This window comes from Gopherus flavomarginatus, chromosome 9, assembly GCF_025201925.1.
Source record: "Gopherus flavomarginatus isolate rGopFla2 chromosome 9, rGopFla2.mat.asm, whole genome shotgun sequence".
Lineage (NCBI taxonomy): Eukaryota > Metazoa > Chordata > Testudines > Testudinidae > Gopherus > Gopherus flavomarginatus.
The window spans coordinates 6,405,905-6,675,396 of record NC_066625.1 but is presented as its reverse complement, the minus strand read 5'-3'; the positions used below and the strand labels follow the sequence as shown (position 1 = coordinate 6,675,396).

General features: G+C 46.1%; 1 protein-coding gene across 3 annotated transcripts; it reads right to left on the bottom strand.

Moving 5' to 3' along the window:
• Window positions 1-33,915: 33,915 nt before the first annotated feature.
• Window positions 33,916-233,286, bottom strand: CACNA1H (calcium voltage-gated channel subunit alpha1 H). 3 transcript variants are annotated; one of them, XM_050967253.1, is made up of 34 exons: window positions 233,179-233,286; window positions 230,343-230,476; window positions 220,825-220,922; window positions 206,300-206,459; window positions 185,612-185,927; window positions 170,206-170,298; window positions 166,803-167,592; window positions 159,960-160,369; window positions 119,302-119,453; window positions 117,833-118,018; window positions 115,092-115,209; window positions 112,642-112,797; window positions 104,333-104,423; window positions 101,427-101,635; window positions 97,500-97,934; window positions 96,642-96,742; window positions 95,935-96,058; window positions 95,726-95,794; window positions 95,373-95,557; window positions 91,058-91,184; window positions 90,617-90,742; window positions 88,785-88,874; window positions 87,206-87,419; window positions 74,926-75,077; window positions 71,073-71,182; window positions 69,861-69,994; window positions 68,184-68,254; window positions 58,635-58,713; window positions 53,291-53,412; window positions 52,443-52,781; window positions 49,694-49,849; window positions 44,141-44,327; window positions 38,372-38,550; window positions 33,916-36,757 (listed from the first exon to the last, which is right to left on the bottom strand). In XM_050967253.1, exons 1-34 carry the CDS (start codon window positions 233,269-233,271, stop codon window positions 35,567-35,569), a joined length of 7,197 nt encoding a protein of 2,398 aa, XP_050823210.1. In that variant the 5' UTR covers window positions 233,272-233,286; the 3' UTR covers window positions 33,916-35,566. The 3 variants fall into 3 exon arrangements, with proteins under 3 accessions (XP_050823210.1, XP_050823211.1, XP_050823209.1); XM_050967254.1 differs by having other exon boundaries at window positions 87,227-87,419; XM_050967252.1 differs by lacking the exon at window positions 49,694-49,849 and having other exon boundaries at window positions 233,179-233,285.
• Between the last annotated feature and the right edge of the window lie 36,206 nt (window positions 233,287-269,492).

Sequence of the window (269,492 nt, the reverse complement as noted above, 5' to 3'; positions counted from 1 at the left end):
GTTAGGAGTGTGGGTTTTATTTGTATTGTATCGGGAGGTAGCTGTGTTAGTCTGGATCTGTACTACAGGTCTCTTTGTCGCTTTTTATTTGTATTGTTATCCTGGTATTATCTCTAGTGTGTGTGCAGTTATACCAGTATAACGGTGCCGTATACCAGTATAGCTTATGCCCCTTCCTATAAGGAAATTAGCAATACCTGCATGCACAGTTTTATTCTGGTATACCTGTATCCATATTAGGGGGGATTGTACCACTTTAATTATAGCAGGATATTAAAGACATGCAACTTTAATATACAGATAAACCCCAAGGGACTTTCTGATGGATATTCTGTGTGCTTTAATTTCTTAGGTAAAGCAATCTTTTAAAGAATGAATCCTATTGAAATCTATGCACCACAGCTTTGCTTTTACCATTTCTCTGTAGCCATACAGAATTGAACACAGCCTCTGGGCTCGGATGGGCAAGTGCTCTGTGCACTGGTGATGCCAGCAGCAATATGCATATGCAGCCTTTAGCCACGGGAATCCCTCACTCCCACGCTTGTATCTGTGTAAATGTCACAGAACACAATGGGAGGCTTAGCAATTTCGACTGCGGTCGAAATCCAATAAGATCTAGCAAGTCCCTTGCTGAGTCTCACCTCTCTAGCCGCCCCCACAGCTCCAGAGAGCAGTCTGTAGTTGCAAGCAATATTGAGCAATCTGAATGAAGTCTTGACCCCAAACTCTCTCTGGAAGGGCTGCTGGCTCTCAGGGAACTGGACATTTGCTCAGCTCTTACCTGCTGTAATTAAAGGCAGTTGGGTACATTTCACCTGTGCTGCCAGATGATATGCTACCTATCATTGCAGGAGACCACTCCTCTACTCTGTCTGGTGGGGATTTGCACCTTGCATTGTCTTGTATGGGGTCAGATTGATCCTGAACGAAGAGGTTGCTGGCTTCATTCTAAATCGTTCAGCAGTTTATTTCTAGTGACTTTCCTCTTCAGAGGTGCTTGGTCTTTTCTGAGCAGTTGAATCCTTTGCATGTGGGCTGGGTTCATGTCTAATTCCCAGCAGTTCTGATTTGAATCCAAACTTCCCCTGCTTTCGGGGTGATCAGGCCTGGGGCCTTGGGTTAGACCCACCTAAGCAAGCGTGTGCTGTGATTCCCTTTCCCCTCCTACCACAATGGTCATGTGTAGGCAACAGTTTCTGGAATATGAGAGGCTCAGAAACATGGCATTTTGGGTAGGCTGTTGCATCCGTTAGTTTTTAAAAAATCTTTTGGAGGCTCAAAGGCCTGGTGATTGGCCCATATTAGTGACACTCACCGGATCTGCCCTCCTCACAAGCCTCAGGAGCCTCAGTTACCTGGTTCTCTCTCCTCTGTGGGATTGAACCAACATCTTCTGCCTGGAGGTGAAGGTGGGAGAGTTGAGTTTTGGTGGAGAGTGGCTTGCTGACTCCTCCGTATGGTCTCGACAGGTGGCACAGCTGGCCTCCTCCTATACCTGCAATGTTTGGAGAAAGACGGGCAGCACGCTAGGATCACTCCTTCCACAGCCCAATCGGGGCGTGAGTTGCTCTTATGCAGTAGAAGGACCCAGCTGGTGCTTCTCTATTGCCCGTTTAGGACCTTGCCACTCCAGAAGGCTTCATGTAGTAATAACAGGTGCTGCAAATATTGTGAACCTTCCATGTGGATGTGCACACACTCCCAATGGCATGGAGAGAAACCAAGCACCAGGTGTGCAAACAGGAGTTAGTCACTTGGGCCCTAATCCTCCAAGCGAGTACCTAACTCCCTTGAAGGACCTGGGCCTCCTTTTCCCAATGTGGGTCTGATCCAGGGTTGCTGAGCACTTCACTAGAAGCCAAGGGCTGCCAGTACTTGGCAGGATGGGTCTCATTTGCACATCCAGCTACAGCTGTGCGAGGGAGCAGATGCGCTGTGAGGGTTGTGCTTAGACCTGGTTGAGAATTTCCCATTGAAAAAGGGGGTTTTTTGGGTGGAAACTAGCAGATGTGCCCAAATGGACATTTCCACAGGAAATATCAATTTTCAACTACATTTTCCAGGTTTGGAAACCTCTTCTCAATTTTCAGCTGCCGAAGCCAAAACATTTTTTCCCCAACAAAAATCCCCAAAAAGGTCAAAGAAAATGAAATTCCATTTTCAATCCACATTTTTCCCAGAGAAAAAGAAAAGATTTCCTAAACAGCTATAGCTGTGTCGCCGTAAGCGATGGCCTTTCATTAGAACTGGCTGTTTTGTCCACCAGCTACAGCAGAGCTAGCTGAGAGCAAGCTCAGAGATCCAGCAAATTATTGTTATTGATTATTTGTGTTGTCATAGTACCTCAGAGCCCCAGTCATGGGCCAGGACCTCATTGTGCCAGGCTGTCATGGTATAATTCCCCACTCTGAACCTTAGCGTCCAAAAGATGGGGTACCAGCATGAATTCCTCTAAGCTCAATTACCAGCTTAGTACTTGTAGCGCTGCCACCAACCAGGAATTCCAGTGCCTGGTACACTCTGGTCCCCCCAAAACCTTGCCCGGGGACCCCCAAGACCCAGACCCTCTGGATCTTAACACAAGGAAAGTAAACCCTTTCCTTCACCGTTGCCTCTCCAAGACTTCCCCTCCCTGGGTTACCCTGGAAGATCACTGTGATTCAAACTCCTTGAACCTTAAAACAGAGAGGAAAATTCACCTTCCCCCCTCTTCTCTCTCCCCCTCCCAGACTCTCCCTGAGAGAGAAAGTAATCCTGACACAGAGAAAATTAACCTTTCTCTCCCCCTTCCCTCCTTTCTCCTCACCAATTTCCTGGTGGATCCAGACCCAGTCCCCTGGGGTCTCACCAGAATAAAAAAAAACAATCAGGTTCTTAAACAAGAAAAGCTTTTAATTAAAGAAAGAAAAAACAGTAAAAATTATCTTTGTAAATTTAAGATGGAATATGTTACAGGGTCTTTCAGCTATAGACACTGGGAATACCCTCCCAGCCTAAGTCTACAAGTACAAAGTAAAATCCTTCCAGCCAAATACACATTTGTAAATAAAGAAAACAAACATAAGCCTAACTCGCCTTATCACCTAGTACTTACTATTTTGAATCTATAAGAACCTGTATCAGGGAGATTGGAGAGAAACCTGGTTGCACGTCTGGTCACTCTCAGAACCCAGAGAGAACAACCACCAAACACTAGCAGCACACACAACACCTTCCCTCCCTCAAGATTTGAAAGTATCTTGTCCCCGATTGGTCCTCTGGTCAGGTGATAGCCAGGCTCACTGATCTTGTTAACCCTTTCCAGGCAAAAGAGATATGAAGTACTTCTGTTCTATTAACTCTTACTTATCTGTTTATGACACAGGCACTTCCCCCAAAACCTTCCAATCTAAGTACAAGACAAGAATCAACAGATGGGTACAGACTGATGAAGGAGTACGAGGAAACGAGGAGACAACAGCAATCAGCATGACAGACAGTGACCTCAGCACACCAGCAGCCTCGCCCTTGTCAAGATACTGTTCAAATCAGCAGGCCACGAGAGGAGTTAAAACCAGCACTATGATATCTGCCCCATAGCAGCGACGTGTGGTATCAGGGTTAGTCATTTGCTAGGGGGTACGATCAGTTCTGAAGAGGAGTCATTTGTAAATGCTTCATTTTCGGCTTCCGTCCTCTCCCGGTCTCAGTGAGCTATTTTTCTTGCCAACCTCTCTCTAATTAGCTTCATTTTTAATCTTTATGAATATAATGAAATCCCAAGCAGCAACGGTTTTTACCTTGACAGAAAACTCAAACAACAATTCAGCTGGGAGTTTGATCTCTGGTGCTTTAATGAAAAATTGTGTATCACTGCGTTTCCATGCCCGTTATGTAACGATGCTGGTATTGCTTTGTGGCCACATATTACTCTCCCTCTTCTCCCTACAGTGATGTGATGTTGCCTCTTGTAAAAGAAATAAATCAAGGCCTCCCTTGGGTAGAGGGGTGCTGGATCAATCCTAATTCCTACATCAGGAACAAAGGAGACCCGTTTGTTGAGGTCTGACTTTTCCCCTTTTGCAGAACAATCGGCTCTGGCGTTTGCATGCACATCTTATCCCAGCCGTTAATGAATGACTCATTCCCACATCAAAAGCAGGAGCTTGTCAAGTGTGTGCAGTGCAGCAGAGGTCCAGTCAATTACTCTCTAGAAGAGGACACGCTAATGGAGAATAACAACTACCAACAAACGCTATAAAAAGAGAGTTGGCCTGTTCTGAACTGAGCGCGGCCGTCACAGAAGGCTGGCTTTTGAGCTCCAGGAAGCGCAGATTTGCAAAATTCTCCCAGTCCTGGACAAGTACCATCTTTTCTGGAAACGCGTTTAAAATACAATTTGCTCTGCTCATCAGGCACGGATGGGCTACAGGGATGGATAATGCTCAAGGGCTGGACAATTTTGGCTAGCTCGATAATAGTTCTCTCTGTGCACAACCTGTCTGTGGTTCTGCAAAAGGATACTCTCTGCAAAGCTGAGCATCCCAGCACCTGGTGTGTGGGAAAGGGAAGGCAGGTGTGGGCCTTCCCACTATTAACACTAAAAAATCCACACAAGCTTTTGTAATAAACTCCCATCTATTAATGCATGTACTTGACACCTGTGCACAGTACATGTTAGCAAACCCATAGTGACGTTGCACTTTTCATTGTCACAGAATCAGAGAGGTTAGAGATACGAAGGCTCAGCCCATCTCCCTGTGGCTAATACACGATTGTGCCCTTGCAGGATGTTTTAGGGGTCTAGTTTTTCCAGAGGAAGGCCTTTCTCTCTGAGACTATCCCACAGCCTGAAACAAGAGCTCACTGGGCTTGCTCTTCTGAGTAAAGCATGAATGAGGGTGACAGAATCAGACCCTGACCGTGAATACTATACATCAAAGCCAGGAGAATTCTTAGGCGACAGGCTGTGCTGGTCTGTATGTAAAAGGGTCTGCGAGAACACAAAACATGCTGATAAAGTCCAGGGCCATCCGAGGGAGGGAAAGGGGGGGCAAGTGGGGCAATTTGCCCCAGACCCTGGGCCCCAAAGGGGCCCCCATGTGAGTTTTTCGGGGACCCTGGGGCGGGATCCTTCACTCCCTCGGGGGACCTCAGAAAACTCTTGCGGGGCCCGGGCCCCTGGAGCTTCTTCTGCTCTGGGTCTTTGGCAGTGGGAGGTCCTTCCGCTCTGGGACCTGCTGCCGAAGTGCCCTGAAGACCCGCAGTGGGGGGTCCTTCCACTCCGGGACTTGCCATCGAAGTGCCCCGAAGACCCGCGACGGGGGGGTCCTTCCGCCCCGGGACCCACCGCCAAAGTGCTGGGTCTTCGGAGGCAATTCGGCGGCAGGACCCCAGGCCCCCTAAATTCTCTGGGCGGCGCTGATAAAGTCCCCTTTATCCTGCACTGCAGTTTAACACTCAGCTGAAGCATTGGCTAGAGTTCTAGCTTTTCAGGAAAAAAAAAAAAAGTATGACACAACTCTGCACTATGATATGCAACCTCCTGAGTGTGGATGGTCAAAACAGCAGCTCTCACTCAGCCTAAAGGTCCAGTGGGCCAAACCCAGAGGCACTCCCTCCTGTTTGACACAGCCCTTACTGGTCTGAGTGTGGGTTGCGCCTACGGATGTGCTGACTTGAAATGAAATTTCCGGCTTCAGCCCACAAAAGAGAAACCCCCCAGTTTTTTTATGGCCTGTTCACAATGCAGAAAGAAGGCACTGCTCTCCCTGGCGTGCTGGGAGTCTTAATTAGCTGATGTTTGCAAAGAGCTTTGAACATCAGGGAGGAGCAGCTAGAAGGAGCCAGGTGCCGGAGGGCACTGACTTATCCGAAGAGCTGAAGCTGTGCTGCTTGGTTAAGCCAGCCCTGAGAGCAGCCTGAGCTAGGATGTAAACACCAAAGAGGGAGAGGAATTAGAGGTGCGATACACAGGGGACAAACTGGGGGAATGGAACCAATTAAGAAATGGAGAAATTTTCCTGAGTGGTTGAGGCAGGATGGGGCATAGTCACCCATCCAGCTCTATTTCTGACCCCCCCGCTCTCTGGAGTGGTCCCACTGAAATCACACAAAGTAGCTTAAGGTGCTACTCACTGTGAGGAAAGGTATCGGCATCTGGCCCTGTGATTCTATGGGTATAGCAGATGCTATGTCATTAGATGTGTCATAACACATACCTATCTGCTGAGGAGTGTAGCCTGATGCCCACGGCTATAGTACCTGGGTGCCTTCCATGTAAAGGCACTAGCCATAACGAAGACCCTAGGGGGGAGTGTCTGGCACATCTCCCTCTTTTGGGTGAAAACTGTACATGGAGGAGGGTTTTTGTTTGGATTTAAAATATTAATTTATTTCAGGGGGAGGGGGGCGTTAGATTGATTTGTTTCGGGTTGGGGGTTGGGTTTTTTTTGGCTGTTCAGGGGTTGGGGAAGAAAGGCGTGCCAGTGCTGTGAATGGCATTCCTTTTCAAAAAGGCAGCTCTGTTGTTCCTGGTGTACGTTACATGTAACCATTTCATTCTACAAAATCTGGGTGCACCATTTGGCACATAGCCAGCAAACTCTGCCTCCCCACACCTTTGCTCCAAGGCACAGAGGGTTCAGTGGGCCTAGCTTGTGAGGAACTGGGACTTTTCAGCTTGGAAAAGAGACGACTAATGGGGGATATGATCGCTCATGACTGATGTGGAGAAAGTAAATAAGGAAGTATTATTTACTCCTTCTCAGAACACAAGAACTAGGGGTCACCAAATGAAATTAATAGGCAGCAGATTTAAAACAAACAAAAGGAAGTATTTCTTCACACAACACACAGTCAACCTGTGGAACTCCTTGCCAGAGGATGTTTTGAAGGCCAAGACTATAACAGGGTTCAAAAAAGAACTAGATAAATTCATGGAGGATAGGTCCATCAATGGCTATTAGCCAAGATGGACAGCGATGGTGTCCCCAGCCTCTGTTTGCCAGAAGCTGGGAATGGGTGACAGGGGATGGATCACTTGATGATTACCTGTTCTGTTCATTCCCTCTGGGGCACCTGGCATTGGCCACTGTTGGAAGACAGGAAACTGGGCTAGATGGACCTTTAGTCCAACCCAGTATGGGTGTTTTTGTGAATTACTCAGTGTGAGTAAAGGGGACTAAATCCTACCCTGAAGTACCAAATACAAGGGACAAAATTTGTCTCTGAGCGGCAGTTATGATGACTGCTACATGCTGTTACCTGAAAGGAAGAGCCTCTGAATCTGAGACCGATGCCTAGAAAGTTGGAGACTCTATCGCCTTCATATTTTAAACTGTGATTAAACTAACCCCCAGGGTGATTCATGGCAGCCCATAAAGCACTCAAGGAAGGCAGGAGAGACAGAAATCACAATACAGTGGCACATTGGAGAGTTTATTTTTAATCCAAAATATTTATGTTCAACATTTGCTAAATGGACAGTGAAATACATTTTTATGGCGTCATTAACCTGCAATAAAGTTGTTTTATTTGGAGTCTGTTTGCCCAGAGCTGGGAGTTTGACTCAGCCCAGCCCAGCCTTTATCGCTAATAGAGAGATACAAAGGTATTCTTTGCCCTTTTATTTAATGACCTTTTAATGTCTTTTCTTAGAACTCTACCCCCCTGCTGTTGAAACCAATTTACAAGGAAGTATGCAGAAAGGATTGAACTTTGGGAGGCATATACTTGCTAGATGAATATATTTGCCCTTCTTACCCATCAAAAATCTAAGAGCAAAGAACTAAATGAAGGCAGCTGGAATTTGTCTGCATTATCTGCCTGAGCGGGATGGCAATTAAGCAAACACAAGCAAGAATTAGGGTAGGTGGATCGGGGGATTAGTAAAGACTCTTTCAAACCCCAAGGTGCACTACACTGGTGATAATAGGAGGTTAAATATCATCTGATGGGTATTGCAAAGTGAGCTCAATAGGCAAGCAATACTTGATTGAATTTATAATAGATGATGTACAAAATGAACTCTAAAATGGCAATTGGAGTCCCTTGAAAATCAGCCACTGCAGCCATTTTCCTTACGGTCCTGCCTTCACCATGTCCCAGAGCTTCATCAGAATTCAAGCGGGAAGACTGCATGGCAGGGCAGAAGGCCTGGTGCACTTCCATGGGCAGTTAGGCCAACAAGTTCAAGTTGGTTGGGAAAAATCGGGCACTTACATGGCCTGGTTTCCGATGTGCTGAGCACCTCCAGTTGCCATCCCTGAGCAATGAGAATGTTCCTCATCTCTACAATCGAGTCACTTACTGAAGTGTGTGAACGTGATGAGACTCCACCCCATTGCCAGTCTGAGTTAGCTTCAAAAATCATCCCCTTCCTTGCGTTGGGCCTGCTAACACACAAACAAGGACAAAACATAAACGTCAGCCTCAGCTTCCTGGCTATCCCCCAGCTAGGGTTTCCCTCCAGCACCTATGTCCTAGCTTGCTTGTTTCTTCTTCCTGGAGAGCTACTCCCACCTTGTGTATATTCCAGACACAGTTAATGAGCCATGCCTGGTGGACTGAGTCAGCAGGTTGCTGTTATATTCACGGCATGAACACAGAAAAGTTAGATAAAAAAGACATTACATGAGCTCGCAGGAGGGTTGCCACATAAGACTTTTTTATTTCATAGACCCCAGAACTCTAACACATAAGAACCCAGAACAGAGAGAGACAAAGCAGGCTGCTCCCTAAGGCAGAGAGGCACAACTCAACCCACCTTGCTCCACGCTGGCTTTTGCCACACTGCTCAACCCAGATTACTCCCTTCCCTAAAGAACCCCCTACTCTGCAAGCAGGAAGAGGAAACCCCTTAGAACTTAAACTGGTAGCTTGTAATTTTAACACAGTTTTTAAACATGCCGCAGTTTATGCAGGATTCTAATACCTGCTGGCAGGGTGGGTTAACAGAAGAGGCTATTGATATTGCCTGGCATTCACATTCCAGTAGCATGGATGAGTTTCACATGCCTCACCTGGGATGCACATGTGGTTTCAGTTAAATTCCACGGTACTTTCCCAGGAAAATTTGTGTGTCTTATGCAAGTTCCCAGGGTTTGTATATTGAAGGACACAGGATGCTTTTTAACACCACAAGTGCAGACAATGAATGTTTTAAAGGTGATGTGACTCTGGGTTAAGAGTGGAAAGCTGGCTAGCAAATCAGCAGAGTGACAGAACTGCAGTGCTGCTGCGCAGCTTGTTGGAATATATTAACCCAGTCAGAGCACTCAGGCTTCCAGGAAGAGTTATTGCCAGTGATTTATGAAATGCCTGGTGCTCCATGAAGAATTAATTTGTATTAGAATTTGCGACCATTTGTTTAATTTTTTTTAAATGAGGAAAATTAATTAGTGTCTCCATCGGAGCCAGTCAAAATAAATTACACACCACCTCTTGGAAGCCAGGGATGCTGGGCAGAGCAAGAGATAGCTGAGATACTGGATCCCAGCTGGGCAGTTGACTTCTGTAAGTGGATCGGTAACAAGGATGATAAATATCAGATTATGGGCTGAGCAACGTTACTGAGAGAAATGGGATTGCCCTCCACCCACTGTGTCACAGGAGGGAGGGGCAGCAGTGACAGTCACCTGCCAATCAGACACAAAGTCCTGTAGTGTGTTGGACGCAGAGCTGTGGGCACCATCCAGTCACTCCCAGAGAGCATGGGAAATGGGCCATGCCCATAAAGCCAATGCAGCAAGGAGCAGCTGCTGCTGAGGGGTGGTTGGGACATGCTATATCTGGAAGGACATTGGGAAATGCATACTCTGACACTCAGAGTTCGCCCGATGGATAAATGTTTCTCAGCTCCTGGGGGCTGCAATTCCCAGGCTGAAATGTGCCCCATCTTGATTTGCCCTGCCCAGATGCTCCTCACTGGTTAATAAGGTTTTTAAGGTCAGGCTTGTCAAAGTCCTGGCTGGGATGATTTAGTTGGGGATTGGTCCTGCTTTGAGCAGGGGGTGAGACTAGATGACCTCCCAAGGTCCCTTCCAACCCTGATATTCTATGATTCTATGAGTGCATCGGAAAGTTGTCCTCCATTCCCTCAGCTCCCTGTGCCAGCAGAGAAGGTGGGTTTTGAATTAAAGATCACAGATACCGCACTTCTGCGGATGGCTAATTGTGGTACCTGTATGTGGTCACCAATCATCAGAGCAACACTGCATGTGTTATAACAACAAACATGGCCTCTGATGGAACCTCCATCCCACCCCATTCCATCATACCAAGGAAGTCAGTGCTTAGGCACCCAGATGATGAGCACCTTAGAAATATTGACAACAGATATCTAACAAGACAACTCAGCTTATCTCCTTCAGCTTGCACAGCTGTTATCTCCCACATGGTTAGAACAAGAATTGAGGTGCTATGTGTCAACTGAGTCTCCAGGAGAGAGATTCCTACCTGAATGTTGGGGGAAGGGGGTCCTTTCCCATGGCTTGATCTCCCCAAAACGCTACCACTTACCTCTCACTAGGTCCAGATGGAGAAGAGTCTTACATTGGGAGTGAGACCTTTCTCACTGGACTTCCCACCATCAGTTGGACTTGATCACATCTCCATGGAAGCCTGCGGTTCCACTAAAACTCCCATCCTGGTATCAGGTGCTGTATAGTTTTGTGTGTGCTGTAGGTGAGCCTAACACAAGGCAAAGCAACCGACGCTAGGAACTACAAATGATGAATTTCGCCATGGCATCGCTCAGGAACAGTGGGGTAGGCAGAGATGAGCTTCCATTCCATTCTAATTCAAGGCCATGCCTTTGTGATCTGGGAGCTTTTCCTTACGAAGAAGAAAAGTTTATATAAAGTGCGTTCCTAACCCAGCTGGGTTCAGGAAGCAGTTAGGACCGAGCACTTGGCAACACTCCCTGTTTCTCTTTACCATTCAGTTGGTTTTAATTTGGATCATGCCCTAGGTCTGTTGCAGCTTTATATCTTAAGTACCGGGGGGCTGAAATCTCAGTTCAAGAACGAATGGAGTTTTCAAAGTGGGTGTCAGGTAGAATATGTTATTATTATTATTTGTATTACCATAACACCTGGGAGTCCCGTCATGGACCCATTGTGATAGGCACATACAAAGTCAGAACAAAAAGACAGTGCCCGCCCTATAATATTGCCCACCAAATGCCCCTACAGTTTCAGGTGGATACAGGCTTCCTCACTACCTGTGCTACACACTAAAATATCAGGACCCATTGGGGTGCCATCAAATCCCCCCCATAGTCCAGCCCTGCTCCTCTTAAACTTTTCCCCCACTCTGCCCCAGGTCTCTGCCCCCTGCCCCACCGCGCCCTTGCTCATTCCCTCGGCCTGCTGCTGGCTTGCTGTGTCCCTCCTCAGTCCCCCACCCACCGCTCGCCTCCTCACCTGCCCGCCACTCACCCCTATGGCACCGACTTCCCCTCTGCTGGGTGGGTGCTCGCCCACCCATCCCCCTTCCCTCCTCTGCACTGCCCTCGCCCCGCCCGCATTCCACCCCCTTCTCCCAAGTCCCCGCCCCTGCCCTGCCTTTTCTCCGCCTCCTCCCCTGAGCGTGCCGTGTTGCGTACCTGCTCATACCCGCTGATTCCCACTCCCTCCTGGAAAGCGCTAAGTGCTGCCAAACAGCTGTTAGGTGGAAGGAAGTGCTGGGGGAGGGGACAGTGGGGACGCGGCAGGCTGAGGGGTGGCTCCAGCCTCGGAGCACCCTAGGGGTCAACGCCTCCCTCTCGCTTGCCTCCTTAGCTGAATATTGGGAGAAATGGCGTCCTGATTGTACATTGATCGGGATGCGGGACAAAGGGTTAAATATTGGGACAGTCCCAATTTTTTTGGGACATCTGGTCACTCTAGTCAGCACAGCACTTAGACACGTGCGCAACTCTAAACGAGAGCTTACGTCTCATTGATTTAATAGGAGTTAAGTACACGTTGAAGTGTTTTTATGGACGGGGGCACATAAGATATTGTTCAGTGTTGCTGTACACCGTTCCACCACTGCAGCGTTCCTCCCCAGAGCTGGCTGCATTTCAATGGCCAGAATATGTAGTGCTCGGCAATTTGATAGGATGAAAGGTGCTGTACATATGTAATACTGTAAATAGTGTTAGAATTCATCACAGGCTTTAGTCCACTAATGCCTAGAAGTGGGACAAATAGAAAACAGGAGGGACATGAGGAAAATAAGCAGCTCAGGGAATTTTAAATTGATATTAAATGTATTTCATATAATTAATTATATTGAGATATGAAAGAACTAATATTAGAGTCGCTAACATTTTCTCAGTGTCATCATGAAGAATTTTTGCCACGAATAGAGGTAATGATTACAAGACAAACCAACATACACGCCTTGTTTTTTCAATGAATACTAGAGTGTTGTATAGTAAATGCAGACACTACAGCTTACTCTGCTATTGCTGCTGCATTTGGATTACTATGGAATACCACAGAGCTTTGCTTAATGCCTTTTTTTTTTTAAATAAGGCAACCCCAGGTCTGGGAGTGCATCTGAGTCTCAAACGAGCCATTCTCCTTAAGAAAGGAGGGACAAGGGAGAGATTGTGCATGGTCCTCAGATCCTGTGTAATGCTATGTTATCTTATTTCACCAATCTGCTGTACAGAGTAGGTCCCGGTCTGCTGGACACAAGGTGGTGTGGCCTAGAAGTGCAGCGTGTGTTCCATTACAGGCAGCACCTGGCAGAGAGGTGTTTTCATAATGAGAATCTGGGTTGATTGACAAGATAATGGCAAAAAAAAGTAAAACTCTGCTGCCCTTCATGCTCTGCTTAGCCTGGGAGATGGGAATGGTATCAGCCAGCTGAGGAAGCCAGCTAGCACCCGCCTGCTCTCTGGACGGGATAGCTCCTGGGTCAAGATACCATGTCATAACACCTGGGTGCAGCAGGGAAGTGAGTTCTCATGAGCCTCCAGGATAAGGCTGAGACTGCTGCTGGTAGGAGCTCACTAGTCTGGCTGCTTCTGTGCAGATTCGCATGGTGACACAAGGCTCATTGGAAATCATACCTGCCTCCTATGTGCACCCCACTCTTTAGCCTCACAACACGCTGTGAGGCATGGAAGTGTTATTCTCCCCAGATGGGAAACTGAGGCACAGAGAGGCAAACTGACTTGCTGAGGTCACACAGGAAGTCTGGGGCAGAGTAGGGAACTGAAGCAAGTCAGAGGCTAGTGCTCTGACCAGGGGTCCACCTAGCATTCTTATGGGCTCACCTCCCTGCATGGAAAAGCATCTGAAGTGCTCATAGGCATGTACGGACTCAGGCTAGAAGAGGTCAACCAGAAGTCTGGCCAACCTTCAGCCAACCCTGCCCAGCAACCACCAGTTTCTGGCCAAGGCCACCTATTTGAATAGGGGTGGAGAACCCACCCTACATGGTTCTGATGGGCAGGAAATGAGATGCAGAGCCATGCATCGCAAACCCCACATGACAACTGTCCCACTTATTAGTAGCCTACTGAATGGGCTGGGGAAACAGAACTCCCATCTCACCCTTCCCAGGGCAGGCTAGGGGCACTGCCAGGATGGATGAGCCATAGCTACGGTCACACAAAGGGTTAAATCTTGCCATGAGAGAATTCATTCGGTCACTGTCGCACTCCCCTGGCCCTGATCCTTGGGTCTAGCTTGCTGAGCGAGGTACAGAATTCACAGGGGAAGGGGTGAAGGGAGGGAGATGGCTTTTGACTGCATCTTCGTAATTTGTTGGACTAGCCTCTGCCATAAAGTAGAATAGCCCAAAGGTTACTCTAATTTGTACCCGGGAGGCTATTCCAACAGCTGAGATTAGCCGGAGCATGCTCTGGCCACACCCCTTTCCCTGGCCACAGCCACTCCAACAGGGGTTGCAAAGAGACAAGGCATAGAGACATATGCACGGGCTGCTCGTTAAGCTGGCTTCTTGGCTCCTTTTCCGTTCTGCAGAGAAATGGGAATCTGGCCCCAAACTTTCTCGACAGAGGACAAAAATCCAAGGTCCGAGTTCTAGTTGGCTCTGTCACACCACATGTTCTGAGCTGCCACAAGGCTTGTTTTTTGTGTCTATTTTATTCTCCCGGGCATGCCAGGAGCAGGGCCAGAATAACTTTGCAGTGAGAGTCTGTACTGTTTGCTTACTGCAGGCTTCCGGTTACTTAGGAACACAGCTTGAAAGTCTCTGGCCTGTGTTGTGCAGGAGGTCAGATGAGCAGAACGGGCTCTTCTGGCCTTAAAAGTCTATGAATCTATTTTAAATTCAAAATTGCCAATGAAGGAGACAAAACCCAACCCTGCTATTTTAGTGGAGCAGCGAGTCTGTGAGTTTCCTGAAACCCAAAGGGGTTTGTAAAATCCAATGTGTTTGGGTGCTTTCCCCCCTCAACTCCACGAACAGTCACCTGCCACTCATTAGTATCTGCAGGTGTATCTGTTATGGAATCTGGGATCTCTTATTCAGCTATTATTATCTATTGGCCAAGGGTCTCAGTCACTTGAGAAAAGAACCCTCACTCAAGACACTGATCACTGTTGCTACTACAAATTATCCTTGGGTATCAGAGGGAAAACAGGAGACATACTCTGAACACTAGACAAAGATGTAGATTCCAGCCATTCTCACCATGCTACCAATGAATGATACTTTTGCAAAAGGCTTGTAACAGGATGCATTAAAAATCCTAATTAAGACCCACCCAGAAAGGAAGAGAGATGGCCCTGAGTCATTAAAATACATCCTTGCATTAAAAGCTTAATAGGCACGGTTTAATGGATAAAGTCAATTTAATTATTCATCCTAAAAAAGCTTGTACAAATATCAAACACATTTATTAGTATTCATGCAGCCGGTACCATCTTGTAATAATGACAGATTAAAGGCTGCATCTAATTGCATTGGGGATGGATTCAGATTTCTTTTGGGGATATTTTCCACCCAGCAAAGAGAATTAAAATCGATACAGTCAAAGGTTTAACCTTGAAGCATGGAACATCTGTAGAGCAGCCTCAACAAGTAATTTTCACGAGGTCTTCTCCCACTTCCTTCCCCTACAAAATGGTTTCCTAAGTATTGTTTATTCTTCATTTCTCAAGGCTTCTAAGATGGCTCCAGTCAAGCATAGGCTGAAGGGATTATGACCCTCCTGCACTCACTGCATTTATTAAAAGGCATCTTTGGGTAACGAATCAACAAGGATGGGGTGTCAAATAACCCCATAAAGCTGAAATTAATCATATAATTAAATAATAATGTTCTGCCATTACTCAGAGCTTTGCATTTAGGATCTTAATTACCTTAAACCTTACAACAACCCTGAGATAGGTCAGTGTTATCTCTATTTTACCAGTGGGGAACCTGCCACACAGAGACGTTACGTGATTTGCTCACACAGCAATCAGTGACTGACCTGGGATTAGAACGCAGGAATTCCTAGCTCCCAGAGCTGTGCTCAGACCATTAGACAGCACTTCCTCTGAAATTCCAAATAAAGTTTTCTTTGCAGTCGTTATGGTCTAAGAGCTCAGAGACTTGCTTCTGGAGAGAGAGAGAGTTTCCCTGCTAGCAAGGACAATGGCGGGCTCAGAATGAAAATTATCACTGCCCTAGGGTATGTCAGAAGCCCTTGAGTACCTGAAAAACTTGCCCCCTCAATTTGGACCTGGACAAATAAGCTACGAGTGCAAATCTGGATACGTGTTCCGCCAGCTACCCATCTGCACCCTGTCAGCATGTTGCTAGAGGCACGAGTGCTCAGGCTGAACTCTGCACTTCAGCTGCCAGCTCTGTTTGTTCCTGCAACCAAAATGCTGGGGGACATTTTACATCTGCACCCACAACAAAGGAGCTAAGCTTTCTTCTAAAGAAACGGAAAGAGAGAGACGCAAACAGAAGTCACAAATTGTAATAGTTAGGGCCTGGTCTATGCACAGAATAAGCACCGGTTTAACTAAAGATGTCATGTTAAACTGAGTTAAAACCGTGCAACTGTGTGTGTGGACACACATATTATTTAAAAGGAGGTTGCCATACAAAGAGACACTAGATTAACATCATGTCCTTCGTCAAACGAATGCAACTTTGTGTGGTAGACTAGGTCTTAGGCCACAGTGAGGAAACAAAAGCCAATTAGGCTACTGCTTCCAATTAATATTAGAGATTCACCTAGGTGGCGCTTGCTCTGCAAGGAGACCACGTTCCTTTGGGATTTGCCATGATGAGGATGATTCCAATTAACGTATTTTTTACAGTTGATGCCAAACAGCTTTCAAAAGGTGTCCGACCCCTTGACTGGGGTGTGATCACGAGAAAGACCGCCGAGAAAAGCCCTGTGGACTGGCAGATCATGGGAATCCTGCAAAGCTACTTGATGAATTTGAGGCTCAGGTGGGCTGCCCTGCTGTGTGAATGACGGTCTGTTTTGCTGCACTTTGCGAGTGCTCTGCGAAATCAATATGCGGTGAGCATGCAGGAGGAAGTCACAGTCACTGGAAGGGAAAGGAAACATTGCTGTCCCTGGGAAAGACCTTGGCTGGACATTGACTAACGGTTATCTCAAGAGTTAACGCTCCATCTGCCACATGATGTATGTTCCCGTTGCACTGACAGGAGGCCTGGAAGTTGCATAGGCTGAAAACTTCCCTTACATGGGAGAAGTCTACTGTCTTCCCCCTAGGCCTCCAGTGATTAAGTGTTCAATTAAGTGACTCTCTTAATGAGCTTGGGCTATAAATGGTGGTGCTGAATCTTCAGTTGTACTTCTTTCCAAGAGATTTTTTCAATTTGTTTGTGACTTAAAAGGGAGGATCATGGGGAAGTAAAATCACCCAGGCATTAGAAAGTGTGGTCTGGGTGCAGAATTGTCACAGCATCAAAACCGTGAAAGGAAGAAATAATGGATTTGATTAAGGTCACCACCTTTTATGGCTGCAACTAGCTCACAAGCTTCTCCAATGTATGATCCCGTTTCCTGATGCAATGAGTGCACCTTTGGTTTCAAGCTGAGAGTCTGATCATTCTGAATATTCACTGAAAACATGCTGTTTTGACATAAGTTTCAGCCAGTGAGCCAATTTGCAGGGCTATTCGTGGCAGGTGAATGCAAAAGGGCACAAACACGAGTGAAATAAAAACGATTAACAGTTTGAACAGCTATTCACAGACATTTTAGTGCGGCATTTGCCCAGCTCCGGCTTTCCTACTTTTCAGGCCACTTTGCTGCAAAATGTTAACAGTGAGTTATGCCATGGTGCACAGTAATTTATATTGCAAAATGTATTACACATACAGTGTACTTTCTTTTCCTTTTTCTATAGACCAGCTGTTTTTACAGGGACTCTTGTGGCTTCAGTTGATTTGGCATAGCCTGATATTTAAAAAGTGTTTAATTTTGAGTGATGTAGGAGCAAGTTTTCAACTCTGTTCCTGATCTGAGCAGGGGGGCAGAATTGTAGGACGACTAGGGGGAAAAACCAACCAGAGCCACGTGGCAAGAGGCTGTTTTTTAAGCCTGCCACTCCTGATCCTTTAAGATATGACACCGAAGCTCTGAAATGTAACACACGGTGCCCTCAACAGCACTGTGGTTTCAAAATCCCTTCTGCAAATGGCAACTTATCCTCTGCTACCAAGATTAATTCTAGATCATTATTTGCAGTGCTCAGTTGGAATTGCTCAGTCCTAGAAATACCAAAGCAAATTCTCAAGCCTCATATTTTCAAGTGCTTTTAAAATATATTTTCTGAAGGTATGGTACCTGACCCAGGGCACTCACGCGCTTTCTGAGCCGCACACAGCATCAAGGGCAGCCGAGTAAAAGGTTTTCCAGGAGCACTGCAGTTGCAATCGTGGCGACTTACTGATGAGGGTTGCGCTAAAATCAATACTACATCCTTCCTGTTTCGCCTTAATTGAGTGGTTCCCGGTACAGGGCTAAGCGACAGCACTCCGGGGAGCCGTGCAAATAGCTGAGCTGCTGCAGCCTTCACGCCCAGGAGTTAGATACAGCCATGGGTCTCTCACTGACAGCACAACGAAACAATTACACTTTAGTTTGGGAAATGAGGCTTTCCCTTCAAGGGGATTTAGCCATTTCTGTGCAGATTTGTTCTCCCTGGGTGTGTAAAGGACACCGTCAGCATGCAGGAGTATGTTCTGAGGGTGAAGTGCATGGATGTATGCCAGTAACCCTAAGAAGGCACTCCGGAAGTTCCAGCTTTTGGATAAAACTGTGCTAACCCCTAGCCCCCCCAATCAAAAGGCCAGAGAAGCAGCTGGAAATCAAGGTCTTTAAAATGCTTTGGTGCATCTTTATCATGAATGAAACAGGGCCAGGTAGCTGGTAGCAAACCATTTTCACCATCCGATGTCTCTAGATTCCCTCCGGGTTTATATAAATGCAAGAAACCAATAGAAGCAACCCAAGGGACTCACCAAAGCATTTACCCACAGAAGCATGTGATCTCATTGCTGTGTCCTTTGACCTTCCTACCCCACTCCCCCACTAGTAACGTTCAGATTGAAAGCTCTTTGGGTCAGGGATCGTGCCTTTCTAGGTGTCAGGAATCAGGGCCTAAAGGCTGAGCCAGTCTCTGGGCACTCTAACGCACACATGCAACTGGTCTGTAGTAGGCTACCTGATTGGTGGGAAAAGTCAGCAGACTGGATCTTAAGTTACAGCAGCAGCAGTTGTTCAGTAGCTGCTCAAAGCATTTACCCACAGCTGCTGGTTCCCGACTCTGCCCATGGCTTGCGTCACTCCAGGGAACCTGACTCTGACCCTAGACTCCAATTCCTGGATACCGACTCCTGCTCCAACCACTAGGTGTCACTGCCCACATCCCTGAAACTAGGTCTGCAGTGAAGCTCCTTGCATGCATTTGAGGAGCTATAAAATATTAAATAATGATAGCTTGGCTTGAAATACCTTTGATTGTCCCCGACGAGCCAAGTCATGGGGTTTGCCACCTTTTCTCAGACTATCAGACATAGGGTGACCAAATGTCCTGATTTTATAGGGACAGTCCCGATAGTCGGGGCTTTGTCTTATATGGGCACCTATTACCTTCCACCTCCTGTCCTGATTTTTCACACTTACTATCTGGTCACCCTAATCAGCCAATCATTTTTGTCTAAAGCTGCTGTGGCTGGGTCCTTTGTTCTGGAATGCTGGGTATTGGTTCATTCACAGAAGGGGAGTATCAATAGTAGGTCAGATGGGGACCTAAATTCTAAACATGACCATAAAGTTTCATCTCCAGCTGCACATGTGAGAGAGACAGACTCAGAAGGTTTGGCCTGGATCAGATAACTGATCGAAAGCTTGGTTGGTTCTCTGGAAATGTTATGGAGTTACGTGAACTGCTTGAGCAAGAATTGGGGCTGAAGAAATCATTCAGCCAAGTGCTAATATCAGAGCATTAGGACTTTCTGGCTTTAGTGAGTCACAAGAACTTGTCTTGTAGTGTTTCCATTTCCAGAGCAAAGCAGTTCAGAGTGGCTTGAGAAATCAAGGTGAACAACCAAGCCAGGAACTAGTCAAACTTTCGGGAAAGTCAAAAAAAAAAAAAAAAAAGGTGTCAGATCTGGTTGTGTTCATGTTGCGGGGAAAGGTTTGTTATTCAGTGTTCATATGACGGTAGCACCTAGTGGCATCGGCCAGGCTTGTCCCCGTCATGCTAGGTTCTGTACAGATAGTGTCAATTCCCCAAGCAGGTCAGAGGCAAAAAGTCAAGACCTAGCCAATGTGAAGACAAAACAAGCAGATACCAGGGGAGGGACATTGAAGCAACAATAGCAACAAGGTGTTTGAGCACAGATTGGTGGGGTACAAGGAGAACATGTAGATAAACCAAACAGTAGCCGCAGCCACGCCCGTTTCTCCTCGGAGTTGCAATAGTAGGTATTTTCTGCTGAGAGGACACTAAAGTAGCCAGTGGTGGATATTCAGCATGTTACCTCCCGCCCAACAAAAATGGATTCCCAATGGCATCGTGACTGGAACTGCTTTGTATATGAAATAAAAGCCAAATCACATAGGAAGGTGAATCAAGCGGCTTTAAAAACAGCCCTGCGCAACAGCAGATTCCTGGGCGGTGACAGTTCTGCATCCTGATTTCAGCTCTCAGAGGATGCAGAGGTCAGAGGCAAAACTAGGCATATTTTTTTCCCATACTTGCATCTGTCTCCTTCAAGATGCTTCAACTCTCCTGAGAAAACAGCAGGCAAGAAACAGTGCCGGCAAGGTCATTTCCCACAGCCTCTGTTGTGAGATGACTGGATCCACCAAGGTTCAGACTGTGACGGGATAGCATCCTTGCCCTGGGAGCGTACGAGATGCTTTTCCTGCATTGGGAGAAAAGGGCTGGGACTGCAGAGCACAGCCTAGGGGGCTCTCTAGCTGCATCCCTATTAGCTGCTTCACTGCTGGGGGCTTCTGCAGTGCTGGGCATGGGCATTATTTTAAGTGTCAACATGCTGAAACTTTGGTTCTTCTGGGGCAATGTCTCAGTGGGGTGGGGCAGCTCTCTAAGCGTGGCCGAGCTCATCAGCTGGCATGGTAGGCAGCACCAGAGACACAATAGCAACATTAGATAATTAGCTATGGGGTTTGCACAGAAGAACCTTAAAGGAAAGGCCCGTTCACACTTCGGGAGGAGACACAGTGCAGGCTCATGATTTGAAGTTAAGAAGGGTAAAACCAGGCAAATATCTAGATGAGTTGATATACCCCCTGGAAGACCTGTGTGTACCCCCAGGGGTACGCGTACCCCTGGTTGAGAACCACTGCTTTAATCCACCTCTCAGAGAGGTGGTAACTAGGCTGACGAAAGCATTTGTCCATTGACCTAGCTGTGTTTACACTGGGGTCAGGCCGACTGGGGCATGAAATTTTACACGGCCCTCAGCAATGGCGCTAGGTCAATCTAATTGTTCAGTGTAGACCAGGCCAAAATCTCCTTATTTTTAGGACAATATCATGATTCTTTGCTGTCTGACTGGTGAATTTTGAATGCTTGGGTTTGGCAGGATTGCTGCTGTGTCTCACCCTTGGGCAGTGATGTTGGAACAATTTGTATAGTGTGTGTGTGTGTGTGTGTGTGTGTGTGTGTGTGTGTGTGTGTGTGTGTGTGGTGCTGAGAGCCATTGAACCAAGCTGTTAACCCTGCGGATGATGGAACCCACTTCAAGCCAGGGGGTGCCGCCCCGCACCCAGCACCCCTAGTTCCAGCACCCCTGCACTTGGACCCTGACAGATTGAGAAGGACAATGTCCGTGTGCACAGGCCTGCGTCTGTAGCAGCATGACTGTACCCTGAACAAAAGGTGAGTTCATGACTTACCTTATTGAGCTCCTCGGCACTGTCAATTCCTAAGGCACCAGTGAGGATGAGTGAGACCTACCCGCACCTCCCGGAGCTGTTTTTGAGTCCAGTGCCTTGATCTGAAGAGGAACAAGTTGAGGGGAAGACAACATTTTGCAACATGGCCGACGTCTCCCACTCTGGAAGAACAGGACGGCTTTAGGAGCCAGATGTGAAGCAGGAGGAAAGACACTGAATCCGAGTGCCAGCACTGGCACACGCAACGTCGGGGAGGGTTTCAAACTCAAGCTTACTGTGTCTGCCGAGACATCTGCAGCCAGCGACCCTGTTATTTCCCCTACGCTGGAGCCCATTCAACCAGAAGCAGCGTCGCCCCTGTTCTCGCATCCTCCATCACTAGTAACTAGGTGCTGCGTTGCTGCAGCTGAATTATGCATGGAGTCCTCCCCTCACATGTGTCATGAAAGAGAACACAATGCACGCTTGGCTTCACCTTTCAAAACCAGCCGGGCTCGTGCCTGATGGGAGGCCCTTCAAGCTGAGGGCAGGCTTCTGCGATCTGCTGTTTAAGACAGCAAAGCCAGTTTTTAAAGGCCCCCCCGTGAACAGGAAACCCCACCCCATCCCACCCCACATCAAAGCAACGGGTTCCTCAGCCCAGCAGCACCATGGAACTGTCTGCCATAGAGCGCAGGGATGCACCAGGGTATGCTGGTGGAGCGATGGCTGGTTCTGCAGATGGAATGATTTGGGCTGGACTCTTGGGACATTTCTTCCTATATGCCCCCACCCCTGAGTTCTACCCTCAGAGGGGTGCAACCTCTCCCTTAGACACAGTACTGTGGAGGAGAGGATAAGAGTTACTCTTATGCACTTCTTCCTTTCCAAGGGCATTCAGGAGAGGGATGTATCCCAGAGTTTGAAACACTCTGAGGTTCTCTTTAAGGATCCCACTGGCAGGTTGATAACCCTTCTCTGGCTTTCCTCGGCTCCCACAGCAAACTCAGGGTCATGGAATTAGTAAGGCAAAAGGCACGGGGCCTGATCTGATGAATACTTGCAGCTCCCAGGGAAATCAATGGGCATCATGGATGCAGAGCATCTGTGAAAAGAAGGCCCAGTTGGCCTATGCCCCAGGGCTCCCGACAGCATGCTTTCGCAGGATTCATTTCAGTGTCACAAAACTATCGGGACATTTTTCATGGCTCGCTTCATTAGCTACAGCAGCACAGGGGGTGGGGGGAAAAAGCCGCATATTCACACAGATAAGATGTAGCTCGTCTGTTGCCTGACCAGAAATTAGCTGTGACTTCTGGAAAACAAAGCTGTGCTCAGAGACGAAGAAAGATCCAGCGGTTAGGCACTAGTGTGACCTGGGTTCAAGTCCCTGGTTTGCTATATTCTTCACCTGAGGCAAGTCACTCAGGGAAACTGAGGCACGGAGCCACTATGTAGTATGGGGATAACAGCAATTCCCTATCTCCCAGGTGTGTTCTGATACTACAGTAATGAGGGACCCTATAAGTATCTTAGAATCATATCTGAACAAAATCTGGTTTAAAATTACTTCTCTCCTTGCAATCAAACAGACTTGCTCATAGTAGTTCTTTGGGTCACAAAAGCAGCTCCTGCAACTACTTTCAGATGCTTTGTTTTTCGCTCATGACGACACTCCTAAAATCAGACCCTTCTCTTCTGGCTGGGGCCATGGGAAGCAGCAAAGCTCCGAGAGAGGTGCAAGTGGGACACGGCGAACGTTCGACTGGATTCGACAGCTTCACTCGCTGGCATCTGTTGTGATCAAGGCAGGCCTTGGAAAAGCAGGTAGCTGGAGCATGGGTGGAGAGCCTGTTTGTCAACTCGCTCTGACAGATGCTAAAGCCAATGGAACATGTAACTAAGCAATTTCGACTTGCAAAGCTTTCCCACTGGTGCTAGAGTTCAGTTAAACACCTCTTCACTTCTGGATTAAATACCCCTGTGTTAGGGGCTCTCAGCACAGCCTTGTGAATTAAGTGCTTCGAAGCTGATGAGCCATCTGAACAACGCAGAGCTTTAGGAGGCCGCGGCATGTAGCCAATTGTGCTGCACAAAGTCAGGAGCCAAGTCTCCCTCTTGGAGCTCAGCTTTCCCAGCCTGGAGCATTTCCCTCGGGGAGTTAAAGCAGCTGACGAATGGAAAAGGTGGGTGCAGGTGAAGAATTGGTACCAGAGCGTCTGGCTGATATTCTGTTGCTGTGGGATGTCTTAGGTGCTGAGGCCTTGTCAACAGCAAGAGTCCTCACTGGAGGAGTATCTTAGGGGATGTCTTTGCTGGGAGCGTGCTTCCCAGCATGGCCAGACAGACACGTGCTAGCTCCGTTTGAGCTAGTGCACTAAAAATAGCAGCGTAGCTAGGGGTGGTACAAGCGGTGGCTTGGGCGAGCTACCTGAGTATGTACTCAGGGATTGGGGCAGGTCTGCACTTGGGTGGATAGCCTCAGTTCCCAGCTGTACTACACCCAGCACCCAGCTGCCACCTGTACTACACCCAGCCACCCAGCTGTTTGTAATGCACTAGCCTGAGCCGAGTATGTGTCTACCCAACCTGGGAAGCAGGCTCCCAGCTGCAGTGTGGGAGTACCCTTAGCATGCTAATAAGCTGCCCAGAAACAAGAAGAGTCCACTATGCTTGCATGGCAAGATTTAATCCTTTGGCTGGACAAGCAGGCTGAGATTAACCCCTCCCCCGACCCAGTCTGACCCTCTATCCAAACCAAACTTTCCCGGTGGTTCAAAAACAGGTGGATAATTTTTTTCCCTCCCAAAATGATTTTCACAAACTCTGTCGGATCCTGGATTCAGGTGGAAGCGATTTCCAGCTGCGTCACTCAGAGACATCTGTTCCGTGAGAAGAGAGTCAAACCAGCCCTATGCTATGTCTCTGTCTGGTTTTAGAATTGGTTTAGCTGAACTGGTTAAAATTATTTGCCTAGTGTCGATTGGCTGAAAGTGAGGATGCAAATAACTGGGCCTGTAAAAATAAATAAATAATGGAGATCTGCTTAAATCCAGGTGGAAAATTAGTCCCTCCAGGTCCAGTTTTGTTATGATTTTTCATTGTGTGTATAAGGAAGGCCATGTACAAAATACAGGTTCCTAAGTTTTAAGGCCAGAAGGAACCTCTATGATCAACCAGTTTGACCTCCTGCATAGCACAGGGCAGAGATCCAGCCAGCGATTCTGGTATCAAGCTCATAACATCCGGCTGACCTCCTGCCCAGCTTCCCTAAAGACATCCAGTGTTGATTGAAAGACTTAAAGGATGGAGAATCCACCCCCCTCCCTAGCTAAGTTGTCCCATGGCTAATCACCCTCCCGGTTAAAGATTTGCACCTTATTTCCAACCTCGATTTATTTAGCATCCACTTCCAGCCATTTGGCTCTAGGCAGACAGATGTAGCATAACCCAACTCTCAGTCACATCTGCACAAGACCCAAAGAAAAGACCCCACCCGGTTTGCTTTCCAAAAGTAACAAATCAGCAGTTTGAATAAGCAAATGTAATAAATCCGCATTCAGGACTCGTATATTCGTGTTGATCAACCCGGTAAGGATCAGTAGAACGTTGGCCCCATAACTAGCCCTTAACAGTCCTTACTGGACTGGCGACAGGGGATGGTCTGATCAGTTAACAGATTCGGAGCATTTCATCCTCAGTTTTGCTTTTGAGAAAAGAAACCACTCAACTAGACTGGCCAGTGAATCTTCATCGGTCACAAGGGTTTCAGCTTAAACACACTCATAAAAACCATTGAAAAGTTATACAAGTGGGACGGGAAAGTGAACTTTTAGGCTCTGTCTATCCCATAGCCTATATCAACATAACTTACATTGCTCAGGTGTGCGACTAAACCACCCCTCGAGCGACAGAAGTTTCACCAACATAGACTCATAGACTCATAGACTCATAGACTCATAGGTCAGAAGGGACCAATCTGATCATCTAGTCTGACCTCCTGCACAAGGCAGGCCACAGAACCCCACCCATCCAATTTTATACAACCCCTATCCCAGGACCGAGTTATTGAAATCCTCAAAAATGGTTTGAAGACCTCAAGCTGCAGAGACACCACCAGCAAGCGACCCGTGCCCCACGCTGCAGGGGAAGGCGAAAAACCTCCAGGGCACCTGCCAATCCGCCCTGGAGGAAAATTCCTTCCCGACCCCAAATATGGCGATCAGCTAAACCCTGAGCATGTGGGCAAGAGTCACCAGCCAGCACCCAAGAAGGAGTTCTCCGCAGCAACTCAGTACCCATCGCATGCAACATCTCCCCGCAGACCATTGAGCAGACCTGTCTGGTGGTAATTCAAGATCAATTGCCCAAATTGACGATCCTATCATAACATCCCCTCCATATACTTATCAAGCTTTGTCTTAAAGCCAGGAAAGTCTTTTGCCCCTACTACTTCCCTCGGAAGGCTATTCCAGAACTTCACTCCCCTAATGGTCAGAAACCTTCGTCTAATTTCAAGTCTAAACTTCCTAATATCCAGTTTATACCCATTCGTCCTCGTGGCTACATTAGTACTAAACTTAAATAATTCCTCTCCCTCCCTAACGTTAACCCCCTTGATATATTTATATAGGGCGAGCATATCCCCCCTCAGCCTTCTTTTGGCCAGGCTAAACAAGCCAAGCTCTTTGAGTCTCCTTTCATAAGGCAGTTTTTCCATTCCTCGGATCATCCTCGTAGCCCGTCTCTGAACCTGTTCCAGTTTGAATTCATCCTTCTTGAACATGGGACACCAGAACTGCACACAGTATTCCAGATGGGGTCTCACCAACGCCGTATACAACGGTACTAACACCTCCTTATCCTTGCAGGAAATACCCCGCCTGATGCATCCCAAAATCGCATTTGCTTTTTTAACAGCCGTATCACATTGGCGACTCATAGTCATCCTGCTATCAACCAGTACCCCAAGGTCCTTCTCTTCCTCCGTCGCTTCCAACTGATGCGCCCCCAACGTATATCCAAAATTCTTGTTATTAATTCCTAAATGCATGACCTTGCACTTTTCACTATTGTATTTCATCCTATTTCTATTACTCCAGTTTACAAGGTGGTTCAGATCTTCTTGAATAGTATCCCTGTCCTTCTCCGTGTTAGCAATACCCCCCAGCTTCGTGTCATCCGCGAACTTTATTAGCACATTCCCGCTCTTTGTGCCAAGGTCAGTAATAAAAAGGTTAACTAAGATCGGTCCCAAGACCGATCCTTGAGGGACTCCACTGGTGACCTCCTTCCAGTCCGACAGTTCACCTTTCAATACGACCCTCTGGAGTCTCCCCTTTAACCAGTTCCTTATCCACCTTACAACTTTCATATTCACTCCCAGCTTTTCCAATTTAACTAACAGCTCCCCGTGCGGAACCGTGTCGAACGCCTTACTGAAATCTAGGTAAATTATATCTACCGCATTTCCTTTATCTAAGTAATCCGTCACCTTCTCAAAGAAGGAGATCAGATTGGTTTGGCACGATCTACCTTTAGTAAATCCGTGTTGCAGTTCGTCCCAATTACCATTGACCTCTACGTCCTTAACTACTTTCTCCCTTAAAATTTTTTCCAAGACCTTACATACTACAGACGTCAAGCTAACAGGCCTATAATTACCCGGATCACTCTTTTTCCCTTTCTTAAAAATAGGAACTACATTAGCAATCCTCCAGTCATACGGCACAACACCCGAGATTATCGATTGCTTAAAAATTCTCGCTAACGGGCTCGCAATTTCACGCGCCAGTTCCTTTAATATCCTCGGGTGGAGATTGTCCGGGCCCTCCGACTTCGACCCATCAAGCTGTTCAAGTACGGCCTCTACCTCAGTTGCAGTAATATCCACTTCCATATCCACATTCCCGTTTATCATCCCTCCATCATCGCAAGGTTCCTCACTAGTCTTATTAAAAACCGAGGCAAAGTACTTGTTTAGATGTTGGGCCATGCCTAGGTTATCCTTAACCTCCATTCCATCCTCAGTGTATAGCGGCCCCACTTCTTCTTTCTTTGTTTTCTTCTTATTTATGTGGCTGTAGAACCTTTTACTATTGGTTTTGATTCCCTTTGCAAGTTCCAGTTCAATGCGGCTTTTAGCCTTCCTCACTTTATCCCTACATGTTCTGACCTCAGCAAGGTAGCTTTCTTTACTGATCCTGCCTTCCTTCCACTCCCTGTAAGCTTTCTGCTTTTGTCTAATCCCCTCTCTGAGTTGCTTGCTCATCCAGTTTGGCCTGCAACTCCTGCCCATGGTTCTTTTCCCCTTTCTCGGGATGCAGGCTTCCGACAGTCTCCGCAGCTGTGACTTAAAGTAATTCCAGGCCTCCTCCACATTTAAATCCACTAATTCCTCCGTCCAATCCACTTCCCTAACTAATTTCCTTAAGTCTTTAAAATTAGCCCTCGAGAAGTCAAAAACCCTAATCGCAGATCTACATTTGTTTATCCTTCCATCTAGTTTGAACTGAATCAGCTCATGATCACTCGAACCAAGGTTGTCCCCTACCACCATTTCTTCTACGAGGTCCTCACTGCTCACCAACACCAAGTCTAGAATGGCATCCCCTCTCGTAGGTGCTTCAACTACTTGATGAAGAAATCCATCCGCTATCACATCCAGAAAAATCCGACCCCTATTATTCGTGCAAGTACTCGTCCTCCAGTCTATGTCCGGGAAGTTGAAGTCCCCCATAATCACACATTTCCCCTTTGTGTTTACTTCATTAAAGACATTAAAGAGGTCTCTATCCATATCCCAATCCGATCCCGGCGGTCTGTAGCACACCCCAAGCACTATCTCAGGGGAAGCTCTAGTTGCTTTTTTACCCAGCGTGATTTTTGCCCAGACGGACTCCGTGTTATCCATTCCATCGCATCTTATTTCGCTACATTTAATTTCATCATTGATGTACAAGGCTACTCCCCCACCTTTGCCTTTCTTCCTGTCTTTTCTGAACAGCACATAGCCTTCAATACCCGTGCTCCAGTCATGAGTACTATTCCACCAGGTTTCGGTAATCCCTATAATATCCGGCTTGACTTCCTGCACGAGTAACTCCAGTTCCTCCATCTTGTTACCTAGGCTCCTCGCATTAGTGTACAAACCTTTTAATTTTCGGGGTTTGGCGTCAGTGACATTCTTTCCCCCGCCGTGCACAAACTGTCTGCCACCAGCATCACCCGTTACTCTGGTTTCTACTCCACTATTCCTCCTTGGATCAAATCTTGGGGCCACAAGGGTATCCCCGCTCACTTTGTTTACTTCCCTCTCCAGGTTATGTTCTGGCGTGGAGATCTCCCGAACATTTCCCAACCATCTCCCCCAACTTTCTAGTTTAAAGCCCTCTTGATGAGGTCGGCGAGCCTCCATCCTAGAATCCTATTTCCCTCCTTGCTGAGATGAAGTCCATCCTGAGCAAACAGTCGTCTATCCGTAAATGCGTCCCAGTGACCGTACATACCAAAGCCCTCCTTATAACACCACTCCCTGAGCCATCTGTTGATCGCCATAATCTTGTCCCTCCTTCGTCGCCCCGCTCTAGGAACCGGCAGAATCCCACTGAAGATCACCTGAGCCTCGATGTCTTTAAGCCTCTTCCCCAGTCTGAAATAGTCCTCCTTGATACTGTCCAGTGAGTAACTAGCTGTATCGTTCGTTCCCACATGAAGGATAATCAATGGATTTTTTCCCGCTCCCGCTAAGATCGTATTCAGGCTCAAGTGCACATCCTGTATCTTAGCCCCCGGCAGACAGCACACTCTTCTGTTCTCCCGATCCGGTTTAGTTACAGGCCTGTCTACTCTTCTCAGTAGAGAGTCTCCAATCACGTAGACTTGCCTTTTCCTGGTGACAATGCGATTCTCCGGTCTATCCCCCACAGCAGCTGGCCGTGATTCCTCCTGATTTGTATTCGACCTCACAATCCTCCTAGGGCTCGTACTTGATGTCGCCTCCACATGAGCGGCCATGTGCACCGTGGTATGTCGGTGGGAGAGCTTCTCCTGCTGACATAGCTTCTGCCGCCTGTGGAGGTGGGTTTTTTATGCTGAGGGGAAAGTTCTCTCACCTCAGTACATATGGTGTCTTCATCACACGCGTGGCAACAGCCCCTCTGTACGTACAGACATGGCCTTAGAAACCCGTTTTGCTTCACGTTCTTACAGCTTGGTGGTTAAATGGCAAGACTTATTTTTATTTATTTATTTATTTATTTATTCCTAAAAAAGCCTAACAACATTTTCCTTTCTGGACCAAGACCTTATAATGCCAGAAGTTCCTGCTTTGAACAGACTTTTATAACCCAGCAATAAAACTCTGGTAAGAAGAAGTTACCAACAAAACCTGGGTGATCCTAAAGAAATGCCTCTGCTCCACAAGTTGAGAGTTAGCCAAGATAAAGGCTATCACTGACCTTTACCATTTCTCCCCGAATCTGTCCTATACCGGTTTCAGATGCATCGGTCATGCCTCCACATCATTAAGCTGCTTTGGTATCTCTTGTGACTTCATTTTCTCTTTCCTCCAGTGTTGTTCTAGCTGGTTACCATACATTGTTCATCATTAGTCATGGGGAAAACGTTTTGGGAAAGGCGTAGGGCAAAAGGAAGGTTTGTAGGCCTTTTCACCATCTCGATTTCAGACGATCTCAGTCCATTTCCAAACACCTTGCTCCTGTTCCGTTCCCGGTGTTTTTACCTTCTTTCTTCTTGTAGTCATAACACGTTCACAAGTGTTTGTTCACGTCTATAGAGTGACACTTGTTAGGTTGGTGCTTACAGCTTCCTACATCTGCTTCAAAGCCCTCAGCATTTATTAACAGCATTGCAGTCAAGCCAAACTCACTAAACGGAGGGACTGCAATTTCAAACACACCAAGCTGCTTTCTCCATTTCGTAGAGCGTGGCTTAGGGGACAGAGCAGAGAGGTGGGAGACGGGATTCCTGGATATTAGTCCTCACTCTGCCACTGATGCAGAGTGGCCCTGGGCAAGTGACTGAGGCTTGTATCTTTTCATAAGTGCCCATTAACACTGGGAGCCCCAAACTTGGTACAACCAGGGTCTGACTTTCAGCTCTGTGGAGAGCCCACAGCTCCCCATGAAGTCAATCAGAACAGCAACCTGTGAAGGATCAGGCCCTCAGTGTCTGAAGCTGGACTCCCCAAAATGGAGGCACCGAAAATGAGTGGACACTTTTGAAAACATAGGGCTTACTGAAACATAGGGCTTACTGCCTCAGTTTCCCTGGCTTTAACTTAGGTACAATGACCCCAGCGTCACCTACCTAGGAATGAGTGTAGTCAGGGTTAAGGGTTTGGGGGCATTGTCAATACCCAGCAGTAAGCGTTTCCAACTTAGCTTTTGGCCACTGCTAACAGTATCCCTCAGTGAGTCCTGAACGCAGGGCAGGGACTGTCTTTTTGTTCTGTGTTTGTACAGGCATGATCGCAATGTGAATAATAAGAAAATCGCAATTATTTATAATAATTTATAAAATAACAGTGAACACCTCAGCCACAGCTGATAACTACTGGCCTGGTTTAAGCTCCTTCAGCCCAGCACAGAAGTTGTATGGGGGGGAAAAAGAAACACATGCCCCCCTGCCCTAGGAACACACTTGCCATGCTCTGCTGTAGTAGCCTTTGGGTCAATGTACCACCTGTTCCTTGTGAATTACTCAATAATGGAATCAACTCATTAACAAGACAAAGGAGAGAGTGCCCCAGGGCAGATGATAAATAAGGAAGAGGGCAGGTAAAAGCAGCCAATGTATTAAAAGGCCACGTTTCCAACAGACACATGCAAACTCTAGTTCAGCATACAGCAGAGACCCCATAGATGGGACACCGTGGGGCTGGGGAGCTCACTGCCAGAAAGCCATTCTACATGGTACACACATCAGCCCTCCTGGTGGACCCTAACCCTGCCCCTGAGCTGCTTGCCCTGCGGTGCTGCAGCTCTACAGGTGGATTTGCAGGACCGGGACCTGCCAAGGGGGAATCTGGGTCCGAGCAAAGGGCTGCGTTCGAGGTGAGTTATCTGATTCTGCAACTGCAGCGAGTCAGGCAGACACGGTGTCACACCTGCACCACGGCATTGATGCCTTCATATGGGGGTCTGCCCTGGGCCTGGGGTTTGGGATCAGCGTCGCTGCACATTATGGCTAGAATCTGAAACGAGCACCCCAAGTCTCCCCTCCCCCCACCCCGTCTCTGTCTCTCCCCTTGTCTGTGTCTCCTGGCTGACTCTCCCTTCTTGCCTGGAGAGGTTGATCTCCCGCCACAGCGGCTGGCAGCTCCAGCTCCACTGATCGGCTCCTGTTTCCACCTTGCCTTCAGTGGGGCTGTCTACACTGCCATCATGGGATGCGACTGCAGCTGGTGTAGCCTTGCCCGAGCCAGCTTTAATTCAGCCAGCTCGGGTACCAGCCCCGTGAAGCTGCAGCAGCCGGGCTTCAGAGCAGCCTGCACCAGACCCTGGGTCATTTCTCAGGCGGCAAGTCCACACTGCCACAGCTTCACTGCTCCATGACTGCCGCGTAGACATACCCTCTGATGGAGCAGCAGCCTCTATAGAGGCAGCTAGACTGGCTCCCCCTCCTCAGCTCCTGTTGCTTTTCAGGGCTCCGGCCTGGCCCCATCTAAACTGATGAGGTAAGTTGCCTGAGGAAACTTCACAGCAATATGTGAACTTGGCATGAAATTTGTATAAAATCTGAAATGTGGGTGCTCCCAATAGCTCCCCCTGTATCCAAATCTGTCAGTTCCCCCCAGATCCCACTTTTCTATCCATTAGTCACCCTCCCCAGTCCTCCTCCTTTTCTCCTCCTCCCTCCACATCCCCCCGTTTCCCCTCCTGCCCGTCACACACGGGTTGGTCTCAGCAGTAGCGGCTGCTGCACCGTGGCAGAATCTGGCCCTGCGGTGCTCAGGTGTCAGCTGTCATGCCAGAACACGAGCAGTGTGGGGAATTGATCCGTTTGCCTTGTTTGACGAGCAAACCTCTTAGTCTTCTAATGATGCAGAGCTGTAATTACAAATCCACAGACAACACAAGGGGGGGATATTCTTTCCTCACATTTGTTTTTAGGGGGAGCGTCAGAGGGGGAATATTGTCTTTTACAATGAAGCCCATCATTACAGCCAAATGCTGTAACGCACAGCTGCTTGGAGGGGAAAAAATGGGATATACTGGGACGTGGCATTTGCCTTAAAGCCGAATTCACTTCAGAACAGAGAGCTTTTGCTTTTCCAGTCTGTTGGTTAATTTGCAATCAAGGGAGTGTGTCACTGTCCCCAAAGGGCTATTAATAATTACTTTTATGGTGCATTTTTGGAAGTCCTCGCCATCCCACTGAGCTGGGATCATTATTTACACTAATCCTAACTGCTTTTTAATTACACAACACAGGTGCTTGGAGGCAGCCTACGTGTAATGATGGCACGGAGGTGCCAGAACATATGGAAAGGCTCCTCCCGCTAGCTAAGGGATTTGCGCATTGGTTCAGCATTGCTATAGATGAGTGCAGCTTGGAACTGGTTTAAGAATACTTGATGCCAGTGATAGCTGGGGGAGAGGCAATTTGGAACCGGGTCCTGCAAACCTTACTCACATGAGTAGACCCTAGTTAGCAGTCCTGTGCAAACATGCCATCTTCTCAGCCATAAGAAAAAGGAAATGTGACAGGTTCCGGATGGAGGCAGCTGCCACTGGCAAAATCGGCCCTTTTGAGCCGCAGCTGCTTGGAGCTGCAAACTGAAAGGCATGCTGGGAAAGACGCTCCTATTATAGAGCAATGGTTCCCAAATTGTGGGTTGTGACCCCAAATGGGGTCGTGCCATCAGCAGATGGGGTGGCGGCGATCCCTCCTGTCTGGAGGATGCCATTTTGCTTCGCGCCCTGTGACCTCACATGCAGGGTGCACGCGAGGTCACTAGACAAGGAGGATGCCATTTTGCATCACACAGCGTGACCTTGCACGTAGGGTGCATGCGAGGTCACTAGACAAGGATGCCATTTTGCGTCGCACAGCGTGACCTTGCACGTAGGGTGCATGCGAGGTCACTAGACAAGGATGCCATTTTGCGTCGCACAGCGTGACCTTGCACGTAGGGTGCATGCGAAGTCACTAGACAAGGATGCCATTTTGCGTCGCACAGCGTGACCTTGCACATAGGGTGCCTGCGAAGTCACTAGACAAGGATGCCATTTTGTTCTTCCAAACAGCATTCTTCATGCAGTCTGGGGTCCCCAGGAAATACTTCATCCAAATGGGGTTGTGCTGGCAAAAATTTGGAAACCAGCATGATGGGGATCCGGACACAAGCAGGGGGGCAGCTGTGTCTTCAGCCACCACTGTCCCACAATCCTCATTGATAAGGAGGTCAACAGGACTACTCACTGGAGTGAGGGCTGCAGGACTGGCAAATGTCCGGATTTGGCAGAACAGCTAATTCTGACCGTGTAGCAGAAAGTCAAGCCACGCGTCCAGTTTATACAGTTTAATACATGTGAAACAAGATACATTTTTTCTGAGTAATGAATGCATAAATAACAGAAGATATACGTGAATGCATAAATATGAGGAGGCATGGAACGGAAAAAAAAAGAGAGAATTATTATTTTGCTGCTGCTGTCACCGTCGCAGCCGCCTGGCGCTCGATTTTACCCCGCACCCTAGCATGGTGTTTGTGTGGTTTATTGTTTCATTAAGCAGCAGCAGCAACTTTCCATTGGCGGAGCCGTCGCATGGAGAAAGGGGGGTGGGATGGAGAGTGGGGGAGGAAAGAAGATTTAAAAAGGAAAAATAAAAATACAAGTTGGAGGTGTTAATAAATGACTTTAATTCTGCTAGTGGCTTCATGTTGATCCTATGCTGCTAGTGAAAAGAGGCCTTTCCACATGGATTGAGAGTGCTAGTGGGCTTGTGTGGCTCTGTGTGTGTGTGTAGGGAAAAGGAACACAAAGAGTGCAAATGATACAATTACTGATCTCACCTTCTTTTCAAAGGCATCACGCTATGAAGAAAACAAATCATTATCTTAAATGTTTACAAAGAACATCATCTAAGACAACTCTTAAAATCTTTACATACTGTATCAATAATTTACTTTGACTGCAGTAAACAAAATACATTTCTTAAATAATTTACTATTTATTTGTTTTCTTTTTTCCTTTATCTCTCTGTAAATTTCTTTTTTTCCCTTTTCTTTTTTAAACTCCAGAAGCTTTGCTTGTGCACATTAGTTCAGATTATTGCAACATTTAACCTGAATTCAGTAAAAGCAAAAAAATAAAATTAAAAATAAAAAGGACAGTTTGTACAGACAAGAATGAATAACTTATTATTGCACTGGCTACAATTCAGTAGTGATTTGGTTATTTTTTTTTCTTTAGAGAGGACATCCTCTAAAGTACCAAAGTAAAATAAATGGAAAGAAAGAGAGACTTCAAAAAAGCATCAGCTGTGAATAGAAGCCAGCAGGATGATTGTGGAGGGAGAAAAGAGGAAGGAGAAAAAAGAAGAATGAAAGCAAAGAAAGAAGAGAAACATTTGGGGAAAAAACCAGCCTTAATAACTACTTCCACATAAAACCCAAGAAAACACCTCCTGTTTGGGGAGTCGGACGTAATGCAAAAAACAGTATCGCTTCCCTATAAAAATATGTGCATTATGAAGAGAGAGTTTTTTGTGGGTATTTTTTTTGTGGGTTTTTTGTAGCTTTTGTATCTCACAAATACATTATTTCTATTTATATCACTGCCAGTAGACAGACAATGTACAGCTCTCGTCTCCTGGGCACGTCTGCATACTGCGGCGTCTCCGCACAATAAATGGTGCCGGTTTAAAAGTTGAGAACGTTTAAAAAACAAAAACAAAACAAACGAACACAGCCCGAACCCAAATCAATGTGATTGAGGCCACCTGGGGAAAAAAAAAAAGCAACTCCATCTTCCCTTTAGAAAAGAAACACGTTTGCATATCCCCCTCCCCCGCCCTGCACCTTGTGTCATTTCCGTATTACTTTTTGCAAACCCATCCCCCAACAGCGCTTAGGAACAAGTGACTGGGGGGGAAAAATCAGCCACGAACATGTGGCTTTGCAGTCCCTTCCGCACAGGGGTGCTGTTTCAAAACCATATCGGTGTCAAGCCCTTGAGACTTCCCTCTCCCGCCCCTACAAAGCTATACTGGTTCGTCTATGTCTTCACCTGTTGCAACAGTCATAGGGACCAGTCCGTGCCGCCTTATGGGGCTCTTAGTAACGCCTAGAAGCTCTTTGTTTTTCTCAGGGTTGTTGCACTGAGTTTTTAAGTGATCCAGCTTTTTCAGTTCTAGTGCTGCAATGTCTGGCCGGGAGTCCCCGGACACCACGTTGGAGGGAGTGCCCTGGCCGCTGTCTGAAAGGAGATCCGAGAGGCTGCTCGAGGAGCTGGGGTCAGACTGCTCGAAGGAGAAGTTTGGGATTGTCAGGTGCTCCCCTCGACACGTGGGCTGGACCCGCCGTTCTGCTTTAGAGGCCTGCTCCCCGGGCTGATTGTCGACCAGGTCCAAGGAGTCCCTGTACGCGGTGGATTCGCAAGACGGGGTCCTTCTCCTCAGCATGCTGTTCTCAGAGGCTTTGGTACGTGAAGCCGCGCTGCTTTCATCCTCCATAGGAGGATCTATAGAAATACAAGGTGGGCTCATCTTCTTCTTCCTTCGAGCCCCATGGATATACTCCGACTCAGACTGAACGTGGACAGGAGACCTTTGTTTCCCTTCCGCAGGCTGTTCCAAGCTACCATCTTCATTGTCAACGGAAGGGCAGATCTCGATGGAGTGCCTTCTTTGGTCGTCTGTCCAGTTGGGCTTGTCCAGGAACCCTCTAGTATCAACACTGTAAAACTTCTTCAAGTCTCTCTCTCTGTCGTTGCTCCCGGCCAGGCTGGCTGTGCTACAGTTCTTGAGGGGGACTAGAGATGAAGATGGGGAGATGAAAGGAGAGACCGAGCGGGTCCTGATTTCTGGCTGCTCTTGCCAATCTTTCACCGAGCTGTTTATGTGGCTGACTTCTTCGTCAGCCAGGTCTGAGGATTCAAACAGAGAGTTCTCGGGGCTGGCTGGGTTGCTGTTTTGACTGGAAGGCCTGCTCGGAATACTGTGCTGGCTGTAAGTGTGCTTGCGGGTACGAACGCTCGAGCGTCGATGGTGTGAGGATGACGTCGGGGAATGTGGGGGAGTGCCCGGCTGGGAGAGTGGGCTCGGATGGAGCAAAGCTGGACCTAAGCTGCTCTGGGACTGCTTCTTTGCCTGCAGGCTCTCGCTGGATTCAGCTTGCAGACTGTCCTTGGAATCTGTATTCTGTCCATCCAAGGAATCTGTTCTAATGGCCTCCTGCAATGTAAGCAGAGACAGATGGGACAAGAGCACAAAGGTCTCTCAGGGGCGCTAACAGGACGCGCTTTTAGCCGTGGACGTGGCATGTGACAGAATCAACCTGTGCCCAGTGAGTTTCAGGACTGGTAACATCACCGCAGCTGCCACACTGACTAATTATCATTAGTGGAGGATCATTTGGTATAAGGTGGTAACAACGGGCTAACAGACAGACCCACGGTGGGTAGGTCATATCTCAGATATATTCCAGCCTTGCCTGTATGTGCAGGCCTCTGATCTTCCCAGGCCTTCTAAGCCTTCCTGTTTTATCTGTAAATCAGCATGAAGTCCTATACCAATACACACTATCAACTCATGCTACAGGCACCAGAGTCAGCTGGGGGTCAGGAAGGAATTTCTCTTCAGAGGACAATATTGCACTATTTGGTACATTATGCAAGTTACATAGCTTGGGTTTGAAGCATCTGCGCTTGGCCACTGTCAGAGCTAAGGTACCAAACCAGATGGAACATAGGTCTCTGTTCTAATATGGGTAATATTACTTCTTCACACAACACACAATCAACTTGTGGAACTCGTTGCCAGTGGATGTTGTGAAGGCCAAAAGTCTAACTGGGTTCAAAAAAGAATTAGATAAGTTCATGGAGGATAGGTCCATCAGTGGCTATAGCCAAGAGGGTGAGGGATGCAACCCCATCCTCTGAATGTCCCTAAACTTCCAACTGCCAAAAGCTGGGACTGGACAACAGGAGATGGTTCTCTCGACAATTGCCCTGTTCTGTTCATTTGCTCTGAAGCACCTGGCACTGGTTACTATTGGAAGACAGGATACTGGGCTAGCTGGATCATTGGTTTGACACAGTGGGGCCGTTCTTATGTTCTTATACAGAGTCAGTAGTCTTTTATGGCACCACCATTAGCAAATACTGAAAGGCAATGCCTCGAGTAAAAACACCAGCAGCTTTGACTAATACAATCCCAATCATTGTCAGAGTGAGCCCATTACGCCTCTTGCATGCAAAATGGGAAACCAGCTGAATGACTTTATGTCACCCAAGTGTATTTAGCCATACGGCACCTGAATTAGAAACATTCTGCTCTAAATCAGTCACTGCAAGCTCTGCTCTCAGAGTGCGGACCACAGGTACGTGACTTCGGCTAGAACTATCAGTGTGCATCTGAGGCCTGGAGATGGCTCAACAAACAACCTCCGTAATTATTTTGACTAATGGGGGGTTAACAGAAGCTTTGGACAACATGGAAGCACGTTCCTCAAATGCCCATTCATCCCAGCCTCTCCGACATGGCCAATCTGAAACTGGAATCTGTCTGTATGTACTGAATCTGACATACTCAGGGCACCGAGACTGGAAATTGACTTGAAAAATACAAAATCATTAAGGCATCCAAACTGATAGGAAATGTCGCCAGGATTATATTGTGCTCAAATAGCTACTCTGTCCTATCCTGGTCTGCTTGCAGCCTTTGGAAAACTCCATTTGTTCTTGTTTTACAACGCTATCACTCAAAAGAAGAGAGAGCCAGAGAGATGATGAAGGGGAGGGAGGACGGAAAAAGTCTGATGGGAGAGGAGAGTTCATCGCCTCCTACCTGTCTACACAGCAGCCTGTTGAGGCTGGGAGATCGCAATGTGGACTGTGGATGAAGGATCTTCCATGTGTCACAGCTGTCGTGGCGAGAAGATACAGCAGTCACCTGAAGTGACTCCCTTGGGATTCTCAGAGAGGAGCATGTTTCCACGGGCTGGGAACGGATGGAGGTGACAGACCCTACAGAAGGAGAGAGAACACTAGCCACGGCTGCCGGACAAGAGTTGTAATGTGTGGGTTTGTGAGAGCGTTCGCTGCACAACCAGGCTCCAAGGATTTCAAAGCACACAGATGTGGGGTAAGGAAACACAAGTTAATTCAGTGACAAGCCAAATCTAGCCACACAATATCTCACGGGCAGAGTCGGAGTAGAGCCTCGGAGTCCTGACTCCCATTCTGCTCTAACCACTAGATAACCCTACTTGTGTAGTGCAATTGTAGAACACAGCTGGATAAACATGTCTCCTAGGTGGGCCTGTGATAAGCTTGTGATTATTGTTTATTATTTGTATTACTGTAGCGTGTAGAAGCCCTAGTGACGGACCAGGACCCCAGTCTAAATGTATATGGTTTTTCCAATGATAACTGTCTCATGTGTGGGCCTGCCCTCTATTGCATACTGCTCAGCTGGGGTGTCCTAGGCCCTAAACTGGTAGCAGAGACTCTTCTTCATTTCATGTGCTAGGGGCTTATTTGGGAGGGAGAGGGAGAGTGGGTCTGAAGCTCCATACTTGCAACCTCCCCCTGTGGCTGTGGGCTAGATCTGAACAGGGAACCGGCTTAGTTTCAGAATTTGGATCAGATGGAGACTAGCAGTTCGATCAGGATACTGTAAGTCAGGGCACCTGGGCTCTATTCCTTGGGCTGCCAACGACTTGCTTATAGCCCCTTAACCATCTGTAAATTGGAGACACCATCACTTAAATGCCCAGAGGGGGGCTTAATTCATGGTCCCATCCAGTGCCTAGCGAAGTCAATGAGAGTTTCGCCATTGACTTTAGACCCAATGTAAGTGAAGAGCTTTGATATCCTCAGCTAACAGTTACATAAGCTCAAAACATGATCTATTGCTATGGTTACTGATGCAGAAGATTCTGCTTGGCTGATCCCGGTCACACTTAACCAATTTGCTACCGTTGCAGGGGATTCAGGCATCGGTCCGTCCTGTTCTCCGCCTGTGACACACAATAGTTTAGTCTCCTGAGGGCTGTAACATTTTGGTCTAAATCAGTGGTTGGCTTGGTGATGTTTAGTGGCCTATGATATACAGGAGGTCAAACTAGATCGGGGTGGCCAACCTGTGGCTCGGCAGCCACGTGTGGCTCTTCAGAAGTTAATATGCGGCTCCTTCTATAGGCACCGACTCTGGGGCTGGAACTACAGGTGCCAACTTTCCAATGTGCCGGGCGGTGCTCACTGCTCAATCCCTGGCTCTGCCACAGGCCCTGCCCCCACTCCACCCCTTCCCACCCCTCCCCTGAGCCTGCCGTGCCCTCGCTTCCTGCCCCGCCCCCGCCAGAGCCTCCTGCACACCACCAAACAGCTGATCAGGAGGTGCGGGGAGGGGAGGGGGAGGCGTTGATTGGTGGGGCTGCAGGTGGGTGGGAGGTGCTGGAAGTGGTGGTGGTGGTGGGGGGAGCTGGTGGGGGCTGCTGACGTATTACTGTGGCTCTTTGGCAATGCATATTGGTAAATTCTGGCTCCTTCTCAGGCTCAGGATGGCTACCCCTGAACTAGATGATCTGACAGGTGGTCCCTTCTGGACTAAAACTCTATGATATCAACAGCACAGAGACTGCTGAGCCCTGGCTCCGTAGCCTTGATGAATGTGCAGATATTCTCTCTGTCTGCACCTACTCCCTCTGAAAAGCGACCCTCTAATCTCAGGTATCAACCTCGAGTCATTAGTTTCCCACTCACAGTTCCTCCTTCTCCAGCTCATTCTGCAAAGCAACCTTCTCCTCCCAACTTCTGCTGCTTTACCAGAGTTTCCTAGTTTGTTTTAAGAATCGCCTGCTTTTTGGCAGTAGGATTTACTGTTCCTCATTAGCGCACGCGCCAATGTCTGTTTTTACATCGCTGCTCCACATACAAACACAGTATCCATCACACTAGGGGATCTTACCCAGAGGTCAGTGAACTTGGACCTGTGACAAGACCCATTTAGACAGTCTGCAGTTGCCTCTCGGCTAGCTGATTGCGTTGAGAAAAATAGGCTTTTTGGACACTTTTGTTTGTGGGGGGTTGGACCTTTTCCCAGAATATGCACGGAATATTTTAATGAATTTTATTCATCATCAGAGGGACTGAAAGAACCAGGCATAGCTCTGTTTGCGCTCCTCAGCTCTGGAATGTGGCAGGCGTTCCCATGACAGTCCTTCGCTCCTCCACAGCTCTGTAACTGCAAGAAAGTCCTGACTCATAGCCCCTCTGGCTAGACCCGTCCTGGGATCCCACAAAACTTTGCCAACACCCTTCAATTTTGGTTTGCACTTGCTAATTTATGGTCCCTATCCAAGAGGAATATAGTCCTCTTGGACAGGGACCATAAATACCCACTCGGGATGCACCTTGGCCACTAACACCTTTCCAACGAGATGGCCGACGCCCTATTACCAATCTTTCCATTCTTAGGCAAGCGTTATGGCAGAGCTTTTGAAGCTGGTGGGAAAACCAAATAAACACAGCGAACATTTTCACAACATTCCCCCTCCCCTACCATCTTTTCTTGGACTAGCCGTCTGACGGAAATTTTCCCAACTCGCTCTCCTAGAGGAGAGGCCAAGAAAGCCCTAAATTGTGGTATTCTGGAAAGCTGAATAAAATCAAAATCGCTCAGCATCTGTGTGTTTTTCATTTGCTTTTTTAATGAGTCAGGGAGCCGTTTATGGGGCCAAAAGAACACATGATCTGGCCACTTCATGGCATTTTCCCCATCTAGTAACCAAACCACTAGAAGAAGAGCAATTCTCGCTGATTCTGGTCTGATAACTGGCTTCCTAAGACCACGAAAATGCATGAAACAAACACTAATCCCTTCGTATGCCCCCAGTAGGCTGATCAGCACAGCATGAGGGGACACTGGTAGGATTCAGTCACTGGAGGAGGGAAAATAGTCCCTCTGTGAGGCGTAGGGATATTTCTTGTGATTTGCTGAGGAATCCAGCTGGAAAAGGTTACAAAATAGTGGACCAGATTCTCCCCTCACGCCAGTTTTTCACTGACACCAGCGGAATTTTTCCTCGTTCACATCAGCGTCGGAGATTGCCGAGTCAGCCTCAGTCAGTCGGCAGCGAAATCCAACAACCACTCACTTTGCTTAGCAAAGCTCTTGCATTTCCCTTTCCAGGGCAGGTGGAACAACCATAGATACTGAGCAGGGAACATTGAGCTGTATCCAGAGCTTTTTAACAAACGGAGAGTTACTTTACCTGGAGAAATCAGAACAGATCGGCTAGTCCTGGCCAGCCCCACCAGGTAATCCCACCACCCATCTGTCCATGTCGTTCTTGCATTAAAATACTGTTGCATCAGAGGAAGCCAGTCTGGATCAGTTCTTGGGAGCCAAAAAGCAATAATTCAAGATGCACATGTTTTTGGGGAGATAGACGTTCTTTCTCATTCCCATTCCCCCTTTAAACCAACCTGCAGGACAAGGAATAACTGGGGAGAAAATGGAATCTGAGGGCAAAAATATTTGGATGTGGGTGTCTCAATGTGTTGTCAGAACCCCTGTGTAGCTTCTGATCCCACAGAATCTACCACACAAACAACTTCTCATCACAGAGCTGTGCTACGGAATCTCAGTATTTCCTGGGGGGGGGGAAATGGTTTCTAGCCTTTATAACCAGGGCCGGCTCTGGCTCTTTTGCCGCCCCAAGTGCAAAACCAACCAAACAAAAAAACAAAAAGAAAACCACCTGCGGGGCAGTCTGGAGCGGCGAAGTGGGGAGGGAACAAACCTGCAGGGTGGCAGAGGGGGGGAACAAACCTGTGGGGCAGCGAAGGAGGCGGGGAACAAACCTGCGGGGTGGTGAAGGGGGGGGAAACAAACCTGTGGGGCGGTCCGGAGCAGTGAAGGGGGGGGACAAACCTGCAGGGCGGCGAAGGGAGGGGGGAACAAACCTGCGGGGTGGTGAATGGGGGAGGCAAACCTGTGGAGCGGTCTGAAGTGATGAAGGGGGGGAACAAACCTGTGGGGCAGTCCAGAGCGGCAAAGTGGGGGGACAAACCTGCAAGGCGGCGAAGGAGGGGGGGAACAAACCTGCGGGGCAGTCCAGAGCGGTGAAGTGGGGGGGACAAACCTGCGGGGTGGCGAAGGGGGAGGGAACAAACCTGCGGGGCAGTCCAGAGCGGCGAAGTCGGGGGGACAAACCTGCGGGGTGGTGAAGGGGGGGGGAAACAAACCTGCGGGGCAGTCCGGAGCGGCGAAGTGGGGGGACAAACCTGCAAGGCGACGAAGGAGGGGGGGAACAAACCTGCGGGGCAGTCCGGAGCGGCGAAGTGGGGGGACAAACCTGCAAGGCGACGAAGGAGGGGGGGAACAAACCTGTGGGGCAGTCCGGAGCGGCGAAGTGGGGGGGGGGACAAACCTGCAAGGCGACGAAGGAGGGGGGGAACAAACCTGCGGGGCAGTCCAGAGCGGCGAAGTGGGAGGACAAACCTGAAGGGTGATGAAGGGGGGGAAAACAAACCTGCGGGGTGGTCCAGAGTGGCGGGGGGGGGACAAACCTGCAAGGTGTTCCAGAGCAGTGAAAGGGGGGAGAACAAACCTGCAGGGTGGTCCAGAGTGGCGGGGGGGGGACAAACCTGCAAGGTGTTCCAGAGCAGTGAAGGGGGGGGAACAAACCTGCGAGGTGGTCTGGAGTGGCGAGGGGGGGGACAAAGCTGTGGGATGGCGAGGGGGGGGGGAACAAACCTGCAGGGTGTTCCGGAGCGGCGAAGGGGGCAGGGGAACAAACCTGCAAGGCGGTCTGGAGCGACGAAGGGGAGGTGGGAACAAACCTGCAGGGCAGTCCGGAGCGGCGAAGGAGGGTCGACAAACCTGTGGGGCAGCGAGGGGGGGAACAAACCTGCGGGGCGGTCCAGAGCGGCAAAGGGGGAAAAAAAACAACCTGTGGGAATGCCGCCCCTTGGAATCTGCTGCCCCAAGCAGGAGCTTGCTTGGCTGGTGCCTGGAGCCAGCCCTGTTTATAACAAAAACCTTCCTAACCTGACCTAAATGTAATCTAGTGGAGTGCCAGCTTCCTGAGTCTACAGACAGTCTGGAAGTATAGGTTTGAGAGGTAGGAACTGCCTCATTCATCTCAATATTGTGTTGACTCTGAAAACTGATAATGGCAATACAAACAGCACCCTTGTTAACTATTTCACTGCTGATCATATTAGAAGAAACACACAGATAATATGCTATTCCATGACAAACAATCTGCACCCTGCAACCTCTCTGGTGCCCATTGGTCCCCTATCTAGACACGTAAACTTCCAGCTTCCTCCAGATAACTTCAACAAGGCAGTTATGCATTTTAAATACAAAGTCCTACAGCACCCTGAAAATTCTAGACGTAGCATAAAATAAAGTAAATTTAGTAGGAAATGACGTTAAGAAGGATTTATTCTGTACTGATTGCATTATTCAGCTTCCTATCACACCACCACATGAACTGATTCTGGTTCCTTGCATAGTTTGCCTGACACCCTCCCAGTTCCTAGCAAATACAACATGAGTAGGAGCAAGGAGCACAGAGAATGCATCCCCTCCCCGTGGTACCTCTTTGTGATTTGCAGGGATAGGTCTCCAACTCCACCTCATGGAGAGGGAATGGGGCCTTGGCTGGCATCACGGGGCGGAACATGTAGCTGTCGTTGGGCAAGGAGTGCATCCGGGACACTGAGATCTTGCGAACCGTTAGGAAGTTCTGAGGCGCTCTCTTTGCTCTCATGCAGGCAGCGCCTTCCTGCAAATTAGCAAGAGAAGGAAAACTGGGTTATTCTGCACCCTGGCTGTGAGGCTGCAGTGAGCAACTTTTTGTTAGCCATCCTTGGAAACAGCACTGAGTCTTAAAACCCTGGGCACACTCGCTTGATGTCTCTGGTGCCCCTGGGTAAAAGAAAGCTCCAGTGGGACGTGAAAGAGGCTTTACTCAGCACTGGCTTTATTGATAAGTAAATCACTCAAAATGTGTCTGAAATATAACAAAGCAACAATTAACAATCAGCCAGGAAGCCACCACCTTGACACGCATCTGACATCACAGGAAACACAGATCACCATGGGAGCACACGAGAAAGAGGCTTTCCAAGTGGACAAGTTCTAATCTTTTATTGTGCAGTTAATTAAGTAATAACTCAGAAAGTGTCCTGCAGTTCCTAGGAATTCCCCCAGTGATAAGCATTACCTACATCTTAACCTACACTCCAGCTCTGGGTCCAGTCTGATGAGAGATGGGTAAAATGGCTGCTCCCACTCAGAGACACTCAAACCCATGCTGACAAGCAGTGACAAGGCTCTGGTAATTCATTTATCATGCATATAAATACACACAGCCCACCTCCTATAGATACACTAAGACCTCAGTCCTATGTGACGTGCATCCTACAGCCCATGCTGAGCCCCAGTGACTCTGCTACACATTGCAGGATCATGGCTTGATATTGCAAATATGTATTTATATAACACCACTTGTACTCTGTCCTTATTTAGCAACTTTCATCCAAGGGACTTACATTTCTTTACTTACCTAATTGTTCTGCCCCTCCCAGAGGGAAGAACTGAGACAAGTTTATGTGACTTGCCCAGGGCCATGCAGTGAGTCACTGTTGGAGGTGGGAGTTCTGACTCCCTGTTTTAACTACTAGACACGTTCCCTCACCATTTTTTTAGTTATTTAAAATGCAACTAATGACATCGCCTTTCCTTTAATGTCAGCCTCCAAGTGGTTGACTGAAAACATTTTCCCAGTTATGTATGTTAAATTAATTCATTTTACTTCCCAGCTGTAGGGTTTCCCTCAGTCATGCTAGAAAAATCTGGGCTCAAGTCTCTAAGTTGAATTGTCCACATGTCATCGAGGAAGTGGTTAAATCTGTATTTTCCATATCCCCAGCTCATGAATTTTCTCCTCTTAGGACAAATCCTTGAGACAACTTACTTCTGTGCTTTTACACTGTTGAACTTGGGTGAGAATACAGTGGATCAAGCAGCAACTATTTATGGGTAGCTGGCATCAGGAACACAATACCGATTTGATCAACAGCACTAGGGAACCCAGACCTTCAGTTGTAATCTGTCAATGCATCAGGTTTGTGCCAATTTTGGCCAGAGCAGAGTCATTGTCGTTAATAATATAGTATGTGAACACCTGAGCTGCATGCATAAGATCGTTTATGAAGAAAAGTGCTTGCAAGAAAGGAGTCGTTTCCCTTTATCAATCATTTTAAACAGTGACTCATGCAGCCATTTTCTGAGGAATGGTCACAATATTGTCTATAGAAGCTAAGCTCTCGTTTAAAATGGACTGTTGGTTGCAAAGAACACTTCCTAACGGAAATAACGGAGGCTATTGGGCACTGGGCTAATGCGTGACCTTTTCATTGGGAACAGAAAAGATCCATTTATAAGGAAGTTTTAAATAGGAACATATTAAATTTACACACCTAATATGTACTTTGGCCCAACCAGGGTGTAATGCCACTTTAAGAAATGGTGACATCTGATGACACTTGAACACAAGCTCCCTCTGTCTTCATATTTGTTTTTAAAGTGTCTAGTTGGCACTCCGCTGGGTCTGATCCAGTGCCTGCTGAGGTCAACAGGAGTCCCTCCATTGACTTCAGTGGGCTTTGGATCAGGTCTTTGGTGCTGGATAAGGGCCTGTTTGAGGGTGAACTCCTGGCCCCATTGAAGTTAACAGCACAACTCCCACCAACTTCACTAGGGTTAGGGTTTCACCCCAAGAACTTACTCTAAGGTATGTCTACTCTGCTGTCTGAGCTGTGACTGCAGCTCAGGTAGGCATACACACACGAGCTTCAATCTAGCGATCCTAGCTGGAAATGGAAGTGAAGATAGGGTGGCCTGGACTCTGGCACCAGGGCTGCCCAGAGGATTCAGGGAGCACAGTGCAAAGCAATTTCGGGGGCCCCTTCGATAAAAAAAAGTTGCAATACTATAGAATACTATATTCTTGTGGGGGCCCCTGCAGGGCCTGGGGCAAATTGTCCCACTTCCCCTCCCCCCTGGCGGCCCTGCCTGGCACTGACTAGCACTGTGAGTATGTACCCCTGGTTCTGAGCAAGCTTGTACAGCCCATGCTTAAATCCATGCCACCGTGTCTTCATGAGACAGGGCAGTGTCCAAGTGTGCAGTTCCAGGAAGAGCCTGCCTGTGTGTGTATGTGCGTATGAAATAACTTCCTGGAGCTCTGAATGCAGAGAGAGAGAGAGAGAGAGAGTGTGTGTGTGTGTGTGTGTGAGTGACTGTGGCCTCCTGCTCCCTGAAGCCTGGCTTGTGGTCGGTGGTATTGGGAGACCAGTTTTTCTGCTCTGAATCAGACCCAGACCCCAATGCTGCTGCCTGATCCCCTGCACAGCCAGAGGAGACAAAGGTATAATCTAGCCTTAAATAAAGAACATTAATGTGAGTTGCACATGCAGTGGCAGGGGAGGGAAGATTACGTGGGTCCCACAGGGAATCTGTAGCTGAGCCAGGAATGTAACCCGTGTGCCCCACCCATTCTTCCTACCCATCACCGGCTCCCTGTCAGCTTAGCACTCTTCCCCAGTCCTAAACCGACTCCATGGTTTTTTAAACAGAAAGAAATACTCCATAAGCAAAGGAGACTGTGGTAGGAGATGTGGGTCTGGAGTTTGGAGCACGGTTCCTGCAAGCAAGCAATGGCAGAATTCCCCAGCGGGGCTTCGGGGAAAGCACATAAGTGGCTTTTGCTCTTTTTGTTCTCTCTCGCTTGTCCTACTAAATAAATGTAGCTCGCACTCAGAGCTAGTTCAGGCACTTCCCACACAGGTAACTCCAGGCTCCACAGTGAGAAAGGGAGGAGGAAAGCAAGAGCTAAAAACAAATACTTCTGCTTGTACATGCCAAAACCGGGAGCCATTTAAAAATCTTAGACTCTCACAGCTGAACAAGGTGACATTTTTTCCAACTCTCCTCAGAGTTAACAAGCTGTCTGCCCTAGGACTGGCCAGGACCTTATCCGCACAGCAGCAGGAATTTGTGGCACACATTCAATGTGCCAATTATTGCCTCTTTTTGCAACATGCCCTTGCTGCATTCTCCCTTTGATGCAAATCAAAGCTTAGCTTCCAGGTGGCCAAGGTTAAAGGAGACAAGGAAGCAGAAGCCCCGCAGAGAGCAAGAGATGCTTCTCAGAGTGGCTCCTCTTCATACAGATTGTTTCCTGCCTTACCCGCTGAAAACTCACCCTCCAGTCAATAACTCAGTCTTAGCCCAGAACTTGCTTGGAGATGCCACCAACCCACAGGATGCCCAGAGATTTCCAGAGATGTCTGCCGCATGCCTTTTTTGTCATTCTAATTACAGACATCAGTAGAGCAGCGAATGTAGACACAGCATGGCCCTAATGAGGCCAGGACAGCTTGATTTTGGGAGGTCCATGCAAGTCTAGATTTGGGGTTCCTCATGCCGTGTGGTGTTATGTCTCAAAACATCATCATGTTGTGAGGCTGCCACAACATGTTAATTGTCACACACGATTCTAAGGCACCCGTTACAAATGGTGTTTGGGTCCCTTTTCCATGGCGAGTGATTAACAATTCCAAATGACAGGCGCAAACCCAATAGTCTACTGATTTCAGATTGAGAGAAGTAGTAGTTCTGGCCATTTGGCGAAGAGCCCAGAATTTCACAGCCCTCAATCAGCTGAAAGTCTGGGCAAAGAGTAACTCTCTCTGAAACAGTGATACACATCAATGTGGTTCCAGTGGGAGGGAGTTCCAGAGATGCAGGACCCACGAGAAAGATGTCCTGCCATCACCCTGGCAACAGAGACTCCCAGGATGCCAGAGAGTCGGAGATGGAGAGGCAGAGTTTAAGGTAACCGAGGCCCAGCAATGATTAGAACACTGAACTTCAGTTAGGAGTCCACTGGCATCCAGAACAGAGCGTGCAGAGCAGGTGCGATGCTGGATCATCCGTCGCATATTGATACAGCAGCACAAAACAAACAAAGGTCTACAACTAACTCTGGGGACCCCTCGCCAGCTGGCAGACAGCACCATCCCTGGTCATGGGTGCTGAAGGGGTCTAGAGCCAGTCCTGCTTTGGGGTTAAGAAGAGCTCTCACCTGATACAGGCCCCAGCCTGAGCACTGTTTTGAAAGATGATTCAAAGCAAGAAGGGTCAGTGTGGGAAAACACCTCCCCCCTTACATCCTACAAAGGTCATTTCCGTTGCAAAACACAGGAACGGCTCTCAGTAGCAATAGACTCACTCCTGCCTTTCTTGTTGCATGACCTCACTCAGGGATGTCCATGGGTCACTTCCCCACGCCACATTGAAATGTGGCCATTTACTATACTGTCAGTTACCCACTGAGAGCCCATCATAAGATGAGGTGCAACCAATCAACTACGAAGTAGTTGTGGAGTTTTTCTGTCATGTCACTTTTCTATGCCAGTGCCCAGACTGTTATGTACCATGCGTTGCTTTTGTTGTGCCGTTCCACCTTCTCAGCACAGATTTAAGGAGTTCCCAGTAATTGCAATAAAATCAATTTCAGCATTCAACCAAAAGCAGGAAATGGATAGAAATCTCTACCTGCTGTCCCCCTCCAGCTTAACCAAGAAAATATGCTCACGTGAGCCACACAGTGGAAACAAACTGTCTGCCAGGTCGAAAATCCACAGGTTACCAGCTGACGACTTGAAAAATCAAAGCCAATTTTAACAGCTGTGAATGATCTATGTCACACCCATATCGAGGCAGTGGGGAGCAGCTTTTCCATGTGTGAGACACATAACAGTGTTACTTGCAGGACTCACTGTTTATTTAACAATCTATCCACCCCTGACTAATAAGTGCAAGGCTTTCTTGGCTAAAAAGAGCATGTCACACACAGTCCATGCAGGCTCCTTGGCTTGCCCCAGCTGAATGATTTAGAACGTGCCCAGCTTCAGCAGATGCAAAGGCAGCATGGAAGACAGAGGACGAAAACAGGCTGTTATAGCTGTGAAGCGACAGGAAGAGGACAATGCTAGGCGGACATGAACACACCATCAGTCAGCTGCACAGCACTAAAGCATGATGGCACAATGCAGAAGTAATGGCCCGTCGTTCATTCACCTCTGACTCGCGGCCTGGGGTTTTGTGGGAAGGTGTCAGGACATGGTGGTGAGGAACAGAGCGGAAGGACGTGTTTTCCATCCTGGGAGTCTCTCTGCCCTCCAGCGGGTCTGAATCTGGGATGGCTAAAGACACATTCTCACAGCTCAGTGCCTCCTTCGGGGACAAAATTAGGAAGATAAAAGGTATCAGTAGTGGGGCAAGGATGGGGTTCACACTTCAATCCTGCTCTCGCACACGCTCTCCCCACACCTGCCCCATCCGTGTGAAACGGGAAGGAAGAGAAAAGGAAGGCAGAAAAGAGTCCAAATGGCAAGAAAGACTGGAGTGTCTTATTACCTCTTGCAAAGGCATATGTCCCATCATACCCAGACACTGTAAAAGCCCCTTCCACTCCAGGTGTGAGAGTCTCCTGCCCCGTTACCCTGAGAACAGTATTTCCTTGAACTCCACACCCCCTTGCTCTGTAGTGCCTTGATGAACTCTGACCGACTCCTCCAGCTCCCTCCAGGGGCTCCCCAGATAATTCTCATTGGAGGAGCAGCTCAGCCAGCCTTGAGCAGGCACTGCCCCCTGGGCCTGGCCAACTACACTGACTCGCACGGAAGGGCTGGCTCTCACCACCCTTGCCACGTTTGGACAGCCCATCACCAGGGGCATTTCTAGCAGGGAACAGCGGCTTGACTCCAAACTATACTGTGTCTGGGCTCTTCCTGGGGGCTCAAAGATGGTTGAGGAGGCTCCTTGGATCATTCCTTCCCTGTTGTACCCCCAGTGCAGCCAGAGTGGACTATAAACGTCTAATCCCATGTGCCAGTAGTCTGGCTTCCGTGATATTGGGAATGGGACCATCAGCCCCAGGGGTTTCATATCTCCTAGGCATGCATGCAGCCCAGCCCAGGGCAAAGTTACTGAATGTCAGAGAACCTAGCTAAACGGGGAGCCAAATTCCACACCAGATGGACATGGTAATCCAGTTAGGGTTTCCGTAGGACTGTAATGGGTGGGGGTTAAAGCATTAGCTTGCAACTTCTTGACCTGGATTCAGACAGGCTTCTGGCCTATTCCTGTAGGTACCCGGAGCAGGAACTCCATGACGCATCTGTTCCAACCCGAGGCACCTGAGATAGAGATCACGGTGGGAACCCACTCGACTAACACCATGCTGAATGGAGGGTTTTCCAGCTGATGGGAGGGTATTTTACCAATACACTGAACAACATGGCAAGTCTGCCTCATTGGGGCTATACTACTGGCCAGGCACAAATAACTGGATGGCCACCAGTTTATTCCTGGAAATGTTTTTGAAGCCTGAAAGTTATACATATTTTCGCACTGACAATTAGTCATGTGAAAACCCCTCTCAGGAAACATGTGATTGGTTATATCCCAGTTATCATTCTAAAAAGTTTCAGCTGTCCAATCACACACCATGAGCAGGCGACATGAGCAGTTTTGGGAACAACCCACGGGCTGCAATTTGTTCAGTGACTATTGACAGATCACGACCACGTTTACAAAAAGTGTGATCAGTCTGTGTTCAATGTGTGACCAGAACAAAGATCTCAAAGCCCAAGGAGAAATTCGACCACTTCCATTGTCCTTCATTTGCCAGGAGAAACTTTTATTAACTCTAGATTCAAAATGCTGTCTCCCCTGCTACTGTCTAACCAAGTTACTTTTTATCTGTCTTGTTAGAGTCTGAGGGATAAAATCCCCGTTGATTTTATGGTAGATTAATTTTTGATGATATGAGCAAAGCAAGTCTGTATTTTTCTCTTTTCAGTAAACTGTCTGCCGTGAGATGGGACAGATCTCACCCCCCTCCTACCTGAATTTTGATTGCCTGTTTTTCTGGAGGGTAAACAGGAGTCAAAGAGTTCAAAGTGCAGCTTGCTTGGGAGCTGAGGATGTCTCCACACTAACCAAGGAAGTCAGCATCAGCTGTTTGGTGTGGACTTTGAAAAGGCCCAGGATCAAATGCAGCCTGGCTTAAGCAGAGCACAAGTCCTGCTGAAGCCAGTGAGAGTTGCGAGAGCTTTGATCAGAACTGGATTTGCGCCCTATTGTCAAGCATGGGGGTTTTCCAACTGGAGCACAACCCCCACTGAATTTCATGTGATTCGGGCACCTCACTTCGACCGGCTCCTTGGTAAATCCTGCCAAGAGACTGATGTGCTAAGACTAAAAACAACCTCAGCTGGATTTCTGAACCTGCATGGAAGAAATTCCTGCCATCCGCTTAGCCCACGAACTGGGATCGCTCTGGGCAAGGTCTCCTATGCGACCAGCAGCCCTGCAGCTGCTGTTCATGATAAAATGACGTACAAAGAGGGGAGCGGTGCATATAAAATGCGACTTGGGCTGTTACTTCTCTGAGCCCAAACTCACCGGGGATGTTCCTCCATTGCTGATGCCTAGTAGAAATGGATGTTAAAACTCCCCCTGGAACGCTGAGTGGTAAAAGATCACATGCGGAGGTCAAGAAGCCAGACTGCCCTACATCCCAGGGAGCCTCTCAACTTGTCGGAAGACTCGGAGATGGGGATGGAAACTTCTCCCAAGCCCTAAGTTCCTGGGGGACATGGGAAAAGCTGCCTTCCCTTTGAACTGCCTCATGCACGTCCCTTTAGCTTGATATAACTGGGGTCCTGACAGACTCTGGAGCCGCTGCTGGTCAACAGACCCTGACCAGAAGCTCCCTGCCCCACTCATTAAACGACACCACAGCCCTTGAGTCAATCATTACCAGGGCTTGATGTTTCACTCGCATGGGGGACTCTGGCTTCATGGCCTCCTGGCTCCCGTAGGGGGCCCTGACGTCCGAGGTAGAGGTGCCACTTCCACCCCCGCTGTTGGCCGGGGTGCTCCCTCCTCTGGACATTTCTAGCTCTATCTCCGCGTCCATCTCCGCGTCCTCCTTGGCTTCCTTGTTGCTCTCCTCCAGGTGCTTCATCAGCACGGCCACCACCACATTGACAAGGACAAACTGGGCAATGAGGACGAAGGTGACGAAGTAGATGGGGGAGATGATGGGCAGGTAACTCAGGCAGTGCTTGTCCTCCCTGGTGCATTCCCGCAGCGTGTCCTGAGATTGAGAGGGAGAGAGAGAGAGAGGGAGGGTGAGAGGGAGGGCTTTGAAGCAGACTGAGCTTTGCTAACAAGCTTTAAACCACAGTCGGACTCCAAAGCCGGCGTGTTCAGAACTGTGCAGCTAATGGGAAGATTATTCCAGACACAGGCTGAGGAATCAGCACTCCATATGCAGGGGGGAATTTTAGCTCCTTTTATTTTGTAGTGACCTCAGAGACACACCAATATGCCCCAGACCCCCAGCTGAGCTACTGTAGTAAATGGAATAGAGATGGAGTCAGTGGGTGCAGTGCGATCAGCTGTATAAGGCCACCACCCCACCACATGAGCCAAAGGGGGAGCTCTGGTACCTTTTAGAAGAGCAGGGCCTGTACCACACAACTGATTCCTTCCATAGAAGGCAGTTATGTAAACTCACACTGGCCAGTTCCATGGGGGAAAGGGGGCAGGGAACAGCTGGAGCGTGGAGAAGCTGGCAGCAGCGTGGCCAGAGAGCGCACGTACCTTCATGATCCCATTCCAGTTGTCCCCAGTCGACACCCTGAAGAGGGTGAGAAAGGCCATGCCGAAGTTGGTGAAGGTTGCGTGCCGGCTCAGACCTTCGCAGGGATTGTCTTCGCTGCAGTCTGCATGGAACAGAAGCGAAAGCAACCCAATGAAGACAGTTCTTAACAGGGCTGGTTTACAAACAGCTTCAACTGACAGTACAGGAGCGTGGCCAAGCAGATACAGCACAAGGCCTGAGATGCAGGAAACCTGGGTTCAGTCCCAGCTCTGCCCTTGGCCTGCTGCGTCATCATGGGAAAATTGCTTCCTTGCTTTGCACATTAGTTTCCCCATCAGTACAACAGGGATAAATGATACTGACTGTGCTTTGGGATGGACTCATTAAGAGCTAGGTATTATTATTTAGTGCTTTGCAATGCTCTTGGGAGGGTAACACCAGGGCACCTGATGGAGCCAACTTCATTGTCAAGGTGGAGGGGAGGGAGACAGATTTGGGAGCATGGGTTAACAGTGCTGCAGGGTGAGGGAGTTACAAGAGGAAGATGAACCATATGGGTTTGATCTGTAGGGGCAGCTCCATTGCCAGACCCCGACCTTCACTAAGCTTCGTGGGACTTTACCCTACGTGGAGTTTTTCTTTCTTTCATTCAATTCCATGATTTCATCTCGTACAGGACGTTGTTACGCTTTGTATCACCAGGATCCCACTGTGCTAGGTGCTGTACAAACACAAAGATGGCATCTGCGTCAAGGCATTACAATCTGCAGCCTTGGAACGGAGCCTAGCTTTGTGGGTGCTCCTGGAGCTCAGAAGGGCACGTTCATGTGCCCCCGGATGTGGTCCGTAGCTCATACTTGCAGCACAAGCCGATCTTCGGGGACAGTTGTACCTTCCTCTTTTCTCAGGGGCAACAAGCTCTTTTGCAGCAGATTTTCCCCTCACCCTAATCTCCCCCAAGCAATCGTCCTGGTTTGGAGAGCCAACATTTCTGTCACACTCTAGTCAGTGTGGCCTAGAGGACAGAGTGCTGGACTGAGGCTCGGGACACCTAGGGTTCAGCTCATGGCTCTGCTGCTGGGTGACTTAGGGCAAGTTCCTTCACCCCAGTCTCTCCATCTGCACAAAGGGGGATAATGATACTGCCCCTTGTGTAAGGCGCGATGAGCTGCACTGGTGCAACGTGCTATGGAAGAGCCAAGTCTATGACTAGGAGTAGTCCAGTTTGCTGGGCACATGTGTAAAATCTCCTGCAGATTATGTAACTTGCCTTAGGTGCAAACCTGTTTGCATTTTCGCTCCCCCCCGCCCCCACTTAACAGGCAGTGTTAACTATATCTGAAAATGAAGCGGAAGGAAGTAAGACTGTGTAAGCTAAGTCTCCACAAATGGCCATGGACACTACTTTCCCTCTTTGCTGCTCTGTACCGCCTGCTTCTCTATTACTCTCTTCATTGTGTTCATTATCTTGTTTTATTTTTTTTAAACAGAGCACATTTCCCATAAGGGATATTTTACTGGAATAAAGTGAGCAATTTTTATATTTTTTCCCTGAGATTTAATATCTGAATGAATGTAAATTGCACACACCAAACATCCCCTTGTACATAAAACACAGGCTCATTAAGTTTTCATTAGGACAGGCAGCAATCCTTCTTGCAAGAGCCTTTCATTATTAGTCATTTATTTCTGAAGTGCATTAAAAAAAAAAAAGAAAAGAAAAGCCCGGCCACCAACCTCACTGAGGAGGGAGCTGGGCTTTTTTGTGGCAGACATGGACCAGCCGTGCTTGAGAAAAGGAAAATTCAACTGTTCCCAATAAAAGTCAGGAAGTGGAAGTGGTCTGCTGGCTGGCTGGGTGCTCGTCGCAGCTGGGATCAAGTCTCAATCTCAAACCACACACAGCAATTGTTTATTGCACTGGGCTGGCATGGAGTGTACACAGAAACACAGCATAGATTTAGAACTGCAGAGAGGCTGCATAATCTTTAAGGTACTCAGGTATCTTCTGTCTAAGGATAGGTGAATAAATACTGCTGCTACCAGAGATACCTGGCACAGGAATCACCACATTTTCAATTATGCTCTCTGGGCACCAAAAATGACTAGGGGGCTAGAGCACATGACTTACGAGGAGAGGCTGAGGGAACTGGGATTGTTTAGTCTGCAGAAGAGAAGAATGAGGGGGGATTTGATAGCTGCTTTCAACTACCTGAAAGGGGGTTCCAAAGAGGATGGATCTAGACTGTTCTCAGTGGTAGCAGATGTCAGAACAAGGAGTAATGGTCTCAAGTTGCGGTGGGGGAGGTCTAGGTTGGATATCAGGAAAAACTTTTTCACAAGGAGGGTGGTGGAGCACTGGAATGGGTTCCCTAGGGAGGTGGTGGAATCTCCTTCCTTAGAGGTTTTTAAGGCCCCGCTTGACAAAGCCCTGGCTGGGATGATTTAGTTGGGGTTGGTCCTGCTTTGAGCAGGGGGTTGGACTAGATGATCTCGTGAGGTCCCTTCCAACCCTAATATTCTATGATTCTATGAGAGTTGCTGCACAGGCATAGATGTTATACTGTAGATATACAACTGCAATGGCAGGTAAGGGAGAACAGAATTGTAACGCACTGATCTGCGACCTAGGAAATCTAGGTTCTATTAGTGACTCTGCCACATGCTGACTGTGTGACAAGTCACTTATCTGCTCTGAGCATCAGTTTTTCCAGCTGTAAAATGGGAATATAAAAATATTCCTTTTGTCTGTCTTGTCTATTTAAATTGGAAACCCTACCAGGCAGTGACTCTCTTCACTTTGTATGTGTCCGGCATCTAGCATAAGGGGGCCCGGGTCTCAGGTGGATCCCTAGCTGCTACCATTATACCATTTTTAAAAAACAATAACCGTCATTTAGACATATCAGTTGAGAGCAATGATGTGAATGATCACATAACTACCCAAGAGGCATTGTCTAATGGCTAAAACCATGGGACTTGGAGTCAGAAAACTTAGGGATCCTTTCACAACTGTGCCAGTGACTCGTCGGGTGACCTTGGGAAAGTCACTTCCCTTCTCTGTGCCTCAGTTTCCCCATCTGTAAAATGGAGCTACTAACACTTCCCGATCTCCCAGTCAGGATTTAGGGGAAATACATATATATAAAGTGCATTGAAATCCATACACTGAAAAGCATCACAGCAATGCAAAAATATATTGCTTTTGGATTAATAGCATCATTAACTGCATAGCTTTCTGAAGCTCCTGCTGTTTCATATAAATACCACAGTCAGGCCCTAAGCATGGTTGTAACCCTATAAAGTCCATCTGAAAATGATCAGCCCCTCTTCTCCATCCCTATGGGCTGTGGGAGCAGCTGCTCTGGAAGTTTCTGAAGCTTTATTAGAGTTATAACATGCAAAAGTGAGTCCTAAATCAAAGCTTTAAAGGCTTGCCAAGCAATGTGTGTGTGCCTCCCAATCAGTGACTGTGATACTGAGGGTACACTCGGGACGTGACTCTTACATTTTGCCCCCTGGGCCTGTCACACTTGAAAGGGGACAGTGTTGTGGAGCTGGCTATGAGAGAGTCTCTCTGTTGCATTCCTGGACTTGCTTAATGGAAGGCTGTTGATGCCCCTAGATGGGTTGTAACCTGTGAGGACTCAACATAGGGCCTAAAAGCCTGCACGTTTCTAAAAGCATGGTGTTTACCTCCTGAGCTAAAAGATGCAGCGCTGTTAGCATGAAGCAATCACCTGACTCATAGGGTATGTTGGCATTGCAACTGGGAGCATGTATCCCAACCCAGGCAGACAGACATTTGCTAGCTCTGTTCATGCTAGCATGCTAAATAGCAGGGGTATCATAGAATCATAGAATATCAGGGTTGGAAGAGACCTCAGGAGGTCATCTAGTCCAACCCCCTGCTCAAAGCAGGACGAACCCCAACTAAATCATCCCAGCCAGGATTTTGTCAAACCAGGCCTTAAAAACCTCTAAGGAAGGAGATTCCACCACCTCCCTAGGGAACCCATTCCAGTGCTTCACCACCCTCCTAGTGAAATAGTTTTTCCTAATGTTCAACCTAAACATCCCCCACTGCTTCTTGTTCTGTCAGCAACTCATGGGTAGCAGCCTGACTTACCTGCCTGAATATAAACCCTGGACCCTTGGGTATATACTTAGGTGGCTCGCCTACGCTGTCACCATGGCTACTTTGCTATTTTTAGCAAGCTAGCGCGCAGGTGTGTCTGTCTACCCGACCTGGGAAATATGTTTCCAGCTGCAGTGTTCACGGACCCACAGACCTCTATGTGGTCCATCCAGTAGATGGAGACAGAAAAAGTGAAAGTGCATTACACAGAGCGGAGGCTATGTCTACATTGCAGTCAGTGGGGTGACTGGAGCATGTGTGGACATGCCCGAGCTAGCTCAGCTCTAGCTAGCTTCACTAACAATAGCAGCAAAGCCACAACGAGCTTCTCGAGGGCCCGGGTGGTGTCGCATAACCCATGCTGCCACAGCTTCACTATTGTTAGTTAGAGCTAGTTCAATCAAAACTAGGCGCTGCAGTCACACCCCTGATCGCTGTGTAGATGTCTCCTGGCCTTGGTCAACAAGAGTTGGTGAGGAAATCACCGACCAGGAGAGCGAATGGGGGTATTCTCTCTTCCCAGCACCAAGAAAGCTGGGAGCAAAGCAGGACTATGCTGCCTTTCCTGTCTAACGCCTCCTGCTCTTCTTCTGGACGACAGTACATAAGTGACTATTTAGCCATTTCTTCTGCAGTGTCAGAGACCTCCCCTGAGCAGGGTAAATAAACGATGTCGGTGGTGTAAGTCGCTAAAACAGCTGATGCTTTGTGATGATGGAGAAAGGGGGAAATGGCTCTTAGAGAACGATCTATCAACAAGACAGAATTCTAAAACCTATCGGAAAAGAAATAATTAAGGGCAGCGGAAGATCTGAAGAGCAGGAGGTTCACTGTGGTGCTACTCCAACATAAACCTGGTTCTAAGCCAACTCTGCAGACTCATCTGTTGGGCTCTAAGCAGCGCACTTCCGCCTTAGTGAATATATCCTGCAAGGTTATTATATTTAGGCAGTAAACAGTTCCTCTGCAGCTGGAAGCAGGGTCAGAACACTCTGCGTGTGCGTATGTGTGGTGCGGAAAGGGTCTGTGTTACATCCTCATGTGTCAGCTGTGACCCCAAGATCAAGAGAAAGCTTTAATCTTCAGAGCTATAAAGAATCAGAGAGAGAGAGAGAGAGAGAGAGAGAGAGAGAAAACAAAGGAAACGGAGAGAGACAAATAAATATCGACTGGATGAAATAAACAGCGTCAAGCACATTACTCACCTAGCTTTCCAAACAGCTCCACTCCCAGGGCAGCATAGATAAAAAACAGGAGCATAAAAAGTAGGCCAAGGTTCCCTACCTACATAAGAAGAAAACAGAACAAGGGTCAGGCAAGTTGAGGTCACAACCATAATTGCTCCATTACATTTTAAATACAAGCAAACAAAAAAAAAAAAAAAAAAAAAAAGGGAAACAAATGGCCAGTGGCTTATCGTTGGCCCGCCCTGAGTCTTTCATCTCTAGAGAAGCCTTCCAGGTACCCTCTCTCTTTCAGGTGGTTTTGTCCACTTCAGCCACCCACACCCACAGGTGTTTTGTGTCTTAGCTACTGTCGGTGTCTGCGTAAGACCCTCCTACCTCCATCTGCTCACTGTGCTGCTCTAGTGCCCAATTCCCCCAAGCCCAGAATGGGACTTAAGAATGCACTTTTGGTTCAGCATGTGCTGAAGTGCTGGGCTGAATCGGGGCCTGAGTTTGGATTTTAAGCCCTTTCGTGGTTTAATAAAGTTTATGTTACAGTGATTAAGGGCAAGAGTTCCAAAAATAAGACACTGAAGTGAGGCACCTCAATTCCTATGCAGGCACCTGCCTTATTTCAAAAGCTCCCTCTGACCCCAGGAGAGGCTCAACAGTGACCGTTAATGTTTCCTGGCTGTGTCCTGTTATTTCAATCAATGAGTTAAATCGCCAGCCAATGGGTAAAACCCTCTGGGTTAAATCTCATTTGCAGCGTTTCTTCTAATGGAAAACAAAAAACCAGGACCCCAGCCTAAGCAAGCAGTCTATGACTCCAGCTTTGGATTTCATTGCCAGCTGACAATTGGCAGAATGCCTATCTCTTCCTCGAGAAGGAACACAGGCCCTGAATCGGTGTCCAAACTTATCCCTGTCCTGGGCATAGGTTTAACTGGTAACTCAGACTCAAAAGGATTCCTACCTGAGCTTGGTTGTTCCTGGGGCTTCCCCACAAGATCTTCCATCGCAAGTTCCTTCTGGGCTTGCTGGAGCTCACTGAACCCCCCTGTACGTGTGACTTAGTAGGAACTATCCTGCATCCTAATACACATGAAGCCTTAGAAATTGCTCTGTATTTCCTGTATCGGTTTGATACATAGGATTTTAGATATTGGTTATAAGGGGCAGGTTCTTAATCATTTTTCACGGCTCTGCTGCTGTTATTAATTATGGTGCTTAAAAGTGTGCCTAGGTACCACAAAACAGGCAAAAGAGGCAGCCCCTGGCTTACCCAGCTCACAGTCTAAGCAGAGACATGATGTGATGATAGAAAACAAAGCAGAGATAGGGAAGGGGAATAAGGAAGAGGGTTACAAATCCAAGATAGGTGACTCGTAGTTCCCATCTTGGTATCCTACCCCTCCATATGCATATCGGCCTGTAGCTTCAGTGATGTGTCAACTGAAAGATGAATAACAGTGTTCCTCATAAACACCAGAACTGCAGCTCAGAAAATCTCCCAGTCTAATGACAGCGCAACTAGCCAAGTCATGTTTTGTGGTCACCAGTTTATGAGCTTTGAAGATGACGTGTGTGGATATTATCTTTAACAGTGAGCCCTGGCTTCACTACCCCGATGACACCCGGCTCGCAAAAGAGGAGAGCCAAGAAATGGCTCGACTCCAGCTGAGACTTGCCAGTAAAAACTGCCTGATGTGGCCGCACAGCCTTCCCGATGTGCAGAGATGTGTCTGGCTGATGGCTGCACATGGCGAGCAATGAACTCAGCAGCTTTCCCCCTTACTTCTGAGCTTGTGTGTGTGTTACGTCACGGCACTGTGTTAAACAGGAGTGTGCCTCAAGCAATTGGAAAGAGGGGGTTTCGGCAACCCATTGCCCCTGCAGATGCCGAAGTCTGAGGAAGAAATCAGAGGCCCATTCCAGCAGAGGAGGTGGGGGAGGAAGAGAGAGAGGAAGTTGGCCAAAGAAAGCTGCAGAACAGCACAGGAGGGGGACTGTGTACATGGCCTTGGGTGAGTAATTTCACCTCTGTAACTAATCATACGCGTTTACAGTCCCTTTGCAGGGAGGTAACTGAGGTCAGCCCAGCACTCGGGAGAGCCAGAGAGGACAGGCTCTCGAGAAAGGCTAAGTATGAATCGCTGTTGTTGTTGTTGTGATGAACAAGGCAGGTGAGATCGCGTCCAGAAACTCTTCCACAGCAGGCAGGGCCTGGGATGCCTTTTCTGGGCTCTCCAGGAGCAACAGACACTCGTGATCCAGCTAATCCTCTAACAACAGCCAGCAACCACTGGCCTGGCAGCCAGTGACCTGAGGCAGGTTTACTGAAGGCAGTTCTGCCCTGGCAGTTCAGCACAGGCTCTGTTTATCCTCCAGCCTCCCCATGACCTGTGCTGGGCCTGTCTGAACCGGATGTAAAAAGCAACAAATAACCCACCCGTCTGCCCCCGCTGGTGGCCAGTGCGTCATCAGTCATTCGCTGCGGCTCCAACTTCAGTGGGCAGAGGCCACACGCTGCCAGGGAGCAGTCAGGGTGGGGAGGAGCCCAGGGAAGGGAAACCCCAGGGTTCCCTATGAAACAAACGGGGGATGAAGCCACAGAGCCCGCAGATCAGGGGCAGGACAGGGCCACCTGTTCTCCCCCCTGGATTGGCTCTCCCCAGCAGCCTGGTCCCACCTCCCTAGCTAGGGAATATGTCGGAGAGGGACTTCGCTGGGCACAGAGAGGCTCCCAGACAGGGTAATTCAGCCTAAACTTGTTTGGCCTTTTCAGAGGATTGCCCATGGGGCTATGAGGGACAGTCCGCACAGCGCACACATCCCGCTGGCTGGTCCCTTCCCCAGCGTGGGGCTGGGGAACAGGGAGTGGGATGCTGCTGTGCCACACAGTCAAGGGAGACCCAAGCACAGATGGCTCTGGCAGGTCACTTGACACCCCATTTGCCTCCCTTTTGTATCTCCAACCACGGGGAGCCTTGAACTAACATGCTATGGGTCAGCAGTGAGGTGGAAGGCCAGCAGCTTTACTGAGCACATCCAGGACACCTGGAGGACTCCACAGAACTGAGTACGTCACCCAAAGGCCTGGGCTTAGCATGCACTGGGATGGATGGCTTGGGGCCTCTCTCTGCTTTGGCTGCTCAGGACATCACCATCCTTAGTACTGCACTGAGGGGAGTCTTTTGGTTCCAGCTGTTCTAGGTAATTGACTCTAGTTGCTGTAGTAGCTAAACACCAGTGGGCTGGGGATTAGGGTTCTGTTCCCGACGGTGCCACAGACCTTTTGATGACCTAAAGCGCTGTGTGCCTCAGTTTCCCCACCCACAGAACCAGGATACAGCTCAGCTGTGCCCTGAAAGCGCAGCCCTGCACTGGGAGCCATGGGGAGGAGCTATGCTGAGGTGGCAGCATTGGTTCCTCTGAGCTGGGCCCACCCTGTTGGTGAAAGGATGTCAAGGCCGAGACTCATGCCCGTATTCTGCTCCCTCCGAGGCCACTGACTTGTGTGAACCTGGAGCAAGTGGGTCTTATAACCTCTCTCTGGGCCTGATCCAAAGCCCCGTGACGTCAAAGGGTTGTCTCATGTTGTCTTCAATGGGCTTTGGATTAGTGTGTCAGTTCTCCCTCTGTATCTAACAGAGGTGAATGGTACGTACCTTCCTGGGGGAAGCACTTTGGAAGACTCAGATGGAAAGTGCTCCAGAAGTGCTAATACGATGGTTATTAGAGCAGGATGCTAGCTCCCGGCCCACAGCACTACCGAATCCGCTGTCAGGACGTAGAGTCAAAACCAAGCCCTACAGAGTGTTGTGACTGACCACCTTCTCTCCACCCTCTGCCGGTCGGCTCCATGAGAAGCGTTAATGAAAGGCAGGGCCTCCTCTCTCCTGCTTCTGAAACCTGCTCCAGCTCCTCCAGGACCTCTTGCTGCTCTGACTCAATTATTTCCACACTGCCAGCCCACTCCTTGGCATTTCAGCTGTCCTTGCAGAGAACACACAGGGGCACCCCGGGATGCCTGTGAAGAGCAATGTCTCACAAAGCTAAGCCTCTGCCAATCCTTTCCCAGGACAATGGGTCCTGATCTTTTCCTGCCAGCTCCCGCCATGCAAAGCAATAACTCTGGAATTAGGGAAATGCCGGCTAATTTACGCACTAGACAAAGGACGAAATGGACACATTTGCCAACCTGGAAAGGGGACATCATCTGTGTGAGAGCCAGTCCTGGGCGAAGGTGCCAGATCGACAGCCTGGGAGGCTGCAGTGCTCTGCGTATCTACATGACTACTTCAGGGCAGTCAACTGCATTGTATTGCTCCCAAAGCCTTCCCCATGCATTGCTCCGCCAACGTCTCTCGGCCCGGTTCTAGACTCGCTTACATTTTTGCTTGCCTTCCCTGTCACCTTGCCCCCCGCCCCTGACTTTTCCTCCTTTCTTTTTCTTCTCACTTTTCTTTCCTTCCAGTTGGGAGCTAACCACTGATCTTATCTAGTGCCAATAATGGGTGGCCAATAATGGCCTGAGCCCCTTTGTTCCCCTATTATGGGACAGGGTTCAAAAAGAGGGACCGGTCATTTTTCACTGCAGCCTGTATCGTTTGAAATCATTCAGACAAGACTCTCCTCTCCTCTCTTTTTTGTGTGGCTAAATAAAGTTAAGGGCCAAGTGTGGACCTGACTTAGGAACAACTCCATTGACATCAATGGGGCTCCACATCAGCACTGAGTATTTAATCTCTCCCAGCTGTTGTCAGCTGCAGGTCTCACCCTCAAGCCATTTTTGTTCCCCTTCTCTGGGCCTTTACGATCGATCGCCATATATTTCCAGGGTATGGTAACACTCGACTATTGTTTAGCTCATATAATCCCCTTTAGATAACAGCACTAACGCCTCTAAAAGCTGCACTCGAAATCACCATGGGAGCTGCTGCCCCTAGAAGAGTTAAACTCTCAGACAGCAGCAAACTGTAGCCCCTGTCCTTCAGCAGAAAAAGCATGGAACAGGGAGTTCTTCACATTTTTCTTGGCACAGAATCTCTGTTGTACAGAGTTCCAAGCTTTGAAGAGAAGAAGGGGGTATGTTGTCCAATCCTGGGTTTAATTAATGTGCATTCCACAGAAGAAATAAAAAAAGAACCCAGATCTTTTAGACAGATTGGATCAGATTTTGCTCTCAGCCACAGCAGTGAAAATCTAGAGTCGCTCCAACGGAATCAGAGCGGCGTGACTGAGCAGAATCTAACCCACCGAGGGGATACAAAGGAAAATCAAACAGTTCAACTTGCAACAAATGATTCTTTTAGCTGCGCTATTGTGCCTCATGTTTCTGCAAATGTCTCACTTTCACGGTAGATTCTTTAATGGTATTTAGTAAATTGTGGTTATGGCCCAAAAAGTGAGTATGTAAAAATCACATCCATTGCGCCCTATGTATTTGTCAGCTGTTTCTGTTTGTGTTTTTGACAGCAAAGGCCCCATATTGTGCTACCGATAGCATTGCTAGGGCTGAATTTCGTTTTGTCTCCTCCATCAGGAGCAACGCTGGCAACTGCTTGCAAACGCTTTCTGACTGGCGATTTATAGGAGAACAGTTCTACAGACTGACCTGGGTAAGCTGGGCTCACTCAAACAACATGGGTTTTAACACAGCCAAATGCAAGGTCATACATCTGGGAACAAAGAATGTAGGTCACACTTGTAAGATGGGTTACTGTAGGCTGGAAAGCAGTGACTCTTAAAAGGAGTTGGGGTGAATGTGAGTTCCCTGTGTGATGCTGTAGCTAAGGGGCAAAAGCAATCTTTGCATATATACTCGGGGGAATTTCAAACCAGGACTAGGGCAGTGGTATTACCTCTGTATACGGTAGTATTGACATCATTACTGGGAGGGGGTGTACAGGTGTGATATCCGCACTCGAAAAAGGATGTGGAAAAACTGGGAAGGGTTCAGAAAAAGAGCTACGAGAAGAACTCAAGGTCTGGAGAACCCACCTCACACAGTGTGAGATAAAAGAAACAATCTATTTAGCTGGTTCAAAAGCAGGTTAAGAGGTGGCTTGACCACAGTCAACAAGTACCTACGTAAGGAAGAGATTTCTGACAGAAGACAGCTCGTTAATTTAGCAGAAAAAGGCATAACGAGATCCAATGGAAGCAGAAGCTAGACACATTCAGACGAGAAATACGGTGCACATTTTTAACAATGAGGGTATTTAACTCTTCATGGGAAAAAAAGTTACCTAAGAATGTGGTGGACTCTCCATCGCTTTCAATCTATAAATGAAGACTAGATATCTTTCTACAAGAGATGTTATATACTGCATCATGAAGTTCTTTGCCCTGGCTTGCGCAGGAGGTCAGACTAAATTATCATGATGGAAAACTTGATCTATGGCTAGTAATGTCTAGTTAATGATGTCAGTTTAATTCACGTTAACCTGGAGTAACACTGTCACTTTGGGATCTGCATTTAGCACACCTGGGAGCAGAATTTGGCTCTATATATGTTAAAGCTGTAAGTCCAGAGGAGGGATTCTTCCTCTGCCAATGAAGTTATTTCCCTGTTGGTTTTTTTAATTCTCCTCCACTGTATGATTTGCTCATTCTGCATTTTTTTAAATTCCTCTTCTCTTAAGACTGCTCATAGCGCAGCAAGACAAAAATTGGTAATGGCTTTGTGGTGACCCTGGCCAGGTCACTAGACATCTTTCTTGACTGGTCAACTGAGCTGTGAAATTGGAAAATGCAGGTTCATCACTGAAAAAGAGATGATGCCTTAGGTAAAACCACCACAAAACAAAGACAGAAACAGGCCCAAGTCACAGAGCTGGATCTGGATTTGAACCTCCAAAATGTTTGCCGGGGGTTTGACCCATTATGAATATTGGGGCTGTGACTGGGCGCAGGGAGGGAGGGAGCGCTACCTTTTCAAGGTCTTTCCCCTGACCACTGCTTCTTTGCCTCACTTCTCCTAGACTACCACTTTAAGAGCAGTGCATGATGAGAACTTTTCCTGGCTTTAAGGCGGAGTGTTTTCATTAGCTGCTCAGTCTGGAAGTTCTAACGGAGGAGAAAGGTATTTTATGGTGGCAGCAGAATTTCTCTTCCCCGCTCACTTATTCTGACGTTCATTAATATTAATGAACGGGGATTGTGATTTTTGGCACAGGCTGAGTCCATGCATTTGGATCTTGATGACTCCCTGTCTCAGTGGGCCAGCTACGAAACGTGGATTCAAAGGCCATGATCCTCAAAGTTCAGGGGTGCTTTGTTCTGGAGGGGGAGATCAAGCTCATCTCTCTCGATAAGTAATACAAACAAATAGGAAACTGACGAAAATCACCCTCGAAAAAGGAAAAGAAATCTATTGTAATGCCAACATTTGGTAATTAATTGTAATTAGTACTGCATGAGAGTGCTGGAAAGGGCTAATTCAACCAACTCCAAGACAGACATCTTCAAAAGCTGCAGCAGCACCCATACAAATGGAATCCCCCTCGCTTGTCATGTAACAAGCCGGTGCAAAAGAGTTACACAGACTGACACATTAGGGTAAGAGATGTCTCTCTGCACTTCAGATCCTGGTTGCAGCTTTAAGCAGTGCAACATTATTAGGGTTGAAGGTAGGGAGAAAGATTTTCCAAATCCCCTTTCTCCTCTCCCCAACTTTTACTTTAATGATAGCTGGTGGTTTTATCAGCACAAGATTTGCCTGCAAGGTTCCCAGGGATTTCACATTAGCAGAAAATTTGGTTTGCGTGTCACAAGCAAAATACCTGGCCTCAAGCGCCCCTTTTGTTTTTTTAAAAAAAGTTCTGTAATCACATGGGCTTTCAAGAGAAAAAGAATATACACAAATAAAGTGCTTTTTTGAAATGCCAACGCAGGGGTCGGGTCTGTAAATTCCAAGCTTTCTTCTCAGCCAAAGCCCATCGTTGAATGCAAAGTCTGAATATCAAAGAGCAATTGGCTTAGATTAAGAACATCTTTTGAGGCAGTGGTGAAGGATAAACAGTTTTCCAAGAAAAAGAAACTTCTGTTTTTCAGTTCAGGTCGGAGAGACTGTGAGTTTGTCTATATGGAGAAATGTACCAGATGCCGGTACAATTATACCTCTATTACTAGCCCAGGATAATTAAACCTCTGTAGCTATCTGGTACAACTCCCATGTAGACACACTTATTCTGAAAGCAGCAGGCACATAGGATGTTATACCAGAGTAGCAACAGTGGTATCATTACACCGGTTTAGTTCCAATGGTGAATTCCCTGTGTAGATAAGCCCTAACAAAGTTGTATGAGTTACCCAGGCCCAGTTCTCCCCGGGCTTGTATCAGCACTTAATGCCTGTAATAAAGTGAGTGCAAGACGTTATCATTCTGATCTGGGAGCATTTTAAACCCACTTTGCTCAGGTGTAAATGAGAGCACAAGGCACAGGGCAGTGGAAAAGCACAGGGCAGATTCGGCGGCATGCCTGCGGGAGGTCCGCTGGTCACACAGATTTGGCGGCACGCCTGCAGGAGATCCACTAGTCACACAGATTTGGCGGCACGCCTGTGGGAGGTCTGCTGGTCACACAGATTCGGCAGCATGCCTGCGGGAGGTCCGCTGGTCACACAGATTCGGCAGCACGCCTGTGGGAGGTCCACTGGTCACACAGATTTGGCGGCATGCCTGCAGGCGGTCTGCTGGTCATGCAGATTCGGTGGCATGCCTGGGAGAGGTCCACCGGTGCCGCATCAGTGTCTCTGCCGCTGAATTGCCACCAAAACCACGGGACCGGCGGACCTCCCGCAGGTGTGCTGCCAAAGGCAGTCTGACTGCTGCCCTCACAGCAACCGACAGGCTTCCCCCCACTGCTTGCCAACCCATGCACACGCTTGCTGCGCTGGTTCCTGGAGCCGTCTCTGGCTAAGCCCATGTCATTATTGAGGTGTGCATTTTGAGAGCTGGCAGAATATTTGACCTTCCAGGATATGGAGGTGCGGGGAGTAGGGGAGTGAGTGGTGGGTCTGGGTGACCTTTGCAGACATGAAAGGGACAGAGGTACTACGGTAACCACAACATCTGACCTCACAAACATGGAAGATTTTGGTTGCCCTGCAGTTATTCTGGAAATTTTCTTTTCTTTTGTAATTGTAATGAAACGTTCAGCGCCCTGCACCTGAACCGGGAGTCGTGATACATCAGCTGAGAAGCACTGGTCCACCCTTGACTCCCCAGCTCTGTATTTTATAAGAACTTTGCCTACAAAGATTGAGGGGTAGATTTTGCTCTTAGATCTGCACAGTTGACCTCTAACTCCAACACTCTGCTTTTGTCACCAAGCCCATAACTCCTGGGAATTCCATGCATGCAAGGGGCTAGAAAATTGGGGAACAAGATCTACCCTGCAGTCCCCAAGGGCAGAATGTTTGCCTGTGGTTCTCAGCAGAACCATTTGTATCAATGGAGAATTCGAAGACTATCACCAGGACCAACATCTCCTACAAGGTGCAGCGCAAAAACTAAATCCACAAGAGAAATCAAACTCTTCTGTACCTGTTCGGCGTGGATCAAGTCCCCGGACTTACCTGGGGTAGCGCCTGCACCACTGTGTCCAAGAGAGCTCGCATCCCTGTGGCCATTTTGAGCAGTTTCAACACTGCAACAAGAAACAAAGCTGAAGCACCAGGGCTGGGAAACATTTTTTATGTAAACACCACAAACCTCTTCAAGGAAGAAGAGTGGAACAGATGCTGTGGGATGAGTTCTCCTCTCTCTAGCCACTTCATTAATGTCAGTGGAGTGACTCCACATTTATAGCCATTAAGGAGGAGGATCAGGCCCTACGTTTATAAATACAGCATGCAGGGACAGGGATCTAAGTGTCAAGTATATTCCCCTCCATGGTACATACAACAGAATGGGGGGAACTTCTGGGCCTACTCCCTCCTGTCCTTTCCTAAGCGAATGGGAACAGATAGTAACTTTCAAAGTCAATTCTTCTCCTTGCTCCATTGCAGCTGTTGTCTAGGAAAGGTGCCTCACTTTTGGTATGATTCCCCTCTTCTAAGGAGGAGACTAGGATGGGGGAATCTACCAGCCCTTGCTCTTGTGTGCTCCCACTGCAGATCTTTTCCTAAAAGAGGTCTAGGACCCTGGATTTGAATTAGAGATGGGCCATGAAATCTGGGCATGTTGGGTTTTGTAGCCCAGTGGACCAGCTTACCTCTATTATATTCACTGCTTTGCATTATAATCTGCTTTATTATATTCAGCAGCAATGCAAGGAACCTACAGGCTTGTATCCTGTAAGTCATTGGCTTCAATAGTTAGCATGAGGCTTGAGGCCTATGAACGTTGGCATAGAAAAACTTAGGTAACTTGTGAGTTTGGGGGAATTGGAAGTAGAGCGTAAGGGGGAATTTTGTCCATAAAGACATCAGCCAACCACAGAACATGAACTGATACCGGCTTCTGGCAGGTTTTGGATGAAACATCCGACCGAAAAAGGGTCATGGCAATGAATTGACGTATATGATAATAGGGTTAAATCATAAATAGACTAACCTATAGAAGAAGGACACCTTAACACTGGTAAGGGAGGAAATACAAATAAGGAAGAGGGGAGAACCCCCTACTGAATATGCATTAGGCATGGTAACGTCAGCGTAACATATTATAAAAGTGGCACTCCAACCTGGGGCAGTAGGAGAGAGAGATGTAGCCTTTGGGAGAGGCCAGAATGATGGCCACTGGTGAAGATGAGGGTGATGCGGATGAGGAAGATAATGGCTAACATTTCAGGTTGTTCTGCAAAGGATGGTATGAGTATGGATGTTCTGATGTACTTTCTGTATTATCTCCACCTACCTTACTGAGTTAGAGTGTGTGTAAATGTATTAATAAATTATTTATTTATAAATATAAAAGAGTTTCTATAGTGTGCACGTTGCACCTGTGCATATCGGGGGTCCCAGCTATATAATAATTTTAATAATACTGGGCCAGATCTTGGGACAAGAACCTGTCATCCCTCAAAGTGATAACTGGTAATATTTATTTATGATCTATAGATCAGGCTACAGTTTTGAATCAAAACTCTGCAGCCCGGCTCCATCCCTAGGTCTGAATCAAACTCAAATGACCTAGAAATGAAACAATGGGCCAAATTCATCCCTGATGCAACCTCACTGGCTTCTATGGAATCACCCCGGAGATCAGGCGTTGTCACTGAAGAGGCTCCAGGCCAGAAAGGCAAGTCTTACCCCTTGCTATGCGAAGCACCCGCATGATGCGTATGATCGTGGGATTGATAGGCAGAGCGGCATTCATTTCAATTTCCTCCAGCGTGATGCCCATGATTGAGAGGAGAACTATGGCCAGGTCCAGCTGGTTCCACCTAGCAGGGTACAGGGGGGAAGGACAAAAACACACACTTCAAAGGAGCGTCATGGACAGAGTTGTTAGGATGGCGCCCAGTAACAGTGGCATTGTATTCTCCAGCACCCCATCCCCTCTCAGATCCAGGATTGATGGAACAGAACCTCGGCTGGTGTTAACTGGCAAAACACCATTTATTTCAACTGATTTACTCTAGCTCAGGATTTGATCCTAAGTTTAGAGAGGAACGTTGGAACCATACTGTGCTACACTGTTCCTGACATCCCTTCCCTCCCCGGAAATAGAGCAATGTGCAACTAAAAAACTCGTACTTGTTTTAGCTAAAAGAGATCAAGTTACTTTCCTAAGGAGCTTTCCTGATAAGCAGGCTTGCTCATGGCAGCCTAGAACCACGTATTAGCCACCTGGATAAACGAGGGACACAAACTGTTCCCAGGACTAAATGGAACAGCATCTGACCTATCTGTGTGAAGAGGAGCATGAAATAAGGCTCTTTGACATATCTGGCTCCTCGGTCTCCAAATCACAGCCCACTGTCACACAGGTTTGTATCCGGTCGAGTGAGCAGCCAAATGTGAAGTTATGCTTCAGGGTAGCTGCAGTCAGAGAACAACAGTGCTGAGGGCATCTTCCTTCACCCATTGCTGGGGGGTTTACTTAGCTAGCATCCTGCAGGCTGCCCATGGACTAGTCTAGATTGGATAGGACATCAGTTCTGCAGGAAATGGTGCCGTTAGGTTATTAAGAATAGTCTTTTCCATGCATTAAGGGTAGTGGCTTGACTGTCACCTCAAGGCCAAGCATAACTAAGCAGTGATAAATTCTTTGGTGGAGTCAGTGAAAGGGGCTAAGAACACACTTAAACCCTTTGTATTCATTTCCTATTCCCTTTACAAAGCGTGACCAGCGGTGTCAATCATCATTTTTGCTAATGTCTTGGCTCCTGCGAAACAGCCCCGGTAGCTAGTCAGCATAGAGATTCTTGTATCCAACTATGCTATTACAACAATGCTTCAGTTGCCTGGCTTCTGGTTCAGACCCTGGGCCAAACACAAAGGAGTTGAAAATAATCTCACCTGTCTTTAAAGAATCTTCGAAAACCAAATGCCACCAACTTCAGAACAGCTTCAAACACAAAAACAATGGTGAACACATAGTTGCAGTACTTCAGAGCTTCATCCAGGGACTGAAAGGAAAGGCACTTGTTAGTTTCATACAGGTTGCATTACCTTAGTCCCACCACAAAGCACTTGGCAGGCAGGAGGATGGCGGAGGCAGAGACAAAAGTAAGGGCAAAGCACAAATGGAGGGATAAAGAAGCTGATACTTGGAAACTTAGAATCAGGTGCTCTGCATACGAATGAATATGAGTTTAAAGGCCTGATTTGCAACTCACATCAGTATAACTCCAATAACTTCATAAGAGTTACTATTGATTTGCCCCAGTGTGAGATCAGAATTAGGCCCCAAAAGAATCTCTCTGACATGGAAATTGAGAAGACAAGTTTCTATGCTGCTTAAAAATAGTTAAATTTTAACTAAAGATGGGCCCTAACCAAAACCAGGCCTCCAGACCCCCGAGTCTTTGGGAGTTTTCAAGATCCAGATCTGCGTTGTATGGGTTGATCCGCCCTCTATTTTTAACCCAAAGTAGAATGAGCCTGTGGAATCATGGGTATGAAATATTATTGCATCAAATACCACAGCAAAACTTGAAAAACAACTAGACGTTGAGCTGAATAAGATACTAGCTAGTCCAAAAATTACTATGGCTATCGATCATTTCTCAGACTTCGGGACATAAACTGCTGAACACATGAGGAACAAGAGGAAATTCAACCCCTTTCCCACTTACTATAATTTTGTTATAAGACGCATGATGAATATCTTACACTGTCTTCTGATATAGCTAGAGTTGGCTATGATAAGAGACAGAATACTGGATTAGATGGATCATTGCTTTATTCCAGTGTGGCTATTCCTAGGAATTCAGCTTAGTTTAATACAGTCAGCAAAATAAATAATCATGGAGAGAGATGAAATCTTGCCTTCTCGAAACGTGTTACATCTCCAGTGATGGGCAAACTATCTCCATATTTGGTGTAATGTTCGCTCCCTCTATAAAGCCGCTCTCGGAAGTCAGGAATCCAGAGTGTTTACACTCTAAGATGATGACTGTTTATAATGGATTTCATTGGAGTTGGAGGCCAACAATAGCAAAAAACCACACAGCTCAAATCTTAAAATAGAGTGCACTGGAGTAAAAGAGCTTTTTTTTCTGACTGGGGTTGTTTTCTGGTCAAATGTGGCCATAGGGTTTCTTACAACTCAGCAAAATGAACAACAAAACCAAACACAATAGGAAATAAAAAGGCAATGGAAATATTAGAGAAAAGAAAAACTCATTTGCTTTGGTGACAGGGGAACACAGAACTACAGAGATGGCTTAATTTCAGGGCAAAATTCTACTGACATCTATGCGACTGCTCTCCCCCGATGCGTGGGATAGACTCCTGTTGATTTCTGGAAATGTGATCTGAAAGTTGTACAGATTTCATAGGGCTGGCATTTCTGAATGCCTGCCTTGCTCTATTTTGATTCTAATTATATTGCCTAAAATAAAATAGACAACTTTGTTTTTTACAATGTGGCCATTTATTATTTAACTTAAGATCTCCCTTGCTCTGGGTCCTGTTCTTGTATCATGTACACTGGTGTACACCCAGAGGAACTCCAGTGATTTACACTCCTGCAACACACGTGCAGGTGAGATCGGATTCAGGAGAAATAAAACACAGGCTGCTGTGTAAGGGAATTACAGGAGCAGAAAAGTACAGGTGGCATAAAACACACACACACACACACACACACACACTCTCTCTCTCTCTCTCTCTCTCTCCCCTCTCTACCTTGGTGTATCTTGGCTTAGCTTCCCAGAGAATCATTTCCAGGTGCCATGGCAAACCCTACATTATTAAAAAGCAAACACAAACTCAGGAGAGCTGTGAGGGATAATACTGTGTAATGCTCCTGTAATACAGATGGACAGGCCAAAAGATTTGTGTGTGACAAAGTTAGTCCTGACAAGTCCTAAGAGCGTGGTGAAGGGCAAATGTATTAGCCCTGCACTGGTGAAGGCCCTGCTCCCTAGGACACTGGTCCCCAAACTGTGTGACATGCCTCCCTAGGAGGCCATGGAGGAACATTTGGGGAGGTGCAGCGGGACCCAGAACAGCTCCCACAGGGGGACGGAGGGGAGAGGGAGCCCCACTCTGCCTCCACTCCAGTCCCACCCCAGCTCCAGCTGCAGGTCTGGCCCTGCTCCTAGCTGCAGCCCCCAGCTCCTGGACCCGACCGTGGGCATACTCCCGGCCATGGCCCCTGGCTCCCAGCTAGGGTTGCCAATGTATTCCTGGAGGTTTCATCACAGGACATAATCTTTAATTATAGATGAATCTTAAAAGCAGCAAAGAATCCTGTGGCACCTTATAGACTGTTAGTCTATAAGGTGCCACAGGATTCTTTGCTGCTTTTACAGATCCAGACTAACACGGCTACCCCTCTGATAGATGAATCTTAAACTCCTGGAGACCCCAGGACAATTCTGGAGGGTTGGCAACCCTACTCCCAGCGCCGCCCACGGGCCTGCTCCTTGCTGCAATCCCCGGCTCCGATTGTGGCCCTACTCCCAGCCAAGGCCACAGGTGCTGGGTCGGCCCCGGTCCTGGCTCCTGACTGTGTCTCCCGGGATGCTGGGGGGGAACGACCAACGAGATAAGGGGGGGCACAGACAAAAATGTTTGGGGACCACTGCCCTAGGAGCTGAAAAAGGGTTAACTCTGGTTAACTAGAGACATGGGAGGTCAGGTAAGGGCTGCCAGTAACTTTTAAAAAACCCTCTTCTGGTGAGAGAGGGGAGGGGAGAGATGAGAGACAGGCCGTCTCCCCTCCCTATAGGGAAAGAAACCAAGGTAACAGCAGCTTGGGGAACCCCAGGCAACGAGGAGCCAGTGCAGTAGGGTAGCACCTGGAAGAGGCAAGGGAAGTATTTCCATTTGCATTGTGAGTTTGGGGGTTTCTTTCACTTTGCTTAAGAGAACTTCTTGGGCCTACACTGCAGCCCACCAGAGAAATAAAGGAAAAAACAACCCGAGTGAAGAGAAAAAACCTCTGGAGCCAAGTGGGTTTATTCCAGTCCCCCACCGCCCCAGGGAGAAAGCCAGTGAGACACAGGAAGTGCCCTGCCACATATGCCTAAGGCTTCATCAAGAGACAGGGATTTTATGGTGTCTGAGGCAAAAGCATTACATGTAAACAGAGCTGATTTACTACAAATTCAGTGAGGAAAGAAAGCCACCCTGAGCTCACTCCTTGCATATTAACATCAGTTAATGGAATATTCTAAAACACTGGCATGTTTTACTCCACCTGGTAATGAAAAACTACATGGCAAATGTCAATAGGACACTGCTAAAATCAGGAGACCAATTTGGGCAATTTTTCTTTCATCGCTCTTGAGGAAAAAGTCCATTTGATCCTCTGTGGGCCTGATTCTGATCTCACCCCTACGCAAGTGTAACTCCACTGACTTCAAAGGTATTACTCCTGATTTACACCCGCTTACACAAGAGGAGAATCAAGCCCTTTGCTTCAAGAGGTGACTCTTTTCTGGCAGTACGGTACAGCTGGCTCTAATCAAAGCTGGAAATGGGGTTACAACTGATAAATTCATTGTACCAAATACTTGATGTCCTCAGAAGCATCTCAAAGAACAGGGAACGCTCTCGTGTCCGTTTTCGCTTAGGGCCATAGTCAGATACCATTGTCATCAATGGTCATACTCCCATGATGTTCAGGGAACAGGATATGGTCCTTAATTGCTCTGACACACTGTCTGATTGCTCTCCAAGGAGGGCACGAGGCTCTTACCTTGGGCTGGTTATAGTGCTCCATTGACATGGTGATGACATTGACCCCAATGATAAAAGTAATGAACAGGTCCAAATAGTGGCTGGTACAGAGGGTGTGGATATACCTCCGCGTTGGGGAATAGTCAGCATAGTAGGGTCTGCGCTGGGCTTCTGCAGAAAGAGACAAGCAAACGCAAGGGAATGACCATGTTTCCCTCCTACCAGGGTGAGGCACGTTGGCAGGTATCACGCAACAGCCTTTCCTGACTGTTGTCTCTTACACACAATTGGGCGCCGGATGGGCTCCTCCTACGAATCGACCAGGATCAGAGGCTTCCAAAGAGTTTTGAGCAGACGCAACGCACCGAGCTTCACACGGAATGAACAAAGGCCTCCCAACTAGCGACAATGGCCCTTCGGAGACTCAGTTCAGCTAAGCACCCAAAAGGATCAGATACCTTATCAGAACAATCCAGGCTTCTTGGGCTGACAGAACTGTCTTGGATAACTTGGAAGGCCAGGTTCTCTCTTGCAAGATTTCATTGTACTTACCACTTCTAGTCAGATCAGAGACCAGCCTCCTCACTCATATTATCTCAGGCACTTCCCCCTCTGGTTGGAAGCAAGGAGTGCAAGAGCCAGGGTTGGAAACAGAAATTAAGGAAGGAAAAGTCTTCACACCCACAACAGGTTCAATTCCAGTTTGGGGCAAAGAGCCAGGACAGTTCTTGTTTTATCTGGACCAGGCTCAGCATCTCTACTTCTCACTCAACTAGAGTCAAACAACTTGCAGGTTGATGGGAATGAGAATGGGAGCCTGGACTCATCTTCTATGAGAAAGGGGATTTACCAGCTAGGCAAGGTCTATGAGGGAATGCAAGGATGGATGAGGCAGCTGAGGAACACATGTTGGTGGATGGTTATTAGCATAGGGGACCAGGTTAAGGGTAACGGACCCCAGGAGGTAGGGTGGAATGTTCTGTACCTATTGTCCCTACAATGACTGTTGTAAGTAACTCAGATTTGCAAACGGAAAGCGGCCATGATTCAAAGACAGAGGCTTAGCATATCAAATAGTGCAGACTGTAATAGTGTTAGTTCCTTCTCTCTTTTGTATCTAGATAGGTGCTTGGAGGTGTGACATTTTCTGCTGTATGCCTCCAGTGGGGTGATATTCACCCTGTGCAGGACAACACTCAAGTCCCACTGCCCAGAAGTGAAGGTCACCCAAAGGAAACATGCTAAAAGTGAAATATATTAAAACATTAATTCTAACGTTATGCAGAGCAAGGTTCTTTTGAAATTTAAGAACCAGGGCAGGGGAGTAACCAGGAAAATAGCTGGACTGTGGCCACGTGAACTAAATATCTGTGCCTTTGGTCAAGAACTTTTTTAACTGAGAAATTTATTGCGCATGACGAGCCTGAGCACAGCCACTGTAACTAGTTTCTGGATACAACCCCATGATCGTGTAGTAATCTTACTGTGTGTGTAGTAATAGATTTTGACTGTGGTCTTTCCGATTGATTCTGTTTCAAATTTAATAAGCATAAAATACAAATAACTAAATCAGGGCCAAATCTAGAGACCTATTAGGCCATATATCCAAGCCAGAGCAGGATTGTTTCTGATAGTGATTTTGTTAGTGCTTTGCCCAATCTAGTTTTAAATGTCTCAAGAGTTGAAAGCAGGAGAGAGTTTATTTTAAAAGAAGGGAAATATGAAACAACTACACTCAGAAGGCTCCAGGAGCTCATCTTCCCATCCTTGCTAATATCTTCCAGCTGGAGTGGCACTTGTAATATTTTTTGGTAATATGGATGATGCCAGAATCAGAACACAAAAACTGAAATAATTTGTTAGAAGGAACTGGATCCACCCATATCCTTTAGCTACTATTTTTTCTTGGTGGTTAAATGTGGAATGGGGATATATTGAACACTTTTTTAATCAAGGTCACCTAGACTTAATTTTATGCCAGTGGAGGTAGAAAAACAACACAAAAGCAAACACAATTATTTTTCTGTGTGTTTTGTTTTTGATTACTGGTATAAATCCCATACATTTTGTTGAACTGGAGTGATGGTCTTTGCTGTGAATAGCTGAGTTTGGCTAATCCTATGGTATATCTATAAAAAGCATTATTTGAAACTGAAAAATATTTATTTAAGTTTGTGCATGGAAGCACATTGTGCGTTCAGGCTTATCATATGTGGAAATATGGAACTGGCTTCTTAGGGAATGTGCAAAATCAGCATGCAGGAAGGGCTAAGGTTTACCCAAATTGGTCAAACTTTATATTAAAGGTATATTTATTGTTAATAAATGATTAATAGCTCTTACAAGCATGTGACAGACATGAATAATATGTGCTATAGCTGGTTATAAGTACATCAGTAAAAGGTACTACAGATGATCATCTATTGACCTTTTGGACTATAACAATCTATAACAATTGATTAGCAATTTATTAAAAGAACCGATTATCATTTATTAACTCTTTATCAACTATTTATATAATGCACCTTAATATAAAGTGTGAGTCCAGAGTTAAATACTCTACCTGGAAATTGCTATGGCACAGGAGTGCTTCTTGTCCCACTACTGAAAAAGACCTTGCCCTATACACATGATGAGCTATAGGTATAGTATATGGGATCCTTTCTACGATGTACAGTAGGTATATAAATGTTGTACAGCATGAAGGTGCCATGTACAGTATGTACAATAGATCTGATATGCTCAGCAGATGCGTAGTGCTCTTCTGCATTGTGGGAAGATGACATGAAGGATTAGCTGGTTGCTTGGAAGCCTGGGAGATATTTAATATGAGGTGGGAAGAGAGACAGAAAAAGCTCTTGAAAACTCCTAATCTACTGGAGTTCCCTAACTTCTTTAAGCCAATTAATGGATGGAAAAGAACTTTAACTTTGAGACACATAGAAAGACAATCCAAGGGTAAAGTTTGATGACATTTGGAAACACATGCAGCAACATCATGCTGAGTGCAGTAACCCAAGCAATGGCCACTTGAGGAGATGCTACTCATGCACTGCTAAATGTGGCATGCAGGGGTGTGCAGAGGGGACAACAGGTCAGATTCTGCTCTCGGGTTTGCTGCTGTAAATCAGGAGTAACCTTACTGAAGCCGGTGTGAAACCAACAAGAGAGAAAAATCAGTCCCATGTTTTTTGTTGCATTTCTATTTCTTTTTGACCAATGATGAGGCTTGTATTTTGATGTAACGGTGCAGTAGGAACACACCAAGAGTTCCTGAAAAGTCACCAATCACGTCGGCTCAAAGCTTTGCCGAATCACTGTCTATTCCAATTTCTTTTAGACACAGTATTTTTAAGTCATCCGCACAAAAAGTGACAGCTTGTCATTTGCATGCTTGGTTTCGGTCCAATCAAAGACATGCATTTGTGTGTATTACCAATATCCAAGGAGAATATACTGTCATAGTCTCCAGGTTACCGTGCATTTCATCTGAAGGTTCGCTGCACACACTTACTGTACAGGCTGTTAAAGTTTGGAGACAGAGGAATCTACAGAAGAGCCTTGATGAGGAGAACACTGTATTGCTGGGGTGGGAAAATGTCAAGCTCTTCATTAATTACACCATCAGGCAGAATGCAAGCCTCCCTTGGTTTTTCCATAGAAATGGTTTCTCTGATGATATTGCAGCCAGCTGACTGTGACCAAATGTCAAAAGCAGTCTTATTACCTCTATCAGTTATTGCTGAAGGTTTGACTTGGTGGAAACACGGGAGGGAAGAGAGAGACCATGAAAGGTATACAAGAGGTGAACCGTTCTCATTTCTCTCCCCCAGCTTCCTGGCATTGACTAATAATCGCATGAGTTAGAATCTCACCTTCCCTGGGGAATATTTAGACAGCTCTGCTTGAGATTTTGCTGACATGAGAATTAATGAAGCACCAGCTCCTATTTAAAAGGCATTCAGGTTGGCATTACAAGTGCTACCTAAAAAGCTGCTCCATGAGTCTCCTCTGCAATGAAACCTTAGCAAGCCAAGAGGGTTTACGTGCATGCTTCCCATAGGCTGGTTTTATACCTGTATTAAGAAAGGTGCCTGGAAAAATAAGCAAAATGTTTTTAAGTTCCTAGGCAGATGTGAGACATACAGGTACACAATGCACAAGTTTCAGTTACAGCTCAGATAGGCTCTAGAATACAGGGCGCACACACCACATGGATTAGAAGGAATGGACATGATCCTGAATGCTGCTTAGCATCCCCAATGCCTCATCACCCTCAGGGAGAATTGTCTGCGATCAGCATATTGAAGAGCAGGTCTCATTAGGGAACAGCTTTGGCGTCTGTTCAACAAACCAACCTCTTCCTTCTACATATCACAAACGTCTAGATGTTAATTTGTCCATCTAGGATCCCCAAGGGAATGGACACCAATTAAAGGTCAGCTGTGATCATGTACGCTATGGCACTGAGAACCAGGCTGTCCACAGCAGTAGTTGATCTTTCCATGGTTCACTGAACTAGCCACAGTATTAAAAACTGAACTCCAACTTTTCTTCATTAGATCGAGGGCATCCCAGTGCTGTCACCCACGGGTTTGGTTTTCAGTCCAGCTTGCTCTCTCCTTTCTGTATGTGATGTCTTAAGTACTTGTGTTTAGCCTTTGAAGGGGCATAGCACCACTCACTTTTAACCTGGCATCAGATTGTATTTGACGGATCAAATGTCCCCCAGCTTCAAGTGCACTGGCTTTTCAGCTATTACAACAGGGTTGAAATTGGCCCAGTGTTCTGAACACAGAAGAGATCAAACTGATCTGTTTGTTTTTAATCAAAGCTTTTAATCTGGGGAGGAGAGTTTCACTTTATGCCTTTGGAGAGCCTCATCAAAAGGCTAGGAGCCGCAGGATTATAAAATTACAGCACTTTTATTTATACAGTGGCTATATCTGATGGAGGCGTGATCATGTCAGGAGGAATACATTAGCTTATCTTGAAGTTTTACCTTCACATTAACAATTACATTGTGGCACAACATAGTTCTGCTTTTAAAAAAAGCTACCAAATTTTACTTTTAAAGCCTATTTATTCAATCTCCCTCCCTCTTTTTCATTCCAGAGCAGTTAGCTGGCAAATATACAGCACGATTACATCTAACACTTAAGTAGTGCCTTTAGTCCATAGATCTCAAAGAATTTATAAAGGGTGGTATCTGTATCCCCACTGTCACAGGTGAAGAATCAGAGGCACGGAGAAGGAAGTGACTAGCCCAAGGTTATACAGCAACAGTCGCAGAAGTTAAGCTAGAATCCAGGTCTCCTGATGCCCAGTCCACCCGCGTCACCTGTATGCAAAGATACCTAAGAGCATATTCACACACAGTATTAGTTACACGACAGTGATGCCAACAGCCCGAGTCAGGATCGGGGCCATGTTGTGTTAGGCGCTGCACAAATACACAGGAAGACACTAATGTGACACAAGATGTAAGAATGATACAGAAATAACGGGGCAGGGGGAGAGTGGACAAGGGCAACAATGTTTGTCAGGCCAGCTGTGTGCAGGACTTGCTGGCCCTGAATTCTAAACTTCTTTCTCTCCTGCTTACAATAAACTCATTAAATATCAGTCACTACCTGCCTGGCACTCTCCCGGTCAATATCAGTCTCTTGCAGCTGAATATGCTGCATACAAATCATCACCGCCAGTCCCTGCAGTTGCTACTTCACCTCGGTCAGGCCCAGCGCCCATTGATCTCATTGGAAATGTTGCCTCCATAAGACCCACTAGCGCACGCTTGGGGGAAATGTTACACTCCACATCTGTGCAGCGCCTGGGCCCTCAGTCCACAAATATCTCCTATGCTCTTTCCTTGCTGACCTTTCCAGGCTTCTATATGAATTAAGATGCCAAGTCATGAGGTGCTTCTCGAGTGACACTGGTCATAGGAGGAAGTTTTTTGTTAAGGTGCTGGGGCAAGTGGGAGAAACAGCGCTCCCCTCCTGCTAGCCACCAACTCCTCCCCCCGCTGGCATGGGGGGCTGGGTAGGGAGCAGTGAAAGTGGAGGAGAAGGACAATTTGGCTGTCTATCTCCCCCACAATCCCTGCAAGCAGCCAGCTGCCCCAGCATCTACTGCAGGCACCCCAGCATCCTCCCATTCCCCCAGTTACTCTAACTCTCGGAAGGGTGAGGGAGGCTGCTGGAGAGGGGTAGGGTGCCACATTAGCTGAAGGTGAGTAGTAGCAAGGGGGAGTGTGGTGCTTAGGGCCCTGGTTCAGCTGGCTGGAGGGACAATACCATGACCCGTGTCCACCCATCCCTGGCTGGGATCCTGCTGTGGGATTAGTGAGGGAGGAGGCAGAAAGACTATCTGCTGAATCTCTGCAGCCTAGCCCAGCTGAGGGAGATCCCAGCCGGGCTGCGTGCAACAGGACGGCCAGGTGAGGAAGCGAGGCAGGCAGGAGGCCGCCATTGCCAATGTTCAACAGGAATCAGGGAAGTGCTTAGTGCTGGGATTTCACAGGCAGCAGGGGAGGAGTGCTGGGGATTAGATAGCTAAAGCAGCAAGAGATTGATGAGGGGCCTCATCACGAGGGGGAAAGGAAAGGGGTCTGGGGAGAAGAAAAGAGACCATCTTGCATCCAAATCCCCACTGGCTCAGGGAAGGGGGTCAGCGCAGGAACAAAGCGCTGGGCCTTGGGTTCATGTAACCCCTTCTAGGGTGTGGCAGTGTATGGGCAGGGTCTGTGGCAACGGCGCACAGTCTCCAAACTATTGTAACCCTTGGCAGATGTGCCCTCGGAGCTAGTCAATAATTATCTAACATTCATCGCAGAGCCAGCTCTGTCTGTGCCATAGGCAGGTTGTGAGCAAGCTGCCCCTCTCAGACTGCTAATCATTTCCCAGACGTAGGCCAAAGCCCGATGTGCTTCTACTTTACACTTGTGTACATACACATCCCTATGTACATAGACACAGGCACTTAAGGACACATAACATATGGCTTGATTTACATACACAGACAGAGAACTAGACAGACACAAGTCGGAAGCTAGTCCCAGACAGACAGGTGGCCAGACTGTGTATTTGCCAGTGACAGCCTCCTTTTGCTGCCCAGAGTATGTTACATGTGTCACCCCTTGGCCTCCTGGGAAGAGGATACATCTCAGTGTTTCTCACATTCTTCCTGTTTTTATGGCCCCTGCAGCCCAGCTGAGCCCCAGGAGAAGCTGTGGCTGGCTGCTGAACCATGCTGATTCAGTCTTGCGCTCCCTCGCCCGCATGGCTGGTTTTGCTGTACACCTTCCTTCCAATGCCAAGCCAGCCATTTTCTCCTCATCCCCCACCTCCTGGTACAAAACAGCAACAGCACACAGCACTGTGCAGGCCAAGATGGCCACTGCGTCACCTCACAGGCACGGCACGTCACGTACACACACAGAAAGTCCACACGGCACCAGCCACACTTCATATCTTTCTGAGTCTGCAAACATTTTGAGCCAAACCCATAGTCTTCTAAATTAACCGACATAACATGGGTGGGATTTTGGCTGTTTAAATCAGAGTTTAAATTTAAATGATAATTTAAAAAGTGACCATTGTTTGATTTCACTTGGTTAAAAAACATTTCCCGATCCAAAGCTCGCCATTCCGAACACGGTCAGAAAGGGATCCTCCAAGCACGCGCGCGAGAATGAGCTGATCTGAGGTAACCTCTTGTAGGCCCTGCATGTGATGAAACACTTAGGCTCAACTTGCCTGCTACGTCTGCCTTGATTCCCTTCCAGAGAGCTGTCTTCCTCACTGCGCACGCTTGGGGGAAATGTTACACTCCACATCTGTGCAGCGCCTGGGCCCTTGGTCTACAAATATCTCCTACGTTCTTTCCTTGCTGACCTTTCCAGGCTTCTATATGACTTAAGATGGGTTGTGGAGTTCTCTGGGAAAGCAACTCAACAGTGTCCTTCACGTGGACAGGGACTGGCTCTGCTTGGCCTCAGAGCAGTGAGCCAGGGACAACCTGTTATCAACCTAACCCACCACCAGACACAGCAACCATCTATGATTAGGATAGTTCTCATTTGCCTGTGCTATAGCCCATTTTCTCTACAGACTACTGGTGAGTTCTGCTCTTTGCTTACAAGTGCCACTTGTTATGGTTCGGAGGCGTCTTCAGGATCAACTGTGTGAGCTGCCAAGGGCCCCCCAGGAAGTGTTGAGCAACCCAAACTCCCACTGGGAGTTGAGGGGGCTTCAGGACCTTGCAGGATCTCTGTTCCAAGGGTAGGAATAAAGGAATTGATGTTTTGAAGCAGGAGATGTGGAGAAAGAGAATAGAGAAGTGTTATTTACCCCTTCACATAACATAAGGATCAGGGGTCACCCAATGAAATTAATAGGCAGCAGCTTCACAACAAACAAAGGGAAATACTTCTTTACATAACACACAGTCAATCTGTGGAACTCGTTGCCAGGAGATGTTGTGAAGGCCAAAAGTATAACCGGGTACAAAGGAAAATCAGATAAGTTCACGGAGGTTAGATGCTTCAATGGCTATTAGCCAAGATGGTTAAGCTTCTGACTTCCAGAAGCTGGGAATGGACGACAGAGGGTGGATCACTTGATAATTGCTCTGTTCTGTTCATTCCTCATGAAGCGTCTGGCATTGGCCTCTATCAAAAGACACGATACTGGGCGAGATGGACCATTGGTCTGACCCAGGATGGCTGTTCTTATGTTCTAACGAGTATCAATTGAGGGAGCCTCCAGTGAACTTTGGTGAATAATGGGCACGGCCTGGTTCAGGTGATTTGGCTTTGACTTCTAGGGGGTCATATCGAAATCCAGCCTGAGCAAGTTGCTGAGATCAGATGATTGTGTAGTGGGCCCTGTGAAATGAGTTTGGTGGGTCTCAGGCCAGTTCCTAATGGAGAAGTGTGCACCTCACAAAAAAAAACAACCCAACCCCATCCTGGCATCTCAGCAGAGAGCTGCATGATCGGAATGGGCCATGGAGGCTAAGCTTCCCTCTTACCCCCAAATCTGCTGTATCTATGTCAGGATCAATGCATGCTGGTGGGCATATGTAGGTGAAACTTATTTTGTTCTGTAGTCCTGTGGCGAGGCTTGGTCTGGCCATAAGTCCCCAGGGATTTCAGTCCAATACTTTTCACCATGCAGTGCAGTGTTGCAGATACATAAAAGGGAAACTCAAAGTCCTTAATAATCCTTCAGCTGCTGTTGGAAAAGGGCCGAGTCTTCTCTGCATCTTGAAAGAGAGAGAGGCATCCTGCTGCACAAATTTATCATGGATTCTGTGGTTTCCCAAACTGCCTCCCGTTCCACAGCCACATTTGTTTTCAAGCTCATGTCAGTCTGCATGAGGGACGGCCCCGCAGGAGGTAAGCTATGTGTGAGAACAGCGACACTACTAGTGAGGAAAATACACTGTCAGCCTTCCAAAAAATAACTGCAAACATAAGTGAACTGTCCGTTGTCCTCTTGATTATGGGGCTAGCAGGAACTGAAGCTAAAAACCGCAAATCCAGAGGCCAGGTAAGGAAACTGTGGGGTGATCATACCCCAAATTACTTTGCCAGTGCAATTAATGACTTAGCAGAACCAAACCCTCTGGAGCAGGGAGGTGATTCAACTTTCAGATTCATAGAGTCTAAGGCCAGAAGGGACCACTGCGAACACCTAGTCTGACCTCCTGTATAGCACAGGCCACAGAACTTCCCCAAAATAATTCCTAGAGCATAAGAAGCTCTCTGCTGTCCATTGCGCCATAGGAGTTTCATGACATGGATTCTTCTCCAATGGGAACAGAGCTGAGACCAAACTCATTACACATCAGACCTCAATCCCAGAGTTTAAAGTTAGGTGGCATTATCTCCAGAGCTTCTCAGCCTGCTAAAGATAATTATACAGTGTCTAGGAGGAGGAGTTTACAAAGGGAAAATCTGCTGTTTCCTCACTTCATCTTCCTTTAGCTGAAGTTTATCTTCCTGAACATCATACAGTGAGGTACATTTGATTATTTATGGATTTCTTTGGGAAACAGCTGGCTGTATTTGCACATGGACTGGCAATCCTACCTGGTGTGTTCTTGGACGCAAAGATTTCTTGCAGTAAATTGCAAAATATGGTGGGCTAAATCTGGAGCGGTGCTGATTTCTCTGGGTGGTGCAGGTGACTTCCTGGGAGAGGAGTTGCACTGCAGTTGACTTCAGTGGGAATTGTACGTGTTTATTAGTTCTCAGGACCTGGCCCCATAGCATGAGGAGCAACCTCTAAAGCTTGGGAGTTTGGTGGCCTGATCCGAAAGCCCACTGAAGCTAGTGGAAAGTCTCCCAGTGACCTCAGTGAGCTTTGGATGCATAGCTGAGTTCTCTGAGCCTCCTGGGCTGGAAGTCTCATGAAAGCTAGCTGTCTCCCAACACCTTTATCACCTGCGGCTCCTGTTGTGCTACAAATCCTGCAAGAACAGCGTTTTGGGATCCCCAGATTTCTGCTTCTAACCTCAGCTTGAAACTGGAAGCTCAGACACTTGAACAAGAAAAGCTGGATTGCTTCTGAACTTTTTCAGATCTCAGAAGAGGTGCAGCTGGCATTTGAGGCTGGAAGGTTTGAGATGGGCTGGGTTTTATTTTAGCCATGCCACTTGACCCACGACTAGCTACAAATCCAAAGTATGCAGCCCTTGCTTTGGTTTCAGGTCAATCAGCCACTGATTAAGGCCCAGCACGAGTTCATTGAGTAGCTATTTCACGCTGAAACCTCCTGTGACAAATTAATAGAGAGGCCAGGGGGAAAGTGGAAATTTTTGTCGGAGACGTAGGCAGACTGCCTTCTGGCTCAGGTGCAGATCAGATTCAGGGATGGAAGGAGGGAACTGGCTGGGGCTGAGGTTTCAGTGAGCACAGCCGCCTGCTTGCCATGTCATTACAGCTGAGACATAACTTTTTGATTTAACAGCAGCTCTCCCTGCTGAAAACAGATGCCTATTGTTCTATGTTTTAGGAGACTGCTGGCAGTTTGTCATTAAGGGACACTCGGCCATTGCAGGTTATGTGAGGCAGAATAATGATAAGGGTACAATCCATGTGACGAAGTGCTAGAGTCCTGGTGGAGCTGAAAGCACCTTGCCTCTTAGATCCGTCTGTGCTCCACTAAGAAACTGCAGCTTGGGGTGTATCCCTCCACTCAGGTATGATAAATTTCAACCAGCTCAAAACTAGTCTCCTGGGTCTGCTAATGTGGCTGGGAATCATGTGTGACAGATTCTTGGGGAAGTTTCTATTGCTTCCTGCAGCTGGGCATGCTGGGAATACCCAAACAACTCCCTACTATTTCCTACCTGCACCTGGAACCTGGCAGGGACAGTGAAAGTGAAAAATTACGACAGGAAAAATGAGCTGAAACATTTGGGATCTTTCAAGAAGGTTCAGTTCTAGAAATGGGAAAAGACTCAGGCAGGTTCTGATGTTCTCTGGTCTGGTTTGGCCATCCCTAAAAGAAATCCACGGTCAGAATTTATCAAAGCTATGTAGGTCCCTAATGACTCTCCACTGGCCACTGTTTCCATCCAACGCGTTTAGAAGGCCTGTCCAAGACCTACATCATGGCTCTGTGCTAAAGGTCTCCTGCAATAGGTGGCTAGGCAAGCATCCTGTCTAATGGATTCCATTCACGAAGACTTCTCTCGACTTCCCCAAACTGAGGCTCCGTTCCTCTCCCCAAGCCTGTTTTGCTCATGCCCTCATGCAGTGTGTGCGTGGCATGCGGGGCCATGCGCCGAGATCCTAAAAGCATCGCAACTATTTGATCTAAGGAAAAAAAAATTTGAAACCACTACCATCGTAATTTAAAAATGCAGGCGACACTTTAAGCCCCAGGGCACTGGGATGCCTTTGTGAGTTGTCTTCGCACATGAGACAAACATTGCTCGCGTTTACTCAGTAAAGCCCTCACTCGCCCAACGGCCTTCTTCCTGCTTCCTGAAGATAATACAAGAATCACGTCTTGAGGGGCTCACTAGTAATTCAAATAGGACTCTGCTTTCCAGGCTTGCTGGCCTTTACTCTGCCTACCGTCTACACAAAGGGGCAACATTTATCAAGCTCATAGAGAACACTTCCAGGGAATGTGTAGCCCTGAGACTTAAGGCGTCGCCAAAGGAGTAAATAAACAAAGCGGCCTTTTTAGTCCTATGTCAACCAAACCAAAGGAAAACAAAAGTCTTGCTTTGGAAGCAGGCAGAGCTCAGAAAGATTTTGGTTTGTAATGCAGTCTACCGACCAGACACGTATAGCTCCTTACTCCTGCGCTTTTTCTCCAGGCGCCTCAGCCGCTTCTCCTCCCTCCGACGGGCCTCTTCTGCCTCCTGGTGCTGCCGACACTTGTGGAAATTCTCCACCACCACCCCCACGAACATGTTGAGCACGAAAAAGCTCACAATGAGCAGGAAGGAGATGAAGTAGAGAAGCATCCATGGGTTGTGGTTCTGGACGGGCTGAGAGATGGGAGGCAGGAGAGGGCAAGAGAGAAGAGGAGAAAAGTGTGTGTCATTGTAAAACAGACATATTAAGTCTCCAGCAGCACTGGGAAGTCAGTGGTGGATTCCCATGGGTAGGAGAATAGGGCTTGGAGAACCTATGGGCTGTTTCTCAGCAAGTTTTCCTTTCACTCATTTTCTCCCCTGCTGAAATTTTACCTTCTTTTGTGAAAACCATAATTTGGCTGGAAAAAAAATCCCTTGCAAGATCACAATTTTTGGAATGGAAATAGTTTTAATTGAAGAGAGGCCCATTGTTCTGAGATCCTTGGACACTGCAGATGCTAAGCACAAAGAACTATCGCTGTTATGACATGGTACCATTTACTTAAGGATCTCGAGACAATTTTGCTAATGCTTTAAGCCTCCTAACACCCAAATTCGGTAGCACCTCTATTTAACATCCTCAATTATTTTCTATTTCATGTAAATACATTCATGTTCACCATGCATTCCTTAAAGCAACAGTGGAATGGTACATGTTTTCAGTGCCCCTAGGAGCTTGTGTTCTGGTCCCAAGGTATCTGTCCTTAGGACATGATTTGTAGCTTTCACTGCATAGTGTTTCACTTCAGCAGTTCAGCGATGCCGAGGGAGGAAGAGGGCTGACTCAGAGCTGCCTGTGGGCAGCGGGTTCTATTTTCTGCATATTCGTGTGTCAAAAACAAGCCCATTTTGACCGGCTCCATGTTACTTGTGAAAGTTGCACTAGATGGGCCATTGCAACCATTTCTGAGTAGAAGCAAGATTCTGATCAGCCCCTGCGTAGGTATACAAAGAGCATCCTTCCCCACCTTGCTGCATAGGGGCTGCCCAGAGTCCCATTGGAGGACGTAGCCCCTGCTCCCTCTTAGTGGCTCCATAGATACTCAGGGCCTGAAAGAGGGTAGGGAAGGTTGTGGTGATGCTGGGGCCAGGGCTGTACTCCAGGCACCCAAGCTGTCCAGGCATAGACTGAGGAGTTTGCTGTAGCTTTTTAAAGGGATCGGTAGTTGCCATGTTGGGGAGGTTGGGACCTCTAGGAAGAATTCCAGATGAGATTCCCAGAATTCCTTCTGGAGACATCTGCTGAACGGGGCCCCATCATACCCAGACGGCATCCAGGGGACAACTGAGCCCTGATTGAAGTGCCCGTCAGTGCTCAGCTGCGGTTCTCAGGCTGTTCAGATCCATGCTGCTACTTTTGAGGCCCCTACTGGAACTGGCGCCATCGCAGAGCACCTGGGAGGGTTACTCAGTTACATTGACAGCTGTGACCTGTGCATAGTGAGCCAGACCACGAACATTAAACTTGTAAAACTTTTTGAGGTCTTTTGTTTCTACCTGCTGGTCAATGCCTACAGCATCCAGGCCATCATACATGATGTTCACCCAGCCGTCTTTGGATGAGAGGACAAACAAGGACATCAGAGCCTGCGAGGAAAAGAAATAATATAAAGATCAGCCCTGTTGCTATTCACCTCCTCTTGGTCTTTTTAAGGGAGGAAGGGGTGGACTCATTTGCTCGTTGAGTTTCTCAGACTAGCAGTGGAAAGGTAGGGCCATAGGGACCAAAGAGAAATGGCAGAATTACTTAGTCACGTCAGTTTCCTCTGCCTTCAATACATAGGGGAGAAAACCAATCAAACTTTGCATATGACGTTGATGGGGGAACACAATGAATTTCAAGCCTCAAAGAGGAAATGAAACCAAGAAGAGTCAAATGACCTGCTAAACCAATTCATAACACAATGGAGATCATTTTCTAAAATTGAATTTACTGTGATTTTAACCATTTAAGCTGTTGGTTTGTTTTTTGCATTTAACGGAGCTTGGACAATGAAAGCTGACTGGTTAGCATCATTTTTAGTTCCACTTAGAATCATTCATGCACTTATAAACAAAGGCCAGGTTCTGATCAGCTACACTGGCAGCATTGCCCATACCAAGTGTACAAAAATCTGGAGGGGGTAACTTTTTTCAAGCTTTTCTTTGCAAACACGAAGGTTAGAAACTAAATATTCTAAAAAAATGAAAGCTGAGATTCTCACACAATTAACTGACTCCAGGTGCTGGGGCTTTAAGGGAAAAAAATAGGAACATAGGATATAGGACATAAGACTGGAAGAGACCCCTGAATCACTGAGTACAGTCCTCTCCTATTACAGGCAAGCCTGTAATATAGTCCCATTCATAATTTTGCCAAGTGCCATCTTGAAGTGAGTGAGGTTGTTTGCCCCCACCGTTCCCACTGGAAGGCTGTTCCAGAAGATCATGATAAAAATAGTAAGAGTTGGCAATGCTGCATGAGTGAAAATGTGAGGTCATGCTATTGATTCTGCTCAGAGCATGTGACAGCCATCATTTGGCTCAACATGGTGGGGAGAGAACCAGAGACCCCCAGAGCTAAAGCATCAACTGCTAATGCTTGAGTTAAAGAGCCCAGGGGTGAAACATCCTCACATCCTCGGTGGATCCCACCGGGGGCTACATAACAGATTGATCTGTGGGTTAGGTGTAGTGTTGCTCAGCGCTGTTATTTATTTATACATGCCACTGAAATACATAACATCTGATTCAATTATTTATTTATTTTTTTAAAATCAAGGTATTATTTCACACTGGGGGCCAGATTGCAATCCCCTTATTCCTGCTGAACAGTACCTTATACCAGGAGTGGTGCCCTGAAGTAATGGCACTACTCAGGGTGAGTAATGGGACCAGACTCTCAGCTCCTGGGTTTTGTTAAACCTTTAAATAAATAAAATTAAGGGCAGGTCTTTACTACCCACCAGATCTGCGGGTAGTGACTGACCTATCGGGGATCGATTTATCGCGTCTAGTCTAGCCGGGGATAAATCAATCCCCGTCGACTCCGGAACTCCAGCTCACGAGATGTGGAAGCGGAGTCGACGTGGGAGCGGCAGCGGTTGACTCATCGCCCTCCTCAGGACCAGGTAAGTTGACCTAAGATATGCCGACTTCAGCTATGCTATTTGCATAGCTGAAGTTGCATATCTTAGGTCGACCTCTCCCCGCCCCTACCAGTGTAGACCAGGGCCTAAATGGGGGACCTGCCAATGAGATGGCTGGAAGGTCAATGCTGGAGAGGGACTCATTTGGAAGAGCCCATCAGACAATGACACAGAAACCTCTTGGAACAAGAACTACTTTACCTGCCCTAAATTGTCAAAGTTGTATTTCCGCCGGACCCATCTGTAGTGCATGCTAGTGCAGTCAGTTTTAGTGGAGATGTTTTTGGTGTCAGGTCCTTCGCAGCAGTAGAACTTGCCCTTAAAAAGCTGAAATTGAAGAGAAGGGGGGAAAAATATCTCAGGAAGCCTGGCATGGGCGCTTGGTTCTGTTCCAATGACAGATCATTGTTTGCCTTGGTTGGAATTTGGGATTCCTTCCCTTGTCCCTGCAGCTGAGGTACCCCTCTTCAGGCACAGAGCCTGAAGCCCCTCTGCTGGGTTCAGAGGATTTCAGGTCCCTGGAGGGATTGGAGTGGCTTGCCTCACACAGCAGGGGAAAGCCTATTCTGAATGGCCTCTCTGTCTTGTTGGCGGGCAAGGGATTATCTGAATGAGTGCTTGGTTACAGAGGGAGCGTCTTACCTGAACCCCTAAGATCCCGAAGATAATGAAGAAAGCACAGCATATAAGCACAATATTTCCAATAGGCCTCAGGGATGATATCAAGGTCTCCACCACCAGTTTTAGACCTGGGGCTCTGCTGATGACTCTGGAGAAAAAGCAGCAGAACAAAGCTTGGCACTCATCCTAGACTCATACAAACATAGAATTAAAAGGGACCGCCAGGGCCATCTAGTCTAGCCTCCATTTATCCCACCTTTATTCTTCCTCCTCCTCCTCCTCCTTGTGGGCAGTCAGGCTGATACAACCCTTCTTTATACCCCATATGTATTGGTATGGTACCCTATCATAGAGTATATTACGCTATACTATTCTATAGCTCCTTTCATCAATTGATTTCAAAGCGCTGTACAGGTGTTAATTAATTAAGCCTCACCACATCCCTGTGAAAGAGATAAGTGTTCACGGACCTGCCCTTCTCTCAGGGCTAGTGTTTAAGGCTCTTTGTACACTCAGGCAGATGTCTGTGCATCGGCTGCATTTGGCTCACATTTTGAAAGTTCTCTTTGCACACGTGAGAGCTTGAAACATCGGGCCTGGTGTTCATTTACACCAAGGCCATCTCCCACCATTCGGGTACCGTAAAGGGGCCTTAAAAAGAGTGCAGGTGTGCTTAAAGGGCCTTAGTATAGATGAGAATCAGGCCTCTGTTTTTAAATAACAACTTAGATTACAGTTGTGCAGCAATTAAAAAAAAATAATGAGGCTGCATAACAACATTATGCACGGTGCCCTGGGTATAGAGTCAGTTTCATGCTCCAATTTACCCTCTCATAACAGACAGAGGGAGTGAAGTTGAAATTGAAAACCAAAAAGGAAAGACTTAGTTTACACAATGCACAATTAAACCTGTGGGACTCACTGCCACAAGATTTCACTGAGATCAAACATGTAGCAGGGCCTCAGAGCAGACAATAAGAACATTCACAGTTACATTAGATAGGATAAAAATGGATAAGGGATATAAACCCTCCTGCTGCAGGGCACAAGCCAGTCTCACCAGCTGATGAAGGTTAGGAAGGAATAACTCCTATGGGCATGTTGTTTCATAGAAGATAAGCATTGGAAGAGACCTCAGGAAGTCACCTAGTCCAACCCCCTGCTGAAAGCAGGACCAACCCCAACTAAATCATCCCAGCCAGGGCATTGTCAAGCCTGACCTTAAAAACCTCTAAGGAAGGAGATTCCACCACCTCTCTAGGGAACCCATTCCAGTGCTTCACCATCCTCCTAGTGAAATAGTGTTTCCTAATATCCAACCTAGACCTCCCCCACTGCAACTTGAGACCATTGCTCCTTGTTCGGTCATCTGCCACCACTGAGACCAGCCGAGCTCCATCCTCTTTGGAACCCCCCTTTAGGTAGTTGAAGGCTGCTATCAAATCCCCCCTCATTCCTCTTCTGCAGCCTAAAGAAGCCCAGTTCCTTCAGCCTCTCATCATAAGTCACGTGCCCCAGCCTCCTGACCATTTTCATTGCCCTCTGCTGGACTTTCTCACAATTGCCCACTAAAGGGTTTCTAGCACTTTCCTCTGAAATATTGGCCACCATCAGAGACAGGATAGTGAACCACTCGTCTGATCTGGAATGGCAGATGTTGCGTTCAGTGGCCTTATACCAAGCTTGAACTTTGCCCACAAATACCAAGCATGGAAAATCTTTCTAGCAGCGTATAGACAGTAACTCACAGCAGTCTTAGTTATTTAATAGATGGAGAAACTCAAGAGCAGGGTAATTAAGCGAGGCCACAGAGAGTCTGTTTCTGGGGGATTTCTGAAGGCAGAGGCAGGTTTAGAGCACTGCATTTGTGGCTCGCAGTCTTGGGCTCAGACCTTTAGAACACATCTATTTTGTAAGTTACTCACATGTTCCATCTTTGGAAATGCTCAGGAAGGCTAATGAACCAAGGGCTCAATTCTGCAACGTACTGAGCACCCTGGCCCCAATCCAGCCAGGCACTTAAGCACATGTTAAACTTGCTGTCAGTGGGATCACTCAAGCACTTGGTTAAGCACAGGCTGCCTCGGGCCCGTGGTGCTCAGCCCCTTTTGCGCGATTGAACTGCAAGAAACCATTTATAAAGGGGAGGGGAGTTTTATCATACGAGTGAGGTTGTGAAATACGGTACTGGCCAAAAAGGCCAAGCCAAGAGAGTGCCCCATTGCGCTAGGTCCTGTAAATAGGGAAAGAAAGAGATGGCCCCTACTCTGAAGAGATTGCAGTCTAAGAGGGCAGCAGTAAAGACAAATTCTGACAACAGACCGAGAGACTGAAGCAACAAATTAGATGGAAACATTAATGCCATCAAGGAAATAACCAGCGAATACACAAAAGCCATTGCTTAGGTAGGAACGGGCCGGATTGTTTCTGGCTTACTAGTGTGATGGAAAGAGGGAAACGGCTCTTTTCCTAAGGAGCACACGTTTCTATCTTGTTTCCAAAGAAATTTCAGGGGAAAGTGAATGTGTTTTTGTTGGGCATGATGCAAAATGGGCACGGGCAAAGTGAGCCGATAAGAATTCTCCAAGTATTTATACTCTCCTTGTCCCTTTATTTCTGTGCTATCAAACAAAATGCAAATTCCCTTTATCCCTCTTTCAAATATTGAAAACATGATCTTTCCTCTTCCTAGCCAACAGCTGCATTGTGTCTAGGTGATATTAGCTATACACACACAGGAGAAAGACTACAGAAGCTGGAGCTTATCAAATTATTGCCAGCACCTGTTTAATTGCCAATTCACTCTCAGCCAATGCGACCTTCTCACTTGGGAATGGCTGTAAGGTTGTGCAGTGTAACATGTCATTTTGATTAGGGAGCCAGCCTGTATGTAAAATTATGATAAAAATGCAGCATGAGGAAGGCATTCATCATACACACAGTGCGAGTCCGATAAAAACTTCCTGCCCCAAACCAGATCAGCTCTTCTAGATAGTGGTGAAGACAAAGTACCAGTCATTTTGCTCTTCCTCACAGGTGCTGAGTGTGTGCATATACAACAGATGGACCGAAACCCATTTGGTGCTCACATTCATTCACTTCTGATAATAAGCAATTGAAAGCTCAGATATTTCTCCATCGCCGCTGAGGGCTTGTCTACACTGGATTATTTTAAATTGGTTTAAAAAATCAAGTTAGTTAAATTACTGTGCAGACACACTCTTATTGGTTTCAGACTGATTATACTGGGTTAGCTTGGTCTGTAAATTGATCAATGCCAGATAAACAGATCAAAGCCAAGCTCACAGCAATATAAGAGTCCACACAGGAGGCTGTACCAGTTTAACTAAAGTGGTTTAAAATCATACCGTTAGCTAAACTGGTTCAACATTGTGCGTATACCAGGCTGGAGACTGTAAAGCTGGCCTGGAAATCTTCACGAAAACACAACCTTGCCCTTTCCATAACTTCTTATGACTCTGATGAAACAGAGAAGGATCCTGGCTTGGTGTTAATCCAGAAATGTGACTGACGTTTTACAACTTTGGAAGAACCCTCTACTACAGCAATTACTTGTTTTTCCATCCCAGAGCAGATTCACTACAATCAGCGTTGCCAATTTCTGTTAACACTTCTTTGTGGTGAGAATAATTTTTTATGGCCTGGTAAAATACCATTAGTTTTCCCATCATTATCAGCTATTGTTCTATCAGAGCACTTTCATCATGAATTTGCAAGGATGCCATAAAGTGAGATGCGTTACCATGACGATTCCAATTGACACGGTGCACGCATTGCACTGAAACCATTCAGTATTTTTAGTGTGTCACAGTGGATAGATTGGCCAGGCCTATTGTTGGTGGGTGAGTCACTTCATCAACCTGTGCCTCATTTTCCCCACCTGTAAAGGAGGAACAATGTTCACCACCTTTGTGAAGCGCTTTGAGGTCTTTGGATGAAACGTGCTATATAAGCGCTAGTTTGAAAAGGATATTTTGCTTCAGAAGAGTTTCCGTAGCTTAAGGAATCAAGTCTTTCCCTTCAAAGTTCTTGATTTATCAAAACAAAACAAAGGGCTCACCTACATGGCAAGTTACTGTGTGACAAATCTGGGTGTGAATCTACAGCTAGCTGCACAGTAACATCCCAGTTGGATACTGCTACAACACAGTGAAAGTTCTGGAATGGAGCTTAGCTTACTGTGCTTTCAAGTAGCAGCAGCCAAGCTATGTACTTGGACTTCCACTGTAGATTCAGACCATGGCTTGACACTTAATAGCTTGCCAAGAAGACAAGCCCAAACCCCACACATCCATTTTGCCCAGTGTGAAAGTACCGGAGAGGCCTCAAGGTCCGCAGCAATCTTAAGACTCGAAGGATACCCAAAATCTTAGCCCCGCCTGCAGATGCCATGGAGACAATAATATCAATGATGGATACAAAGACCAGGACCCCATCCAGGACATTCCAGCTGCTTTGGAGATAGGTATTTTCCCCAGAGAAGAAGCCAAGGGCCACCACCTAGAACCAGTAGGAGAAAGATATTTAAGCTGTGGCCTCATGCCTTTTGCTTATTTGCTGTACATGACGGATACAGACGTGCAGTGAAATACAGCTTATCTTAGCTCTCAGACCCCAGAGGCCAGACCTCATTGTGGGTTGGCAGGTTTAGTGCAGACACATAATTACCTTCACCATCATCTCAGCAACAAAGATTGCAGTGAAGATGTAATTGGAGACACTCAGAAATACCCTCTCCTGTAAAACAGAAATCAACAGCAGGAGGCAAGTCATTTAAACAGCAGAAACCCAGCATCCTCCATCCCGCAAGTTCCTTCCCCGATGTGGCTGGGGAAAAGTTATTGTGGGTGCAGGAAAAGGGATGGGGGGCTGCTCACCGTGCTGTGGGGGTCAATATCGGGCCTCTCCAGTGCAATGGTGATGCAGTTGAGAAAGATGAAGACCAGAACCACATGGTCAAACATCTTGTGGGCTATAACCTTCTGGCACATCGCTCGAATCCTGGGGGAAAAGGGGCAGAAAGGAAGAGGTCACAGCCAGAAGCCAGTCTGGGTCAGCAAGCTTGGAACTCACCCCTCTGACTGGGATTTCCTTTCCCGAGAGATTCCTTTAAATCCTTCGATGGCAACTACCTCAGCGTGCTGAGATAGGACCTCCCTGTGCACAGTTTGCTGCACTCATTATCAATTGACAGAAACAAGAAATAACAATCATAAGTTTAACTGTATTAATAAGTCATCTCAGCTTCCAGCCAAGGTGCCGACGGCCCGGTCCAGTGATTCTGCCTATCACAGAAAGGTTACTTAGAGCACAGGGGGCCAACTTCGGACGTTCTCACTCAGTCCTTCCCCATACAAGAGTTTTGCCTATGGAAGGGCTGACTAAAACTGGAGTCTGGAACAGCCCCTCCTGTGGTAAAACCCACTTGAATGGCTAGGGAGAGAGAAACACAAGACCTGTGAGGATTCCCTCACAGAATTCTTCTCCCTCAGTCGGGGCTGGGTGTATCCTGCTGAACAGAGTGAGCTTCTCCCAAGCCCCAGTTTTCAGCTGACAGCCCACCCAGTGGACTGGGGTTTCTTACCGATTCTGAGGAGAAAACAAGTAGAGGGACCAGTTTTCGTGATTCTTGCACCATGCTGGTTTGTAGGGCTCCAGGGCTTTACGAATCCTGTAGCAGTAACTCTGGAGAGAACAAAGAAATTGCTCTTTTCCTTAGTTTTCCCGGCTCTTTAGCCCATGGGGTTCCTCTGCCCTTCTCAAACGACCCTCTGAATTCTTTGCTCTATAGGTGGTTTCTGGACAAGGCAGTGTTAGGTCTTCATTTTCACAGCCAAATTCTATCTGTGTCCTTATCTGGCCCTCATCATAACAGTAAAGTGACACGCCAGAGGTCCAAATGGAGCCTGTGGCTAAGCTAGGAATTGCGCTCAGGTTTCCATGTGTCCCAATCCAAAGCCCTATCCAAAACACCATCTTTCCTATCCTCCCATCAGGCTCGCAGGGAAATGAATAAGAGTCCCACGGAGTACAATGGAAGTACTGTACACTAGCAGCCAAAGGTAGAATAGAAACCTTGTTACATGGCAATCTGACTGTCAGACCAGCAGCTGGGACTGGGACTGATGCAGGCTGGTAAAGATCTAATGCCTGGGGTGAAATTTGGTTGAGATGGGGGTCAACGACAGCCAGGGATTGTAGCTCACCCAAGTGGATGCCCATCGCCTGGACACTTCACCTTGCCTACAGATCAGACAGTAACAGAACACCCCTGTTCGCAAACAAAACTCTTTGGGAAGTGGATGCCAATTCACGAGGAACTGGACTCTTTCATCTACACCAGCCAGTAGGCGGTAACATCTCTGCCCAGGATTTGAATATGCACCTTACAGGGGAAAGGCTCCCTTACGTCCACAGCTGCCCGATCCCCACGGCAACTTACGTCGTCCATGTCATCGTCGTAGTCCAAGGGGTCGTCCTTGTGGCTGTCAATGCGCAGGAAGAACTCGCTGGGCACATGCACCATTTTGCCATTGCAGTCCTGGTACTCTGTGGGCAGCACAGCCATGGGGTTGATGCTGAGGGAGTGGCGCATGGTGGGGAACTGGAGAAGCTCAGGCAAGTCCAAGGAACTTCTGCAATCCAGGGACTCTGCCCGGCGGTGCAAGGTGGCTCTGCTGACAGTGCTGGATTTGGCATCATCAGAGTCATCATCCGTGCTCCCTTTCCCCTCCCCAGAGAGCAAGGACTCTCTTTCCCCAGACTGGTTCTTCTTTTTGAGGCTTGGGGCTCTGCCGAGGCTGTTCCAGCTTGAGCGTCGGCTTCCCCAGTTGCTGTTGGGTCCCCAGTTCGCACACGGCGAGCTGCGGAGGCTGGACTGAGAGATGGGAACAACACATGAGATTTCACCCTCAAGCAGAAGGGGGAAGGAAATGGCTCAGAGGGAAAGGAATTTAGCCCAGCAGTTATGGCACAAACTGCCAGGCGGTTCCAGAGACAAGACAGGCATTCAGTTAAGAACAGCCAGGGAACATTGCAGGTGTTGTTAAGGGCTAAGACAGGTAAGTTCACGCTGCTGGACAGGGCCCCACACTGGGAACACTGGAGTTCCAGTTGAGTGCTTTTCTGCAATCTCTCTCATCTCCTCGACTCCCATATACCTGGGTACCCAGATGTACCCACATCAAAGCTGTGCACCCTCTGCATGGCTAGAACCCTTCACAAGGCAGGATTCCTGAATCCCATGTAGGTTTTAAGCACCCAAGGTCCGGCCTGTGCATGCCAGCCACATTAGAAAGGCTCCAAGAAGGCTTTCATAGGACTTCCCCTTTTCCAGAATTACAAACGCTATTGATTCCCCCCCAAAATTACACTCAACGCACTATGGCCTGGGGTCTGAGTCCACACACCTGACTCAACACCTCTCTTAAAACATTCCCCATGTAAACTGGGCACAACTAATGAAAACTCAAGGCTGGCTCCGCACCTGCTCCAGATCCATGCAGGAGGAGCCTAGATCCATGGAGGAGCCCAGCCAAGGAGGATTTTATGGAATCCCCTCTTGGGGTCACAGGGCTCTTTTATAGAACACTTGATGTAGTCCTCTTTTTCAGATAAATCAGTTACAATGGGACTGCTCCACACCAAGTTGATGGCAGGGCTGGGATCAGTCACTGGAGATACATTCTTGTGTGTGTCAGTAAAAATCACACAACTGGTTCCTAAGGGCTTGCCTCTCATTTACACTAACTAAGATCCCTTTACACTACTCTGGCAGTAAAAATGTGTCCAGCCCAAAGACTCTATTCCCACTGGGTAATATTTTTTTAAACACTTACGTGATTTAAGTGTCTAAATCACATTGGCTTTCAATGGGTCTTAGTCACCTAAGTGCTTTTGAAAATTTTACCCAGACAGTAGCCTCATTTTCCCTTAAATATTCACTCAAATGGATTCCACCCCCAATAAATTTCTAAAGATGATGATTTTGTGACTGCAATTTGCATTGCTGAATGGTTCCTGGGATGAAAGCGTTCAAGGTCAGAGCAGTGAAGCCTAGAAAAAAAACTTTTCTCTTAACGTTTTCCTTCCGGCACAGAAACAGAGCTGACTGCTTTAAGCATTCTCATTGGTTTCGATTAAGGTTCATCTCAGTGCTGTTCCATTGGTTAGCTGCTTGTGTCCTGATTCAAGCCATGAGCCAGCAATCCCATGTAAACCCAAGACAAACTATATAGTCATCTGTTTTCTTTTCAGAAGCATTATCTTGGCTAAGCAACTTACCAAAGGTGATAACAGTTCTACCTCAGCACGCTGCATGAAGCACATTCATGCTCTACTGCTTTGATTTTGACATGATATTGAAGTTACATAGTGAAAAACAGGGCTGATAAGCATAGATGGAAACCAGTTTTTGTCCATTAACTCTGGTCCTTCTGTATTCATGCCTTCCCACCCACTGCCCTGTTGTAAGTGCAAAAAAACTACTGCCTGTTCAGTAATTCCAGCCATCTCTCTCCCCTCAGATGGTTATTCCCTAAGGATAATCTATTATTTCAGCTCTTGGTTTCTGTTTGTTCCCCTCAAGAAGGGGTCATTGTATAATAAACAAGAACACAGCAGAGCAGCCGTACGCGGGGTGAACAAGCAGATTCCTTCGCAGTCATTCCAAGATGGTTTATTCCGGCCTCACAGGTGGGTCTCACATCTAGCCAATCATTAAAATGCCACAAGGAATTAGGGCCCTGCAGAGCCACCACCCCTTAGTTCCACTTGAAAGATGCTTTGCTCATCTCTGAGACGCCCAGGGGCTGTGCAGTCATTCCAGGAAGAACATGTTTCTTACCATAGTGGTATACCTGTGCAAAAGTCAAATGAAACTCCTCAAAGAGAGTGCCCAGGTGTAATGTTTGGGGTTGCCTGCATCCAGTCAGCTGAGCCAGCTCATCCCCTCTCCTGACACCTCCATCGTAAACAAGGGAAACTGTTCAGGTGCACCGAGTCCCAGTTCCCCACATGTGCAGCACCCAGTAACCTTGTCTTCCTTAAGCCTTCTGCAGATGAAGCAGCAAAGCCCCCAGACCCTAGTTTCTCCAGTGACTACAGCACCAGCAACTCACCTTGACTGCTCTAGGCATTCTCTGTCACGTCAGCCCTCCCGATGACAGACCACACACTATCGAGCGCTGCACCTGACAGTCCCGTCTGCGACTCTGGATTCCCCACTGCTTCTCTGCAGCCTGAATCGACTGTTATGACCATCCTGCCCTATTTCATCATGCACCCTGCTGTCTGATCTCATCTTCCCACCGATCACTTCATTTCCACCACCCAACCCAGGGTAGGAAAAATTACTGCTGAGTCGCAGTGCATCATGGGATAGGAAGTCACCACGATGTACCATGGGAGTTGTAGTCCAACCAGGGTGCTGGGCAATAGAGGGGAATGGGGACTTAGGGACCCAGAACTATAAATCCCAGCAAACACCGTGATAGGTCAGGCCATGCAGAGATTAATGTCTACCTGAAACAAAACATTATGACATTTCCAAATCAAAATTTTTCACATCTTCCCATTCTGTGATAGGTTTAGATATTTTGAATTTTTGTCTGAAAACAAATTTGAGAATTTCCCAAAGTATGGCAATTCCAATTTGTGATCAGCTCCGTACACAACCTAGATATGTTACCAAATCCACCCAAAATGTTAAAAGAGCATGAAAGGTTGAAAAGTCAAGTACTCAAAAATTAGTAAATGCCAAAATGAAGATTGCCAGTGTGCAACCTTAATTATGTCTTTTTGTGTGTATGCATTACGATACCGTCTTTAATTACATGATCACTTACTATTTTTTCCCACAGGATGCTTGCCTCATTCAGTGCACAGGCTGGACCTGCTCTGAGGATGAATCAGGGCTACCAGGAGGTTGCTGTTTGTGGGGCAGCCTTTTCACAAGGATGGCAAAGGGCATATCCCTGACCCACCCCCTGCTAAATTTCAAATCCTAGCTCCAAAGCACGAGGACACTAAAGCTGCTCAAAGAAAAGGTCACCTGAATTTTTTAACATGGGGAGAAACGATGTATTTTTTCCCAGCCTCCCTCTCAGAAATGGCTAAACTGTTTTGGCTGCAATTTCCCAAAGCAATTCAGCCTGAGGCAGATACACAGCATGGAAAATTTCAGCCCAAATGGTTAGAGTTTTTCAAAGTTATATGCAATTGAAAACAGGGTCTTATAATGGGAAATATTGGGCAACCTTAATCAGAGGCAGTGCTACCAGCCCTGCTTATAATATTATACATTTATATCTCCCTCTGTGTTACATAAAAGGCAGATAACAGGGGGCAACTGCTAATATTGGTAACATACCAAGGACTTTTGATCGTAGCTCAGTGGATCAACTGAAGCATTGCTCCCTCTCCTTGAGTCCATGTAGGTGTGCACCGAATCCATGTGCGGCGAGCACTTTGGCGTTGGCATGGGAGTAGCAGCAGTGCGCATGATGATGGGAGGGGGTATGCTCGCCCTGCCCTCCACGTGACCATTTGGGGTGATGGCAAGGGAGTACATCTTCATCTCTGGAAAGAAGGCGAGCTGCAGTTAGGCCTCTGCTCAGGAGCTTCGCTGAGGACTGCAATCAGCACTTTTAAAATGGGCAACCCCGTTTGTCTCCTATTGACTTCACTGAATGGAAGATCAAATTGAAATTTCTTGGTGCCACCAATGCCAGATCAGTCTTTCATAGGAGATAGAAGGCCAAGGTCAGGAGCATTCAGAAGGCCCAATCTTAATAACAATCCCTAGTTCTTACCTAGCACTCTTTATCAGTAGATCTCAAATGGCTTTAAAAAGGGGTTGAGATCATTATCCCCAGTTAACAGATGGAGGAAGCTGAGGCATGGTGAGGCGAAGTGACTTGTCCAAGGTAACTTAGCAGGATAGCAGCAGAGCCAGGAATAGGACCCAGGTGTCCTGAGTTCCAATCCAGTGCTCTGTCCGCTAGGCCATCAGAATTTGCTGAGTTACAAACTCATCCTGGACTACAAAAGGAGTTTCAGGTGCTCAGGAGCAATCAGGATTGGAGTTGTGGATTGTATGACTATTATTTTTCCCCTAAGGGAAACGGCTGTTAGTCCCCATGTGTTGGCCAAATTACAATCTGGACAAATTATTCTTCTCTTCTTGTGGTGCAGAGATTTCATGATTTGTAAAGTGTTTTGGATTCCTTCGGGGCAGAAGGCACTGCACAAATGTGTGCTGTGATTGTTCGTCATCCATTCCAGGGACAGGAAATGCTAAGGGTTTCCAACCATGCATACATCTATAGGAGCAATCTTTATACAACAGAATAGTCTAATGAACTACTTTCCCCTGATAATTGCTGCTAGTTAATAAAAAGAAAGGGAGCAATTACATCATATTGTTTCAGCTCCATTGCAAGGGAAAATGGACCTCTCCTTGAGACACAGGGGCTGTCACAGCAACACAGCATCAGATCTTTTTAGAAAGCAACATAATGTACTTGTTAAAATTGCAGAAACTGTATTCACGATGAAGATAAACAAGAATCTATATAACAAAACTCCTTCTGCATTACTGAGTGCAGTAATACTCTGTCATCAAAAGCTTAGATTCAAATACAAGGTCTGGAGTTGAGAGCAACTCTTAATTTATTCAGTCTCAGTGGATTTTGGTTTAATGATTGCAGAATCTGCCGTGTGGGGGAGGGGAGAGGATGAGACCATCTGCCATACGTAGGAGAGAAGAACAATTTTACACTGGTACAGGTAGTTCAGGAAATGATTCCACCTCCACTGTGCTAAGAAAGCCAAGGGTTTTATTACCCCTGCTAATTCTCCTCAAATGCCTGATTTTGTCAGGCAGTGCCTTGTATTTTTAGCATTACTCTGCTTATTTGCTTATGCGCAAAGAGCCTGACCATAAAGCACTGAAGTCAACAGAAGCTTTGCCAATCACTTCAGGGGGTGGAAGATCAAACCCCAAATCTGCTAATCTGTATCACATAAGATCCTTCTGTCTATACACATTTTACAGGCCAATGGGTTTGTAATGGGATCATCAATGCCCTAACGTTGTTTCTACATATGTTGGCATTTAGGAGGTTTATGGAGACTGCAAATGGTCCTGCTATTCCTTGTCCACAGTTTATTCTGAGAATTCAGTCCTTCTCTATTTGTGAGCTCCCTGAGAATAAGTGGCAATTTCCTTCCTGCTCTTGAATGAGCCTGTTATTCAAAGTGGTTCTGCAAACTGTTTATACAAAGGAATTTCAGCCTGTGGATTGTTCGCCAACCGTCCGCAGCGAAGATGAATTTGATAACCCAATATTTGGAATTTTCCAGTTGAGCTGAATGACTATGCAGTTAAATCACCTAGTATTGCTCCAGCACTCTCAGCTGGTGACCCCAACCATTAAAATACTTCTGTTTCTACCTGAAATTAATTCTATTTGGCAGCCAAATGACTGTCATTTCATTGAGTCAAATGAATTTTGGCTACAGGCCCAAAAGACACTTGAAAATGCTCCTAACAAAACCCCACTCTGAAAATTAAAAGGGGACGAGATGTAATGTGACCAAATAGCCAATACAGTTTAATATCTGAGGCAAGGATATATTGAAAAGCAACATATGTTCTCTCTTCATATTTGTTAAGACTAGAAAGTCTTTTTCATATTCGAAACACTTTTTGAATAGTTGAAAATGCAAAACTGCGGCCCCACAAGCATAGCAGCCAGGCGAGTCACCACATGAAATGTACTGACCCCGGGGGGAGAGGACAGGGAAGAGCTCCCAAACTGGAGGTTCCCAAACTTTTCACTAAGTTGTATTTTGTGTCTTTTGGGGACCCATTGCACCTGCTACTCCCCCTCCCCAGCCCTCTAGTTCCAAGCCCAAACCTCCTAGTTGGCTCCCCCCAGCCCATCCCCTTCTGTGCCCCAGCCATCCCCTCTCTCCCCACAGCTGGGCTGCAATCGCTACCAGGCTGCTGGCTGTCTGCTTGCTGGTTTCAGCAGCTTCCTTCGCACTGCACTTGCCTTAGAGACCCCCCCACCCCTGTGCCTCTTCCTGGGGATGTCACAGCACTAGAGAGGGGGGAGGAGGGTGGCTGGGGAGAGGGAGTGCCACCAGACCCCCTGGTGGGTTGGACCCACCATGTGGGAAACACTGACCTAAACCATCTACAGGGCCTCTGGAAGCAGAGTTATAGCAAAGCTATGCACACTGCAGAAGGAAATTCAAGTTTATTCCTACCTGTTGCATGGAGGTCTTTCAGCTTCTCAATATCCTCATCAAAGTTGGCAGATGTCTTATCCTCATCCGTGTCCGACTTGTTGGCGTCACCCTGCAGGGAGGAGACAGGTGAATTTAATGTCTGATTAGTGTTTTGCTCTTGACCAAGAGAAGTTTCCGAATAAAATTCCCCTGATCCATTTAAGTTACTAATGCCAGACCAATGGCTGCCCACATATTCCATCCCATCAGAGAGGCCATGTCATCTCGTGGGTAGAGCATAGACCTGGGACATGGAAGAGTATGCTTCAAGTTCTAGCTCTACACTGACTTGTTGTGCGACCGTTGGCAAATCTCTCAACCCGGCTGTGCCTCACTTTCCCTAACTTGACATTTGCAGCTGTTGCATTGTTCACTAAAATGGGGACCATGATACTTACCTGTTGTGGGTATTAATCAAGTAATGTTTGTAATGTGTTTTGAAAGCTGGGGCAGGGGACTCTCTCTTCGACTGTGTTTGTACAGTGGTGCCCTGATCTTGATAGGGGCCTTTGGGCACTATCATACTATATGCACTAAGCATTATGATGTGTATTAGAACTGCTTTGAAATGCCCTTATAAAAGATATAGCTACTATCAATGCTGCTGCATTCACCTCAGTGTCTAGCCCAACTGAACAATGAGTCCCATTGCAAAGTGTAGAAGTGCTGTTACCATCAGAGACGTGACTAACAAAATCTGGCATCACGGGTTTCTGTATCTATCCTCTCTCCATGATCACAAGCTGCTGGGTTTAGATGACAATGGGATATTTTTCTAGCTGCCAGTGCTGAAAAACTCAACCCAGGGATCTGAAAAATCAAGCCACGCTCTGTCTTTCATCCTGCCTCGTTATAAAGATTCTACAATCGGAAGCCACCTGGCAGCATTGTAGGATGAGGTAGAATAGAACCTTGCCTGCTCTTCCATAACTGTACCCCTGCTCTGCAGGGCTGAGATAGTACTGGGAGCTTATTTATGTCAGTAAAGTCAGCAGATGTGGCTTGAAGACAGAGAGAGAGGGTTGAAAGTGAAGATGATAACCACAACTGGAGACTTAAGACTTGGTGGTTTTATGACACCTTCCTCCAGGCTATTTCCACTCCGGCTGTGCAGTTAAAACACTCTCTCCTTCCAAAACATTTGCCTAAATATTTTTTTTAAAGATCACTATTTAATGACAGCTAGTTTTTTGGCTGACTCTTGCCTCAATATCTTCAGCAAACAAATACAGATCACGGCATTTCACGCTGGAGAGCAGGGAGTCTGTGCCTCGTGAGGAAACCTCTGAGCAGCAGTCAGTGATTTTCATCTCTGTGCTGTCAGTCTGTTATCTCTGTGAATCAGGCTGGGCTCCCCAGTGGTTTGGAAAACGATCTTGTCTTTATCCTTCATGCTGTAACATCTTTCTTGCCTATAGTGCATCTCATGCAGGGCGCCTAGCTAACAATTCTGTCTGGTCATGTTGCTTTTTGTTACACATCTCTATACTGGAATATTATACAAACGCGACATGGAAAACCATGCAATCCTTGGAGGAAACAAATGAACAATCATTTATTACTATAACAGGTAGGGTGGGATTTTCAGATGCACTCAGGGCTGAAACTCAGCTGGTAGGTCGTAGCTCAGAGCGCTACTCCAGACAGGGGTACCAGACAGCAGGTGTGAAAAATCAGGATGGGGCTAGGAGAGGGTAATAGGCACCTACATAAGACAAAGCCCCAAAAAGCGGGACTGCCCCTATGAAATCGGAACATTTGGTCACCCTAACCCCAGAGGACTCCTTGGAACTGTGCTGGTGATCTGTACCTTAGCATTGGCCTACTCTGTGCCCACTGAAGTGGATGGAAGCTTCACCATTGAATTCAGTGGGAGCAGTTAGGACAGTACTGAGTGTTTTTGTACATCCTCCCCAATATAGTCATGAACAGACCCCAGATTAGACACTTTGGTATCCACAGAAGTGCTACAGCACAAGTAGTGAACGGACACGCACACACACGCTACCCAAACATGGACTGCCTCTAGCGAGGAAGAATAATTCAGTCTTCACAGATGATTCTGTCTCTAGTGTCTCCTTCCAGACCACCAGCAGGAGGGCCAATGGTGACAGTGAGTTTGGGATTTGGGAGAAGACTCTTGATTCTTTTTATACACAGGGCCCTGACCAGCAGATTATGTTGTTGAGAGGTCTGGCATGCCAAAGCTGAGCCCTAAGCCACACAATCCTCTTTGAAATGTCTTTACCAGATTTGAACACTGGTTCTTTGCTTTCTTATATCCAGGTATGCTACCAAAGAGACTAATCTAAATTCATTTAAAAGGCTGGAGTACAAATGCTTGTCTTGTAAAGTTCTCCTAAACAATTTCATCTTGTGTGTGGTCAGCAGGACAGAATTGCTCTGGCAGGCTGTCCAGCTGATCCATCAAGGCTACAGAGAAGTTGTGCAAATTGGTCTCTGTGAGGAGCACAGTTTCTTAACTGTACAAATCCACCATGGTCTCAGTAGACACACATGGCTTTCCCCAAGGTGGTGATGAACTCGATTTCTTTGGCAGTGTTTTGCTACGTGGTGCAGCCAAAGCAACAGGTTAAGAGAGGGGATTGAGTTCCTTTGTTCATCTTTTTTATTTCATGGATGAAGAATTAACATACAATAGCAGTTACAGCTGTATAATTTTGGAAGCTCTGGGTGGCGTTGTACAGCAGATTTGAGACAATTTTCCAGTCAGCCAATCTGGAACCTCTGCGTGACTCAGCTACACAAGCCCTTTTGCTCGTAGGTCTGCAGTCATACATGCACGTCAGGGATGCTCTACACAAAGCATGACCTTGTGGATTTCCGTGTCTATTCTTTTTCTTTCATGTCCCTATCAAATTTGCACCATTCGTAAGTCAAGATCTGAAGATCAAGCTGGGTTTTTTCTGCCTCTCACAGCATTATCAATAAAAGGAGTCCCCCAATCAAATTCAGTTGGCAATTTTGTCAATGACACATAGGATAGAACTGAACTCAGCTTGCTCCCTTAGCTGTAGGGGAGGGCTAACAGTAGCAAACCCCCCTCCCCAGTTCTATCAGTAAAGTCAGCCCACGTGACTTGGAATGATCAGATGACTAAGAAGGGCCCATTTGTACATAACCATCTTTCTGACTCACACACAATGTCAAAGAAGAAGAGCAAGGCAAAAGATCTCAGATAAGTTCCTCTGCAGTATATGACTTTATGTGGATTCCTGTTTAGAAGACTTTTCATATTTTGGCATCAACAACTAGTCAATGAATCAAAGAATAAAGCTGCAGGAAAATAAAAAACTCTTAGCTCTGCTGAATGCTTCTTCCTGCGAGCTGCAGCCAAGGAAGATTTGCCAGCCCTTGCTGTATAAAAACTAGAGCTAAGTTATTCATTTATAAGCATGCAGTTTGATACGAGGCCTCGTGGCTGAAATATGGCTCTGGTGGGATTTCACTAGTGCAGACTGTACCTAGCTAAGAGACAACTGACAAGCCTATAACTGTAAGCTTTGCCAAGCCCCCTAACGAAGGAAACCAGAAAGAAAAATGCACGCTACAAATTTAATTCCTGGGGTGGTTGGGCTGTTCTGATGCAGGCTTTAAAGACTGTCTCTTACACATTTAAATCATAGTCTGTAACAGCTCCAAAAGGAGCTATTAAACACTAGCAAGAAAACAGGGTCCATTTTGCTAAGACTGTAATTACATATTTCTAGAGAATATTGCACAAGGCTACCAATTTCTGTCTTCATATTAGCACGATTAGCCGTTTAGAGAACAAGCAGGAAACAGGACATTGTAGAAAGGTCAAAGTGGCTTTTGCAACAAACAGGTTTGCTGAATGGAGAGAATTTTCTTTTTCCTAACGCAAACCCCACATTATTGCCACAGCAAGGATTCAACCTGTGACCTCTGGAGCTAAAAAACATGAGTTTTGACGACTTAAGCTAGAAGACACAGTAGCTGTTAGCCCAGGCTGCAATGGACTTATAGTATTTCAGCTACTAGAGGGGGACAGAGAGCTTGTGTGTAAATGAGTGTTATATTTGGTAGTAAGAACACAAGATGGTAAACCAAGGGACTTGTCGGTCATGCTGAGGGGACAAATGAATAGAGGCGAGAGCCAGAGCACTATATGTACAGTATTATATATTACTTAGTCCTGCCTTGAGTGCAGGGGACTGAACTAGATGACCTCCTGAGATCCCTTCCAGTCCTACGCTTCTATGATTCTACGTAGGAGATTGATTGTGTAGGGCTTTGGAGAAAAGGGGAAGCTGGTTACATTTGCTTCAGGAGGTAAGTGGAAATCAGAAAAGATATTTGAAGTGGAGATGGACTTGTCTGGAGCCATGGGCATGTGAAGGGAGCTTTAGAGAGCTGATCTAGTATAATCCAAGGGAGAATAGGACTGTCCTTTAGCTTAACTCTAAGTTACAAACTAGAACTCTCTGTTTACAGCCTGGCATTTGGCTGGTACCCTTACCAGACTTGCTTAAAGCATCATTATTTGTTCACTGAAGTCATCACAGAAAAATATATGGGGCAAATATGATTTTTCTCTGCTTGCTTTCTCGTATTGAATGAAACAGCTTGGAATAAGCAGAAGTATTATAAATCCCCAAGACAGTTAAAAACGTTCCCAGGCAGAGTGGCTAACAAAAGCACCGATTTCCCACCCCCACCAACACTAGCTTGTGAATAATTCAGGGCCCATTCCCTGGGTCCTTTCCCATTGTTTGTTTTCGTTAATGACAACATACTTAAAGACAAGTGTCTTATCAAACAGAGGGGAGCTGGAGCCCAGCACACAGCGATTGAAGGGTGTAAACAAAACAGCAATAGTGTAGCTGATAAAGTTGAAAGGGCAAGGAAGGCCTCTCTCCTGCTTGCCTGGGTACGGAGCATGAATGTGGACTTGCACTTAGAAAAAAAACAAGTGAAAAGTGCAAAGTATGACTGTCTGGGTCTGCCTGGCAACATCAAACAGCTGCATCTACTCTACACCCCAAGCAGAACACAAAGGACACTGCTCAGCAGACTCCTGGATTTCAATTAGCTATTCAATTTTTTGGCACAGCCTGCGCGCTTCATCTGGATTGTTTTTGACCTCCTATCTCTGGAACCTGCTGAAGATCAAAAGGTTGATACCGGTGGCCTTTCCCCAGCATAGACGGCTGGAACACACATTCAGCATTCTTATAATATCCTCAAGCGTCTTCTCCGAGGGCCGGGAGGTGTGGCGCTGAGACACACTAATGGACCCTGAGAGACAGGAGCTTCAAAAGCAGCATGAGTCATGAAATATGGGCAACATTGCAGGAACAAACCAAGGTGAAGAATGATTTAGGCAAAGGCAAACACAAACACTTATCACTCAAGTTCTACCTACTGTAACAAATTTATAGCGGCTTAGGACTTGGTGGTAGAAGCAAAAGATAAAACTTAGATCCTTCAGCCCCCAAAAAGAACAGTCCCTGCCTCTTGAGTTCAATGAGAGTCTCATTAGCAATACAGGGCCTGTGACACACATCTGAGCTATTCTGATTCCATCTAACCGCGGGCAGTGATACACACATATAACAGTATTATTATTTGTATTCACACAGCATCTAGGGGCCCCTGGACTCCACTGTGCTAGGTCCTGTATGAACAGAACAAAAAGACAATCTCTGCCCCAAAGAACTTACAGTCTAGATACCCAGTTCCTTTTCCTATGTTACACTCCCACCTCAAAACACACCCAAGCTCTGGGAAAGTCTAGATTGAAACTTTCATTCATTTCTATTTGGCTGGTATCTCTGACACCTCCTAATGAATGTTCTGTGTCCAGTGCTGTTCCCTGTGTCACCGTGGATTGTGTACACAGTAGTGTGCAGCTAACGTGTTCAGCCAATTATCTCAGCCTGCCTCCCCCACCTTCTTAGGTGCCTAGCACTCAAAGTGTCCCCGATCAGTTGCCAGTTTTCAAACCTTCTTCAACTGACTACTTCTATGATGTAGCCGTCAGTGCAAAAATCTGCAGCACATTGAAAACGGATAACATGGGGAACAGCTTCAAATGGAGTTCAATATAAAAATAAACATCACCAGGGTTACTGCACTGATGGGGTTATTCATTTTTATGTTTAATCCATGAAAAGCTACCATATTAAAATGTAAATGAATCGGCCTCAGATTTGTCAGCCGGCTGTATCAGAGTCCAGGCACTTTCCAACAGGCTTTGGGTCCAGCTTGCGGCACAGCACGTGTGACTTGGAAGACAACTAACACCGCAGAGCAAAACTCCGACCTGCTGGGACACAGCAGCCAGATTCTCCATGAATACTGGTAATTCCTTCTTTTTGGGCTGATCTTGCTTCTATTAAAGTCTGTGGCAAAATTTCCACAGACTTCAATAGAAGCAGGCTCGTGCCAGTTGTACTAAGAGGCAAGGATGCGAAGAGTTGTAGCATCCCCAGCAAAGTGCACGTATCACGCAGATCTGTGATCCTGAGAAAGCTGCTTTGTGAGTCTGGGAATAAACAATGAAGATAAGATCATTTTCAAACTTGGGCTCTGTTCCAGCTGTTTCTATTAATTTGCCTGTCCTGGTACTTATCAGGAAGCTGGGAAGGGACATTTTAATAATGGAAACCATACAGATCATCTTAAAGGGGAAAAATGCTGTTGTAAGAGTTAGGAGAAGGGTGTTTCTGGTGCATGCATATTTCAATGGTACTTTGCAGTGAACCGCAGTGTTGCCTCAGTGTAATGTAAGCAGAATAAATATGAATATGATGAGATTTCTGGGGACAGGATGGAAGCTTATCAAAAATAATTAATAAATCAAAGCTTTTCTTTCCCTCTCCACACCCTGGGAATTTAGAGAATGAAAACTGAAAACCATTCCTCATTTTGTTTCTGAGTTCCCCTGTGCTTAGCGCTGCTTCAATATTCCAAAGCGCGAAGCAGCCTCTCTGTTCTTGCACACCTGGGGATACTAAAAAAATTCAAAAATCCAAAAATGTGATTCAAGCCTTTTGGATCTTTATTTTCAACTTGAACGGAGGCTGGATGATTTTAGGCGAGTCTCAAAATCATGTCCATGCCCTACCAACTTCACAAAAGCTTCTTCATAATATATTAAACCAGAAATAGGATCATAATTCTCATTTAAAACTCCATGCTACATATGGATCTGTTTTGCTCAGAAGGAAAAAACGGAGAAGAGCAGAATAGGTTAGCGGGTTCCAGGATTGACATTTGGAAACTTTTCAAAGCAGACAGAGAAACAGTTATTTCTTTAAACTTCCTTACCCAAGAACAAGTGGTTGGTCATTATCCAGTCCCCTGGCCACATATACTGTTATAGCACTCATTTTCAGGTGGGGGTACATATGAACAGCCATACTGGGTTAGACCAGTGCTCCTGTCCCCAGTACTTGCCACCAGAGACCATAGGTTCATATTCAGAGCGTCGAGCCCATCCCACCGGGCACATCCTATTTTTAGCATGCTAGGTCAATGAGAGCTAGCACAAGAATGTCTCCTCGAGCTGGGAATCCACATCCCCAACTCCCAGTGTAGACACATCTGTGCAGGTGCGGCAGGTGTCAATTCCAGCAAAAGGACATACCCACACTAGCACGCTAAAACCAGAAGCATAGTCACAGTGGTGGAAGCAGCCAATCGCCCAAGTCCGTGCCTCAAGTCTCGGCTGGGACCACGCTCAGGATGATTCAGTTTACATCTCCAGCACAAACGGCAGACATACCCTTAGCGACTTGCCCAGGGTCACCGGAAACCGGGTGGACTGTGGTCTTGTGAATGCCATGCATGTGCTCTAACCACTGGATCATCCTCTCAAGGATGGAACCATCAGAGCTAGCCAGGCAACACAAGGGCACCTCATCACAAGCTTTATCACTCCTACTTTGCTTATACCGGTATAACTGCATCCACCCTAGGACTTATGCCAACATAGCTATGTCAGTAACTGCCCCCACCCCCAACTAGCCAACACAGTGACACTAACTTTGAAGTGTAGACCAGGCTTAATTCAATTTGGCCCTTTCTCTCCATGAGCACTGGATTATCAACGTCCTGTCTTGTACCAGGTGGGCTTTACTGGAGGGCCTGTGGGGGCCACGTTCTGCTGTGGTCCTTGGAGGGTCATTTAGAAATAAGCTGCTATTTCCCTACTGATGAAGAGCTCATGAGACTGAACCCCTCATCCATTCCCTACGTGCAGCTGCCAGTTCCCTGCCCCATCGCTTGCTAAGCCCCCTTACCTCTGCTTGGAAGCCTTCTACCAGGATGGCAACTAGGAGGTTGAAGAGCACGTAGTTGCCAAAGGTCATCAGGGCCACGAAGTAGAGTGCCGCCCACGAGGAGGTGGATGCCATGCCATTATAGAGCACCACGTTCCAGTCTTCCTGGGTGAGGATCTGCATGCAGTGGGGAGGAAAGGCTTTCCGATTACTCCTCTCTGCTCGTCGGGAGCAGCTGGTTTAAAATGCACATTGAATCACTGATTTATCCCTTTCTCCTTTACAGAGGCAGCACTCGCTCTCCTTTCTGACTCACTAGAGAGCTAACCAGATGAGCCCGCAAAGGATCCCTTTATTTAGATCTCAGCACATGAGATAGATCTGCAAGCTTCCCCCTGAGATACTCTTCTGCACTAGGTCCCCTTTCAGCTCACCTAGCGGCATTATGACCCACAAAGGTTGCTAGTTCAAATCTCCACTCTGGTAATGTATTGGGCACACAAGCAGCGACTTCTATTACATGGAGGGGAAGTTCCCAAATGATTATGTGTACTCTGGTGATCAGCTACCAGTTGATAGGTCTGCCATGGCACCATCAGTTTTGTGCCAAGAGATGGTCACACTTTTTCAGGGCCACACTTTCCTTTCATCAGAACATTTTTTCTCATTATGAGTTAACTGGAGTTGGGGAAAAAAACCAAGTTTTCCTCACAGTCATTGACACGAGGGATCTCCAGAAACTCAGGAAAGGAAACAACTGCTTGCTGGGTGGAAAAGAGATGATAAACTGGCAGGAAAACAGATTTTCTTTGAAAAGACTAGTCTGACTATAAGGAGCCTTCACAAGATTCACTTAAGATATTTCTAGCCTGCCAACTTTTCCATAGCTGAAAAACCCAGGGACTTGAAAAAAAAAAAAAAAGACGATGGCTTCTTGCCCTTCATTAATCCAGACTTTACAATGAAGATGTCCTCTAGCACTGCTGTAAAACAGGAACAACGAGTTGGTGGCATCTGGGGGTGGAAAAGCATATTCGGCTGCATTTAATCCTGTGCCTCCCCTTAAGGTTATGTCCTTGTGCATCACCCTGAATTTATTTACACACACGACTTTGAATGTTAAAAATAAATATGTGAGCCACTATTAAAACAGTATGAACCTCATGGAAGTGATGTCAGTTTCCCCTCGCAATGAACTAAAATCCATCTTTGTTTATATATGGGAGAACTAACATTCTGCATTATGGAGAGTTTGGATCAGTTTGCACATGGACTGCAATTTATTTAATGAGGTGCACCTGTTCTGTACCTAGGAATCCTGCTTAACATTCCTAAGCTCTCCTCCACTATACTGGTGGTTGTTAGGGGGCCTTTAATATACTCACTCTGCTTCCCATTATAAGGACTGATTTCTTAAGCAGAAAGACAGCTAATTTTGCGGAGAGATACCTTCCTGGAAATAGTTGCTTCATTGCTCTGTTATGAAGTATATGAGTCATTCCAATGGATACCTTAGATCTTGTCTACACAGGAAAGTCGGCTAGTTTACACAGAGATTTTCCAGTTCTCTGCCTTGCTTTTCTTTTGTGTCACAGTCTTTACCAGTCCAGCAATCCTCAGCCCAAATCCACTGTTTGTGTAGCCAGTACCTACAAAATTTGCTGAGCTAGATTGGCCTGAGACAGTCTGTTCTCCCCCCAATTCTAAAACACAGTATTTTTAAAAAGTGAATTTCAGTGCTGGAAGAAGGTGTTGGATTGGTATCCTTGGAGACAGAAGTCTTCTGTCTATTCATGGAACAGGTACAGCACTGAATGGTTTTAGAAGCCTCCTTCACAATGACCAATATGTTTCAACCTGATTTGTATAATGATTGCAGCTGGGCAAAATTTCTTGAATTTTGGGCAAAAAAATGCAGATTTGGGTCAATCGAAACATTTAATGTATTCATGTTGAATCTGCTGAAATGTTTCTTTCTGGGAAAAAAAAATTCCCTCAAAGTCAAAATATTTTATCCCTTTGCTTTTTCCTTATACCTTAAATAATCAAGATAAAATTTGAAACAAAGTTCAAAAAAAAACCCTGAATGTAACAAAACGTTTTGTATCAAAGTGTTTTGGGCGACCAGAATTTTTTCCTACTTTTTAGTTTAATCAAAACTGAACTGAGAAAATCTGCTATTATTTGCACAAACGTAATGATACGAAAGTGTTGCTCAGTCTCTATTCCTTCTCAGGCTTTGGCCTTTGCTAAGAAGCGAGATCATTATAGTGGTGGGTTTTGTGACAAGGGTATCTGCCCACTCAGAGTTAGTCTGAGACCAGTTGATTCATTGGGAAGAACCGAAACAAACCTCTTCAAGGTAAGTTTGTCCAATTAACTCTGTGATGCTGTTAATGAAGTTTTTTGAAAGGCAACAACATTTGTCTGCTTGGTAGAGAATAAAACTCATCAGCGGTCCCAGATCTTACCTGAAACACCGTCACAATGGCCCAGAGCAAGGAATCAAAATTCTTTCTGTCTGGAACTGTGTCCCCCGTATCAGTTTTCAAGCTAAACTTGCATCCAAAAAGATGCATGCCGAGAATGCTGGAGAGGGAAAGGAAGCGACATAGAAGACATCACTGCATGAGACACATGGTTTTAGGGAGCATCTTAGGGCTTTTGGGGATCACTTTATTGTAACAGCTGCACATTGTGGGTCTATTGAGAGTGCTATCTGTGCTCCTGCAGGCAGGAAGTGAGACCTCCTTAGAGGAGAACACCAACTACAACGTGAATCAGAGCATGAGTTTCCTATATACAACAAAACAGCCTTTCCAGAAGGTGAAAGCAGAACAGCACGACTTAGATATAACTTTTGTCCTTATGTTCCTGCACTAACTCCCTGGTGAACTATCACCAAATGTACTGGTTCTTGAGGCCTCCAGCCTCTACTTGCCATTTCAGTTCAGATGCCTACAGAAGACCCACCATTGCAGAGCCCGATGGCCTCTGGGTTCCCATTGACAGAGCTGCAAAAGCAGCAAAGAATCCTATGGCACCTTATAGACTAACAGACGTTTTGAAGCATGAGCTTTCGTGGGTGAATACCCACTTCATCAGATGCATGTAGTGGAAATTTCCACGGGCAGTATATATGCAAGCAAGCTAGAGATAACGAGGTTAGTTCAATCAGGGAGGATGAGGCCCTGTTCTAGCAGTTGAGGTGTGAAAACTAAGATTTATCTCTAGCTTGCTTGCATATATATACCAAGATTTTCACACCTTAACTGCTAGAACAGGGCCTCATCCTCCCTGATTGAACTAACCTCGTTATCTCTAGCTTGCTTGCATATATATACCTGCCCCAGGAAATTACCACTACATGCATCTGACGAAGTGGGTATTCACCCACGAAAGCTCATGATCCAAAATGTCTGTTAGTCTATAAGGTGCCACAGGATTCTTTGCTGCTTTTACAGATCCAGACTAACACGGCTACCCCTCCGATAATTGACAGAGCTGCAATACCAGTTGGTGAACTTTCTACACCATATGCGGCCTTTGACTGGGGATGGATGTTACTGGCCCAAGGAATTATGGGTGACATGGCTGAAGACTCTTCAAACAATCCATCTCCATCTCCCGTATCCTCCCTGAGGAATTTCTGGAGAGGGCTGTGGGTGCTGGAGGGGCTACTTTCCGTTCATTATCTAGGACTCAGGCAAAAAGCAGATACCTTCACTAAATGTGAGTATAACAAAGCACATTTGACCTGTCACGGCTCAGGCCAACCAGGTCCCAGAGATTTTCCCAGAAAGGGATCTTCTATGAAAAATGGACCTTACAGCTGATTTGACCACTCCTGGCTCTTGAGAGGGTCACTCAATCTTCATTAACCATTCAGTCCTCATTCTCTTTGCTGATAATGCCAACAAAGTGGCCAATTAGTGGCAGCTGCAATGGTAGCCTTTCCCTCACTTTTGAGTTCCTTCTATCAAAGCAGCGTAATGGATATGTGGTCAGGAACTATTCCGTATGACACAAGCATGACAAATATACAATGTGCATGACAAATATACAAGTATGAATGACATCAAACAGAGAAAGAATAGAGAAAACAGCTTGGAATTACACAAACCAAGGGAAACATTCAGAAGATTTAACAGTTAACATAAATTGCTTGCGCTTTCTGAGTATTTAATAAAAAATACCATCTTCCAAGATGTTTGTCATCGGTATTGGGGCAAATTCTCAGCTAATTTACACTGAAGCCGGTGGGCCCACATCCATGGAAATAAGCTAATTTGAACCATCTGAGAATCTGGACTATTCTTCTGAAAGTCTTCTATTTGACATGGACAGAAGATCCCATGGAGTTGCTGGGAAGTGACTTTTGGTGCTACAGATAGTTTTCCACTACCAAATTAACTAAGACCAACAATCCATTTCATTTTGGCTACTAAACAGGCATTGGAAATGACCCCTGCTATTCTCTACAAAGTAGGGGTAAATAGCCCCCCGAAAGAACATCAGGTCAACTGCCCACCTTTGTCCCCACTCTCCCTCCATAGTTCTTCTTGCTTTTCTGGATCACGTATCCTCACTATTGACCTTGGTCAGAGTCAAACCCAGAACTCAAGGAGGCGAAGCTAGTGACAGGCTGCATGCCCTGTTATCAACCCCCTGAGCTATTCAGCTGCAGTCCAGTGTTAAAATTCCTGGACCCCATACTTCCTCCCTCTAAAACATGAAGCCATCAAGTTCCATTTGTGGATAACTTCCTGGGTCAGGAGTGCTGGAACAGAGGGGGAACTCTTGGGAGAGGAGGGATAGGCGGTGCAGGGGCAGGGCCTCAGGGGAGAGGGGTGGCACAGAGGGGCAGGGCCACGGTTCAGGTGCTGGTGCACCCACTCTCTTCCCCCTGCCCCCCACAGTTTTAGGAAGCTTCTGCCGCTCCTGTCCTGTGCCTCTCAGGAACTTTGGAGTGATGGTTTTTCTGTTGTTATCAGTTTGTGTTCTTCATTTGTCTACAGAATTACAAGGATTGCATGAAACACTGAGACCTCAAAGAGGTAAATCATCTGTTGAATATCTGCCTGTCAGTCTATTGTGAGCACATCTGTCATCTAGGCTGCATGGCAAACATGCTCTATTGTCACTCTAATTTACATTTTATTTAAGCAAGCCAAACAATTAATCCAAGGAGAAAAGCAGCAGCTGCTGGTACCTGAAAATAAAGATGAAGAGCATGAGCAGCATGCAGAAGGTGGCCACGTTATCCATCGTCTTCATCAGGACCACCAGCTGGCGGCGAAGGGCGGGCATGAAGCGTACCAGCTTGAGGACCCTGAGCAGCCGAAAAGTTCTTAGCACAGAAAGGCCTCCATCGGATTGGCCAATGATCTCCCAGACACTACGGAAGCACAAGAGGGAAAACAACAAACTCACTGTCCTTGTCTGACTCGTAGCAGTTTGATGTACAGTACAACAAAACCCATAGCTAACTGGCTTGTGGGTAGCTCACAGGGTGTCTGGCCCAGCCTGTGACCTGGGATCAGAGAGCCCTGTAGGAACAGGTAGTGTGGGTAGGGGGAGGTCACCTTGTATATTTGCCTCTGCAGCTCTGCCTCCTTCTTGACTTTGGAAAGATCTCAGAATTAGCCCCCTTCAATATATATGCTTAATCTATTTCTTCTATAGTGCTGTTTAACCTGCTTGTTTTCTATAGCATCTAGCGATAAAGTAAATGACTTAATGGTGTTCTATACGCATTTTTGGTCTGGACCATTGCAAATCAGAGATGGGCTTCAGCCAAAGATTTAGATTAGGATTTTGGAAGGCCCTGAAATTCCAGAGGGTTCAAACATGGGGGTTTTAGTTCAGATTATTATTATAAAGAGATGGAGCCAGGTGTAAAATTGGGTTTGGAGTTTGAACAATCTCAGAGTTGGAGTTGTTTGCATCTGGGACTTTCTTCTGGACCCCTCTCTAATTGGCATGACTTATTTCAACTCCAGGGGCCCAGCCATCAGTTGGTGTAAAACGGCATCCCATCATGGATGTCAACAACACTATGCTGATTTACACAGGCTGAGGATCTGGCCTGATGTTTTTCCTTCTCAAAATTAGAGTGAATTTAGCAGCCACGAAGCTCAGGGGATGACTGGTGCAGGCCAAGCCAGTTACAGCATGGACAGACGCAGAAGAAGCCTCTCCCATGCACATGTGTCAGCACAAGCCACCCCAGATCTGCAGCACCCCTACCACTTGTTGGGAGCCCTCTCTAGCGGGCACCACACCCATTACCTATTGAATCCCACCTTCTTACAGCGTTGCCCTGTTCCTGCCTTTCCAGGTCACATATTCATGTATTTGTTCTGGGAAAACACTGTACTGCCACAACTTGGGGTGGTTACACTTCTTTCCCCAGAACTAGTTCTGCTGGGTTTCAGTGGAAAATTCACCATGCCGCCAGATGAGTGGCAGAAATAGAACTCCTCGTCTGTCACGTCCATTTCGTTTGGGCAGCACTTCTAAAGATACAACCCTAAAAGGTCAATCTGCTCTTAATCCCACTGAGCTCTAAATTCACACTAACCCACATCACTCCTACCCTCTGCATGACATGACTTGTCTAAGGTCTCCCAGAGCTACTTGGAGGCGAATGGTGGAAAGTATCATGCAGCGTGCAGTGACCTGATGATGACTATGATCCCGTCGAAGATGTTGTATGGGTTCTTGATGTAACCGAAGATACCAAAGGCAAGGAGCTTGAGGACCATCTCCAGCGCAAACATGCTGGTGAAGACAATGTTACTGATCTCCAAAGCGTTGGTCAGTTCGTCCGGCTACGAGACAGAAAGACACAAAGTCAAGCTGATACATAAGGAGAAACATGGCATTATTTTTTATTATTCCGCATGGTAAACACACTCATTTCCTCAAGGAATTTATTGCACTGTTTCACTTTGCACATAATAAAGCCCTATGCAAACCCATACATCTGGGAACAAAGGAGGCAGGCGGCACCTACAGAATGGGGACTGTCCTCTGGAAAGCAGCGACTTGGAAAAGGAGTTAGGGGCCCTAGTGGACAAACCGCGCAACATGAGCTCTCAGTGTGACGCTCTAGTAAAAAGGGCTAACGCCATACATAGATAGATAAATGGAGAAGTGAGTATGGAAAGGAAGGTGATTCAGCCATGGTGAGACTTCACAGACAAACTTGGGATGTAGGCAATTACATGTTTCTGTGGTTAAACACTTTCAGAGAGGAGGGATAGCTCAGTGGTTTGAACATTGGCCTGCTAAACCCAGGAGTGAGAGTTCAATCCTTGAAGGGGCCATTTAGGGATCTGGGGCAAAAATCTGTCTGGGGATTGGTCCTGCTTTGAGCAGGGGGTTGGACTAGATGACCCTCTGAGGTCCCTTCCAACCTTGATATTCTATGAGTAATCCTCGAATACTGCATCGGGTTCTAGTGTCCACATTTCAAAAAATACATTAAAAACTGGAGAGGGGACAGAAAAGAGAGAGGCAGTGTATAAGGAAAAACTGGAAGGACATTCTATCAGGTCTTATAATAGAGCAAATGCCCATTTCTGTAGCATGCACCATAATCACACTCATGTTGTGTCCCAGAATAACAAGATCTTTGTCAAGGTTCCTCCCCCACTCTGAACTTTAGGGTACAGATGTGGGGACCTGCATAAACACTTCTAAGCTTAACTACCAGCTTAGATTTGGTTTCGCTGCCACCATCCAGATTCCTCAGTCTGGAACACCCCCTTTCCTCCCAAAACCTTCCCTCCCTGGATAGCCTTGAGAGACTTTTTCACCAAGTTTCTGGTGAACACCGATCCAACCCCTTGGATCTTAACACAAGGAGAATTTAACCATCCCCCCTCCTTTCCCCCACCAATTCCTGGTGAGTGCAGATCCAATCGCCTTGGATCTTAAAACAAGGAAAAATCAATCAGGTTCTCAAAAAGAAAGCTTTTAATTAAAGAAAGAAAGGTAAAAATCATCTCTGTAAAATCAGGATGGAAAATACTTTACAGGGTAATCAGGTTCATATAGCTCAGAGGAAACCCCCTCTAGCCTTAGGTTCAAAGTTACAGCAAACAGAGGTAAAATCCCCTCAGCGAAAAGGAACATTTACAAGTTGAGAAAACAAAAATAAGACTAACACGCCTGGCCTGGCTGTTACTTACAAGTCTGAAATATGAGAGACTGATTCAGAAAGATTTGGAGAGCCTGGATTGATGTCTGGTCCCTCTTAGTCCCAAGAGCCAACAAGCCCCAAAACAAAGAGCACATACAAAAGCCTTCCCCCTTTACAGGTAAAAGGATTTTGGTGTCTTTGGCCATGGGGGATTTTATAGTATTGTACACAGGAGGGCTGTTCCCTTCCCTCTATAGTTATGACAATCTTTAAGCAATGCACTAAAATGAAGCATTAAGGCAAAAAGTCAGAAGCTTTGTAGGATGTGCCTAGCCAGGCTAAAGGTCTATCTGTAGCAGACTACATGCTTTGAGTGTAAGGTGGGCTTTTCAAAAACACCCAAGAGAGTTAACTAGTACAAGTGCCACTGAAAGTCAATGGGATTTGTGTTCTTAGCGGCCTTTGAAAATACCACACTAAAAAACCTAGGAAAGTTTCTTCGTGGGTTCTCTGTTTTGATTGATCCAAAGTTCTGGTCAGAAACCTGGAGGGGATCTTTCTAGGATGTCCTAACTATGGCCCTTAAAACCAACGGCAAGCTCTCCATTCGCTCCAAGAGGAGTTGGAGTAGACCTTGTGCGTGAACTCAGATCCATGACATAGAAAACTGACCTTCCCAAATAAACCAACACTCACTCCAAGTTACAGTCTTTAATGTGAAACCTTTACAAGTTCCTCTCTCACCAAACTTAATGAGAAAGAAGGCACTGAGTTTGAAGTAACTCCAGTGAGAAAATCCAACACACAGTTCAAGGAACTGCAATGTACATTTCTAAAGCTAAATACCAGTTGCCTTGCAAAAGAAAATGAGTCTTTTCCATTTCCTCAGTGCAATAATCTTGCCTAGGAAAAAGGGATATTTTCATCTCCTGTCTGGTAATAGCTTCCTTTATTTTTCATGGTATGTTAACAGCTGGGAAACACATGAGGTGGTTATTGCATTATCTGAGCTTCTGAAGACAGGAGATGCTTGTGGTACCATGGTGCAGCATAGAAAAGACACTTTGAATTCAATGCACTATATATCAAATACTCAGCAAACAGCCAGGAATGTCAGCGGTTAACTTGGATTCAGTGGTAACCAAGGAGATCCCATCCTGTCCAGGCTGATTAAACCATCAGGCTGCTGCAAATTAACCCCTAGAACAACTTACCAAGAGTCATGGCGGATTCTCCATCACTGGCAGTTTTAAAATCAAGATAGGATGTTTTTCTAACAGATCTAGGTCAAACAGAGGATAATTCAGGGAAGTTCTATGCAAAAGGAGGTCAACTACATGATCACAGGGGTCCTTTCTGCTTTCATCATCTATGGATATGTCTACACTCCCCGCCGGATCGGCAGGTAGTGATCGATCTATTGGGAATCGATGTATCGCATCTCATCTAGACGTGATATACTGATCCCCGAACGCGCCCCCAGTCGACTCCAGAATGCCATCAGGGTGAGAGGCAGAAGCGGAGTTGACGGGGGAGCGGCAGTATGTCAATCTAAGATACGTCGACTTCAGCTACTTTATTCTCGTAGCTGAAGTTGCATATCTTAGATCGATCCCCCTCCCTAGTGTAGACCAGGCCTGTGAGTCTATGAAACCACCTTGCATAGGCCAAACCATTCTGTGCAATAACCTACTATGGGATCAACCATTTATCCCATAGAGACAGTACTAACTGTGCTCAGTGTTTCCAAGCAACCTCCTGATCATCATCAATGCACACCCTGATTGCTAAAATATGTTAGCGATGCAACTACTCATACCATACCTCCTTGCTCTCAAGCCCCTATAATAGGACATCTCCATTTAGCACTCAGTTGCCTGAACACCACCTTGGGCCAGAAGCTGAGATTATATTGGCAGGGCTTCTCTGGTACCCCTTGTTAAAACTTTGTGACTAAACTGAAGGGGGACGGTTGGGATGGCTTCCTTGCATATAACAAAGTCATGCTCTGTCCAGCCCCAGTGCTAGTGGATGCTGCTAAACCATCCTGCCCAGAGATGACTTACCTTTGGGGTTCATAAGGACATGGCTGCAGAAGACTTTGCCTTAGGATCGTACCAAATTCCATCCATTCCCAGAGGCTCCACGGGTCCTCCCCTCCCCATCATGTGACACAAACTGAACATTGTGCCAGACTTCTCAGTGTATTCAAGACACTGTGCAGGAACAGAGATTAGATGGTGTGTTTACTGCCTCTCTCCTTGGTCCGGGTTAAGAGGGAGCATTCTTGAGGACAGGCGAAACTAGGGGTTACGTTCCTTGGTCTCTCTAGCCTCCCTGGGATACAGTGTTTACTGCAGGTTACAGGAGAAAACGTTTGTGCTAGCTTCTTAAAGTCAAGTTGCTGGCAGCACATTGCTGGCCAGAAGAGAATTAACAGCATCATCTTCAGATGAAAGCTGCAGCTCAGAGCGCTTTAAAGGGATGGGGCCTCCAGTAACACCATTTCTGTTCTGTACTCTCCATTTTGTGGGGAACCTCAGGAAAACCCTACCAAGGAAAGAATGAGAGAGAGAGAGAGAGAGGCTGCACAGCCCCAGAAGGAGTAAGGAAAAGGGAAAGCCTACACAGCAGTAAGAAAACACCAGAGCATCTGCTAAAACTCCCACACATTACAGGAGCTTGATTTTGCTTTCACTCAAGCCAATGAGAATTTTGCCACTGATGTCCATGGAAACAGAGTCTGCCCCAGGGCTATTAAGTGGGACTTTAACAGGAAATGTCCCTTCTCTTCACAATAACATCTGTTATCAGTGGGTGATATTAATCCACAAAGGGTGAAATTGTCCTCAGCGGAGGGAAGAATGCAAGGCCTGTGCATCACTTAACCCCTCCAAATAGGTTTTCAATGGGACTTGAGTGGTGCATAGGCTCTTTCCACCGAAGTAAATGTCCCAAGGAAAAGGGAACACCTCCAAGAGGAGACACGTGGCCCTTTCATTTGGCTTGGGTAGAAATCCAATCAAGGGCAGCAATTGCTCCTGAGATTTAATTTGGTTTGGACAATAGCTTGGCATCTGATGGGGGCTGACTGCTGCTCAGTGCACTACTCATAACAGGATCACTTTCATCTTGTGTGCAGTTGCCAGATGTAAGTTCTTTAGGGCATGGACCATCTTCCCCTCTACGTCCGTACAACGCTGAGCATAGTGGGCCCCTAATCCCAGATGGGGGCATCTAGATGCTACTACAATATTAATAAATTAATAGTAAGAGTGAAGCTAATCTGAAAGAGGCCAGGTTATTAAACCAGCTGATTGTCCAGTCATGGCCCATGGCACCTGTGGTATGCTGGACACACAAGATATTTATTTATGGGGAGAAGGTTTGCAGCTATCCACCCAGCATGCTTTATTACCACTCTCCAAATGGAGTCAAGCCCAACTTCCTCCTAAGGGTGCTGGGCAGTGAAGTCCAACAGAGGCATTTCTGGTACAACAGGGTAGCCCCATTTGGACGGTCACCAGAAGGGACTGAACAGCACATGAGCATTACTCACGGGACCGTGCTACCATCTAAAGGAAGCAGCTTCCCCCCCGAGGGCGTTCAGCTGCCATGTGCCACTGACATTCAGCTCAGGTACAGAATCATACTTGCTAGGTTGCGTTTGTCACCTGCCACTGGAGACATAAACACGTGCTTCTAGTTTAGTTACACAAAAACGGTGTTCATCAAGCCAGGCTCCTTCCCCCTCCTGTAAGGGAGCTTCCCCTGGGGAACAACTACCAGACTGCCAGCGCTCCCTTCTTTCCCAAGGGGCAGAGAGAAGGAAGGGCCTGATTTTCTCTGAGTAGTCGGCATGCTGGTACACACCACAGTAAGCCTAGACTTCTCCAGGGTTCCACCCCCTAACTCTTTGGGGACGCCAATGCTGCAATCAGTAGCTTGACTGCTGCGCGTGTAGACATCCCGGAGCTAGCTTTGATCTAGCTAGCCTGACTAACAATAGCAGTGAAGCCCTGGCAGCATAGGCTAACCTTGGGTCCATACCCAGGGTCTCGGGAAGGCTTGGATACCCCATGATGCTACATGTGCTGCCACCAGGTCACTGCTATTGTCACTGGTGGTAGCTGCAGTCGCACCTCCAACTGCAGAGTGGACATACCCTTATGCACCAGAAGCTGGGAATCCCCAATATTAACCACCGCTCCCCACACCTTGGCTATCTGTAATAATGGTTAGTGATGGGCTATCCTGACAAGGTCTCATCCTGGCCCAGCTCCTATCAGCAGCGTATGTTTACAGTGAAGTCAGACCTTCTGAGCCCACTAGGTTTGTCACACTAGGTCAGACCATTGACCCAAGCCAGTCCCCAGTGCAGGAGCAGCAGGAGGTGAAATCCCCCATAATGGCATCAGTGTGTGAGTTCTTCCCTGACCTTCTCAGGACATCAAGTGACCTGTAGCAGCTTGAGACTGATTGTAACTTGCATATCTACAAGTTTTAGGGGTCGTGAAATTACCCAGCAATTTTTAGGGATCCAGACACAATATTGTGTACTGTGGCCTCTTGCAGAAATGAAGCCCCCAGTCCAGCTCCTGCAGATAAAACTATACACGTGTCCAGGTGTTGGTTAAATCATACAAAGCATTAGGAATGTCTCCACAACTTCATGTGTGTTTGGCTAGCTATTGCTGAGTTACTTATCTGCGTACACACAGCATCCTTATTCTAGCACCAGTAGCCTGTTCCAGGGCTGCTCCCATATCTTATGAACATCTCATTGCTGAGCATTAACACTAAATGTAAAGTCATATTTCCCATCAGCCCTCTTTCCTTCCTCTTCATCTTTGCCTCTTCTTCTCTCTCCTCCCAGTGTGGACCCCAGCTTAGATCTCAACTCTAGGTAAGTTCATGTAAGGAGAGTAAAGACCTGGTGGCATCTCTGGAACTTGATAGCACATCACACACACAGAGCGTCAAGAATGTTGTGCACTCATGGTCTTACTTCTCTCATGAATTTATCATGCATCTCATAACATTTGTTGTTTTCACAAAGCCCCAGCTCTTGGAGTCATGTGCATACAAGAAAAATCTCAGCATACATTAAGAAAAAGTAAGGTTCTAGGCTTCATGGTTGTGGAGAAAAGCTTGAAAACGCTGAAACCTAGATGGTCTCAAAAAACAAAAACAAAACAAAAGGCAAACAAAAAGAACCCATTTTAAAAAAATCACGTAATTTTGAAGCCAACCTCATACTTTTTTGTAACCTGATTCTTGATTTCCAAAAGCTTGGAGCAGGTAGCACTGCACAGATTAATATGCTAACACTGCTGTTTGAATTTACTTTCCAATTCGCATCAACATTTTGGTGCCATCACTTCTTGTTCTCGAGCACTGTAACCTTTGCTTGAAATATCAGTGCAGAGATTGGCCGACAAAAGATGCCATGGTATGTCAAGGGAACAGGGAGGGCGGGAGGGGGAACTAGCACCAATGAGATCATCAATAGCCATAATTAGAAGCGGATCTTCTAGCAGATAGCTACAGACAGAGCAGCAATGCCTCAGCCTAGCTGACATTGCAAAACCACTGTGCTTCAAACCAGAGATCTTCATTACCCTTTATGACTCATATTTGGCATGAGGCAGGACTAACGTGGTGATAAGGACTGCTGTAATGACATTTCGGTTGCAATCTCACAATGACATGGACACAGGAACCAGCAGGCAAAGACAAGGCTGGATGGCCCTGAAAGCAGCTAACATGGCTCATGTGAGTTTTTGTGTCACAGAATGGAAGATGTACAGCACAGTCAAGCACCAGTGATATTGCCTTCAAATATAATTAGTCCCTTTCAGCACCAACTGGAGTCTAGGAAACAGCCTGACAGAGGTATTTTTATGTCCTATGAAATGGTTTGTGGCTTACAGTGTCGTTCATCTCCCACTTCTCATATCCCCTGACGAGCAAAGATCAAGGAGGAAGGTTAAGGAGGCAGAGATATACAAAACCAACACCAATTTGGCTTCCAGGTCAGACTCAAGACTAACTGAACCAGCCACTAGAAGTCACTGTTGCATCGCTCAAGTTCGGCTGAACTGTAGAACCATTTGGGACATTTTTGACAAAACTTTTTTTTACCAAAAAATGCTGATGAACCCAAACCGAATCTCTTTTTTGGTGGTTTTGGATCAGTTCTGCTGAATTTCCTGACTCAAAATATTACAAAAAGTTTCCATATTGTCAAAACTTCCCAGTTTGCCCTTTTTTAAAATGAAAAGTTTTGTTTTTTCGGTTAGAAATGGCTTTTTGATAAGAAATGGAGCTTGACTGATATTTTTAAAAAGGTGGAAAAAAGATCAAAAGAATCAAAATGCAATGGTTCAAAATTATTGAGACTAAATATTTTGATTGACCCAAGCAGAAATGTTTGTTTTTGGTTTGTTGGATCCCAAACATTTTTGAGATGGACTTTTTGTCCTGATTTGGGACAGGACATTTTTTTTTTTTTAAATCTCAAACATTCATGTGGGACAGGAAAAAGTCACACACACCCCCAGCCCTACTGAATTGCCATTTATAGGACAGCAAAATGCTCCTCAAAAGAGATGGTTTCAACTCTGTCAGCTTTGGATACCTTGTCACATTTTTCCTGCTGTGACGTTTAAGCTGTCCAGCTCTGCAATCTTTCAGACACAGGAAAGGGAAACTCAAAATGAGTGATACTCTAGAAACAAATACACTTTGAGGCTCTGCAGGCAGCTCTGGTGGACATGTCGAGTCAGAGCACCTCTAGCTCTCGCCAGTTTTCAGGCGGAGTGAACGGAGCAATGCAGCCCTTAATGCAATATAGGTTTACCACCTGGCCGGTATTTGGTTGGCCTGGGCAGGCTTTTTTTTAAAATGGATTTGCCAGTTGTCAGAAAGATAATTGAATCTGCTCGATTTTTATGTAGGTCTAAAGATTTGCATTATCACCACCACACACTGGGATATCGAATGTGAAAAGTCTCTGGGTCCAGCTAAAGATGCTGCAGTGTTCCCATGTTCTGCAGTTTAAGTGATAACAGATCAAACCTGTTGAAAATACAGCAGTTGTCCGCCCACCAACACGCAAGCGCATGGTACGTGTGTGAGAGAGGGTTTGAGTCATGTGAGAGTGAGGAGATGTGAAATGTTATCCATCTTATCTGTGTGTTACCTCTTTAGATACTATAAGTAGGGAGTTGCGGATTTGCCTTATGATTGGGGGTTGTGGTGGGCTTGCCTTCTGTGCGGGGGGAAAGGGGAGTGCCTTCTTTTTTGCATTTCAGAGGTGGTAACCCTAATGCCACATGACCCATGCACAGCATGGTGCTAACCAAAGAGACTGGAATGGTAGGGACCCCTAGAGTCAGGAAGCGGGGGGGACACCACCTCCCCACTCCTAGCAGCACGGAGAGAGGCAGAGGGAGGCATCAGACAGAAGAGCAGAGGCACAAACTGATCATAGCGGGACATCCTGATGTTGCATGGCACACCTTGGTGTGGCACACAAAGATCCCAACAACTTCTGCCAGCGAGCAAGTGGCCCTCAGCTCCATGACTCCGCCCCGACCCCTTCAAGTGAGAACCTCTTCAAATGTCAGAAGTGTTTGCACTTGATCCAAACTCGTTCTTACAGAAGGGTTTCGACCCTGATGGGACCACTGTCTATTTATTGCTGGTTTAGATGAGGCTTCTGCTGAACAGTAGAGAGCACGTTTCCCACCCTCCAGCACCTTGAATCTGCAGCTGCGACGCTCACTAGCCCTGATTCTAGCCAAAACCTAACCCAGATGCAATCCCCACCACCTTTGTTCATGTGGAAGGTCCATATTTGTACCACATGTTCTACAAAATATTTCAGTGGTTTTAAACTGTGTTGGGAGAAATTGAACAATCAAAAAGTAATGAAAAATCCAATCACAGTCCGGCATGAGTGTGGCTAAGCTTAATGATGGAGGGGCAGTGGAGTAGGAGTCTGAAGATTTGGATCGATTCCTGGCTCTGCCACTGATCAACTGTGTGACCTTGGGCAAGTCACTTCATCGCACTGCACCTGTTTCCCCTCCCACCCTTCTTCTCCCTCATATATTTCAATTGCAAGCTTTTCAGGGAAGGGACTGTCTTACTATGCTTATGGTTAGCCTCCAGCAGAATGAGGCCCTAAACTTAGCTTGGGCTCATAGATGCTACTGTGAAATAAATAATTATAATCCAGCAGGGGGATAAAGCCGACACATGGATTCTTCCACTGCAAATGTGTTTGGGTGACATTTGAAAATTTAAAAAAATGTGACTCACGTCAGAAATTCCGCCCCCTCCCACAGGCAGTTGATTTAATCCTGTGGAACAACGAAAGCCAGGCCTGGCACCGACACAGGGAATTGTAAACAAATTCAGAACATTTAGCTTCACAAACATTCCTTGCATTTCTGTTGTTGGGTTCTTCTTTATTTTGAATTCCTGGCCTAAAGCTGTCAATGAGATTGTGTTTGCATATGTGTTGGGGTTTTCTTTTATATTTTAAGCTCAGCCTGCAGGGACACTGACCATAAAGATGGGAAGTAATATTCTCCCACAATGAACCATCAAGTCATGCTTTGCTTCTGGACATTTTCTCACTCCCCCAATTTTTTTTTCTGGGTTGTGAATATTTCCTTGCAATATATTTCACCTGGCTAGGGAGCCCTGCAGCAAAGTCATTTCATGGAATTTAAGAAGAAGAGAGAGGGAAAAAAAAGCCCTTTCATGCTAATTACAATGGGCGGGAGGGCGGGAATCCAGCTTTCACAGATGTTTGAATTATTAAATCTGAGCCAAGACAATTAGTGCAATACGGGATAAATCCACTGTGCGCTAAGAAGCTTTACTTTGCAGTATGTCCATAGGCTGCAGAAGCATTTGCAAGTGGCGTACAGTGGTTATGGGAAGGACTGTGTAGCAGTGTGTGATACTGTGTGGTAATGATACAGTAATTACTGAGGACAGAAACATACCTGAGTTAAATAGGTTCTAGTCTAAGGTGTTTTGTATCTAAGGTCTTGAACCTGCGCCCAGGAGTCCCACTCACTTCAGTTGCACAGGATGACCTGGAGAGCTTGACACCAGCCTGAACCTTCCCCCCAGTACAAACTCAGCAGCCAAATTGGAATAGTGGCTACTAATTTTCAGGATCTCCCCGTTTGGGAGCCTAATGAGACACACCCAGGGCCAGATTTTCAGATGTGTTGAGCAACTGCCACTCTCGTAACTTTAGCTGGCATACAGGTGCTCATCGCCTCTGAAAGTCAGGCCCCAGGCCTCTCAAGTTGGCTTGTTCAAAACGGAGCCACCCCAAATTAGTGGCCACTTTTGGCCAGGAGCTCTTCTGAGGCTCTAAACTCTTTTGCTTAAATTTTAAAATTCTTATTTCTGACTCTGAGGCGGCTCTGCATTTCCTAGCCCTAGCAGGGATGTGAAGACCATGAACTAGCCTGTTCTGATGGTGCTGATCATCAGAACCTGGAAGGATCAGCATTGCAGGCTCTCTTATGAGACTCTTGATGGATCTCTAGATTAAAGGTCCCTGGATGGTTGTATTTCAGATCAGCATCCAAGCTTCTGCATCTTCATCCATCTGAACCCTAGATTCTCCATCACAGATGCTTATGCCAGGTCTGATGCATTCCACTTATTCACAAGAAGTTACTCATTATTCTGTACCCACAGTACTAAAGCATCTATGGCTGCAATACTCTCTCTCTTCTAGGTACCTTGCAAGTATTAACTAATTGCTCTTCCCAGCCCCCCAATGGGGTAGAAAGGCATTTCCTCATTGTACTGATACAGAAATGGAGAAGTTAAGAGATTCCCCCAAGCCCACACAGAGGATCAGTGGCAGAACTCAAGAACGCCTCGCTTCTAGACTTGTGCTCAGTGCACTAGAGCATGGTGCTACTCTGAGCAGGGGCGGCTCTAGGTATTTTGCTGCCTCAGGCACGGCAGGCAGGCTGCCTTCGGTGGCTTGCCTGCGGGAGATCCCCGGTCCCATGGATTCGGTGGTGCACCTGTGGGAGGTCTGCCGAAGCTGCGGGACCAGTGGACCCTCCGCAGCAGGACCGGCGCTTCCATTTAGGCAGCCTAGGCAATCACCTAGGGCACCAGGATTATTGGGGGGCAACATTTTGCCGGGGCGGGGGGCGGCAGGTGGCTCCAGTTGACCTGCCGCAGTCGTGCCTGCTGAGGGTCCGCTGGTCCCGCGGGTCCAGTGGAGCTGCCGCAGGCATTTCTGCGGATGGTCCGCTGCTCCCGCAGCTCCGGTGGACCTCCCTCAGGCACGACTGCGGCAGCTCCACCGGAGCCGCAGGACCAGCGCGCAGGGCGGCGAAATGGCCATGCGCCTAGGGTGCTAAAAATACTAGCGCCGGTCCTGCTCCGCAGGAATGCCGCCGAAGGCAGCCTGCCTGCCGCCCTCGTGGCAACCGGCAGAGCGCCCCCCGCGGCTTGCCGCTCCAAGCACGCGCTTGGCGTGCTGGTGCCTGGAGCCACCCCTGGCTCTGAGAGACATTTATTCGTGACAGAGTTAAAGTCTTTGAAAGCATTTGTTCTCTGACTGGCTGCCACCTCAGCATTAATGTCAGAATGTCACAAATAGAGTTTGCTGCTCTACAGGGAAGAAACCATGTCACTATAAGGCACCAAGAGGGTAGTCATCAGTGGCCAATCTTCTCCTCGCCTCACTGCACTCCCCAATGGCAGTGGTAGGGTGGTGGGACTGAGATTCCCGCTCCCCCGCACCTTCTCAGCCTCAATGGCTGGCCCAGCAGAGCAGGTTCACACTCACTCATCCATAATGGAACACCGAGTGACATGGGCCAGAGCATCCCTAGTCCACCCTTGCAGGGGAGCTGTAAACAAAAGGAACAAACTGACTTCATTTACGGCCTCCCATGAGCTACACTTGAGTTGGTTGTGTGTGTGTGGGGAGGGATTACAACATATTGCTTTCCCCAGTGAGCTATGCAGCCTCCTGCGCAACTAATTTGTTTAACGGATGGATTATGGGGCTCCATCGCTACATTAGACTTCTAGGGTTTACGTGTCACTGTGAAAGCAGTTGTTAGCCTGCTTTTTGGGGGAGACAGAAGTGATGGCTTGGGTAGGAACAGCATCTAAAAAGAATTGTTCAAAATTGCAGAAACCAGCTTAAATAGATTTAAAGTGCTGGCACCGCAAGAAGGGAGCGAATCAATAAAGTTGTTAAAGGGAGCTCAATGCTACAAAATACTCCTTTAATTTTTAACCATCACCTTAAAAAAGATGCACATTATTTGCAACCAACATCATGCCGTGCTCTCAAACAGTGATGGGAATTCGCTTGTCAGACTGGAAGCCAGGACTCCTGGGTTCTAGTCCCAGATCTGGAGGTAGCGTGTGGTCTAGCGGTTGAGAAGCTAGTTTGTTCTGTTGCCGCTTCTGACTTCCCTGCATTAATGTGGTGGGTATTTCTAGTCTCTACCCTGAGGGCCATCTCTAGCCAGCAAAGCACTGGCGGTGGCCCAGAGAGCAGCACTGGTTTAATTTATTTCCTTAAGGGTCAAATGTGACTGGTGTGGCCCTCACTTTCCTCAAGCCAGATCTTCCTCTGGAGCCTAGGAATGGTGCTGCTGAAGTGGCAAGAGGAGTCGCTGCTGAGTGGTGCATTCTTGTTTCACTCCCTCCTTGCAACATGTATTGGCTATGCTGCCACCAGCAGGCCCTAAGGGCAACAGATTGGGACCATTTCTTCTATGTGGCAGGCACAGGAGGTGAGGGTGACTCCATGGCTCTGGCTTTCCCCTCCCTCCTAGTCCTTTTGGGTTGGCTAGTGCCAATCCCCCACAAAGTTCTTGTACTCAAGTAAGCTCGAGGACTAGAAATGTGACAGGTCATCTTGTGGAGAGGAGGTTTCCTTGCACACCTGTGCATCTGGCCCTTAGCATTTAGTCCATAGTAGGGTTGGTCATAAAGGAACCCTTGTTTTCTCATGTCAGCACCTCAAGTCCATTCACAGGCTGGGCATTGTCAGCAACAAGAATGTAAGAGACATTTGCTGCAAAGGATCAGCCTTTATTTCCCATTATCGTTCAATGACCCCAGACGTGCAATGAGTCTGTAACTGCTTGATGAGCATGTGACGTAAGCTGGCTGAATGACATGCAAAGCAATGTGCCTTGGATCACTGTGTGCATACAAGCAGCGATTGCTCGAAAGCCAGTGCTGCAACCTGACCTTCTTGTAAAGGCCCAAACTAAAGCTCCTTCAGGTGGTTAATGGACCTGAAAGGGGAGCCCGTGTCACCGCCAGAGCTGATGGAGGTGTTACGTTATTTCCCTGTCCAGTGCAAAGTGATCAGACCTTGGCATGACTGGCTGATTGTTTGGGTTGCCGCAGCTTTGGGCTATCCCCTGGCCATCCGCCATGCAGAACTCCACCAAACATTTATTTCTCAGGCAAAGAGACACAATCCCCATCAATTAAAATTGGGAACGACTTAAAATAATACGAGAAAGTCCAAGACAACTCAAGCCTGATTCTTAGCAAAGCTCTTTCCTTTTGAAAGCCTCTGCAGCATTTATATTTTGGAATGGAGAAATGAGAATGGTTCCTTAGAGGGAGCTTTGCCTTCCAAAGCTCTTTCTATACGTGGAATGAAGTGACCAAGCCCTTAGTTAGTTTGTACTCTCACAAAACCCCCATTGAAAGTTGCAGTGCGCCTGCCACTTTAGATATTGCAAAAGCTCAGTAGGTTTTCAGGTTTCAGAGTAGCAGCCGTGTTAGTCTGTATCCGCAAAAAGAACAGGAGTACTTGTGGCACCTTAGAGACTCTCAAATTTATTTCAGCATAAGCTTTCGAGGGCCACAGCTTTCAGTGCATCTCAGGTCCAATGGGAGCTAAGCCCGAGTAAGGACATCAGCATTTTGGGCCTGCATCTGCCAAGATAAATGTCTTCATCCATCACTAAGATGTATCCATTTCTGGGCTGGAACTAAGTAACTATTTACTAGTGTACTGAAACACTACACAAAATCCTGTATCCAGTTGAATCTGCAGCAATAATTTATATCAGGAGAATGATTGGAATTTGACCTGGGCGCCAGCGTTAATGCTGCTGTTACTGCAAAAAGTCAAGTGGGATCTTAAATTACCACAAGTGGTCAGGGTCTCAGTTTTACCCTGGATTTGAAAGAAGTCACCTACAGTGTCACATTATTACAGACATTACATGGTTCAACATCACGAACAAAATCTCTGTTTATTTTAATATTAAGATGGAAAGGGGGGAAATTTGGGATTATGTACCTTGCTATGACACATAAAGGCAGTCTAAATTTTTTAACCCCTACCCCTGCCAAAAAAAATGAAATGAATTTTTTTGGCTTTTTTTTTTTAATTATAAATTCCAATTAAAAGTACTCTGGGATGCTGTGGTAACTGGAGAACTAGTGAAACTGTGCCACTTTAAAAACAAACAAAGACTGAAAGCTTCAGCAACTGAGAAAGGAAGAACAGGAGTACTTGTGGCACCTTAAAGACTAACAAACCTGACAAAGGAAGGGATTTTTACCCAGACTGTTCAAAACTCTGTATTCTGAACACCTATTTAATTCCAACGTCCACTGAACATTTAGGAGAAAGGACATCTTTGTTAAAGCTTCAACACCCAGAACCTTGCAGTTGTGGCATGAGAGCTCACAGCTAACATCAGTGATCTCCTCAAGGAGATTTCCAGCAAACAAAACACTTGACTTTGAGATCACAGACTAGACCTGACATTCCTGATATTTCTAAAGTAGAAAGACAAGCAATTTAAAAACAAAAAAATCCGACCATTTTCTCTTATATAATATGAAGATACATGAATGCCACTTTAAATAAAATCCTTGCATGGTCACCTTTAAGATAAATCTTTTGTAAATGACTCTGATCAAGCCTGTTATCCATAGTGGGTCTTTGTTGTCTTAAGCCAATTCCACAGAAGTTTAATTATTCTGAATTCAAGTGCGAGATAAATCATTATATGATGATTTGCATATGGATACAGGGCAGTTTCTGCCACAAAATGAAAGTTATATCAGTGAAACTTTGCCATGTAGACAAGGTCTGTACAATCTGAATCTAAGAGCATGTCTATACTAACCCCCGGATCGGTGGGCAGCGATCGACCCAGCGGGGATCAATTTATCACATCTAGTCTAGATGTGATAAATCGACCCCCGAGCCCTCTGCCATTGACTCCTGTACTCCAACGCCATGAGAGCCGCAGGCAGAGTCGAAAGGGGAGCGGCAGCAGTTGACTCACTGTAGTGAAGACACCATGGTAAGTCGACCTAAGTAAGTTGACTTCAGCTACGTTAGTCACATAGCTGAAGTTGCATAACTTAGATCAATCCCCTCCCTTCCCCGCAGTGCAGACCAGGGCTCACTCTCTCTTTGTTCTTTGAGAGAGTCACATATACCAACAAACAACTTCCTTTGGAGTCTGGTTCAATAAACACTCCGTTATATTAAATCTGACAAGGAAATACTACCAGGCTGGAATAATATGGGACGGCTGCTCTCCCTCCTGGTTTTGGAATTAAAATTGGACACATCATTCTCTAAGCCAACTCTATTCTGTGGCTTTATGCCTCCTCTTTAACTATATAGGCTCCTTCATGTGACGTGATAATGGTTTAACTGAAGATGGGAAAATTATTATTCTCTTCCATTTGAACTAAGGATCCCCTAATGCTCCACAGAATTGCTTCTACCTGTCTGTTCTATGGCATGAAAGTCACTGCTGATAATTACTCACCCAAATGGATACAAGTGACAAGGCCAATCAAATGCAAACGCTCCCCTCCTTTATTCTGAATGGTGAACAGGCTGTCCGCAGAGATCAGAGGAAAGCAAACAGGTGCTATTAGCATTGCTCAGAAGTTTGAAAATTGCAATCAGAGCCAACGTTATCCAGCAATCCACCATACGTAACAAAAGCTTGACGGCTAACGGGGTGGGGTATCGGAGTCTGTTGAGGTTTGCCCATTGCTGATTTTGGGCCCACTCAATAGGCGAAACCTCGGAGCTCACATTTCCAGGAGAAAGCAGAGCCTCCACCCCTGAGACTCCAAGGTTAAACATCTGCAAGTTTGCTTTCTAGTATTAGCTAATTATATGATTCCCTTCCTTTTAGCTTTCTGAGGAAAGCTCCCAGCCAAGAGCTTCTCAGGAGACCCCCTAGTCTCTTATGTGACATCACATATCTGTGCTTTGTTGCATTAGCTTCCTAGTCCTCAGTTTTGCTCAGCAAAATGCAATCTCATTTCAAATGGCATAAATGCCAAACTAGATTAGATCAATTCCTGGCTGCCCCACAGGAGAAAAGAAGCCGGGTAAGAAATCAGCAATACTCCTATCAGCAGCATGCAAATCTAAATCCATTATTCTTGAAAGCTGGGCCAATCAGCCAGATTATATCTCCACGGACACTCGCTTAATCTGACAGATGGCCACAGAAAAAGCTTGTGAAGAGCCCAGGTGTAGTTATTAAACAAAGAGGTCTCAGGGACAGAAAAAGTCAAGTCTCCAGATAAGAAGCAAGGACGAGGCAGGGCAGCAATGCACCACGAGCTCAGTAATGATTTGTTTCGGGGGCAGATGCTCGAGCGTGTACTCTGTATGAACTGGTTCAGTTTGTCATTGCTGATGTACTGATTAGTTTTATGAAGAAAAGGAGGTCGCAGAGGATGCCAGCACTCCTCTCAGGGGAGAGCACCCAATCGCTTCTACAGTGCCTGTGCACAAACAAAATGCTACGCAACCAAAACCAAAGGGACTGTATATTCAGACCAAAGGCTGTCTGTCACCAGCCAACTACGGGGAGACATCCAGGAATGGTCTATATCAACCCCCCTGCTTATTCCTAGCTGCCAGGGAAACTGTTGCCACATCCCAGACATTTTTAGAAAGGGCAATTGATTTCCTATCTGCTCTAATCCCCATGCTGATTCCCACCCAAAGAAGAATTGGGGGCAAAGAACACATGGAAATAATGAACATGAACTTCATCAGAAATGTCCATGCTCATGCAGGGAACCAGTCACGTGAACACAGTGTTGCCAACCACAAGTGTTCAAAACTCAGGGATCAAGCCCCCCACAATTAGCTTTTTTTGGCTTGAAACTCATGAGATTTCTAAAAATAATAAATTTTGGGTTCTTCTAAAGGCTCAAAAAATCAGAAGGCAAAGAAGAATGCACTCAAGTCACATTTCCATGTGTTTCTCTGCAACCACAAGGCTAGACACTTACATTTGAAAAAGTAAGCAGAGTCTCTCTCATTGTCACAGGACTCCAGGAGCTGGGGATTTAAGAAAAACCACCAACTACTGTGAGACTTGGAAAAAAACAGAGGGAGTTGGTAACACTGAAACATGTTCCATGCTGAACAACAGGCACAGGAATACCCTGTGTCCGTCCCAAGGAGTTTACCAACTAAATAGATCCTCTACCTACACAAGGCTGATTTTGCTGTGCAACAATCTTGCAGAAAGAACTGCAGCTGCCAGTAATTTTGCAAATCCACCAGCCCTGCCAGCTAGATTTGAAATTCCATGAAATTTAACAAATGTTAGATAAAACAAAGGTGAGTATAGTGCTGGATTGTCAACCCTGGAGAGCAAAGTAGTGTCTTTATCCACAGAGCTGGGAAGTTTCTTCCAACTCCGCTCCCTGGTACTGTGTCTGAACCATTCCAGAGCCAAACTGCTAGTTTATTCAGTACTGCCTTTATAGACTCCACAGATGTATAAAGAGCCAATCGCAGAAGGATCTGGTCATTTCCATAAAGGAGCAAGAGAATAAAGAACTCTTTCTGGGTTCTTTGTTGCTCTGCTGGCGATGCCTCTTGCTGCAATTACGTGAGCTTTCTCCACATCCAGGCAATGGACTGCTCCCTGATAACAGAGAGATCAAAGGCCATTTTGCTGCCATTAAACAGCCAAACTCAATTGAAGTTGTTTACTTCTCCCCCACTAATGGCGTCGGAAATGTTTAATCAAAAAAATGGACACAGTTTCCAATACTGCCAGGATGATTCACAAGGGGCCACTTAAATCTATTTTGTCAAGCTGTTCCTCATCCCAACTAATAGACTTTTATGGAAAGTCCCTTTGACAAATGCTTGTGGGCCGCGTGCCGGTATTAGGAGAAGAAAGCATGAAAACAAACAGCCACAAAGAAAACCAGCCTCCTGGTTGGGGGAGCTCATCTGTATTACTGGACGTGGAATGCATCTGTCCAACAGCTCACAAACTCGCCGGCTCCGTCATCTTTCAGGCCCTTAGAGGGAAGCCTGGGATGGGATGATGGGGAAATAAGTGCAAGAAGGAGGTAATCTTTCAGGAGAGATTGAACAGTCAGCCATAATTGGCCTGCAAGCTCTGTGATGAAGGCAAAAAAGACCCAGGAGACAGAAATTGCATAGGGTGTTTCAAGGTGACTATCATTAATGGGGATGAACTGACACCACCAAAAATGTAGGGTGAGTATTAGAAGAAACTTCTTTCAGGTGAGGTTGAGATAATGGGATACCATCCCCACAGCACAAGATGGGCTCCCCACTGCTTCAATCATTTACCCCTAGGGAGGGAGTGTGGCCTAGTGACTGTAGCAGGGCCCTGGGTGTCAGGACTCCTGGGTTCTTTTCTCAGCTCTGCCACTGATTGCAATGTGACCACGCCTACCTAGGTACTTTCCATTGGCGTATCTGCGTATCTCACCATCATGAACAGTTTATGTCCTCTGCACACATCTGAAGTAGGAAAGTATGTTCCCTATTTTACAGATCAAGGCCTCAGGCACTGGTAGACTAAGTGATTTGCCCAAGGTCCCACAGCAAGTTTGTGGCCAGGCCAGGACCTGAACCCAGTCCATGCCCTACTCCATTGGATCACCCTTCCTATCCCTATGGGCAAATCAGTTCACCTCTATGTCCCTATCTCTAACATGGGGATAATACGAACATCGCAAGGGCACTTCTGAAACGCGATGTTTGTAAAGTGCACTGGGATCCTCATGTGAAAGCTTTAGGAGCAGAACAACGATCATCAGAAAGGTGGATAAGGCAGCTCTGGATAACAATCCTGCATTAGCATGGAGAGATTGGATCAAAGAGTTTCTGTCATTAGCTGAATGGCAGCAATGCGCCACCTCCACCTCCAGTGTAAAAATCAAAGGAGTCACAGCTGGGATGAATTTGGCCCGGGTCTTCTGTGGGGCATGGGAGATAAATCTCCTATATTCTGTAGCCCTCCAAAGACTGGATCAGACAGTGTTTGAAGAGTGAAGACTGTAATTCCAGATCGCTCTGAAATCCGGCCTTCCAGAATGCAACCGCCAGGAGAAAAGGATTGAGAGAGAGATTGTGTGAATGTCACCATAGGGATGGAAGAGAGAGGGGCATGAGGGCAAGTCACGGCAAAACTATTTTTCTGCAGCCTGTGAACCATCAGCTATAGTTGGCGGACCCCTCAGGCTTGGAGATTTGGACACTCACAGCTGTTCATCAGCTTTCACGGTGATTGCTACCTCATTTACTCCTGCTTCCTAGTTTATAAGCATGATCATTTCTGAATTAGAATACCCTATGGTTTTGGTCCTGTGTTCCTTGGTGCTGCCTGTGAAGTTCCCCCCCCCGCCAACAGATGTTTGTTTTGCTTACAAACATCATGACTCCTATGGTGAAAACTCAGCTAAATTATACAGTCTGGAAAGAGGAGTGTAATTTGCACAGAGGTGGTTATTCTTCTAACGAGCATTCAGTAAGCCTCAGTGATCCCAGCCTGCATGCCATCCCTGAGGTAGTGCCAACCTCATCTAAGTGATCTATCTATCTATGGGGTTTAAGGTGCACTGGGACTCAAACACAAGGCTCACCTGATAAGATGAAGTGAACCAGCACTTGACAACACAATTTCCCAGGCACCAAGACCTTTGTGTAAAAGGTAGGGAGAGTTGTGGGCAGTATTTATTTACTTAGCTGGTTTAAATGCCCAGAGGAAGGAAGGTGGGGTTTCTTGGGAGAATTTTCTTCTGAATTACAACTCATGTCATTTATTACCATAATCTAAATCAAGGGGCTTCTGAGATTCTTTCAGTAAGGAAGAACAGGGGAGGAAGGACAGCCCAGAGGTTAGAGTGCTAGGCCTCAGGAAACCCAGGCTCAATTCCCTGCTCTATCACAGACTTCCTGTGTGATCTTGGACAAGGGATTTGGCCCTCTGTGTCTCAGTTCCCCCTCAGTAAAGTGGGGATAATAGGTCTTATGAGGAAAACGACATAAAAGATGGTGAGAGTTCAGATACTGTGGTTAGGGAGTCTCTATAAGTGTCAGAGATAGATCCTGAGATTAGTTCTTGAGAACCACAACTTTCAGATCTCTGTGTTGGTTTTGATCTCCTCTGTGCTGGATAAGAGTACAAAATAAACATCCAAACTGCAACTGGGAAGCTCTATGCTGCGAGACACAAACTCCTTAACAACCAGGTGCCAGACTCTCAGCATAATCTCTCCCACAAGAGATGTAGCAATGCCTATATGGTGACTCCATAATTCCATCTTCTAACACTGTCCACCTTTACCTTTCTAACATGCCTCCAGGAAAGGCCTGATTTCCCAATCAAGCAGCGAAGGATCAGGGAGATGAAGGGCTATGGAATGGAACTGCTTTCTGCAAACCTAGAAATTCCCATCAGAACAGATGGGATCTGCATGCTCTCAGCCTCCTGTTAAAAAATTTAAATCTGATATTTGCTGATTTTCATGCTGCCATTCTTTAGTTACAATTTGTTCTAAGTCCTCCTGCTAAGGTTCTGATGCTTCCATTGTAATAGGTTTTTATTTGGGATGTGAACAGACTTTATGTTCAAATACTCCATAGATAATTAGACAATTGACTCAAAAGCAGCCAGCCAGCTTTTGCCATCATCCACCCAAAGATCAGGTACAGGAGAGTGCCTCTCAAGTTCCCTAATGTCATGAAGAGGGGTGAGGGCCTGGATGTCCTAGAAAATATGGAACTGTTCACGTCTCCCTCATCAATTCAAACGCATCTCAGGCCACAGGAGACCAAATGTCAGTAACATGTGACATGATGTTCTCCTACTGGACAAGTATCTACATCACAGTCAGTCACCCTCAGAAATGGCAGCACTTGGACTATCTGGGGCTGGTTCTGACCTCACACATGCTGATGTAAAGTAGGAGTGTCCCTGCTGAAGCCGATGGAGTTTAACTGGTGCTCAACCAGGGTAAAGGGGGTTGGAATCAGGCTCTCTGCTGTGAGTGAAGTCAATGGCTAAAAAGGAATTAAGATTAACCCACTGGAGAAGACTGCCCTGCTCTTGCCCTGCCTTCTCCAGGGATAAATCGGAGGATGCTAGCCTCTGGTGGTCTGAATTCAATATCTTTTCTCAGAAGCAAATTACAAACTTCTGGGACATGTATAACACTGACAGACCCTGGTTGTCGGCGGGTGGGATTGAACCTGGGACCTCGGGAGCTTAGTGCATGAGCCTCTACTGCATGAGCCAAAAACCATAGAGCCCTTAGCAAAGGCTGTAGAGCAGACTCATTAATCTCTCTCTACATGGTCTCGGTGCCACCAGATGGGACAGAACAGCACACCCCGGAGGTGTGTGGGTTACACATGCATTAGGTGCTGTCTTTTTTCGCAAGTCTGTATTTTATTGAAAACATTTCCCCCTCCCCCAGATATAGCAGAACAATAGACAGGTGAAGGAATGGAAGGGGAGGGAAAAGGACGGGGACATCTTGTCTCCATCCATTAGGAATTAAGATTCTCTCTTTAATGAAGGCTGTAAATCAGGTGGCACTGTCTAACAACCACTAGAGCATGTGGAAAAGAAGCTCAGTGAAGGCTTCTGCATTGCTCAAATTATTTTCGCAAGTCAGGCACCCTGACCCAGCTCAGCCTTGGAAAAGCAAGTGCTGCTCCACTGACATCAATGGAGTTTTCATCTTTTTTACACCTGGGCTGTAATTTGGCCCATAACTGGGAACTTGGACCACTCTGGAATCCAGTGAGAATCCAGAACCACTTTTCCGCCTACCACCACGGAGGCTCGTCCTCCCACTCCAATGAGTCCAGCGATGAACACAGTCACACTGGGATGCCCCAACAATACAGATGGCAAATCTCCAGCTTTCCTCCCTCAGAGAGAGGCTTGAGCCTGGCTGCATATCGTAGGCTTACCGCTGTTGCAATGAGGTTAGGGCACAACTCAGCTGCTGCACAGAAACACTCTCACAAAGCTTATGGACCCTACAGCTTCATCAGCAGAGGTACAATTATGTGGAAAACTCTATGTCCGGAAATACACACCTCATCTCTTCTCCTCTCTGCCTATGCTTTGTAAGACATAAGTTAGGATCTAGGGAAACCGCCCTTTCCGCCTGCTCAAAAAACCACAAATCAAACACTGACACTTCCCCTTCTGTCGCAAGGTACACGATGTAGCAAATCGCCTGCCACTGAAACTGGCAGATGGTTAGGTCCCGAATCGCCATGCAGTTCCTGAAACTGAATTATTGATACACTTGTCACAACTGTGCACGCCACAGTCCAATGGTGATTGAAATTGGCTACAATGAAAGGTGGAGGGTAACATAAACTAGTGTTTGTATTTCAAAGCAGCCAACTGCAGGTGCTAGGCTACGTTGAGGAATGTAGGAATCGCCACAGTGAAGCCAGCTGTGGTCCCTGTTCAGTATCCTGTCTCAGACAATGGCCTGTAACATGCACCTCAAAGGAATGTGTGAAATAAGGAGATTCAAGCCAGTCTCACCCTCCCGTCTAGGGCTGGTGGAACAATCTGTTGCAAAACGTTCACTACACATTTAGCCCCTTGTAACCGACATGGTGATAATGCACAACTATTTACCGAAGCATTGGAGTGACCAATTTTCAGGATATGGGTTGGGCTGTTTGCTATTCCTGGTCTGTGGTTGGTCATCAGCATCACATGGTGCTGTGTCTTTGACTGGATCAGTGAAAGATTTAAACACAAGAATGACAAATAGTGAATAAACAAAGAATACTCACCCCCTGCTGAATGTTCAGTGCGGAAACCACACAGCACTGAGAACATTCACATCTGTACTCAGTCATTGGCTTGCTGCTTGTTAACAAATACAACATCGAACCCAGCTTCTTTGGGACTGTCTGGTAGCAGGACACACATGATCAACCGCAGGCTGAATCTACGCTAGGCTCACCATCACTGGTCAAACCAGCACGTGATGAGTCCATCTGCAGCAGAGCCTCTTCCTAAGTTGGAACCAATGGCCGGAACTACAGTGAGGGGAAACGCAACACCGATACGTCCTGTGTGTCTCCCTTACCCCACGAGGAGAGCAAGGTAATCAAATAATTACTGACATAAAAAGGGTCTAGATTAAGGAAGAAGATGGCTGTTGCTTGCTTTCTGCCTGTCAGTATCAGTGTGCATGGTTAGTAACACTGTCATAGCAGCACCAGTCCCCATGGACACCTCACCCCAGAAGCTTGCGTGAAAGATGACAGATGCAAAAGAACAAAGAGACTCCAAGCCATGGAAATTACTGTCACATAGCAGAATATACAGCTGGAAAGAGGAACACACGAGGAATTTCAAAGGGTAGCTATATGCGAAGAGATAAGCTAATGCTTTTCTTTTTCAGAGCACTTTGCAAATGTTAACCATGAGTCTCACAGGGGAGGTATTATTTCCTTTATTTACAGCTGGGGAAACTGAGGCAGACATTAACCACCAAGCACAAGGCCAAAGGGAGGGGTCAGCATTAGGGCTGGGTTTAGAACTCTGGGTTTCTGGTTCTCAATCTCATGTTCAGAGAACTAGAACATGCCTGTCTCTCTCCTCTCTGGCCGGCTTTGAAGGGGAAAGCGCCACTTCTCTCCAGCCACTGGCTGCGCGGCTGCCCCTGCTCCTCTTGAGTCCTCCAGCCTGTGCTCACAGGGCTGCATTCTGAAACGGGCTTCAGAGATGCAGACCAGGGCCCTGGGGCCCCCTTACCCAGGGCCCTGCAGCCCCTGCATTCCAGGTGGCCCTGCCTGCGGGGGTTGGGAGGAGCTTCCCCGCTCCCTCCCTCCCTCCCAGAAAGTCCTAAGTGCCACCAAACAGCTGTTTGGTGGTGGGGGAAGCACTCAGAGGGAGGGAGGAAGGGAGAGGGAGGAGGTGGAGAAGAGGAACTTGTGCAATGCTCCCTTGTAAAGTCAGCCAAACGACGTTATAAGGGAGCATTGCACAACTTTAAACGAGTATGTTCTCTAATGGAGCAGTGACATAACATTCTCTCGCTTAATGTTTTGAAGTTAAGTGAGGAGTTACTGTACTTATAGACTCTCATCAAGTCACCCCTTAGCCTCCTCTGTTTACTGCAATGTGGAATTTGATGTAATATTACTAACAAGTGTCCCTACTGTCAAAATTTTCTCCTCTGCAGATGCAGTTAACAAGATCTACAGATAAATTAAGCCAACAAAGCTAGTCTCTCTTTTGTGCTCCAAAATTCAAAAGATTTAAAACACAGACCCCTTTGCTCACATCCTTTCCTAACAGATGTGTCCATCTTGTACATCAGCAACTGATCACCCAACCCAAACCATTGCGAGCAGCACCCTATGAAATCTCACTGTTGCATGTTCAAAATGCTCCAAAACAGAATCCAAGAAGATCTGATTTAGGTTGCGAAAAGTGACTGGTGAGATTTTTTTTCTCATTAAACTCACCCCTTCTACAGCATTTTAATTAAATGGCTTTTTTTGGTATTCTGAGAAGAATGCAGTCTGTGTTTGCGTGAAAAAAAGGGTTTGAATAATGGTGGCTCGCAGAGGGCTGATGTTCGCCAGATCATTTCAAATACACCAAAAAGTAAGCAGACACTGGATTCTGATTCATCACAGGCTTCTGGAGCCTCTCTGGTCAGGTCTGCAGTGGAAAGATCACCCACTACTGACCATCAGCAGCACATGCTTGAACTGCAAGCATAGACCAAGATAGGGCGTGTTCACAACCTGTTCAGAAACCAAGTTTGAGACTTGATTCTTCCTGTGCACACACCAAAAATAGACACGCAAGTGATCTGCACATGCAAAGTTGCAAATATACAAATAAGGGCTATCATCAGAAATGTTGACCCCCCCCAATAATCCCAAGGGGCCATGACTTTGGTTTTCTAAGGCAAGGATAAATGCAAACCGCTAATAAAGAAATAGCAAGCTGCTCTTAAGTGTAGCAACTGCCATCAGATAAAAACATCAGCTATCTGTGCATTGGATAAGAACGTGGCTGCATAGCAGTATATCCAATATTTAGCTGAGACACCTGGTGCCCACACATGAGACATGTTGTTTGTGGAAAAACATCAGTACTAAGGAACACACCAACCCAGGAATTCCATAGACTGAATCTCTTCAATTCATTCTCATTTTGCTAGTGCGAAGATCAGGTGTCTTGACACTCTGGTGTTGGGAATAGATTAATATCTAGATATATCTTATTTGTACCCCTGTAAGTGACCTTGATGGAGCCACCACTGAGTTCTCAGCTGGTCAAAATTTTCAAAGTGTCCAACATTTTTTTGACAAAAATTCAGTTTTTAAATGGAGGAAGCATCACTGGTTTTCAATGAAAATGTGTGGATTTTTTTTGACTAGCTGAGTTGCATCAGAATTATTTAGATTTAGGCTGTACATGAGCGAAATCCTCTTTCATGTTCCCCCTTATACAGCAAATCTATTTTCATATGTGCTTCTCAGAAAGCACTGGTGTCTAAGATCAGAAGAGAAAAATATGCAGAAAATTATGCTTTAAAAATACGAAGAAAAAAGCGCACCCTCCATGCTTGAAAATACAAAGGTCTGGTGTTTTCCTTTTGTTATAACAGGAAAATAATACAATAACAAGAACATGTTAACCATTGTAATTTAATTTGTTAATAAATTACTATTAAAATAATAGTATCAATATTCACACTCATAACAACAACACTAATTATGCCAATGCTAATTACACTAATAGCAGCAATAATAATACATATTAAAGCATCAGTTCTAAGCACTGGTGCTTCAAATGGCAAAGTGATACGATCCCATGTTGCCATAAATTCAAGTGGGGCTATACTGGGGAAAGCGATGGTAAAAATGGCAACACATTACTCCTGGTTTTTTTCTCTGCCAGCAGATTCTATATCTAACATGTTTGGTTTATAAACCAGAAGACGACTGGGCTGTAGGTGATAAGTTACAAACCCAAACTGGAATCCAGAATTCTGGCTGGGGTCCTTCTGCCTCTTACATTACCACCCAATGATAAAGATTCTGCCACTGGAAGCATGGTTAACTCAGTGGTGGGGAATAGCTGAGTCAGAGGCACTGGACAGCAGACAGAACTATCCACTATCTGCTTTGGCCTGTGCTGGAAACAAATGCCAAGGTTTTACTGAACCTCCAGCCAAAGAGAAGGGAGGCCAAGGATCTTGGCAAGATGCTCTGGGTAGCCCATTGTTCCATGGCAAGAACAGAGCCAGTGGTCCTGATTCTGCTCTCATGCTGGTGTAAATAAGGAGTAACTCCATGGAAGTCAGTGGAGTCATGCTAGCAAAAATGAGATCAGACTCAGGCTCGCTATGTGTCTAATCAGCTACGGTAAGAGCGTGACACCGTGACAGAGCAGCAGCCAGCCCTAATCAATAGCAATGCACTTGGTAGAGGCAAAGACGGTGACAGATGAAAAGTGCAAAGAATCCTAGATCCAAACGTTATTTACACATTCAGTTCCCGCCCCCACCCCCACGACACTTCATGTCATGATCTTTCCTCCTCCAGGCTCTTGTTTGTCCTCTGAATATCAAAGCCAGGCTGCCTCAAACTGCAAGATACTGCTGCCCACAATACGGGCAGCAGAAACAGCAGGGGTTGCAGTGGATGGAGCTACCTGAAAGCCTGGTTTTATCGATTCTCAGTATTGTGCCAGCATTTGCCACCCCTTGATCTAACACGTTGCCCAAGTGATCCCATGATCAGTAGAAGGATAATGAAAACTGATCCATATACAAGAGGGACACCCCTGAAACAAACCTCATTGCCAGAAGGAGCAATTCCTAAACCTCTCATTGGCTAAGTCAGCCTTCATATGAAACGTTCAGTCAGTCAACCGGAGGTTCTATTTCCATGCTGGGTGGGAGGGGAAGAGAATTTCTGAGCAATCTTAGGAGCATGGAGGTATCAGTGCAGTGTGTTGAGTAGCCACCAAAATGAAAATAATCCCCAAGAAACCATGATGGTCTAAGAGTGCAACTGAGCCTGGAAACATTTACCCTAGTGGCAATCCTGCCACAGTGCCTCCCAAACAGCTAGACCCCTGTCAGAGTTGTCAAGTTCTTTTAGTGTTTAGCCCCAAAATGTGTCAAGGAGCACGATTCCTACAGGACTCCCGATAATTATTTGCTAATCACCAGGGCTTGCTTGACACCCTCTCGGTCGAGTGCTGGATGTTACCAAGGCCATGAATTCCATTGCCTGGGTGACTCTGGACCCTGGAATGTCACTGTTAAATTGACAGTCAAGCACAATATGGATGTGAGAGAGAAAACGTTTGAATTACTACAGAAACAGGGATCCTCTGCTCCCACCAGCCTCTCAACCCTCAAGTTAACTGACGTAAACCCTGATGGCCTCTCATGTCAGTCGGCTGGAAACTGACTAAGGGCTCACGCCTCAGGAGAGCTGAGCACCCCTGTGTAGGGCTGAGCCCTTAATTTCTGAAAAGGCCAATAAGGGTAATGAGAACTCAAGACCTCACAGGATCAGATCTCACGTGCACAACAACATGTGCCTGTTAAGAAAGACTGAATCCATGGAGGATGGGGGTAAAATATTACAAAGCTCTGCATACAAATAGGTATAATCCTAGGAAATAATTTACTTGGATTTTTGTTTGTCTGGTATTTTAAAGAGAAAAAAAGAAATCAAGCCTGGAGATAAATGTTTTGCTGTTGGAAAAAGTGCCTCCATGGTAGATTTCACAGAAGTTTCTATTACCTCTCTGCCTTTGACAATCTCTGCCATTTGTCTCCCTGGCTTTATCATGGAAACACACCTTCTCTCCTATAAAATGCAGCTTGCAACTCAATTGAACCGAACTGTTACCTTTTTATTTATTTTTTTTAAAGGCTTGTTATAGCACATGCACCCTGGAACTCCAAAGCTGTTTCTATGGTGATGATGGAAAATGGAACAGCACCTTCTGAGCACTGGATTGTGCATGGAGAGAACTTGTGTGAGCAGCGAATGTGTGTGTGTGGGGAGCAGCGAGAGTGAGAGAACTGAATTAGAGAGACAGAATATGATTGCTTATTCAGGGCTGTGGATAATGGGAGTAAATTACAGCTTCGGATGACAGACGTTAACAAAATTGACATGCTGCATTTAGTGTCATCTAGATGTTTGATTAACTGCAGTAGATGGAGTATTAATACGGCAAGAGGATAGCCTGCTCAATTTCTTCACAACATGAACATTAAAGGGAAGAGGACGTGGGGGAATATTTTTTAGGCATGAGTGAACATCACTGATTTCAGAGGCTTGGTTATGAGAAGTCTGGCTGGTTCCAGAACAAACTGCATCTCTTGAATCTGAAAACCTGGGCAGATGAGACTAAATTTCACATCTTAAAAAATTACTTTAAAGGAGATTGTGTGTGATTTTTGTTTTAAACAGGGATGTCATTATTAGAAATGACTTGCTACCCTCTGGCTCTCCCTTCATGGTGTCACCTTTTGCATCAACCGGTGAAGAGCTGGGTAAGTTTTGGTATCAGATGAATTCCAAGGTGAGAACAATCATCGTCTTAGATCTAGTACCTTTCATTCCAGAGGGCTGCTAAAACAACAGTAGGTCAAATTCTGTAGTCCTTATTCTGGAAAAATTCATATTGAAATCAACAAGTGAGAACTGAGTAAGGGCCTCAAGGTATGGAACTGAATACAGTTACTTCTGGGATGGGGAGAGAATGGCAGCGAGGGGTAGAAGAGGTGCACAACAATATGGGGAGGGGGGATTTTAACCACAGATGCCAGGAAAAACCCCTCCTCTTCCAAAAACTAGCCCAGGATCTTGCGTGTGTCCATGCTGGTAACATGCGACCTCTGTTTCTAAGGAAACACAAATTATATGGAGCACCATTTACCTCCCAATGAGCTGATGCCAGAGGGACTTGAACATATGGTTGCAGAGAGTATAGTTATTTCCAACCTGATGCTTAAGCAATCCCCTCTGGCTGTTTATACTGTACAACCTGCTTATGCTGTACACAGGGAAGGAATGTGATTTGGGGTTTTGAGAATCTGAAATGAGGACATACATTCAGAAGACAGTTTGCTACAGAGTATGATAAATAACCTTGCACCAGGGAAAGTGAGCAAACGCTTGGAAAATGCAGTCATATTGTTCCTTGCTATGTGGTGACACACAAACTCCTCCACAAAGCTCTGTTGTACATGCTTTTCCGAGAGCCCAAACTTGTTAACTTTTATTTTGCTCCATGTTTTCAGAGGAGTGACAGTTGCAACCATCAATATTGCATTCAGCTTTCATATTATATTAAAAAAATTACACACACTAATCCCCCTGCTATTACACACAAACAAACAAGGAGAGAAAGGGGGAAATTAACAGCATTAGAAAGTGTTTGCTTTACAGATCACGCAGAGGGCAACTCTAAAAGGACCTTCATAATCCAGGAGAAGTCTTCTCCTCTCCCCCGGCCATGAGTTATGGGTTTGTTGTCAATCTGTCGATCACAGTCTGTCCATCACTGTCATAAATTCACTCCTGGGAATGGTGGGAACCCACCTACCAGAGCTGCAGGGGTAGCCTGAAATCCTTGAATGATGCATTCCCACCTGCTATAGCATGGGGGCAACACTACTGCTACGCCAGTAATATCTGCCTGGAATGTAACTCTGGTGGACTTCTGGCTGAAGTCACTCCAGATTCTAGCAGGAGCCTGAAAAAGGAGCAGGGCCTGGAGCAAGGACAGAGGAGTGGGTTGAGAGAGAGAGGTGCAGGAGAAAGGGGGAGGGGATGGTTATTCAAGCCTTTGGATCTCTTTGCAGTCTGTTTTGGGATGGGCTAGACATCGACCGAGGGATCCCAGTGCCTGCACACAGCGCTCACGTTTGGCTCATGTTGCTCTCAGTGGATCTACCACCTCCTAAAAGTTCTCTGTTATCTATTTTATTTCTGACATCCGTCTGGCCCATCTCTTTGCTCTCATGCACACCCCAGCTGCGCTGCAATACAGTTATGGATAAGCATGTTTCTGTTAAAGGGACAGGATATCATCTCAGCTCTGGGACATTCAGGGCACCAATCTATCCCCTGTGCAACCCAGACTTTAGTGCAATGAAGATTATTCAGCACAATGCTTGGGCCGCATACCACAGGCCATTCTAAATAAGACTAAATTGCCCAGCAACATATTCTGCTTTCTGAAGCTCTGGCAGAAATTGCTTTAAGCAAACGACTTCAGGCTGTTCTTGCCTACGAGTCACTGCACCACTGGTGTACACCCAGACCAGGGATAAGTGGGGCTGGGACTATGGGCATTTTGGCACCAAACTCTTTAGGGGCAAAACATAACTTTGATTTTCTTCCCTATTGAGCAGTTCTCTATGGTTTTCATTTGGCTTTGAGATGGGCTGGACCTGCACCTGATTGCTTGGGAGGAGAGGAAGTGGAGGAGAAAGGTGTCTGGGAAGTTTGGATCCAGGATTTTTTGGGGGGTGGGGGGGCAGGGGGACATGTCCACCTATATGACCTATTCTATGACTGTGGAGTCCGGGCCAGGATTTAAGGAAACTGACAATTACATTAGACAGCACAAGCTGTGCATCACTTGGGGAACTTGAGCAAGAGAGAACTACAGGGTCTGTGTGTGTCCACTTTAATTACACCCAAATCCTGTCTCTTTTCTGTATTAGGGGATACTACAGTAAAGACTTCCAGATTCATTCTGCTAATCTCATTCTGCAGGGTTCTTAGTCCCAAAGACAATTAGGTATGAGAGAAGAAGACTCAGAGATGCACTCAATTTGGATAAAAGGCCAAGTCACCTTTCCTCCCGCCTGCCTCCCGTCCCAGCAGCATTGGTGGCAGATTCTCTGCTGCAGCTGGTTATTGTGGGTGCTATTAATCCAGTGCACACTGTAATGTTACCAAATAGGGTATCAATCTGCCTTTAGATGAGTAAAGTTCAGCAGCCAGACAGAGAAAACAAAAAGAGGTTGAAAGAGTTGAAGCAGACGTGCCAAGTCTCATTCACTGTCAAGCCAAAGTCTCACTTATTTCAAATGCATTTTTACCTAGATCATTTATAAAAGCATCTCAGTCTTGTGATGAAGGATTCTGAAGGAGGTTTCAATGAGACATTTAAAACCTCATTCATAATTCTGGGAAATTGCAGTCATTGAAATTGTCACAGCTGGAGAAATGTGGTTAAACCCCAAGCAAAATTCATGAGTCACGAGTCAAGGTGGAGGCAGCAGTAGATACACTGGCTTATTTTTCTGGAGTGAATTTCTTGCTGATGAAAGGTGCTAGACAGATAGTCTTGGAGACTCAAATCCTCTACCTGTATAGGGGCAGATTAGGCTAACTCTGTATAGCACCTGGGTGCCAGGAGGAAAGGAACAGTCTAAGGATCGGCTAGCACCACCAGCATCACTAGCTGGAGGAACCATCGGGAGACGCAAGAGCGTATCTCCATCTTTGGGGCGCATTTTCCATGTGGCTTCTCTGAGATGAGCAGAAAAATATTTTTTTTCCCCTCAGTGAAAAATTTCAACAAAATCAAAGCTTTTTACTTTTCTTTGAAAACTTTCAGGGTTTTTGGTAGGAAAAACAACCAACCAACCCCGGACAATTTAGATAATTTGCTTTTTTCAATTATCAGGCTCCCAACACTTCAAAGCCATGTACACACTGTCATTGCATTCCTACTAGTGCTGGTATGTTGCAAGCATTATTTTCACCAGTCATTTGTTGATTGCCTTGCTCATTTGCATTTCCTCCCCAAAGCCTTCAGGTAATTACATTACTATTCCATACAGCCAGATTGCATTTCATAGAAAAGGGAGGAATGCGGAATGAGGGTAATTTGCTTTAGTGTGAAGTTAAAAAAAAAAAGCCATGTGGCTGGCAGGAGATACAGAAGGAGTTGTGTGCGGGGCTCCCACTGCACGGCAAGAGGCTTTGCGGGCTGCCTGAAGGCGGTGCGATCTCTCTGGTGCTGCTACAAGCCCTGAACAATGGGCTGTAACCTTTCCTAGCCTCAGTTCATTTTTCTTCATTTCTCAGACACACGAGAACCAGGTACGTCTGTTACGGATGGTGGAGCGTGCTCTCCCTGGGGCCTCCTTAATTGACCAGAGCTGAACCAAACGCCACCTGCCTGTCAAATCTATTCGTGGACAACGTGCAATAAGCAGTGGATTAGATGCAACACCATGTCCTTCATTTATACGATCCACCTTCACTAAAAGCCTGCCCTCATCTTACATTTCCTCTAGTATAAAGCTAGCATCTCACCACCCACTACACTAAACCTCTCTGCCTCATAACCCCCTTTCTCACCGATGTCTGAAGTTGGCTGAATAATACAATGATGACATGACGAAATGCAGCTGGCAAGCTCACTCTGCTGTGATTCGCGGGGTTATAGTATTCTTTGTTTATGAGAGGTTGGCTATTTTACCTACAGACTATGTTCTCACAGGGCTCCCATTGCCATAACCTCTGTTTATAGAGCATGAGTGTTTGATGGATTCATTCTGTCATTCATTCATCTAGTCTGACCTCCTGCATAACACAGCCCAGAGAACATCACTGACTACCTCCTGCGTCAAACCCAACAGCTTCAGATTAAACTGGAGCGTAACAGAGAGCCACCGATTACAGACGCACCTGAAAACTCATACTAGGAAGTACATTATACACCCTTCAATATATCTTTGCTTAAAAAGTTTCAGTCATCCAATCAGAGTGCAGAAACAATGCCATGTAACTTATGCGACCAACCACACACTACAAACAAGGCATAGCTGAAGGGAACAGCTGGCTAACAATGAGGAGGCTGCAGACTTCTGCAGGGAATCAATAAGAATAATGAATACTCCTACAGAAAATAATAAAAAGACTATGCCAACAACATAAAACTCTGAGGGTGGAAAGTGGGTGAGCGCAGAAGGCTGGTTAATATAGAAAGAATGGTCAGAGAGTGGGTGAGAAGGAGCTCCATCAAGGCCAATTACAAGTGGACCCACAAAGCAGGAACAATGGCCCTGCCTCTATGAGTATGTCTTCATGGCAGTCTGGAGGTGTGACTGCTGCTCCTGGAGATAGACCTGAGCTAGCGTGGTGCTTAGAATGAACATTTGGCCTATAGCAATGACCATGGACTGTTGAATGTTTACTGAAGACTGGCTCTTGACTACTCCAAACCAAGCTTCTCTGAATGAAACACACCATGAGAGCAAGAATTTATGAAGGCAACTGAAAGGATCAGGAGGAAGAGCAAAAGCTTGGAACAAGTATTAATTTGGAGTTCTGCTTTGAAAAGTGACAATAAAACAGCATCCCTAGGTGCCATCTGATGAGATGGCTCCACATCAAATAGGCTCAGTTTAGCAGTCACTCCTGCAAACTTACCTTGGGTCTTTGAAGTCCAGCTGGGTTCTCTGCTGCCAGCTTATCAGCAGCAGCAATAAAAGGTCCTGGAGGTAAATTCTGCGCTCAGTTTTCTATGGTGAGCAACTCAGTGGGGCTGAACGGATGAAAGAGCATATTCCTTCCCACGGACCATCAAAAGCAGGTTGTTTTCATTGCGGGTTTAGAGGTGTAACTGAGGACAGAGCTTGCCCCTGAAATGGGAATTTCACTCACAATTGTGTTGATGGTCCAAGAGAAGGAACAGAGTCCGGCTCGCCCTCCCATTGGTCCGCTAGCCCTGCAGGAATAGCCACAATAAAACAGAGTAATCAGTCAGCAGATACTGGACTCTGGGTTCTCATGGGGAGCATATCTATTGAGTAAGAGGGTATTCACAGTTCCACAGTCACTTTCCAGAGTAGAGACACCAGGGCCGCTCAGAAGGGGGGGCAAGTGGGGCAATTTGCCCCAGGCCCCGCAGGGGGCCCCACGAGAGTTTTTCGGGGCCCCTGGAATAGGGTCCTTCACTTGCCTTGGGGGCCCTGGAAAACTCTAGCGGGGCCCAGGCCCCCAGAGCTTCTTCCGTTCCAGGTCTTCGGCGGCAAGGGGTCCTTCCGCTCCAGGACCCACTGCTGAAGTGCCCCGAAGACCCGCGGTGGGGAGTCCTTCTGCCCCGGGACCCACCGCCAAAGTGCCCCAAAGACCCGTGGTGGGGGGGTCCTTCTGCCCTGGGACCCGCCGCCAAAGTGCCGGGTCTTCAGCAGCAATTCGGCGGTGGGGGCCTCCCACTGCCAAAGACCTCAGGCCCCCTGAATCCTCTAGGCAACTCTTAGAGACACACTTTAAGAGACAGACCCTGGAACCTGCCATAATTGTTCTGTGCACCCCTTCGTCATCCCCCACAATGACCTGGGGAAGGGGTCGTGCAAACGACATGGGTACTTAGTTGCTTTGGAGACAGAACTGGCAGCTCAGCTTAAAAAGGCATGTGCTCGGGTACACCAAAGATCTGTCTGTCACGAAGAATATACAAGTCAAAGCATTTATCTTATTGAAAACGCTGGTAATAATAATAATATAAGGATTGCCATCTTCTCTGTGCTTGCTTTCCCTACCTGGCGGAGTCCCTATTCAGGGCGGAGGCAGAAAAATAAATAAATAAAACGTGAAAAAAATAGAATAAAATCCAAAGCAGCCAATTAACCTGTAAAATACAAGTCATGTTGCCACTAACTAGCAGCATCCTGTAACCTCCTAATTAGTATTCACATGTTATAAGACAGGCAGCGACAGAACTGGGTCAGCCAGTCCCATGAACGTGCTATGCCATAGTATCTGATTCAAAATAATGACTAAAGTTCCAGAGAAACATTCTGCCAATTATCTGCTGCGTGCTCGTTTCTATTATTTGGCTCTCAAATAGCTCCACTTCTAACAGTCTTCAAGGCCAACAATGTCTTTCTTAAAGAGGCCATCCTGCCATTAAATCTTACATTGCTTTCATGAAGAGTGGGTCTATTAAGTGAGGGCTATTCCAGCTGAAAGGTGGAATTCTGGCGCTAGAAGGCATTGAAATAGGGTGACCAGAGAGCAAGTGTGAAAAATCGGGACGGGGGTGGGGGATAATAGGAGCCTATATAAGAAAAAGACCCCAAAATCAGGACCGTCCCTATAAAATCGGGACATCTGGTCACCCTATATTGAAACTGCCTGTAGTACATTTAAGAGGCTAGTTCCAATACATGTAGCAAAACAGCCATATTAATACTGCCAAGGAGTGTGTGCGATGAAGTTTGGGGTAGGTTTCAAATCTGAACTCCTTCCCAAAGTTGGGGGCCATCTGGATGTGGGTTTTTTGTCCAGGTTCATCCCTAATGGATATGACGTACAGTTAGGGTTGAGACACAAAGCAAGATTCTTGTCCTGTTCAGTCACCGCCCAGGATGGTCGTGGCACTTGAGGCATTTGTATAGTAATTAGAATAGGGGTCAGGACTCCTGAGTTCTAGTCCCAGCCCTGCAGATCACAACCTCTCCATGCCTCAGTGTCCACATCTGTAAAATTGGCACAGTAATAGTTGCTAACTTCCAGGGGCTGCTGTGAGACTTTAGCTGTTTGCAGAGTGCTTTGAAGTCCTTGGATGAAAGGCACTACAGAAGTGCAAAGGATTATTATTATTTTATCTTGCATGCCATATGTTCTTCAGTACGTACAAATGAGAGGACTCGATTCTTTGGCTTTGAATAATTGTGCAATAAAAACATGGACAGCCTGTCGATCCATCTGCAAAGCCTCTGATCGTTTTCTGAAAACTGAAATGCCGGGAAATGAAAGCTAACATGCTCCTTAATGATGTTAAAAACAAAGATCAGTGAAGGGGATGGATGGTTTGTGACATGAGCAGTGGGACTTAGAGGTGGCCACTGCCCGAACTCCAGCCAGGTCAAGGCAACGGCTGTTCAAATGAAGTTAGTTTCAGAGCAGTTCCTGGTGGACAAGTGTCACCAGGTGTCACAGAACCCACTAGCACACCTGGTTAACATAGGCTGCTGTCTCAACAAAGCAGCCGTGCGCTGAAGGGATCTTAGAGGCTGAGCAGATAAGAGCTCTGTCCATATTAAGGAAATCTGAGAAGGTGACATCCAGGATTCAAGACCGTTGACTGAAAAGTGCTTCAGACAGGATGTTTCAGCTAGAGGCACCAGCCTTCATGGTGAAGGAAAAGCCCTTCAACTAGAGTTCTTGGAGGTAATCCTGGAGCCTTGCTGCATGTTCACAGATGGCTAGCGCCTGTGGGCAACACCTGGTGGTTTCCTTCCAGGAGTCCATCCTGAACATGAAAGCCATTTCAGGATGGGGGATTTCCCTTAGGCCTGGAGAATCCTTCGGTATGTGGATCTCCCTGTCTGTGCTGAAGGGATGGTGTGTGGGAATTTGGTGTCTCTAGCGCTCCTCCCTCCCCACAGCACAATCCCTTCCATCTTCCGCTCTGCATGGAAAGGGCTCTGTCAAGTTTCAGGGCCGAGAGCGGCTGGACTCTACGGCACTGTCCCCTGGAGACATTTGGGTTCCCATGCAGTGATCTAACGGGGAGTGATCACTGTTCAAAGCCACGGTTGCTCTTTCACGCCCCTTCATGGCTAATGCTTCTGTGCACCAGCAATGGGATCCAGCTGCAACCATGTAACCTGGAGGAAAGTCAGCAGACCAGAGCATAGGCAGGTGCTATCCATGCAGACTGCTCCTGCACCCTATAACTGTACCCCGCTTCCTCCTGGATCCCCAGGGCTAGGAGACCATGCCCCCCGTAAATGCCACAGTGTTCCAGAACTCCCCAGCAGAGGAGACGCTTGGCAGCAGATTCTATGGAGTAGTTTTATATGCAGACCGTCCTCTTCCCCTGTGCTCTAGTGGGGATGGGATAGCAGTCTTGGCATCTTCAGGTTACGGCGGAGGCCCATTAGCAACCTGGGGAAAACTCACGCTGCTGCTGCCACTACCACCAATGCCGCAGCTGTTCTGCCACTCAGGGCCATTGGGCCAGTACCTTTCACTCAATGATCAAGCAAGTTAGGATTGAACTGATTTTTCACGGCAGCGGGGGAGGGGTAGCCAGAAAGATTGATTCCCAGATCTTCTCCCAGCCCAAAGCCATGGTCAGTTTCACTAAGGCAACTGCTCTTTATCTCTGCACCAAACACGCTTCTCTGGTTCTGAATCCTACAGACAATTTTCACAGGGTTCTGAAATCACCCACACTTTGCTAATAAAGGCCCAAGGCTTTAATGGCAGATAGTTTAGAAGTCTGACTTTGTTTCCTATTGCTTTAGCATCATGTACTGGCCCCAGACAAGGCCCCAGGGCCCATCCTGTTGATATCAGACTGCTGGGTTGAGGTGCTTAGAAGCTTGGTCTGACAGCTCAGCCATCTGTCATCCTTGCAGTGCATCAGAGACATTAGGCTTTTCATAGTCAGGCACGTGCAGGAACTTTTACAGGGTTTTCCTTCAAAATTCTTCCTTTTTATTGCACCCGAGTTGGCCAGTGGCTAAGAGCAAAACTGGCTGCATTCTGGAGCTCTTTAGCCAAAAACTTTAAAAATCTTTTATTACCATTGGCTTTAAGACAGTTTAAGCAAATCTGGAATCCAAAATAAACCCACAGGGATTTACTTTCTTAGGAACAAGGACATAATTATCACAATCTACCTTTTATAACTGATGGGGCACAGACTCCATGGAAAATCTGTGCTCACCATAGCCTGTCTAGCTTAGGTTATCCCCTTGCATCCGTCACCAGAGTATCTAAGGAGTGAAAGTTTTATCTGCCTGACAAAAGTATCCCTGCTGCAACACAGACTTCCCAATGAATATATGGCTCCATTCAAAGGAGACTGTCTAGGTGTATTTCCTAATTTTAAAACTTTTTGTTGAACGACTCATTAGATAAAAATCTGCCTTTGATATTCACTTCTCTGTCTCCCCTCCCCCCGCCTTTTTTAAAAAAAAATTTTGGCCTTCCTCTATTGCAGACATGAATTGGTTTATTATTGTAGGGTTGCTAGTCAGGTTGTTTTCATTAAGAATTGATCTTAAGAGAAAAGATACATAAATGATGACACAGGTTTTGCAAACAGAGATGGGAGAAATCATACACAGTAACACACAATGAATGACATGGGTTTTGCAAACAGATATAGGTGAAAAAAATAAGGCGGATCTTGTAGGCACTGATGGGTTCTGGCTCTGTGTGGGACCACAAACAAGGGGAAGTGATGGAGAAGAGAACACAAAGAACCTTGCCCCCCCACCATTGTGTGCATAGGCTTACGTGCCCCCACCACAAAGCTCCACCCCTACCCTGTACTGCCTCTCCTCATCATTTCTGAGTGAGTAGATTTTAGTGGCAACAGGGATAATTCCCCGGTTAATAGCCTTGGGCTGCTGAATATATTCATGGTTCTGCAGCATGCAGTATGGGAGAGCTTTCGATGGAACACTGTGAATCATTTGCCACTTAGAAAATTAGCACTAAAATTCCTCCCCAAATCACAGAGTGGCGTTTTCTGCACTTTGCAGAGAAAATTCAGAGCACATCATTTGTAAAATAGCTGGTTAACCAGTTTTTCCAAGAAGATTCAGAAGAGAGCAGCTTCCCATACAACGACCTGACTGAAGGATCGTTAGATGACTCATCTCTCTCATCTCACTGTCCTTCAGCTCCAGCCAAGCTACAGTGAGGACACACCACCCTCAGTGGCAAATGCTGTTTCTTGACATCATGCTGTTCCCGGGATTAGTCTGAACAGAATGAACATTCTTTTTGCCTCCAAACACCTAGAAGACATCATCTTGGGCCCAAGGAGATCAAATTCAACTCTTGGGGTTGAACAAAGAGTCCCCCCGCAACGAGCAAAGTAGAAACTGGCTTCCCTGGTTTTGGCCTGGCATAACAGTGGACTTCGGAGTTTTGTTTTTTATTTCAATGCACAGAAGCAAACTTGTGCACTGGTGATTCGTGTTACAAAATGAATTTCTCCCAGATTCTATCATCCACTAGAAAAACCCAGAGTCATGTTTCAAATGAAGATGGTCTTTCACAGCACACCATCTCGGCCAGGGATATGTGACACTTTGCAGTGGAACAATTCATGCATTTGAGGAACAGGATAATTTATTCTATGAATTCAGATCCTGATCCTGCAAACCACTGTACGTGTTTACACTTGCCATCGGCAAGTTGACTCATATACAGGTTTGAAGCATGGGCGGTGGGTTAATCCCCACTTCGGGAAGGCTAACCCCACCAGCCCTGCCACTGGAGGAGCCCAATCCCCCCCACACCGCTGGAGGAGCCCAATAACCCCCTGCCACTGAACTTCAGGCTGAGCCGTTGGTCCTCGCACAAGCCCGACCCTCTGGCCCAACCCCTGGGCTGGCCTGAGCTGCCCAGGGCAGCCCCAGCTTCTGGCTGCTGGCCGCTGGCTGGAGCTGAACCCTCACTGGCTTCAGGGTAGAGAGGCGGGGCCTTGAGGCCAGAACATGGGTGGGGCCAAAGCCTGGTCTAGGGGAGGCTTAGCCTGCCCTGGCCTTTGATATCCGCCATCCACGGCTTGATGGCTCGGACCCGTGCCCTTATTTTCTGTTTCCAGCTGTGAGCAGCTGACAATTCCCTTGCATATATTCACTGTTCAGAAACCATTCCCATTACCACTGTCTGTAAAAAGCACTTGATCTAGATCACGTGCGCTGTTCACGCTCAGACTCTAAAACTCAAAATCCCAACTATGTGAGTTCGTTTCCTTTGTATGCCAAGCAGCACACGCAGCCCAACAAAGAAAAGGAAAGCAGTGGTCACTGGGGTGAGTTTACTCACCTGCTCGTGATACTCGATTCCCATGCTCAGCGTGTTGATCAGAATGGCAATCATAATCCCACGGTTGAAATACTTGCTCTCCACGATCCTTTTCAGCTTGTTGCCAAAAGCTACCCAAAGTCTAGCAACTTTATTCCTCTCCTTTGGTTTCTTCTTCTTCCTCTTCTTATTCCTCTGCTGCTGGATCTGATCTCTCTGGTCTCCGTGCCTCAGGTCCTGCGTGAATTCGTAGACGCCGTTGTTGTCAGAGTCATAGCTGTCGGACTCACTGAACTCAAACTCGGGATCCTCCAGGATGTTAGCACAGTAGGGGCAGTTCTGGAGTTCGCAGGTCAGGATGCTGGGCTGGGGGCTGGGCAGAGGGCACGGCACGTTCAAACCCGACAGCCTGCTGGAAGTCCTACACAGACCTACAACCAAGGGATACACACAGGATCAGCAGCGGAATTAACTCCCACTTTACTCCCAAAATCTCCGGTTTTCCAGGAACATGTCATCTTATAACAAACGGGATGGATCTGCTCTAGCTCCACCAGACATGATGGGCTTGATGCTAGACTCACTGGGGGAGGTTCTTCAGCCCGTGCCGTTCAGGAGGTCAGACTGGGTGCTCATAATGGTCCCTTCTGGCCTTCAAATCTATAACTGCCTCTAATTTGGTCCAATTTTTTCCACAGTCTCCCCTTTTATCCCTGTCTCCCCTCCTTCAAGTTCCACAAGTATCCCTTAGCTTCCTTGCTTCAGCTACCTAGCCCTAGATAGGGCCATTCTCCCCCAGCACATGGTGATCTCTTTGGACTCTGCTGCAATTGAGTGGCACAGTGCACACTTTCCATTCACTTTTATTAAACCCAATGGTCTATCATCATTAATGGCGACCCTAGTGCTGCCTGAAAGTTATGCCAGATTTAGAGGACCATTCAATTCTCATAACAAGGTGCAGAGAAGGGCACCAGGGGAACAAAGACAGTTATAGACTGAACATCTCAGCAGTGGCTGCTTTGATGTCTCCTCACCCCTCCTTGCCTTTCAAGCTTTTTTAAAATGTTCATTTGAATTTCTTGCTGTCACGGCACAGCAGGAGTTCTGGCTATTTCGAACAGGCACGCTGGGGCTGGATTTTTTAATCCAATTTGTAACAGTGTTTGCTGGTGGGGGGAGAAAAGTTGGCAGCCCTCCCAGAAGCTGGGCTCGGTGGCGGTGCTGCCTACCCAGTATGGAGAGGACGTGCCCAACCAGGAGATCTTCACAGACCAATGCAATGAGCCAACGGAGATGAATTGAGAATTAACCTGAACCCTCACCCGAATGGAACCTGATCCAAACTCCTGCGCCAGAGTCAAATACATACAGGCAGGCAACTGCGCAGTAACGCTCCCCTCCTCCATAGTATGCTTGGTGGGAAGGGATCAACTTGGAGGGAAGAGGGTAGTTGAGCTCCTGAGCATGCTCAGATAGTGGCCTGTGCGCTGAGTCTGCCAAGAAAGTGGCTAACTGCTGGTTTTGGGGGGCAGACGAGACTTTCAGCAGAGTCTAGTGATTTTGGGTGCCGGCTGGAGACACCATAAAGGAGCCTGATCTTCTAGGGCCATTTCTTCAAGGCCCTTGTGAAGCCCCTCAAGTTGGGAACCAAAGTCACTAGTCATGTTTGAAGAGCTTGGCCCTCTCCACTGGGAAAAAGACTGAGGCCCACCAACTCATTTCACAGAAGCCACCCAAGAGCCGTCAGATAATAATGGCAGTGGGCCTAAAAGATAAGAGCATCATGGCAGTATTACAGTCGTGATTTAGACCCCTGCTGTCTAATACTCCAGGAGGTTCAGAAAAAGCCATCACTTCACTCACAAGGTCTGAAAGTTGGGTTACAATGAGAAATTGAAAGACTGGCTGCTTCACTGAACCTTACCCAGAAAACACAGGCCTGAAAAACTGGGCTGATCACCTCAGGAAAATGGGTTCTCTGGAGATTTCTGGTCATCATGCCAAAGATCCCAAGAGGTCAGAGGTATTTTCCCTCTCCCCCAACTCCACATGCTAAGCCACGTCAGTTCCTCTCTTTGCTAATTTACACAGTGATTTAGAAATGCACAAGCAGATCCGAGGAGAAATGACTAAGCAGCTGCTTCAGAAGTATGAATGCTAGAGCACATGGCTTGTACCTCCTAAATACCACCAAAGTGTTAAAAATGATACAAAAAACACAGGCACCGCAGATGTCTTCAGAGCACCAGAGTCTCCTTGGCTGCCTGCTCAAACAATCTCACAGCATTGCAGGGCACAAGCACTGTAAGGAACAGGCTGTACTTCACTTTACTCAATTCCACAGCACAGAAAGAGAGAATACACTCCCCGAATCACATCCCTTCTCGACGACACCAGGCCCCTTTCTCAGACAGGACTGTGAGCTCCTCGGCCTTGCTAATGCATGCAATTATCCTTCAAGTGTTTCTGTTTTGCACATCACTTGCCAGGATTGGATTCCACTCTGCTCCTTCTTCCCAGCTGGGAAGGTGCAGGGAGATAAGTGAGGCAGCCCTTTTGATTATTCCGATTGAGCTGGAAGCCAGGAATGCCAGATGGAGCTCACCAACCGGCTTCAGTGTCTAATCCCTCCAGCATGGGGCAGGAATCTAGCGTTGGTCCGTCGCTGAGCACAGGCTGGAGCCACTTCTCAGCAGATGCAAGACACCTTGGCATAGTGCCAAGCTCTGTTTTTTGAAGCAAGGACCAGCAGTGGTGGAATTATTAGTCTCCAGCAGTTGCTAGTAGAGGGAACTAGGGGCTATGAAGCTCTTGCTTAATTGGATCAATTTAAATACTCCTTTCCCTGCCTTGCTAAGGTGCCTCTCCAGCCGTTTGTCCCTGCAAATATTTCTTGGGGTGATGGTATAGAAGGGGGTCACCTCCCTTTCTTCGCATTTCAAGGCCTCTCCAACCCCACACAATTGCTGTTTGCCTCCATCTTCAAGTAGGGTTGCAAACTTTTTAATGGCACAAAACCGAATACCCTTGTCCCGCCCCCTTTCCTGCCCCTTTCCCAAGACTCCGCCCCTACCATGAGGCCCTGCCCCCACTCACTCTATCCCCCCTCCCTCTGTGGCTTACTCTCCCCCATCCCCGCTGGGTAAGGCAAGCCATTCAGCCAGTTTTAAGCCAGGCAATCCCATTTTTAAATGGTTCATCCAGTATCATGGCTGGAGGATGCCATGCATATGAGGGATGGGGCAGAGTGCTCTTCAAAATAGCGCCCTCATGCTGCATGACCTCATGCTGGTAGGGGTGGGGTCATGCTGGGAGGAGTTGAGGGGAAGGCTGACACCATTCCTGGAAGTACTAAAATGTCCGGTGTTCTGGGGCTGCATGAGTGGCTGCCCTACCAATGGGATAGGGATTGGACATTAGACTGGTCAAGCTGGAAATCAGATTTAGAACCTGAGGAGGCAAGAGTAGATATGTGCTCAACTGAGTGGCTTTGAGTCACAGGGATTTCCACTGGGACTTCCACTCGACTGTCCTTCCCCCTAGAACCACCCTCCTTCCAAGTGATCAAGAGATGTCTGATAACCCTCTTCTTTACTTCCCATTGTCAACTGTTCTGCAGTTCACTGACAAGCAGCTGCTGTGTTCCACGCTGTAGGGGGCTGCACCTCAGCGAGAGATGATATGATTCTGATAGAGTTTATAAAGTGCTTCGGTATCCTTAGAGTTGAAAGGGCCTCTATAAACACAGGGTACTATTATTAATGGCCTTATTAATAGCAAGGTCTTTGAAGAATGCTGAGCCAAATTAAAATCCAGCCAGGTCACTATCGTGCCCCTGAATTCACATGGGTGTAAGTGAAAGGTGAATCTGGCACTGCCTTATCTCCCATAAAAGCACAGAGAATCAGGTTCTTTGTGCACATCAGCAGGACCAACCTCCAGCTTGAACTGTGAGTTTCAAGCAACAGCCATGGAACAGTTTCTTTGCTTTCAACTTCCAGGAGTGTGGGCTTTTATCTCAAAGTAAATACATATTCTCACATTCAGGGCCGGCTCCAGGCACCAGCCAAGGAAGCAGGTGCTTGGGGAGGCCAATACAAAGGGGCAGCACGTCTGGGTCTTCGGCAGGAATTCAGCAGCGGGTCCCTCAGTCTCTCTCTTCTTTGTGCTGCCACCAAAGTGCCGCCGAAGAGGAAGAGAGGGAGTGACGAACCCGCCGCCTAAGTGCCGCCGAAGAATGCAGCAGCACGATTGGGGTGGCAGAAAACCTGGAGCTGGCCCTGCTCACATTAGAGCCTTCGTTAACTTTTAGAGTTAAGGCCATGCCGATGATGAATATAAAACCCTTGCAAAAGCAACAGAAGAATGTTACAATGAACCCTTCCTGCCACTGAGCATTTTAAAAGGGAGGAAGGGTCCAGTGTCCAGTGAAGGTAGTTTATATGAATAATTTAAATTTAATTTTATATCAATTTATATAAATAATTTCATGAGCGTTACCCATTTGTGCATTCAGTTAAAAACAATGTTGACATGGAAAAAGTCACCCAATATATTTCACAAACAACCTTAAATCTGACCCACAAGACATACTTAGAACTCTTTTAACATGTACATCACTAGTTTAAGTAGCTGTGTGTGTACATGCATGGACGAATATAAACTCTATTGACAACCACAAACATTAAAAATCACATGACTGACTCAGAAATCACGAGATTTTAAAAATAATAACGTGGGGTCTTTTTATTTACTTTTTGTAGTTTTAGACTTTAAAGTTCACGTTTTCCATCTTTTCTTTGCCACAATGAGGGCTAGACACAGTTTTTTTAAAAAAAAGGAAACTAAAAATCTCTCATTATCCCATGATTCCAGCAGCTGGGGTTTTTAGAAAAGCAACAAATATTACAAAATTCACAATAAAACCGTGAGAGTCAGCACTGCTGAATGTGGCCACACACAATGTACAATTAGTGATACGTATGTTGAAAGAGTTCATAAGATATGTGCATGTTTAACGTTAATGCTGTCCTTTCCCTGATTTAAAAGAGCTCTGAGTCTGCAGTAGCTTTGCAGCCCTAGCACATTCCCCAGTGCAGGGAAAAATGGAAAACAGGGGAAGACTAGAGGATCCAGACTTATGTGGCTCTGCTGCTCCTACCTCCCTCTGTTGACTGCTAGCATATAGCAACCCTACCGCTCCCCACTGCACAGCAGAACCCCACAGGTTCTGCTGCCAGGGGATCCCCTGTGGAACAAGAGCAGGGTTTGGGGTCTCTTCTCTTTCCATTTTTCTTTTCATTCACGGAGATTCATTTTCCTGTCCCCTTTTGCAAATGAGCACATGGAATGGTGCAGCATGTAGAGTGGACTCTTCCCTTTTAACCAAAGCCTCGAGAAACGTGCCAAAAGAGGTGCAATACAGTCTGCACACAGGGCGAAACTCACGCAGCGTAGACAGCTGATATCCAAGCTTTCCTTGGAAGCCAGCTGCCCAGGGGTATATGTACAGAACAGCAAGAGAAACTACTCCAAAGACAGTGGTTTACTTTGATAAACCAGTTTATCAGAGGCTCACAAGGAGCAAGGCTGAGGGCTTCACATTCAGCTTGTAACGTCAGGGACAAAAGATCAGAGATCAGAAATAAATGAAGCCACCAGGGCCGGCTGTTTCTGCTCGGAGCAGAACCTGCCAGGCTGCTGATTTGGAGGACCAGATGCTTTACAGGAGGTTTCCTCAGGCCCATTCTATCCTCATTCATCACTGCCGCACTGGAGACCAGATTCCAAGCAGTGAATTTTCATTTTGGGTGGGAGCAAAGAGGGAAACTTCAGGAAACGCCGTTCTCTGGGTGCAAAGCGACAAGCTGTTTGTTTCGTAGCAGTGAGAAAGAGGCGGTCAGTCCTGCTTAGGGCTTGCTATCTGCGCACTCACACTGCATACTTCAAACCAGCCAGCCAGCAGAAGGTAGAGTATAACAAAGTGTACAGCCCTGAACTTGGCTTATTCCTGGCTTCTCCACTTACACTGTTCAGGAAATCTCCTGTGTGCGCTCATCTGCTCTCCAGTTAGTGCCCTGCACCTTTACTGGTTTTGTCCTCACATCACTGCTCCCGAGATTTCATCCATTCCGCCCCCCTCTTGTCCCAATACAGCCTCCATAATTAACAATCCCTGATTTTATCATTTAGTTGCTGCAGGGCTCAGTGCGGGCAAGGGGGCATTTTATATGTCAAAAAACAAACAAACAAATATAAAATAGGAGCCCAAAGGACATCCTGCCCTGAACCCAATTTTGCGGGCACAACTTTCTGGAAATCAGAGGGGAGAGGGACAGGTGAGAAAGTTTACAGCTGCACTAGAGCCTGATGCAACCTCATTGATCCAAACCCTGCAGTCCACCCAGGATTCCCCACTAGCTTAAGTGAGGACTGTGACTCATCATGAAAAATGGTCAAACTGATTCTGACCGACTATGAACCAGTCTGACCCTTCACCCACAGCTAAGCGTTGGCTTCATTTTTTCTCCCCAGGATTTTTATTTTGCTCTGGGTTTCAATAGGGCCCCATACAAAGCCTGTTCTCTCTCTTCAGGCTCCATTTCACAGAACCAAGATGTTGGGCTAATTCTGATGAGCTTTAGACAAGCATACAAACTCTTGAGCGCTTGGCTACCCTGAACCTGAACTCTAACCCCTGTGAGGTTCACCCATCCTCAGTTATAAGGAAGGTCAGAGCTCCCATGAAGATATGAAATTGGGCTCCAGTTAGCCCTTGAAGACTCTTTCCTACAAATCTCATCAGACCATTCACCCCTTGCCCACTGATTCCAAGCAGGACATCTAGTCCTTTGTCCTTACCATGTTCTCCCATCAGTTGACGGAGCTTCTCAAAAGGAGCTGCATTCAAACTCACTGGGCTATTAACCATGGCCACAGGGCTGCTGCCACTTTTCTTTCCTTTGGTTACTGGGGCAGAACTGGCTTTGCTAGCTGGAGAAGGCAAGATGGTTGGATAATTCATATTTCCATGGTTGGTGGTGAGTCCAGCGGTCAGTTTAATACTTGCAGGGGCATTGGAAGACTTGCATTTCACCTGGGGTCCTTCGACGTGGCAGTCGGCATGGTAAATGCTATGGACAGACTCTGAATCCAGATGAGGAGGAGGACTATGCAGGTTGAGGGATGGAGACGGAAGCATCAATTGGCTCCCAGATTGCATGACCTTCAGCTCCAGGTCACAGATCTCAGGGTTGGAACGTAGCCCCCGAGGGCTCCCATTGCTGATGTGGTAGTGGTGGTGATGGTGGTGATGGTGGTGGATGAGGTGATGGATGGAGGTGATGCGTTTTTTGCTTCTGCGGCTTTGCCCGTTGGGGGCACTGTTGGGGTTGACCTTTTTCCGGCGCTTGCTCTGCCAGTTGTTGTACAGACGTAACGTCCGCCGCTTTACCTTCCTGAAGATGTGGCAGATATATTTGAGAAGCTCATCGTAGCAGCTGCCTGGCTCCGAGAAGCTGGCGATTGTGCTGTCGTTGGAGAGGTAGCGGGCACGCTGCTCCTTCATCAGCTGGTTCTCCCGCTGCTTTGTTTCGGAAAACTGTGTTGCTATCACAACCAGGCACAAGTTAATCATGAAGAAAGAACCAACCTGGGGAAGCCAAGAAGAGAGGAATCAGCAATTTTACCAAGAGGCACCCACCAAATACACCAAATTGCCCCCAGTGAAGTCACAATATTTGCTGGGCTCATTTTAATATCAGGATTTGCCCATCATGCCCAATACCCAGGTCTGCTTCTGGAGAACCAAGTGCTGTATTAATTACACTAAAGGTTTTAGATTTGCACTTACGCTCTTTTAAGCTATTTCAGCGGCAACAAGGGAGATCTTTACTTTTAAATGCCCACCCCTCAGACCCAAGACTGACCCATAGGTTATAGTGGGACCTACAAAACAAAATTTAACCAAAGTACTGCTGAGAAATACATCATTTAACTAGCAAACAACTGGCCAACGTGCAGAGAGGAAGTTCTGTAGTTTGTGTTTCACACTCTCTTTTGTACTGGAACTGCCAATATGTCCCCTCTTCCTTTTAACTCACTTATCCATCGGCATGACGTACTCTGATTTCTGAGACACCAGCCAGGATTCAACCCCCCATCTGGAGAGTCCTTTCAGGTTTAGCCCCTCATCCACAAAGAGTAAGGGTGCTCCAGTGTAGCAGCAGTTAATAAATGCCTGCTGATCACATAGCTGATCCGGGCACGGTCTTAAAAGGAAAGGGGAAGCTGGTGCTAAGGAGACAAAGGGTATGTCTACACTGGAGCTGTAATTTCAAGCTTGGGTAGACATACCTGCGCTAGCTCTGATCGAGGCGGCACACTAAAAATACAGTGTAGCTGTGGTGGTGCGGGCAGCGAGGGCAGTGGCCCCAATACGATTCCACCCAAAACCCTCGGTACGTACTCAGGTGTCCAGCCCACCCTGATGCTTGTGGCAGGGTGGCTACACTGCTATTTTTAGTGTGCAAAGCTAGTGCACATACATCTCCCTGTGCTGGGAATTACACCTACAGCTGCAGTATAGACATCACCCACTCTCCTCCCAGCTGGCTGATGCTGGAAAGTCCTTGTGTGGTCGTTACCCAGAGTTTGAGTTGATGCGGTTTGTTTGTGGAAATAAAGCAAGGCCTGAGGAAAGCGAGGTGATATAACCTGTGGAGTCAGGATCTGTATTGGCCCCTCCCCAGCCAGTGAGTTCATTCACAGGCTTACCCCCACTCGGAGCTATATATGCATATTCATCTACGGTGGGCGTGGTTTTCACTGGCTCCCAGAGACACTGCCACAGGTGCACTGAAATCAGTCCATTAACCAAAATGAAATCAGTAAATAAAAGCACCAATTGATGTCTGGGCTTTCCATGTACGTGTCCGAGTGAAGCATCTTACTGTCTGAGTTAGTCTGCATCCCAGCTAGTGTCCTAAGACCTTTCTCCAGTCCGGTGACTGGGACCAGGATTGGCCTTACATTTCATGGGCAAGAATGAAAGATTAATTGCCTTCTATTCAGGTCACATTGCCTGACGGGCACATAGTATCCTTCTAAGAAGAGGGAGATAGGGCTAGTCAAGGGTAGTGGAGCTCATAAGGGATTGTGAGGTTCTCCAAAAGGACAGGACACATCTGATGCCCCCTGTCTTTGCTTTGCTGAAGGCCATGCTGGTGGATACGGTGTCATTCTGGCTTCACCCCTTCTCTCCCTGCCCTTCCTTCTCGTTTCCCTGGTTGGCACACTGCAAAAGAACAACCTGAGGGAAACGTCCAGCATTCCTGTTACGAGAACCAATGCACGGAGACTTACAAGTGATTGATGTCAAGAGATAGACTCAAGGTGCCACTGCCTGTGTGCTGGGCTCTGCAGTAAATCTATGGATTTAATTTGGGCCATTGCTCCATGCCTCCTCTGGAGAAATCACTGGGTTACTGACATGCAGTGATCATCTCCAATCTTTAGCATCAGCCTGGGCGCCCTCTGGGAAGAACTAAGAGCGTCACCCTCAGCCCCAATTAGTCGCCTTCTGGTTTTTCTGAAGGGCTATAAACACGCAGAAATGTTTGAGGGAGTCCTAAATAGAAGCCCAGGTCTCCTGATTCCCAGCCCTATGCACTAAACCCTAGAGCACAGTAGCCGCAAAGCAAGTGCATGTATTTCTATAAGTGCTGGAAATTACACCTATAGCTGCTGCGTAGATGTCTCAGGACATCTTGCAGGAGACATTTCTGCTAATAAAGGATAATCCGACATCTGGGGTTCTACACAAGTAGTTCCTTTCTAATATAAACAAATTGCCTTCTGGAATGTCAAGGAGGCTGGGGAGTGGGAAGCAAGAGATGTGTGCTGCTTATTCTCGTTAGCAGTCCTGGCAATGAGGCACAACAGCTAGGAGAAGTCAAGGTTATAAGATCAAGACTCGGAGAGCGAGAGAGAGGGAGGGGAGGGGCCTATATGGTTTGACAAGCTGCAGCATATTTCATAAATCATATTTATATTGCTAAGAAGGACAGAGCTTTTTGTGGCATAATCTCTCACCCGCAGCAGTAAAACCACCTTTATGATGACACCCAGGGTTTGCCCTCGCGGCCCGAGTGACATGCTGACAGGGTCATCAGCACAGCACCTGGCTCTTCTCCAAGAAAGGGCCCTTATACAACTTTAACAACGAGGGGCGGGAGAGTGCGCGTGGCCAGTGAGTCATACTTACTATTATAAGCAATATAAAATATATAAAATTGTAAAAAGAATGTGCATCCATAACATAATACATGATGTCAACCCATCCTTCCAGGGTTATAACCTACGGGGAGAGAAAGAAGAGGAAAAAAGAACAAGTTACTATTAGGATCAAAGTTAATGTCAAACTTCTGCCGACGCCTGTTACTTATCACTTTGCAAAGTCTGTCAATGTTCTCGCAGTAATTCTTTCCTAGCTGGCTTAGCATCACAGTAATAAGTGCTACACATGTGGCCAAGAGACTGGCCTAAGGTTTCAAAGGAATTGAGCATGATTCAAACTGATAAAACAACACAACGAAACAGCTGAAGCACTGGTTCAGAGCCAGTGCAAAGCAGAACTTACAGCAGGAGCTGCTGCAAAGATACAGACAGGGACATGAAATCTACCTTCGTCTGTTGGTTCCATTACACTTAAAGTGAGAGGCTCCTGATTTTAAAGAGATTCTATTTTTTTAACTCCGTTCTTTGTAATATCTACTCCGAAGCTTAATGTTAAAATTGCATTATTGTTGGTGCTGAGGCAAACTGTTTGAACGAAAGAAAATTACTTAAATTAAATTGGGAATCAATTACATCCTTGCGTTTTCAATCTCCTATTGCTTAGGAAAGGAGCTGGGGATTTAATTAACACTAAGCAGCCAGTGTTCAGAGCGAAGTAACAGCCGCTGCATCATCCAAGCTATTTATTTAATTAAAATGCAGCCTAACATTCATTGCAACATTTCACACCCTGTGCTAGGTCTGATCCTGCCTTCTTTGCACAATCAATACACCTGATTATGAATTTACTGGCAGTAAACTAGACACAGGGCCAAATTCTGTCCTCGGTTATACACCAGCACATACTTGGACTCGCGCCATTGACTTTGATGACATTCCTCCAGATTTACACCACATTTGAAATGGGGTAACTGAGATCCACGATAGTCATACAGTTATGCTGGATTGACACTGGTGTGAATGAGATCAGAATCAGGCCTAATACGTGTATAGGCATATTGGCAGGTAGATTATAAAAGGACTTTATGCAAAGCTCTGGTTACAGCCACTGAGAGAGAGTCAATCTGACTTCTCCCACTTTAGTTGGTATTGCATAAGTAGCCTTAAAGTGGGAGAATTGCATGTGCAAGGAATATAGGGTCTGTCTACACTGCAGTGTAACCCCAGGGTTCAAACTCAAGCTCAAGCCTAACCTTCCTTCTGTCCACACACAAATCGCGCTAACCCAGGGCTTGGACCCAGGGTCTCAGCACCCCAAAGGGATGAAGGTTCTGAGCCTGAGACAAGCTAGGATACGGGGTTCAAACCCTATTGCTTTGCAGTGTAGACGCAGCCCCACTGGACTTGTGCTTTGGGAGCTTGTCAAAAGGATCCCACAATCCTATGGGCCAACTTTCTTTGTCTTCTGGACAGTTAAGTTTGGTGGACAGTCAAGTTTTCCCATGCTGCACCATGAACAAAGGGCTAGAGTGGCCACATTTTGGGAGGGCGCAAGGAAATCTGGGATATTGTTGGTTGGATTCAGGTCTGCGTACTTCAGTGGGGATGCTGGAGCCCCAGGTTCAGGCCTGGGTTAGAAAATTCTTAACCTAGGTTTGACAATCAGTGTAGATGCTCGAGCCCTGGGTTCTCTAACCCAGAGTCTGCTGACTCGAGTTCCACTAACCCTAAGATTACATTGCAATGTAGACATACCCATTGGTATGTAGCTCCTTTCCTCCTTTGTTTTTCTAATGGAGCTGAAATAAACATGGGTCCTTGTTGTTTGATTTTCTATGCAACAGCATGACCGTCAGTGTTCTCGCAACACTGTACCCAGGATCACCCCAAACCTGGCGGAATAGAAAGTTTCGATCATCTTGCCCCATCACATCTCTCGCCCTTATTTTACACACGTGCTGAAGGGGAGATAGGTTAAAGAGACAGAAAACTACATGTACCTGATTCTCCTCTCGCTTCAGTCACTGGAAGTCAAGAGTACCTCTATCTGATTCAGTGGTGTAAATCTGACATGACAGCAGGCTCAGGCTCTGAATCTGCTGTTTTCTGCCTTGTGTTGAATGTGGTCGAAACATTTGCACAGAACAAAATTTCTTTCATCTGAGTCCCTGGCAGTCATGTGCCATGCCAGGCAGAGGATTGTCTCCAGCACTAATTACTTCTGCTGTTTCACAGGGAATCCAAGAAGATCAAGTTGGCAGGCAGCATGGTAGTACAGCAAAAGCTTTGTTATCCGGCATATCGGAGGGATGGGGGGTTCTGGTTAGTCAAAAATTCTGGTTAACTAAGTGCTATACTTACCAATGGAGGGCGAGAGGTTGGGTGCGGGAGGGTGCTTAGGGATGGGGCGTGGGAGGGGGTGCAGGGCGTGGGCTCTGGCAGGGAGTTTGAATGCGGGAGGGGCTCAGGGCAGGGGTTAGGGCATGGGAGGGGTTTCGGGGTGCTGAATCTGGTCGGCACTCACCTCGGGAAGCTACCGCAAGTGGTGACATGTCCCTCAGCTCCTAGGCAGAGGTGTGGTCAGGTGGCTCTACACACTGCCTCTGCCTGCAGGTACCATCTCCACAGCTCCCACTGGCCGTGGCTCCTGGCCAGTGGGAGCTGCGGAGCCAGCACTCGGGGCAGGGCAACGCAGGGACCCTCCGTGGCCGTTTCTCTGCCTAGGAGCAGTAGACATGTTGCCACTTCCAGAGAACCATAAGGAGCCAAGCAGGGAGCCTGCTGGCCCTGCACCAACTGGACTTTGAACGGCCCAGTCAGCACTGCTGACTGGAACTGCCAGGGTCCCTTTTCGACCAAGTGTTCCTGGACAACTGGCAACCTTATTGAAGATTTGTATAGGGAGATACCAGAAATGCCGGTTTCTAGAGCGTTTTGGTTGATATAGTGCCAGAGAACACAGTTTTTACTGTATATCAAACTGCTGCCAGTTACCCAAGAAGGCGGGCTCCCCTGTAGTGCTCAAAATTTTATTTTATTTCTCTCCTTTCTTTCAGCGAGTCTTTTGCAGTCGTGCTGTAACAGCTGTGGTAACAGGTGTTCTATCCGTTTACACTTGGTGATGAAAAATGAGCCCAGGGACCCAAAACATATTGGATATACCTCTTCACTCAATGGGAGTTTGGCTGGCAAACCTCAAATCGAATGTAGTAAAATGATTAAATGGCAGAGGCATCTGAATGAGGGCTGCTCTGCGGTCCAATTCTTGAGGCGCTATGAAGTGCAGTGCCTGAGAAACAGCTTCAGGAACTCGGGAGTGTGCGTGGAGGGAGAACTGAACCTTTACATTAATAGAGGGTTTTTTTTCTCATGCATTACACATCATTTCCAACTGCTGTCAATCGACACACCAGATTTCTGCTGCAGTGGGCCGAAAACACTCACCCGACTCCCAGAATATTCAACATGTCATTAGGACTCGCCTTGCTGAGTCTTTTGCAAAACAAAGTGATGCAGATGTGACTGGCTCCTGGTGGATTCATTCTTACAATGCACACACAATGTCAAGTGCAGAAATACCCCTGGAAAGTTTATTCCTGAGGGATTTCTAAGGTGGCTGGAACCAGGAACCACTGGAAATCTCAACAGCAAGCTTGGTCCTCACAAGATGTCCAGCTACTTTTTCTAATCATAAAGGTAGGGCAAAGTCCACCACATGGATGCTTGTCTGAGCTGAAAGAAGCCTCTATACTTTTAGAGCCTCTCATTTACATTAAGGCCCTTTAGGTGACACTGGCAGTGTGAAGGCTCAAAATAGAATTTTCACCTGTTTTAATGCCCCTTTATAGGGGGAACCAGGCCTCGAGGCTTTTGTCCATCACTGGGTTAGATAAAATGAACTACCCAGGTTGATTCTTAGGAAGAAACTCAGCTGCCCATAGTGAAATTCCAGAGTACACTGCTGTAAATCCAGAGTAACTCTCTTAACTTTCATGGGATTACTCTTGATTGACGGTGCCCATTGGAAAACAGAATCTGATCCCTTATTTATGTCCCCAGACCAAAAACAGTTGGTGATTAGGTCAAGAATACTCTATATTGCCCGTAAAAATCAGACTTTTTTTCAGCACTGTATTGCTTGTGACTCCCCCTTCAGGCACCCTGAATGTCATATCACCTACTCTATTCAATGGAAATTACTCTCCTCGCACTTCCAATCTCCAATGTGATTAACACAGTTGACAGTATCCCCACTTGTTCCTCCAAGCCCCTTTTAAATATCTTCCAAGGACCCAAAGCACCTTTCCCTGTGCTTTGCAATCATGTCAATCTATGCTCAATAATTAAATTCAGTTCAAATCAGAATTGTTCACAGACAGACATATTAAACAGTCCCTCCAAAATGTACCAGTTCAAAGCCTCCCATAAATGCAACATGCAATTATTTATCAACAGAGATAAGGCAGCAAGAAACACGTTTCCTAATTCTGCTCTGATGAAAAAGATTTGTGCGAGATACGCAGCAAACCAAAAACGGCAGCTGGAGGGAAATAGCTGAAAGATTCAATTAAGATGATTGGCAAGCTAGGGTGCTGCCAATTGCAATAACATGCTGGAGATGGAAAGGGAAAGAAAAGCTGCCCTCTTTGCATCAGGAAGGGATTTAGTTTATGAAGACCTGGGCAAAAAATGGGACCATCATGCAAGGCAGATGAAGGTCCTGTAGAACAGACCCTGGATTATCCCTGTCTGCTTTCACCACTCCCTTAACTCTCATCTGTACGTTTTCAGCTCGGTGAGGGGTGGATTAAACCACCTAAACCCCAACAGAAGTGGGTGCTAAAACCCTGCATCCTGTCCCAGCAATTGACATGCTAGGGCCTGATTCTCTGCCTACATCAGTGCAAGGACTTGTCCCAAAGCTCATTGGAGCTAACGGAAATACACGCTTTGACTTCCTTTAGCTTTGCATCAGGCCCTATATCAGGAATTACTCAATGGCATTATACTGGTGCGCAATAGGCAAAAGAAGAGAATCACAACAACAAAGTCTCTCCTGGCCTGACTACACGGTACTTTAGTCCACACCAGTGCGGTTTTCATTTTAGTCCACACTAGCGTGTCACACAATAACTGGCCCATGTGGATCCTGTTGGCATGCGCTAAAATCTCCCCAGTATGCACTAATGTAGCCCAGTTTCAAACAGACCTATGTTACCGTTCAGTAGGGTAACTTTTCGTGGGTGCCACCAGGGTTCATAGGGGCCACTTAGCGCATGATATGCTAGTGCGGATTAAAATGTGTACCCTTCTGGTGCAGACTGACGCAATGTGTACACAATCCCTCCCTTAGAGCTTGTCTACACTACAAATGCTCTGCTGCCATAGGCATACTGATATAAACTACACCAGCAAAGCCTCTAGTGGAGCGGCAGGTTATACCGACAAAAGGATGAGTTGGTGGTGCAGTTAAATCACCTCCTTGAACAACGTAAGATATACTGGCAAAAGGATTCTGTGTGTCTACACTAGAGTTTTTACTAGGGGTTATGAGTGTTTCACACCCCTTCCTGACATAGCTAGGCTGGCAAAACTTTGTAGTGAAGACGAAATCGCAATTATCCTGGGACTGAATCTCCTGTTATATTTACACTGTCCTAATGCCATTGATTTATAGCAATGTACGTGGGAGCAGAATCAGGCCTTCTGTTCAAGTCACTCAGAATCAGCCTAAGATTTTAGATCTAAAGTCATAAGGGTGAGATGTAGATTAAAGCCAGTACCTATTAACTCAGGCATCCTCGCTGTTCAATGGGAGACAGTTTACCTAGTTTTTCTCTGTCAGTCGCCAGATCACTTTAACTCTCTTTCCGGAATTATTTCTTACTGTACGTCTACAAGTTTTCACCATCAAAGCATTGTCTCCGAGCTCTGCCAAAGTGTATGCAGAGACTTGGCCACAGCCCAGCTCGAGGTCAGGTTTTTCTTCTCTTTAGTGTCACTTTTTGAAAGAGGGAAAAAAAACTCAAACCCCATAAACTCCTTTAACCAGGAAAGTCAATGTTACTTTTGAAACACTTAAGTCTTCTCTGTATATTATAAAGCACTACGGGTGAGTGCCAGACAGACGGCTGCAGATAGAAATGAACCTTGAAGTCAGGCTAATCAATGGAGAAGTTGGCAAAAACTACCTTGTGAAGGGAAGCCGACAAGCTAAGTACTAAATGCCTAGCCTACTAAATTCTGGCCTCATCCCTGACACTAGACCTTAAACACCAGAAAACTCTGCTTTTGTATTAACTTGAGCTAGCTTGACTTGTAGAGCCATTCTTATGATGTTTGGGAGGAAAATGTTGCCTAATAGTTAGATCAAGGAACGAGAAGCCTGCACTCCTGGGTTCTATTTCCTGCTCTGACACCTTAGTCAAGTCCCTTGCTTGTTCATTTCAAAAGTTTAGGACCTGATTCAGCAAAGCACTTAAGCATACGCTTGCCTCTCTGAATCAGGGTCTAACACAGGATTGAATCCTAAACGTTTGCAAAACATTTTCAGATCCTTGCATGCCAGGATCATCTTAATTGATGTATCAGTCAACATTTATATATATATTCAAATATACACATTTCCACTCAGCCTTTCTGCTCAAGCTGGGTTCTTTTTGTGCAAGATGGAGACTATCTGGATCAAAATCCATTATTTTGATTGGACAGAGAGTCTGTGATCTGCTCTGTTTTTCACATCGCTTATCTCTCAATTTTGCTGGCCCTACTAGGAGGATTTTATGAACCTTGTCAAGACGAGTTCTGAAGATATCATAAACTGTGGGAGCTAATTAATTACCACAATGCTCTCAGTAAATTTACACGGCCTTTAGCATGCATTTTTGAAGGCCTTTTTTCTATGTATTTTGCCCTTTCATGGGCATATTGATTTGACTAACAAGCTCTGACCAGTGAATAATGGAGTATTACTTTTCCGATGCAGAGTGCTTGGCAGCTAATCAAATCATGAACTATATTTTTCAAGTTCAATTCATAATTTTAATTATTTCCTCATGACACACGCTGTTAAGTAATCTCTATGGGCAGAAAAACAGCTTTTATTACTTTGAGTAATCCTTTGAATAGGTATTTCTTCCTGCACTTTGAGGCTCGTCTTACTTTGCAAAGCATACTTAACCTTCTTGTTAGAACTTAGGAGTCTTGCAAAGGGTTAATTTACTCTGAAAAGTGATTGCAAAAATATCCGCATTGTGGAGCATGTTCATTCTCTTTCAATGGCTCCCAACCAAATTTGCTCCATTTACAAATAAAAGGATGCCGTCATTCTTTCCCCACCAATATCCAGAATTGCAAAGTCACACTGGGATCTGAAAGTTAAGCTGGGTTCTCTTTCTCCCTCCCACTGCCAATGGAATCCTACCCCAAATAGACATGTATTATGTCATTGGACAGCTCAATAATACTCTTGCCAGATCTCTAACACATTTAGTTGGGTCTAGGATTGGCGATAATACAGAAAAACGCACAAAACAGAAAAAACCCAGCTTGACTCTCAGATCCATGAGACTCAGTCCCCTTGTGGCAAAAAAAAACCCAACCCAAAACAAACAAACAAACAAACAAACAAACTGTCCAAGGAGTGGCCTGTTAGCAGCCTCCGTTCTAGCACAGGGCCCCAGGAATTCTTATCACTAGGACTCTCAGGAAGGACAGTAATATGGTGCAATGTTATCACGAAGGGAATATTAAAATCATATTAGATACACAGAGATGCTCAGAAATGATTGTTTGGGACATCTGTAACTTTTTCCCTCCTCTTGCTAAACATAGACCTCTTTTCTAGCAAATTTCAAACATCAGCCATTTTTTCCCACAGCCCTGTTCAAAGAAAGGCTCCCTCTTAGAGCTGATATTTTTCAGTTAAAACTTTTTTCCAGTGAAAAATGCAAATGTGGTGACACCAAAATATTTAGCAAATTCATTCATTTAGGGGAAGAAAACCCCAAACTTTATAAAAAAATTGAAGTGTTTCATTTTGACTTTTTCAAAAAAGAAGTTTCTATTTTTCGATTCAGATTGGCTTTTTCATTTCAAAATTTCCTTTTGTTTTATTTTAAAAAATAATAAATGTTAAAAAATGCTCAAAATTGAAACAGAATGTTTTGTTTGACCTAAAACGTTTACTTTTTTAAACACAACATTTCTAAAAAACTTCATTTTCTGCTTTGATCTGAAACAAATGATTTTTCAGAATGACCATTTAAGAAAAAATCTCTTATTTACCCAGCTGTTTTCCTGATCATCCACCTGATTCTGTGGCCAATAACCATGCAGTCCTACTGAGCTCAATGAGAATGCAAGCTTACCTCAGAGGGCAGAATTTGCACCTAAATATTCAAAAGTTTCTGAAAGCTTATGACCACCTCCCTGTACCTTCTCTCTCTTGATTCTACTCCAGTGAGTGACTCCCCATGGAAAAGAAGTTTCTAATTTCAATGTGAACTCAGTTTAAAAGCAAAACTGGGGAACTACTCTGGAGAAAAAGAAAGAAAGAAATTAACATGCTGCCTTAGGGCCTGATTCAAAGCCCATTGCAGTCTATGGAAAGGCTCCCATTGACTTCAATGGGTACATTTGATCAAGCTTTCCTCTCGCTCTTGCTCCCAGTGAGGATCCAAGTCTGCTATGTAGTCCCAGCTAACAGAGTCACCCCTTAAGTTGAAACTATAGGGGCTTGTGCTTCTACTGTTGAAAACCCTGTGTTTGATGCCTGTCGATGACCTTGGTGTTTGATATATACAGCCATGGCTCCAGCAAATATGGTTCATACACTGCTGGCTTTCTCTGATAAACAAGTGGTTATCAGGTGAATGTACCATGGTTTGAATTAAGGACACATACGTTAAGGACACACTTTCCCCCACTTTTTTGCAGTGAAGACAACCAAACACCACTCCCTCCTTTCCAGGTGGTTTCTGCCACTGAGGGCAGGATTTTCACCTATACATTTTTATTTCAAAACAGCAGACTCTGTCCCTTTAAAACGAATGCCCCTTACTCTCCCTTTGCTGTTGAACCCGATAGCAGCCATGGCCAGCGAATCTGAGGACCTATCAGCTTTGGTGGCAAGGAGCAGAACATGATGCCTTTGAATGAAATTATCTAATCCCAACAGCAACTTCTGTAATGAGGAGGATGTTATCTGACTGCCTATCCATTCTGCACTAAATAATGCAAAATCCTTATATCCCAAGGATCACCAATTTTAGATGAATGCTGGCTATAACAACAAATCATATCTTAGTACATATTAATGAGGTTTGATTTACCATGATAATTATCCTTGGTCTTCATTGCTTTTGTAAAGTACTTTATGCACAGGGAATGTATTTAACTGAGAACCATAAACCAGTCTGAAAAGAGATCAAAGCTGAAAGGCAAAGCCTGCACACAGCAATTCCCTTAGCAAGAAAAATGGAATCCAAGCCAATATGGAACTCACAGAAGATCCTCACTTTGACTACAGCTACACACAAAAGTAACTGTGCATTCCGTATGGGCTAGAATTCTCCCCCAACTCTGAATTAACTCCTCTCTCACAATGCATGACAAGTGGGATGCCTGCAAAATTACTCTGATTACTGGTAGATTCTAGTGCAGCCTTTATTACTTCCAAGGAGGACAGTGTTAAAAACTCTGCACACCATGTCCTCAACTGGAGCTCATCTAGGCTGAAAATCATTAACACGGATTAACATGAGGGACGTTTGGATCTTCTTGAGAATGGCTCTAGAAGCATATATCAGACTTGCTGCAGGTTTTGCTTTGAACGGGATGGGATGATGATGGAAATTTTTAAGAAGTTAGACAAACATCTGTCAGAGAAAGCCTAGGTATACTTAATCCTGCCTCAGCATGGGGGGAGAGGGGTGATGAACGAGATGACTTCCTGGGGTCCCTTCCAGCCTTCCATTTCTATGAGTCTATGTTGCTTCCACTCCAGCATAAATGGAAGGATTCCCAAGTAAGAGAAAAGTTTCTCAAGGAACTTTTTAAGCTAGCGAGTGTATAACCCATGTTGGTTTCCCTTTGATGTGGGCAGCAGGGGCCACTCAAATCAAGCGGGAACACTACATTAGAGCTGGCTGAAAGTTTTTGGTCAAAAAGTTGGTTTCATGAAATCATTTGTTTAACCCGTCCCCCCCAAAAAACACCCTAAACATTTTGCTACAACATTTTTTAAACTAAACGGCAGCCAGAAGTTCTCCATTGCCTAGGCATGTGATCAAGATAACACACAGAACTCTCGTGGTCGCTGACAGCTCCTTTAATATGACTAAGTATTTCAGGCATTTTTCTCTGAGAAGGTGATTCTGCATTTCCTTTCCTGGGCATTCTTGTCATGCTGCTTGCTTGCCAAGCCTCTCTTGCACACTACCGGGTTTTTTCAGTGACAGCAGCAGTGTATATAACAGCCTCCACAGAGAATTCTCTCACTGGAGCCTTCTGACAAAGGACTAGATACACGCTGCTTATCCGACTTGATTAACTCTTCTTCTTGGAGAAATGGTGCATGAAAAGCGATATGCCCTTGTGTTTGAGATGGGCCTGAAACCAAAACCCTCCCGAAGTTTAAGGTCTGCACCCCAGTCTCGCAGCCTGACTAATTTCCATAGGGCTTTCCAACCGTAAAAGCCCTTAAATGGTATATAAACTTCTCCCAGGACTGAAATACAGCCACCTCTGGTGTGGAACATATCACATAAGAGGGCATAGAGAAAGTCAAAAACAACAGTGAGAGAGTGGCCTCCCAGTGCCCTTCCTTAACTGCTTAGACACAACACTCCCCTCCTGTGCCATTCCAGTTTCACCAGAGATTCAAGGACATATTGAAACAGATTGTCCCCTACATTCCTTCATCAATTCCTACCTAGAACTGATGTCACGGTCACCCCAAAAACTGCCTGTATAATTTTGCCCAGAGTATACTTTCTTCAGAAGGATCCATTGTGGGCCCTGCCCTTCGTAGCTCGAGATGGAAAATGAAATGATACAAACAAAGCAGCCTGAATCACCTCTCCTCTCCCTGCACAGTATCTCATAGCAACACTCCGGCTCCCTTGACACAGCAGACTTTTATTTCACTTAGGCCCTGCAGTACGGTAATTTCTGGTGTAGATGGTGGCAGTGTTTTGATGTCCTGCGAAACAGGATCTGTAATTCAGATTACATTAGACTTTTCTTAGGTGGGTAATTCATCATTTGTAGTACGACAATACCCATAATTACAACTCTTATTGTTGCTACTGAAATTCATGTGCAATAAAGGGATCTTAATATCATGCCAAACCTCACAGTTAATTTAGGTTCCATCTCCTTTCATTTATTCTGTAGTAAGATAATTAGATCACATAATTCGCCATTGAACGTGCCTTCGTAACAAATACATACATGAATCAGCCTATTACACAACAAATGAAGGGAATCAAAACATGAATAATTTGTAGGATTACATGAGGAATTATTATCCTCGCATACACATGGATGCAGCCATAGTCCTTATTAAATCTTTTGTGAATTTATTATCAGGATGGTCTTGAGTCTTCTTGCTGGGGTTCCTTGGGCCCAGATTTGTAACGGCGTTTAGGCTTCAAAGAATCATAGAATATCAGGGTTGGAAGGGACCTCAGGAGGTCATCTAGACCCATCCCCTGCTCAAAGCAGGACCAATCCCCAACTAAATCATCCCAGCCAGGGCTTTGTCAAACCTGACCTTAAAAACCTCTAAGGATGGAGATTCCACCACCTCCCTCGGCAACCCATTCCAGTGCTTCACCACCCTCCTGGAGAAAAAGTTTTTCCTAATATCCAACCTAAACCTCCCCCACTGCAGCTTGAGACCATTGCTCCTTGTTCTCCATGTTGCAAAATCTGACCTGATTGATTTAGGAGCTTGAGGCTCATTTTCAAAAATGGGTTTAGGCACTGGGACCTAGACCCTCCAAGGGATTCAGCAGCCAACCACCACTGCAGTGAGGTGCCTGAACATCTTTTGGTAACTAGGTCTTGGGAGCCTACATCCCACTGACTTTCCATGATACGTCTACACGGCACGCTCCTGATGGCTGCATGCAGACTACATACACGGCACGCCCTCCTAGCATGGGTATATATAACAGTGTAGACAGTGAGGCTCTGGCTAGGTCAATAAATGAATCCTGTCGGTATATACCCTACATGGCACTGTACATCCCCAAGCACTGTCTCCCACATTTACACTGCATTTTTAGCAGTGTAGTGTCTTGCTGCCTCCCTGCTGCTAGAGGCTTTCCCTGACACAAGGAAAGGCTCCAGCAGGAAGGAAGCAGCGGGAAAAGGTTTCTGCAGCCTCCCCGCTTTTCCTCTGCCTCCCCCGTCAGAGCCTTTCACTGGCACATGAAGCTACACGCTGCAGCGTGGATGCAGCTGGCTTTTCATTTACCTACACGCCGCCGCCAGTGGTGTGCAGTAGATGTAGCCAAGAGATTTGGGGCACATCTATGCTTTGAGGTTGGAGGGTGATTCCCAGCACCAGGAGATAAACCGGCGGCACCAATCAGGAATATTAAAAGTTACAGAGGCTGCTACTATTTTGACACATTAATTCCAGGTGGGTACCAATGCATTTTTAAAATAGTGGATGCCTGGGACTCATCTAAACCCTTCTGGATGCATTTTAGAGCAATAGATAGCAGCAGCAACATAACTCAAGATGTGCCACTGGGACAGCATTTGAAAGCAAAGAAAATATGTGCATCGGCCTATCTTCCTTGGAGCGGGGCTTCTTAGAATGCTAAGGGAATAGAAGAATAGAGGGACATTTAGAAAAGAAAATCACACCAATTACAAATGCCAACAGGTAATTATTAGCAACTAACATAATTAAAAGGAAGAAATAAGCAGTGGCAGAAGCTGAAGAGCACTGTTGATGGGAATTAAGACCATACGATCAGGACATTCCTGCATATCAGAAAGTGGGAAGACCAGGTCATGTGAGAAAGGAAAGCACAAACTTTGCAACAAAGTTCACCTATCCATGAGTATTTGGGTCAGTCCTTCACCCCGCCAGCCTTACCTTTTCCCTACTCTTCCTTCTGCGTCTTTGCTTCACCCGCTCTTCTTACTACTCTCCAATTTAACCTTCTCTTACGTAATTCACCAAACTACAAATCAGCGGCTAAAAACAGCGGTATGTCACACCCATCTTCATTGCAGGTCTCACTGCAACAATCTCCCCCCTTTGGCAACACATATGTGTTATTTACCACACATTGCACAGCCGTGTAATATATATGCCAACATGCTACTCACAGTGAAGGGGAGCAAAATATGGCAGCAGGACCGGCGCTAGAGTTTTTCGCGCCCTAGGCGCACGGCCATTTCGCCGCCCCGCCTGCCGCTCCTGCGGCACCGGTGGAGCTGCCGCAGCCACTTCTGCGGAGGGTCCGTTGGTCTGCGGCTCCGGTGGAGCTGCCACAGCCGTGCCTGGGGGAGGTCCACCGGAGCCGCGGACCAACGGACCCTCCGCAGGCACGACTGCGGCAGGTCCACTGGAGCCGCCTGCTGCCCCCACCCCGGCAAAATGCCGCCCCCCGAAAATCCTGGCGCCCTAGGCGATTGCCTAGTTTGCCTCAATGGAAGCGCCGGCCCTGTATGGCAGTGCAGGGCTGGCCTTACTATGAAGTGAACTGAGGCGGCCGCCTCAGGTGCCAGACTGTGGCGGGTGGAGGAGGCATCACTATGACTCATAGTGTAGAAAATTGTTTGGGGTTCATCTTAACCTGCTAACATGTGAAAACTACAAACTAGGATTTTACCTTGTGTTAGTTACCACGTTAGCTAACACAAGATAAGCACACACCATTTTTCCTAGGGAAGACAAGGCCTCTACGGTAAGTTGATCAGATGATTCCTGCATGGTAATCTACTTAGAAGTCACTGCTGTTGGGATCGGAAGTGACTCCTCCTTTGGGCTAATCTACACACAAAGCTGCACCAGTTTAACTAAAGGTTCAGTTCAGTTAAACTAATGTAACTTAGTGCATGTGTAATGCACTCACCAGTGTGTGTTCAAAGTCTGCTTGTGTGCTGATGCACAGAGAAGAAGAGTTGCTACGGCCCCTCAAATTGTAGCAAGCTCATGTTTTTAGTTCTGGATGTCCCTGGCACAATCCTGGCCAGGCCAGCCAGAAGGTACACATCACAGATGGATTTGCATACTTTGGTTTAAACTGGACTTGCCTCAGTTCAGCTTGCACATGTAAGCCAAGTTTACACTGAGGTACTCTGTCCACACACAAAGTTGCACCACTTTAGTTACAGCAGTGCAACTTGTGTGTAGAAAAACCATGTTCCTTCCGTACCTCTTGTATAGGGAACAGCTTCAGCCAGACTCTTCTAACCTTATTCCCCAGGTTTGTATTACTCTGGGTTGGTCTTAACAGAAACTCGCACCAAAGAACTAACCTATTCTTGTTTTAGAATAAATGTATATTATAATTTGATATTCCTAAATCAAAACAGAACACTCATTTGGGAAAAAACAATGCCCACGCATGGATGCGAACTGAAATAACATAAGGTGGGAATTAAAAGTTAAAGTTGGTGTGTAGGCTATCCCTAAGCCACAACGGCCTCCGGACCAGAAACTTTACAATCTATTGCTTTTGACCTCAGGGACCAGTGCACCAAGGACTTGATTATCTGATACATTACAGCTTAAGAAGCCATTTAAACATCTATGGTGAATAGAACACACTCCCATTCTGACCTGATTGCACTTTGCACTGGTGTAAATGACTGCACAAGAAGAACATCTAAATATACAGATTTTCATAGATTTTAAGGCTAGAGAAGACCATTAGGATCATCCCATCTGACCATCTGTATAACACCGGCCAGACAGTTTAACCCAGTAATACTTGCATCAAGCCCATATCTTGTGGTTGAGCTAGAGCATATTTTTTTTTAGAAAGATGTTCAATCTTGAATTAAAGGCTTCAAATGATGGAGAATCCACCACATCCCTTTGGTAAATTGTCCCAATGGTTAATGGCCTTAACTATTAAAAATGTACCTTATTTCTAGACTGAATTTATTGAGTTTCAGTTTGCAGCCACTCAACCTTGTTATGCCTCTGTCTGCTAGATGAAAAACCCTTCTACTATCAGAAATCTTCACTCCCTTTTCTAAAATGTATTGATAAATATCATAGTTTGCCTCTCTCCAAACAGCACAGAGTTTATTCTTTGGTTAATTTACCTGACACGTCCCATCTATTTACCAGTTTCATTCTATTGCAGGCATATTCCTTTTTCAACTAACATCTGTCAAAACCCCTTCAAGCAACATGGGAAATAACAAGATAAAGCAAACAGTTGCAAAAATCCTACCTGAAAAATAGCTATCCAGGCATAGCCAATGTTATCAAAATTAATAGCTCCATTGTGCGGGTTTACATCCCCTGCCTTGCATACGTTGTAATATTGGTTCCAGTTTATGCAGGCGTTCCTGTTGCTGAAATCTGGGTTATACAAGTTTTGGTTGTAGGAGTCCATGCTCAAGGTGCACTCCACCCTGTACTCCTTCCTGTTCGGGATATTGGAGCATTTCTGCATGCCGTTATCCCGATGGGACGAGCAGATGAATGGATTCTCCTCCCCTTCTTCCGGCTGGTAATACGGCTGCGGGAAAGTAATGTTGTATGTCCTAATGGGAAAAAAGCAGATGAGAGAGAGTCGGTGTCTTATACCATCATTTGTTTCATCAGAAGGAGATGCCATGGACTGGTAGATGCTGATTTTGACACAGGATTTAGAATTGCTTTTCTCCTTAGACTCCCAAAGTAGGTTAAAACAAGGTATGGCTGGAGCACAGGGAAAGAGTGGCAGAACCTCACCTAAAAAAAGATCTGAGTGAACAGGAGTTAAGAGCGTTATTCTAAACCAGCGGTCTTGGAACTACAGCGAATACAGTGAGAAAAGGAAGTGTAACCCTTGGGTTAGTAGAACTCACGTTAGCAGACCCTGTTAACCTAGGGCTTGAGCGTCTACATGCATTTGTAAACCCAGGTTAGGAATAGTTGAACCCTGGATCCCAACCTAGGGTTCCAGTGTCTACACCACATTCTGCAGGCCTGAGCCCAACCACTCATATTCCAGACTTCCTAGCACCCTCCCAAAATGTGGCCGCTCTAGCCCTTTGTCCACTGTGCAATATAGCTAAACTTGGCTGTCCACCAAATTGACTTTTCAGAGGACAAAGAAATTCGGCCCATAGGATTGTGGATACTTTTGGCGGACTCCCAGAACACCAATCCGATGGGGTTGCATCAACATTGCAAAGCAATAGGGCTTGAACCCTGGGTCCTGGCTTGAGTCAGGCTCGGACCCTCCCCACCCGATCCTGGGACCAAACCCTGGGTTAACACGATTGTGTGTAGATTAAAACAGGGTTTGGCGTGAGCCTGAGTTTGAACCCTGGGCTTACACTGTAGTGTGGATGTACCCTAATGCCAGATGATGGGAAAAAGTGTCTAGGGTTGAGTCATTTCTTGGAATAGCAGAAACGGACCGACAAACCAGGACAACAACACCGTAATGATGGAGGAAAGAATGAAAAAAAAAAAAGCACAGAATGCTTACAAGCATTTCCAAGTTCTCAAATGTGTAGGGCTCAATCTAGCTCCCACTGAAACCTTGCCACAGACATCATCAAGAGCAGCCTCACGGGGACAAGCCGACAAACAGCATTCCTGGGAGGGAGGGCTAGTTGATCCTGGAATCATCTCTCTGAGGAAAGGCTCAAAGCACTGGAGAATGGACCCTGGAGGTGGGGGTGAACTAGAAGACCTAATAAGTCTTCTCCATCCCTAGTTTTTTATGACTGGATTTTATTAGATACCCCTAGTGCATCGGACCTTGCACACTGACAGTCTGACAGTCCACTGGCAAATATGGATGACTAATAGATGGGGAACTCTAAAGGTCTGCTCTGAAAACCTGAGGAGAAGAGCAGGGCCTGAATTCTTGCCTACAGCAGGAAACTGAAAAACCTGCTGTAGCCATCTCAGCCACTCCATGCCCAACCACCCAGACACAGAATTTTTCTTTGGAATTGGACAGATAATGGACATTAATTACATCCAAATTTCTTAACTCCTCCTTTTTATAAACACAGACAATAACTGGGTCTCCACAACGGTCTTCTTTGCAGCTATCTTCCTGTTCATTCTCTGTTCTATTCACTGGCTGCCGTGCTGGATGCCCTGAGATTTTAGTGACTGTCCCGATAGCCTGCGAAATCCCTCAAAAGTCTGAATTTAGTGCTCAAAGTTTGAGGTTAGAAAACAGTTATGCCATCCTGGCTTAGCCCCTTTTATCCAGTCCTCAGCTTTCAAACTCTTCCATGCTTATTAAAGCGCAGAAGTCAGTCATTAACTTAGAAAGACATAGGACAACAGGGATTAAACAGCGTACAGCTCTCCCTCAGCAACGGCCTCTTACAGAGTGTCAATTCTGGGATCCTGCACAGAGATGGAGTTAAATCTGCTGATGCACCCTCATTGCCAGACCAGAAGTTGCAGGAGCCCAGAAGTGTAAAAAGGCTTGGAGTCTCCCTCTTGGGCAGAGGCAACTCAGAGCAGGGGCAGGGAGGTTTTGCAAACCTACAAAGAACTAAGCTGAAGAGGAAGCTTATGTTCTGTGGCCCTTAAGAACACAGGAAAATGCTGGGATCAGGGAAGAGCTTTGGCCACTACTCTGGCTAATGTGCGTGTGCACTATGTTGAGCGTAGGCCTATTCAATGAGCCTGATACAACTTCCATTTAAGCTAGAGGGAATTATACCATTCATTTTCAGGGGAGCTGGATCAAGCCCTATATTGCCAGCACTGTTCCTAGATCAGAATTTAAGTCACTTCCCTCCCACGCAGGGTTTGTTCCTGCCTCCTCCATACTCCATCCCACCTCCAGCATTTCAATAGTTGGATCTGCTTTTTATCCAAACTACCAACCAGCTACAGGGCTATCATACATTCCCTGCCCACCCTATTGGTCCATTCCTTGGAGCATCCTCAGGGCCAGAAGGTGTTAAGGGTCACCCTGATGATACTTATTCATTGGCAAAGAGAAAGAGTGTTGCCATGACCAAGGATCAGCGGCATTATGGAAACCAGCCAGGCTGGAGTCTGCAAACAGGGAGGACAGTGGATTTATCATGCTAGCTGGCAAACATCAAAGGAGGACGAATGCTTGAAGATCTGTTTATTTACCTTCTTAGAGAAATGAAAAAGCTGCATGTAAATAGTGTGACGTCCTGACCCTGAAATGCACCCCCTACAAATGCATAATCCCACCATTTTGCCATCGCTATAGCCAGTGGATAGACGTGCCTTCAGTTCCTCACTCACCAGCCATCTAGGGACCACAGATTCAGCCTGCCTGGGAACCGCCTGGAGTCAGGAGGAATTGAGTCCAAGCATAGAAGCTAGATGGGGAGAAACTCTGAATTCTAGTAGCTTGGAGAGTTGAATTCCAACCCTCACACCCAGGGCCAGGCTATGGGGCTGAAGCACAGCTCCCCAGACAGTATCCTTCTGAGCTATGGGTAGGAAGAGCAGCTGCAGGGGGGAGGCCTGCAGCTTGCTGCATCCATATCCATGCAGAACCTGCGGTCCCTGCCCTGGGCTTGCCCCCTCATTGCTCTCTGCGCTGCCACAGGGAATGCTGCTGGGAAGGCTGCCGGTGCTGTAACAACCCTCTCATCCCCCTCCCAAATTGGCGAGTCCCCACCCAGGAGCCAGCGCAGCGTTCGGGGGAGTGGCCCCCCTGCACCCTGTGAGGGAAGAGGCCGCAGCCCCACAGAGAGAGGCGAAGGCTGAGGGACTCTCTCCTGTTCACTCAGAGGGCTTGTTAAGACTAGACTAGCTTCCCCGAAGCACCGTCCTTGGCCTCAATTAAGCAGCGACCCGGTGTCCGTCTCCCATCTGGCAGGCCGTGGAACTCATCTCTGAACCAGACTCATTAGTCTACAGTCTGGGAGATAACGTTTTTAAAGAGCTGGAACCAGCACCAAAGGTTCTCTCCGCCGCAGGTCTCCAGTCGCCTCGCCACCCTATCTCTGGCTGCAGGAGGGAACAGTACGGTCTCTAACGCTCGGCTGCTTGAACTCTTGCACACACGGGATCTTTCCCTTCCCGCGTCACCTCCTTTTGTTTGAGAAGCCCTCACACTTTTCCCTTTCAAGCTCGACACTGAAATGTTCCCAGCTGCCATTCAGCAGGTCAGGCCTGGGCAAGGAGCAGGGGGATTGCCTTGCATACTGTGGCAAGTTATCACCTGAAAAGCTGGCCCACAGCAGCTTGGCTTTAATGAAATATTTATTCCTTGCTGCTCTCTGATCATTACTGTCCATGGAAGGGATCCAGCTCTGCTGCCCACTTGTCTATGCTGCCTTTTTTTTAACTAAGTTTAAATGCTGTGTTTGAATTAGTTGTTCAGGGAAATATTAACAACTCAAACTGCAGTCAGGCATAGCGAGGAGAGTGGCTGTAGGTTCCTGCTGTCCCCCACACACCTCAACCTGACAGGCAGCCCCCAGTCCTGGCCTCTTCACACCCACAGAGCTTGATCGATGTCCCTGAACTCAGACCGGCCAAACCCCCTGCTTCCAGTCCTGGGCTTGTCCCCTGAGCTCTGCTGATGCCCCCAGCCTGTAGCCATACGCCCTGGGTCTCTCCTCTCCCTCAGCTCGGCCAAAGCCCCTCATTCCCACCTCGCAGCCCTCCTGCTATGTCACCCCTGGGTCCCTCCAGAACAGAGACTGTCAAACATTGCAGACCAGGTGTTAGATTCCACAGCTGTGCTTTTAAGGGTCTAAGAATACATATCCCTGGAAAAGGAGTGGGCTGCTCTCCAGGGAAGGCCCTTTTGGAAGATGCCCGTTTGTCAACCTGACCATTGCAACTGTCTCTTGAGGTAATGGCACAGCAGCTCTGAAGGGCGCAAGCATGGAGGAAGGAAACCAAGAGGAACACCAAACAATGTGTCTCTCCCTGTCCTTCTCTGTGGGGAAACCTCAGCTTGCTTTCCTTTGTTTCTTAAGGACCACAGACCAACATGATTTTGCCAGGGCTACCTACTTCCACCTCAGAAAGAAGGCCCTGAGAATTGTGGGGGAGCTCCCTGTCAGAGGAAGTCTGAGGCCTATGAGACAGCCCAGACGGCTCTTCCAGGGGTTCCAGTTCCCTCACATGAACCACCCCCCACAGCACCCTCTCCAGTTCCCGGTCATTTTGTCCCATCCAGCTCTGGCACCAGGAAGCCACTGCAGAGATGCAATTCCCGGTCCTTCTCCATTCTCTGCCTACAAAAGTCTGGTTCTGCTCTCTGCAGCATGCCTTTCTGTGGTGAGGCTCCAGTGGTCTCATAATTAAGGGTGGGGGGGGGGGGTTTGCCAAAGGCTAAGGGGTTTCACAGGTGGACAGGAGGCAAGATGTGGATACATGCAGGTAGGAGAACCCAGTTTTAGGTGCAGCATCGGGCCCCACAAAATCTAGGACTGGCAGTGTTTTTTGTCCCCAATAGCATCACAAATGGGGTTAGGATAGTGCTACCATAAGGTCTGCTCATTAATTTCAATTTTATGCTGCATCCTGCTAATAAGGGTTGCCATACCACTGTGATGTCATGTCGGTGCGTCACAAGCCCAACATTGCCAGGTCAGGAAGTTGGGCCAGTCCATTAGTTCATCACATCTTCATGTCAACGCAGCCACGTTATTTTGTTGCTGCACTATGGTGCAACATCATCCTGCACTGTCGCGACAGCACAATACAAAGCCCCAACAATGCCACATGCTGACAGATCACAACCACGTTTCCTGCAGGTGCAGGGATTGCAACATCAGGCTCATGACATAGTCCCACAAGATCGCTCTTTTTTTTCCTGCAGGATCAATTTTCAATAGGTGTCAGCTAGCAACAGGTCCGAACAAAACCCTGGCTCCAAACTTCATGGCATGGGTCCACCTCCAGAAATGGCTTACAGCAGAAATTAACTAATTAGCAAACTAGAGGGAAGCCTGGCCAGGAGCAGCCATTCTGTGGTTCCTCTGGAGTCCTCTTTCTTGCCGAAAAAGTCAAGTTTGCCTCACTAAAAGCAACTCCCCTCTTGGTGCACAGAACAAACTTCAGACAAACCCAAATTCCAATTAAAAGCAATTTGGCTTTTCAATAAATCCATCTCCAGGCATGTCCCTGGGAAGAGTAAGCCGAGCATTAACAAGGAGCGAATCAGCCATCTCAAACTCTTTCTGTTGTGGCAGAATTTAAAAAAAAACAAAACCAAAAGCACATTACCGAGGGCTGTATTCTTATCTCCAATCTGATTTAATTAGTCTGGGATTAGTTTATGGTTCTGGAAGGCGAAGATAACTGGGGGCATTAATTGCTGCATGGCTGGTGTGTGCCTTTTCACTAATCTTTACTTACACCTGTAATTTCTGGGGCAAAGCAATGGAGTGTCAGAGCCTGGGACTTTTCACTCTGTTTGTCTAGCACTCGTGCAGATCCACTAGTACCAGTAATGTTGAAGTGCTAGTGCAGACCAAGCTCAGATACTTTACCACTGGTTTAGCGTGAAAAGTGCAAGGGCAGACACGCGATCTGCTCTGTACAGCACCATGCACATCTAAGGCGCAATGTAATAATTAAATAAAAACAATCAATAAATAAGGAAAAAAGCAACAGGGCTCAGACAGAACTTATATTTTACTTTCATAGAATCAAAGAATATCAGGGTTGGAAGGGACCTCAGGAGGTCATCTAGTCCCACCCCCTGCTCAAAGCAGGACGAATCCCACATTCAGGGTAAGGGCCAGTCCTTGTTTCTGTGAGGTGCATAGTGAACTTCCAGGTCTCGCTAATGAGAATTTAATTAAATCCCGTAAACACAGCCATACTGCTTTACTTTTAACCTGTTGCTTTAAGCCTTCACATAAGTCCTTCTACAAAGTTATGGCACTCAGTAACTGCGTTCCAGGGACGGCACAAACTTCGCAGGGCAGCGCTGATGGTAGGATTTGCTGTGAAGTTTGTCTCCTCTGCCCCCCTGGTAACTGAAACACTTCTCAAACAAACATCCAATCAGCTCCATGGATTGGGAAATAGAGCGAGTCCAATGGATAATTTGCTATTTAATGGCAAACTGAGCTAGTTACATGTCATTTCTCACCCAGCCACCCAAGGGTCACCCTGCTCTAGACGGGATTCTATGATTTTTCTGCTCTACTGCTGCCATTGCTGCTTGGAAAGTGGTGTTCTGCCTTTGACTCCTTCCGCAACCCTGCTAACTCTGTGAGTAATGCCCGTCCGTTTGCCACCTGCAGCGCTAAAATCCTTGCCGGCCAGACCAATCTTTGGGTGTGGAAGGGGAGGACTGGTGGGAACATCTTAAATAACAAAATCAGACCAGAGGGCAACTGAGAACACGTCTGTGAGTTTTTCAGCAACTCTGGGTATATTTACTTATGGAATCCGTAAGTGCAGGGGAAGTCACAGCAAAGCTTCTAAGATGGAAGCCTGAGGTAACGAGCATACTGCAACTAGAGAAGCAGAACCGCAGTGCTCAGCTCCATCACCTCATGATTCCAGATTTTAGGGGCCTAGTGGAGCCATTAGCTAAGCAAGCAATAACGTGAGATTATCTGGGGGCAGGAGTGGAGAAAGAATAGATTTTTCTGTTATAAAATAACAAATAATAGCTAGCTCTTCTCTGGCACTTTTCCTTAGTAGTTCTCAAAGCTCTTTACACAGGCAGACAGTAGCGTTATCCCCACTGTACAGGTGTGGAAACTGAGGGTCAGTTATTAAGCTGTTAGATCTAAGGCCCAGTTTAGAAGGGGGTATAGGAAGATGTTCCTCTAACATTCATCCCTGCAAATTAAATGACTGCTTCAAAACAGGGGCTATTCACTCACCAAATCTCTGAGCCTGCACCAGCCACAATCTTGTCGGAGACTGCATGGTTTAACAGTTAAAACTCAAGGACCAAGCACGGGGGAAGTCCCAGCTAAACCAATGGCTCCTGTGCAATTTGTCTTATTCATCCACCCAGGCATTTTTAAGAGAAGCATCAGTAAACCAAGCTGGGAAATCGCTACCAACACTGCAATAAAAAACTGGAGTCTGCTTCTCTGAGCTGAAGAGGCCCAGGGGAAATAAATGACATCTTATTTATATGGAATCTAGGGCCTGGAAATAGACAGAAGCATGGCAGCAGGGATCTCTCCCTTATTGGATTTGCTTCAGGATGGCACAGGCAGATGCAACACCAGCTGAAGTCAAATGGGGTACAGAGGCTCAGCATCTCTGAAAATCCAGCTGCCTATTGCGTATGGTAGAGATTTATGGGGCCTGTACACCGGTGAAACCATTCAGCACAAAACTCTAGTTTTTCTTCATCCTGTATAATTTGCCTTTTCCGTGGAGAAATAGCAAACACACAAGCTCTGCCGTTCAGATCCTTTCCCAGGGAGAACCTTAGAACAGCTCCACAATGGAGCTAGGACGACTCACACCAGCTGAGGATCTCCCTCTCCTTCCGGCTTGGGCCCAGTGCATCAGATAAAACTCTGTTCCTGGGCTCAAGGGAGGGGTCTAGCCATCACCCCCAGGGTCAGATATCAGTCTTCCCCCATCCCAGTCTCTCCCTTCCTGTTCTTGAAGCAGCCGGTTTTATGGCCCCTTCACTGGAGAGCTGGAGTGAATGTGGATTGCTATTAACTCCTTATTTGCCAAGGCCAAGGCGAGCTCTCCATGCCCTGTCTCAGGGCCTCACACTGGGCCCCATTTCCGGCCCACAGGACGTGTCAGACTATACAGAGCATCTGCATCTTGAGTTGAAGAGAAAGAGACGGCACATTAAAACATTGCATCTTCTCAGCCTGCCTGAATTCCTCCTGCCCACCCACAAGCCTCTTTTGTTCCAAGGGAAATTTCCATCCAAAAACAGGCTGAAGAACAGTCTAAGTGCTGTATTCCTGCTGTTCTTGTTATGCAATCGAATGTTACGTCGTCACACAGAGAGAGGGAGATTCTTGTGGAGGATTACAATGTGCCAAGACACGTGTATAAGTGTGTGGACGTTTTCAGGGGAGAGAGAGCAGGAGCACATGGAGGTAGCTGAAAGATCTGGAGAGGGGGTAAGGAAGAGTAAAAAAACCAAAAGCCCACACACCAGAAGAAAGTTTGCTTGGAACATAATCAGCAGACATCCCCACTGTCTGCAGTTGGGCCTTAGAGGAACAAAAGGCACAGGAATGCACCTGACATATGCTGGAGGCTGCGTGTGGGTGGAAGCCGCGTGGGCATGTTACATCCTGTGCCAATTGTCTCTTCACGGTGGCCTTCTCAGAGAGTTTGATTTTCAGCAGCCTGCTAGGCTACAAAATAACCAGGGAGAGAATGACTGTAGTACACGAAGTGATGACCAGGGGAGAGAGAAGACAGATAGCTCGGGGGGTTGCTTACGGGCTGTGTCAGTCAGTCACTGGCTAGTCAGAGCCCAGACTGTTAGGGAGTGAGAGGCATTGCCTCAGAGGCTCCAGGTGAAACACACTGGTGGTCTCAGCGCTGTCACGGCACTGCTGGGGCAGCAGCTAGTTTGTTCCTGCAAAACACTGGATTAAATGCAGCTCTAGCACAAATGGGTCCAAGCCCCAGTGAACGCACTGGGAACTGCCCCCATTTACGCTAGGGCAGAGCAAGTTGGAGAGTCACTTTGTCAAGCAAAAGGCCGCTCAGCGTGGGAGGATGCATGCTGAATCTGCAGTGCCATCGCAGAACAAAGGCTGCGGGGGCTGATTAGGCCAGCCATGGCTCTCGGGCCTGAGGGAGCAATTGTAGGGCCTCTCTGCATAACACAGAGGGAGGGTCTAGGAGCAGCAGCAGCTGAGGGTGACATGAACAGCCCCATTTTGGCTTCACTTTCTTATTAGTCAGCACTCTTCGCACAATACGCTCACCCTGGGAAGCAGCATCCACACGCGGCCTAGTAAGTCTGTTATTGATGGTGGCACTATTGATGGTGGCACTGTTATTGATGGTGTTATTGATGGTGGCACTTTCCCCGTCCTGGTGGCTCAGCATGCAGCACACTGCGTTCCAAGGTGCTCCGGGTACTGCTCCATAAATTCCATTTGACTTCCTTGCCGTGACCTTTTAGATGCAGCGCATGCAGAAAAACCAAATCCGATGTAACAGCAGTTCCAGCTACTGCATAGAAATAGACCCAGAGCTCCCCTGCCTCCTGCCGTTCTCATTTACTGTTTGAGACCTCGACGTTTCTGGCCCAAATGTTCCCTTTGACAACGCGATGCAAAACAGCATTTCCAAGCGCTGTGCTGGAGGTGACGGCTTTTCCTCTTCCAGCCCATAGGTATGAAACTCCATAAATGCCATAGAGCCACACGTCTGAAACCCACTAGCAGTGACTTAGCACCCTCAGCCTTCCAAGGGAGACAGCAACATGCAGCTTCTAGAGTCAGCAACCTGTAGTTTGTGTCAACCGGGCATGGCTAACACGGAGCCAACCCCCCAAAGAGCATCGGCCAAACCTTTCCCCCTTTGCATCATGCTGTGTACTGGCTGACTTTGCAGCAAGGTAACTGTAGAACAATCTGGTAATGTCTCTTTACAATTAGTCCTGTGCTATGCCCAGAGAGCCTCCCATTGGAAGGGGTCTCTCACATGACGAAGACACACTCATGGTCTGCATGGTCAGAGTCCGTAGGAGCCAGCTTGTTATACATCTAATAAAGAGACTTTATCCCCCCGGTCTCACTCCTGGGCTGCAGGAAGATACCCTCAGCTGCTTGACGGTGTTAGAAAGCGCAACAGTAATCAGCTCCAGCCCAAGGCCTAAGCAGACTAAGCAAATCCTTAGGGCCACGAGCAGCTCAACGGGTCCCCCTATTTGTTGCCCATTATGTGTTGTGTGTAGGGGGCCCCCAATGGGCTAGCACCACCTCTCACAGTAACAAACCCATGGGGTCGCCTAGCAACTGCCTAGTTTTCCTCCCTCGGTAGTTAACAAGCTCATCCTTGTTACCCAGGTCTCCTGAGTTCAGTTACAGGGCAAGTACTGTTTTGCAAAGGCCTTCAAGCCTGTAAGAAAAATCTACATGTTCCCACGTCATCAGGAGAGAAGTTTCTGCCGTTGGGTGCTCTCTCATCTTGCAGTCCCGGTTATCCAGAGAGTTCCTGGAATTACAGCAGCGTTTGGTCTTAACCAGGTGAAGAAAAGGGCATTTTAGCCCCACGTGCTCCAACTCCTGGGTTTGCTGACAAGAATATAGCAGCAAACAGAACAAAAGTGGCTTGGGCTAAGCAAGACAGTTCCACCCAGCGAGGTGCAGGCAATGTGTTACTCTTCAGACTCCTCGTGTGTTCTCCTCTGGTTAAAACTACTAAGCAGAGGAGAAACATAAAATCTCCCAAAGTGACAGGGAGTTGGAAACCTGTGTCGTGGATCCTGGCAGGTGAGCTCAGTACATAGGCGTGCGTACTGCTGCAGGAAGAGCCACCATGAGAAGAAGGATGGTCTTGTGGCTTGGGCGTTGGCAGGGGACCTGGAAGATTTGGGTTCAGTTGCCAGTTCTGCTGACTGGGTCCTTGGAACAAGACATTTGCCCTCTCTGGGCACAAGCTTAAAAACCAAGAAGGCAATTTTGACCAGAATCTGTTTTGATCCATTCGTGGCATTTCAGATGACATGCCCTTCGAAGCAGCCTCTAATTGCTCACCCAGGAAAACCACACCAGGCTGGAGGGCAGTAGATGAACCATTGTAATTAGCCAGACAGATTCAAACTAAGCAGATGCTCATTACCTTCAGTGGCCTACACGCAACCCCCTTCCCCAACTCTGGAACCAGGAGCACACTGGTTGCTAATGGCTGCAGGAGCGGGTAAGGGCTCCATCTCTCATGGGTAATTATAATTAGGATTCCACCCAGAGCAGAGCTGGATTTCCAAAGGGGGAGAGACCAGCTGGATTGATGATTGGACAATTAGCAGCTGATGGATGCCAAAGCCCACTTGCTGGCGGTTGTTTCATGTTTAAATGTGCGGACGGAGACACATACCATAATCACTGAGCATGGACAAAGGATTCAAGAGCGATCCAGGCAGGTGTGACCGATGTATGCGTGTGATGCCAACCCCCTAATCTTCCACCCTGGTTATTATGAAAACTGTCCATCCCAGTCCAGTGTAATCAGACACAGTGCAATGCTGTATGGCACACACGAGTTTGTAGCTATCTGTCCTCCCAGTTGCAAGTCAGTTAATACGTTTGTCTTCCCAAATCAATCTTTTCCATTGCACCCTCTCTCCCTCCTGGGTTATATTTAACCTCTTGATTTGATACACTCCCCTCTGTATATTAAAACTGGGCAGAAGGACAGTAAATGTGGCTAGTGAAACAAAGGCTTGGTGAGGGCAGAGAGATGGGCACCATGCCAGACATTTCTGCTAGAGGATAAATATCTGCAGCTGTACCACCTTGGGCGGTGATCTAACAAGCTAGGTAGGGTCAGATCTGGTCGGTGCATTGGCGGGAGACTTCTAGAGGAAGCCCGGTTAACTAATGATTTTTGAAGCCAGGAAAAGATCTGCTTGTGAGGTTTGGAGGGAAGTTTGGCTTCATTCTTACATTATCAGACCTGGGTTTTTTCTGCCTCTTTTGCTCAATTTTGCACCTGCACTAAAATCACTTTAAAAAAAATGAACATCCTCCACAGAGGGCCAAACACAGCCAACGGGCATCCACAGCATTGTGTCCACTTACACCAGGGCTGATTTCTACCAAGAGTCTTTGCTGGCTCTGAGTAACCAGTGCTGCTCCTTTGGGTCTATGTTGCTAAGGAGGCCACAGAATTGAGACTCCACTTTCCCCCCTTCCCATCCCATTACAAAAGCTGGCACTGCAGCTGCTCACTGAACAATGGCTGTGCTCTACGTTTGCTGTAGTGGCCATAAGAAACAATCTCATGACATGGTAGCAATGTAGCAAAATTAAGGTCCTTTCTTGGTGTCCAGTTGTACCAAGTGGCCTGTCAGCGATTCCAAATGCGTAAAAAAAATGCAAAGCAAAACCATCACCCAATGGTAAAAAGCCAGTGAGATCCATGAACCAAATGGAAGCTACTCATCTGAAACCACCTACCTTGTTCGGGGGGCGGGGACAGGCCAGCTGGTTATACTGTTATTTTCAAATAGACATCCTCTGCATAACTTGCTAATGGTTGTGAATCCACTCACCACTAGACCCCTGGGCTGGGAGGACAAACGCACCAGAAATGAAGAGTGGATTAGCACCTCTTTCTCTGCCATTTGGCCTGTCTGTGTCTGTCGTGCTTGTTGCAGTTGTATGTCTAGTGGAGATGTAGAATTAACAACACCGTCCAGTTCTAACACCAGGCAGTGGCAGTCCAACCTCCCCGCCCGCTGCCTTGCAAGCGTGCCTCAGTGCCAGTTCAGAGGACCTATCCTCCAGGAAGGAAGGCAGTAGTTTATCTTTATCTACAGGCTTTTGAGCTCACGATGAGCACGCTCCTGCCAGGTGCTGAGTGCCCTGGATGTCTCATGAAGCCAGGGGGAGTTGAGAGCACTCAGAACTTCACTGGATTGGGCCCTTCGAGAGGAAATTCCTCTCCAGGGGAAATCAGACTGACAAATCCACTGCCTTAAGGAAAGCCAGAAAGGCCAGTTAAGCTACACTCACAAGCACCTTTCACACAAACCCACAGAGCTGTCTGCAATGCCCTATACCTACTTCCTGAACACTTTAAAAAAGCCAAGCAGCCAAAGGTGCTGCAGTGTGGAGCGGCTCTGGAGTTAGTTAAGACTGAAGTGCTTATGTTCTACCTGTCTGGCAGCATGAGCTAAATACGACACGTCACAGCTCTTTTGCCGAATTTCTTCAAAGGAAATGAACTAGAACCTGTAGTCAAAGGGCCAGAGGCAGCTCTCACTTACACTGGTTACTCCAGTTAAATGTCACGGGTCTGATTCTTCCCTGCCCCTTGTATAGTCATTGTTCAGTGCTAGATGAAAGTCATTGACACCAGCGCAAAGTGGGTTTAAAATCCCATCATTCTCACCGGATAGCATTTTATATCGCACTGGTGTAATGCTAGCAGGGCTGCAGAGACTCGGGCTCTGTATTTGCACGGGAGTCACTCTCAATTTATTGGGGTGCTCGGGAAATCAGAACTGGGATTCTAGTCTTTGCTGACTACCCAAGCACCTGCCCCCTTCTCATATTCTGGACTGTTGTCCCCCTCTGGCAGCTAAATAGAATGGGAAAAGTTCATGCCCATCTCTTTGGTCTTGGCCTTCAGCAGCAGGCCCAGATGAGAGCAAAGCTCTGGTGTGTCCTTCTACCCAATGGGCACGTCAAAGATCTAGCAGCCATTGTCTTCGGCTGAGGAGAACAATAAGGGGCAGGGACACGGAATGTCCCTAATGTCCCTAGTGGCAAATGACACTAAATGACCAGAATCTCATTCCCCTTTCAGTACAGATGTCTATTCTCTTTGCCTCTGTTTAAAGCCATGGTTTAATTTTAATACTATGTCCAATGCATAAGGGTTTTTTCGTCCTTTTGACTGCTCTCCCTGGAGCTGAAAGGCATGACCGAGGGCCATACACATCTAGTTCACAGCAGCAAGGAGGGAAAACCTACCAAGGGCACTAAAGCAAATGGGCCAATTTCTCCCCTCAATTACACCCATGCAGCCCTATTTAAAAATTTAAAATCAATGGAGATATATATACTCATCTCCTAGAACTGGAAGGGACCTTGAAAGGTCATTGAGTCCAGCCCTCTGCCTTCACTAGGAGGACCAAGTACTGATTTTGCCCCAGATCCCTAAGTGGCCCCCTCAAGGATTGAACTCACAACCTTGGGTTTAGCAGGCCAATGCTCAAACCACTAAGCTATCCCTCCCCCCAATGATGTAGGAACTTCCTCTGTCACAAGCCTGTCTGAGCCACCCCATTTGTTTCTGCTATTCAGTGGGGTGGCACTGAATAATGCACTTACGCCAACGTCTACCACAGTAGCATGGGTGACACTGAAGTTATTGGGGCCATGCTGAAATACATGGGGTGGTGGTTGTAAAAATGAGAGCAGAATTTAGCCCTTCAAGAGCCTTTCAGGATGCCCAAGGGGACAAGTATTCCATCAGCAGGGTGACCACAATGAATATTTCCACTGGGATTTGTTCTCTATCTAGCAGGGCAAACCTCAAAAGGTTTGGGGGTTCTATTCCATTCTCTCAAAAATCCGGAAGATGATTTCAGAACTCTTGGTCTTGACCCTGCTCCCATTGAAGTCAACGTGAGTGCTGCCATGAAGCTTAGCAGGCGCTGGGTTGGATTCTTTGGGACTGAAAAAGTGCACTGGATTCTTGGAAGAACAAGCTTTCTTCTGAGATTTGCAGTCAAGTAAAAAATCATCCAGAAACATCCCTTCCTGTGGGATTTCACTGCCTCTGCCTCTGTGAACGTTTTGCTGGCACCCAGAAGCGCAGACTCGAGGGGAATTAAAAAGACAGATGATAAGGTACAAATTTTGATCAAGCCTCAAAAATCATTCACTCCCAGTTTGAGGCCAAGCTCTGGGGTGGTGGTGGTGAGTGGGGCTATTTTACACAAACCAAATGCAGTTTTAGGAGTGATCTCTCACTCCATAGAGAACAAGAGTCAAAGTGGAAGTTCTGGAGCAACATTTGGACATAAGGGGAACTATACGAGCCCTGTCCCTTCTTTCAGGGCTGCAGAGGGCCCCAGACACAATGGAAGAGGCGCAAGGCCTTACACTGTTACTCCAGTGTAACTAACAGTAGAATCAGATCCAGAGCATTAGCACCCCCTAAGCCTTCCAGAGCCCAGCTGCTAGTGACTCCCTGTACATCCCTAAGCAACTGGATTTGTAGGTGGCAGACATGGAAAGTTGATACACAGCAACTTGGATCCACCTGCTACTGTTCCCTGTAGACCAGGTGTGTAGGAAAAGTAGTAGCCACAGAAGTGCTGCCATGCCTGGAGCCAAGGACCATCTCCCTCAGCACCAAGTCCGGTGAGTCAGGCTCAGTGCAGGGAACCCAATTTAGCTCTTAATGATAAGAATTGAGCCCTTAATTCGAAAATCCTGCAGTGCCTTTGATGCAGCTAATGGATGTTATGTAACAGCCTGTTCCTCTGTGCTGGTTAGTTTTAGTACTTAGCAAGTGATCCCTGTGTGGTTAATTTTTAAAGGCTCCACTTTGCAGCAAACTGCCCCCCCTATACATAATTTTGACTATGGGGACGCAAACCAGTCAAAGAGATTAGAGAGAGCCGCCTATGTCAATTACAGCGCTCTGCTGCAGGTGCCCAAAACGCTGCCCTCACACTGTGCTTGCTCACTGTAAAATGGAAATGCAACCCCTCAGAGCGCAGTGTTAACACAGCTTCATGAGCTTTTAAATGACAACTGTGTGATTATCTTATGACTGACGGAAAGTCCCGAAGTATGCTGCGCGGTCTTTGATTGGCACTGGCTAGAGAACTCTGGGTCATTGGTATCAGAGCAATAAGATGTAGGAGGGGGAAAGTGACATCTCAGACTCACAGGACAGTTGATACATAGAGATCTGAACATGCATTAATAGTTTTTATTTGAGTTTCTAAAAGGGCTTCCTAGCATCATGTCTCTCAGCATCGCTGGCCAGTTGAATAAATGTTGCAATGCCTGTTTTATATAATAAGCAGAGGCCCAGAGATGTAAAGTGACTTGTCCTAGATCACGCAACAAGGCAGTCACAGATTCAGAGTGAAATAGGCCCCAGGAGTCCTGCATCAGAACTGAGGGATGGTCTCTGCACACTGGGTAAGATGCAACACATGCTGCGAATACTAGGTAGTCACAAATAGGATATGATGCGGTAATTGAGGGGGTGTCATAATCCATACACATAAGGGGACAGAGTTAAAGTTGCACATGCAGGCTGAACTCAGGCACTTCCTCCCTCCTGTATGCTTAACGTCCATCTTTAGCCTTCTCGGAAGTGAGATTTTTCTACAGGATTTTCATTATGAATCCAAACCACAGTTCATATTCATCTGGGAGTTACCAAAAATCTTCATGCATTCAGTCTGGATCCAGGTTGGTGTGGCTGTTAAGGTGAGTGCTAGGACATATATGACATAAATATGGGCTCAATCTGTAATGCTCAGATTCAAATCCAGATCCTGAACACCCTAAATTTCAGGGAGGTTGGTTCAGGCCTAGGTCTAGAGGCTCTGAGTTTTCCCTTTGATACGCTGAATATCTTTGGAAACACGCAACTGCATTTGTAGAGCCATATTTCAAGATACCAGCTGTGATATGCACCACTTATAAGAGGAGCAGTGACCTTGACCTGAGTGGCCGGGGGAGATCCTGGCTCTCAGATATGGCACTCATATCCTGAGCTCCCTTTATAATCACAGCTGCTCCCATTTACTCGTCTTAGCAAGGCACAGTTTTGTTCTCTTAGGGGTTCCAGCTCTCTATTCCCCACATCCCGATTTTTGACTTTTTCCTAATGGTTCTCTCAATGTTTCTCCCCCACTTTGGTCAGATTTTCCCCTTTTGTCTAGACCTTCCTGGTTTCTCATCAGTGCTCTCCTTCTTTGAATAGGAGACAGCTACGTGCATGAAACACCAGCCATTCCAGCTCTAAGACAACATGGATTTCGACAGCATTCAAGCTCTCACTTTTTCCCCTGACATGTTGCTACATAAAGGGGGGGGGGGAAAGTTAATGTATAGTGAGAGATTTTGATCCGCCCAGGAGGATCTGATCATCAAACATCCATCTCTCTTCCCTTTGTTAAGTACCGTAAGGCCCACAGATGTGTTTCTCTCCACTGCCATTCTGTGACTGAGCCTAGCGTCAGGCTGGGCTCTTCCACCCTGCGATTCTCCAGTGCTTCTTAGTCACAAGTGCTGTCAAACGTGGCAGAGGGACCACATGTGCTCCACTACCCTGATGCTATTCCTGTGTCCCTGACACAAGGGACACACCCAAACATACCCAATACATGCCGTGCCATGCCTCTTATTTTAACTAATTATAAGAATGAAGCCCCCTTTGCACATGGCAATAGGATCTCTATCAGGAGCGGTGGAAGTGCCCGAAAAGTGGGGCGGGGCAGAGGTGACTGAACCGTGCTCCCCCGGCCCCTTTTCCACACCCCCCGAGGCCCTGTTCCCCCTCTTCCATGCCCCCCCGATGCCCTGCTCCCGCATCGCCTCTTCCATGCCTCCCCAAGCCTCCACTCCCTCGCTGCCTCTTCCACGCCCCCCAAGGCCCTGCTCCCGCGCCACCTCTTTCCCCCCACGCCCCGCTCACTCCTCTCCACCTGCTACCTCCGTCACTCGCCCCCATAGCCAGAAAAAGTGGAAGGGCATAGCTGTTCCGGCGCCCCTGCTCTCTCTACTGCCTTATAAAACGACACTCTACATGTTCACAGCATTGTACAAGCACCTACAAACTGTGTGGCTGTAACGGAGCTTTGCAGAACAGTCTCATTTTACAGATGGGCAAACGGAGGCACAGAAAAGCTAAGTGACCTACCCCAAAACTGCACTGTCATTGCCAAAACCGAGAGGAGAGCTCTCATGTTCCTGGCTGCCAACCTCACCCTCCTTGCGCTACAGTGCACGGTGTCCACTTTTTACACCGCGTGAAACGTGTATTTGCAAACACGTTCTATAACAGATCTACTGGTACAGCACAGAAGACTTTTATTTTCCACAGAGCTAATCCCACAGCAAATTGCTTTTGCACACTCTGCGAGAAGACAGCAGGGTCTGATTTTGGTCTATTCATAGGGTCCCACCAGGGCATTCTCGAAAACTACCCAGAAGGCTACTGGTGCCTGAGCAGATACTCATCACAGGGTACACGTGCATTTGCATTCAAGCATCTGCTGAGCCCTTTAGTAAAATATGATAATATGTGATTAAGGCCTGAGTGGAATCACCTCTAGCTTTCATGTTTTGGGGCAACACAGAGGCTTGTTTTGGGAGGCCCAATCCCAACAATCTGCATTTCCCCTCCCCCTCTCTTTCCTAATGGAGCACGAGGGTTTACTCATTCTGGTGGAGAGGGGGCTAAAAATGATTGGAGTTTACCAGATTGTGTTTAGTAGTCATGGTATCTGCCCAAATAATGGGTTCATTCAGAAGGCTGAAATGACTGTGTCATCCAGGACAGAGGACAAAACGGAGGCCTTATTGCCCATCTAGGGAAAATGACCTACATGCAGCACAACTCCTGGCAGGAGTCGAGGAGGAACGTGCCACATATTGGGAATGATACCTGCAATTATCATGTTCAAGGAATTGTCTGGGTTTCTTCCATTTGCATTTGGGATATTCTTGAAGCCAACCCACCAGAACAAGTGCTAGCATCCTAGAGGCAATCAGGACACCGAACATGCACCCTAGAGAAGCACACTTCAGGCTAAAGCTTAATTGCTCCGATCAGGAGAGAAACTTGGGGAACCAGTGAGGCAGAAGGAACCTGTGATGCTATAGATGACATTGTCATGTGACAATGGTAAAGAATCTCAGAAGTAGCTTTCATCTAGCACTGAACAATGAGCTAGATGAAAGAAAAAGGAGAACAGTTTTATCCTTCAAACTACTATGCCTCTCTTTCGCTGCAGAACTGCTACCTAGATCCTTCTGGGTCCAGCCCCTCCTGGTTGGATTCCTGATGGAGTTTTAAAGAAACATAGCACACATCGTCATCATATGCTTTGCAGAGAAAATGGCCCTGTGTGATTCAGAGTCAGACAGCCTAGCAGGGTAACCAGCACTTCCCACCAGGAATAAACTGCAACACATGTTTCAGAACACACACATGCACACAAACACACCCCTCTGACATTTCTGCATTTGCTATTGCAATGTTGCCAACTCTGGAGTCTCACAAGATTTGATGTTTACTTTAAATCTTCAGCTCCCGGAGTGGTAAATCTCAGCTTTCACTAAAATAAAATGTAAGAGCCTGTCTCCTGCGCTTGTAAAAAAAGCTTGGAAACGTGAACTCTAAAGGTGCAGAAACCAGAAGGCAAATATTCAAAAAAAAATCCCTAATGTATAATTATTATTTTAAATCTCAAGATTTTTAGGGGGGCCTGACTCATGATTTTTCAGTGCTTGAGGTTAGTAATACTGCTATTGGTAGCACTCATTGACATTGTTTGGGATCAATCTGAAAAACCAAGGGAAAAAATCCAGTTCGATTTGAACTCAAAAGAATTTTTTCATCGAATCAAAAATCTTGAAAAAAATTCACTGCTAATGGATCACAATATTTTGGGTCAGCTCCGACAGAAATCGAATATTTTTTTGATTCATTTAGAGTCAACCGAAAAGTTTCAGACAACTACCAATTTTGTTGTTACATTTTCATTTCGATTTGGCTAGTTTGGGGTCTCTTCCACCTTTTTTTAAAAAAAATAGCCAAATTTGAATTCAAAATGCCATTGTGAACCATAGAAGTCAAAATGAGACATTTACAAATGGTCAAAACAAAATGTTTTGAGGTTTTTTTGGGGAAAAAAAATCATTTTGTTCCTGGGCGAAACTATTGATTGAATTCAACTCAAGTTTTGCAAATAGTTTCAGAGCAATGAAAAAATGCATTTTCAATGAAAAAAAAATCTGTTGTTGACATTTTTTTGCCCTGCTCTAGTTGACTTCAGTGACACAACGCCAGTTTACAGCAGCTGAGGAACAGATACAGGGCTAAATCCTGGGAGGAGAACTGAACAAATGGACTGGTTCAGTTCAGTTTGGCTAGCCACACCTATTCCGAATGGGGAAACCTTCCTTTTTCTGCTTGGGGCAGGGCGAAGGAGGAGATATTTGTATGGAACTCATAACTTATGCTAACCCTGCTAGCTAGATACGTAGACATGTTTCTCCTATAGCTGGAGAGAGAAAAGACGAGACAGTGAGTTTTCCGCTGTACTTACATTGCAAAGTTGCTGTCTACGAAACACCTGTTTCTGAGCAGCCCTGCCCAGAGCTGCACGCCGACAATCCCAAAGATGAAAAAGACAAAGAAGCACAAGAGAAGGACGTTGCCTAACATAGGCAGAGTATCTAACAGCAGGGTAACGAGTATTCGCATACCTGTGGGGAGAAGGAGAAAACAGGTTATGTGAGGCCTTTGTGAGCCCTTCAAGCAGGACACAGCTAGACACAGGAGCAGGTGTTATGATGAGCTCCACACATTTAGGACAAGCTTTCTCGGCACTTCTGCAGTTTCAGAAGCAAGCTCGCAGCTTCTAAGTGTGTACGGTGGCAGACGATGTGAAGTTATCTTCAGCAGTGTATTCCCTTTTCAATGGAAGATGGACCCAAGTCCAAGATCAGTACTTCTGGCGGGGAAGGGGCATGAGTCAGTGAAGTCAACAGAAATGAGGAGAGTAGGATAAAAGACAGATTCTACATCTTGGGACTGCATCTGAATCACGGAATTGGATGCTTGCGAGGCAGCTTCCCAGCATGCTCTGGGTGTGGGTGAATCAAGATTTAAAGTTTTAAAAATCTGGGCTGCCAAGGCTTATCTCCACTGAAGCTGCATCTTACAAGCTGGGGGTTCCCCTCCCGACTCAGGAACTCCGTGTTATTCAATGGAATTCACACTGCAGGGCAGGAGGACATGTGAGGCCAAAGGCTGTGCCTCTCTGATGGACTACGGGCTCAATAAACTTTCTAAGGAAACGTTTCTACTCGTCAGCCCACCTGCCAGCATCATCTTCTATTAAAAAACTACCTTCTGGGAAACCAACACATGCTAACAAGTAACTCACCCGATGCCCTGAGGAATCCTTTCCTACCCAAAATTCATCTGGGCAGAAGCATTTTAATAATATCTACAACCTGCCAGTGCCCCTGCTGCGGTGTAACAAATCCTTGGCCTACAGACAACAATCACACTGATGTAGGGAGCAGGGCTAGAAATCTGTCCCTTCTACTTCAAAACACAGACCCCTGCCCCTGAAGCTAAAGAAGAACCTCCCTACCTGATGGTAGCAGTAGGTCTTTTATCTTCTTTCTGAACCAGCCCACAGCGGGCGACATCACTCTGATATACACACTAAGTCAATGCTTTACAATGGGCCCAAGATTTCATCACTGGTGCCAATGGATGTGTCAAAACCTGCTCTTCGCAGCCAGAGGAAACTTTAGTTTCTGTGCAGTATTTATGTGATAGGAGAGAAAAATGGTCGGAACGTGAAGATCCCAGAGCGTGCAAACTATGAACAAGACGGGTGAACATTACCTGAACCATACAGGAGCTTTGCTGACAACACTTTAAGCCCATCATGCCCACCACCGTTCTCCAGGAGTATTCTCAAGTGCTGTTAGACTGTGGTGCTGTCAGATTGCCAGTCCCTTCACAATGCCTGATCGATTGTCTGGCTGCCTCAGGGAAACAGCACTGTAATCCCTTTGGCTGACTGGTATTGAACTATCAGGAGGCTGGAGGTGGGGATTCCGGGACATCCATATTGAGCATTTTCAAAAGGCACTAACTGTTCCAGAAATAAAAGGACAGATCTGTAGAGTCCTCCGAGGGGCAAACCAGGATTTCAATGCAATTTACAAGGACAGGAACAGAAAGAAGGCAGGCGGATGTTAAGAGCGTGCCTGTGAATCGTGGAGACAGAGGGGATTAACTGGACTGCTGTACAGCATAAAGAACCTATCAACACTTCTACACCACACTTCCGATGACTGGTTAGCCGTAGTTAGACTATAATACTTTTCTAGTTGCCATGGCAATAGGAAAGTCCTGTGGAAGATCTGCCAGACAAGGGTCACTAAGTTAGGGCATTAGCCCTGGAATTGGGAGAACTCATTTCACCAGAGTCTTCCTGTGTGACCTAAGGCAAGTCACTGAGGGCATGCCTTCACTGCGAGCCTCAACTCAAGTTGGCTCCTCTTGATCTAGCCTGGATTGAACGAGGACAACACAGTCTCTGAGCTGGTTGTATGAGCAGCCCAGAGTAGCTTGAATCCCCGCTGCATCACTAGCTCAAATGCCACTCTACCCTCAACCTACATCCTGCCGGGCCGGCTTGCTGGAGTTTAAGCACCACTGAACTCGAGCTAGAGACTTTTGTGTGGGGATGGGAGTCAGGTTGGGGCAGCACTTGAGTTATACCTGGAGCTAGCACTGCAGCGGGGACAAGCCCTTAGCCTCTCCGTGTCTCAGTTCTCCATCTGTCAAATGCAGATAAGAGACCTGCCTGACCTCACAGAGGAGTTGGGCGGATAAATTCAGTAAAGACTGTGATGCACTCAGATGCCATGGTAATGGGGTAGGGGAGGGGATAGAAGTTCCTAAGGTAGTTAAGTAGAACTTTTATTCTTAAATACCCAAATAAGGCAGCTAGGGGGGGAATTCTGGCCTAGTCGTGTTGTTTTTCACAAAATTAAGGGTAACTGACCTGGTATCAGGGCCAAATACCAAAATGGGTTATTATATTTTGCCTACCTAAAATGAAAATGAATTATCTTGAAATGAATCATTATTAGTTGTAATTATATATTTATGACATCCAGAAATGGGCTTGGCACTTGACAGTACAAGTAGCATTAAGATCTAGACTGCGCCCCAAAGAGTTGGCAATCTACTCTGAATACAAGGTTCTTCCCCATTTCCTGCATTAAACTGTTGCATGATATTGCTGGTGTCATTTTAGTGGCTGAGGTGTCCCACCCTAGAGGTGGCTGCATTTTGGGGGGTGAGTGATGGAACCCATCCCTACTTGGATATGATTTAGAATTCTGCAAGAGCATGGACAATTGTAAAATTGCTACCTCTTAATAATACTGTTTATTCCTCACCTGATGAAATAGGGCCAGACAGTGAACCGGCGTCCATGCAAACCAATCCACAGCCCAAAAGCAGTGCAAATGTCATGTCAGCTGTGCTGGAGTGCTAGACAGCAGAGAAACCTTCTGAACACCATGACGGTGTCTCATGCTACCGTAGCTTCAGTTAGCGGAAGTGAAAAAGCAGCAAGTGAGCTTTTCTCCTCCTGCTATTTATTCCTCCCACTGCCCCGGTAATATTGCAGAGGAAGATGGTGAGCCAGAGCTTGACAACTGGAGCACAATCAATTAGGGGAAAGACTCTGCTCTGTGGAAATGGTGCAGCAGACCAGCAGGGAGAGGGAAAGAAACCTCAGTCATAATATCTATTTTTTCAAGGGCTAGTTCTCCTAATGCTTGGAGTTTGGTGCTGTCTGACAGTCCCAGGCTAAGCGTGTGTGTGTGAAGACCAGGGCTGACTTTAAGCCGATTCACCCAATTCCCCAGAATCAGGCCCCGCGCCTAAGGGGGCCCTGCTACGGGGGTCTTCGGCAGCATTTCGGCAGCAAGGGTCCTTCGGTGCTACGGAAAACCCGGAGCAGACCCCCCACCACCGAGTATTCCAATAGGGCCCCACGGGTCATAAAGCCAGGCCTGGTGAGAACCGTTCAATTACATGTTGATGCACAAAGTTTCCCTAATAACGCTGAGCCTGTCACCTAAAGAAGCCATGGCAAACTAGTACCATTAAGGGGTTTGTCCTTCTTGGCCCTGTGGAAGGAACCATGTTTAAAAATGACCGTTGCTAGCATGGTTTCCTTGACTATACGTAGGCTTTGCAACCTTGTTGTAACCATGTTAGTCTCAAGATATTAGAGAGACAAGGTGGATAATGTAATATCTTTTATTGGACCAGCTTCCAAAAGAGACTCGTTTCTGAGCTTATACGGACCTGAAGAACAGCTCAGTGTAAGCTCAAAAGCTTGTCTCTCTCACCACCAGAAGTTGGTCCAATCAAAGCAATTACCTCACCCACCTTGTCTCTCTAATATTCTTAGGTTTAGCCGATTCGATTTTGAGGTTTTTTTATGATTTCGACTGATAATATCGCTGTTTATTTTTAAGCATGTTTTCCTGATTTTTATCCAATTAAATTTTCACAGTTGCGGGAAATTATGGGGTGGGTGTGTGGGTTAGACAATAATTTATTATATTCAATGATGGTAGATGTTGAGATTCAAAATAAAAAGGTAAAGTTTTACAACTGTTACAACACAAATTGTCAACATCACTTGTCAAAATGCACAAATTAAATGTCCTTAAATCAACTCTAAAAAGTTTTCAAGCAGCATTTTCCTGATTTTGCCTATCTGTACATTTTGATTATTCTGGATGGGAATACTTTCTCATCAGCTTGTGTGAGCATGGTGATATTGAGGTTGACTGACAGTGACCATTACAAGACATAGTCTTCCAAGCCTAACTGTACTGGTGAAGGACTTATGGATGGGGCTTACCCATCAAATCTGAGCTGCTCAGACATGAAGGGTCAAACTCTGCCTTTGCTCTGTGCTTTGTAGTTAGAGGTCAGGGTGACTTCCAAGTTTAAGTTAAAGCAAGAAAAAAAAAACCACCCTGAGGAATAATGACATGCAAATTAGTGGTTCAATAAAGGTTACATGAGTCTTTGCAAAGCCAACCAACCATCATTTGAACAGCTGATAATTGTAGCTTTGAGAGAAAGAAAAGGCGAACTAAAAAAACCCCCAACAATGCTGAGTTCCAAATAAGGAAAGTGCTTTAGGAACTGAACATTCCTACAGAAAACATGGCGCGTGATTACAGCGTGGTGCACACCAGTCTGTCTGACAGATAATGCTGGCGACAGTGTAGTCTTTAGGGGCATTTTATCCTGTTAAGAGGCTGCTCTGCAAAGTGCTCTCCCTGTCTATGTAGAGTTATTTCTCCCTTAATTTCCCCGCCTCTGCAAGATGTTACCCTCCATTAGTTGTCCCATTTGGATAGAGAATGGCATTTAAATTCTGATGTATTTTCTCTTTTACCCTCTTAATTTTCAGGTTGCTGCTTCTTCCAGCCAACTCCCAAGTCATGTCTAATGTATCTCCGAGTAGTTCTGAATTACACAGGGCTGCAGCTCAGTGTGCTTTGACTTCAGAGGCAGTTTTGTTTGCATATGGGCTAAGAACATCAGGATTTGGCTCAGTCGCCCAGGCAGTGCCACTTTTTTGGCACAACGGGACCAGACCCTCAGCTCGTGGAAATCGATGTAGCTGCATTGAAGTCAATGGAGCTGCACTGATTTGTACACAGCATATAGAGATGTATGTGCTGCTACAGTATGGCACATTCCATCCAATGATCTCAAAGCACTGTGAGATCATCAGCTACAAACAACAGCTCACCTCTTCTCCTATACGGAGGTAAGCTTGATGCGGGGGGAAGGGGATGAGTAGCGGGGCAAGTTACGCCTCCCTAATTCCCCAACTGCCTCTGCACCATCCCAGGCCTTTTGGCATACGTTACAAGAGGTTGGAGGCTACAACAACCTACATGGACTGGTTCTGGTCCTTGTGGGATCTCATATCAGCTGTGAGTTAACGTAGTGCAGACATGCCCCACACCACCCCCAACACATGTCCTCCCACCCCCATAGCAGGATGTAGGGGGGCGGTCAGCGTAGCAGATGGTTATGCTACTTTACACTACCTGAGAACTCCACTGTTGGCATGAGAACTGTAGAGGAACCTATACTGGTTGAGGTCAGAGTCCATCACTTTACCCTGTCCGAGTGGTGCAAAGTGGCTGGGTCAGGAAGAGAGAATCCTCACCAGTACGATAAACCTCAGCAGTAATAACTAGTTTCACAATGTTTTGTGATGTAGATGTTACTCCCTATACAAATGGAGAAACCGATGGACAGACAGCATAAATAACTCCTCCAAGGTCACTGAATGAGTCAGTGGAAGAGCTAAGAGTAAAACTCCGTCTTCCCCAACTCTCCGTCGTGTGCATTAACTATTGAACGTGTTGCTTCCCTAAGGTTACTCAAGAGCACAAGCTTGAGGAGCTGCAAAGTCACAACAAATATATATATATTTAAAATACAGTAGGAGACGAACTTGGGTGCACAATGAGTTTTTATTTCACAGCGTTCCTTCCCAATGCACTCTGTAATTCTAAACCCAAGGAACACATTCAATAGCACTGCCCTTCAGACCTGACTAACAAAAGTATCTTTGGGAAGAAAAAGGCTCATGTAATTCCCAGTGATAGGAAGAAGTTTTGCTCTTATCCAATTCTCTTTCCTCCATCTGACCTTCTTTTTCCCAAAAATGGTTAAAATCTATCTTCCTCTGCCAGACAACTTGGTTGTTCAGTGGCACTGCTCTAGAGATTGATCCTATCTGTTAGCTATCTACGCAAGGTACTTTGTAACCTCTTAGTAAAATGCCAAGTGTGCCATAGGAAAAGATGATTAGCATCAGTTAGGCTGAAAACAAGCCTCATGATTTCTTTTCAATTTCATTACATGTGGTGCTCATTTTAAACCACATATTTAAAAAACAACAACCACCACTCAGCAATTAAATGAGCTTGAAAACAGTGACCACTATTAAAAACCTTACAGCCCGTGCCAAAAACATAAATCGTGGAATTATCTTTTTTCCCAGTCATTTCCAAGGAATAATTTCTAATACAGACGATGTTTTTATTGGCTGGGTTCCTCCTTTCTTTCTTTTCTTTGAAAAAATATCTTGTGGATGAATGTATTGCACATGAAAGCGAAGGGGTAATAGAATTGGAGGGGGCCAGGCAAAGTGCAAGGTTGTCGTGTGGATAAATTGCTGTGCTATTTTTGACAGATCTTCACTTTGGAGGCTTTTGATTCCCTGTTGGAAGGAATTAGAGGACAGTTCCTATCTACTATGCAGTAACTGCAGTTAAAATCTGCTTTGACGGTTGTTCTTCCAAAGCTGAGCTCTCAGTGCAGTTAGCCCTCGATACCCAATTCGGCTTCCACCAGTCTTTTTGAAACACCAGCTGCCAAGACCATTTTCCGGCCCCATCATTTTCACCAGGTCATCTCTCCTTGCACTGGATTCCTCCACTGGCTCCCTCCTTGCTGGCTCATCAACGTCAAGCTTTTTGTTTTGGTCATCCAGGACCATCACAGCTGTTCCCTTCTGTACTTTTGCACGCTGGTCTCTGTTCTCATTGTCCCTCATCCTCTCCCATTCAGCCATCCATCTTCCCTCACAAACATCTGTGCACTTCATTCCACGCTGTCTCCATGCATTGACAGCCCTCCCTGAACTGACCCAGAAACGCCCTTTTCTCCGTCTCCTCCGTATCTCCTCAATTTACTCCTTTAGGGCCTGATCCAAAGCCCACTGAAGTCTGTAGCAAGACCCCCTTTGAGGTTAGTGGGCTTTGGGTCAAGTTGTCTTTGATTCCATTGGATTTCTGACGCTAATGAACTAGGCAACTCATCATCAACTTTGGGGCCTTTCATGATTATTGAAAACCACATATAACTCTGCAGACAGAGAGCCTATCGGACAGAACCAAGAGCCACTTCCTTTGTTATGCCTACAAGAAAGGATAAATTCAGTACAACGGACATGTTTTTAATTCATTTTTTAAAATTAAATAAATGGAGGACCATAGATGCTGGAACTAGAGGTGCTGGGGGTGCTGCTGTAACCCCTGGTTTGAAGTGGTTTCCATCCTATACAGGGCTTACAGTTTGGTTCAATGGCTCTCAGCCCCCTGCTATGCCAATTGTTCCAGCACCCCTGTGGGGAACAAAAAAATGGTAACAGAGGGCTCATCAATCTAGCAGGCAAATGTGTAACAAGCTCCAATGGCTAGAAGTTAAACTAGACAAATTCAGACTGGAAATAAGGGGCACATTTTTAACAGTGAATGGAAAAACTTCCCAAGAGTTGTGGTGGAGTCTCCATCACTGGTCATTTTCAAATCAAGATGGGATGTTTTTCTAAAAGATCTGCCCCAGCTCACAGAGGAATTCATTCAGCAAAGTCCTATGCTCTGTGCTATTGAGGAGGTCAGACCAGATGATCACAGTGGGCCCTTCCGGTCTTAGAATCTATGAATCTATAAAAAAGGTGCCCAAATTGTGTGTGCGTGAATCCATCCACCTCTCTCTTTATAAATCACTTGTCTTTAATTACAGGCACTGCTGCAATACTGTGAACTGATACTAGCTCAACATACAACTTGGGTTTCTTTCCAAAAGGGCTTTTGGATCACCCCAGCTAGAGGAGAATTCTTACCTGCTTTCTTATTCCATCCTAACTGGAGGATCTAGGGGGAGGTAAAATGGATCTCAGTACCAAGCTTTCCTATTAGATCACTCCCACTAGATTTCCTACATCAGGGGTTCTTGCAACCACCCTGCCTTACCATGTGAAAAATGGGAGAGGGGTGCTGGTTTGGAAAAAGTAACGGAGGGAGGCCTCAAAAAGGCTGGATCAAGGCAAAAGGGAAACTGGGCCAGGTTTGGAATCATGCGACTGTTAGAATCCAGTTTTTTATTTTATTTTATTCTATTTTTTAAGTAAGTCTCTACCTTTCATGATTGCAAGAAAAACTTGAAAAATGTGACCCCATTGCAACGGGCACAGTAACCTCTGCCTGAATGTGCAGAGAGCCTGAAACAACAGTTGCAAGGGGGCGAACTGTACCATACATCTCAATGGGGTGTTAACTCTACTCAGAAGCTATGACCAGCATTACTTCAACAGAGGGATGTGTGTGTGCTAGAAGACGTACAGCAGGCCTGGTCCACTCACCCAAACAGATGCGCTTCAGCTGCTGGTTAAATATGGGGGTCCCCCTGACTGCTCTCCTGACTCTGTGCAGGGAATGTGAGCCTGCTGCCCAAAGGGAAGGGTCAAAGCACCATATGTCCCTGGGGCTAGGGGGAAACCATGTTACTGCCCTATATCTCTCGAAAGGAACATATTCCCCATTCTGTAATGGATGGATGGGACCACAGTATGGGGTGTGGGCAAGGGGAGTCCTGTAGCCTGGCATGTTCTAGACTTACCTAATCCAGCCCTGGGTCCCAGTAGGGGGAAGTCTGAGAACTGCTATTCCTACACTACTCTATTTAGATCAGCTTTGCAAAGGTCTATCCCATGCCACTCACTCAGGGGAAGTCCCTTTTTCTGATGGGCAGGTAGATATTTTACACCTTCCCTCCACAACCCCCAATTTATGGCAATTTGGCTAGGCTGATTTTAACACACTCCAAGCGGAGACAAATGAGGCCAAGCCAACACGCTGCATCTCAGGGAGGCACAGAAAGGGGGTTTTGAGGGTTGAATTATGTTCAGGAAAGTTGTGCAATGACCCTCATCAATCACAGACCCGGAATGGGTAGTCACAGTGCAGGGTTCCCTTCCCACCTTCTCCACCCCTTTGCTCATACAGCTCAATTCCGTTCTATGGCTGGAGAGTGGCTTAGTCTCCATGGCTGATTAGTGCCAATTGTTATACTGATTCATGGGATGAGTCGCCGTATTCAGGATTTCAGCAGGGGGTGAATTTCCCTCTGTGTTAAGCTTTGGAATCCCCCTGGATCAAAGCTGCCTGACTGTACAAACGTAAGTGATCATTATTATAAAGGTCGTCAGTTGCTCTGAAAAAATAAAAATGGGGTAGAGGGGTATCATGGTCCATCCAGGGCAGATCCTGGATTGTATCAGACATCAGGCTTGAGCACTAAAAATACCAAAATCAAAAGTGGACAGAGTTAGTGCCTTATAAACAAGAAACAGTCTGTGCTTATCTACCCTCCAGGAACTGAGATACTTCTAAGAATACTAATCCTCTTTTGGCATTAATTCAAGATGCTATTAACACTAGGAGGCTGTCCCAGTGGCTCATCAGGCCAACCAACTCAAAACATGGGTTTAGCTCTTTGAATTTAATCTCATTATCTATTTATGAAAAAAAAAAAGATGAATTTCTATTACCCCTCTGCTGAAGAAAAATTAAAACAAGGATTATGGCACAAAGTGCCCCAAAAAATCCCACGTCAAAGCCTTAGTTGCAAACTCATAAAGTAGAACCAGAGAGCTGAGAAATGGGCCAGAGCCATAAACTTTGGACCCGGAGCAGAATTTTCCCAAAGTTGTGGAGGCATTTAGAGACGGGCTGTTGGGTCAGACCCATTGACCTAGGTTTAGTCTACAATACAAAGTTGTGCCAACATAGCTCTGTTAGCTAAGAGTGCTAAAAAAATCATTTCCCCCCAGCTGATAGAACTCTGCCAGATAACCCCTCCCATGTATACACAACTATATCGACAGAAGAGTGCTTTTGCTGGCATAGCTAATGTTGTTTGGGGAAGTGGTGTAGCTATGCCAGAATATACTGTGTCTCCGCATAATTATGCTGGCACAGCTGTACTGGCAAAGGCTCTGTCGTGCAGACAAGCTCTTAGAATGAAATGATGGTCCTTATGGCCCCAATTCGACCAAGCACTTAAGTATGTGCTTAAGCTCGATTGACTTCATGTTAAATTAGGCACAGGTTTAAATGTTCTCCTGAATTACAGCCTAAAGCACCCTCTAATTCAAAAGGCAGCCAGGGGTGGCTCAAAGGATGCAGAAAAATATAAGAACTAATTCGAACCTTTGCCCCCAAACCTGAACCTTTCTTGTGGTTCAGAGAAGTTCAGAGAACTCCCTTACCAACTAGCTCATATTTTTGTTCCACTCTGCACTTTTCCCACTCCCAGCTGGGACTGGAAACAACTGAGCCAAAAACCCATGAGAAAGGCTATTTCCTGGGATATTTCTGGCCTGATGAGAAATCGTGATAAACAATTACATTCTGAATCCAAAGCTTCTGAGGTCCCCATAGTCCTTGTGTGTGCCCTCCAAAGTTTTTTTTTCTGACTTGAAAAAATGCCATCGTGGAATTTTTTTTTTAAAAATAAAAGTCTAAAAACTGCAAGAGCCAAGAGAAACTTCAAAGAATATTCCTGCAGGCAAACATCATCTGTTCTCTTGCCCGTTCATGTAAGGTACTGGAATCAGAACAAGTTAGTGGGAGTTTGTTTTGCTGTCTGTAGCTGTGCCGACATTATGGGCAATTAATCTAAGTGGGATGCTCAGTGGTAATGCCATATAATTCAAATGCATTTTTAAAAAGGAGCAGAAGAAGTAATTTCTGGAGGGAACCTGAGGATTTGCATACAATTACACTGCCTCTCCAAAAAGAGAGGATTTCAGCTAAAGAGTGATGAAAGGGATATAGAATTAGCATATCAGTGAAGGATCACTCAGAAGAGAGATGGTAGCAATGGGGAAACAATTTCAACCGGTTGGCTCATCTTTCAAATTGGATTTAGGTGACAAACAGCTGAATCCACTTGGAAATGGGCTTAGGGACCACTTGAACTTTCTACAGTGGGTGAACCCAATTTTGTTCCACATTGCAATGAACACTCTTTGGTGTTTCACCAGAAGCACAGACTGTTGTGCCACTAATCCCGAGCACAAAGAAATGGCAAGACCCTATACATCTGAGAGGAGAAATGAGCCTACCTAGAAAATCAGGATCTTCTTAGCCTTGAGTTTTTTCCCCCCTGAAAGGAACATTTTGATTTGCCTTGAGTTACCAGTGTGCTGGGAACTTTATAGACAGGAATGGAGACAATCTTCCCTGCCCCAGAGAGTTTAAAACAGTCTTGGAAAATATCCATGGAATCATAGAGATGTCAGGCTGGAAAGGACCTTGAGAATTCACCAAGTCCAACCCCCTGTGCTGAGGCAGGACCAAGTAAACCGAGACCATCCCGGAGAGGTGTTTGTCCAGCCCGTTCTTAAAAACTGTCAGTGACGGGGATGCCCCTAACCCAGAGCCTAACTACTCTTTTAATCAGAAACTTTTTCCTCCTAACCTAATCTAAATCTCCCTTTCTGTAGATCAGCCCATTACTATTTCTCCTATCTTCATGGGCACAGAGAACAATTGATCACAGTCCTCTCTATAACAGCCCTTGACATATTTGAAGGCTTATCAGGTCATTCCCTCTCCCTCCCAGTCTTTTCTCCAGACTAAACATGCCCTGTTTTTTTAACCTTTTCTCATAGGTCAGGTTTTCTAAACCTTCTATCATTTTTGTTGCTCTCCTCTGGGCTCTCTCTAATTTGTCCATCTCTTTTCTAAAGCAGTGGTCTCCAAAGTGGGGTGCATGCAAGAGGATCCTTCAGGGTAGGCAACAGGAGGAGCGCAGCCGGAGGAGCGCTACTCTCGCCCCCTCCACCCCCGCCCCTCGGCACTTCAGCCGGGAGTCCGAGTGGCTTTTTTTTTCGCTTCGACAGTTCGGCTGGGAGCAGGGGGTGCATGATCAAAATTTTTTTATTGATGGGGTGTGCAATTAAAAAAGTTTGGAGACCGCTGTTCTAAAGCATGGTACACAGTACTGGACACAGTACTCCAGCTGTGGTTTCCCCAGTGCTGAACAAAGCGGGACAATTACCTCCCATCTCTTACATACGACACTCCTGTTAATACCCTCCCGAATGACATTAGCCTTTTTTGCAACCGTATCATATTGTTGACTCATGCTCAATTTGTGATCCACTCATAACCTCCAGATCCTTTTCAGTGGTTTTACAACCTAGCTAGTTATTCCCCATTGTTGTAGTTGTGCATTTGATTTTTCCTTCGTAAGTGCTGTTCTTTGCACTTGTCTTTACTGAATTTCATCTTGTTGATTTCAGACCAATTTTCTAATCTGTCAAAGTCACTTTGAATTCCAATCTTGTCCTCTGCAGTGCTTGCAAACCCTCCCAGCATGGTGTCATCCACAAATTTTATAAGCATACTCTTCCAATCATCAATGAAAACACTGAATAGTATTGGACCCAGGACTGACCCCTGCAGACCCCACTAGATACACCCTCCATTTCAACAGCAAATCATTGATAACTACGCTCTGAGTACATCTTTCAATCGGTTGTGCACCCACCTTATAGTAATTTATTTAGTTCACATTCCCCTCCTTTGCTTATGAGAATGTCATGATAGACTGCATCCAAAACTTAACTAAAATCAAGATATGAACATTTACCAGCCTAGATACAAAATCTACACCCCTGCCCTTCACCAGGATTGACGATAATGCTAAAACTACTGATATTTTACTCACTCATAAAAATGTGACTTGCCCTGGGAAGCAGGGGAGTAGATTTTCGCACTCTGCCCCGGAGATTCTAGGCCTTTGCTTTTCCCACTCTTTGGAACATCAGTTTTACTGGCCTCCCTGAGAGGCCTCAGCCCAGCTATCAGTCAGACAAGGAAGAAACCCTCACCCCCGACCCCGTTTAGACCCTGGGGGAGTCACTGAATTGTGTCGCAACAACATTGCTTGATTGCCATCGATGGCCAGTGGGTGGGTGGAGGCAGGGTCTTTACCACCACAAAAGGGAGCGGGCAGAGGTGACAAGCCACATACGGCAGAAAACTGCTATGACTGTGAATGACCCAGATCCTTGGGACGCCTTCATAGCTGCACGACTTGGCAGCTTCTGTGGTCTCTGCTGTGGGGAAGGCAAGTGGCACCGGCAGAGCCTTTGGTGTCTACATGTAGATTTGCTCCAGGTCTCCAGGGCAGGGACTGGTTGTTCCTGTGTTAGTTCATCCCTCAGCCTTGTGGGGCACAATTCTGATAGGAATCTTTGGGTGCTAGGATCATATAAACACATCGCACAGCCAGTTACCTGAAATCCCTAGTTATCTGGCTCCGCAGTGTGTCCCACACATAGCCCTAAAAATCACCACATACTTTCACGAGGACAGAATACAGCAGTGATAACCTTCCCCTTAAAGAAAATGTGTCTAATCCATGTACCACCAGTGCAACGCCGTATTCACTCCCGGTGGGGTTTCATGGCTGTAGCACTGTGACCAAGCAATTTGTTGTCTCCACAGTGGTGTCTCCGGTCAAAGCTCCTCACCCATCACAGAGCCTCAAACCAAGGGATACGGCCCCTCCCAGTGACCAGTGGGGCAAGGATCTCTCTGAGACACACTGCCATCATCACCGAGGGGCCATGGACAGTCACATGGCTTTGGGATCCTCCCCCATTGCCGGGTCTCAGAGCACAGGCTCCAGCCAGAGCCTCATCCTTCCTTTCCAGAGTTCAGTTCAATCTCTCTCCCCTTGAGCCAGGAGCTCCCAGTGCCCCTTCCCAGGGCTGGGTTATAATGCAAACAATCCCGTTATTCCCTGCTGGAGCCAGTCTTGCTCCCTCCAGCTGCTTCCTCATGCCAGCTACAGCTTCCTCGGTTTCTGCCCTGCCTGGGCCTCCCAGCTAGAGTGTTGCCAGCTGCTCGCTCTCGAGACCTCTCCTTTATAAGTCACATGATCATCATTCTCCCCATCTGGGGAGGTGAGTTAAGCTGGTCACAGCTGGACTGAGGCCCACTTCCTCTTAAGGGGTCAGATATCTTGTGACAATGGGATAAACAAAGAACATATGATGGATCAAATTTGCATGGACGTCAGTAGGAGCCACACCAGCTTAGCTCCCTGGTGCTGTGCTACCTTCCCCAGGCACATACACATTTGTGTTCATCACTCTGGGAAAAAAAGGATTTTACTTACTTGGGACCCTGTTAATGGCTCGTAGAGGCCTGAGTACCCGGACAGTTCGGATGGCAGATAAGCTTACATTGTGCCCATCCAGAGAATATTCCATCATGCTAAGGAAGAAAGAGAGAAAGAAATCAGAACAGAGGTGTCTCATCTCCTAGGCCTCACAAGCGTGCGAGCAGGCTGAAAAGGGGCAGTTCCTAGCTGCTCAGGTGGGACAATTAGCCGGACAGTACGTGCCCTGGCTATCTCAGGATTAAATGAGACAATGGGCACCATCATGATCTGCAGGATTAGCAGAAGGCTATTGCAGAACAGGATTGTTGCAGCACCAGAAGAAGCTGCCTACCTAATGCTGTGATTTACCTGCTGAAGGTAGTGACTCCTGGATAGGGTGACCAGATGTCCCAATTTTATAGGGACAGTCCCAATTTTTGGGTCTTTTTCTTATATAGGCTCCTATTACCCCCCACCCCCATTCCAATTTTTCACATTTGCTGTCTGGTCACCCTACTCCTGCAGGGGGAAGTTTTATGAATGGAATGCCAAACGGTATGTCTACACTACCTGCCAGATCGGCGGACAGCGATCGATCTAGCGGGGGTCAATTTATCGCGTCTAGACTAGACGTGATAAATCGACCCCCGAGCGCTCTCCCGTCGAACCCTGTACTCCACCTCCGCGAGAGGCACAGGTGGAGTCGGCGGGGGAGAGGCAGCAGTCGACTCACCACATTGAAGACACCACGGTGACTCAATCTAAGTACGTCGACTTCAGCTACGTTATTCACCCCCTCAGTGCAGACCAGGCCAAAGTGTCACTGCCTGGTGTCTATGAGTGATCTGGCATCCTCTAAAAGCACCCGCCATGGTGCATTACACTGAGGTGCAGCTACTCACTGAAGTCGTCCTGCTGAAGTCACTGCGGCTAACCACATGCATTAGTGCCACTCACCATGACTACTGGGTGCAGAATTAGACCCAACAGAAATTGGAGGCAGAAGGGAAGGGTAACCTATTAATACCCATGTCAGTGACAAATTGGTCTTTACAGTACATGGTCTAGTATTTTTGCCATGTCCCAAGCCATGCAGTTTCATAGATTCCAAAACCAGAAGGCCCCACTGTGATCAACTCATCTGACCTCCTGTATAACACAGGCCAGAAAACTTTCCCCAAAATAGTTCCCTTTAGAAAAACATCTCGTGTTGATTTAAAACTTGTCAGTGATGGAGACGGACTATGACCCTTGGTAAATTGTTTCAATACTTAATCCCTTCGCTTGGGAGATTATTCCACAGCTCCGCACAGCTCACAGTCAAGAAGATTTTCCTGATATTCCTTTCTCACTACTCCTGTGACACCTCCTTGTACTAACCCTGTGTATTTTCATGACAGCTTGGCGTTTTTTTTCCTACCATAAAAATTTACAGAAGAGAGCTGGGGAATGACATTCAGGTAGATTGGGCTGCATTACATTATTAAAAAAAAGGAACATTTTCTTTTTCACATCCTGTTGCCATTTCACACGCATGTTTCTCTCCTAGCCTGAGAAAGACGTTAAATTTAGTCAGTTTCATTGGTCTTTTATAACAAGGAGTAGTAAACATGTGTCAGGCTTTTTTTTTTTTCCTTTTCTTAAATAGGGTTCTGGCTAGTTAGCTTGGTTGTAATTTATAGCATTTGAACTGACTACAGGGGAGCGCTTGTAAATATGTCACATTTCTCTCACTACTCCTGTTCAGATACCACAATGCATCAAGAGCAAGACTGTGAACCAGTTTTTGGTACCAGAAAGGCTTTTTTTCTTTTAAATAATACACAGATTAAAAGGTGGAGTGGGAAGGAGGAAAGCCTGACAAAAGCAGATACCCAGAAATGTTTCCATCCAATATTTTAAAATTTCAGTAGAAAACATTTTTATTATAAACATTCCACAGTCGTGTTAAGACATAGGCACTGAGATTGCCCATGACACAACCAGGGAGTGAAAGTGAAACCGAAACCAACTAGAAACAATAGCTAAATTGCTTGTTTGAGAGTAGTCATGCAAGTGGTCCCACTGATTTCAGTGGATTACTCACGAGAATAAGGTTGGCAGCATCAGGGCTTTAGAAATCATATTTTAGCCTAGTTTTAACAGCACACTGATTTCGGTTTCCAGGTCGAGTGAAACGCAACAAAGATGAAGCCAGATTCTCAGCTGATGTAAATCACTGTCGTTCCATTGAGCTATGCTGATTTATACTTGCCAAGGACCTGACCTGAGATTTTAAAAATTTGGTACTTTCAATACTCTAAAGGTACAATATGGTAACAGAGATGGGATTTCTACTTTTTAAATATCTCCACTTTATGATGACAGCACATCTTTCAGCAAATTAAACCAAGGATTCTAACTGGTATTTTTATGCTAGCACGAATGTGGGAGGGCAAGGTCATGTTTTGCAACAACAGTCTGATAAACTACAATATAGTGGAATCCTCTTCTCTGGAACATCCAGATGGAAAGACAAGTGTGGCAACATTATGGTGATCCCCATTACATAGAGTCACAGGAAGGCATTGTGCAGAGGGTTATTACGAAGTTGTTATCATGATTGCATAGGAGAACTAGATGACAGATTTGCACCCATTTCTTAGAGTGCTTGCTCAGATTTAACATGCATTCACTTTGGCTTATGCCTCCGTTTGTTCACTTTCCACAATCATTTGAATAACTGAGTTTAACTCACATAAACATTCTCATAAAGAACACGGACATGTGTCCACGTACACTCACACTTTCGTTCGAAGTGAACGCAAAATCGGCTTGGTCTACACACTGAAAGTGTTGCTTGTTCATTTGTTCTCCAAGCATACTGGCATCTTTGACAATTGAGAAGTGTGCAATGTAACACTTGGCCTGATTTGCACCAGTAATTTTGAATATCTGAAAGTTCTGCCAAGGACTCAACATACTTTTTACATTCTGCCAGTGGGAGCAAATCTATACGTCTGTTTGACAGAGGTAAGTCTGGGTATAAATCTGTTCCAAGTGATTGGTGATACACCAAAGGACAGAGTTAAGGCTATTTGGGAAGTTTAATTTGGAACTTCAAGAATTTCAGATATTTGATTTTTCCACACCTTTGGCTGGAGTTATTCCTGGTATACCTCTATTACTTAACTAATATTACAGCAGGTAGGAAATTGGCCCTTTCACTTTAATTTAGCATTTTTTTGGACTTTTTTGCTGCTGTTTTTAATAACTTTTTTTCTTGAAGCATTTAATAAACCTTTACAACCCAAATTTACCTTCAAGTTTGCCTCTAGGAATTAAATTTAAATTAGAGGGATAGCTTTAAAATTTAGCACAGCACTAAAACAGTTCTGAAAACTAACCTGCATGTATTAAGCAGCCAGATCACAGAATATCTGGGATGCGGCGCTTAGCAGAAGCAAGGATCACACAGTGGGAAATTGATAAACACCAGTTTGCACCTGCTAGTTACAGTAACTAGGCCTGTAGCCAGCACCAGGTGTGCACTTCAAACAGATCTTTCAGGAACAGACAAACCTCTGTTTAAAATCACTGAAATGAATACCATTGATTCCCGAACCTCTTCCCTGGCTGACGTCCTAATAAGGTACACTTGCAATTTATCAGATGGCTGAGTAAGTGGATTCTACTGTAATTGGACACCAGTTTTAAAACTACTAACAGAACGTAAAAGCAGTTGGAAAGTGCTCCACTGAGAGTTCCTACACTGTCTGGGTGGGTATTAATCCTCAGATCCCTACCTAGCTTTATTCAGTTTGTCTCCTTTGCCTGCAGGAGGCTTGGCTTAATCTCTTGGGAGGGATAGCTCAGTGGTTTGAGCATTGGCCTGCTAAACCCAGGGTTGTGAGCTCAATCTTTGAGGGGACCATTAAGGGATCTGGGGCAAAAATCTGTCTGGGGATTGGTCCTGCTTTGAGCAGGGGGTTGGACTAGGTAACCCTTTGAGGTCTCTTCCAACCCTGATACTCTATGCAATAAAACCTTCACAAGCAACTCCAAACAAAAGCTCTCTTTAAGAGTGAAGTGCTTTAAATCACTTTTCTTGTTTTGCCATTGGTTCTCATTTTCACACTCTTCAGTTCTGACCCACCCAGGAGCAGGATACACCAAAACTCTTCCAAGGAAGCCCATTCGCCCATCATTTCCAGCTCAAATGTGCAGATCTGTGAGGGCATCTGAAGAAGTGAGTTTTTTTTACCCATGAAAGCTTATGCCCAAATACATCTGTTAGTCTTTAAGGTGTCACTGGACACCTTGTTGTTTTTGTCCGGGCTTTGAGCAATTTGCTGTTCTAAATCTCTGAACCATCTGCTTATAAAATCAGCGGCTGTGACTCTCAGTTACACAAAAAACACTTTATACCTCTCGGGCAAAACAAAGGGGCTTAAAAAGGTGTGAAAGAGGCACCCAGAGAACTCCCTCTATGTAGACCGTCTGCTGATGTCAGCCTTGCTCCCTGCCCGTTTGGGGAGGGGGTTGGGGTGTGGCAGGAGTGCATTGCACTGTGATTGTTTTCTGCTTCCTTGGGCCCAAAGGGGTCATTGGAAGCACACTGGAAGTTAGAGCAGCCTGGGGACTACTCTAAATTTACCCTGATGGCTGGATAGATCACCTCACAGCCCCAGATTACAAAACTGGCTTAAATTTACCTTTGCCCCCTGCCTCTATCCATGCCCCAAGTACAGGAATGGAGTAACTGAGAATCAGGCCATCTAAGTCTATGAACTTAAGTGTTAAATTTTCACAGCAAGGTAAAGTGAGAGACCTGAGAGATGCACCTGACAGATACCTGATAGCAAGAAAGCACTCGGGGGGAAAAATCCTTTCTCCAGTCTCTGAGCTTTACAGAAGCTGTGTAGTCAATACAGACTAGGACTGGCAGACTCATTGCACTGCATCCAGAGAGGATTAAGTAAGGGATTTGTTTCCTAATGGTCTGCGGAAAAGAATTGGCTTCATTAACAAACCTTGTGAATTTAGCAACCCTGTAAATGTGTTTCACTGCTTGGGGTTTTCCATCCTATATGTGATAGAGGGTGGAATCCAGGGACTCCCTCAGGGCATCTGTCTGGGAGAAAAGGCACCCTTGGCTGGGAATCAAATGGAAGACGAAGCGATTGGACTCTGTCTAGGGTAAAAAAACACATTGACTGGAATAACCAGAATTCTGCTTCCAGCTCTAGGTAAGCAAGAAGAGAGAAACACATTTAAAAACATGCAGCGTGGGGTGGGTGTTGGCTGGGAAACCCATCATCAGTTCAGCGGGGGATTATCCAATCTGCATTTTAACTAGCCCATGCTCCCCGCAAAGCTTCCCCCTTCTTACCGTTCTCCCTGGGCTGCTGCACTCATCTTCAGTGACCTTGCCCCTTCGTCCCACCTCCTGCCACTCTCCCTTCCATGTTACACCCCCACTTCCCCATTGCTGCTTTCACCCGTCAGCCCTTCCCTTGCCCTCTCCTCTTGTATTTATTTCCCCAAGTCTTATTTCTCTTGTTGTCAGGACAATTGCTACACCCAACTCTTCCTCTAGGCTGGCTCTAGTCTCTCTGTGTAGCCTTTAATGATGCTTTAGATGGGATGCGTTGGAAATACAAACCATTATGCGCTGATGCATAATAGAGGAGGACGGCACACCCAGCCCATGGGGTATAAAGTCATGGCAGACCATAGGCATGCAAAGACCCTGAGCATCCAGGAAGAAACAGTCACGGCCTCACATGCATGACACGTGTCCTGTCCTGCAGCAGCATCATTTGTTCATACAGATTGGACTATTGTCATGGCCTCAATATACCAGAGAACAGAAGTCACCGTTCTTTCCTATCTGCTCTCCCAAGAAAGGCAAGTGCTCTTTGGGCTGGAGAGCGATTAGATTAATGGCATCAAACGCATTTCTCACGATACAGGGGCCGCTCCAATGAGCGGTTATGAGGGGTCAAATGGCAGATCACATTTTTGCTGCTTGGACAATGTTTTTCACCCGGGCTCATGGTCAGATTCAGGGTATGTCTGCATTGCAGTCGGGAGGTATGATCGAGCATCCTCACTAAAAACAGGAGTGAAGCTGCAGATATGTGATGCTAGCTGACCAAGTAAACGGCTGCCTGAGATCCTGACTATACATTTGGGCAGCTAGCCCACGCTGCCATGGCTTCCCCACTATCTGTAGTGAGCTATCTTGTTCAAATCTAGGCTGGGAATGCCTACATCTGCCGCCGTCATGCCTCCTGATTGCCGTATAGACATGCCCTCAGAGGAAACGGAGCCAGCTTTCTCCGGGCTGAAACTTCCCATGGTACTTTTCTTAAGCAAGCAGAGACAGAGAGTATTCACTGCTGGAGCAGACTCCAGATGCAATCTGTTGCTGTCAGCAGAAGATCTGTTTATTTTGTAGTTTTCCCGCTTACGGTCGGCTTTCCTCGATAACTGTGCTAATAGTGTAAATCAGCTCGCTTAAGGAAACTGAATAGGGCAAATAGAATGGCGGGCACTCCCCATTTGTCACTCACTTCCCTGCTTATCAGAAGGGCCCCTTAATAGGCTCCATCACTTCCAGGTCCGCTTGCCAAGAAAAACAACCCACTTATTATGTCCCACACTGCTCGGTAAAACTGCTGCATGTTGCCCAGGAAAATCAGAAATAAGTTTCCAAAGCACTTTGTAATTCAAGTCACTCTCCAAGGCTCTCCTTTCTTTAGATCTGAAGGTGAAAACCTAGGCAGGGCTGGGGAACAGGACAGGGATGCCAGGGCTTGTTAGCCAAGCAGAAACCGACAAGGCAAATTAAGAGGAGAAATAGTTCATGTTTGGACCTCAAGTTCAAGTCCCCCCTGTGGGCGACAAAGTTAGAATTCCCACAGGTGTGCTCCTTCCAACTGCTCGAGAGGCCTTTGAGACTGGCTTGCAAATGGATCATTCTCTATATCAGTCCTCAGCATTAACAGCATCTCACCAGAAGGTTTTCTTGTGTTAATAATGGGTTGATTTTCCCCTCTCTCCTCCACCAGCCTTTTAGGTTTATAAAATGGGGCTGGAAAACTACCTCCAACAGACTTACTTGGAAGCGTTCCTATCTTTCCAGCTTACTGAGATACAAATACTGTGGCCAAGGGAAGTCTTATTGTTAAGCAGCAGTAGAAGACTGTGTGTGTGTGTGTGCGTGTGCGTGCGCGCGTGTGTGTGTGTGTGGCATTTTAATACGCATTGCTCTGATGCTCATCGTGATTACCTCTGGGAACCTCCCAAATGTTAATGGAATGCAGAACCTCCACTGCTCCCAGGATGACATGAGTGGGTGTTATCATTTGTATTCTAACGTGATTCACCTGAAGTCACACAGTGGCAGCAGATTCCAGACCTAATGGCTCCTGGATTGATGGTTTTACTCAGAACTGTGCTTGCGCACCTGGTTCCTGACTATATATATATATATAAAATACATGCTGGGGCTAAAAAAAAGTTAACTAGATTTTTCTTAAACTGTAGCCAAAGGCTGGTTCAAAGGAGGCTCAGCTCAGACCGTTTTATGTTTTATTCATACCAGTAAGTCCATTCCTAACTGTATTTCCGGACAAAAAGCTACATTAAGATGGAGTTAAGGTTGAGCATCACTACTTTTAAGGTAAAACACATTGCAAGAATGTTGTAATTACTCCCAAACCAAGTACTATAAACACAGGATATTCAAAGGTAAGGTTAGATGCAATAGCCAAACATTTTCCACTCCTAATTGTACATCAAGCAGGTAAAATTGCTTTGAGTAGGTATTGTCCAGTCTTAGGACCTATTTAGTTTATTTGTAGGACATTTTTTAACTTGCTCATTACTTCTCTGCAGCTCACTGGGAACCTGAAGTTGAAAGGAATCAGCTCTTCCCAGGGTGTTTGGAGTGTAAAATAACCATCTCCATAAACTTGTCTCAGGAGAATAAGCAGCTGTTGGGCGAGGTGTGTTCAAATGTCAACAAACATAAATTTAAAGCAGAAATTACCATGTGTTTATAATTTATGAGGATTAGAAAGTGTGCCAGAGAGCCAGCTCCCTGCCCTTCCCCCCACGGCTAGCCTGGCTGATGTTTTAACCTTCCTGAGCCAGATGCTTCTTGCTCAGCTGAAATCCGCTGCCTTTGTTCACCCTAACAGCACCCGCTGAGGCCAGTGGGTTACAGCAGCATGGTCGCTTTCCAGGTAGAGACAGTGTCAAGGTAAAATCTCGTACGTTAATTTAAATCCTGTATCCATGTTGCTAACATTTTAGATCATTAGCATGGACAGAACTCTTAAGGAACAGATTTGTTTTCCCCTGTTTTTGCTCTTTACTTTTGCATGTCTCTGAGCTTGAGCAAGGAGAAAGCCAGTCAGTTTCACCTTTGCTTGCAGTTGTTTCCTAATCAGTGTCCCTTTCAGGTGCTCAGGCACCAGCACAGGTTGCAATGTTCCAGCAACGGGCACTGCAGAGACACAGAAGGGACCCAGTCATTTGTCCCTGAGCCTTAACTGTGAGTTTTGGGAACATGCTGGTTACTACAGTGCCTAGATCTGAATGGATTTGATTTGACTGAAATCAAGCCAGCAAAGATTGCTATCTAAGGGGCTTGACAGCTCTTATTTTGGTACACAAGTTCACATCAATGGTTGCTGGGGCTTAGGCACATGTCTTTGGTACTGAAACACCCAGGTTGCCAGCATTCCAGTTGGCACTTCCCCTGCATCCCTCCACTGCTGTTCAGACCTCCCCTATGCCGTAGGGAGCATGCCTGCTGGTGAAGAAACTTCGACATCCACCGACAGATACATGACGCAGAGTTTGTGGCAGGACAAAATCAAGTGATTTAAATGATCGTTTAGCCCCCATCCCTTCGTACTCCAAACTTTCAGGGGCTAGAGAACGTCATGGTATGTCTATACAGGAAAGAAAAACCCACGGCTGACCTGTGCCAGCTGGCTTGGTCTCAGGCTGCAGGGCTGTTTCATTTCTATGTAGACTTCTGGGCTCGGGCTGGAGCTCGGCCTCTAGGACCCTGTGAGGTGCGAGGGTCCCAGAGCTCAGGCTCCAGTCTGAGCCCAGAAGTCTACACAACAGTGGAAGAGTCCTGCAGCCCCAGCACCATGAGCCCGTGTTGGCTTGCACAGGCCAGCCACGGGTGTTTATTTGCTATGTGGACGCAGCTTAGAATGCAGCAGGCTCAGGTGGATGGACTGCTGCAGAACACCTTCTCTAACCCCTTCCCTCCCTCCCAACCCTCAGGTTCAGGCTAGGCTGATGAACAGCAGTTTCCCATTTCATATTTTGCAGATGCTTTTGCAAAATCAATTACAGCTGAACGTAACAGCGTTTTATTGCCTCCGAGATCAGGTTTTACATGACTTTTCTTTGGCTCGCACTTGGCAGCTTCCTGAAGAAATACCCAAAAGCAGCCAGGGCGACTGGTGGATTTGTTTACGCCTCCAGTGCACATGGTTAATTTATGAGCTTTGGCTACTCACCCGGCCATTACGATGAAGAAGTCCAGGCGATTCCATGTGTCTCCTAGGTAACACTTCTGCCCAAAGATCCCCAGAGCTACCATCTTGAGGACCATCTCCACAGCAAAGAAGGCGAAAATGAAATGGTCAAATGCCTAGGTCATAAAAAGATGATTGCAGTGAGTTCTACTGTGATTCTGTATAGCAGAGATAAAAAAACAACCAGGCATATGTATATTTCTACTGTATGGATATTGTGTATCTACAACTGAGGTGATCAAACCATGGCTCATGGAGTACTGAAGTGTCAGTTATAAAACCCAAAACACATCCTGGATTGCCTGCTGGGTGATGATAACACTGACTGAAACACAACTGTTGGGTTTTTATTGCTGAGGAACAATAAGCAATTTCTATTCATCTAGTGACAAAGATACAAGCACACAAACATGTTATGCTTGTTGTGCATTTACTTTTGCATTTAAAGCATATGCAAATCAATATGCAAATGCCACACGGCCCTCGGGGTCCTGGCAAGTTGCCATTGAGAAACTCCTAGATACACGTGCTGTGCAGTTGGAGTGTCCAGGCTTTGAATCATGCACAGGCTGAAGGAAATATCGATCAGGCAGACCACGTGCTGCAGGAAAGGAACTGAAATATTATGAAATGGACTCATTGCTAAATATATGTTGCCCCATAAATTATGACTCTGCAGTGGGACATATTGATCGTTATTAGTCACACGGAAAAAGCTTTTCTGTTTTGAAAAAAACATCCTCGGGAAAGTTACAGCAGCTTCTTGATCCACACACATGAACGTGAACAGATCTACCCCTTCAGCCCCTTTTCTTTGTGATCATATCAGTCAGCAGAGCCTCCTACGTTGTACGTTCATTTTGAGGCCTGAATGGTTTATTGCCAAACGTAACAGAAAACAGGCAGCTGCAAACTGGCTTCCTTTGCATATACCTATTGGGTGTGCACCTGTGCAGGTGAGAGAGATCTATCTAGTCTAGCTGTCTGCTTACCTACCAACATTTCTCCTTTACAAACTATCCTGAATTTGTTCCAGCAGTTTCAGTTCATTTGATGATTGGCATCTGAGTTGTCTCTGCCAGGAAGCTCAATGCTTCCTACATCATGTTTTGGCTTCCATTCTCCCTGCAAGCTGGAGTGGGGCAGGGGTTAAAGTTGGTTGATTGTTCTTTGCATGTTTCGCTCTTTTTCTGTCTGCTAACTGTTCACAACATGCTCAGATTTTTACAAATATAGCTGACACGTTGTAATCATTCAATGCTCAACGCAAACAATGGTCATTGTACGGGCTCCTCGTGAATCGTTCACTTAGATTCATTTAAGTCACAAAGGTTATGATCTACACAGCCCAGAGCAGCGAGCCTCCCAGCTTGGATCAACAGACTTGGGCTCCCAGGGCTCATGCTACCACACTAAAAATAGCTGTGTAGATGTAGTGATGCGGATTCTGAAGCCTAGGAAGGAGGATGGGCTTCAGAGCCCTAGCTCCAGCCCGAACCACAATTCCGAAGTGCTGTCGACACAGCTATTTTTAGAACACTAGCATAAGTCCTCCCAACCTGAGTCTGTCAACTGGGGTGGGGAGGCTTGCTACCATGGGCTGTGTAGATGTACCCATAATATGGTTTCTGCTAACCGATTTGATGAGATTCTCTGAAGAGAACAAATAGTGAATAATCAATAAAAATGACTCTTGCTCATTCAGGAATCCCTCTGCTTGCATGCGGATTTGGGTATTTGTAAGAATGACAGACATCCACCAAGCCAAGATCCATTTGTGTGACCGATTGCATACAACAAAAGGCAGGAACATGGTTGGGAGGAATGGAAATCCTATGCTTCAGACCAGCTGCCATCTAATGGGGTCTAGGAAGCTGCTTTCTCCATGAGCAGGGTATTCCATGATTGCCTACCACAAATTTTTGCACCTTTCTCTGAATCAGCTGGGACCAGATCATATCATAATCCAGAATGGCAATTCCTAACCATTTGCAGTATTTTCTCAGCTCAGTTCTACAATTTATTCTGTAACCAATCTCTGGTGGTTTCTCTATTGCTTTGGTTGGCTCAGTTCTGCACCTAACATCTCATAACTTTAGGCTGGAAGGGTCTGGGGTGAGAGAACCCCTGGTTGTTGATAATTGCATATGATCCTTGATCGGTCCTTAGAGGTGGATGCATGTGATGATCTACTAGAGGTCCTAATGGTATTTCCTTACTGCAGAAGGGTTTGTAGGATATTAAAGCTACACGCGTGTTAGAGTCAAGCATGCCCAGGACATTACACAGACACGTGCCAGCCATCTTTCACTGGTTCACGTAATGCTTTGCAAAGGCCGAGCATCTCCACAGACATCTGTTTGGAGCCTGGAAGGCTAGTTAGTGAAGGTGGCGCATAGTCACAACACAGCTCTGATACCAGATGGAGCTGTGATGTGCTGCAAAGGGCGAGGGGCTTAGAGATGGGCAGCCCTGTGGCATATGTCAGCTATGTGATTGCCAGGCTCACGTGTTGCCCCCTGAAGCTCTGGGAGGCTATTAAGGTTCCAGGAAAAGAGTTTATGAGCCCAGGACTTGTACACCGTCCTCAGTGGACAATAATCTGCAGCTCGTTTGGATGTAGCTGGCAGCCTTAGCTGAAGAACAAAGCAGGCATGGGCTCTTAGTACACTCTAGCCAGATCGTTAGGCTCATGACTGGGAACAGAACATCAGGGCGCTGGCTCCTGAAAGAATCACTAGCCTACAAGGCTCCCTGTCCTCCATTGGCTAATGTTTTACCACCCAGCTGTGAATGTGCATCAGGCTCCATTCCCTACCTCCAGGATGGTGCATCGCTCTGACTTGCAGTCCACATCCTCGCAGGGCTGGAACATGCCCAAGGTGACGCAGTTCAGCAGGATGACCAGCATGCTGACATGCTCGAACCAGGTGAGAGCAGCGAGTTAAGGAGGAGGCACTTGGTCAGCAACGGGCACAGACAGGGAAAGTATCAGCAAAAACATGGCACCATTTACACCTCAAAGAACCAGCACTCCCAATCCAAACAACAAAAACCACCCCAAAGATACGCTGACAGCTGGAGGTTTTGGGAACTGAGGGGAAAAGGTCCCTTAAAAGGAGACTTCTGCTGAGATGAAAGGACAGTAGGGGCTTCAGAACAGTGCAATGAGACAAATTAGTAGATTTCACAGGTGAAGTTCCACGCCTTGTCATCAATTTCCATATTTCATACAGGTGTGAGAGCAGCCGAGGACACAACAATAATTCTTTGTCCCTCCATAGCAACCTTCATCTCAAAGCTCTTTATCAACATAAATCACCCAAATCCTCACGCTCCCATCCACAAGACAGGCTAGTGGTAATAACTTCTGCATTACAAAGATGGGGAAACTGAGGAAGGAATAGTCAAGTGACTTAGCCAAGGTCACGTGGTGAGTCAGTAACAGAGTCTGGATTAGAGCCCAGAAATCCTGCCTGCTCCAATCATACCGCATCTTACCTCATTACTTTCCCGAGTTGTGGGCCTTTTCTGTGCCTTGGATGCACCTGAGACTTGACTAGCGGTTCCATTTACATTTAAAGGAGCAGAGAATCCTGTGGCACCTTATAGACTAACAGACGTTTTGGAGCATGAGCTTTCGTGGGTGAATAACCACTTCTTCAGTTGCATCTGAAGAAGTGGGTATTCACCCACGAAAGCTCATGCTCCAAAACGTCTGTTAGTCTATAAGGTGCCACAGGATTCTCTGCTGCTTTTACAGATCCAGACTAACACGGCTACCCCTCTGATGATTTACATTTAATAATTTTCAAAATTAAATGGATACATTCCCTTTGTTCCCATGTGAAGTTCTCAGAGCAATCATCAAATGCTGCAAATCCAAGAACTTCTACAACTCCTCATCAGGGCAATGTCGGAGGCCCTGGGAGATGGAAACTTCCATGCAAGCTCCACAGCACAGGCAAGGTGAATGAAGGCCAAAGCAAAGTGAAGTCAGCAGCAGATGCTAGTCGGGAGAGGGGATGCCAGGTTGGGAGTTAGGCTATAAATCACAGGGCAATAACAGAGGGAGAATATGTAATTTGGGTCTGCTGAGCTGTATTTCGGATGCACAGCTGGCACCATGGAACCACCAAGTTTCTTCCAAATGTCTGATTCACAATCAGGAAAGCAAAGGGCTCTTGATTTTCTTCTAACTGATAATTCAACCACACCAGAGGGCCAGATTCTGATCTAGGTTCCAGGAATGTAAATCCAGAGTAACTCCAATGTAGTAATTGCCCGTTTCCACCAATACAAATGAGAACACAATTGGATTCAGAGGATTTCATTACTACTATTGGGATGATTTAAAAAAAAACAAAACAGATTTTTTGAAGAAAACATCTTGGGTTTCACAAGCGTGTGTGAAAGAACTGTGCATTAGAAAATAAATGTGAGCCCGAGAGAAAATGTGGCGGAGGAAGAGGATGAGGATTATTTTATATTCCCATGCAAAAAAACCACCACCACTTCTACCTCAGACAACGCTGTAGAAAACTGTCCTATTTGCATCAAGAGTACTTGTGGCACCTTAGAGACTAACAAATGTATTTGAGCATAAGCTTTTGTGGGCTACAGTTTACTTCTTTGGATGCATAGAATGGAACACACAGAAAGAAGAATTTGTTACGTCTCTAAGGTGCCACAAGTACTCCTGTTCTTTTTGCGGATACAGATTAACACGGCTGCGACTCTGAAACCTATTTGCATCAATAATTTCAGAAAAAATACCCTCCCATGCCTTGTCCTATTCATTATTATACAGTAAGTGGTTTGTTCATTATACAACATCCCTAACTCAACCCCCCTCCCAGGCTGTCTGACTGCTCCGTGTTTGCAAGAGCTGCCTGGGTAATAAATCCAGTGTTTATAATCTGAAGATCAACTAACGTTCATGAAAACCATCCAACAAAAACTAGAGCTTGAGTTATCGGGGCTTCTCATCTCTTGAGAAATGGGCCTGTCAGTTTGCCCTGCTGGCCCCACATTTTATCCTTTATTTATACCACCCATGATTGTGTCTTGTTATTATTGTCCCCAAAGATGCTTTTTGAAAACATTCCCTGGGTTTGCCTGGAATCTGGGTTGCCGGGTGGTGTGTGTGTGTGTCCGACAGGATGGAAACCATGCACACGGGAGGCAGCTGGAATCCCACTACCATCCGGATTGCTCAATCAAACTCAGCAGCATTCCAGCCGTAATGACCAGCAGCCTCCCTAAAAGCCACAAAACAAAGAGAGCTCGTGCACCAGAAAGGAAGGAGAACTTGGTTTCCACTAAGTGCTTGTAAAGCTTTTTGTGACAAAGCCCCGCCACAGACACTCTCCCAGGCCAGGGCAAGGGCGAAATGAAGCCATAATGGAGAGCACGGTCATTAAAATCACATCAGTGTGAACTCTGCTCTGCAAAGCTCAGAGGAAGCCTGGGGGCCAGGTCCTCGGCCAGTGTCAACTGTCAGAGGCCCATTGATTTTGACTGAGTGACAACAATCGAGGATCTGGCCCAAGGTTTCCACACTGTGTGCATCAATATGGTATCAGCATCTAAGGGCAAATATACACTGGAGCTGGAGGTGAGCTTTCCAGCTTGGGTGGACGTACCTGTGCTAGCTCTAACCAAGCTGGTGTAACTCACACATCTCCTGAGTGTGGTGTTCTGTCCATCTAGTGGCACTGAGACCACTTAGGGCAGGGGTCTCAAACTCAATTTACCTTAGGGCCAGTGCCAGTCCTCGAATCCCCCCAGTAGGCCAATAATGTCACCCCACTCCCTTGGCTGCATGCTGCCCTAGCTGACTTGGCCTGGCAACTAATGATGCTGCCTCCATGGCTGACTCTGCCCAGCGACTAGTGATGGTATCTCTGTCCTCCCCCAGCCAATGGGAGCTGTGGGGGGCGGTGCCTGCAGCAGACAGAACCGGCAGCGTGGCAGCATGGGTCTCTGCTTCAGGGGGAGGGGCATGTGAATCTTTCCTGCCCACTTCCCTCCGGCCCCTCCCCCCATCAGCTGGCAGCCACGAGGGCCGGATGAAATAACTTTTTTAAAAGTTTCTGTGGGCTGCAGTGGGGAGATTCTCTGGCTCCAGATGGCACGCAGGCTGGGACTTTGAGACTCGTCTTAGGGAGATTTAAATGAATCTGGTCTACAGTCTTAGCTAAGAGCGCCTTGGCTTTTAACTCATGCAGTAGAGGCTCATACACTAGGCTCATGCATTAAACTCTGTCCCAGGTTTGATCCTGCCCGCCGACAACCAAGGTCTGTTGGCTTTACACGAACAGAATAAAAACAGTGTAGTTGCAGCTGCACAGGTGGTGGGGCAGGCTAGTCTCTGAGTGCGTACATAGGGATTCAGGTGGGATTGTACTTGGGGCATTGTCAGAAGCCTATCTCGCTGCCCGTACAGCCAGCCTACACTGCTATTTTTAGAGTGCTGGCTTAATCAGAGCTAATGCAAGTAGGTGTATCTTAGCTAAAAATTACACTGCCACTGTTGACATACCTCAAGAGGTATACCTCAGAGCATAATACAGACATGATTGGTTAACGTCTCTGCTGGCGAAACATCACTGGTTTCAATGGCGTGATCTCAGCAGTGATTTGTAATGCACCCTAACGGAGCCAGTCTGGAGGAGATCTTTAACAGCCCGATATTCCAGCTACACCCACCAGGACACACCTCCCAGGCAGTCAAAACTGTCAGTTTCCACCGATTTTGAAATCACAGAATCATAGCAGAAGAACTGGCAACGGCAGCGCTAGAATTTCCAATCTTTTGGAACAAATGTACCAGATTATCCAGAAAACCCACCGCTACTCACCACAGCTGTGGCAGGCCGTGACTGCCACCTGCCTGTTAGTTATGGTCACCCTCAGCAACTACAGAACATGGGCTAGCTAGGACACATGGAGAGTTAGGGTCAGCACCACTGAATGGATACATACAGCGTCTGTACCTCAGGTCTAGTGTGGAACCTCAGCATAAAGAGAGAATGGTGGCCCACAATAGCAGTCACAAAAGACTAAAGCACCATACAAAACTGGTACTTGGACCAGGATTTGACAGCCAATAGGTTAAGGCACTAAGGTGGAATGAGAACAGAGGCAAGCCAAACTGGTAAATCTCTCAGTGAATGTGAACCTTGTTTGTACGAGTCATTGCCCACCAAGTCTGTGTGCGATGCCTGCCTGGCCTAACTACTGTTAGTATGATGCAAGGATGGGGTATGGCTGCAGAGGTCAAAGGTCATCCTCCAATTTGGGAGTTGAGGTGCTGGATATCAGGGAACTGCAGGCTACAGTCAACACCAGGCTTTGGTTGCAACAGTGGTATTTACTGTTTAAGTAGCATTAATGTTGTTAAGTACAAGTTCTCAGTGTCTTTAAAAGAAGACAGCTCCATGCTGTCTCTTTCTGCCCTGGGGTCAACTTTTGCAGTTTTAGGCACAAGTCATGACATTTGGTGTATTTCTTAAAGCCCCAGGTCCTGGAGTCAGGTGCTTACACTGGAACGTCAGCTTTCATTTAAAACAATGACTACATTTGTAGCTCTAATGGCTGCAGCGAGACGCTTGAAAACGTGCTCCCTGGAGCATCCTAATGGCTCAGAAATCAGAAGACAAAAAATCAACCCCCAATTATATTATTTTTAAAAATTCTTGCTTTGTAAACTGATCTCCTGAATTGACGGGGAGAGGGCTGACTCATGATTTTTGAATGGTTGGGGTTGGCAGTGTGTTTACCGGCTTCTTCTGTAGCTCCTGGCTCCTTGCAGCCCTGCCCAAACCATGGCTGAACTGGCCCAACTGGCCCACCGATAACAGCTGGAGAACATAGAGACAGGGCCCTCTGGGAGAAAACAAGTGCAAATCAAAGCAATAATCTGAAACACTGCCACCGACTGGTACATTTAAGATATTTTTCCTGGACATGTTCCTGCCTGAGCCTTTTTATTTATTTAAATGGGATTTGAATCACGCAGTTCAGAAAGTCAGGAGGTTCACAGAGGAACAGCTGGGGGCAGAAGGATGATATCGGTGGCAGGGTACAACACCTTTGGTTTCATGAGAGAGCGTTGAATCGGAACAATCTGCGCCTGGGAGAATTGCCCAACTAACATTTTGTGTTGAACGTGTTTGATTTTTAATGGAAGAGCTTCAATAAACAAAAATCCAGTCAATTAATGAGACTGGAGAGGCCAATGTCTCCTACAGAGTGGTATGAAGGGCCCCATACTGCAGTTACTGGCCACACACTCAAGGAGCTTGCCCGTTGCTGAAATACCAGCTTGAGTTTATTTCGATTTTATCCCTCCAGATGCCATTAGATTTTGATTGTTCGCATTTTTTAGCTACGTTTGGCTCCACCTCAGCCTCATCTTTGGGCTAATTAGAAGCAGAGTTAGAATCCTGTCCCAGAAAGAAAACAGATCATGTCAGACTCAAACAAAAAACAACCCACTGCTGCAGTCTGCTTGCAACGTTTGCTTAGCTTGATGGGTTTCATGTAGAACTCTGTGTTAACATAGCTCCTGGGTTACTCCCAGATGCCTGCATTCACATTTGTTTCACTATTTATATTGTATTTTCCTTGAAAAACATTAATAGTGGGTAGATTTACTGCTGATGAAAGGGGCTGTAGAGATAGCGCCTCTTGTTTCCCCACTGAGAAGATTCAGAACAAGTAACAGTGGTGCATGCTCCCCCCTGCCAACGTGCCTCAGCCCTTTCCTAGAGAGGCCATCTAGGGGATTAAAGGGGAAATTCACTCTTCGTGGCCCCGTTCATCCTCGGTCTCAATGTTCTGGCTAGCGTCAGCTGGGGTGGATTTTATGATGTGGACTTGCCCGTTATGCAATTTCCCACTCTCGCTTGAACAAAGCATTTGACCCCACACTCCGTTTGGGGTCGCTTTCTGGAGAGTTCAGGAGAGGATGCGAGGAGGCGTGCTGTGATGTGCATTGGTGATTCTCATGCCAGCTCTCAGCAGACAAGTGACCACACCAGGAAAGCCACCACCACACCTGGCACTTAGCTGCCCAATTGTCGGCAGCCTCAACAGACAGGCCAAAAGCTAAATGCGCCCGCAGATTGTGAACTGCCCTCTGACCCAGAAAGGCGGTGCCTTCAGAAAAGAAAGGTACCAAGGTCTAATGCGTCATGAGTGATGTGGTAGCAAATCGACGCTCATGACCATTTTAAAGCTAACTGTTGTCTTCTGCTAGATTTCAGAGCAATCCTGCAGAGATTACCACTCTCCTATTTTGAAAGTTCTAATCCTTCTTCATACTCAGCCAAGCAATATCCTGCCTCGCTGAGGAGGAAATATCAATGGGACATTGTATCATAGCATGGAACTTGGCCCTTCCGACCAAACACCACCATTAGGGACAACCACTTTCAGCACCTACTTTTAAGCAGGAAGGTCTGCTCATAAACTTCACCGGTAGCCCACCCCCTGAGCCCCACTCCTCTGCCTCAGCCCTGAGCCCCCTCCCACACTCCAAACCCCTTGGCCCCACCCCCGCCACACATGATCTCCATATTGGTGCACATCGCAAAATTCATTCTGCACATGGATGGAAAAAATTATAGGGAACATTGGCCCACATGACAGTAATGAGCACAGTATAAAAACGGTAGATAGATTGCACTAATTTATCAAACCAGCACAAAGGTTGTCCAAGGTTTAATTTACTCCATCTAGCTTCCTGGAGCAGCAACATAACAGCTTCCAGAATTTTCCTGTAATAGATTCTGTGGCCACAATAGAATAATAGATACTGTTTAAGAGGTGGAAAAATATCCAGTAGATCATTTTCTCTATATATCTGGCTAGCTCAGGATTGTTTCCTACAGTGAATGCTCTACGCTCTATTGATGAACATGGGTTTTCATCCTTCTCTGGCTCCTCTCCCATGCACATCAATGAAAGCAACATCTTTCATGGTCTTCCTCTCATGACAAATACATTCATATGGGTTTCCAATGCCCTTTATCTCAGTCAGAACTTTTTTATTGCTGTCAAATGCCTGAACATAGGTATCTAAAAATTAGGCATCTAAGATGAAACCATGGTCCCATTGAAATCAATGGGAGTTTGCCACTTATGTCAATGGGGTCAGAATTTCACCCCAGTCAATATTTTGAATCCTAAGTCAGTGGCTTGATTTTCAGAAAAACTGAGCACCCAGAAGTTCCCATCAACTTCACTGGTTGCTGAGGAAGCTCAGTATTGCTAAAAACCTGGGCACTTTCATTTAAATATGGATTTAGGTGCCTCATTTTCATAGAATCATAGAATATCAGAGTTGGAAGGCACCTCAGGAGGTCATCTAGTCCAACCCCCCGCTCAAAGTGAGACCAATCCCCAGGCAGATTTTTGCCTCAGATCCCTAAATGGCCCCCTCAAGGACTGAGCTCACAATCCTGAGATTAGCAGGCCAATGCTCAAACCACTGAGCTATCCTTCCCCCCTCCTCATCTGAAATTTTGTCCATAGAGTTTAAATAAGCTCAAGCAAGTCCTGGAAGTTGGAGGCATTACTGGCCCTCATTTATCTCATGCCAAAGCTGAACTTGGTATTTTGCAGTAAGTCAGAAGACTTTTGGAAGGAACACTTACTGTGTGGTGGCACAGAAAGCTCAAGCTGCACAGATTAGAGAGTTGTAGCCATGTCCAGCAAAAGTCATCACTGGAAATTCCCAAGAGGAGCAAAGGAGCAGAACAGTAGAGCATGGGAAGAAATTAGGAAAAGGAAAATGTAGGCTGAATATGAATAAATGTTTCCTAATGTTGAGATATTTTAGGCTGTGGACACCTGAACGAGAAGTGGTGGGCATCTTAGCACTTGGGATGCATAACCCAGATTGGGAAAGCAGTAGAGAATACACTGTAGGATCACCAAGGAATTTTCCCCATCTGCAGTGCTATGAAATTTCCATGTGAGCATATTCCTTCCTCCTCCCTCTTTACTCCTACCTTAAAAAGACTAATGACTGATACCCTCTTGAAGAAGCACTCTGAACTTAAACTGCAGCCTGGTGCGGGGAGGTTTGATGCTGTTGTCCTGTCTCACCAGACAGAGTTCTCTCTCTGCGACTGAGGTTTTGTACAAATGCATTAAGCCTCTGGCCTATTTATTTTCACATCAGATTAATGACAGTGATTTGTTCCATAATTTAAAAGTGGGATTACCCTGAGAGCTGTGGTCTAACGGAACTAATCTGCCTTCCCTGTGTTGCCCAGAAATTCCAGACAGAGGCAATTTCAGTTCAATCTCAATTTCTCTTGACAATGAGCTAAACTGAGAATGCTGTGTCCCTTGCTCCAAGCGAGGGTAGTTTGCACTGGGCCATGTTCCAATCTGAATGAAAATTGGTTTGCTTCCTGGTAGATGAACTGCTCTGGGATCAGGTTTAACTCATAGCCTGCTGATTTTGTAAAAGTGTCCTCAAAGTAGCATCAGGCTTCGGGAGCAGTGCTGAAACTCTCATAAGAGCCCGCACTGGGTCGACAGACATTGCTGCAGATGGTGGGAATCCGGCATTGTGTCACAGCACAAGCTGAAAACACTAAGCATAACCCATCGTGCCCAAGTGGGTAAAAGCAAAGCCCAAGATTGCCTATTCTGGCCAGGCATGAATGTTGCCATCCAAGAAAAGTTCTCCATGAGTGGAAGGTCGAAAACAATGCAAAAGAATCATTAAAACCAAGTGTGATTTCTGAACACTCTGGAATTTAGGTTGCTACAGATTTATTTAAAATAAATTAGAAAGATTACATCTTGTTAGTGGGCTACTACTCTTTTAAACCCAAGCTGTTGCACAACACACTGAGTGGCACCGTAATAACACATTGTAAATAACAGTTTGCTTACTGTGAGATTCCAGATGACTTAATAACAGCTAATGGTGCACAACACATAAATGGCTCATTTCAGCAATTCTTTCTTGTGTATCAGTTAAAGCACCTCATCAATCCCTTACTGTGCACAGTCAAATGCGTCAACCAATAGTAGGTCTGGGTCAGTGCAAACAGCGAAGGAGTTGATAAAAATAAAAGCCCTACTGGGCACAAGTAATTCATACGTAGCATTACTGGAATATTGCAACATACGCCACAATGGGAACCTGGGACTACCAGATCAGAGACTTGTGGAAAGACAAAAATCTTAGTGCTACCATCTACTATAACAAGCTTCTTGATTCAAAGTGAAGTCGTCACAAAAAAGCAACAAGTCAGGAGACTAGAAGGAATACTAAATGACAAGATAGTTATCCTCACTGCACATGGGACAGATTATCAGAGTCCAAACAGAAAGTGGCTGACAATGTACCTAGGTGACACCTATGCCATCCGTCATACACGATAACTACTCCCAAGAGACAGTGCTACTGGAGGACTAAATTCACTGACTCTGTTTCTTGAAGACATCCAGAATGCTGCAGACAGTGCCCGTGTGTGACAGCAGTAACACACAATGGATCAACAGAAGTTATACTAGAAAACACTGAGATGTGATTGCTACTAGCATCCCTTATTATTTTCTGTGATTATTTACTATTAAAACCATACATTAAGTAGCACAATGACACCCACCAACACAGTGTTAACTAAGAAAGTGAGACTGCCCTAATGAGAATAAAAGTAATAAAACCACCATTTTAAAAACAAACAAAGAGGAGAGGAAACTACATTCCCAGTGGATTACAGAAAGCGCAGTACCATGCAGACCGTCAGAACAGCACACAAGACAAAAAGTCACTGGCTATGAAAGAATAAAGAAGTCGCAAAGACAGCTTCCCAGTGATGGATCCACTTCAACGGCCAAACAAGATATGGCAGAAGGGACAGTTCTCAGAATAAGAAATAAGATCGGAGATAGTAACTTTCCAGCAAAAGGTAGGGTAATGCAGGCATGTGTCAAGGGGTTCAGATCGCCTGCCACGCCCTCCATCTCATATACCTCCATTGTGCGTGTTATTCGCTGGATGTATTGGCAGTTGGCATGTTTGGATGATACTGTGTTTTCAGTATTGCCTACCCCACAGGTTCAAATATCACAGAGCAGGCCTTCAGAATCACAAGAGAGGCTTAGCCATCATGAGATTTAAAAAAAAAAATTGTAAAAATTCTTTTTGTTGGCTTTCTTCTGAGCAATTAGAGGCCACATTTCAAACTTCAGTCTGCACCCATAAGGGTTGGAGATAGAATTTAAAAAAACAACATAAGCATAAGAGTCTCATGTATTCACATGACTCCAGGAGCTCAGGCAAAAAGAAAAAACAACTACCACTAAACTAATGTTAAAATCCATGAGAGCTGGCAATGATGGGAGGGAAGATGTAACAGGAGACTGGCACCAGGAAAGGGAGATCAATCTCTTACCAGCACTCCTGTTTTATCACAGTTTCATCACCATCCCAAATCCAGCTACTTCTGCACAGCAGAGCCTCACCAGAGCTGATGCCATGGCTGGATTTGCCAGGTCCCAATTTGCCCCCATGTGCACACACTTCTTGCTTGATTAGAATTCTTCAGGTCCCCCTTCAGTTTGCTAATGTCACCACAACCTATCTGTAATGGCTGCTGACCCATTAATAGTATCACCATGCAAAAGCCGGTACATTTCAGTTACCATAGAAACTATTGCTTATGAAGCGCCACCTAGTTTCAAAGCAGGCGAGTCAGTGATTAAGCAGAGATTTAAAAATAAAAAGACACAATAGGGAGATCTGCTGTCATCTGTCACTAGGGGGAATGATAATTATAAGAAATTTGCTTAGTTTTTTTGTCTGCACAGCAAATCCAGGATAATGGCATCTGAATCAGAACTAGGCCAATCTCCAATTCCCACCTAAACTTGCAAACACAAGGCTGTTAGACGCAGAAAGACTGGTGTTGGAAAGATCCACTGGGTCACCTCATCCATCCCAGGCAAGATTGTTCTCTACCGTGTACTACCGAGAACTTTGTTCTGGCTAGGTTGAGATGTTTCCACCTGATGGATTTCCAAGAACCAACATGTTCCAAGACCAGGTAGCAAGTATTCAATTAGCCTGAGCTCCAGCACTTTGCAGATGAGAAAGCGCTACAGAGTGCTAATTATCATTAATGCATGAATGCATCTCCACAGCAAGACTTCAATTTCCACACTCAATGTCAAATTCAGAAGTGATGTGTAAGTTATATGTTGGTAAGGCCACTTGAATCTAAATAAGAGAGTCTAAGTTAATGAAACTTACATGCCAAAAGCAAGCAGGGATATGAGGTTGTAAGTTAAATTATGAAGGGTCTGATTTCACCTAGACAGTTTTATACATTTTGCAACAGCCCAGCATTCCTACCTCAGTGTGTAAATTTCACCAATTTAAACTCACTTGCTGAAATGTAACTTCCACTTCTGGATTTGGTCCAGAACTTGGAAGCAATAGGTTTTAAAACCAGCTACTTCCAGGAAATTATGTCAGTGAACAGGCTAGTCGGGCAGTGGCTAAACTGACATGCTCCATTACTGAAACAAAGGTTTTAACATTTCTTAATCAAAATCAGAATTACCTCAAAGAAAGACTCTTGGTTCTGAAGATCAAGAACAGCAGTTGCCAAGAACTGCTATACAATGAGCAAGATCATCTTTCCACTTTGGCCTCAGCCTTGTCAACTTATCTGGCAAGGATCTGACTTGATACAAAGGACTCATTTGCACTAATCGCCAACATCGTGGTAAATCCCAAAAGGATGTAGCCTCATTGCAGAACAAGCACCACCCAGATCAATCTAGTTAGGTCCTTGAGATGATCTTGCTGGATGTTCAATCTATGTCCATCATTGGTGAACTTATCACACCATCAAAGCTTTTGGTGCCCATATGATCTGCTGACCATGTAGCAGCATTCCTTGGCAAACACATTTTGTAATGAGTTGATCTTCCATCCTAATAATATAGATCCATTTAATCTCAACTTTCCAACTAGCACAAGGCAACTTTACTTCTGGAAATATTGGCTTATTTTAAGTTAAAGTAGCCAAAAGAAAATAAATTGGGTTGGATTTCAGTTCAGCGTAGTCTAACAATTAATTTTAGGGGGATTCATTGCGTTTCTGGAAAATGCTCAGAGAGGCTTACTACAACCCAAAATAAGAAAGCGCCTAGCCCCAGTGGGTATTTGTCTTGAATGCAGGCAGTGTGTGTCTTGGCACATGGTGGTTGTGATGGCAACCATTGTCTTGTTTTCTGAGAGCTCACTTGTCAACAAGTCTCTCATTTCTTGTGTAAGGGACATTATTGATTAATAAGGAGATCAGGCTAACAACCAGCAGAGAACATTTTAGTCGTTGAAATTGACCTAATTGGAGCTGGAGCAAAATGGATTGTCACCAGCACTTTACATTTTATGGTGTACAGCAGAGATTTTACACGCCTTTTCCTTAATGCCGCAAGTGTTTCCAGAAGAGGGGTCTTATTTTTCATCTAATTCATAGATTTATTGATCCTTGATTTGACTGATATAATAATAATAATAATAATAATAATAAAGCTGTGCAGCTGCTGTGTATGAGGTTTCCAGTCCTCCCCCACCAAACCAATTCATGGAGGAGTCTGCCCAGCTGGGGGCTGTTATATCCAGTCCTCCTGGTGCTGTGGTTAATGAGACCTTGACTTGCCTATGTGAGAAAGTTACACTGTTGTAACCTAAGGTGTGAATTTAAAGCAATACAGTCAAATAGGTGCAAAGTCATGTGTGGACACATTTATTTCAGTTTAGCTTAAGTTGCTTGGGAACACGTAGGCTAACTAGAAAGAAGCTGCTCTTAAATCAAAATCAGTGTCTACACTAGGATTTGCACCAGTTTAGCTAAACTGAGGCCTTGGCTACACTGGCGCTTTACAGCGCTGCAACTTTCTCATTCAGGGGTGTGAAAAAACACCCCGAGCGCTGCAAAGCCTCAGTGTAAACAGTGCCGCAGAGCTGGGAGCCCGGCTCCCAGCGCTGCAAACTACACCCGTAAAGGAGGTGGAGTACGTGCAGCGCTGGGAGAGCTCTCTGGCGCTGCAACCACACTCACACTTCAAAGTGCTGCCGCGGCAGCGCTCCCACGGCAGCGCTTTGAAGTTTCGAGTGTAGCCATACCCTGATTCAAGTTAAACCGGTGCAACTTTCCCATGTAGACAATGCCCCAGCTTGTTTTCTGAGATGGTCGGTATTGTTTCACATTGTGACACTGAAGAGGATGCAATCAAAACAAAAGAAAAAACAAAATCAAATAGGCAGTGTTGTCTAGTCCAGTGGTCTCCAAACTTTTTTGATCGTGCACCCCATCAGTAAAAAAATTTTGAGCATGCACCCCTGCCGCGCCGAAGCAAAAAACAAAACAAAAACAAAAACACTCCTCCTGCTGCGCACCTGCAAGGATCCTTGTGTGCACCCCCTGGGGTACACGCACCCCACTTTGGAAACCACTGGCCTAGTCGATTTGGACTCAGGAGACCTGAATTCTATTCATGGCTCTGCCTCTGGCCTGCTGGGTGACCTTGGGCAAGTTACTTTAGCTCTCTGTGCCTCAGTTGTCTCCATCTGCAAAATGGGGATAATACTGACCTGCTTTGTAAAGCACTTTGAGATCTACTTGTGAAAAGTGCCAGATAAGAGCTGGGTATTATTAATATTTAAAAACTGACAAAAAACAAGACATTCTCTATCTCTAAGACTAACAAACATGTGATTCTCCGCTTAGAAAGAACTGTAAAATTCAAAGGCAATTTTCTACAAGGATGTGGCTCAATTCCATGTTTTATTCCTCTTTGGCCAGCAAAACTAGATGCATCAGTTTCACTTCCCGTTCCAGCCAGTTTCACTATCCCAGTGTCTCATGCATTAGATTAGTGTCATGATGTTTGGGGTTCCAAGGCTGCAGATACAGGTTTAATGTCTATCCATCTATCTAAATGTTGAAATCCACTCGACATTTAAAATCCAGGAAAATATTTGTATTTGTGTTTGGATGGTGGCTTTTTGTAACTACCCTGCCAAACCTCCTTTTTGTATTTAAACTCTGACTGTTGTCCCTGTAATCCTTGCTTTTGGCTGCCTGTCATTGCACTGTTCACTGTTCAGACTCCATGGAGGGAACATTATGGAACTCCAGACAGAGCTAGGTGTGGAGAACACAGGACTGTGTGTCAGGAAAAATGGCTTATAGGTTGACTCTGATGCTGTAACCTCGGGCAAGTCTTGTTCCCACACATCATGTCAGGCTTCCCATTTCTAATATGGGAATAATATTTAAGGGAATAATCAGTATTATCCATATTTGTAATCTGACAAAGATTTTTTGAAATAAACACATTAAAAGTGCTAGAATTGTGTAAAGTGTTGCCAGCTCTTGTGGTATCATTGCAAGTCTCATGATATTGGGTTTGTTTTGTAATGCCCCATCAACAGGCAAGAATCTCTGCTTTCATTAAAAGAAAAGAGTACGTTTCTAGCCTTCCTCAGGTTGCGGAGAAAAGCTTGAAAATGTGACCTTAATGTGACCTATAGGCTAATAAACCAGAAGGCAAAGAAAAAGACCCTAAATTTATGATTTTTAAGCCGGTCTCCTAGTTTTTTTGGGGAGGACTGACTTATGGTTTTTAAATGCTTGGTGTTGGCAAAACTTAATCATATTGTAGCTTTACTGTACTGTGACACATTGTGCATAAGTCTTTAAGGAATACAAGCTAAGTTATAATTACATGTGTTTACAGAAGAGGCAGTGAGCGGAACTTTCAGTTTTTAGAGTCTATGATGTTACTAACACACGACACAAAAGGGGTGGGCTTTTAAAAAAATATATTATCCCTATTTGACTAATGGTTTGTCTACACTACCTGCTGGATCAGCGGGCAGCAATCGATCCAGCGGGGGTCGATTTATAGCATCTAGTCTAGATGCGATAAATTGATCCCCAAGTGCTCTCCCATCGACTCCTGTACTCCAGTGTCATGAGAGGAGCAAGCAGAGTCTATGGGGGAGCAGCAGCAGCAGTCAACTCACTGTCTAGGTATGTCGACTTCAGCTACGTTATTCATGTAGCTGAAGTTGCATAACTTAGATCGATTCCCCCAAGTGTAGAGGCCTAAGGCTGGATTTTCAAAGAGGTGTAAGCGAGTCAGGTGCCCAGCTCCCATTATAAGAATAAGATTGACAGATTCCCTGCGCCCATGTGGTTCTACCAGGATCAAGGCCTGAATTAGAAATATAAGACGTGAAGTGGGGAAGAGGGGAGAAATAGACCTTTAATCTTAGCGCCTTGGCAGATTCTGAAGCCACCAAAATGGCACAATTGCACTGACTGCAATGGAGTCACTCCAGATTGAAGCCAGTGTAAATTAGATCAGGTTCCAGTTCTGACATCCCAAGAGCTAATTTGTAGCAGATGTCACTTGTGCATTTTTTGTGCCTATGTGCAACTGCCCCTAACCTATTTCAGAGAGGACGTGAGTAACTCAGAATCTGGATCAGAGTGGGGGACAGAGGGGAAAGGAGAGAGACAAACTGAGAGGAGCAGCTCTGCCTCAGACATGGAGGTTCTTGTGAGACAGGAGTAGTGCCATTGGATCTCTCTCTCTCTCTTTGTGAGCCATCTAAGAATCTGGCTGCCCCTGGCCAGCTAGTAAACAGAGAATCAAAGAGCTGCATGCCAGATGTGCACAGCTGTGTGTGCATGCCACTGCTGCTCCATCTGCAGAACAGCCCCACACATGGCATTTGCTTTGGTTTAGAGAGGATTAGGACAGATGGGAGAATACATTAGCGAGAGAACAGTAAGGGAAGATCTCTTTCTGTTTTCTTCTAATTATCCCTCCCCAAAGTTTCTATCTCACCCCGACAGATTTCCTCCATCCTCAGAGTCTGCCACGGCAGCTATCGTCAGGAAACATGGAACTGTCAAGAACAAGGATGAGGCCTGGAGTACCCTAGAGCTCTCTTCCCCAAGGGATCAGAATAACCAGGCAGCTCCTTACTTTCCCAACAAAGCATAAGACCTGCCTCTTTGCCATAGTTTCTTAGCAACCGGCCCCAACCTGGGGAACCATGGCTGCCCATTCTAAAAGTGACCATTGAGTTCATGTGCCCAGCTTAGGATAGCGAGGGCCTGCTTTGCAAAAGGTGCTCCGCATCGCTCGGCCCTCTGAAATTCAGGCCTGAGGCATCAAGTCAGTCACCACAACACCAAGGCACCCCTAGTCAGTGGCCAGTTTCTGAAGCTTTTGTCCCAGGGCACTGGTCAGTAATGGGAAAAAGAGGTGGGTGAACAGTACATCCACCATGTTTAAGCTCTTTATTGATCCTGACCAATGAAGTCATCGAGAGCTAGGCCACTGACTTACATAGGTGCAGAACTGGGCTCATTATAATTTTTGCAAGGAGGTCAGATGCCATGAGGAACTTAGTGTAATACAAACACCTAGAGATAGATAAACATGATACCATTGGACTGGGACCTAGAAGGCCTGGACGAGATTCCTGCCTCTGCCGCTGACTTCATATATGACCTCGGGCAAGCCACTTAATCTCTGTGTCTCAGTTCTCCTGTCTGTAAAATGGGGATAATAATACTTCCTTGCTTCCACCCTTTGTCTCTTTGGTGTATTAAGATTGTAAGCTCTTGTGTAGACAGAACTGTATGACTGTACAGCACTTACTTCATTGGGGCATCTGGGTGCTGCCTTAATACACACACGTACATGCATACATTATGAGAGTAACAACCTCCTTTAGCTACTAGCATGATGATAGGAAAAAAACAGACTGAAAAGGTCCACTTTCTAGATGTTTAATATTAGCAGCTAAATGAGTGAAAAAATACTCAACCCTCAACAATATTCATTAAATGGAGGGGAGGAGGAGACCCTGCAAGAAAGAAGTTAGGAAAACAGTCAGAATAAAATTCCCAAGAGGCACTTGCTGCTAGTGCTCTTGAATAACGTAAGGGAGATTTTTATTTTAAAAAAGTTGACAGATTAAAGCTATTTTTAACTCACCGAACAGGATCATTTTAATAAAACTAAAATTAATTTGGGTTCATTGGTTTGTGATTTTTTTAAATCAATTTCAGAAATATATGCTTTTCCCAAACACTATCATAAACACACAGGGCAGAAACAACATTTCTGAATAAGAAAGAAAGAAAGAAGCTCCAAGACCTTCGAGATTACGCTGATTGCAGAGAAATCTTGTTAAAGGAAGGATTAGCCTGAGTTACTTGATAATTACATTCCACTAGTTTGAAAAATACACACACAACACCCCCCACACACACACACTACCACCTAACAAACCCAAATGCACTTTATGCAACATTTTCATTCCAGTGACAGTTGTGCAGAAGATAAGCTAACACTAAGAATGTGTCTTATTTTTCCAAAAGCATGAACAACTCATTTTGCCGTGCACTGCTGCTCAATCATATTCATAAGGCCATCTAAATCAGGCTAAGGACTTCTGAACCCACCCCTCCCATGTTCTTTGTCCCCTGGCTCTGAACTCTTATTAAGGAACTGGAGAGAGGAGGGAGCTCGGCTCCACATAGGATCAGGCTCCCTAACTTCTCAGCTGTGTAATTTATTTCCCCCTTCCTTCTCTATGCCTTGCACTGTCAATGGTTTTAGTTACCATAAGATGCTCCGTCCTCTGCTCTAAGATGCTTCTCCTCCACCTGAAGCACTGGAATGGGTTCCCCAGGGAGGTGGTGGAATCTCCTTCCTTAGAGGTTTTTAAGGTCAGGCTTGACAAAGCCCTGGCTGGGATGATTTAGTTGGGGATTGGTCCTGCTTTGAGCAGGGGGTTGGACTAGATGACCTTCTGAGGTCCCTTCCAGTCCTAAGATTCTATGATCCTATGATTCATCCGCAGCCTTTCTAGGCATTTCTGACATAAACCACTGCCTGCACCCTCTTGCTATTAAGGAAAAGCAGGGGAGGTGGTATGTCTGTGGTCCGTGGAGAAATCCTGGAGCTGGCATTTGTGGTTTGTGAATGGAGCATCCTTAAAAGCTACTCTGCAGGCAGCAGCATGCCTGAGTCAATTCTGATCAACAGCGCGCGTCTTTTGTCCCTTTGCAAGTCCATCACTGGAGAGCCAGAATTGTGCTGCTACACAGGTTCCCCAGGAACTGCTGGAATCAATGGGATGGCATAAAGAACATTACCAGCCTCACACTAAGCATGCATTGCAATGGAAGCTCCCTTTGCCACAACTGTGCTTGTTTGCAAAGCGGAGAGCCTCGAAGAGACAAGAAAGGTGTCATTCATCTAGAGAGATAGCTTACTAGCATCAGTCATCTTAAAATATGGACTGGAAACTGAACAGTTGAACACCAGCAGCTTCCTCTGAGATCAGGGGGAGCCGAATGTGCCCCGCGTCTTGCAAAAGCAGGCCCAGATTCAGCAAAGCACTAAACCACGTTCTTAGCTTGGGCTCAGCGCAGGGGAATGTGGCTGAAGTCCCATGGCCTGTGTTAAACTAAATGACTCAGGGGTCTCTTCTAGCTTTAAAATCAACAAGTTTATGAATTTCAATGACAGGCTTAAGTCCAGCTTTATTCAAGCTTCACTTTAAGTACATCATCAAGTACCATTGAATGCATTCCTTCTTTTTGCTGAGGAAGGACGGATTTTTGCACGTCATTAAAGCCTGTGCCTTATGCCTTGTTGATACAAAAAAAGTGAGGCCGAGCCAGCTACGGCACTCAGGGATGTGAAAAATCCATGCCCTGGAACAATGTATTAAGCCGACCTAAGCCTGGTGTAGACAGTGCTAGGTTGCTGGAAGAATTCTTCTGTCAGCCTCGCTAGTGCCTCTATGGGAGGTGAATTACCTACGCCAATGGAAGAACCTCGCTCATGGGCATAGACAGTGCCTATGCTGAAGCAGTGCAGCAGCAGCGTTGCAGTTATGTCACTGTAGCATTTCAAGTGTAGACAAGTCCTAAGGGTTTTTTACTGAATTGGGGCCTTGGCGCTCTGGAGCTTCTCTAAACCAAGCTCCTTTTCCGCCATACATTATAACTCAGAGTAGTAAGGGCCTTTTTCTCAACTTGCACCGGTGTGACTTCAGAATCTGCACCGGTGATCTGAATGTCATGGCTGACCCGCAACTCGATCATGGCACCAAATCAAAACCCGGCCCTCAGAATGTCAACTTTTGGCAAGTCCAAAAGCTGGCTCCAATGGGGAAAATGAGTCACAAAGCAGGTAAGCAGTTTACACACGCTAATCTAGGCAATGCCAGAGTCAGGATTAGAATTTAGAGACCTGACTCCCGAGTTGCTCTAACCACTAGATTATGTTCCAGCCCAAAGGAGGAGGTTCTTTATAATCACTTACATCACTGCCACTCACGTGATGGGATGAACTCCGTAAAGTGAAGGAGTTGACTAGAATGTGACTGTTTGGTCAAAATATATCCACGCAGTATAACAGGGGTTCTCAAACTAGAGGTCGTGAGCTGTCAACCTCCACCCCAAACCCTGCTTTGCCTCCAGCATTTATAATGGTGTTAAATATATTAAAAATGTTTTTAATTCATAAGGGGGGCTCGCACTCAGAGACTTGTTATGTCAAAGGGGTCACCAATACAAAAGTTTGAGAGCCACTGCAGGAGAAGGAACACGTGATTTTAATTTGAGTAAGTTTTTCTCAGCTTCCCCACTCTCTCTCCACACACATGCTCACTTTTCTTTAAATAGAATACATGCAAAGATGGGCAGTGGAAGGGAGAATAGAGATTGGGGTTCTTAGCTGGCTCCAATCTATTGAAACCCATTCACACCATATTATGGAGAAAGATCGTGTCAGAGCAGTTGTCTGGCAAGCAGCTAACTAGAAGAGAGTTTGTGCAGGCACCTTAGTGGAACTTGCTAACATTTTAACAAGATTTACAGCCAGATTTTCCAACATATTAGGCACTCAAACACACAGTGAATTATTGGCCAAACCTGAGTGCACAGTTACTGTTATTACAGGTGCAAACCAGAGAACTGTGTGTTGCACTAAAATCATCTTCATTCACAGGTTCCTGGTTTGCACACACAACATTTCAACTCCTTTGACTTGTTTTCAGTGTGCATCGGTACCTGTGGGAATAAGTAAATGAGGAATATTAGCACTAGAGGTGTTTGTTTTGCAAGCTTTTAGAGGGTCTAGGATTCATCCAATCAGGAAAAAGAAACAATACCATGTGACCTTTTTGATCAATCAGTGCCGGTAGCAAATAACTAAAGCAGTAGTCACAATGACTAGGCCTCAAGTAACCCAACCGTTTGTCGGCAAATATTGGGCAATAAGCACATTTTAAAGATCAAAGTCTGTCCGCAGATATGTCACCAACAGAAAAAGGGCTAAATCCATTGCTCAATATCTGACCTCACTCTACACAACGTTTGAAAACCATATGGAATTTAAAAGAAGGTGAGTGCAAGTCCCTGTCCTGTGCTGCTCGTCATGTGGCTTCATTTATTCTGCCTGTTGTCAGAGTTTTGTAAAACTGTTAAGGGAGAAGACAGATAGCGTAGCAGGTCACAGCTTTTTTGGATTAAACTTCAAACTAAAAGGATAAACACAGGTTCTAAAGCACCTCAAGCGATACATTATATTCTCTCTTGTTCATGATGACCCTGAGTCAGTGAAACGATAATCCGTTCAGGTCATTGCGCTTTGTAAGCCTTGAAGAATAGGCTTGCATATGCTGGAGTGTTTTCTACTGAATCACGCCTTACACCTTTTCAGTTTTTCCAGTTCAACTGGCACTCTTGCTGGCAGTCTCAGAAGAGAAGTCAAGAGGTGAAAAGTCAAAAGAGTTTGAATATCTCTCTTTCAGAGAGCAAGTAACCGCTCTGGAAGCTTCCCCACGTTGGATTGCCAATGAGCATCTTCCATGACTTGAAAAGACTTCCGCCATAGTAAGAGAATACTTCCGTCTCTTGGTCCACTCACTCCTTGCACACACTTGCAACTGCCAATGAGGGGAACATTAGTGCCAAATCAGATTGTAGTAAATGGATTTTGTTTGACCGTTAACTCACCCAAAATGGGCCAATGAAAAGCCATCAGTGGATAATAACCGGCAAGGCTGCTGTGAGAGTTTGGAAATTTTTGATGAAAGATACAAGAGAGAGTCTGAGAAAATTTTCACTCCATTTTTTGATCGGCTTCAATCCCTAGCCAACCTGGATTTGAACCAGCAATCTAGAGGCAAAAGGGTCTATATCCGGTTACCAAGCTTCTAAAATATGTCATCCTGCTGATTGCAAACTTAAAGAATTATGATAAGCTGCTTAGAAAAAGGAGTCAGAGAGTGAATGGGTTAGACCAATACAACTTAGGGGCCAGATCCTCAACTGGCATAAACAGGTATAGTTCAATTCACCTCGGTAGAATCACAGAAATGTTGAGCTGGATGGACCTTGAGAGGTCACCAAGTCCAGCTCCCTTGTGCTAAAGCAGGACTAAGCATATCTAGACCATCCCTGACAAGTGTCTGTCCAACACGTCCTTAAAACCCTCCTCTGATGAGGATTCCACAACCTCCCTTGGTATCCTGTTCTAGTACTTTATCCATATAGTTAAAAAGTTTTTCCACCTATCTAACCTAAATCTCCCTTGCTGCAGATTAAACCTCTGACTACTTGTCCTACCTTCACTCGACATGGAGAGCAATTGATCACTGTCTTTTTATAACAGCCTTAACACATTTGAAGACTGTTATCAGGGTCACTCCGCCACCCCGTCTTCTTGTCTCCAGACTGCACATTCCCAGGTTTTTTAACCTTTCCTCATAGATCTGGTTTTATAAATCTTTTATCATCTTTGCTGCTTTCCTTCAGATTCTCTCCAGTCTGTCCACATCCTTCTTAAAATGCAGCACCCAAAACTGGACATAATTCTGCAGTGCTGAACAATGGGGCAATTACCTCATCTCTTACATTCAATACTCCTGTTAATACACTCAAAATTATATTTGCCTTTTTTGGCAACTGCATCACATTGTTGGCTCATGTTCCAGTATCTTCCAAGAATTTAAGGTAGGCTGATGGATCTATAAATCCCCAGGTCCTCCTCTCCTCCCTTTTTAAAGGTAGGTACCTTTGTTTGCCCTTCCTCTGGGATCTCACCCACGACTTCTTGAAGATAATCACTAATGATTCTGAGAAGCTACACTGATTTACACCAGTTGAGGATCTGGCCCATGAATTTCAGAACCAATTACTTTATGGAAGGCTCCACATTGGGTGGTTTAAGTTCTTCTAGTGTGGTCAAGTGGCAAAAACATCTGGCTGGGAGTCAGAAGTCCTAGATTCTAGTCTCTGCTACTGACTTGCTGCATGACCTTGGGCAAGTCACCTCACCTCTCTATACCTCAGTTTGCCCATCTGTAAAATGGGGATACAATACTCACCTTTGTAAAGTGCTTTGAGATATATGGGTACACAGTATTACATAAGCAGCAAGCATTATTATGAAGGATGAGATAAAATACAGCTATTTCAATTTAATTCCACTGAAGGCAAGAAGTTTCCTCCACTAAAGCTTTTCCACTAAACTGCAACTCCGGCTATTTAGTTTCTATTTCACGACTTTCCCCGCTCCCCTCAAAAGCCACAGAATAAACATTGCCAGTCTTTGGTCTGAATCACAGAATGGTTTGTTATTTATGGTTTTTCAAATTCAGTGCAATGTACTGTAGCAGCTGGAATGAATCAATGGCCACCCAGAACTTCACAATCGGAGGAGGGATAGAACTGAGATCATCCTTCTGCTCCAGAAGAACAAGCTTGTACCAGTCGCACAAATGGAGTATTGTTCCCCTTACTCACAGGAACAGTAGCAGGGCTTACATTCTCTTTGTGGCCTTGTCACAAGGAGGCACCACACTAGTACTCTTGGGCACCCATTAGATGGCAATGGTGACACGCCGACGTGCACGCTAGCCAGAGCGTGACACATTCCTGTTATATCTCTCGAGAACTAAAGCTTGCAAAGTAGTAGCTTAGATCACAAGGAATTGAATCAGATTGGATCGAAAGGTCAAACACAGACACAAAATAGTCCTACTCTGCTGGTTCGGACACTTAAAGAAAGAGCATCATCATTCAGAACATTGATACAAAAGGGACCAATCCTGCAAGGGGCTGAATGCCCTTAGCTCAGTGGGATTTAGGGCACTTGGCACCTTCCAGGAAGTGCTCAGCACTTCACAGGATTGGACCCATAGCGAACATTCCTGTCAGCATCTGTCTGTCACTGAGTCAGGGATAGATAAATGTTTTTAAACCGAGCAGTCGGTGCATCGTTAGAAAGTGTGACATGACTGAATGCCTAGGATTCCTTCGAAACAATGATGGTATCGGTTTCCACAGAAAGCGATACAGCTGTACTTACATTTATTGTTGTTCCTTGCCTCCGGCATGATGTTAATTCTTTTATCCTGGAATTAATCTCTATGCCCCAAGAGTCCCCTCCCCTCATCACCCGTAGCCCAGTTTTTGATAAAAATCTAAATCACAACACACAGCCTTAAGAAACCATCCTGCCGGGGATTTGGAGTCACTCAGCCTTCAAACTCCTAACACACCTATTTCCTTTTTTTTTTTTTTAATACGGAAAATTAATTTGGAGCTGGACTGATAGACCGGGAAACCAAAGTCTTTTATTTATCTGATGGACAGGTATGACATGGCCAGGAGCAGTGTTTGTAGCCCTACTAAGACAGCTTAACCGTATCCTATTGGGATCCAGAAAGTGGGTGGGTGGAGCCCACTGCTAAAGGACCTCCCCGCAGCCTAAGGGGAGGATCCACAGGACCTAGAAGCCAAGTGATTCTGGGGGACAACTGATGAAATAACAGGGACGGGAGTGTGGTCAAAGGGTAAAATGAAGGGAACCTGACAGGGACACCAAGCAGGATAGCTTATCCTGGGGTGACTACTGTAGCTAGACATGGGACGAGAGTCCAGTCACAATAGCCCAAGCTCTTTTTGAGAGGACTAAGAACAATGCCAATTACTGTCCTTTGTGCTGGTGTTTTCAGGAAGCCGAGATCAGTTTCATTTCACACAGGCCATTTGAATGGTCATTGGACAGTCACTGGTCAGTCACTGGGCTAGGTTTCTACCAGTGATCTAGAGGGTAAAGCTTCCTACCCCATTATCAATCCAATCTCCCTGATCTCTCCCTAGCTACAGCCCAGATCATGCTTTGACTCCCCAGAAAGACATTCTGTGCCAGAACTCAGGGTTGATTCTTCCTAAGCCTGTGAATCTCTCCATTCAGGGCAGTGGGGATCAAGCAAGCACAGAGGAGAAGAATTTATTTAGGAAATTATACAAATATTGCATTTGAGATCAAGAAGTGAAGATGAACATATTTCCATGAGTCTCTCAGGACAGAAGCAAACTTCCATGGAAAGTCATCCATGAAGATCCCTATCCCTGCCACTCCACGCTAAACATCACAAGAAACAGACAGTCATTTTCAAGTGTCCTTCTCAACAGAGAGCCTACAACTTTCCCATTTGGTGCATGCAAAACCCACACTTGCATATGCTAAATGGACTTTTCTATGTGCAAATCTCAACGATGTGCAGACAAACCTGGATTTTGTGAGCATTAAACAAATGATCTGAAATATCTGTGGACACAAATTAGAAAGTTGTCTGAAAAGTTGGTCCAAAAGAGAAACACACATAGGGCCTGATTCTGAACCTTCTCTTACACCAGTGAAGCACCACTGACTTCAGTCAAGCTGTTCCTGATTTACAGGGGTGTCAGTAAGGTCCAAATGGAGATCATAATGTCAGAGATCACCTTAACTGCAGCTTTACCCAGAATAAACCCAATGGATCCTTAAATACACCACAAACCATTCAGCCATCGAATTAAAATAAATACATGTCATGCTCACTCATTTCAAAACCACTCCTTACCCAGAAACTGGGCAAAAACAGAGATGTATTGCCTTGTCCCTTCTGTGACTCATCTGATTAATATACATACATGTATATCTGACGACAGCACCAGATGAGCAATCAGAGCAGATAATTACTTGAAAGAGACTGGAACGTGGGCGAGAGACCACATCGTCTGGGAACAGGGTCAGCAAGGGCAAAATGAAACAGACACATCACTGTATCCTTGAGGATGGTATGGTGTCATGGCAACTGAAGGCTTCATCCTTTACGCATCAGTGTGAGCTGCTCAAATGCTGTATGAAGGCGGCACTGGGTTTTAGTGAGCGAGTCTGATAAATAGCTCTACCCCCTTCAAGGTTTGAAATGGCAGCTGCTGGAGAAGCTGATTATTTGTATGACAGCAACTTTACGGTTACAGTTGAAAACCCTGGCAGATTGGCCGTGACACAAGTTCAGGGGTTGGGGAGAAGGGCAGCAGGATGGATGGGAGTTCATTCTTCATCATCAGGCCCTCTTTTGGTCATGGACCTCACCCAAATTTATGGTCTTTCTCTAGACATGATGTAAAGTGACAGAGGGCCAGACCTTTCATGTCTTTCTCAGGCAAGGGATTCCATTGAGTCCAGAGAGAGTACTCAACATGGCTCTCATGATTTATCCAGTTTTGCTGGGGAAAAGAGAACTGCAGGGGAACCCAGGAAACTCATGGGTAGACCATTGTACTCCGGGTGTTCCTCCACAAGGGATGCTCGAAAGGGCTGTGTTTGCTGTACATCTACACAGCAGCATGTGCACCAGAGAGTCCCCAGGCGCCACACACATACAGTGCCATTTTTTTCCTAATCACATGTAGTTAAATGTTTTTATTCTGGGTAGTTAAATGTTATTGCTTTTATCTGCCCCATGCTGAGTATTTCATAATAACTAGCTATCCCGTGACTTAGTAGCGGGATGCAATTTACAAGCCCACAGTTCTGGGACTTGACCCACCCTTTTCATGGAATGAGAGTATAAATATCTGTCCTTTTATTGTTTATTTCAGTTAACTAAATAACTTGGAGTGGGCACAGAAAGCCGTCCCCCTACCTCAACATGAGGGCCATTAGGGACCGGAGTAAAATGAATCAGAGCTGTGATAAATAAGGGACAGCATAGGAGCCATGGGCTGAGGGGAAGTCTTCCATCCAACCAGCAAAAGTACTTTATAAAAGGGAGTAATTCAACTTTGCAAAACTATTGTGCTACAGTAAGTATTGCAAAGTAATGTACATTGGAAAACATAATCCCAACTATACATATCAAATGATGGGGTCTAAATTAGCTGTTACAACTCAAGAGAGAGAGAGATCTTGGGAGTCATTGTGGATAGTTCTCTGAAAACATCCACTCAATGTACAGCAGCAGTCAAAAAAATGAACAGAATGTTGGGAATCATTTAAAAAGGGAGAGATAATAAGACAGAAAATATACGTTGCCTCTATATAAATGCATGGTATGCCCACATCTTGACTACTTCATGTAGATGTGGTCGCCCATCTAAAAAAAATATATATTGGAATTGGAAAAGGTTCAGAGAAGGGCAACAAAAATGATTAGGGGTATGGAACAGCTTCCATATGAGGAGAGATTAATAAGACTGGGACTTTTCAGCTTCAAAAGCAGATGACTCAGGGGGGATATGACTGAGGTTTATAAAATCATGATTGGTGTGGAGAAAGTAAATAAAGAAGTGTTATTTACTCCTTCTCTTAACACAAGAACTAGGGGTCACCAAATGAAATTAATGGGCAGCAGGTTTAAAACAAACAAAAGGAAGTATTTCTTCACACAATGCACAGTCAGCCTGTGGAACTCCTTGTCAGAGGATGTTGTGAAGGCCAAGACTATAACAGGGTTCAAAAAAGAACTAGATAAGTTCATGGAGGATAGGTCCATCAATGGATATTAGTCAGGATGGGCAGGGATGGTGTCCCTAGCCTCTGTTTGCCAGAAGCTGGAAATGGGTAACAGAGGATGGATCACTTGATGATTCCCTGTTCTGTTCATTCCCTCTGGGGCATCTTGCACTGGTCACTGTCGGCAGACAGGATACTGGGCTAGATGGACCTTTGGTCTGACCCAGTCTGGCCATTCTTATGTTCTCCCCATTTTACACATGGGAAAACGGATGCACAGAGAAGTTCAGGGGTAAGATTTCTGCTGGGCTGAGACTCCTCATTCTGGTTTCCAACTGCAATTTGCATCCCCCAAACAAATTGCAGGTGTAAATCAGAGGAAGTGCAATTCTATCGGATTCGCATCAGCAATCAAAGAGTTAGGAGGTGTAAAATGCACAGATTTGTATCCACAATTCAGCTGGAGATGTAAAAATGCAGGTGTAGATTGTGCAGACACAAACTACACATCCAAAAAGGGGGACACCCTTCCAAAAGTGTTCCTCTCTCCCCCTCAGCATTTTAGTCATGCAGCATGTCTGTTTGGGAAAGGTCAACCCAGATCTCACTCCCATTCCTTTGCTTTAACTTACACCACTCTTGTTCAAACAGCTACTCAGCCATGCTATGACTCAGAATTACAGTTAAACCAATGGTGGTTATGGACCATAAATCAGGTAAAACAGAAGATCATTTGGATTAAGCCACCGTCATAGTATGCATCCGACACACTAAGTTTACTGATGAGTTCTCTGTTTGAGTAACTCTCTCATATCTAGCTCCTGTCCCCGTTGGAGGTCTTCAACTAAGTGATACAGTGGAAGACCTCAGGTCCGAGTCCAAGCAGGAACATCAGGACCAAGGAACAGTGTATGTTGTTATGATGGTGATAGTTAATATTTCCCACAAGTGTGCTATACTCAATGAACAGTAGTGGATGAAGCTCAAATGGTTATTAATTCATCTTGGATAAGTACCCCTACATTTTGGTTCTTTTTCCAATGCCCCTGAAGCTCTTCTATTCACAAAAGTTGTCTGCAAATCTCATAAGAACAGGTTTCCTTGTGAATAATACGTCCCCCTACAATTACTTGACTACATACAGCACAGGTGAAAGGATGGGTCCGTTCTGATTTAATCCACACAAGTTTGCAGATTCCAAACGACAACTGCAAGGACAAAAGGTGAAAGATGGCTAAAAGAATAATGGTTATATATTCCCTGTCCCTCTCAGTAGCCTTCATCCAGTTACAATCGTAAGGATGTTAAAAAACCTCCAACAGCACATGAAGCATATTGCAAAGGTTAGGAACTTTCAAGCTTCAAGGCATAAACCAAATTCTAATTGATGGGATTAGTAGGAAACTTTCCCAATGGGCAGATTATTCTGTAACTGCCTATTGCAGGGCTCCATGCACCTTCCTGCAGCTGGTAGGAAGGTGAGAGAGAGGGTATTGGAACAGATGGACACACTGGTCTGATCCAGCCTGGCAGCGTCTCTGTTCCTCACTGTGCTTTAGATTGGCGTGTGCTAAACCAGCTCATCTCTGTGCTCCAATCTCCTGACTGAGCAGCTGCGATCACCCGCCTCGCTGAGCTCCTCCATTGCTAGTAAAATCAAACCACTGAATTCCAGACTCTCAGAAGAGAAAGAATGAAGTGTTTAATTCTATTGGTGTTTCATCCCAAAGCCCCTCAGACTGGAACACAGTAAGGAGGGAAACAGACATATAAGTGATTCTGGTCTGATGTAATACCAGGTGCTTAGAGACATATATTAAAACCACAAGAAGAAAGCAGCTTTTGACCAACTCAGACTCAGAAGATACCTCCTCTAAGGGCTTTTCTCTCAGTTCTGCAACACTATCATTGACTGCCTGGTTCCGAGGACCCAAACCAACCTTCTGCAGGAGTGAAACTGTAGGTCATGCATGCTTGGTGAGCAGGAGAGAAATTTACTTGAGAGTTTATAATGAAACTAATGCTCTACATCGTAGATCCAGGGAAGCTGCATTTGAATGCACAGAACAAACACACAATGGTGAGGAGTAATACGAAGAGGTTTTATTGACAGGCGTTTTGGGTGGACCATCATTCAGGTTTTCCCAGTGGAATGCCAGTCAGGATGTTATAGCATGCTGCTTCATCACACATTCTCTACATGCCATATTACTGGTGCTATTGTTCAGATCCTATGTTCTCTGATTAACTGGACTCAGCTGCACAAGCCTGGTAAGGCATAGGATTAACTAGCACACTGGAGAAAACTTAAAAAAATTACCCAAGAAATTTCCCATACGATGCTGCAATTTTAAGTTTGGCTCCCTTGGAATTTAGCAAAGGTGAAAGAAAAATGCTGCATATTGCACCCAAAGGCTGTGACTCTCCCGTTCCTCGTGGCATAATGCTCCTGGTTCCTGCCCTCATACATCGCGAGATGTTGGACTTCATACCCATCACGGGGGCTGATCTGAACATTGCTCATCTTGGACCAGATAAGAGTGCAATTTTTAGGGTGAAATTCCCCAACAGGGAGGAGGGGCAGCTGAAGAAATATTTGTCAAGTTTTTGTTTAGAATGGGAACTACAGCAGCTCAGTTGTTTTGGAATGCTGGCAATAATCCCTGAGGAGATGGATGAGTAGCCAGTCAAAAAGTGCATGATGCATGCAGTTTATCACATGGTTCTACTATTTATCACATGGATATTGCTCCTAAGTATTTATTAAACATGTATCAATGTAGTATCCAACCGCACATACATATTCTTATCATAGGTGGGGCCGGTAGCACCACCTATTATGAAGGTTGCGGGACACTTCCCATTATAAGACCCTGTTTTCTGTTGCTTATAAACTTTGCCAAACTTTAGCCACTTGGGTTGAAGTTTTCTTTACCGGATGTCTGCCTCAGGCTGAATTTGTTTGGAAAATTTCAGTCAGAATAGTTCTTTTCTTTCTGAGAACGTTATAATGGTCTTTTAACACAGGGTTGTTTTTTTGCATGTGGAGTCAAACTATAATTCTGTGCATTGAATTTTAATAGGTCAAAAGAAGCAGAACAAATGTCCCGCACTTAGTTTAGCTAGGAATTTGCATAGTGAACTTACCTTTGGGCAGACTGCTACATCAGGTTATCGCCCTGTAGTACAGACCCGAGCTTTCTAGCCTATCAGAGCTTTGCACCATGGAGTCTATCATTGCTGTTGTGGCAAAAATTGTGATGGAATACCTAACTAGATTAAAGATATGAGTACTTGACATGTAACTGGCCAAAGGACGGTTGGTGCCCTGGATCCATCTGAACTAAGACACCGTCGGTATTGAGAACAATACTGGTGGTAGGACAGTTTGCAGACCGGCCTCTGGAACAGTGTGTGCTGAGAGCAGCAAAGGCCAGGCCTCTGAAAGCTTTATGACTACCAGACTGGACACAGCAGAGTCCTCCCAGGAGTTACTGCCTGTGGAATGACCTCCCGGCTGTTCTGAACAGCTGCCATTACGGGTGTCAAATGGGAGTTGCAGGAACGAAGTCCTACGCAGAGACTTGCAGTTTGACACCAGGTGGGCATTGGTGTCAAGAAAACCAGGCTTTAGAAGCAAGCTTCTATTCTCAAGCCTACTTTGCCTTCCTCACTAGCAGCACAACAGAGAGAACGAAATGTACTCATTGGAGCCGACAGCTCCTCCCTCGGAAACAGCATGTACTATTACACCAGTTAAAAAGGATCAAGCTGAGGCCACATTTGTCCTGAATTCAATCAGCCTGCATTAGGGTCACATGGTCACTTAAATGGAAAACTAAATTCCCCCTTCTCTCTCTGGAAGGTTGAGAACATAGAGGCAGCTGGAACTGAGCAGATTACAAGGGAGAGCGAAGGTGACTTCCCTCTGGACTACTGCGAGGTTCTATTGCCGGTAATGTGTGCATTATTGCTCCCAGATACAGCTCTCTCTCCTGCCCATGCAGTAAGCCAGCGATTGCATGGTTGTATGATATCCAGTGATGGCAAAATGGGCAGAGTGAACTTGAACCGGACGGGAGCATTCCAGGAAGGCACTCTGTGCCTGATCCACAGAGCATGAGACTCCTAGAGCCCCTACTAGTGAGTCTTGGCCCTTTAGCTCAAGCTACCACAGCTTATGTTTCTAGCTCTAGAAGCCCCTGGTTCAATCCCTGGTGTCTCAGCCAAAATGGGGGCCATCCCACCAGCTCAGCTGCTATTTCAGGTGGCTAGCACCAGCAGTCCTAGCCCCATTCCAGGTCTGGGTCCTACGGAGGAGTGTCAATCAATGCGGGAGCTCCTGGCGCCATCACTCCCTCCTTGGGCACCTCCGCAGAAGTGGACAAAATTTGGCTCTAATGAGTTAATCCTCATACGCGTTTTACAGATGGAGGAGACAGACCCAAGGTCAAGTTCTGTTCCACTGCCCACAACAGCAGTGATCTCAGAGGAGAGGCTCTGCTGCAGTTTACAGCTGGATTTGATTCAGAGAACGCACGTGACTTGTCCAGGGTGGAAGAGGGAGTCGATTCTGCAGCAGGAAAGGGAATTGGAGGGTTTGGGGTTTCCAGACCACTACCCAAGTGAACAGCTGCCTCAATGAACTGTGGGAGCACCTTGCTGCAGTCCAGCTGGGCTAAAGCAGCCTGCTGCTCACAATGCATGTAAAGGAGGAGTTGACACAGCAGAGAAGTTAACAGACAACCCCGACTTGGAGACTAGGCTTTCAAAACCAACTTTGCAGCTGTCCTGGATTTTGAAAGTGGCACCCACACAAATACCCTCCCTCACTGGAGAAACAACCCTTTGATCTCCACCTCATTTCAGCTGGCACATCATCAGGCTATCTCAGCGACAAAATCCATTTCAAACGCCCACAGGTTCTGCTGTCCATGTCACAGCTGAAGAGTGCTGACATCGTCCGCCTGGGAGATGGACTCTCACCCCAGCAGCTGACAGCCAGAAATGATCTTGTCAGAGTTTAGAAGTAGCCTGAGGGAGCTTCAAAATTCTTAAATATTTAATTTCAGATCAGTGTTGATCCCCATTCTAATGAGTCAAGCTGCCGGCAGAGACAGAAAAGTTTCAGTCGACTTGATTTTACGTGGGTATATGGGTGTTTCACATGTAAACTGGGTCACCTAGATTGAAAGCAGAGCATTCGTTGCATTTTTAAGTATAATGTTCTCACTAATTCTTAGGCAGCATTTCTAAATATTACAGTGAGATAAATTCAGCCCTGATGAAAATGGTTACAGTTCCCATTAAACTCCAGGGGAATTACATTTACCAAGTTCTGGACTGACATTAGCCTCATCTCTGCATGTTTATAGCATCCCATGGTGAAATAAAGAATATCATTTAAAAAATATAATACCGGCACCCCTACAGATAGAATGCAAGTAGGTTGGGGTGTGGATGTAACAAAACAATACTGTTCGCTGAGGCCAAGAATTTAGCAAGATTCAAAAGGGACTGGACACGTTTAATGGATAACAAGAATATCCGGAGTTATAACAGTTAATGCTAATAAAAATTTTGGAAGGGATATTAAACCTCATGCTTCAGGGTTTAAGCCAATCTCCCACTCTTTGAGATCAGGATGAGATCCAACATGGGGGTAATTATCCCATATCTGTTACTGTGAGGTTCTTACAACATCCTCGGAGGCATCTATGGCCAGAGGTCGGGCTAAGGCAAAATGCAGCCAGGATACTGGACTAGATGGACCTTGGTTCTGATCCAGTCTGGCAACGCCTACATTCCCAGCTGCCTCTAGTGGTACCTCTTGCGATATGGAATAAATTAAAATGAAACAGAATGCCATTTGGGCAGTTCCAGCTCTCTGAAAGCTCACAACATCCTGTTCCATTAAACACAGAAAAACAAAATCTCCATCATGCAAGGACGGAACAATTTCTGCCAGATACTTGAGTGCCAAAACCGTTCATCAGTTTAAAATTGGCTCTAATTGGCACTTCCACAAGCTGTCAAATTCTTTACCTGAAGCCAGAAACAGACTGGGCCAGAATCCTGGGGTGGCTGAAAGCATCCTGGCCTGTTTAGTCAATGGCCTGCGTCCTTGCCCAGTCTGAGGAACCAGCCATCATTTAAAAGTTGTGACATCTCAAAAGCGACCAGAGACAACAACTAATGCAATAAAGTATAGAAAAGACAGGGTCCCATATTTCCAATGCTATATAATTTGTCATTTAATCTATAGTTTTGCGGCATATAATTTGTTCTAGCACTGATGACTTGAGAGACAGCAGACCTTAAAAATCACATCATTCTGATTCCCATCTTGTTTCCCTTACCACATACACTTCAATTGCAAACTGATTTAAATGGCTGCCACCTTGAGATCTGAGACTCAGTAGCATTACCTCCCAGCAACTTGGACCTGTTGTTAAGATAGGTGCAGGCATTCCCAGGCCTTTGAAACTACTAGCATTGTCTGGTTTGCAGCCAAGTGACAGTCAATGGTGCAGAAATTTTCCTACCTCAGGGCTGGTCTACACTGGGAGGTGTTGGGGAATCGATCTAAGATACGCAACTTCAGCCACTCTATTCACGTAGCTGAAGTAGAAGTATCTTAGTTCGACTTACCTAGCCGTCCTCATGGCGGCAAGTCAACTGCCGCGGCTCCTCCGTCGATGCCGCTTACTCCTCCTGCTGAGGTGGAGTACAGGTGTCGATTCGGGGATCGATTTATCGCATCTAGATGAGATGCGATAAATGGATCCCTGATAGATTGATTACTACCCACCGATCTGGTGGCCTCAGAGAGAGAAAAATAGAAGACATAATTAAATGTTCCATTGTCCAGAATAAGTAAGGGACCATCACCAATGGAAAATACCTTTTGGACAGTAATCTCTGACCCATGCAGCTGAGCGATCGTTGCAAGGGGTGATTGCTAAAACAGACTTCTGCAATCTGTGATACAGTATATAAAGAGAACGAGTGATGAGTCATCAAACAATACTAACGACTAGAAAATGCCACAGATACACCAGAAAAATGCCTGGTTCTCGGTTAATGTACCACAGAAATCAATTCAACCCATGCCAGGGGAGGAGGGTTTGACATAAATAGAGGTATCAAGCATTACTCAGACTGGCCGGTGTGCATTTGTAGCTATGTGGCTGTTTGAACCATTTTCCCTCAAGTTCTCAAAACCCAGAATAGTTGGTTGTATGAACTATCAAGAGTTCAGACCTACGTGATCCGCTCGTCAATTTGCTGGAAATAGTGACACTGGATTTTAATACCAACTTTGTTTTTTTTAAATATATCAGTATTAATCACATAAGCTGCCTTTCCTGCCTCCAGATCATGACTGGCTTGTAAAGCTAGTGCTGTGTTAGAAACGCGGCTGCTGTTGTCAATGCCGATATTATGTTGGTGTCCATGTAAATGTCACTTGATTGCTAGAGACGTCATCACCAGGGCCCTCCAGACCAATAAACAGTGATCTAAAATGCTGCCCCGCAGGAACACGTGTTGCGTAGCTAGGAAATGCAATAACAGTCTTAAATCAAGGATAGGCCTGGAGAAGAATCAGAATTTCCCAATGTCTGAGGTTTGGTCAGCTTCTGGTCCATCTCTACTTTACATAAAATAAAAAAATTAAATTAAATTAAATTAAAAAAAACCCTTCGTCAAAGAAGCAGCAACATGCGTTCGATACAGGCTGAGCAGATGCCAATCTCTGCTACTTAGTCCTGGTTTGTGCCAGACACTTCACAGAAATATAGGAAGATGCATCAGGAATTAAACGGATCTTGGCCAAAATACTCTGCTGCAGGGCCCCTGCTGTGCAAGAACATTGGTTCTTTGCACTACAAGCAACAGCAGCTGAAAACACTCTTTGTTCTCTCTTACCCCCAGGACTGAGAGGAGAGCAATAATGCATCATGAAGTAACAAGTGCTTTGAATTGGAGCTAATCAGGCTAAAAGCAGGGAACACAGATTCAGGACAGGAGTCTCCAGACCAGGGAGATGAACAAGTGGAAGACAGGCTAATATGTCTGATTGCATTTTGCAAGTAGAAGGGGTGGAGGGTTTGAGGAGCACATCAGCGTGTCAGATTCTGGGCAGCCTGGAAATGAGTGGGAAAAGTCATCCTCTCTAAGCAGTTGCTGCCAACTTTGTAGAATTTGCTCTCCCTTCCAGCCGACATGGGGCATATGCTTCAGCTTCCCCTTCTACTTTGTGCCCTGCCAGCAATAGCTGTGCCCTTGAACTTCATGTCACCCATGCTGCCTTTGCAGAAGCATCTATCTCCACTATCACTGCTTTTATGGTACATGCAGCTGTTGCACTAGGATTGCATTGAAAGCTTTTCTTGCCAGGACATGACCTCTGAAAGTTTCCCTGATGAACGTTTTCTACATGCTTTGACAGAAAGGAGAACGGGGCACAGGGATCCATTCGATTTCATCGTTAGTTTAACACAGCAAATCAAGGAAGGGCCGGACTGCTGGCAAGCCTTCTATTCCTGGATGACGCTTGAAGATGTATTTATCACATGACAGTTCTAATGATCTTTCCATAGGTACGTGGGAAGTTAAGGGGAAGAAAACTAATCACACCTCAGCCTGAATTAAAATGAAACATAACTACTGTCTGGCACTACCTTTAACAAAGACTGGCTGAGAAATGGGAAATCAGTCTGACAAACTGCAGCATTCTCTAGTTCTGGACTTGGTGGTCAGTGCAGTGAGATATTGGATTTATCGTCTACAACATCTGGGATTTCCTCTGGCTGATTGATTTAAGCAATATCCTCAACCTAGCAGATCACATTCAAATGCCATTTGTTACTTCATTTCTCATCTCACAGTAACATCGCTGGAATGTGGACTAAGCTCTGCATGGTGGTGGAATCTTCATGCCAAACACATCCTCGGCCCTCGCCTGTATCTTTCTTTCAGTCACTGTCCGTGAGGGCCTTTTTCAAAACTGTGCAGTGGTGGCTGCAAAGGGGAAGGAGGAGGTTAGCTGGTAATATTTAAGTCAGAGGGGCTTGTCATTTGTTTGCTGCTTAGCCCTCAGCAGGACCCAGGGCAGACATTCATCTAGGCTGCTGATAGATCTAACAACTCAAGGAGCCATGGAGGTAACAAAACAAATAGTTACTAAAAAAAGAAAAAGTCAGCTGGGCTCCAAGTTCTTTCAGTCATTTCCCATTCAAG

Coding starts and splice junctions, on each gene's coding strand:
- CACNA1H (XM_050967253.1), bottom strand. CDS start 233,271: ATGCTGGTCATCCTGCTGAACTGCGTCACCTTGGGCATGTTCCAGCCC. Junction 75,078..87,205: donor TAAGGAGCTATACGTGTCTG/GTCGGTAGACTG, acceptor CTCTTTCTGCAG/AAGCCCAGCGCAGACCCTAC. Junction 58,714..68,183: donor TGGTGCAGGCGCTACCCCAG/GTAAGTCCGGGG, acceptor CTTCTTATGTAG/GTAGGGAACCTTGGCCTACT.